The sequence below is a fragment of the Pelodiscus sinensis genome, chromosome 11 (assembly GCF_049634645.1).
Source record: "Pelodiscus sinensis isolate JC-2024 chromosome 11, ASM4963464v1, whole genome shotgun sequence".
Classification (NCBI taxonomy): Eukaryota; Metazoa; Chordata; order Testudines; family Trionychidae; genus Pelodiscus; species Pelodiscus sinensis.
In genome coordinates this window covers 31,757,022-32,015,265 of record NC_134721.1, presented here as the reverse complement: position 1 = coordinate 32,015,265, position 258,244 = coordinate 31,757,022, and the positions used below count along the sequence as shown (strand labels likewise).

Sequence of the window (258,244 nt, the reverse complement as noted above, 5' to 3'; positions counted from 1 at the left end):
CTGAGGGACAGTGTGATGCTGGGCAGCCAGTTCCCCAGCAATCCTGGCCTCCTGGGGTCATGGCTATGGGCACTGGGGAGCTGTGTTGCACTGCAACCGTGTAGGAGCCTTCAAGAGGTGCCACCACTGTGTTTCCAAAGGAAGGGCCTGTTTTCCTAGCCCTCCCGCCCAATAGCCTTATTACTGGTGTTCTCAGCAGGTGGCAATAAGAAGCTGCATTCACTCCCCTGTGTGTGCCGGGGCATCGCTTGCAGCTTTTTGCAGCACTCAGCAGCTCCCGCGTTTGTTGTACAGAGATGAAAAATAAAGGTCTTGTAATAAGGAACTGCTGGCAACCCCTCGGCTATGTGGCCCTTCTAAACCCTCTAACCACAGGTCCCCTCCCCCATACTGCCAGGATGGGATGTGTGCCCTCAGCCCAAGGCTGGGTACTGCTGGTGGCTGTGCATAGCCCTGGAGCACCACGCACACACGTCTCAGATTGGCAGCCCTTCTGGCCAGGCCAAACCCCTGCACCCACAAGTCCCCCCGTGCACTAGCCTCACACAAAGCCTGCATCACTCTCTCTCACACTCACCCCCCCCCCCCCCCACCGCTCCATCCAGGGTATGGGCTAGCCCCATTATTGGAATCTGGCCTGGGGTGCTTTCCGCAGCAGGACAAAGGGGCATGAGGGAGGTTGGGGTTGGGGTCGAGTCAGGGCAGGGCAGAGGGGGAAACTTGTGAGGACTCAGTCATGTCACTGAGAGCAGAGTGGGATCAGAGATGCCGTGAGTGGGGGGGAGGAAAGGGGGGGTGTTAGGCAGGCTTTCCTGGGTCCGCTCTGCTTCGCTAACGTTTCCCCTCTGTTTTGAGATCAGTAAAATGCTCTCCTGGGGCAGCTGTATGGCTGCAAAGTGCTTTGAAGCGCTAGAGAATAATCAGCAGCTGCTGTTTTCTGGGCCATTTCTCCAACATTTTTCATCAGGGAAATTCCTGTCTCAGATCAAATTTGTCACTATGCTGCTAGGGAGCGAATGTGAACACGCGTGAGAACCCTCCCCTGGCCAAGTGCTACCTCCCCCAGGCTTTGATCTGCTGGGAACGCGATCCAGCACAGCCGTGAATGTAGGGATCCCGTGCCTGGCGCTGAGTGGCAGCTGGCTCTGGGGTGGGGCATGGAGGCTGTTTATACAGGGATTCCTGTGCCTAGCAGGGCACGGCAGCTGTCTCTGGAGTGGAGTGCCAGGACTGTTTATATGGATTTCCCCCTGACTGGCGCTGTGACATGCCCAATCAGCCTTTTGGGGTGTAGCTGCAGTGGTAGGAGCCCAGCCTCCGCAGGTTGGGAGCTGTTATGTAAAGGCCATTGCGCACTACCCTCCATTTGCTTCAGCACATTATCCATGAGTTGTGGTACTGACAGATTTAATCTGCTTAGGTGAGTTGCCACCTGACACCCCCCTCAATCCACAGCTGGCCCCATCTCCAGCCACAGAACCCCAGCTGCCTGCCCTGGGGCTGCTGTCAGGCCCCCATGCCCACTGGAGCCCTCCCCCAATGCTAGTGAGTTTGTCCTCAATTCGCTCCATTTCCCCATTAAACAAAGGACAGTTAATGTATGCATGCCTAGACTGGGCTGGAGGAGCAAGAGTGTGTGGTTGTGTCCTACCCATTGGGGGGCAGCATAGCCAATCCTGCCCCAGGGCAGGGGAAACAGACCAACAAGTGGGGGGGGGGGGGAGACAGGGCATGGCACATAGGGTCATATCCCTGCCAGAGGAGGTGGGGCTGGCTTCTGGGCACAGGCGTGAATGACGGTGCTTGTGCTAGGTATGGCGGGGAGCAGGAAGCCAGGCCTGTGAGGAGTCTGTTCCCAGCTGGGGAGGGAGTGTCCCGTGGTGGGAGGTGGGGCCTGGTTGGGTGTCAGGCATTCTGGGTTTTAGTCCTTGCTGCGGGAGGAGCAGTGGCATTGAGGGGGGTCAGACCGGTGGGGTCAGTCTCACCTCCCTGAAGATGAGAAGCTCACACCACATTCATCCCCACTCCCAAGATCTTGGCTTAATTGGAAGAATCAGTGCCCTCCAAATCTTCCAGAAGTGGGGTGAGTGGAGGGTGGGAGTTGGTCAGAGCTGGAGGAGGGGGGAATAGTTCTGGAGGAGGAGGAGCACTTATTTGTCTCATTTACCTTCACCCAGCCATGCTGAGGTGCTAGATTCATTGTGAAAGGGTATGATGGGGAAAGGAGGAACAGCAGAAGTCAAATTACAGCATTAATTGCTCTGGGGGGCATGGTTGCAGGGTGATGATGCACTTGTCTAACAGAAACTGAGAAGGAAAGGGGAGCCCAAGGCTAGGCTAGTAGGGAGCTGTGGATCAAGACTGAGGGCCACTGGCAGAGATGGAGGGCGACCTGTAGCTGCTCTGGGCCACATGAAGGTCCCTGGCTCACAACTGGGTGCCATCTTAAAGTGGTCCATCATATTTAGGGGTTACAGTTTGGCTCAATGGCTCTCGGCCACACCCCCTCTTACAAATTGTTCCTCAACCCTTTTAACTGGGGGCAGCTGCAGAGAAAGATTGTGGGGATCCAATAGCATCTGCCTCCATTTGCTCCCCCCGAGCAAAGGGCCCTGTGTGCTTGGGTCTTGCACTGACACCTGGTGGCAAGAGGCAGAATGACAAGGTCAGCCACCTGGAAGGCAGGATGAGCCAGACCTGCACTGCCATGGAGACAAGGGTTAAGGTGCTGGGCAAAAGGGCACAGACCCTGCAGCAAATACAACTTCTGCCACTCTCACTGGTAGCTTGAGCCCAGCCCTCTGATTGGCTGCTTATACCCCAAGAGGTGATGCAAGCAACCAATCTGAACTGCTGCAGAGCTTGTTCCCAAAGCAGCAGTGGGAAGTGGGGGAGGAGGGCAGAGGTAGAGTTAATAAGGGAATGAGTGGAGGGGCAGGCAGCTATGAAGTCACTTTAATAGCTGTGAAAAATTATAGATGAAATCTCTCCTCCCGCACTCCTTTCTCAGGCTACTTTAAACGCTGCAGAGAGCGGGGCTTGCCTGTACTTGCCCCCCCACTTGGGTTCAAATCCCCATGCAGCCACACATTCAGCCCTGCACCAAATCCTAATGAACCTCCCACCTCCATCACTCCAGAGCACAATAATGGAATGACTGACACAATACATTCAATTAATAAAAGAATGAAAGCAGTTTGATAGAATTAAAGCCAAACAACATGGGCTTATGGAAAATAGAGCCTGTCAAACTAACTTGGTATTTTTGTTGTTGTCAAAGATTAGTACTGATATTGTACACTTAGATTTTTGTAAGGCACTTGCCTTGGTGTGCCAGGACATCTTAAGAAATCAGATCAATATTAAATCACCACAGCACACATGATTAACTGGATTAAAAATTGGCTTACTGATCTCACACTGTACTTGTAAACAGAAAATCATCACTGGGTACATATATTTCTACTAGGAGCCTATAGTTCTTGGCCCTATCCTGTGTAATATTTTTAATGACACGGAAGAAATCTGACACAAAGATGGGAGGAACAGTGAATAATCTGGAGGACAGGTCAGTGATACGCAACAACCTGGTAAACTGGGTTGAAACAATATGTAATTTAATATGGCAAAATGCAAATCTAGGATGTATAAACAGGAAGCTTGAATAGAAGAAGGCACATTCTGTTACCTCTGTACATGGCACTTATGCGAATGCTGCTGGAATCCTGTGTTCAGTTCTGGTGGCCACAATGCAAGAGGGATGCTGATAAATTGGAGGGCTCAGAAAGAAAAGGCACGGGAATAATTAAAGGCTTAGAGGACCTCATAGTGAGAGACTCCAGAGGCCTGATCTATTTAGTTTAACAAAGAGAACGCATGACTTGGTCGCACTCTAGAAGTACCTACATGGGGAACAGCACTTGGATAACAGAGGGCTCATCAGACAAAGATCTAACTCCAGCTAATGGCAGGAAGTTAAACAAATTCAGACACATTTTTAACAATTTAATAATTAACTATGGAACAATGTCCTAAGGATTGTGGCAGATTCTTCATCACTGGCAATTTTAAAATCAAGATTGGATTTGTTCCAAAGTATCTGCTCTAGCTGACACAGGAATTAATTCAGGGCAGTCCTATGGCCTGTGTCATACAGGAGGTCAGAGCAGATATCCCAATGATCCCTGGTGTGTTCAGTCCTGCCTCAAATCAGCAGGCTGGTCTAGGTGTCTCTTCTGGCCCTACATGTCTTTGCTTCTGTGATGTATAATCTATGGTTCTACAAATGAGACTAACTGCATAGTGGCTTCAGGTTGGGATTGAGGGAAACTGCTAGTACCATGTGTAAGGGTGTCAACAATGCTTGCAAGGGTTTCCCTGCGCCCTCATCCTGCTTCTTGCTGCACAGCCTGCTCTAGTACCATGCCTGGGCACTGGGATCAGGGCTGCAAGGGCAAAGTGCCCCCTACTCCCACTCCCTGCTGTACAGCTCCCCCTAGCACAGTGGGTCCAGCACTGACACACACACCGTGGGCTAGTCAGGATTGTTTATTCCCTGCTCCCCCAGAGCTGGGTTTCAATAAGAGTTTTCCAGGAAAACACTGATCTGTGGGAAACACTGATTTTTGAGGGGACCAGATACCCAACAGTACAAGGGAGCGGGGAGGGGAGGGCACTGCGCCTGAGGTGATGTGGCTGGGTAAGTCCCAGAGAGCTGGTTAGTGTTATCATATTTCCTTCACAGTGAGGGTGAAACTAAGGCATAGGGGGAAGGGATGCACCTCAGGTTACCCAGCCAGCTGGGGACAGAACCCTGGAGTTTTGGATGCCAACCCCCAAGTTGTCCAGGCTTCAGAGATGTGTGTGGTCCCAGGTGGCCGTGCATTGGAGGATAGAGTCCTGGGTGCCTGTATGTCTGGGGAGGTCCCAGGAGTCCATGAGTCCAGGACGGACTGCCCCCCGGGCACCGCACTGCCCCCCATCTCAACGGACCAGGTGGAAGGTGAGCCAGTAGACGATGAGTGGCTGGCAGGCAGCAGCCCCCAGGGTGACATAGGTCTGACCACGCCCACTGCCCCTGGGATGCCCCATCCCATCTGGTGCCAGTGATGGGTGCAGCTTCATTCGCAGGGAGCGTGCCTGGGGGAAGACAACATTAGATTTAGGGGGAAGTCTGATCTGGTAACCTACCTGCCCTGTCTCCTCTCCCTGTCCCCACCTCACCTGTGGGAAGACACCATTAGACCAGGGGGATGAATTGATAGCCACCAATCCCTACTCCCTCGCCTCATGCAGCCCCATGCCCAGCCCCCACCTCCAGGATTGTGGGGACTGCACTGCCTGCATGGGGTCAGTTCTACATTGCAGCGACAGTCGCTGAAGGAGCCATTATCAAGTCTTACGATACCCTCAGACTGATGCCCCACTTTCAAAGACCTACTGTCCCCACTACCCTGCAGCTAGGATTGGCAGATCCCACCTCCTTGGGACTGGGAGATGAGCCCATGGGATGGCCTTGAAGGGACCAGAGCCTCACTCACTTCTGAGACTCTTCCTCTAGTTGCATTCCCAAGCACCTCCCCTCTGTGATCTTACAGAGGCTATAGCTAGTGTAGAGGGGTGACTCCCATTCCTCGGTGTCAGGGCTCTATCTATATAGGGGCTGTTCCTAGGGCTTACGAAAATTATAGGTGCCCCTTTAGGGCCCTGCACTCACCAGGAAGTACATGAGGGCACAGGATGTCCAGGCAAAGGCCACGTAATACCCATCACTGCCAAAGAGCAGTCCCCCCAGAACAGCCAGGATCATCCTGGAGGAGACAGAAATTAGGGGAAGGCAATGAGGAGGGCTCCCCAGATTTTCCCTCCCCCTCCAGCACGCCATCCAGCCCTCCACGCCATCCAGCCCTGCGTGCAGACTCACCCCACGTATTTGTATCCACTGTAGGCCAGAATGTCGAAGGGCGTGAGGTCGCTCTGCACCGTCACTAGGTACAGACTGAGCAGCAGGGCGAGGACTTCAATAACAACCCACACAAAGGCAGTACTGGCACACATGCCCAGCACCTCCGGAGAGAACCTGCCAGGGAACCATGATAGCAAACCAGCCTTAACTTCTGCCTCTGGGATGAGATACAGGTGCTATTTATACAGGGATCCCTTGCCTGGTGGCTGAGATACAGCCATCTCTGGAATGGGGCACGGGGGCTGTTTACCAGCACATAGCAAAGATATCCCCAAGTTGGAGAGAGGAAGTGAGGGAGACTCCTGCAACTGACAGAAGCAGTAGCAGGGAATTAGAGAGAGGTGGGAATCACCCAACCTGGAACTTGGCCAGGAGGACACCGGGTTCACACTTCAGCTTTTGGCAAAAACACCAGAGGACACTCCACACCTGGGAATCACTGGGAGAAAGGACCCACCGTGCTAGGGCATTGGGGTGAGTGCTGCCTGCGAGGGCAGAGCATCTCTGACAAAGCCTAAGGGGGAAAGGTGGCCTCAGAGGTTGGGGGTACAGGGAAGCAGGACTCACCTTTGCTGCAGACCAAGGGCCATGCCGGCCAAGAGAATGTAGGTGATAAAAGCCATGCCTGAAACACACACATAGTTGACGTGTGAGCTAGAGCTTCTGCTGAGGGAGAGACATGGCCCATAGACAGGGCAGAGAACATGAGGGGCGGGGATCAACCTCCTGGGAGCAGGGCTAGCCATGTCTGCCTGCCTGCCTAAATCAGGGGTTCACACACTTTTGCACTAATGACCCTTTTCACACTGCAGATCCCAGAGTGTGTCCCAGTCAGACATTAAAAACACTTTTTTATATTTAACGCTATTGTAAATGCTGGAGATGAAGCATGGTTGAGGTAGAAGCTGACAGCTTGTGACACCCAGTTTGAGAACCCCTGGCTTAACTGACCGAGCAGTCTGTCCATCCACCAACACCCGTACATTCCCATTCACTCACCCCTGCATCCATTCTTCCCCAACACATCCTCTCTGTCTGTCTCACACCAACTGCTCTCGCCGACACCAGATACAGACAGAAAGAGGGGGTCCTTAGACTCTAGCTACCAGTCCTAAGAGAAGGGTCATTGGCTCTGGCCTCTGGAGCTATGAGTGGGTGGGTTGTCAGGGTGGAGGGCATCAGACTTGACTAACCTGGATTAGGAGACAAGGCCCCTCCCCATCACTATTTGCAGACCCCTCTGCTTGATCATACTCACTGGGAATATACAGGTCGGGTGCGTTGATGTCCTGCCGGGGGGTGAGGGGTGTGTCCCTGCTATACCGAACCTCCCAGTTCTAAAGAGAAGGGAGAGTGATTGGATACTGCAAAAAAACAACAAGAAGTCCTGTGGCACCTTAAAGACTATGCCCTAATAAATCTGTTAGTGCTTAAGGTTCCACCGGACTCCTCAGTGTTTTTGCAGATACAGACTAATATAGCTACCCCTGACATTGGATACTGAGACCAAGCCTGGCAGATTCTTATCTGTGAAACAGGTGAAATTGAAGCACAGACAAGAGCGTCATCATGGAGCTATGCCAATGGCAGAAGCCAGAGCTCTGGCTGCCCTGGCACCCCCTTCCCACCTCCACCCTGCACTAGCCCACTAAACCATAATTGCCTCCCAGAACAGCAAACAGAGTCCACAAGTCCTGGCTCTCACACCCCTCCCCTATATCCCATTAGATCCCACGCCACTCTCAGAACTCAGAGGTCATGACTCTCAACCCCACAGCCAGCTCCAAGACCCCATAGCTTGTGCATCTAGGTGTGCAGCAAGGACTCTCTGTACCTGGTGTGCATAGGGGAAGAGTAGCAGTGCCAGCTTCTTGGTCACATAGGCAGTGTCCACAGCGAAGAAATACTTGAGTTTGTTCACAGACATGAACCTGTGGATCTGTGCAGGCAGAATGATGAGGTTATAACACTGGAAAGAGGTCACGGGAGCTATTGCATCAGGAAGAGCAGGTGGTTGCACTGTAGAGGGCTATCATACTGGTTAATGGCAGGGCTATCACAGCAGGCTGCAATAGGGGGTTACTGCACTGGGTAAAATGGGATGTGTGTGACAGAGGGTTACTGAATTGAGGGGTGCATACTGACAGGACAACGCCTATCACTAGTCAATCAGTGACCTCCCCATTCTCCTGTGGGGGCCAGATCCAATTATAGAGAAGAAACTGAGACAAAGAGACAGGGAGGGAAACAAGGAGTCCTGGCACCCAGTGTCCCCTTCCCTTCTACAGCCCAGCAGTCCTGACTCGCAGACTGCCCACTGTAACTAGCTGACTGTGCTTCCCTTTTGAGGGAGTCATGAAGACTCAAGTTTCCTCTACCCTGCAGCGGCGTACTGCCAGAGAAGGTTTTCCCCACTATTAGGGCACAGGGTATGGAGACTCCAGGAGCTGTAGAGCATTCATCACCCCCAATCTGCCTCCCCTCCCCAATTCTAACCCAGTGGAGTACAGAGGTCCTAATCCTCCCCACCTCCTTGTGGACAATGTCCTTTCCCTGGCTGGCGATGGAGGACCCATAGGCCACGGCCACATTGGCCACTGGGTCAGTCAGAAGGGTATTGAAGCCCATATCGATTCCTGAGGCAGGGGCCCCTTGTGAATGCGGGAAGCCAGCACTGGTGTCGTCGAAGAGCTGGTGGGGGTCTGGGGCAGGAGGAACCAGGGGGCCCCGGCCTCGGTGCTTGGAGCCTGCAATACATTTGAAATCAACATTGATTAAATGTGCAGATGACATGCAGGTTGGTAAGCAATGGCTGGGGCAGGGCTGTCGTAGAAAGCGATCTGAATTGGGGGGGGGGGGGCAAAGCCCATTCAGACACAATATATTTTAATACAGCCAAATGTTCAGTCACCAATCTAGGAACGCTGGCTGGGGTCAGGCCCTGAGTTGAGACTATCCCTGGAGAGCAGGATCCAGGGGTCATAGTGGACAAGCAACTAACCACAACCTCCCAGTGCAATGCTGTGACAAAAAGGACTAAGGTGACCCCTGGAGTCACCCAATCCAGTGGTTCCCAATCGCTGGTCTGCAGACCAGTGCCAGGCTGTGAATCATTGGTTGCTGGGCTGCGGCATAGTGCCAGGACACGCCCTTGGCTTGACAGGCCTGTACCATTGCTGGTTCCTGTGCTGGTCTCTCCCGCAGCCTGACAGGGGTGCCAAGCCCTTTGCCCAGCTCAGCAAGGGGTAGGGGCTGCCAGGGGGAGTGAGGGGGTCAGCTTGCAGTGCCTCACCTGCCCTGCAGAGCACTAGCTGCCCTGGCTCTGCCCCTGCGGCCGATTGTTTATTCTGGCTCCTCTGCGTGGGATGGACTCAACTGTTGCTGGGGGAGCCACGGAGGGACTGTCAAGGGACCCTGGCTGCTGACAGAGGCCCCCAGCGGAAATGCGAGACCTTTCCGCCTGCCCCATGTGCGTTCCGGTCATGGAGGCGGGTTGGAACATTCTGGCTTCTCATACTGCAGCTGCTCCTGACTTCCCGAGGGATGCCAGGTAGACTGGAGCTGCTCTGCTCAGTTCATGTGTGGGGCGTGCAGGCTGGGGGGGAGCTAGATGTTCACCTTTCCCTCTCTCCAGGGATGAGGACTAGTGCAGTTAGGTGGGGACAGAGAGGAGTTTGGGTTGTCTAACTCAGTGTTTCTGAAAGTGTACTGTGGAAACACTTTCAGAAACACATTAACTGGCTGCCCTGGTTTGTTTATGTCACGGCCCCCATTGGCTCCGTTTCGTCCTTTGCAGCCGTGACTGCGGTACATAAACAAACCAGGGCGGTCAGTTAATGTGTTTCTGAAAGTGTTTCCACAGTACACTTTCAGAAACACTGGTCTAACTTGTTTCCCTCTGGCTTGCAGGCAGAACAAAAGCCCTAGCTCACGACATTTACATGATTAAATTTCAGACAAAGTTTACATAGGAGTTAATGGCTCAAGAGAAGAAAGGACAGGATTCTTGTAACAGAATTTTTTTAGCGTTGTAGATCTCTGCAAACTTTGATCTATTTCAACATCATGTATTGTGTGGGTACAGATGCGATGTAAAAGAACACATGACCTCTTAACATTAATTACCATGATGAAAATGCAAGTAACCAAAACAAATGCTACCAGTCCACCAAAGGTTTGTGAATGGGTTTGCCAGTCTGTGGTATAAGAAAGGTTGGGAACCACTGACCCAATCCATAACAAGGAGGATGTAAGTAGGAGCATGAAGCACTGGGTAGATCTTTACTGGAACAGTGCATGCAGTTCTGGGGCAACAGGTTGAAAAAAAAGTGGATGTGGAAAGGAGGAGCCATCAAAGTGACTTGAGGGCTGGAGAATAAGGTTGTGTCTACTTTTATGATTAAAACTTATCAGGGTGCGAGAAAATACCCTCCTGACTGACAACAAAAATGTAATGACAGAACACACCGGTATGGACACCACTTTGTTGCTGGGAGGGCATCTCCTGCTGACAAAGCTCCTGCCCCTTGCTGGGGGTGGCTTTAGGCTAGGTACCTTATCCCGGCAAGGCCTTAGCCACACGCTGTGCTGCTCAGTGTAGACAGCCTCCGCGCTCCCTCCAGGGCTGTGTCTAGACTGGCAAGTTTTTCTGCAAAATCATCTGCTTTTGCGGAAAAACTTGCCAGCTGTCTACACTGGCCACTTTAATTTCCACAAAAGCACTGACGATCTCATGTAAGATTGTCAGTGCTTTTGCAGAAAAACTATGCAGCTCCCGTTCGGGCAAAAGTCTTTTTCCGAAAGACTTTTGCGCAAAAGGGCCAGTGTAGACAGCAGAGATTTCTTTTTCGCAAAAAAGCCCCGATCGCAAAAATGGTGAGCAGGGCTTTTTTGTGGAAAAACGTGTCTAGATTGGCCACGGACGCTTTTCCACAAAAAGTGCTTTTGCAGAAAAGCGTCCTGCCAATCTAGACGCTCTTTTCCGAAAATGCTTTTAATGGAAAACTTTTCAGTTAAAAGCATTTGCGGAAAATCATGCCAGTGTAGACACAGCCCTGCTGTTTAACTTACCCAAGAGCACGGCAAGAGGCGACTCACTCACCGGCGCTCTGGAGAGGAGCAACTAGGAGAATGGGGAGCAAGTGGGAATTGAGGCGGCTCTTTTCTTCCCGGCTTGGGGCGGGGGCGCCTTACAGTAACTCCTGCCGGGCCCCGCGCTCCCTTCCCCAGCTCGTGCCAGGATGGTGCGGGGGGTGGGGGCGAGCCCCGCTACGACGGGCGCTGCCCCACAACCACGCCGAGCCCCCCGAGAGCAGGGGGGGCGGGACGAGCAGGGACAAGCCAGGCCGGCGGGGGGGGGGGGTGCAGCCCCCTGCCAAGCTGCGGGAGCCCGAGGCCGGGGCCAGCGCGGGACGTGGGGCGAACGGGCCCCGCACTCACCTTGGCCCCCGTAGCCCTGGGGATAGGCCATGGCGGGCGCAGCGCGCGCCCGGCCCCGCGCGCCTCGCTGCCTAGGAACGACAATGAGCCGCGGGCGCGTTCACTGGCCCCTCGATCGCGGCGGGCGCCCAGGCGCGGACCCCGGGGCACCCGGCAGCGGCCACGTCTCCAGCCACACGCCCTCCCCAGCTCCGATTGGCCGCCTGCTCACGTGGTTGGCCAACACGTCACGCTGATTGGGCCAGGGGAGATCGATCCAGACGCAATTGGTCCAATGGAAAGTCGGAAGGCGGGATGAGCGGCAGTCGTGAGGAGCGCATGCGTATTTCTTGCCGATGAAGTTCTCCAGGCCAGGAGGAAGGGAGCGGGCAGGTGCGAAGGAGCAAGTGGCGTGGGCGGGGGAGGCGCTCCGCCGGGGAGCTGCATACTAGAGTCGTGCTCCGTACCGCGGTTAGCGGCTCCCAGCAGCTACATGTCAGAGCAGAGCTTCTCAGACCTCATTGCATCCTAACCCGCTTCCCACAGCAAAACCACAGCAAAAATCCCAGCACGACCCCAGAGTCTATCCAATCCCCGCCGGCGGGGGGGGAAGCAAAGTCAAAGCTGCTAACCTGAGCCTACTCAGGGCTGATGCTGATTCCTGAGCTTGACTGCCCTGGACTGAATCTCTGGGGCTTCCACTTTGGCCCCAGGCCGTGGGTCCCAGATTCCAGCATGTCTGATGTCAGCTCTGGTGACCCCATTAAAAGAAGTAACAACCCACTTTAGAGTCCTGACCAATGTTCTCTGTAATTTTGTCCATCCATATGTGGAATAAAGTTTGTTATGTGCACTGAGGCATGTGTGGATGTGCACCACCAGTAGAAAGTGGTTGCAAATGATAAGAGACTGATCAAAGTAAGTTACTAAACAAAACATGACAGCTTAACAATAGTTCTAATTATCTTTTTCACAAGCCAGGCATCCTCCTAGCTTGGGCCTGATCCTTCTCCCTATTCAGTCTCAGATGTTTCCAGCAAGTATCTTGGGTGGCAAGAGAGATCTGATAACTGCCTCTATTGTTTGTTTTCCTACCTTAATATCCCTTTTGCCCAAGCAGCAATTCTTTGTGTTCAGTTCAAACTTTTCTCCCATGAGTGGAAAAGTACCAGATCCAAAACAGGTTCCAGCATCACTGGCCAAACTGTATGTCCTGGCATGACCAATCACAATCCAGGCTAACAGGAAATACAAGACTATTCACAGGTCATTGGTTTGAGTACTGAGTTATGTTTCTGGATTCAGGGAAGTAGTCATGTTGGCCTGTTTCAGCAAAAACAACAAGGAGTCTGGTGGTACTTTAAATAGTAATATATTTACTAGGGCATTGATTAGAGCATAAACTTATTGAGCTACAACTCACTTCCTCAGATGCTCAAGAGAAAAAGAAAGGGGGGGGGGAGGGGAGGAAGGCTAGAGATGGGAGTGCAACATGAGTGCTAATAAACCAGAATGGATGTGACTCATCTCCAACAGCAGTGGGAAGGCAAGAGTACCTGAATGGGAAATTACCTATTGTAATGCGAGAACCACTCCATGAGTTTATGTAGACCTTGGCTCAGGGAGTCAAAGTTTGCATATGAATTCCAGCTCAGCAATTTCTCTCTGCAGTCTATTTTTGAAGTTTTTCTGTTTAACCGCAGCTTGCTAGTCCAAAACTGTGTGCCCAGGGTAGGTTAAAGTGCTCCCCCAGAGCACGTCTAGACTACCCTTGGCTTCCAAAAGTAGATATGCAAATTCGGTGCAAATTTGCATGTCTTCTTTGGATCCCTTTTTGAGAAGAGGTTTTTTTGAAAAAAAAAAAAAAAGCAGTCTAGATGGGTTTTTTCATGCAACCCCCCCCTTTTTCGAAAGAACCCTATAAACCTCATTTTGGAGGAATAAAGGTTATTTAAAAAAAGGGGGGGGTGCGTGAAAACCCCCTTTCTAGCCTGCTTTTCCTGAAAAACCTCTTCCGAAAAAGGAATTGGAAGACGATATGCAAATTCACACCAAATTTGAGGGTAGTCTAGACATGCCCCCACTGGCTTTTGGATGTTGCCATTTGTAATCTGATTTGTATCCATTTATTCTTTTGCGTAGAGACGGTCTGGTTTGTCCGATGTACATGGGAGAGGGGCATTATTGGCACGATGGCCTATCCTAGTGATGCTATCAATATCATGGACCTAACCACAGCGGTGATACCATCAAAGGATTGTTCACGTGCATATCTACTAATGTAATATATGTTCCACATTTCCATCAGGTGCACCTACACCACCAGAAAAATATCAGGAATATGAGTGCACACCTCCTTTACAAAATACTCTGAGGAAGGTGCACTCATCAGCTAGTGTAAGGATCCTGATTTAATTGTGCTGTTCCAGCCAGGGGAAAAGGAAAAATAAATACACAGAGAAGAGGAGGGGCCCAAGGCAGCCACCTATGGGGCTTTTGCTGGGGAAGAGTTTGTGTCTGAATAATAATCAGATACATTTTTTTAAACAGAGCCTGCAGGAACTAGCCAAATCTCAGCTCTCACTGGGAGACTGAGCCCATTGGGCCCCATCTGGATTCCACAGCACACACACCCTCCATACACACATTTTGTGTCAGTAGCTCCTACCTTCCCTGAGAGAGACCAAGACTGGATCCTGCATCCACATCCAGGTTCCACACTTCCAAAAGCTGGTGACAAATCTAGAGGAGCTCAGAGAAGAGCCACAAGAAGGATCTGAGACTGGAGAACCTGCCTTCCAGAGAGAGGCAGAAGGAGCTCAATTTAGTTTATCCCAGAGAGGGGCAAGATCCCAGTCTCACAGCATCTCCATGGGGATGAGATTTCTTGGAGCAGAGGGTTCTCAATGTCACAGTAAAAAGATGAGCTAGAGCCAAGGGCTGGGAACCAACACCAGACACAGCATGGAACTGAGGGTCACATGTTCAATGGGGAGAGAGGACTTACATTTGGAGCACCTGCTCTAGGGATAGGGGAAGGGGTTCTCCATCATGTGGGGTCTTTCTAAAAGCTCAGGGCCTGCATTACCAGCAGCTGTGGGTGGGGTGCAGGAAGCCCTGTTGGGAAATACCCAGTGTGGATGATACAGGAGTCAGAATGGAGAATCAGAAGGCCCTTTGGCCTTTTGAGTCACCCCCCTCCACCCCCGGTAAATCCTGAGGCAAGGGAGTTCTGCTGCTCACCCACTGAGGCTAGGTCTAGACTACACTCTTTTATGGGAAAAAGCCATGCAAATTGTGCTCCCCAGTTTGCGTATCTTTTTCCGATTGCTTTTCTGGAAGAGGCTTTTCTATCATTTGACGCCATCTAGACCGCAGAAGACATGAGGGAGCAGAGGTTTGGGGGATCACAGGAGCAGGTTGTGGGGGGGGGCACAAGTTTCCCAGGGCAGGGTGCCTTTGAGGTGGGTGTGGGTGGAGCACCACGCTTCTGGGGCACAGGGAAGGGCCAGGAGACTCCAGAGGTGCAGGGGACCTGAGGCCCTGGGTTGGGTGGCAGGGAGGGGGGACACTTGGGGGCAGTATAGGGTGGGTGGGGGCAGGGACGGGGCGCCTGGGGGCCCAGGCGTAGGGGCGCGGAAGAGGGCGCAGCGCGGGCAGGGCAAGCGGGCACTGGGGCAGGAAAGAGGCTCCGGGAGGCGGCCCCGGCGCCGCGGGCAGGGCCCCGCCGGGGGAGGCGGAGCAGGCGCACGGAGCACTCGGAGCGGGGCTCGCAAGATGCACCAGGCGGGGAGGCGGCTCCGCGCTCCGGCCGGGGGTCGCTGACCCCGCCATGGTGCCCGCGATCCCGGCCGCCGCAGCCCCCAGAAGCAGCCATGCTCGGCGGGGGGGCGCTGCCCAGCCCGCCCCCCGCGGGGGACCTGCACCGGGAGGAGGTGAGCGCTGGGCCCGATCCTGGACTCCCCCCCGGGATGGGGGTGGCAGGCGGGGGCCGCGCTGCGCTCTCCTGTCGCCTTCGGCCCCCGGGCAGTCGGTCAGGGCGCGGGGCATGTTTGCGGCGGGTGGGCGTGAGGCGGGGCGCATAGGCCGGGCTGGGGCGTGTGGGGCGCCCAGGATCCCCTGCCCCGCCCCCCGGCACTGCGGTAACTGGCTACAGTGCGGGGCGCGATGCGCCAGAATCTCCGCGGCTGAGGCGGGACCGGGGGCCCCGTTGGGCGGGGGGTGGGTGGTAGCGGGCTGCTGTCGGGCCCGTCGCTGGAGGGCGGGTCCGGTGCCGAGCTCTGCATTGCAGCAGAGCGGCGGGGGCTGGTGGCGGCGTCGCTCAGTGGGGCTGGGTGTGTGTGTGTGAGGGGCGCGATCGGGACAAGGGCAGGGATGGCAGCGGGGGGGACCTTGCTGGGGCTGGGATCCCCCCGGGACAGGGGTGAGGAGGGGTAGAGAGCGATTGTTTTGCTCGCCCTCCCCCCCCCATCTCCCAGCGCTGCCCGCTGGACTGGAGAGATGGGCCCACGGATCCGGTGGGGGGAGGCCTGCGGGTCAGTCCTGGCTTGGCTGGTTCTGTGCTGTGCCCATCCCAGCCCTTCCCCCCCACCGGATCCGTGGGCCCCTCTCTCCAGTCCGGGGCTGGAGGTTGTGGGGGTCCAGTGGTTAGAGAATGGGGCGAGAGGGGAGGGGGGCTGGCAGCCCAGATTCCTGGGCCCTGTTCTCCACTCCTGGGGAGGCCTGGAGGCTAGAGCAGCAGGAGGAGGTAGGAGCCAGGACTCTTGGGTTCTGCTGTGGGTCTGGGAAAGTGGGCTCTAGGGAGATGGAGGTTAGCTGGGGTCCAGCACCACTGGGCTCTATTTCCCTTTCAAGGTGGGATCTAATGGGTCAAAGTGGTGGGGCCAGGACTCCTGGGTTGTCTATCCAGCTCTGTGAAGGGGGGCAGGGTTTGCTGGGTACTTTGTTCCTGAGCCTTCTCATCCCCCAGTGAGCTCATTGGTGTTGATGCATCTGCATCCTTAGCCCTGCCCAGCGCCCGGGAGTCCATTTGGTTTTGGCGCTTTGCCGGGTGCCCATGAGAAGCTGGTGAGGTGTTTGTGTGTGTGTGGGGGGGGAGGTTAGATACTCCCTGCAGCAGAGCTGGGAACTGTGCTGGAGAGGGGTCTTGCTGTCCATGCAGCCCCGTGCCTGGTGGATCCGCTCTGGAGCTGGCTGGGAATCCCCTTCCTGGGGGATGCTGGATTCTGTGTCACACTGAGGCTGTTGTTGCCCTTAGCCAGCCTGGCTTGCTGCAGCCAAGGTTGTCCATGTGGCCCAGGCCTGGCACAGGTGGGATTCCAGGCTGGGATCTTGGTGCTGAGCCACAGCGGGGTTGTTCTGTGACTTCATCCAGCAGCAGGGCAGCCAATTGACTACTCACGGACTTACTGCTGTCTGGCTGGGGCAGCCGGTTGGATGTTTGGCGTTTGGACGGTCGGGACCTTTCCCTTGGATGGGGCAGCAGCTCTGACCTGGCCTCTGGGAGACTGGCTGGCTTGGGAGGATGGAAAATGGGACATGGGGCCTTTCCCCTTTGTGGAGCATCAGCTCTGATCCAGCCACAGGGGTAGGGGACAGGCTGGCTGGCATGGGGCAGGGAATGGGACCCTGGACCTTTCCCCACTAACTGTGTTTCTCTCTCTCCGGAGCAGCAGCGCCCCCTCAAGCAGTCCCTGAGCAGTTCCCTGTGGCGTGAGTCACACTGGCGGTGCCTATTGCTCACCTTGTTGATGTATGGTTGCTTTGGTGCCGTGGCCTGGTGCCACCTCTCCACTGTCACCCGCTTGGCCTTTGACGGGGCCTCCCATGGAACCTCCACTGTCTACCACGCCAGCCCCTGCTCAGATGGCTATCTGTACATCCCACTGGCCTTCCTGGCCATGCTCTACTTGCTCTACCTGGTAGAGTGCTGGCACCGCTTCGCCCAGGCCCAGCGCCAGCCCCGGGCCAGCACTGCCAGCGTGCACCAACTGGTGCAGCACATGCAGCAGGCAGCACCTTGCGTCTGGTGGAAGGCGGTGAGTTACCACTACATCCGCCGGACGCGCCAGGTGACCCGCTATCGCAATGGCGACGCCTACACCACCACGCAGGTGTACCATGAGCGTGTCAACACCCATGTGGCCGAGAGCCACTTTGACTACACGGCCCACGGCGTGCGCGACGTCTCCAAGGAGCTGCTGGGCCTGGCGGAGCATCCGGCCACCCGCTTGCGCTTCACCAAGTGCTTCAGCTTTGCCAGTGCTCGGGCCGAGGCTGCCTACCTGGCACAGCGGGCACGTTTCTTCAGCCAGAATGAGGGGCTGGACGACTACTTGGAGGCACGTGAGGGCATGCGGCTGGAGGATGTCAACTTCCAGGAGCAGCTGATGGTCTTCCCTGAGCCAGGGCGTCCTCCCTGGTTCACCCGGCACTGGTCCTTCTGGGCAGCCTCGCTGGCGCTTCTGTCCTGGCCGCTGCGGGTGCTGGTGGGGTACCGCACAGCCAACGTGCACTACCATGTGGAGAAGCTCTTCGGTACTGAGGATGGGCCCGGCCCCCTGGAGCCCCCTGGCTATGGGCGCCCTATCCCACGTGTGGCCACGGTGGACATGACGGAGCTGGAGTGGCACATCTGCTCCAACCGCCAGCTGGTGCCCAGCTACTCGGAGGCCATGCTGATGGACCCTGTCGTGGCAGGCGGTGCCTACCTGCGGGGCTGGCAGCGCTGCCGTCGCACGCTGAGCAGCAACTCCCTCCCCTCTTGCAGCACCCGGGCCCTCTATGCCCGCCTGCCCTTCAGCCGCAGCCGCTTCTCACTGGGCCGAAGCATCTTCCGCAGCCTGAGTGGGGGAGGGGCAGAGAGAAGGCCCCTGGGGAGCCCACCGTGCTACCATGATGCCCTCTACTTTCCGGTGTTCATCATGCACCGGGGGGAGGGGTGCTCGTCACAGAGCACGCCGGGCATAGCGGGTGGGACGCCTCTATGAACTCATTGCACATCCAGGAGCCTGAATGAACCATGGGTGCCCGGAGAGAGGAGAAAAGCAACTAAGCTGCCCCCAGGGAGCAAAGGTGCCCCCTTCCCGGGGAACCCCAGTGCTCATGGCACGCAGGCTCTGGTTGAGTCAGAACAAGCAAAATCAGCATGTGATCTCAGCTGCCGAGCGGTCGATCCGGTCACCCACTGAGGGCTATGGGGTCAGGACTGGATTCTGATCTCAGCTGCTGTGGGTGGAATGAAGCTTGGTGAGGTTAGACTGAGCCCAGAGCTGGGGTGGGGGCGTTGCCAGACCTGTGCACAGGTGGTACAGGGGCTGAGGGCAGGGGGCAGTCATCCCCAGGTGTGGCAGATGTGCAGGAGGGTGTGGGGCTTCCCTTGGATGTGACTGGGACTTTCCTAAGTCCCTGATGCGCTGGGACCCCCCCAGGGAAGAGTGCGGTTGTGAGATGGTTTAATTTCCTCTCAAACTTCCCCCTCAAATATCTATTTTGCCCTGGAAACACCCTTCTCCCCCACGACTTGGGGCCTGAGGCTGTGCCAAGGGGCTGGTGGTTAAATTGTGCATGCCCGGGCAGGCCTGGCTGGCGTGAGAGAAAATAAAGTGACACAAACCCACAGCAGAATCTGTGTGTGTGGCTGTGCTGCCTGCGTCCAGAGGGGATGAGCTGGGCTCTGTGTCCCCGCTGCTGGAGGGCACAGCTCTGCTGTGTTTGTCTATGACCTTGCTGAGGAGGGGGGATGAGCCCTGCTGGGCATTGGTATCTGCTGCCCCCTGGTGGAGACGTTGAGGCTGGCTGTGAGGGGGTGCAGGCCCTGCTGGAGGAGATAAACCCAGACGGGGGTGGAGGGTGTGCAGCTCTGCTGATCTATGTGTGCACCTGGGTAGCTCCCTACTGCATCTCAGCACCGGGTGAGGGCGTCCTGCATCAACTCTTCCCAGGCCCCACCCAGCAGCAGCTGGTCCTCAGCTCTGTGCAGGAGCTTCAGAGACTATTGCTGACCCACCTGGGGTAGGCCCATCCGGGGTCTTAAAGCTGGTGGCATCTCCCAGGCCTGGGGGTAGCAGGAGCCACTCTAGCAGGAGCAGATGGGATCAGTTGCTTGGAAACCAAGTGCCTTGCCGGAGGGTGCTGGAGCCATGAGCTGATCCATGCTGGTGGAGGCGTGGACCAAGCAGTACAATGCAGCCAGGGAGATGGAGCCAACTGATAGGGCAGGGCAGGGCAGGGCAGCCCTGTGGATGCCCCTTACAGCCAGCCTGCAGCCCCCTGCTAACCCAGCCCTGAGCTGGCCTGCACATTACAAGTGACCCAACAGCAGCTGCTGGAAGCATTAGTGTTTATTGAGCCACTGAAGGACACAGGTGCATCTGGAACGTCCATGCTGGCGTGGTGGGGCCCAGGACCTGCTTTCCTGGAGTGCAGGCTGCGCAGTGTGTGTGTGTGTGGGGGGGCAGAACAAGCAGGTTAGGGCCCTGAGTCAAGCCCCAGCTGAGCCCTGTCAAAGCCCAGGGCTTCTCCATTCCTGCTCAGACACTGCATGGTCCTAAACAGTCCAGGTCCTTATCCTGCTGGCTTCAGCCGCTCTGGGAATATGAACAAAATCAGCTGAGCCTCTGTTGAAGGGGCCTAATCCTCAGTCCCTGCTGTTCTAACCCACTGGATCCTATGCCCCTCTGGGCACTCCTAAGGCCCGGCTCTCAGCTACTGGAGGGAAATGGCCCAGTGTTCTCGGCTGGATGAAGAGCCCCTCGACATCCCCTCCCTGCCGCTGCACCGCTTACGCCCCCCCAAGGGGGCCAGGTCAGCCGACCAGCCTGAGTGCTGGGGCTGTCAGCAAGGGGGCAGACTAATGCCTACAGGCAGGGCTGTGTGTTGAACTGGGCAGAGGCCTTACACAGGGTGACTGCAGACTAGAACTAGCACCCCCTGGAGGGGAAGAGCCCTCTGTCCCATTCCCTATGCACTGGTCTGGCACCACTTGGGAACTGGTGCTCCCTAAAGAGGAAAGGTCCCACACCTCAGTCCTAGACCACCCTGCCCTGGAATGGGGTGGAGCCAGCACCCCCTGGTCTTTCAAAGCTCCTTGTTAAATCTCTTGACTGTCCTGTTGCCCAGATGCCTGCCCTGGGCTTGTGTGCTGAGGCTGCAGCTCTAGCTGCTTCTTGCACTGGGGTGGGGGCAGATTTACCTGGTGTATGGTGTTGGGACATGGGACTTTGAGTGGATCTCAGCCCCCTGAGCTGTCCCTCTTACCCCAACTATCTGTTGGCCTTGGCCTTTGCTGCAAACCTGGCATCCACCAGGGCCCTGGCCTGTTGCCTCAGGGGCAGTGCCCATGGCCTGGCAGCTCTAGGAGCACTATCCCATTCTTGGAAGCCCTAGAGCCAAAGGAGGCAGGGCTTAAGGAGGTAGGGCTTGGTGGGGAGACTGTGCTGCACTCCTGTGCAGGCTGGGGCAGGGCTATGCAGGGTCCATGGGCTCCACCACGATGCACTCCATTGCTGTCTGTACCCACCCAGCTCCCACATGCAGGTGGGAATCACATCTCCCTGCTCAGGGACCCGTCTGGATCACATTCTTCCGCTCAGGGGAGATCCCAGACTCCTGCCTGCCCCCAGCCAGTTCCTGGTGTCTACTGTTCATTAGCTTCTGGCACCATCTCTGATGGCAGGAGTAGGATCCTTTGGCAGGCTGGGAGGGCTGCACAGATGAAATGGCCTCTGGAGGGAAGGGACAGCACTCAGGCCCATGCTGGCCTGGCCTGTGGCCACATTGGCTGGGATGAGGGATACTTCTAGAGCCCAGGAGGGCAAATCGTAAGAGAGCCAGAGAAATTGAAGCCCCATTAATGGCAGAGGCTGGACTAGAACCTAGGCATCCTGAGCCTCAGCCCAGCGATTGAGCTGCCAGACACCAGGCGCCCCCGGCTCAGAGCCAGATACCAGTTGGCAGCCTTTATTCCTAGAAATGAAAGGGTCCTACTGCCCAGCACTGAACTCAAGTCAGCTCATTGCCAACCCTCAGCTGTGCATGGGCAGAACAAGGAAACCAGTGAAACTGCACGGCTGGTTTCAATGCAGCTTTCAGCCCCACCTGGGGCTTCTCCCTGCAGCCTAGTGCCCCCCACCAAGACCTGCCATGCTCCCTGTAGCCTAGCACCGCCAATAAGCCCCCTGCTCTCCTCCTTGTGGCCTAGCGCCCCCTACCGAGCCCCTGCTCTGCTCCCTCAGTCCGGTGCTCTCTACCGAGACTGGTGTGCATCTCATGGACATCTCCCATCCAGGGCAGGAGCCTATGCTAGTCCCCTCACTTGTTCTTGGTTGAGGCTGCCCACTCCTGCTGCTGGTAGTTCCTGAACCAGTTTCCTCACATGGGTGGGGATGACACCATTGGCGGTTTGGGGGTCCTGCAGCAGGTTCTGGGTCAGCTCCTGGGGACAGAGATGGGGATGGGTGTCAGTGCAGAGATGAGGTTGGTGGGGCATTCCCAGAGCTCTACCTTTATGGACAACTCCAGGCAAGACATGGCCCCCTACAGTGTATTCCCTATCCTGGGTGGGGATCATCACCTGCAGCCTGCCCTCTCTTGGGGGAAGGAATGGGGAGGGAAGTTTCATCCCCTAGTGTGATGGCCAAAGCACAGGTAAGTGCTTTTAGCACAGACTTGCACTAGCAGGGCACTTGTAGTTTTACTGTTAATCAGACAAGCCCCATTTGAACTGGGCAAGGATAGTCAAGACTAATCTAATTCATAATTAACTTGATTCATAGTGCACTTTTCCTCTATCAGTCGCAAATAGCTCTAAGAAAGAGGAGATGATGCCTACGCCAATGCCCCAAAGAGGAATTGGCTGTCAGGGATGAGCCCACAGGATAAACATGCACATTTTCCAGATTGGGTCTTAATGGTCAGATGTAAGTAATCTGCCCATGGTTACATAGTGAGTCAGTGGCAGAGTTGAGACTCACACTCAGGTTTCCTGACTGATGCCCTGTGTGTTTAGGACAAAATGTCATTGGGAAGAGTGAAAATATGAATTAGGACTGACCTCTCCTAATAAAGCCAATTAGGCCATGCATATGGGCAGTAACAATGGGGCTTTCCCCGTTCCTCTTCTGGCTGGTCCTCAGAGATTTAAGTCAGCTATGATGCTTGAACTTATTGTATTTAGACCGAGCAGCAGAGGTTCATACTTCTAGAGCCAGTTCACTTGCTTCGCTGCTGGGTGTCATATTACATGTGCATTGAACAGCAGGGCAATGAACACATAGTGCAAGACAAATGCCGACTTCTGCCAATGCTTCCTACTTTGGGCCAGGTGCTCACAAACAATTAAAAGGAGCAGCCCCCTAGTCAGTGGGTGCTGTGCAAAGGTGGCTTGAAATGCTCATGTAGACTCACTCCTGAGACTGCTTTGCACATGCTTTTGAATCCAGGTGATAGGAGACTGTTTACCCGTTCGAGTCACATATGGCATTTCTACATGATTTTGACCCTACATCGTAAATATTTCACAGCTAGGCCACTTCCAGATGGATTCATATTACATCTTTCCTCATCAATTGCAAAAAAGCTCTAGGGAGGAGAGGATAACTCCACACCAACACCCCATAAGAGGAATTGGCTGTAGGGGATGATCCTATAGGATAAACATGCCCATTTTACAGTTTGGGACTCAATGAACAGATGTAAGTGATTTGCCCAAGGTCACATAGTGAGTCAGTGGCAGAGTTGAGACTAGCACCCAGGTTTTCTTCCCTCCAAAGGGTCAGTAAAATGCTGAGTTTCCAGTCTCTCCCAAGCTTTCCTCCTCCCAATGCAAAAACCTAATCTAATGGCACATGCATACTAATGAGGTCTCCTGCACCACAATGTTAAGTAGGGCCTTACATGCCCAGTTTCCTAGGCAGCATTGTGAGAATGATTCTAATAAGGAAAGGTGGCTTCTTTCTACAGTAAGGGCCCAACTGGTCTAGGGTGTATCTCTGGTAAGAACTGGGGTTGCTTGGGGCCCTAGTACTGTACATGAAACCACTAGGGTGCCCACAGCATGCCAAATGTAGTGCCATGCTGAAGCATGCAGTGTAGGTGTACAGCTTGGGCAGGTAGGTGCTAGCTCTGCTGGATCCCAATAATCCCTGAGCCCCATGGGTGAGTGAAAGTATTTTACTGGGGCTGGCAGAAAAGGGGACAGAGTCCACACTCCTTTAGCAAGGAGGCTTACCCAGTTAGGCTATGTCTACACTGCACACTTATTTCAAAATAACAGAGTTTCAAATAACGGCATCTTACTCTGACTTATGGTAACCCGCATTTCACGAGGAGTAAGGGAAGTCAGAGTGCTCTTCCTTTGACTTCCTGCTGTGTAGACAGTGCCAAAAGCCAAGTTAATTACATAGCTGAAGTCAAAGTACCTTAACATTGCTGAAGTTGAGTGAGTATCTTAACTCGACGTTAGCCCGCAGTGTAGACGTACCCTTACATTTCAAAATGAAAAACAGTGGGTGGTCTTTGGGCCCGAGGGGCAGTCCAATCCAGTCAGGACCTGGGGTGTCCTCTCCAGTCACATCTCTCATTGGGCTTTTCTGCACTGGCTCCCTGCCCTCTGCTGCTGCCCCGTGCAGAACGACACCCAGCTGTAAAGCTGGCAGCCACAGCCTGTTTGATGAGATTCCACTCTGCACCCAGATTCTCTCCAGCTCCTTGCTTTCCATATGGCCCATGGTCCTGCCTCCCAGCAAAGCCCATCCACTTGCTAGTTCAGGTTTTTTCCCCTAACTTGTCCAGGAGACAGAGAAGTTCAGTGGGGAAGGATTGAGGAGAGTTATGGTTCCCTACTTACCAGCTCCATCAGATCTTCTTTCAAGGCAAGCTCCTTTGCTATTTAACTTCTGAAAGCAAAGGGAACTTTTCTCACAAATGAGTGATGTCTCTCCCCATCACTGAGGAAACAGTCATAACAAATCAGCTGGCATGTGCTACATTTTTAGATTGTTGTGCTGGAGGCTGGGGGAAAGCTTGTGGAAGCTGGTGGGTGTGACAGCTGCCTTTCATACAGGATAAACACAAGAAGCAAGCGAGCTCCTTTTGGAGAAAGATAGCTGAAACAATAGGAGTCACTCCCCAAAACACAGGACTTTGCATGCATTCTTTGTACATACTCAGGATTGACCCAAAGAGATACCTTTATCCATCATCCATTTATCCTCTTCATAGAAACAACCCACAAGACCCTGCATGTTGGCTAAGCACTTGGGCCAAAAGGGTAACACTATAGTAAATTCTTGTTACTAAGGACTGACATGATTTTTTAAAACATAAAAATGGCTCCAGTCTACTGGGTCAGAGCAATGGTTGATCTAGCCCAGCAACTAGGGAAAACTACATCCTTGGATCTGAGCTGCTCTTCTTTCACCTCTGCAGAACAAGGGGTGATACTTGTTAGATAGTCTAGATACTTACAACAATTAGCACAAACATCTAAGGATTAATTTGCTCTCCTTGATGCTTTAAAACTGATTTGACAGCCCAATTTCATTTGTGTGCGCGGACACCAACAACCCACGTAGCAATTCTGAAACATCTAACTTTCTTTATAGCCTCCCTCAGAATCCAAACCTTACTCCAGCAAATTCACCCCTTTCCCCAGGACATTTCTTTTTCTGAGATTGCTAGAGTGCCTGGCATCAGTCTTGGGAAGAATGGAGCACAGAAACAGCATTTGGGACAATCCATTTTGGCACAATAGTGCTGATTCAGCAAAATACTTAAGCACCTGCTTAACTCTCATCACAGTACAACTCCAGAAAGGATTTGAAGTCTTTTTTCCCCTAAGGTTTGGGTATGTTTTCTCTTTAAGTGAACATATTTACCCCCTTGTTCAAGTACTTTGCTAAACCAGTGGCTTGCTTGTGTGTATTAAAATTTTAAAATAGTATCTCCTCTTAACTGCCACCAAAAATCCATTTGCTCTCAAATTAATGCATTGGTCCTTCCCAATCCACTGCTCTCCTTCCTCTCTGGTATTACACACAGTACTTCTATGTCCGGTTCAGCATTGAAACCCCCCCTCCCCACAATTCCAAAAGGATGAGCAGGAAAAGTCTTTTAAATAACAGGGCACCATTTTGAAAGATGAGGATGAATACAGAACGGTCTATAAGAGTTTATGTCCGATAGACCCCCTACACATTCCCTGTTTTCCTTCCATTGAATCCAACGATCATCCTTCCACCTGAGAGCTCCCCATGAAACACATCAGCAGTTGTATCTTTTCTCCTGTTAGTCAGGACAGCAATATTCTTGAGCCATATGCTTATGTTAAACTCTAAAATGTCCACACTTGCCTGCGTTTGTGAGACTCAGGCTATGTCTAGGGTTTTTTGGTATCCTGGAATTGTGCAGAGCGTAATTTGCGTACCTTTTTCCAATAAAGCCCTGTACTATAGACATAGCCTCAGAGCGTGCGAAGTAGGAATGAACAGTCTCATCCGAACATTGGGCTGTATCCAGGGAAAGACCTCAAGCCCTGGGAATTACTATCAGGACTGGCAGAAGCAATCCAGAAACCATATGCTCCATCCAGACTTGATGGGGAACTATCCAATAACTATTTGTGTAAATGCCTCATGAGGCTGGTGGTATGTGGGGAGCTTTTCAAAGAGCCCCACTTTTGAGGCCAGTTATGGGGCAAAGCATTTTAACAGTGGGCTGCCAGCCAAAGGAGTTTGCTGGAGTCCAACTTGGGCAGCAGGAAAGGTTCTAGGAGGAATTCGAACCCAGGTACATCAGCTCCATGGCAAACATGAGGGGAACATTGTTCTGTACAAGGCAGAGAAACTAAGAATACTGGTGTGACACCCACCATGCTTTATGAAAATTGGCTTATGAATATAAATATGCCTAACTTTGAGATGCTTTAGACAAAATACCTCATGTAACCTATCAATTTTAAATGTTACAAGCTGCTGGATCTGTTCTGGAGCATATATCATTTTTGTATGTGAAATTAGAAATAGGAAATATGAGACTGTTTGTAGTTTTACATGTGCTAATGAGAGCCATAACTGGTGCCCCTCCTCTCCAGCCTTGGTGATCAGTTCAACCACTTGTAAACAGCTTTGTTTATCCTTTAAGTCCAGAAGGTGGTTGGTCCTAGGAAAACATGTGACTAGAACACATGGTATTGGGATTCCATTTTGACCTGGTATTTTTTCACAGACAGGCGGGGGTAGGGGGGGAATGTAAAACAAAAGATTCTCACCCTTGGGGAAGAGTCTATTTAAGTAATGGGAAGCTATCAGCCCTTGGTCTATGGTTAGCCTGGGGAAGGGCCCAGCACACAAGGATGCAAAGAGGGCTGGGTCCCCAAGTCAGAGTAAAAGAGTTTGTCTCTGACTTGAAGATTATGCCTGAAATAAGAACAGCTCTAGGGTAAGAATTTGTATGCAATAAAGTTTTGTAGTGATTTAGAACTAGCTATGCGTTTTCTATTCATTTTCACTTAGTAACTTACTTTGATCTGTCTGTTTTCACTTGCAACCACTTAAATCCCCACTGTTTTATTGAGTACAAACACTTTTGCTTACTATCAGGTCGTGGAAATAATTCCAACCTTGGGGAACAACTGTTGTGCATATCCCTTTCATTGATAAAGGGGGTTTGCCAAATGAGCTTTTACTGTGTAAAACAAAGGAAGATGAATTTATCTGGGGTTTTTTGGTCCCATTTGGGGGTTGGTTTTCTGGGTGCTGTGATCTAGAACTGCATCCTCCCAGAGCTAATGTGGTTCAGTGTCTGCATTGTTCTGCAGGGGGGATGGTTACCCCAAATCTGTGCTTTGTCTGGGGGAGACCAGAGGATCTGTCCCAGCTGGACAGGGTGGTAGGGAGCCCCAATGAGCAAAAGGGCAGGTGTCAGTGGCATGATCAGCACCCCAAGGAACAATTACAAGGGGACTTTTGTGATTGGGTCACGTGTCACAACTGGGTCATGTGGCACCACTCAGGAAACTCATTTTTTCACAGGGACTCCAACATAGTGAATCAGATGGCATGAGCTTGGCTATTCATTTCCATCTGGTGGCACTTTTTACAATGCCTCATTTCCTACTGTAATAAAAGCGACAAATCCATGAGCCATTCTGTAAAGCTCCTTGATACAGCAGTGCCCTGTATAGCAAGCAAATGGTAGGAGGACACCAGCATTCCCAGCCAGCCCTGCTACAGGAGTATTAAGGAGCCGGTAGTAGGGAGCTGCTGCTCTCCCAAAGAGGCAGGGGCTGGTAGGCCAGGGTTTCCTCCATGAAAGTTCTGAGAATCCCTGCTCAGCTCAGTGGAGTCTAGAAGGAATGTGAGGGCAAAAGAAGGTCCTATCACAGGGACACTGCTGCAGGGAGCACAAGAGGGAGGGGGTTAAGCAAGGGCTCCTGGGCATTTGTGCAGTGTGGAGGCTCAGCCCCTGGAACGTTGCAGTTGCCAGATGGCCAAGCCATTGGGGACAGCACCCGTTAAAACTGTAAAGGGTGAAAACACCCAGCAAGATTATTGTTCAGTGACATGTTGCCATGGAAAGCTGAGTCATGACGGAAAGGGCAGGCCTGTGATAGACACACTCATCTTGTGTGGAGCAGGCCGGCTACTCCCACAGCTACTCCACGGACTTGCATGGGAAGGTGTTTCTTATTTTCACTGCTTGATGGAAATGAAGAGGAAAACTGCTGGAGGCCCAAAATCAGAAGTGAGCCATAAGAATGTGTAAATCAGACCACTTGGTTTTCAATGAGACTTTCACAGATATTTACACCACCCACCCGGGCAAGGGAGTCAAAGCTGACTGATGTCCACACAGACAAGCTAGAAGCAAGTAAGAACAGGTAATTTAGAAGCAGCCCCCACCCTCTTACAGCTTCCTGGTGTGAGCCTCAGATCAGCTTTGATTCCCTCACACCCACGCAGAATGGGCATATCAGCCAAGTATTAGGATCTTCCCTTTTCAACTGCAGTGGTTATTTGTGACCCTGATTTTGCTGAGACTTATTATTTACAACATGGTGGTGTTTGGCTTTAATGGTTTCTTGAGCCGGTGTATCTAAGTTCAGGTTGATTTAAAGGAACTCCTTGTACCTGCCGTATCCCCATAGCAGGACTGTCCCCAGTCTGCAGAGATTCATTTGCCTCCTACAGATGAGATACCTTACAGAGCTTGGACTGGAGGGATGTAATGGCTTGGAGAATGATGGCATCAAAATAAGGTTTTATTGTTGAGAACTGAAGTTTGGAAAGGACAGACATAGCAGGCGACCACCACTTCCTACACACCAGCCCGCCTGCAGCCTTATGAGGGGAGATGACAGTGAGGGCAAGGTGTGTGGAAAATCGGGACTGCATCCTTCCATGGTATCAGAGGAAAGGAGGGGAGAGGTCAGGGAGTGTATTTAGAATACAGACAGCTGGAGGGTGGAAGAGTTTGGGGCCCTGAGATAGCAGCTATACCAGCATTTGAGGGGCCTAGCAGAAGTGCCAGGCCGTTGGACAAGATGGAGGGACCTCATGTGGAGATGGGACTAGCCCATCCCGCCCCCGTCAGCCCTTCAGAGCTGGCCAAACCACGCTGCCCGGTGCCAATTTAAGGGGTCGAAGGCTCCGGCTGCCACTGCTGCTACACTAGTGGGTGTCGGGGAGCCCTGGATCTCCCCTTTTCTCTCCACCCCCTAGGTGAGAGGGCCTGCCAGCATTCTTTAGCTTTCCCCATGAGAGCAATAGAAAGACACCCAGTTCCTAAGCACTTCAGTGGGAACCCGCAATCTCATGAGATAATTGCAACAAACTCATTTCTACATCAACTTCACCCAGGGGACAGTAAGAAGCTGTCTTCTGCAATTCAGGAAAGAGAAATCACCCACTGCATAATTTCAGCACGTCTTCTGGTGAAGGCACTTTTAAAGTATTTTATAAATTGCTCCAGTTACTGGTTCTCTTTCAGAACATTTTTAGACTTAAAGTAGAAGAGACATGACAACTGTATTTAACTCTGTCAAGAAAACGTGGCTAGTCTAACTTAAAAAAAAAAAAAAAAAAAAAAGCAGCCAGGTAACAAGCTTATTCTCCAGCAAAGTTGCCTGTAAATTTCTCTGGCTGGATTACACCAGCTTTAAAAAAAGATTAAAACATTTCTCTTTATGACGGGGAGAAATAGAAATGGTTCTCATGCTAGTAGAATTTGAATAAATATGCTTATTTTTGTGCCTTTTGGAAACTAATTGAATTATGATGAACTGTAGGAAGCAAAAAGAAAGTGAAAGACAGACCTACGTGCCTCCATGGGGCATGCCAGGCATTTGTGGCTCTCCTGCTGGAGCTGTGCCCCTTTGCCCATCCTATCCCACTCAAAGGGGGCCTTTTTGGCAACAAAAAGCAGTGATCTTAGGTCTCCTAGAGTTGCCCAGGGAGGTCACCCAGGATCAGCTGTGGCAGAACTCAGAGAATTGGTTCTCCAGCAGTTAGAAGGGCTGGGAGGAAACAGAAACCTATTAGGGCCTAACCAAGCAAGGTAAAAAAATCCCAGAGGTGTAGCCGTGTTAGTCTGTAACTTGAAAAACAACAAGCGTCCTGTGGCACATTAGAGACTAACCAAAGTATATAGAATCATGAGCTTTTGTGGGCAAAATCCACTTCATCAGATGAATTGGAGTGGAAATAACAGAAACCAAGAGATAAGGCCTGGCAGCTTCTTCCAAGTCCCTTGGACTAAGTGGGCAGTTCTGGGTGCATCAGGAAAAGGTTGGCAATCCAAACGCCCAACCTGGGCAGGGCTTAGCCCCGCGAGCTCTTTTCTGAGTCAGCGAAAGGTTGGCTGTTCACACTGTGGAATGCAAAGCCCAGGTGGCCTCTGAGTTAAATACCAATCTGAGTGCTGTCATGTGATACAAGAGATGCTCGGCTGGTGCAGGCCTATGCAGGGCCTCACCCCTTCTCCTCGCCAGCTGCTCCTAAGATCTCAGATCAGAAGTCACAAGAGAAGGGAACAATCTCAGAACAGAATTCTTTTCCCCCAAAATATTTTCCATTTATTTTTGTAGAACATTTGTGTTTCCACTTACAAATAAAAAAATGCTTAGAAAGACGTTACAAAATTGTGCAGAACAGACCAGAGCGGTACAGCACTTCTCCTGCTGTATCATTTTGCGTCGTTCTCTTCCTCCTCCTTAGCTGACGTAGGCCCTTGTGCTTGGTACTGCAGCTCAGCTGGTTCTGCATCAGCTGGTGGCACTCTCATGTTCAGAATCTAAAAAACAAAACCGCCACATCAGATTACAGACCCAGAATATTAGGAATAAAGCTTCATTAGAAGGTGCCTGTCTGCTGTGGGCACTTGAGGTGCCTTGTGGAAGCAGAAGTCAATCACCCCCCAGAGGAGCGACAATGTCCATTTGTGGCCTGCAAAAAGTTCTCTCCAATACCAGGATATTTTAAAGCTCTTATATAGGGGCCATCTGAGCACGTCTAAGCCACTCAGTTGGGACCCAAGGTTCGGGGTGCAAGCTTTCCCCTGACTTCTCACACTGACAGGGGGAGTTCCAGTCCCTCAGGAGATGGTGATGGGGGAAACCAGAGAATGGATCCAGAACTGGTGTCAATGGATGGCAGGAGAACACTGGATGGAGATTTCTTATTGTATTAGGGAAGCAAGGGGGAATCTAGCCTGGGCCCTGGTTGATATTCTGAGTCTTGAGTTACGCCACAGAGATCTCAGTCAGCTCAAAGCTGCATGAACCCGGCCCAATATCTTGCTGCAGCACAACCCAGAAACGGAGCTTTTGCATTGGTGGGGCTACCCATGAGCAAAGGGGCTCTGCAGGTTTGGCCGGATTGTCCAAACTGGCCCTGCTTGTTTAAAAGAAAAAAGGCCAAGTCCATGGCCCACTGAGGACCTGGACAGCAGAGACACACAAGCCAGGACATCAGAATGCCAGGTGTGAACAGCATCCTGCAGCCCCTCCTGCCTGCATGCCGTACAGTGCAAGAGGCTGGGTAGGATATAATACGTTTTGTAGGGACCTCGAACCAAGTTCACTGAGCTTTAAAATGTCCGCATCAAAAGCTCAAGTCATGCACCTCCAGGCAAGCACAGAGCAACACACAAGCAGGGACATCTTTTCCCACGCCCTCCTCATGCTTCCACAGAGTCTGCGTTAGCTGCAGTCACAGATTAGCTTGTTTCGGTAGCCCCCAGCAAGGTGCACTGAAGTCCTCCCATCCACATCACAGAGGCATGCACAATGGTGATCGGAGCTGCAAGCACATTGGGTTTATACAAGGCAAGGCACAAAGTTTGCTAGGCTCCTACAGTATAAAATAAAATGAATTGCTCTCTTTGAGCCCATAGGCTCTTCAGAGCAAAGCATGGATAAAGGAGAAGGATGTTGATGTTTGGTACAGATGTGGTGTTTGATATTAAATCCAATCCATCTTTTCTCCCTCCCATCACTTCAGCTGCACTGCCCTGCCCTGCCTGCACGTGTCACTAACCCACTTGGAAAGGTAGTAGAAGTTGCCTTGACTGACTTCTACTGTCATTCTTCCACTTGCTTTTGATCAAAAAGTCTAGTCCTGCACAGGCTTGGCTCCTCCACAACACTCAAACAACTTCCCATTAACAGTAATGAAGGCCACTTAGTCCTTCTATGCCACTTTTCAGCCACAGAGCTTAGAGTGCTTTAACAAAAGGTGGGTGAGCATTATGTCCATTTTACAGATGGAAAATAAATCCAAGCTCCTCTCAATCCCCAAGCATTGACATCGACAAGATGAACTCTCAGGGGTTTCAGTTACAGACAATATTAACTTAATGCTGCTAGAAGCTTCCCAGGCATGCCAAATGTTTGTGCTTTGCACAGAGATGATCCAAACACTTCAGATACTCGGGGCTGGAGCCTGGAAGTCACTCTAGAAGAAAAGTTCCTCAGCCCCGGCCAGACCTAAGAGCGGACAATCACTGCACCTTCACTGCATTGCAACTGGCGCTCTGAAAAAAGCAAGAGGGCCCAGCAAGGTCACAAAATAGGGCCACGTCATTATCCCAGCCAGGTTTTGTATGCTATACATGCTAGAGCAGAAGAACTGTCCAAGGTTAATCCCAGGCTCCTCTACCGGAGCTCAGTCCAAAGGGAGAGCCATACCACCCTGGCTTCATAATTGCAAGCCAGAGTCTAGGGCAGGATTGGCAACCATCGGCAGGGAGCCCCTCGGGGTGATCCGCTGGAGGGCTGCGAAACATGTTGTTTACATTCCCATTTGCAGGCATGGCCCCCCGCAGCTCCCATTGGCCAGGAATGGCGACCTGTGGCCACTGGAAGCTACAGGGGGCTCCTTCCTGCAAACTGCCACATAAACAAAATGTCTCATGGTCTTTGCAAGCCAAAAGTTACTGACTCCATGTCTAGGTTAAAAATAAAACATACAAAAATCTAAGACTAGAAATAGAAGAAAACAAAAAACAAAAAGAAGAAAACAATAGTAATAAAACAATATTGCAGGTTGAACCTCCTTGGTCCGGCACTCTTAGGACCTGACTGGATTTTGCCAGACCAAGGGAGGTCATTTCTGGCTCCCCTGCTGCCAGACCCTCCCCCCCCCCATCCTGTCCCCTCCCCCACAGGCTTCCTGGCTCCCGCCACAGCCCAGCAGAGTTGCATGCCAGCTCCAAGCCTTCCTGCAGCCCAGATAAGCCGTGCACTGGCTCTCCACCCCCTCAGGCTCCTTCCTGGCTCTCGTCCCACCACGCAGCCCATCTGGGCTATGTGTCGCTCCTCCCCTACCCATGGCATCACGCCAGGCTGCCAGCCCCCTGCAGCGCACCAGGATTCTCTGATCCTGGAACATTCTTGGTCCTTCCAGACCACAGTTGTGGCCAGAACAGAGAGTTCCGGTTTATAGAGATGCATCCTGTTGTATCAAACACCTTTGTCCCTTTGCTAGCTCCCCAATCACATAGCAAGATACACATCCCCCAAGGACAATGGAAACATTTCTGTGTATACACCTATGCACACAGCCCTGCTACCCAATCCATTGCTCACAAACTACTGCAGCTGTCAGCATCTTCTACAAAACAGAGTGACGAAGTCTAGAGTTGAAAAGGGAAGACGGATGCAGAACCTTCCCAGTTAGTATTTAGGGCTCTGCCTTGAACTATTTAGTTTGTGACCCCTCCCTCAAGGCCAACTGCTTCAATAAGAAATGTCTGCCTGACCTCAGCGGGCTGGCAAGGATTCAGGAGCTCTGCAGGTTTTTGCTATATACTTTACCATACAAAAGGCACCTAAACCCTGCTGGATAGGACCTAGAACCTGTGCTTATTTTGAGAAAGAAAAATCTCCTTGACTCAACACATATAAAAACTGAGAAATCAGATTAAAATTGTCAATGGGCAAATTGCAAAGATGCTGGCAGGATGGTCGCTAGTCTATGCAAACCCCACCTACATACACATGCTATTGGGGGGTTTCATTCCAAGTCTGTGGGGTTTATTTTGTGGGTTTAACACATCCCACTGGTTTCTGCAGTGAGAATACTGCACAGGACATTCTTTATCTTGCTGAGATCAGGACATTTAAATCTCCAGTCTGAAAAGAATCAGCAAGTCCACAAATCTGACCTCACAGGTTTGCTGGTGGGCACCAGAAAATGAGCACACAGCTGTGAAGTCACTTAAACCTATCAAGTTTGATTTAAGGATCTTTCTGGCAGAGGCACAATCCAGTTCTCCAAGGCAAGCTTCAGATACCTGAGTCACAAAAGACCGTCCTCTCTTTTCCTACAACTCCCTGCTTCGTTCACTAAATAACTAACAACTCTGACCTCATTCCTGTGCCGGTTTTCTCTTTCGCTGTCCCTAGTACTCAGTTGTGACCTAGGCTTAGTGGTTCCTCCCCTTAGCTGAGGGGATAAATTTTTAGTCTCGGGCAGGCCTGGGCTTGCCTGTCCCACTCCTGCCAATAGTACACAACAAATTTCTGCTACCAGTGATGCAAAGGTCGTACAGATGGCAGCATGGTTCACTACACAACCCTGACGCATTCCTAGAACAGGGCCGTCACGTGCCCTTAATGAGGCAGGCGTCTTGTGGACCAAAATAGTATGTGATCCTGTAAGGAAAGCCTGTCATAATGCAAACACACAAAGGAACTGGGTTAAGGTTGCCCTGGCAACTTAACAGTGGTGTTTGCTAACTGGTGAGTGCCTGAATGCTTTTAACTTTAAAAAAAATATGATCTCCTAAGCTTGCCAAAGGTTAAACATAGGAGAAAAAAAGAATTAGAGACAAAAATGCCATCATGGGGAACCATGCTGGCTCCTCACATGAGACCTCAGTACGGCTGGGCTCTTTAGTCTCATGGCACAGTCTCTACCATAGGAGCCAGCAGAGAAATAGATAGTAGAAGGCGGCTCTTATCTTCTCTGTTGGCCTGGCATGGAAGGGGGATAAGACACATTATGCCAGGGGGGTTTAAAGATACTTGCCAGACAGAGGTGGAATGGTGAGCCAGAGGGATAATGGGTTCCCTCCCAGGTTCTGCAAGGGGGTGTTCTCTCGTGGGCACAGACACTTCTACTTCTATCCACCACCACAGTTCGTGTCCCTGCCACTTTCCCTACTGCCATCTCTCGCAGCTACTGCCCTGGGCCTCCCAAGGACTCCTGGCCCCCTCCCTCCTACACTCACCTAATCCTGCCTCTCTCCACCCCATCTTTTGTCCACTCTGCTCCAGCCTGAACTTCCAAGTTCCTGTCCTCACTCCCTTGCTTCTCACCCTTCTGCATTGGGGTCAGTTGGCTTCCCCTTTCTCCTTGCTGTCTGAGCCCTGGCAAGCAGGAGTACTAATGGGAGAACGTCTCCCCACTCTCCGTCAGGTGCCTAGCACCACAATGCAGGGAAAGTCTTGCTCAGCCCCTAGTGCCCTGGATGGAGCATGCTCTGTCACTTTCCAGGGATGACACATGCAGAGTCTAATCTTCAGAGAGGAGCTGTGCAAGGCTGGAGCATTGTCAATGCAGACGCCATCTTACAAGAATTTAGCTGCTAAATTCCAACACATCTCTATGGAGCACGTGCAAGCGGATTTTTCAGGTTTATAATCTGGGCAGATTTTCATAGGAATGACAAATGGCACATTCCTGACCTCAGGAGCAAGCGCCCCGCAAAATGCAGAGTCTCTGCTCAAAAGGAGGGAGACACTGGAGTTTCTCAAAGCATTGAAAGAATCCTCCCTTACCTCAACATGAGGGAAATATTCCCCTCCTAACCTTATTCTCTGGTGAGCTGAGCTGCTTTATCTGCAACACTGTAGAAAGTTCAGTCTTAGGCGAACACACAGTATGGAAAATTTCAGCCTGATCAATTTAAGTTTGGCAAAATTATAATCAGCTGATATCAGGGTTTTATAATGGAAAATGCCAGGTAACTAATGATAGGCAGCAGATAATGACAGTTACAATATAGATAGATACAGATACACACAGTTTCCTTTCCAAAGACTTAACATGAACACATGCAGCTAGCTAGAAACATTTAAGAGAATATAGGCCTCATGTCTTGATTCCTCCCACTATTTATATTGAAATGTTGGGAGAGCATTGTCTAACAGAGACAAACAACAACTTTGAGTACAGGTTGAACCTCTCTAGTCTGGCATCATAGGGACCTGAATGGTACCGAACCCCAAAATTTTCCAAACCCTGGAAGGTCACCATTTTGTCTTGCAACATTATCAACACTTCCACTGCTTACTGGGCTCTTAGAAGAGATTTAGGGGTAAAATAGGTAAATAACAGCACAGAACACTGAGAGCGGGGACTGAAGGGCATAAACAAACTTTATGGGACCACAGAAAACTTGGCCACACCCATGGTAAGTGGACATGTGTCTAACTAAAATCATGCCTGACTATGGATGTTGCTGGACCAGAGTGTGCCAGACTAGAGAGGTTCAACCTGTAACTGCAAGTCACATGTACAAAGAGTATAATTCAGCGGTTGGTGCACACAAAGGATTTTTTTTGGAAGTCCTTACATCCTCTAAAAGCTGTGAACACACTAATATGGGCCAGACTTGGATCCCCTTGCTGACAATCAGGAGTGCCTGGCTTGACAAGAAGGATCACTGATTTCACTGGAAAGAATCAGGACAAGGCATTACTCGCCATGAGGAGCAGCAGCAGAATTTAGCCCTAAGTTAGTAGCGTGAGAGATTTCCACCCTAGTGACGATTTGGATATTAAAAAAAGATTTAAAAGGGAATATCTATAAAAAGATATTTTCAGTAAACTGTTAACTTCTATCTCCACTACTCTCCACCCCTCTCTCTAGTTTGTACATCACAAATCATTTTAAAAGCACCATTGTACAGAGAATGTTCAGGAATAGTACTACTATATATGCCTCTCACTCAACATTTACTTCTGATGGCAACATTAAGTTATCTGGGCCAGTACTATTTGTGTAAACACTATTATTGACTCTTCTTGGACATGCAATAGATGACTGTATACCTGTATTAATGCAGTTACAATGCTGACAGATCCTGGTCGTCTGCAGGCAGAATTGAACCTGGGACCTTTGGAGTTTAGTCCATCAGGCTGGTACCTAAGGCTGTATAATGGACTCATTCTCTCTGTGAATGATCTCAGTGCCACTAGTGAGGACAGGGCACCACACCCAGAAGGTGCGTGGGTTACACAGCAACTACTCATTTTAGAACTTTAAGAAAAGCTGAATTCAGGAGAGTCTTGGATCTAATGGCTGCCCACCTCATATACACCAGGAAGCTGAAAAATGGAAATAGGTGCATCAAATGTCTGAACTACAGTTACTCTCCTTCTGTCGTCTCTGCAATGTAGTCTGAGTGAAAGTCTTGCACGAGCGTGTATGGTGCACACATAAGAACATAAGAATGGCCGTACTGGGTCAGACCAAAGATCCATCTAGCCCAGTAGCCTGTCTGCCGACAGTGGCCAGTACCAGGTGCCCCAGAGAAGGTGGACCGAAGACAATGATCAAGCGATTTGTCTCCTGTCATCCTTTTCCAGCCTCTGACAAACAGAGGCCAGGGTCACCATTTCTATCCCCTGGCTAATAGCCTTTTATGGACCTAACCTCCAAGAAATTATCTAGCTTCTCTTTAAACTCTGTTATAGTCCTAGCCTTCACAGCCTCCTCTGGCAAGGAGTTCCATCTACTACTTCAGGGCTGATCTCCATGTGATTGTCACATTTAAATTCTAATAGGCTGAGTTACAAGGGGAGTCTTGGTACTTCATCAAAGGAGAGTCACTCAAATTCAAGTGTCTCTTCCCATCACCGGTCTAGCTCTGGTGGCTTAATGGCTCTATGTAGTGTTGCTGATGCTACAATTCACTCAAGATAAGCATTGGAATTTCCAGTTGGGTTTGAATCCCAGTCGAGATTCAATGTAGCATCAGAAAAACTGAGGCAAGAGATGCAAGGAACACAACTGAAGAGGCATATGCTGTGCTGACGGCTGCATGCCCTGGGACAGTGGCAGTTACAGGCAGCTGCCAAAATTGGGAAAGGCGGCATTAGCCTCTTAAAAGCAAGAAAAGGAGAGATGGCTTGGGCGGGCAGGTGGAGGAGAGTTGTCTAGTGCCAATAGAGAACAACACGTTTCAAGGTTTCAGGAAAACACTAAGTTTTCACGCAGTTTTCAAGCACAAAATGTTTATTTTTTGTAATATATACAATCTCTTGGGGTTTTTAGTGCCACTGACTTTGTCAGTATACAAGGGGTGGACTATACATCAGGCAATAGCAACAAACTGTAAGATCCAGTGCAAGCTGAAGGAGAAATGATGTGAGAACATATTTTCCATATTTGCTCAGGAAGCATACAGACATGAATCTAAAGAAATAAATTAAGGATACATGTTACAGAGAACAGAAATCTCTTACTACAGTAAGTATTTTGCCCAGGCAGAAGACTCTGCATAATTGTCTATAAAATTCAATTCTAACTGAATTGATGGAATAATATATTTAAAGGGTACCAATCAAATAATGTAGACAGTTATAATGTTCAAAGTACAACAGAACTATACAATTCACAGCTTGGCAGCACAAGACATCTCCACCCTTCAGCAGGTAGAATAAAATGTCATTGCAGTAAAGAAATCTAGAGCAGTGTGCCTTCAAGTTTGACCATGTAATGCTTTGTTACCGGTGCCCATAATGATTTCCCTTAGTGCATTCTATTAAAATGAAACTTACCATCCACAAAAGTCAGTTTTAGTGGGTTACCGTGTGCCTTTTGACTGAAAGGTGAAGATGCAGATTCTATGCACAGTAAAATGGATAAAAAGCAACTGTCAGAAAGGAAAGGGGTGTCCTTGCACCTACAGTGCAAACTTAATTAAAATTGAAAAAAAAATCAAACCACAATCAAACACCAAAACCGAAGGATTCATTGCTCCCATAAGAAAAAAATAAAAAAGAGCTTTGCACTTAGTTCCATGTCAGGGGGAGTACTATTAGCACTTCAGTGACAAAAAATACCATTCTTAACCAATACTGCTGGTCGAATTAAAGGGAGAGTACATGCAAGTACTATACTTACATAGTTCTTATAGTAACCGGGAGATGGGTTGTCCTATAATCAAGATTTCAGTTAGATTGTTCGGCTATGAAACATGCATCGATTCATAATTGAATTGAATTACACAAGCCCGTTGGGGGGGGGGAATAAAATATAATCAATTTGCTGCTGAACTAAAAGAAAGCAGTATTTGCCTGCCTGCTCCCTGTAACAAAAATAAGTTGTCGTCTGCAACAAATTTACCAACGACTGCATAACGGAATGAATTGCACTGCCCAAAAGGTATTCCCTGTACTTATATACAATGTACTTCCGCTGATCCTGTAAATGCTTCTATTTTAAAATGCATCTTTCACTACTCATTGTAGAAATGCAAATATATTTAGATCAGTTTCTCAAACAAATCTCACCTTGCAAACTTACAAATTTAAATTCAATCCACTACTTATAATAAAAGCATTTACAGTAGAAAATGGAATGAAACTAATCAAGAGCTTCAACTGTAAACCTTCAGTATATTTGCAAATTGAAACAAAATTTAAACTCAGAAGCCGATTGTAAATAAAATACACCTTTCAAATATTTTTACATTTCTTTCCAGCGGGGGCTGAAAAGCTTAAATTCAAGGCACTGTACTCCTGCAAGGGTTAATACAATTTTGTAACCTTCAAGTACATTAACTTTAAAGATTGCAAGTGTGGAACACCGGAACACAAGAGAATAAAGTGTCTTTAGCAATGAAATTTAAGCAAATATTGCCATAACAAACCACCTATCTTTCGTGAAAACATTTCACAGTGATTGCTTGATGCAGTGTATGGCTGTGTATGCTATTAGGCCTGTACTGGGTGCCAGCAGTAGAACCATACCTCTTCAAACACATGTGGCATCTATAGGCTCAAACACTCAGCATTCCAATTTTGAAATCATCCTCCTCTATCAAAAGGCGACAAAGCTATGTTTTGTTCATGTTAGGGCCAGGTGGATGGACAGCAGGCTGCTGCAGTGACACTGGAAACATCTGCAAGGCAGTTTTGCCAAGAGCTGGAAACTGTGCAATACTCTGAGTTCCTACAATCCCAGGTTGTGCTGCTGTGCCCGACCACTGCACTCCATAAACTGGTGTAGGGAAAACTCCTCCATATTGACAAAGAGGCATCACATAAGGCGTTACTGTGCCAGAAAGGGTAGTACCTGGCATAGGCACTGGCATGGATGGCGAAATTCCAGAAGTTAACGTGGCTGACATAGGACAAGACACTGGAACAATGCACTTTTTCCCCACTCCTGTTCTGACTGAATTAACCTATAGAAAGACAAATAAAAAAGCAAAGCTATTAAGCTGATCCTCTCCTCACTGACCAATGCAGTACTGTATTTTCTGAACTATGAAAGTGGTGTAAAATTGGTCATTTTCACCCTAATGACGGTAAGTGATCCAGCTCTTATGAGAGTCTCACGCTGTCAAGTGGCAAAGATTTTGACTGACAGGGGGAGTAATACCCCACTCTCGCCTTCCAAACAGAAAGCACCTCTGCGAGAGACAGAGATGGGAAAGGATGCAAAGAATAATCTTGCCCCAAGTTCTTTGGCCTCGTCATTATTAAACAGCTACCAACAGAGACTTCCTGTAGCCTCCAAGTCAGAGAACATTACTTACTCCTCCTCAGTCCGTGCAAGAACGGGAGAGATACTATTTATCCTCCAACTCTCTAAGGACTGGGCCAGATTAGATCATTACAAATACATTTTGATGCAGGAAAAAACGCAGATGCCTGTATTTAGCTGCGTCAACTACTTAGCCAAAAAAGGGCAGGGCATGCCACTGAACAAGGGAGAGAACTCAACAGAGAAAGCCACATAGCAATGGTTTCTTTAAGTAATCTTTATGGGTATGTCTACACTACCCTCCTAGTTCGAACTAGGAGGGTAATGTAGGCATACCGCACTTGCAAATGAAGCCCAGGATTTGAATTTCCCGGGCTTCATTTGCATAAGCGGGGAGCCGCCATTTTTAAAACCCCGCTGGTTCGAACCCCGTGCAGCGCGGCTACACGGGGCACGAACTAGGTAGTTCGAACTAGGAAGCCTAATTCGAACTACCTAGTTCGTGCCCCGTGTAGCCGCGCTGCACGGGGTTCGAACCAGCGGGGTTTTAAAAATGGCGGCTCCCCGCTTATGCAAATGAAGCCCGGGAAATTCAAATCCCGGGCTTCATTTGCAAGTGCGGTATGCCTACATTACCCCACTAGTTTGAACTAGCGGGGTAGTGTAGACATACCCTATGATCCTCCAACTCCAACTGGCCTTTATGCCTGCCCAGGACAAACAAAATCTTAGCTGAGTCTCCCATTGAACTTCCCCAGGTCTTTAGAATCCCAGCAAAGGGGCAGGACTGGGGGTTAGCCTCAGTAGTTCAACCTCATTGCTCACTGAAACAATAGTATCTGGAGTTTCCATGGTGGTGTGACAGAAAGGGCTTTTTCTTTTCTTTGTTTGGCTTCATGGGAATGATAAGATTAATAAGAGAACAAACACCACAGGAATGATTATAATACAAGGCATAATCTGGTCTCCCTGTGGACTGGTTTAGTTTTTAAATGGATACATAATTTACAACTTCCAGAAATGTTTGCCCCACATCAGCACCTGTTCCTGAAACAAAGATACCAGTGTTTCTTTGAGTTTGGAAATCTCAATATGGAACAGGTCAAATGGATAAGATTGGTTCAAGTGGGATTTTTGAAGGACAAAAGCAAATATGAGTAAGAAGGGGTGTGTGGTGATGGTGGGGTTACTTTTAAAATATAATATAAAAAAAACCCCCATCAGTGATGTCACTGAGGGACTTTTGGCTGTGGGGATGGAACATCTAGTTGCAAAACAAAACCCTAATTTTTAACCACTGCAGAAATATTTAATGGCTTTTTGTTTGCTTAACTTTATCTCAAGTGATGTTTGAGTCTGCCTGTGTGTATCTATATGGTGGTTTTAAAATCAGTGATGCAGCAACACCCCGCCTCCCCCGCTAAAAATAATGGCATAAACCAAGGTTCTTTTAATTTTTTGATTCTTTTATATTATTAATTTTGTCAAAACTATTGGTATATTTTATAGCAGTCAGAATATAGCTAATTGAAAAGTAACATGAACCAAGGATATATCTATAGGACAATGATTTTTCAAAACTGCTATTTAAGACCATGTTTTAAGATTCTAAAATGGTGTTTTCAAGAAAATTAGATTGTTTTAAGTAACAGACAACAGACTTATGGTGCACATGCTTCATTCCAATTTACAATTATGCTGCCCCCCAAAGCAACAGAGTATACAATATTACTGGAAGTCATTAAATGGCACTATTGCAGATAGTTTTGTTAGCTCTGTTTTTCTGAATGTGTAAGAATCAGACCTTGGAGAAATGCTTATTGTCAGCTGTGATACAGCCCCTTTTAGATGCTGAGAAGTATGATTCTACCTTGGTGTGTACATCTCTTGCACTCTCAACTCACTCACTCTTGGGCACAGTTGCTTCTGCCAGAAAATGACCAGTTATTGCCTCTTTCCCCATATATAGGAGGTTGACAAACTAGTTTTCAGCAACTTTTTTTGTGATCCTCCAGCTGTACCTTAAGACATCATTTCAACTTATATATTCAGAGATAATCCTCAAATATTTTCAGCACATGATGAGAACTCTTGCATCTCTCAGCATCTTCTGAGTGTGACCTCACAGCCAACACCCACGCCACGGCCTTCAGAACGGTGCTGAGAAGTGGAGAAAGTGATTCTGGATTTCCACATTTCAGTGATGCCACAGACTTTCATTCTCTCTGCTCGCTTAGTGCATAAAGTTCAAGGCGAAACCTGGACAAATCTGAAAGGCTTGTCCAAATACTGAGCAACAGCTTGAATATCTCTGTGTTGTGAGGAAAGGTAGGGCTGCAAAGTCAGCTGGATATATCATGCAATCAAGATCATCTCTACTTTCTGTCTGAGCTCCTGGCAGGTATTCCCACTGAAGCACACTTGAGGAGTTTTGCCAGGCTCAAGACAGCAAGGCACTGCTGCAATTTTATCAGATAAGGCACGCAGGCTTATCTGTAAACATATGCCAATTGTTCCCATTTCTTATCATTCCAGTGCCAATTTCAGAATTAATTCAACCTCAGCTGTCAATCTGTGTCATCATTTCCCCCCTCACGTCAAGAGATGGCCAACTCCATGCTGACAGAATGAGCCATTTTCAATCACTAGATATAGACTGGATCTCCCTGGTCCAGCACCCTTGGGACCTAACCGGTCTTGAATGAGGGAATTTGCTGGATTAGGGGAAGTCCCCTGCCACCGGTTGGACACTGCCCCTCCCCTCCTGCTGGCTCCGCTCCAGTGCTGCTGCTACAGAGCATGGGGCTTTCCTGGGATGGCACTCCCCAGCCTCCCGGCCCTGCTTGTTCCCGCTGGCTGGTGCTTCCCGTGGTTGGGGCCCTGTAGCTGCCCTGCTGGTCGGAACTCCATGGCTTCCTGGCTGCTGCCTCACCCGGTCAGGGTTCTGTGGCTGCCCTGCTGTTCCATGCCGGGTCGGGGCTCTGCAGTTACCTCACTGAGCAACACCCAGCTAGGGCTCTTGGGGCAGGGCTTGCCCATCCCAATGGCAAGGCTCTGTCATTGGACTCTTCACCAGCTTGCACTCTCGGGCTCTCTGGTCCAGTAACATCTGTGATCTTGCTGGACCACAGATGTTGCCAGACCAGAGAGTTCCTGGATTGAGGAGGTTCAACCTGTACTTGCTGAATCAGATGTCCTATTCTTTTGGCTAATTTCTTGTCAGCAAGGCTGGCAACCACATCCGTTCATGCCAGTTACTCATTTGGAAAGAAGTTCCAGTGAAGGCTCATTTTTCCACATATCATGACGACTCTTCGATACACATTGCTTATCAGTGATAAGTGTGTGATACACAGTGCCTTCTGTCTTAGCAATTATAGGCAGTCTTTTCATTTGCAATAACATTTCCTGATACCAGCATCTGCAAGGTACCTTGAAATACTTGTGGATGGCCTGGATCATCTATTTTACACTGATGTTGTCTTAGGAGATGTAGGAATAGCAGAGGCTGGTGTTCTGGCACAGGTACCAGACTCTTATGTTGCCATCGGGGGGAGGGAGGAGGGAGCAGAGGGAAGGGGAAGGGAGAAAGAGAGAGAGAGAGAGTGTGAGTGAGTGAGTGAGTGTGTGTGAGAGAGAGAGAGAGAGAGAGAGAGAGAGAGAACACCATAATAGTCTTTGCAGAATTGTTTACAGTTGTGTCTTCTAGCTCATTGACAATGCTTCTGAAAAGCTAGATTCTCTGGGATGAGAGAGAAGACATTTCTACTTCTTTACTTCCTAGCTGATTCTTAAACACTGTACAAGGAGAGGCGAGTGGTACTGAATCACTTGGCTAATCATATGCTGAATAGACTTGACATAATTTACAGTGTTGCCCTATTGGTTTCCTTTTATGTTTCTTTCTACTATAGGTTCTAGACATTTTGTTTGTTAAACGAGCCTGGGCTTAACCATGTTGGGTAAACAAACACACAATTCTCATCATGAATGGATCCACCAGATGTGTTGTAAAATTGCATCTGAAGTCGCACACGGTACAAATATCTTCCTAGGTACAGAAATTTAGAAAGAAGTGAATTATGCTAAACTGAATTAAGGCCACTTAAATTCTGAACAAGAATGTCCCCAGAGGGATTTACTGCAGTTTAATGAATCCTCTTTAAATTTACACCTTTAGTTAGCTCAGATTAATTTTCCTGAGTGGTCCTTGTAGACAAGCCCTTAATAAACTTTTAAAATATGCTAAAAAGCATTTCAAAAATAAAATATTTGCGTGGGAAGGAGGTGAGCAAGTTATTTTTTTTCTTCCTCCTTTGATAATCCTTCCCCAACACATACCCTATACTTATCTTACTTTAACCACATTCATAACTATACAAACAAGGAAAATTACACACTAGGAAACTGAATCCGAATAGATGATGTGTCCATGTGATATATAAAGCTACGTGGCCAGCAGTAGGGCAGACCTTAACTATGATGGCCAATGCAACCAAGCTATAGAGAACAGAGTGAAAAAACCGATCATAGAATCATAGAATACTAGGACTGGAAGGGACCTCGAGAGGTCATCAAGTCCTGTCCCCTGCCCTCACGGCAGGACCAAGTACTATCTAGACCATCCCTGATAGGCATTTATCTAACTTACTCTTAAATATCTCCACAGATGGAGATTCCACAACTTCCCTGGGCAATTTATTCCAGTGTTTAACCACCCTGACAGGAACTTTTTCCTAATGTCCAACCTAAACCTCCCGTGCTGCAGTTTAAGCCCATTGTTTCTTGTTCTATCCCCAGATGAACAAGTTTTCTCCCTCCTCCTTTCAACACCCTTTTAGATTCCTGAAAACTGCTATCATGTCCCCCCTCAATCTTCTCTTTTCCAAACTAAACAAACCCAATGCTCTCTAGACCATTAATCATTCTTGTTGCTCTTCTCTGGACCCGCTTCAATTTCTCCACATCTTTCTTGAAATGCGGTGCCCATCCAAAACCCACTTCCTCTGCCAGAAAACATCATGCCCTGGTTCTCTCCTATGGAGTAGTGGAAGCACGGTGTCTCTCCACTGCCCCCACCGACAACTCAAACCCACTCAAAATGCTTCTGGTGAGTAGATCTCCCTTCCCGGGTGTCAACTCTGCCAGCGCCCCTCTACTCTAATCCCTCCGAATTACTATTTAGCAGCTACACCTCAAGGTTATGGGCAGCTCCACTCCTGTCCACATCTTAACTCTTCCTTCCACATACCTTCCCTTTGCCTGCTACACCTTACAAACTCCTCTGACCTCAATACACCTGGGGTCTCTCCCATGGTGCTGGAATTACAGGTGGCTAGTGGTGCTGCTGCATCCCACAGCTTGATGTAGTAATAACAAACACCACATACATGGCTTCCATCAGCAGCACCCCCAAAGTAAAAACTGTCCCAGAACCTCTAGGTCTCTCCTGTGGCTTCTTCATACTTTCCCTTATACCTAGAACAATAGCCATACTCCTGAGCACCCGATCACTTCCCTCCCCTTCAGATCCTTCCTTCAAACACTACTCTTCTGGCTAGACCTTTACTGCCCTCCCTCTTTCTCAACAGCTATCCTCTCCTCTACCTGGTGTACTCCTATGCTAGGTCTATACTACAGCTATTCCCATTTTTTTTGGAAGAGGCTTTTCCGAAATTTGGCCTGTCTACACTGGGCCAAATTTCGGAAAATCCCCCTCTTTTGAAAGATCCCTTCTTCCTCATGGAATGAGGAAGACAGGGCTTCTGAAAGAGCACGTTTGCACTTCCTTTTTTTGTGGAAGAGCAAACGCGTTCCCTGGATGTGGCGCAGTGTAGACATACCCCTAGACATTAGCCTGCCAAAGCCATCAACACCCAGACAACCAACACAATGGACAAGCTGCATGAAAGTAGGCAACAGTTGTCTTTTTCCTGCTCCACCTCTTGTTTCTATTCTTGCCAGGTTAGGCCTAATGTGCCAGTCATACCGAGTAGAAGTCGCTACATCGGTGTGTGTATATATCCTATTTTCGAGAGGCTAAGTCTGGTCAGTTCTCACAGTGAAGCCCAAGAAGAGTTTGAATTCAACCAAACTTGATGGGGTGAGTATGATCACTGTCCTGTCTACAATACTCCAACAGTAATAATCTAGCAGTATAACCAACACCAAACAGGATATGATCAGTGCTGGTGGCTAGGATGCACAGAAGTGGTCACTCAGGCTACGTCTAGACAGCAGTGCTTTTCCGGGATACTAGAGGTATCCCAGAAAAGCAATGCTGCATCCAAGGAACAAATTTCAGAAAAATTTCAGAAAAGCGGATGCATTCTTTCGCCATCCCTATAAACCTCATTTTATGAGGAAGAAGGGATGGCTTAAAAAAGCAAGTTTTTCTGAAGTTTGGCACCACGTAGATGCACCAAATTTTAGAAAAGCCTCTTTTGAAAGAAAAGTGAAAAAAGATATGGAAATTGTGGTTTGCAATTTGTGTATCTTTTTCCAACTTTTCTTTGTAGTGTAGACGTAGCCTCAGACTCCACTTTCCTCCAGTCACTGGACAAAGAGATTGAAACACCAAGGGGTATGAAACAATTGTGAATTGGTACCAGAAGGTCTTGCCAATGCAGCATCTATACAAGTGAGATGTAGGGAAAGCCAGTCTGACAGATGGAGGAAGATCATGAGAACTGGAATCTGTTCAAACACAAGTTTCATCACAGTTCTATTATTCTTCCAACCCAACCAACATGGAACACAGCAAAACAAGTGCTGACAATCCTCTTTCCCTGTCCTTGTCCCTACACCAACTTCAGAATTTTTGCTCTGAGACAGTCAATTAGCTAAACCAAGTATCGGAGGGGTAGCCATGTTAGTCCTTTCACAGGTCGATCACATCAGACTCAAACATTTTTTTCTGCTCAGTTATCCATTGTGGCTGTTTCTCTAATAAGCAGTTAGAGCTCATGTAGTGACAAGACAACAAGAAAGGCCCTAGTTAGTGAATTCCTTGGTCCCCTGACATTTTCAGGTAATTCATTTATCCAAAGAACATTCAATGCACTTGATACATAAGGAAGTTTATGTTACTTGCTGCATTCCTGTGTTTTTGTGGTGCTCACAACTACCTACCTGAATTGGTTATTTTAGTATTTGTCCAAAATACACTAGCATCGGTGAACATTCTCTTATTAGGTGGTTTGACATCAATACCTACTAGTTATCTCCTTTTACATTTCTATATGTGCTGTTGGATGGTCAGATTTCATGCATATTCCCTGTCTGGAGGTGAAGAAGTCACCTGAAAGCTCATATGAAAATGCCCTGCCAGTATCTGGGTGTTCCATAACACCACTGAAAAATGGAAGGCACTCTTTAAAAAAAAGATAAAGGATAGTGACTATTGCATACTCAAAATGACAGGCAACATGACATGGGTTTACTGTAGGAATTGTCATTTCAATAGGAACACCATCGAAGTTGTTCCTTTTCCCCCTTGGAAAGGAAAGTTAAAATCCTCCTATGCTAGCCCAGTCCCATATACTGCCTACTATGCTTCCAACTATGGAGAGGGAAAAGAAGAGAAAAATGCTATACATCTGTATGCAACTGGTCAAGCACCTCCACCACCATTTTGAAGAGCTGTTAATTGACATCCCCTTAAAGAGGAGCTTTCACTCGTAAAATAGTTACCTGTAATACCTTGTACTCGCAAAGCAAATAATTTGCTCAGGGCAATAAAAGGACTGGAAGGGCAACACATACGTTCTTTCAGAAAAAATACACAAAGTTTGCTGACAGTATCATAGGCTGAGGGAGAAGTGGATCGCGAGCTTTAGGATCGTGTGTGCTACTCCTATTAATGTTAATGGCAGTTCTGGGCAGAGAACTGGCAATGCAAGTTTCTCCCAAAGTTACACCAGGATTGCTCTGCCCAGTTTAAAAAAATCTCAGATAACTAGACTGACTCAGCTGCCACTACTTTCTTTAGAATTAAGACAAAATACAGGACTATGTAGCACTTTAAAGACTAACAAGATGGTTTATTAGATGATGAGCTTTCATGGGCCAGACCCACTTCCTCAGATCAAATAGTGGAAGAAAATAGTCACAACCATATATACCAAAGGTTACAATTAAAAAAAAGAACACATATGAAAAGGACAAATCAAATTTCAGAACAGAAGGGGGTTGCGGGGGGGGGGGGGGGGAGGGAGGTAAATATCTGTGAGCTAATGGTATTAGAGGTGGGGAAAGGTAAATGTCTGTGGGCTAATGCTATTAGAGGTGATAATTGGGGAAGCTATCTTTGTAATGGGTAAGATAACTGGGGTCTTTGTTGAGACCCATGCGTAGAGTGTCGAATTTTAGCATGAATGACAGTTCAGAGGATTCCCTTTCAAGTGCAGATTTAAAAGGCTACACCAGACTAACACGGCTACATTTCTATCACTATTATTTAGAATTAAGAACAGCCATGCTGGGTGAGACCAATGGTTCATCTCACCTGGTATCCTATCTGACAGTGGCTAATGCCAAATGCTTCAGTAGGAATGCACAGGACAGGGCAATAATTTAGAGCTCCACCCTTTGTTATCCAGTTCCAGCATCTGAGAGAGAGGGCTGGCTGATGTGATTACAGAGTCATTGGCTATTATCATTGAAAACTTGTGGCAATCGGGAGAGAACACAGGTGATTGGAAAAAGGCAAATATAGTGCCCATCTATAAAAAAAGGGAAGAAGGATAATCCAGGGAACTACAGACCAGTAAGCTTCACCTCAGTCCCTGGAAAAATCATGGAGCAGGTCCTCATGGAATCCATTATGAAACACTTGGAAGAGAGGAAGGTGATCAGAACAGTCAACACGGATTCATCAAGGGAAAGTCATGCCTGACCAACCTGATTGTCTTCTAGGATGAGATAACTGGCTCTGTGGACATGGGGAAAGTGGTGAATGTGATGTACCTTGACTTTAGAGGATGCGATGAATTGCACCCTCAACAAGTTTGTAGATGAAACTAAATTGGGGGGGAGAGGTAGACATCCTTGAGGCTAGTGATAGGGCTCAGAGTGACTTATACAAATGGGAGGATTGGGCCACAAAAAAGTCTGATGAGGTTCCACAAGGACAAGTGCTTGCACTTAGGACGGAAGAACCCAAGCACTGCTACAGGCTGGGGACCAACTGGCTCAGCAGCAGTTCTTCATAAAAGGCCCTGGGGTTTACATTGGATGAGAAGCTGGATACAAATCAGTGTACTCTTGTTGCCAACAAGGCTAACAGCATATTGGGCTGATTAGTAGGAGCACTGCCAGTAGATCGATGGAAGTGATTATTTCCCTCTATTTGGCAACGGTGAGGCCACATCTGGAGAACTGTGTCCAGTTTTGGGCCTCCCACTACACAAAGGATGAGGACAAACCGGAGAGTGTCTGGGGAGGGCAATGAAATGATTAGGGGGCTGGGACATATGACTTGTGAGGAGAGACTGAGGGAACTGGGCTTATTTAGTCTGCATAAGAGAAGAACGAGCAGTGATTTGATAGCAGCCTTCAATTACCAAAAGGGAGATTCCAAAGAGGATGGAACTAGTGGTTGCGGTAAGAAGCAATGGCCTCACGTTGCACTGGGGATGGTCTAGGTTGGATATAAGTTAACACTACTTCACTAGGAGGGTGGTGAAGCACTGGAATGGGTTACCTAGGGAGGCGATGGAATCTCCATCCTTAGAGGTTTTTAAGGCCAGGCTTGACAAAGCCCTGGCTGGGATGATTTAGTTTGGTTTAGTCCTCCTTTGAGCAGGGGGTTGGACTAGATGACCTCCTGAGGTATCTTCTAACCTTAATCTTCTATCATCTGGCAGTCAGGGGTTTACAGACTCTCCTGTAATAGTTGCATCTCTGACACCCGTTCCCCCCTCAGTTCTTGTGCTATGGGAAAGGTCAAACCAGCATTTCCTAATTCACTTTAACCACACCACTCATGATTTTATAGACCTTTATCTTATCCCCCCTTAGTTCTCTCTTTTCCAAGCAGAACAGTTCCAGATTTTTTAATCTCTTCTCACATGGAAGTTATTTCATATCCTTAATTTTTGTTGTAGTTCTGTCCTTTTTCCATTTCTAATATATCTTTTTTAAGATAACAGGGCAACAGGGCTAGAACTGCATACAGTATTCAAGGTGCAGGCGTACCACGGATTTATATTGTAGCATTATGTTATTTTCTGTCTTATCTGTTTCCTAACGTTCTATTAGCTTTTTAACTGCTACTGCCCATGAGCACATTTTCAAACAACTATCCACAATGACTCCAAAATCTTTTTCTAATTTAGAGCCTATCATTTTGTATGTATAGTTGGGATTATGTTTTCCAATATGTATTACAGTAAAACCTGTGTTATCTGGCATGCTCGGGGATTAGGGCATTCCAGTTATCTAAAAATTCCGGTTATTTGAGGGTCCATCTTTCTGTCTCCTAAAAAGAGCCTCCTTTCCTCCCCAGCTCTGACTGCCAGACCACATCCCCTCCAGAGCCATCCATGGAACCCAGGGGTCCTGGACTCCAGACCGCCACATTAATTATGAAGCCTCCAAAAGGCAAGGCTTCCTTTCAGTACCACAAATAGAATACTGGGGTCTGACTGCCAATTCCCTACTCCTCGAAGCCTGAAATAGAACCCAGCTATCAAAATGCCGCGTGGCCACGCCCAGCCTCTGGCCGGCTGGATCAAAGCGCCACACCGCATGGCCACACCAAGCCCCTAAGAAATTTGCCGGTTTCTAAAGTTTTCTGGATAGTTAAGTGCCGGATAGCGCAGGTTTTACCGTACTTTGCATTTATCTGCCATAAATTTCATCTGCTATTTTGTTGCCCAGTCACCCAGTTTTGTGAGATTACTGTGTTGCTCTTTACAGTCTGCTTTGGACTTAACTATACTCAGTAATTTTATGTCATTGGCAAACTTTGCCACCTCACTGTGTACGTCTTTTTGCAGATTATTTATGAATATGTTTAACAGTGCTGGTCCAGTACTGGGGATGTTAAAAAGCAGTTAATTAGGTAACCGTGTAACCGCTGAAAATCTTAGTGATTACACGCAGCAGTATAAAGCTTATACTGTGGAGCAGTTGGTTCCCTGGGTGTGGAGTCGTCAGCCAGCGTCAACAGGAGCCAGCTCCCACCTGCCGGTCCTCCTCATGGAGAGCTGGCTGCTACCCCATGCTTCTGGCAGGATTTCATCAGTTACTGTAACAGTTATATGCAAGCTTCTGGCCCCACTCCCAGGGATCCAATTGCTGCCTTGCACTGCAGGCTCCAATACATCCCTACCCAACACAGATCTTCTCTTCAATTTGAAAACTTACCACTTATTCCTACTCTTTGTTTCCTGTCTAACCAGTTATGGATCCATGAGAGGACCTTTCCCCTTATCCTGTAACTGCTTAGTTTGCTTAAAAGCCTTTGATGTAGAACTTTGACAAAGGTTTTTTGAAAGTCCAAGTACACTATATCCACTAGATCCCCCTTGTCCACGCATTTGTTGACCCAATAAACAAATGCTATGTTGAGTCTTCCCTAACAAACTGTGTTCATCTATACGTCTTATAATTCTGTTCATTATAGCTACAATCAATTTGCCTGGTAACGGAGTTACACTTACTGGCCTAGAAACTTTTTAAATAAATGGGCGTCACATCAACTATCCTCCCGCCATCTGGTGAAGAGGTTGGTTTAAGTGATAGGTTACATACCTCTCTCAGTAGTTCTGCAATTTCACATTTGAGTTGCTCCAGAACTCTTGGGTGATACCGTCTGGCCCTGATGACATGTTACTGTTTAATAATATAGGACCATTCCTCAGTCTTCTCACCTACAAAGAATGGCTCAGGTGTAGGAATCCCTCATATCCTTTGCAGTGAAGACTGACACAGAATTCATCTAGATTTTCCGCAATGGCTGGGTCTTCCTTGAGTGCTCCTGTAGTATCTCAATCGTCCAGGGTCCCCATTGGTGGTTTGGCAGGCTCCCTGCTGGTTCTTACAATTTTGCAGTTAGTTTTTGAGTGTTTTTGCTAGTTGCTTTTCAAATTCTTTTTTGGTCTGTCCAATTGTATCTTTACACTTCATTTGACAAAGCTTATATTCCTTTCTATTCTCCTCTGTTGGATTTAACTTCCAATGCTTAAAGGATGCTTCTAACAGCCTCTCTTACTCTGTTTAGCCATTGCAACTCTTTTTGGATCCTTTCCCCCTCCTTTAAGAGATTTGATACAGAGCCCTATATACCTTAGAAAGGCAGAAGGGCTATTGGTTCATCTGGTCTGATATCCTGAACATCACAGGCCAGGGAATTTTACCCATTTATCCTTGCATTAAGCCAAATAACTGATGTTTGACTAAAGCACGAAAGGAATTAGCCGTGAACTGAGGATGTCAAGAGAAGTTGAACCCACACCCTTCCCGTGGGAATTTGTTTCAATGATTAATAACTCATTCTTCAAAATGTGAAGCTCATTCTGATTTGAATTAATTGAGATTGAAGTTCCAGCCCTGGGTTCTTGTAATACTTTTCTCCACTAGGTTGAAGATCCACTTAGCACTTTATATTTTCTCCCTGGGAAAGTATTTAGTCACTATAATCGAGTCAACTCTCAATCTACGATTTGGTAAGAGCAACAGATAATAGCTTTTAAACCCTCATGTAATTTTGTGGCTCTTTCCTGCATTCTTTCCAATTGCCCAGCCTTGTATTGGACTCCCCAATGCCATATGTAGAAGTCCCTGCTCCCAATGGCTTCTGTGACAACAGTGGGCCTTTTCTCCTGTTGTCCAGATTAAGTGTCTCTTGGCTCAGTTTCATCCCTCTTCTTCTGGCTATTCCTCTTCGAGTATCACAAATCATCCTGGTCTCCTTTAATTTCAAATCCACCCAAACATTTGTAGATTCAGGGAAAATTTTAACACCCAATGCTACTTGTACCATTGGAGACCTCCCCCTTAAATCACATCTGTTGCCCTGGTTTTGTCAGCAACAACTAGAATTCTGTGTTGTGTCTCTGGTGCCACAGGCCAGAATCAAGGACAATTGCAGGTAAGGTGGCCGTGAACCACCTCTGCACCTGCAGGATTCAAGGCTGCTCTAGAAGCCAGTGTGGACTCCAGGAGAATCAGCGTGATCAAAGGATGCTCCAGTTAATGGCAGTTGTCCCAGGGCTGCATGTGACCTGCTCTGCAGGTGCAACATTCAAAAATCCCTGGAGTGCTGTAGGGACTCACCACCTGCCCTGGCCTTGCCTCTGGTGTGATCCCTGTCTTAGGGCACATAGGACAGCTTGCACTGGGGAAAGCTCTCTGGTCAAGCACAGCAGGGCTTCACAGCTCCTGTGTATCTGTCCAGTGACATACGGGGTCCTGGGTATCTGGATTTTAACTTTGCCTTCATTTCTTCTAAAATCTCAGTCAATTCTCTAACTTCCATGGACAATAACCTTGCTGTAGGAGGACACCTATCCCCACACATTTTGCAGACTGTATGTAGAATATCTTCCTCCTCATCCCCCACAAGAACTCTACTACACTAGAGGTGGAATATGGGAGCTCTCAAGCTGTGCACATCACTGAACAGTCTTGGATAGGAAACAAAGACAACTGCTCAATGGCTGTTATCAAGAGAGTTAGGAAAAACACTCTGTCATCCCCTAAACTGGAGCTTGAGCAGGACACCAGGACTAACAACTCTAACATGCCAACGTCTCATCAAGGACAGTTTTCCAATTGCAAAGCCCCTGTCGTGGTGTGGGGGTTAGGATCTGGTGAAATGACAGCTACTATATCCCCCAAAACACTTCCTGAAGCATCTTTAGGGATCTCCCATCCAAGAACTGACCAACCAAAAGTATGGTTAGCTTGCAATAATGGACAGGATCTACAGACAGATATGGGTAGTGTTGTAAAACAAATTGCTCATTTATTACATATCTGGGCAACAAAACTGCATCATCACTATGTAGACAAAAGTTATGACTCTTCCCCTTCTTGTTACAAAAAGTTCTGTTTTAAACAGCTTCACTGTACTGTAGGCTTGTTTTCCCCATTAAACCTGCCTGCATGCTGCAGTGCCACAGATTTTCACTTTGTCCCATGAAAGAGATCAGCAAGCTCCTAAGCACTTACGTTTGTACAGCACAGTTCAACAGGGATGAATCTCCTGCCACTACTGCAGTGCGTCTTTTTTTTAAAAAATAGGGTTTTTCTAGGTTTTTGTAATTGTTTGCTTGGAGTTTTGTTTATTTTAAAAAAGGCAATGATTCCCTGTCACTGTTTAGTTATTCTGATCGGAAAAGACCACTGTACAATTTTCACAGTGTTCCCCACCCCTCATCATCTTTATTGATATTTTATTTCTTCTAGACTCAATTCTGAAAAACAAAACAAGGCAAAAATTACTGGGCAAGGAGTCATGGAGTCCATAAGAGGACACTATAGGCCAGGAAGAATTGTGGGGCTTATGTGAGGTGTGACTGGGCTTCATGGTTTGTCTCTCACCTTCATTTTTGTGTCTGCAGGGATTTAGTGTAAGTTCTTCACCTCAGCCATGAAGTGTGAATGTGTGCACATAGGTGCACACCCATCTCACTCACCGGAGAGGAGCAGTGGGTAGGACATGCTAGTACTGCCACACCTCAGTGTATTCAGGGTCACGTTAGTGACATTTTAGAAGTGCCTCTAAGGTAGATGTGATTAGTACGGTACAGTTCAACCAGCATGGGCCAGCTAAACGCCCAGTTCACAGGCATCTTCTCTTCCAGCCAGAGAATTCACAAAGCATCTGGCAGAAAGAGACCCTGCAGCATAAGACACCAAGCTTCTAGTGCAGCCACCATTCGATAGGAGGAAAATTAACATTAGAAAGGAGAGGGATTTTAGCAAAAGTAAAACCGTGTTTAAGCCAAGCAGTGTATGGATCACCAGTCAGCGTGTTGCTGTTTATCAACGGTTAATTAACAGTTCTTAATTTAAAAAAAAAAAAAAAGAAGATATATTGGCCCATAGGTTGCTAAAATTATCGCCAAAAGACCAAAAACCATCAGCTATTTTAGTACTTAGAGAAGTGAGATGGACATTGCAGTGTGTTTTAGTTTATGTCCTCCTCCTCCTATGAGTTCTGCCATGGCTGTCAGACATTCAGCAAAATGTATGTTCTTCAAGGAGCGCCACTTACTCCACATGTCTCATTCTGTGTCTGCGTGGAATTAGCCTTTGGCTCCATGTCTTGCCTTTTTTGGTTCTGCTTCAGTTGGTTCAAAGAAGGTTTTGACTGTGCTGCACCAACAGTTTTGCTTGTCCACTGATCCACCAGTTTGTGAAGATCGTCTGTGAATGTTCCTTTCTTGTTGTTACTGTTGTTAGCTTGCACCTGGACCTGCAGAGTTGGCGGCGGTAGAGGCTCAGGACACGTTACAAGACTGTTTGTGGAGGATCCTAGAAAGTCACACACAAAGAAGGGTCAGTTCTGTCACCATTAGTGCACCACTTTGCTGCTTGGTTTATGTTTCTCACACACTATCATTCAAAAGTTGATTTTGTCCTTTCAGGGCCTCATTGCTTTCTAAAGAACATCTTTGCTTCGAGAAATGGTCTATGTGCCCACATTTATAGTTCTGTAATGGTGCAGGACTTAATTTAGTAGTGTTGATGTAACACCACTTACGAAACCATCTCCATACTAACACTAGACTAGAATTTGATGCAGCTATTAGCTTTTGCGAATTAGGATTTTACTAGATCAAAAAGAAATGCACAAATGATGTGCATTTTTGTTAACCTTTATGAGTTTACACAAGAAAAATAAGCTTAGCAAGTATAATGCAGATTTCTAGTGTAAAGAGAGGACACTGTCAAGTTGATGAGGCTTCAAAGACTACAAAAGCGCTCTAATACAGTTATAGAAATAACTGTCCCATGTACGTGATGGAATGCCACTTCCTGGGAATCTAGTACTATGTCAAAAACAGCACTGAATGGGAAGTGACAAAGGTGCAGATATTTTAATGCCCAGGGAAAAATTCAGTGAAACCATTTTAACAGGATATATTTAAAATACAATTTTAAGCAAAGACCATCTCTCCAAGCAAAAAGTTCAGATAACTGGCGTGAAATGATTCATTTACAAACACCAACACAGTCTTTTTTTTCTAACAACATGAATTTTCCAGCCAATAAAGTGCATTGTGAGTAGCCCTACTAATGTTCCTCTAATCACATAAAATACCTGCATCCTCCTTTAAATGATCATGCATTAAACTTCTGTTCTGGCTTCTATGACTCCTGCTCTGATTCTTTCAGGACAGGGACCAGGGAGAAGGTGTGTATTTTGAGGATAAAACTGTTCAAATAGTGTTCAATATTTCATGCATCTCAACAGGAATGAGGTAGCATCAAGCTATAGGGTCAGCCAGCAGCAAAATGGCAATTTTATAAAAACTGTACACAGAAGATTTGACACAAGCACTGTACTGTTCTCTCTCACATAACACACACACACAAAAAAATCACAATCATCTTGCAGCATGCATGCTTCCCAAAGCATCACAGGACATGCACTGTAACTAAAGAGATACCTGCTCACAAGTCATATGCAGCCTAATTTAATGTCAGCAAAGGTACAACAGCTGCTATTAAGTAAACAACTAGATTTTAGTCAAAAATAAATTTTAAAAAATCCCATGCTATGAAGGAAATACTGAGAAACAAAAATGGGATAGTTACTACTACTGTGATCTTTGCCTAGACATAGTCGTTTCAGGGTGGACCCTACAAGGTAGAACAATACAAAGACACACAGAGTTAGGCAAGACTAAACACAACAGATCTGATGGACTAGCTTCTGTACTTTTAGGCAATTAAAAAGTAGTAATTATGCAAGGAGGAGCAGACAGAAAGTCAGCAGTTCAGGCGAGTAAAGGAAATCTAAATAACTGGGCAGCCCAAACCTACATTAATGTGCAACCATACAAAAGCTTTAGAGGATATAACTGTGTGCCAAGAACAAAATTCAGTAAAGTTTAAAGTTTTTTTTAAAAATCACCTTGGCTTCCAAATAGGGCTTTTTTGATTCCTACTCTATTTATGCAGGAAATGATCTTAATTCAGGTCATGATAGGATGCCAAAAAATGATTTCACTAACAAGTAAAGCTAGTCTGGCTGCAAAGACTAACTGTAAAATAACTACAAAAGTCTTGTTTTACCAGTCCAAAAAGATACATTGTTCTGCAGGTCTGAGGCCAATTTTTTTATCCGCTTTAATAATAAGAATGTGTCAAATTGCAAAATTCTGAACTAAAAAAAGCCACACACGAGTTTTCCTTTCACATCATTTCAAGGTGCACAAAGTTCAGCACTATAGAAGAGGTCTCATTTTTAACCAGACTGTGTCTTTTCAGTATTGCCTTATTGCTACATTCTCCATCATTATTTTACAAGCTCAGCAGCACATGTACTATTACAGATCACGTTGTTGGAGCGTAAGGACTTGCCAGGCAGCACTAGCATTCCTTATCAGAGTATCACATTTTCTGAAAGATATTTTGGATTTTGGGGAGAAGAAAATCTGATGCTGATGTGCCAGGCAGGGGTTAGGAGGGGTAAGGGCATAGCTGGGAAGGTTTAACCTGCTATGTAGCTGCCACTTCAACCTATAAGCAAATCAGAGGGCACAGCAGAACTCCAGACAGTGCAGCTCCCCTGCTTGGCAGCATGACACCAACACACCATGAGACTCTGGAGCTCAAGGTTCTTAGTTCCAGTTCTGAATGAGTCTTAGAAAGAGAAAGAGGAGAGACACTCCAGAGTTAGAATGAGAGGAAAGAGACAAGTTGTGTGTTGGCATGGGTGGCACAAGGGAAAAAAAGGATCTGGAAGAGAATATTTTTATGCTGTCCCCCCTGTAAACAGAAGGACCTCACTAAAGTGTCATGCTTGATTTGTACGTGAACAAATCCCAGTATTTCAGTATTCAGCTCTTTACATTTAAAAGGCAGATAGAGGCACACACAATAATAACCGGAACTGAGTTTGGGTTACCTTAGACTTTTTTTTGGTCCTTTTTCTCTCCCATACCTCCTACATGTGCCTTACCCTGTCTTTCCCCACCCGACAGTCATGCCTCTTTTTACAAATCTCTGGGTTGACTAAAATTAGATGGTGGTTTTGCTATCTATCTTGCAAAATACTGAAAAATGTAAATAGAAGTGTTTGGCTCCATCAGCAAATGTACACAGTGAAAAGAACTTTTGCCCAGAAAACATAAAAGCATGCAGCAGATTACTGCACACACTCAGATCACTAAGTTTAACCCCCCCCCCCACACAAAACACACACAAAATTGTGCATATCATTTTGTGTCCTGTGTCAACTAGGACCCCAAAGCTATATATAAGCATTTCAGCATGAGTGGTTAGCCATTTGAGTAGACTCACTGAGTATAATGGTACCACTAGTTAGTAAAGTTACTCAGCCACCAATGTGTCTATAAGAAAGGATCCTATTAAACAAAAACATTAGGAAAGTGAACCACCAAACCAGGGCTTACTTTTTCAAACAATATCTTTGTAGAATATTGCTTGGAAGACAAAAAAACATTACCTTGATTGAGATAACTTCTGAAGTTGAGCACTGAATCAGTCTGAGAAGTTATTTTTTTAAAAAAGCCTTCAGGTAATATTTACAGCAGTTGAACTTAAAAATTGAGGCACTTTTTTATAAAGGTAAATCCAATTTGTATTTTTGTTATCACTTCTGAAACAAAAGGAGTGTAGGAGATGGAAAGCTATAAACAGAATGTAAGTAATTAATATTTGAAATCTGACTTCCTGACGGTACTAATAGTAAAGGGGAAGAGTGTTCCTCAGATTTCAGTTATCCTCATTGAGAAATTAGGCAGCGTCCATATTTTCCAGGACCCACAAAGTCTACTATTATCCTACTTATTCATCAACAATTACCAAGTAGATTGTAAGCTAAAAATCAAACTTTATAAATTTCTATAAACTGTTGGACCATTTTCCATCAGATGCTCTGATATTTTAAGTCACTGATACATAGACACTTGAGATAAAAACATTTTGGGAAGAATTCATAAAAGCATCAAATTTAGCAGCACATGTTCTAATGGTACTTTATAAAACCCTTCCCAAAGATCTATGCAAGATCTTTCATTGAATGTCTGATTCTCATTGCACCTAATCAGGCTTGGCAGAATTGGGTTATTTTTAATAGTTTGACAAATAATGTCAATGGTAATTTTAAAACATTTAAAATATTTTCATCAATATAAATTTTTCTGTGGGAAATTATGGAGGGTCAGAAATTCAGGGGAGGCATGGTCAAACAACTATTTCATGACAGTAGATGTTGAGATTCAAAAAGTTAAAGCTTTATAACTATTAAAACATAAGTGATCAACATCATTTGCCCAAAACAAAACTAACAGCCTTAAACCTAAGTCTAGTAAGTTTAAAAGAAGCATTTTTCTTCCTTTGCCCATCTGTAAATTTTGATAAAAATTGATGGAAATATTTTCTCATTGGTTTGTATATGTACAGTGAAAATCAACATGAACTGACATTTTCAGATAACTGAATCCTTCCAAGCCTCTATGTAACCAGCAGAGGGAGTATAAGTTAACAACATTTCTGGAACTATTCCAACATTGATTATGCTAAAACCATTCCATCCTATTAGAAATGCAAAGAAAGATGCAACACTGAACAAAATTACTCGGCTACCCTGCTGAGACTTTATATCAAAGAGCAGTTTGGGAAGTGTTCAAGCTTTGGGGTCATGTAAACAGCAGAAGAGAGGGAAAATATGGGGGAAATAATAACCCAACATTTTCAAAAGCAGCCCTTGATTTCTCGTAGCCCAGTGGAGATATTTGCTATGCCTGATTTTCAGATCTTCTGGCCTCAATTGCAATTATGGATTCTCAGCACTTCTGAAAATTTGGCCCAAGTTTTCCCAGCAGTTTCGGATTAAAAAAATGAAGGTACCCAAAATAAGTGGCTTACAATTAAATAGGAAGGATAGGGAGTTAGTCTAATTGGCTTTGATCCAGCAATTTACATTACAGAAGCTGATTGCTGGGCATGCAAAGAGCCACATTAACTTCAATAGGGCTCTGTGTGAGTGCACACCACCATCTATACATAATTTGCAGGATTGGGAGCTAAATTTGTAGATCTAAAGCATAAGTAGCAACAACTCTTAGCATGGACATAGCAGTGAAGCACTGACGAATGCTCAGCTAACTGAAACCACAGAACAAGCCCAGGCAGAAGGGCTTGTTGATAGAAGCAAGTTGCACTGAGGGAAGGGGGTTACTTTAAACCAGTGTAATCAAATCTCTTCAAACCCCTGGCTGGAAATGTCAGTAAAAAGTGCCCTTTTCTGCTCTTATCTTAAATTGACTCGGGAAAAGATATAAGCTAAGTTGAAATAAATCACTCAAACGGAAATTAAACAGTTCCCACATGGGTTCCTACAGTGAGTAAAAAACAAATGTAAGTGTGCCTTTCCTTGGTAGGTGAGGCCTGAACTCCTACATCCTTGAGGAAAGTTTGTCAATTTTGTGGGAGGTTCATAAAAAATGTGTTGAAGTATCATCTGAAGAGACATCATAATTCATCATATTATATTGTATCTGATGCTACTTGGTATTTTAATGTGGCTACACATTAATTTCAGATGAGAAATGTTAATATTCACTTCACTGATCTCCCAACCTGCCTAATATTTTTATTATAAATACACTCAGCTGATGTGACCTTGCAAAGTGTTCAGCGCACCTCACTCTTAAGACAGTGGAAGGGCAGGCTTGTGAGTGTTCAGTACTGTGCACAAGCACTCAGGGACTTGTAGAAGAGGACTTTCAATTAACTGTGCTGGTGAAATGAGATGGAAATTCCTTTTAACCTTCTGTGGTTACTTTATTTTGGCCCACTCCAGCAGACAATTTTAAGAGTTTTGATTATGACAAGATTTTAAATAATGCTATTTTTAGTATAAACAATTTGGTGCCTTGTGATTAAGGAATGCTATATACTGGCAATGACAGAGAAATGGTTTAATAAACCACAAAGCATGAACTCATTTAACATTAGTCTTTTTATGAAGTACACATTAGCTAAGCAGAATCCTTTCTAATCCTTAACTGAACTGCTTTCACCACCTGAAATACATCTTTTCTTATGCATAGATCACCCATGTTACCTAATTATTTAGCAATTATGAATGATGAGTGGGAATATTACAACTGTTTCATACTTCAGTACTAGCAGGCAATGTGCCAATTTCTAATCTGGAGAAAAAATGTTTAAGAGTTAAATATGTCAGAGTACTCTCAGTAGTTTCCTGACATATATGTCTATTCTTGACAGTAAGCGCTAAAACCAAAAGGTATACTAGGAAATTGATTAAAGGGATTATAGATTTCCACTGAAGATTGCTTCTGCTTATCAATGGAATTCTGGCTTGAGGTGATATTGTTTAAAAGATGAAGTTTGAAATTTAAGACTTCCAATAAAAGCTTCCAACTGCTTCCACTCAAAGGACCAGATTCTGATCTCTTATCCAATGTGCATTCACTGTGTATCTCAAAACCTTGGTTCCTACAAATGCTACATACACCTATGGTCATGGGCATAAGGACTAGATACTACTCCAGTTAGATGGATCCAGTAGCAAAATGTCCATTCCTCTCCTGGATTGAGTGCACAACAATCTCTCCTGCTGCTGGCCTTAGGGGCAGTTCAGGACTAGATCCAAATTGTTCTCACACTATGGCTAGTCTACACTATAGCCTTTTATTCGGAAAAAGCTACACAATTGCGCCCCACAATTTGCGTAGCTTTTTCCGATTGCTTTTCCAGAAGAGGTTTTTCTGCCATTTGGCCCCATCTAGAGTGCCCTTTATCCCACCAAATGGGGCCAAATGACAGAAAAGCCTCCTCTTTTGGAGGAACCTTTATTCCTCGTAGAAAGAGGTATACAGGGTTTACGTTTGCTCTTCTGCAAAAAAAAAAAGCAGAAGAGCAAAAGCATTCCTTGGATGCGGTGGAGTTTTTCTGGAATACCTCTAGTATCCCAGAAAACCCCTGCAGTCTAGACGTACCCATTACAACAACATGGTTTTCTGCTATTGACCTGCTAGACCCAGCAGGAGAACAGCTCAAAAGAAAAGAAACTGAAACATTCAGGGCAGCAGAAAGTCCGACAGCTTCAATTGTGGGAGTCCATGGAGCAGCTCAAGCGATAGGTAATTTCTAAAATTTAAAAATGAAAGGTCTGGTTTCTGAACTGGCATGGTTCTGGATGGATGTGTTTGTGCTAAGGTGTTTAGAACTTAGCTCTCACAGATGGGGCAGTACAATTGTTGTCTCAAAACACTTCACTCAAAAGACACACAGAGAAGACCATGTGGGCTGAGTGACAGAAAGTTCATCCACCATACAATTCATTTATTTAAGCACTGGGAAACTTAAAGTAACTAAGTACTGACGTGTTCTATTAAGCCATGACTGCCACAGACCAAAATGTTTTTTGTTTTAGACAAAAATTCTCCCCTCTATTTTTGCAGCATTGAATAGTAAACCTGTGATAGAGGAATTAAACCCTTTCTGGGAATTACTTGTGCAGATAAGGCTATAGCTATGACCATAATGCTACTGACTGATGGAAAAATTGGGTTAATAAGAATTCCTCAGGTTCTTTGGATAAGTTCCTATATGCAGAGTCTCTTGAAACTTGAATGACTGTTAAAACCTTGCATACCACAGGCTGAGAGTTAAACATCACTTTTAACCAATTTAGATGAGTGGAGTTCTGGGGATCTTAAAATAAATGAAAAAAAAATCAGTATTTTTTTTTAAAAAATACTGTTTATTTAGAAAACTGGAAAAACATATTGGAGTGGTCTTGTGCCTTTGATCTGCATCACCTGGATAATGATGAGCAATGTATAACTACAATGGGGAAAGTTCGGTATCAATGCAAATGAACACTGAGTTGACTGAATAGTTCTTCAACGTTAGCCTTATGAACATTATATGTTAAGTGGCCTATAGTACCTGATCAGTACAACATATCTTTATTGTACAAGCAAAATCTGTCTGTCCAAAAAGCAGCATATTTGTTTGGTGGAAAAAATTGTATTTTACAATTAAAAAGTATTATTAAGTTTTGCTGAACTGCCAATTACTTTAGAGACCATGCAAATAAGATACGTGGTTCATTTGAGCTGGTGCACAGTTATTTGAAATAAAAAAAGTGCTGGATCTTGATAATCCATTTCAAAGTATCATAAGGAAGTCTGATAATGCTTTTTACTTATTGGTGCTTTGATGAACTGCTAATTGACTTCATCTCTGGGATCATATAAGGTCAGAAGAAAATAAACTGAGTAAAGTGCTCCAGCCAGGTTAGCTTATTCGAAAAGGTAAATGAAGGGAACTCTTCTTTGAAGTAATCAGATCTTTACACTACTAATAATTATAACAACAAGAGCTCACTTACACTAATTAAAAGCTCTTACTGTGGAAGAACACACCACCTAGAAAACAGACTTCGAAAGAACTAGCTGGAGCACTGTCATCTCAGCATTTCCACATGCAAGGAGCAGGAGAAAAAAAGTGGATATAAACAGTACTGTATGTTGTTTTAATACAGCCCTTGTATGGAAGTTATACCCTTCAGTGACCTTCTAGTATTGTATCAGCTTGCTACATGCATGTCTTCGTAGTCCAAACATGTGTGAAAGAGACCATTCGTCTACAGAAGGTTGGATTTCTTTTTGTTGTCGCTGGAACTGGGACAGCAGACGTGTATATTTGCCACATTGCAAATAAAAATATTACTTCAACATAAATCACATAAAGGACAAAAGCTTTGATATGCCCAGGGTAAAATTTACCATAAGGCTATATAAGAAATGATGAGATCTTCCACACATGCTCTTGGTACCCAGGCATGAGCCAAAAGCAGTGCACAAAAGCCTTCATGTGAAAAATGAAAATAAACTAAGGAGTGCCAATGATGATTACTTAAATGAAAGAAAGAAAAGATGGTGTAGAAGGAAGGGCACCCTGCCAAACATATTAGAGATATAAAGGATGAGTTTGGAAAAAGGGGGACAAAAGAAAGATGGGTTGTGATAAAATACAAAAGAACAAATACAAACAGATGGACAAAGACACAGGTCCACTGAGGAATCTGGTACGAGGTTTGCTACTAGATTTATAGGTCACTCTCTCAGACGTTTGGTGGAAAACCGTCCAGCCTGCAAATGAATATAAAGGGAAGAAAACAAAGACACTTATAAAGTACAAATAACTGTGATCAGATGTCCTATACCATCAGTCAAATCAGCTTTGTTAGTTAATCATCCATATCTCCATTTTAGCCTTGTCCAGGAGGAGTAAGTTATATGACCATATACCAAAGGATGCAATAACAGCAGAAGAGAACAGATATTCTGTTGATTAGTTTGGCAGGATTTGCAATGTTGAGCAAGGTATTTTAATCATCATTATAATTTTCAATACATATGGCAACAAGTTCAGTCAAAGTCTAGGGAGCTGTGCACTGCTAAAGAGCTGTCGGAACTCAGGATTGGACTATGCAGACTCGAATTACACCTCTATACCTTAGACATGATGTTAAAATCATGCAGGAATTAACTCCTCTAATGCTGGTGGCTTAGCTTTCCCCACTTAATTATTTTTTTTGTTGACCCAGATGAATTCGTACTTTATAATGGGGAGCTTTAGGGCCACCAGTATAAAGGGGTTAAAAGAAAATAGTATGAACTGGGGAAACAGAGTTAATCTTCTACCTACTATGGCATTTTTTTCAGATTTCACAAAAGGTTAAATCTGTGTAAGTCACTGTTTATAAAAGGCATATTCTTCCCTAAGGACAAGGGACGCTCTTGTAGTTGAATTCATTTTATGCTTTGGATTATTTTTGCTCACCTAACTTTATGCTATGCCTACTTTTTTAACGGTAAGTCAGGAACTTGCATTTATAAGCCTTGCATGCCTACATTGTTAGTAAAGCTCCTCCTAAATCATTTAAGTTTTAAGTGATATGTACTAATTTTGGCATCTGCTGAAAGACATGCTGAACTGTAGGTACATAAAATCACCTTGGCCAGAACTTCCATGCGCATTGCCTCCTTCGGTGGCTAAGCCGGAGCAGATGTCAGAAGACAAAGAGGCTTTGACTGAGCAGGGTTGCTGTGTCTGAACTGACTTTCCAAATGTGGCTGAAGTGGAGGAAGTTACTGCTGCTGCTTCAGTTGAACCAGCAAGAACGTTAGTTGTTTGACTGGGGGAAGATTCTTTGCAGTCTGACAGATTACCTAAAAAACAAACAAAATTGCAAATGCCACAATTAAAGAAACTACTACAGAAAAATCAACCTCAGCATAACTGGTAGTTCTTCTTCAAGTGGTTGCTCGTGTCCATTCGAATTAGGTGTGCGCACTGCATGCACCATGTCTTCCGGAGCGTTTTCCCTGGCGGTACGCTGGCAGGGCGCCCCCTGGAGTGGCGCCGCCATGGCGGGGCATAAGTACCCCTGTCAGCGCTGCCCTACCTCAGATCCTTCTTACCGCCCCTGACGGTCGTTGGAGCGTGTCTCTCTCTCAGCTTAGTTAATGGTTCCAGTTCCTCTTAGCATTGTAAATAGTTCAATTAGTTAGGCAGTTAGTGTCTACTTCATTCTTTGTTCTTCCTCCCCCTTCAGGGGTGAGGAATGCCAGGGCCGCAAGGCTTCAAGGCGTGCGCTGTCTGTGCAAAGTTCATGCCCAAAGGAGACCCACACAACAGCTGTCTGAAGTGTCTGAGTGAGAGCCACCTCACAGACGCCTGTAAGATCTGTAAGTCTTTCAAGCCATGCACTAAAAGGGAGAGAGTCTCTCGCCTAAAACTTCTCCTCATGGAGACGGCTTTACAGCCGGCACCGACTGGCCACCCTGCGGTGCACAGTGCACCGGCATCCACACGGGATGCCCTGCCTTGGGCCCGGGCCTCGGCGTCGAGAACCCGGCACCGGTCTCACTCTCTGGCATCGAAGAGGGTGAGAAAGTCTCGCGGGAGGTCCCCGTCTCAGAAGATCATGCCGGCCCTGCACCGTGGTGCCGACTCACTGGTGCACACATCCTCTGTGGTACGGCGTAAGCGAGCAGAACACCCCTCTAACCCAGGGCAATTGCCCCCGCACCGCCCATCCACGCCGGACACCTTTGAGGCGGTGCACGTCCTCATCAGTCTCACCACCTCCCCTCCATCATCGGTTGAGGCGGAAGGGTCGAGGTCGCCTACGCCAGAGGCCGTGTTGACTCCGGCTTCGTCTCCGCACTGGCATGACCGGCAGGCTCAGGCTCCTTATGTGTCGGGACTGTCCCCGGTGGGACCAGTACCGCTTGCCTCGGCATCGATGCAGTTCTTGACGCTGGCTCCTAAGCCTCACTCGGCACCCGACTGGGCTCGACACCCATTGTTGTTGGGCTCTCTCCCGGCCCCTTGTTTGGCTGCACCGGTGCCGTACCACCCTAGCCTTGTGGCAACGTCTGCGGCACCGGCACCTTTGACGCCGGCTCAGAGTACCTTTCTGGGACTGTGCCTCCAATCGTCGGCACCAGGCTCTTCAGCGCCGACGCACGTCTTGGCACCATCGCAAGCACCGGCACCAACCATGTGGACCTTGCCGGTGCCCCAGCTGACGGTGATGTCGTCCTCCTTAGGGTTTGTCTTGGCACCGTCATGCTTTGTGCCGGAGATGCAACCGACACCGTGACTGGGCCTCCCGGCACCTCTTTCGGCACCAACACCACTTCGGGCACTGGGCCTGGGTCCCCCAGTGCCACAACAGCCATCGGTTCCCCTGGTACCGCTGCATGATTCGGCTCCCTCGGTGCTGCAACAGCCTACTGTTCTCCCGGTGCCGCAACAGCCACCGGCACCGGCACGTCCCTGCCATGTACATGCTGGCAAGCCCGAGTCCATGGCCAGGTTTGCCACTCTGTCGGTTACAGGTCACTCCTCCTTGGCGCCTCCCTGGCCAGAGTCCGATTATTCGTCGGATTCCAATGCAACATCCCTCAGGTCGGGATCTTTGGGAGCCTCTTTGGCCCATAGATCCTGTTCCCGGCATCGACGTGATCGTTCACAGGTGCAGCAGCCTTGGCCGCCTCATCCACAGTGGCCTTTCTGGACACCGTGGGCTTACCACTAGTGGCAAGTGCCCGTGCCCCCCTCTGTGGTGTCGGATGCTTCGGGTCGCCGAACGCAACCATCGGCGTCGTTGTCGCGACCTCCTCCTTCCCCCTAGAGGCTGCCTAGGTCGGACCTTGCAGCACAAGCACAGGCCTCGGTGCCGGAAACGTGCCCACAGGCGGTGCCCTATGTCCAACCGGTACCGCACGCGGCTCCTGCGGTAGATCCGGCACCGATACAGGAGTCGTTGTCATCATCATCTGCTGACGAAGCCCTGGCGGATCCTGCACCAGCCCTGCCTACTATAGATGCCTGAGTGCATCAGGAGCTGCTCCGGCATCTGGCTTCCAATCTGGGTGTCCCAGTGGAGCCCGTAGTGCAGGACACAGACCCGATGATTGATATTCTTTCAGATGACGCGCCCACCCATTTGGCTTTGCCACTTAATAAAACGGTGGCAAAAATTACCAATGCCCTGTGGCAAACACTGGCGACCCTGACCCCTTCCTTAAAGGGTGTTGAGAGGTGCTACTATGTTCCCCAGTTGAGGCACGAGCACTTGTACTCCCAGCCTGTCCCTGGGTCCTTGGTCATCCAGGCAGCAGCCCAGAGGGAAAAGCTCCCCCAGCCAGGGCCATCCCCAAAAGCTAGGGAACCCAAACGCTTTGACTTAATGGGCCGGAAAGTTTACGCCACTGGTGGGGTGCAACTCCGCATAGCTAATCAGCAAGTGGTGCTAAGTCGTTATGCTTTTAATACCTGGCAGGCCATGGATAAGTTCAAGGATAAGCTCCCTGCCGAGTCCCGTCAGGAGTTTGCGGCCATGACCTCTGAGGGTACGGCCATCGCCCGTACAGCCCTCCAGGCTTCCCTGGACACGGTCGACTCTGCAGCCCGCACCATGGCGTCAGGTGTGGTCATGTGCCGTGGTGCCTGGCTGCAAGTCTCTGGAATACCTCCTGATGTCCAGTCTACTATCCAAGATCTGCCTTTCGACGGCAAGGCGTTATTCTCGGAGCATAAGGACTTGAAGCTCCATACGCTCAAGGACACGAGGTCTACCCTTCGGTCCTTGGGGATCCACACACCGGCTCCTCAGCATCGCCAGCTGCCCTACAGACAGCAGGGGAGACTGCAGTCCCAGATCCCCCGTGGGGAATACTGGAGACGCCGTCCTCGTGCTTCCGGTGGGGTTGGTCAAGGTCCCTCCCAACAGCACAAACAACAATTTTGACAGGCTCCCAGAGAATCACGCACCAGCCTCCCACCCTGGCCCCCCGTTTGGGGCCAGGTTATCCCAGTTTGCTCAAGCCTGGGCAAAAATCACAAACGACGCCTGGGTCTTAAACATAGTCAAGAGTGGCTATACCATCCCCTTTCTGGGCTCGCCCCCTTCCAACTCTCCTTCTCCGTCCCTTTTCAGGGACATTTCTCACAAGGCGGTCATGAAATCCAAATTCAGAATGGTAACCCTGGCTTCTGTCATTCCAGTTCTACAGTTAGGAGACTGGTACGCCACTCTTGATCTCAGGGATGCTTACTTCCATGTGGCGATAAGACCCAGCCACAGGAGGTTTCTCCGTTTTATTGTGTCCCGGTACCACTTTCATTTTACTGTGCTCCCATTTGGCCTTTCTACAGCACCCAGGGTTTTTACAAAATGCATGGCAGTCGTGGCGGTGTTCCTCCGCAGATCAGGGGTACATGTGTTCTCGTACCTGGACGATTGGCTAATTCGTGGTCGTTCCTTCGAACAAGTAGAGGCCCATGTGTCCCTCACAAGGGCCCTCTTCGTAAGGCTGGGACTCATGCTGAACGAGGAAAAGTCATCGTTGACCCCCTCTCAGCACCTCGAATTCGTGGGTGCCCTCCTGGACGCCAGATTGGCGAAGCGCTTCTCCCCAGGGCCAGATTCCTGGCCATAGTGGAGCTGGTCTCCAAATTAACTCGGTCCCCATCACGACCGCCAGGGTCTGCTCGAGGTTGCTGGGGAACATGGCGGCGTGTACGTACATGGTCCGCCATGCTCGGATGAGGCTCAGACCTCTACAGGCTTGGCTGGCAATGGCATTCAACCAATCCAGGGGCCTCTGGGACACGGTTCTTACGGTGCCCCCAGAGGTAATAGTTTTGCTGCAATGGTGGACTCAGGAGTCTGTGGTGTGCAGCGGGGTCCCCTTCTCTGTACCTCCCCCCTCGCTCACTCTGGTCACAGATGCCTTGGACCTGGGTTGGGGTGCACACCTGGGGTGCCGCAGGACCCAGGGTCTGTGGTCCCCTGTGGAGCGCACTCTGCACATAAATGTACGGGAGCTCAGGGCGGTCAGGACAGCGTGCGAGACCTTCCTGTTGAAGCTCTCTCACCGCTCTGTTCTAGTCTGCCTGAACAACACGGCAGCTGTATTTTACATCAACAGGCAGGGGGGTGCCCGGTTGCCTCCCCTCTGCCGCGAGGCCCTGAGCCTCTGAGAGCTGTGCGTTCAGCACAACATAGCTTTGCAGGCAGACTACCTGCCGGGGTGCAAAAATTTGCTAGCCGATGCTCTGAGCAGGTCCTTCGGAGCCCACGAGTGGTCTCTCAAGGACTTGGCCCTTAGTCAGATCTTCCGCAGGTGGGGCTATCCCCTACTAGACCTGTTTGCCTTGGCACACAATACCAAGTGTCAGAGTTACTGCTCCCTGTTGGGGCTGGGGGAACACTCCTGGGGGGATGCCATGACGTTTATGTGGCCGGCGGGCATCCTTTCCCCCCATTCCTCCTAATTCCCAGGGTTCTGACCAGGGTCAAAACCTGATAGCCCCCAGGTGGCCCAGACAATTCTGGTTCCCCATACGGGTGGACATGTCCACCAAGGAGCCTATAACGCTCCCACCAGCCCGGGATCTCCTGACCTAACCGTGGGACAGGGTGATCATGGTTCACCCAAATCTCAAGGCTCTACACCTAATGGCCTGGTTTATCCATGGTTGAACCAACCAGAAAGGGAATGTTCCCAAGAGGTACAGATGATGCTCCTAAGTAGTAGGAAACCTTCTACCAGACGGTCGTACGCTGCCAAGTGGCGGCGCTTCTTGTCTTGGGCGTCCCGAAGGGGAGTGCACCTGTCCCGTCCATTCTGGAATATCTTTTTGAACTTAGATCTAGTGGCCTCTCTATCTCCTCTATCAAAGTCCATGTGGCATCTCTCTCTGCCTTCCATGTTGGTTCGGCAAGAGTTTCTCTGTTCTCTGACCCTGTGGTCAAAAGGTTCCTTACGGGTTTGGATAAATTGAATCCCTCGGTTAGACCCCCTCTCCCCGCTTGGGACCTCAACCTCGTGTTGTTTAGACTTATGTCACCCCCCTTTGAGCCGCTGGCTACGTGTTCTTTGAAGCACCTCTCCTGGAAGGTTGCATTCATTGTGGCCATTACGTCGGCTCGCAGAGTTTCCGAATTGAGGGCTTTAACTATAAATCCGCCCTACCTGGTGTTTTCTGACAACAACATGAGGCTCCGCCCCCATCCGGCTTTTCTCCCCAAGGTGTTGTCACCGTTCCATTTGTCTCAAGAAATCTACCTCCCGGTTTTCTTTCCATAACCCCACTCATCCCCCAAGGAGCAGGTGCTCCATTCCCTGGATGCTAGGCATGCACTAGCCTTTTATATTGATAGGACCAAACCCTTTCGCAGGTCTCAGCAGCTGTTTATTGCTGTTGTGGATAGGGTGAAAGGGCTCCCCATTTCAACCCAGGGGTTGTCCAACTGGGTCGCAGGGTGCATCAGGGAGTGTTACGCCCTGGCCAGGAAGGTCCCGCCCCGGGTTACAGCACACTCCACCAGGGCACAGGAGTCCTCTGTAGCTTTTGGGGCACAGGTTCCAATCACTGAAATTTGCAGGGCGGCCACAAGGTCGTCACTCCATACCTTTACGGCGCACTATGTGCTAGCGCAACAGGTCAGGGAGGACGCAGGGGTGGGCTCTGCAGTCCTCGGCTCTGTATTGTAAATATGTTTGGTTTATCAGTGTCACATTGCACTTTATACAATTTTTTCTGTGTTTGCTTGGTTGAATAAATTTGTTTGGGTTGTTCAAATTTTTTGTGGACTTCTGACTGCTCCGACCCCTCCTCCTTGAAGTGGGGTTAGCTTGGAAGTCACCTAATTCGAATGCACATGAGCAACCACTCGAAGAAGAAAAGAACAGTAACTTACCTGTAACTGTTGTTCTTCGAGATGTGTTGCTCATGTCCATTCGACTCCCACCGTACCTCACCTTCATCGGAGTGTCTGGCAAGAAGGAACTGAGGTGGGGCAGCGCCGGCAGGGGTACTTATGCCCCACCATGGCGGCGCCACTCCAGGGGGCGCCCTGCCAGCGCTATGGGTACCGCTAGGGAAAACGCTCCGGAAGAGACGGTGCACACGCTTAATTCGAATGGCCATGAGCAACACATCTCGAAGAACAACAGTTACAGGTAAGTAACCATTCTTTTTGCTACTGAGAGCAGCAGCAATGAAACATTCCAAAGAACTAGTAGAAACATATGCACTTTCATGGGTAAAACTGCATCTGAAAAGAATTTACATGTCCCCCCTACATGCCCAGAATCTGCAAGATGAAAAGCCATCCCATTCAATATACGTAATTTTGATGCAATGTCCTTAGTGCACTTTTCAGAGACCAAGATGTGAACTCAAGAAAAGGATTGTTTTAAAAGGTCAGATTTGCAAAATGGCCTTGATAGAAGATGGAAGACGACAGAAAAAAAATGGAGCAGGATTTGAGAGACCCTATACTCATGTGAAAGGGAGTGGACAAAACTGGAGAATGCGTGAGTGTGAAGCAAAGGGAGATGGACAGAAAGTCAGAACTGGGTAAAATACCAGGTTTAAAAGTAGAAGGACTTTTAAATTCACTTGGGAGATGGAATGGAAACTAGCAGAAGTGCCTGAGGCTGGGAAGAGATACAATGAGAGTATGTCAGTAATAACGGTAGAGACCTCCTGAAGCTGCAAAAGGATTTAAGAAGGCCAAAGCTAAAGCAATTTCAATAGTCATGAGAGAGAGAGAGAGAGAGAGAGAGATTAAGGCAGGAATAAAAGATTTGTTGAAAGACGGGACCTACAGGTTAGCAGGGAAAGGGAAAATGTCCACAGATAAAGAAGATGCATGAGGGAAAAAGACAAACAACTTAAAGATGAGCAACAGTGGAGTCAGAATTCTAGTCAGGAACAAGCTCTGACTTTCTGAAACATTCAGGGAGAGAGTGAGGTGTTATGCTGATGTGAGCCAAGTCAAAGAGAGAGGTCAGAGTGGTCTAAGATAGAGAGGGGTGTTGTTGGCACAGAAGGGAAGGAAAGGGTAGAACGCACCCAGCCGCTGCCCACACGCTAAAAACAGATGGACACGAGGGTTAGATATCATCACAGGGAACTCCGTATCAGAAGAGTGGCGGAGGTAAGGCATCCAGCAGAAATAAGCAAAAAGTTGCTAGAATGGGAAGGTTTAAAACAAAAGAGGAATTTGCCAGAGACACTGACTGACACAAAGTGGATCATGGCATGTCAGTCTTAACTCCAAATGTCCTTGTTTCTGCTATCTTTTCTTTTTTCCTTTTACAAAAAACCTCCAGAGTAATTAAAACTGACAATGTGATTCACACTGGTACAGAACTGCAGTCAATGGAAAGAAGACATAGAATCTGAAGTAATCCCCAAGAGAGGTAGAACTAGTCTGCCGTCACGGACTTCACATTAGCTAAATTCAGCAGGAATTACTCACTTGCTGTAGCAGAATTGGGTAATGACTATCTAAGCTTCCTTACTCAGTTACTATTTCATTACTTTTCCAAACAGATAATGTCAAACACCTACTACTGTTGGTCTTGCAGTCCTGACCACAGATTTCACATTCATATTAGCAAGTATTGGAAAACCTCTCAATGCCTTTCTGAAGTAGAAGGCATCAATCACTGCTTTACATTGTTCTTTGGCAAGTCCAATCCAATCTTATAGAGCATCTTTTAGAAAAGAAAGATCACGAGATGCCATACACTTAATGCAGAATAACAGTATCTTCAGTGAATACAAACATGAATAAATTACCTTAGGGAGAAAGATGGGAAAGCTTAAATGGATGGAAATTCTATTCTAAACTAAACTAAATTGTGACATTTTATTTGTCAAGCACTGACAGTGTGCTTGATACCTACACACAGAATACTAACTGCTTCCAAACATGAAATCTCCACTAGGTGGTATGGAACAGCTGATGAATAGGGAAACCCATTTTTTCCCAAACCTTAGTCAGAGGTTAGCTTATGCCCAGAAGCATGAGGGCTGGTATCCCCTCTAAACCTCTTGCATATTTTTTTTGTTTGTTTTCAACCTTTCCAACTTTAATGCTGGGTGGGATTTTTATCCATATAAATGTACAATGCTTTTTTTGGAATCCTTCTGAGAGTATCACCCATTATAGTTATTTTGTTTTCATCTTATCTTATTGTTGGCGGAATATTATCTTTTCATGTAACTACATACTACAACTAATGCTGGGAAGCCATGACATCAGTACTGGGCAGCTTCAATAGGAGGAGATCATGGAAAGATCTCTTAAAAGTCGTCTACAGTATGAAAGTTTCAGTTACAGTAATAAAATTATTATTTAACCTTTCACTGTCTTCACTTGAATTCTGTATACCTACCTAGAAAGTCAGGGGCAGAAAATAAAAAATAAGGGCACTCTTTATATTTACATGAATCTGACGAAGTCGGTCTTTGCCCACGAAAGCTTATGCTCCAACACTTCAGTTAGTCTATAGGGTGCCACAGGACTCCTCGCCGCTTTTGCAGATTCAGACTAACACGGCTACCCCTCTGATACTTTATATTTAATTTTTTATTAAAATCAGTGGGACCTACTTGTGTTAGAAGGTCCCGTTTTGAGCTGGTGAACCAGAGGATTCAATAGTTTCCCAGTTTTTAATTTATTTTTGCTGGTTCTCCGCCGTCGGCCACTTGGTGGGGCAGAGTGAAGAAAACCCACGTTGGGAGGCAGTGGTTTGCCCAGACGGATGTACAAAGCCTCTATTTCATTCTTCTGTTGACTCTGCAGTTCAGCAATTTCTTTCATGTGCCTAAATAAAAAAAAAAATCATGTTAGCAATTATCTGAGAAAATGCCAGACTCATATGGCACTTACAGTTACCAACAAATCTCACATTACACAGCAAGCTGTTCTTCATACAAGAGTGTGTACATGTGTAATAGGGATGTACAAATCCCATTTCATTGGTTAACAGGTTAAAGGAGTAGCCAATGGGCCGTCATGGCCAGGCTGGAACAGCCTCCCTGCTGCAGCCTGGCCAGAGCAGCTCCTATCTGACCAGGCCCTGCGGAGCTGGAACAGCCCCCTGCCCATACACAGCATGTGGGGAGCTGCTTCAGCACCCACTGGTTAACCAGAGCCAGTAAGCATCACCAGTTAAGGGTGATACTTACCTGTTAACTGGTTAAGTTTTCACATCCCTAATGTGTAAACGTTCTACATAGAAAAGACATCTGATCTTAGATGCACAAACATGAAGAACATGAGTTCCAAAGCTCTGTTGTACATTTATTTAAGAAGTAGGTTATATAGACTCGTGTAAAAAGAGGATTTTCAGAATTCCCCAAAAGTGAATGTGATTGGTTTGGACACAAGAGCTGAATTTAACCTAAATGGTTTCTAGAACTTCTGTCCCTTCAAACCAGTGACAAAAAAAGTTGCCTCTAAAAGTACAGTTAAGTTACCAGGAAAAAGTGCTGCATGAATAAAAGCAAAAGTGAGTGTTTAAAACAACCCAATGACATTAACTAGAATATAGAACTATTTCTTAAAATGCAAGATGGATTGTATCTAAATTGTCTCTGAACACACACTGAATTGTTTTCTATAATACCCTTACATCCCCTGTTAAATTCTAGCATTATAGTAAGATTCAGAACCAGTGCTTCCATTTTCCTCCCATCACAGGCTTTGAGAAGAAGAAACATGAATAAATGGGCAGGTCTAGGGACTAGTAATTTGACCATATCATTTCAGGCACAATCCAAGTCAGTAGTTGGGCAGTTTAGCATTTGACTGTTCAGATGAGCTAGATGTCTTCATCTAGTTTCAACTGTGCAGGCATCTCTATAAAAATGGGAGTCCAAAAAGGCAAAGGTACAATCAAAATAAGCCTGAACTAGCATGTAGGGAAAAGAGCTACACTACTGCTACCTATCCCATACTAGGAGAATTCATTCTTTGGGGTTTGCAATCCAGCACCTTTCAGGGTTACTATATTTACTTTTGAAGGAGAACACTTACACTGAGAGGGAAATGGCACACATTTTGCACAGCACAGACTACTGTATATCTGGTAGGCTCATGACACCACAAGAGACTGAAGTCTTAGTATATGATTGCAGGAATTCTTTTTTTGCTGGTTACACTTGTTTAAAATTTGGTTGTTTTGTTCATATATTTTATTTAAAAAGCTTTTGGTTAAAAAATTCAGGTCTTAAATATTTCATAAAACAGCAAAAAAGGATACAAAAGCATTCCTCCCAGGCCTATTTTGCAGGTGACATTCAAAGCTAAATAGAAAAGACAATGAGCAAAAATAATTAAGAAAAACTAAAAAAAAAAAAAAAAAAAAAAAGAGAATCCCATTACTGGTGATTCTTATTCTTACCTGACCTTCTCCCCCCACCCCCCAAAAAAGTTTTGCTTAGGGAGTGACCTAGATGGAACCCTGGTTACAGACATCGCCAAACTTTAGATAAAATTGAATCCAGATCCAAACTCTCCAGTTCAAAACATTGCCCCCTCCTATGTGACTATTTCTCCCAATTAAATCACAAATTATAATTATTATAAAAAAATAGTAAATGGGCTTTAGCAACAAGGAATCTGCTTTTGGGATGGGGAAAATCTCATAAGGTCCAGCTAAGTGACAAGACTATTTCTGATTATCTTTGGTTTACACTGGAAGTAACATTCAGAGTGCTCTCGGACCAGGGCCTCATTGTCCTGGGTGCGGAAGTACCATAGGGACATTTTCTGTTGTAAAGTTAACTGAATATTTTTGGTTAGGAACTTGGGGCTGGCTCTCTCAGTGAATTGGTTCTGTGCCTCACAACACACACATATAGGCTTTTGAGACAGTCTAGTATTTCTATTTCTATGTGGAGTTAAGGCTATGTCTGTGTGCTGAAGCTCTGATGCTACAGTGTAGACATTACCTAATCAGGGTGGGCAAGAGGCAGCAAGTGGACCACATCCGGCCCACCTACCCACCAGATGTGGCCTGTGGCTGCTTTGCCAACACCCTTACAACATGGCAGGGGCAGCTGCTTTAAACAGCAGGCTGCTAATTGCTCAGCAAGCTGGGCAAGGAGGAGAAAGCTTCACATGCTGTCCCCACCTCCTAGCTAAATCCCCAACCTCCTATTGGCCTGCTTCCGGCCTAGGAACTGAGAAATTTTGCTGAAGGCAGGGGCAGTGAATGAAGCCTCCTCCCTCCCTTGTGCTGGAACAGAGCCAGGTGGAGCAGCCCACAGGCAGGGAGTCTGCAGAGCTGCTGGCTGGGCGCCCTAGGTAAGCGCCTCCCAGCCAGAGCCTGCCTCTGGCACCCCACTCCCTCTCTTCCACCAACTACCTGCCCTGGGCCACCCCAAACCCTCTGTATTCTCCCCACCTTCTCCAGGTCCCAACTCCCTCCCAGACCAGGAGTGCCGTTTATGGGGGGTTCAAATCTGAACCCCTGGATTTCATTCTTGAGGTCTGCTTAAAGATGCATGCCCTGACTGCAGAGGCACTTCTTAAATGTAAATAGTCTGGGCTGCTTCCAGCTTTGCCTTTGGGGCAGGGAGTTTGTTATAAAAAGAGGGAGGGCAGGGTGATTAAGAATAACAAAAGGTTGGGCATTCAGGCAATTAAAGGATCATCAGATCATCATGAAAACATTGCCCAGTACTCCACTTAAAAATAGGGGGGGAAGTGTAGGAATGACTGTTGTGCTGCAGGGATTTGCATTTGGATCACTGCTGATAAAACTTCTCATAAATGTTCTTGAAAAAGGGGTAAACAATGACTAATCCAAAGCGGACTGCAAAGAATTACAAAGGGATCACACAAAACTGAGTGACTGGGCAACTCAAGGGCAGATGGAATTCAGTGTTGACAAGAGCAAAGTAATGCACATGGGAAAATATAATCTTAACTATAGATAGAAAAATGACAGGGTCTAAAATAGCTGTTACCATGCAAGAAAGAGATCTTGGAATCCTTGTGGATAGTTCCCTGAAAGCATCTGCTCAATGTGCAGTGGCAGTCTAAAAACCAAAAAGCGAACAGAATACTGGGAATCCTTTGGAAAGGAACAGATAAGATAAAATACCATACTGCCCATATATAAAGTCATTTTATGTCCATATCTTGAATATTGGTCACCCCATCTAAAAAGATGTATTGGATTTGGAAAAGGTACAACAAGACTGGAACTTTTCACCTTGGAAAAGAAATAACTAAAGGGCTAGGAGCTATGTTACAGGTCTAGAAAACCATGAATGCTGTGGAAAAATAGAATAAGGAAACGTTATTTATTCCTTCACTAACATAACACAAGAAACTGACCCAATTAAATTTATAGGCAGCAGATTTAAAACAAACAAAATAAATTATTTTTTCACAATCAACTGGTGAAACTTTTTGCCAGGAGATGGTGGAAATGCCCAAACTGTAACAGAGTTCCAATAAGAGCATAGTAAGTTCAAGGGGGATAGGTCCATCAATGGCTACTAGCCACAATGGGCAGGGATGGTGTCCCTAGCATCCGTTCTGGTGTCCCAGAAGCTAGGAATGGGCGACAGGGGATGGATCATGATTACCACCTCTTCTCTTTATTCCTTCTGAAGCATGTGGCATTGGCCACTGTTGGAAGACAGGATACAGGGCTAGAAGGACCTTTGGTCTGACCCAAGATGGCCGTTCTGATTTTCTTATATAGAGCTGAAATATATTTACCCCTTTGATATAACCCACTAAACCCCACTCTTTTTCCAGAGCTGAAAGAGAGTTCAGGAGTCCTGACAGGATCTCTCTCTCCCCCCAGAATTAGTAACAAAGTAAGAATATAAATTAAAATTTTAATGCTAACTAATGTCCCTTAAGTGACTTGTCACAAGACGTCAGAATATGTTAGTGTTAGAGCTGAGTGGATCTAATATTTATTTAATTTTATTTATTCTATATAGGAGTTAGCTGACAGAAGCACTGTGTCTATCTGCTAAATTATCTGCCAAAAAAGCAGTTTTCCAGTGCCTTCGTAGCCCTGGGATACAGATGATGATGATGATGTGTGTGTATGGCAGGGGGGAGAGGGTGGAAGGAACTGGTTCCCCCGATTTGGTGCTTGGCTTGAAGCTGCTGTCTTTAGTCTTCCTCCAATGCTCTCACTCTTTCCCCCGCATCACGGCATGCACAGGTCACCGCCCCCCAATCTGAAATGGCGCCCCAGTCCCAGACCCTGCAACCCCTCTTGCACTCTTCCCCAGGCCTTTCCTTCACCCATACCCCTCCCTGACCCTGCACCCCATTCCCCTGCCCCACGTCACCACCCAAATCCTCTCCACCCCTTTCCCCCCCTTTTTCCAGGTCACAATTCCCTCCCAGACTCTACACCCCCTCCAACACCTCTCCCTCAGGCCCAAATCCTCTGCTGCACTCATAACCCCTCTTGGATCCTGCACCCCAAGCCCCTGCCACAGATTATAACCCCCTCCTTCACCTAAATTCCCTCTCAGACCCTAGTCCTCTAGCCCAAGCTCCCTTGTACACCCTACCTGCTGTCCCAAACACCCCCCCCTTCGCAGAACACTTGAACACTCACCAAAATTTTGGAGTGGCCCCCCCATTAAAAATTATTGCACACTCCTGTCCTATATCAACAGAAGGGATTTTTCCATCAATGTAGTTAACTCACCTCTCTGAGAGGCAATCACTAGGTCAACAGAATTCTTCAGTCAACCTAGCCATGTCTCTACCGGGCTTATGTTAATCTAACTACATTACTCAGGGCACAAAAATTTCCATAGCCCTGAGATGTGCAGCAAGGCCAGTCTACTCTGGAAGTGCAGGCCAGGCCTAAGAAATGCAAAGGTGTGTGAAAAGAAATATGAATGAAAAGTTTGGATTTTGTAACTGCCACCATTATGGCTTGGGGTCAGTATGGATTTTGCAGGAAAGAATGGTGTTTTCTTTGAATGAGTTTACTCATTGGTGCTACACTCTTCGTTTACTCTGTATGGAGATACTTTCCGGGTATTCTAAACATATGTCAAATATCCAGATTGTTTTAACATACTTCTCTCTCAGGTTCTGCAGTTCTTTCTTCATATCTGCATCTTCAAATTCTGAGTCATTATCACTGCTCATGTAGGACGACTGCGAGTGGAAGGATGTTATATTGATAGTGGGAATTTTTGTTCCCTGACCATTAGGTGAGTCAGGGCCTGGGGAACTAGTCTTTCCTGATCTTTGCAGAAGATAAGTGGCCTTTTTTGCGATGTCTGCACTGCTGCTCTGCGGGGATGGCTGAACAGCCACACACTTCCTTCGGAGAGACTCGTCACCAGAGTCACTGGAACCATGGTCAGAAAGGGCATCAAGAAAAGATGTTGTTTGCACTCGCCGTACCGATGTCTTCAGGTCCGGGCTTGAGGGAAGCTCATCCAAATATACATCGGGTGGTGCAGAGTACCTTATGCAATGTGGAGATGTTAAAGTTAATTCATCATGGGTACTGATCACTGAAAACCTGCCAATAGTTTTGGCTGGTGTACTATTATCCTGCACTTCAGGCTGTTTTCCATAGGAACTAGTATCTACAAAGTTGTTCCTTTGAAGGTCATTTATCTCCCTATCTGTTGTAGAAGTTTGTATTAAGTTCTCTTTAGGTGCAGATGAAATTTTGATCTTTGCCTCCTCAGTCCTTTTAGAAGTTTCCATTTGCTTAGCAATGGTTGATGTTGCAGGAGCAACCTGACAAAAGATAAGGAAGATTAATTTAAAGTGTAAGTGAAGCTGACAGGCATAAAACTGTTTATAGTTTCACATTACCTGAAAAAGACCTTTTGTTGTAACAGCAGAAGTTGAAGAAATGTTTGCAGCTGAACCTATTTCATAAATTGGAAAATAAAAAAAATTAATGGAATACATGTCTGGATGGAAATGTTTTAGCCTAAAAAAGGGAAAAGCAACACTAGAGCCAATATCTATAAATTTGCATTGGAACAACATGGGATTCAAAAGCAAATCTACATAATTTAGACTAAAATTAGGATATCAAATGCAAGATTTATTTAAATATTTTAAAATCCATTATGCAGGTACTATTAACATATCCCTTAACTCGGGTTCAGTGCAATAATTTGGGCAGACCAGAGAAAGATGAGCCTGATAAAGTTCTGAAGACGAATATCAGAGGGAGATTTAATTGTGCATCGTGTGAAGAGCTCAAATTACAAATGTATTTTTGAAGTATCCAGGAATTGGAGCCAAAGGGAGCCACGGGGTGGTGCCTGCAGACAAGCACAGGGCAGTGTGAAGTCACTTGTCCCCCTACTCCTTCCCAAACAAGAGCTGCCCCGGGTAAGAACCCTAAAGCCCAACCACCATCCTTGAGCCCCGTCCTGCACCTTAACTCCCTCACAGACCCTGTACCCCAATCCCCTGCCACATCCTAAATCCCTAACTTCCTCCCAAACCCTGCACCCCAATTCAGAGTCCTCTCTCCTGTACCCTAACTTCTGCCCAAATCCTGTACCCCCACCAAACCTCCTGACCTGAGCCCCCTCCCACACTTCAAACTCCTTAGTTCTAGCCTGGAGCCCCATCTAGCATCCCAAAAGTCTCATCTCCAGCCCTACCCTCTCTTGCATTCATCTTCTTGCCTCAACTTGCATCCCCCTCCTCATTTTTGGCCCCACTGCTGAGCCTAGGAGACCCAACAATATCTAATAGCCCTGGACCCCCAGAAGAGTTAATCTGGCCCTGCACACAATAGAGAAATAAATGTCATTGAGCAGTGTACATAAGACAAGCAGGACTCCACCATAACTAGAGAGTCTTTTTTCATATCTTTCACCTGGATCCATTTTAAACAACATATTGCTGAAGGGGGTAACAACAAACTCAAATAATGGCAATTTGGACCACAAAAGTGGTACCCGAGAAGCAAAATGTTTTCCTGGTGATGTACAAGATAGAATTTAACCTTGGGGCCAGTATGCTTTTTCAAATTTAAACCACTGAATGGAAATCTTTCCAGAATGCAGAGTAAATATAAGGTAAACCTAGGGAAGTTACATTTTGATTAGCCAGCTAGTCGAATAGTTGATGGAATTTCAACTACTTGATTAGTTGATAGGAAGGGAGAGGGGGCACTCGCTATCCCCGCTGTGGCTCTGCCTTTGAAATGTAGTAAGAGTCACTTGCGGCTCTTACTACATTTCAAAGGCAGAGGCACAGCAGGGAACCCAGCATGAACGGGGACTAAAGCACTCTCCGCTCGTGCCAGGTCCCAATTGCTGCACCTCTGCCTTTGAATGTAGCAAGAAATGAAGCTGCTGCGCCTTTGCCTCTCCTGTACGCCCCTGCCCCCCCCCCCACTGTGGAAACTGTGTTGGGGGGAACCAGCTTTTAAGCCAACTCCTACTCTCTCCAACCCCTTGCTGCCTCTTCAGTCCCCACTTGCGCTGGGTTCCCTATTGCACCTCTGATATAGAGGCAGTGGGGGGGGGGGAGAATGCGAGTAGTCGACTCGATAGCCGATCAGCCTAGGCTTATTGGGTAGTCGACATTTGACTACTCTTTTACATCCCCAGGTAAACTTAGGACAAAATTCTCTTCTCTTCCTGGTTTCAGACTGGTGCAACTGAAATTTCTGATGATTTACAGCATTCTACAAACAGCATCAGGCCTCCTTAGTATTTAAGTTAGGAAGGAATTCTCTATTGTGATGGGGTTCTTTGAGATGCAGTCATCAGGGTAAATCCACTGCAGGTGCACACACGCCTCTCGCACATTTTTTTAAATGCAGTGCATCAGGGCCATGCATGTGTCTTGTGTCTCCTTGAGTGAGGACCTAGATGGTGGAGCAGCCCCAACCCTTCCTCAGCTCCCTCACAATTCAAGGCCTGCGATGAAGAACACACTGTGGGATTCACAGATCCACACTGATGACGTCTCCAAGAGGAGGAGGTTACTCACCTTCCTGTAATTGACGTTCTTTGATATAAGCTTCCCTAGGGGTGCTCCACAGTAGGTGTAGGTGCAGGTGCAGGTGCATCCCAGTGCCTCAGAGCAGATTTTTGATAGCAGGGCTTTGGGGCTGTGCAGTGCATATGGTCCCCAGTACCACTGTGCATGCACAGCCACCCTCCCTTCAGTTCCTTCTCTATCTGGAACCCGGCGTAGGAGAACAGCTTCTTTTCCCCCCCAAAGTAGAGGGGAGGAAGGGAGGTTAGTGGAGCACCCCCAGGGACGCTCATCTCAAAGTATGTCAGTTATAGGAAGGTGAGTAACCTCCTCTTCTCCTTCTTCTTCAAGAGATGTCCCTGGGGGTGCTCCACAGTAGGTGACTGAAAAGCAATTTGTGTTAAGGAGGCAGGGACTTCGGATCAGGTAGGTAAGCTGTTTGCAGTATGGCTCTTGCTTTTCTTGTATAGTGGAGAGGTCCAGAGGAAAGTGCATAGTGCTTCGCGAAGGTATGTTCTGATGCCCATGTGGCAACAGCACATATGTTATCGATGGGAACCTTCCTGAGGTAAGCGACTGAGGTGGTGACCGCTCTAGTTGAATGTGCCCATATTGATATAGGTGGTGGTAAATGGTTGGGCGAGTAGCATAGAGCAATGCAGTTGGAGGTCCAATGAGATAATCTGTGTGTGATGATATCTGGCTTCCCTTGTTGCGATCAGCAATGGAAATGAAGAATCGTGGAGATAATCTCAAGGAGTTTGTTCTGTGGATATAGAAGGAGAGCGCCCTTCTAACATCAAGGGTATGCATCTGTGCCTCGAAGGTGTTGGCGTGAGGCTTTGGGAAGAATACAGGTAAGTGTATAGTTTGGTTTAAATGAAAGGGGGAGCGCACCTTTGGTAAGAACTTAGGGTGTGGATGCAGCGAGACTTTATCCTTAAAAAAGATGGTAAACAGTGGGTCAGTCATTAGGGCGGCCATCGCACCCACTCTATGTGCTGAAGTTATTGCAACTAGGAATGCTGTTTTTAGGATTAGGTGGAGTAGAGAGCACATGGCCATTGGTTCAAATGGAGGTTTCGTGAGTATTGCCAGTACCAGGTGTAGATTCCATGGTTCCCAAGGAACGTTAATGTCAGGGTATAGGGCCTGTAGGCCTTTTAGGAAGCGCTTAGTTACTGGATATGCAAACACTGTGGTGTCGTCAACTAGCATGTGGAAGGTTGTTATTGCTGCCAGATGGACTCTGATTGAGCTCAGGGAAAGTTGTGAATGCTTGAGATGCAGTAGGTAATCTAAGATTGCAGGGAGTGGGGCATACTGCGGTGATATATTGTGGGAGGCTGCCCAATGTGTAAAGCAAACCCTGTGAAACTCTGGCAGGACTGGTTCTATGGCTCCTAGCTGTAGCAAGTGATCCACCTCTTGCTGAAGTATGATCTCATGAGAGGGGTCCATGAAGAGGGATGGGGTAGGTGGAGAGAGAGGAAAGGGATAGTGTATCCAAAAGAGATTGTCTGTATCACCCACTTGTCAGATGTGATGGTGTGCCATTTGTTAAGAAATGGCAGCAAGCGATAATTGAAGGGTTTGGTTGTATTTGGGAACTCTGGAGGAGGTAGTATGGTTTTCAGTCTCTTGACAAATGGCTCAAATTTGCTTATTTGGTTGGGATGGGTGGTTGGACATATTAGTTTGGGTTGATGACGTTATTGTCTACTACAGCCACATTGCTGGTATGGTGGGTGGTCTTGCCTTTGGTAGTGGTATGTAGGTTGTGGTTATCTTGGCCTTTGGTATGGCTGATATCTGTACTGTCTTCTCCTTATTATAGGTGTCTGGATTCCCAGGGAGCAAGTCTCCCTGGAGTTTTTCACTGAGTGGAAGACCTCACTGGTTTTTGATGAGAAGAGCTGCTCTCCCTCAAATGGCAGGTCTTCTACTGATGGTTGGATTTCTCAAGGGAAGGCAGATGAATTGAACCATAAGGATCATTGCATGACAATTGCAGTGACTGTTGTTCTTGTAGCCGTATCAGCTGCGTCCAAGGCAGCCTGAAGGGCTGTATGTAATATTGCCTGGCCCTTTGAGACAATCACTCTGAATTGTACCTTCTTATTGTCTGGTATATCATCAATAAAGGTGCTGAACTCTGCATAATTATTGAAATCGTACTTGCTGAGAAGTATGGTATAGTTAGCTACTCTCATTTGTAGCGTAGCTGATGCATACACTTTCTTCCTGAGTGAGTCAAGTCTCTTATTGTCCTTGTCGGATGGCGTGGAATGGTTTTGTTGCTTATTCCTCTGCTGAGCCGCATGCACTACCAGTGAGTTTGGTAGTGAGTGAGGGAACAGAAATTCTGAACCCTTAGGTGGAACATAATACTTGCCTTTTTACAGGTAGGTGGGATTGAGGCAGATGTTTGCCACAAAGTCCTGCACTTCCTCCATGGAAACGTTTAAATCGGTTGCAACTCTTTGAAAGAGATCCTGAAAAGAGGAGAAGTCCTTGGTGGTTGTGGAGGAAGGTGGCATGATGGCCTTGTCTGTACCGGACAGTGAGTTTGTGTCTAGTAATACCCCTGGACCCGAATTCAGGGAGTGATGTTTGTCAGTTTAATTTCACCCTCCCTTCCCGTTTGAGGTTATTGGGTTAGGGGAGAGAGAGCTTTTGCCGTGTTTTTGATTTTGCGTGGTCTCTTCTTGTGTTGTTGAGGCCATGGGGGTGGGGAGTAGGGCATTGGTGGTGGTGTCCATAGATATGGTGCCCAGGGAGCCATGGCTGCTCTGGTGAAGTCAGGCTGGCCAGAATTAAATGACAGTCCTGATGCCTCTGTACGCGGTGAGAAAACCACTAAGTCGTCATCCCCATCAGTTGATGAGAGGAGGGTGATGCTGTGTAATTAGATAGTGGTGAATGAGGTTGTTTGTCATCACTCAAAAATGGAGAATTTAGGGTAGAAGTGATCGCTAGGTCTCTGTGCTCCCCATAGCTAATGGTAGGAGCGTGAGGTGCTGAAAGTTTTGTTGTTATGGAAGATGATAGTGCCTGTGGCACCAGAGGAGCAGAGCACGCAGCGTAGGGAGTTGATATGGGCAGCAAGGAGGGAAGGATGGTACCGTGCAGCTGCCCTGTCAGCTGCTGCGGTGTCATGGTAACCGCTTGGCACGCCATTGAACTTGGCACAGTGGTAGTTGGCGTCGTGCTCGGTACCAGGCTTTGAGAGGCAGGCACGGTGCAGCCTGTCGCCTCTGCTTGGGCGCTCTCTGTGGCGCTTTTATGATGGCGGCACAGTGTGCCTGAAGTACCCGGTCTATCGTAGGGGCTGAGGCGCGGCTTGTCAGAATTAACTGACTACCTTTCAATCGATGGCCATTTAGGCAAGTGCGAGTGATGCGGTAGTGAGGTAGCCCATTTCTTTGAGGACTTCGGAGGTTTATCCCCTATGGCTTTGGGGGTCTGCCCGGAGCCAGGATCTGAGGAAGGATGTTTGCCCTTCTCTGTTAAAATCATTTTCAAGCGGAGTTCTCTGTGGGCACAGTGCGGGCAGTCCTGTTGGGAGTGTGAGTGCTGGAGGCACTTAACACACTTGCCATGGCCATCTGAGGCCAGCATAGCATCGTTGCAGTCTGCACAGCATTTGAAGCTGGGTGAGCCCATCTCACGGCAATGTTATCCCTTGTCCAAGGAAGCCTGAGGCGGACGGCATGGATTATTTCTTTTTTAAACATTAACAACTACAAGGGAGAAGAACTTGGAATGAACTAATCTATCTAATTATCTTCAGAACAGCTGAGGAACGAGGAGCACTGTGGAGGTCCGTCTGAAGCCGGGGGTGGTAAAAAGGAACTGAAGGGAGGGTGACCGCACATGCGGGATGGTACCGGGGGGGAGGTGGTGGGAAGGGCCCGCGCGCACTGCGCATGCATAGCCCCAATGCACTGCTATCAAAAATCTGCTCTGACATGCTGGAACGCACCTACACCTACTGTGGAGCACCCCCAGGAACATCTCTTGAAGAAAAAGAACCATGGCTACTGTAGGGTAAGTAATTGTCCTTTTTTTTGCATGTGGTCAGTGTGGGTTCCTCCATAGGCCACTGATGAGCAGAATTGCCCGGGCAGAGGGAGTAAGGAGTTGTAGCTGTATCAGTCAAATGTCAATTGAAGAACTGGCCTCTCACCCAACTGTCAAGTCATGGGGAAATGTTTCATGGGAGTCAGTGGGTTGTTCCATGCTGAATGATTTCAGAGGCTGGAAGATGTTGCTTATACACTGATGATTGGATGGAAAGGGTCATCAGCCATTTGAAGGCATTTGGAGATTCTCTCTGGTGAGAGGGCTTGGTATTTCAACGGACTGGATATAGTCACAATGAGACGGTGTGACTGCCTCAAGGGCTTAGTCTCGTTAAAGTAACAGAAAAATGCTCAGGACGTGTCCTTTCTCCTGGCATTGAGTGAAATTTGGAAAGAAGACTAGCAAGGTAATTCATTGATTCAGGAGGAATTTGGAAACCACCTGAGAGTAGAACATGGGGTATAGTTTCAACACCATCTTGTTCCTGTGGAAATAGGAATAAGAGCTACAAAGGCTTAGAGCCATAATGACAGGAACCAGAAAATCCATCTTGATGGTAAGTGTACCAAGCAGGCCTGCCAATGGGGGTGGAGAGTTGGACAAAAGGGGGCAACTGCCTCAGGGCCTGGTGATTCAAAAGCGCCTGGAGCTCCTGCTGCTAATTCTGAGGCAGTGGCAGCAGCTGGACCCTCAGGCTGCGTGCTCTGGGCAGCGCTAAGGGTTGGATTGGGAGGGGTGTGGCACAGTCCAAGTCCTGCCCCTTCAATCTCAGGCCCTACACCCTCCAGGAGCATGGATCCACCCCCTTCCTTGCCCAGAAATATTTTTGGTCTCTAGTACCGAGTGTTCCGACAGTGGTTCAGAAGGAGGTTCCATGAGTTTTAGGAGGACAGTGTTGAGTTCTCCATATGGAAGTTAGGTCTCTAACCAAAGAGCAACTATGCAGGAGGCCTTTAAGAAATTCTGATATTGTTGGATGAGAGAAGATGTTTAATTCTGTCCATGAGACAGTCTTTTTCTTGCAGGCCCACCAGCAGAAGATTAAAGGAGGCAACAGCCTCAGGGGCCCGGCCATTTAAAAGGGCCCGGGACTTCCAGCTGCTGCGGCTGCTACTGCAGCAATAGTGATGGCTGGAGCCCCAGAACCTTTAAATCACCACTGGAGCCCCACGTGGTACCCTCCAGGCAGCATGAAGGGCTTCCTGGGAAAAACTAGCCCCAGTCCTGCCCCTTCTTCCCAAGGCCCCGCCCCTTCCCGGGGTTCAGAGTTGCCCCACCTTTGCCTTGCCCAGGGGCCCGGCCAGGCTGTCGGCCCCATTGGTTTCTTGTGAGCTTTGACAAAAGCAGCGGGAATATGTGGTGTCAGATTTGTTATTTGTTTTCTGATTGCACCTAGCTGCCCAAATCAGGGTCAGGCCTCCATTGGGCTGGGTGCTGTTGGGAAAGTTTCCCAAATAGAGTTGGTAACAAAGGGTGTGCGAGCAAAGAGGCCACCGGACAGGACAGAAAACACATTGACGTTGGCCCTTCCAACTAGCGGTCGTAGGTAACTACCTTTTCTGTTCACTGACCTACCTCTTGCCTCTGACGAGCTGACACTGACGCTGGTCGTTTCGGACTTTTCCAACTTGAAGTAAAAGGAAACAAAATATAGAAGTTAATTTCAGTGTAGCACCCCCCCAAACAGGGGAGCCAATAGACAGTCTCTGTCTCTGCAACGTGCTTCAGATTTATAGCATCTCTTAGCACAGTTATTTCACAGAGCAAGGGCTCTCAAAGTTCATTGCACCGCCACCCCCTTCTGACCACAAAAATTACTTTGTGATCTCAGGAGGGAAACTGAAGCCCAAGCCCATCCAAGCCCCCACTGTCCTCAGTGTGTGTGAGGGCAAAGCCCAAACCCCACCACTCCAGACAAGGGGCCAAAGCTGAAGCTGAAGGGCTGCAGCCCCTACTGAGCCCCACCACCAAGAGCTGAAGTTCTCAGGCTTTGGCTTCATCCCTGGGCAGTGGATGAGCTTCCGCAAGTCTAAGCCAGCCCTGGTGACCCCATTCAAAGAGGATCAAGACTCACTATGGAGTCTTGGCCCAGTCTGAAAACTGCTGTCGTATAGGAATAACTATTTTACATTCCTAGCAAAATTTGCCTCCCATCTTTTTCAGCCATTTTTTTCCCTGGGAGGGTGAAAGAGGAGTAAGACTTGATAATATGGAACACTTTAAAATATTCACCAAGTTTAGCTATTCAAGTGCACACTTCTCGTGAGACTTGTGCTTTTGCAACCAGATTACATCCTAATATATATATATATAATTTCTATGAAAAATATGTTGCAATACCAAGATGTTAATGTATCTGTTCTATTCCATGGCACATAATCTAATTGGGACTTCTCAATATTACAATGTTATTTATAATCCCCTCTACAGAGAAACTGCTTTAATAATATACCAGCACTCTCGATTGAAGCATGGCATGTTTTTAATGTGTTGTACAGTGAATTCAATTGAAACTATATGAAGTGGGGAGCTTTATTTTTGGTTGAGGAATATAACTAACTCCAGAATGCTGCTTTAAATAGGTTAAACATCTCTGATCTAGGAGAAAGAGCTATGGAATTTACTATGATCCTAGAGCAGTGGGTTTCAACCTTTTTCATTTGTGGACCTTTAAAAAAAATTAAACAAGAGTTGTGGAACCCCTTTAGAAATCTTAAGTCATATTCTATGGGCCTGTCACATGATTGGATTTTAATGTGAGCAGGCAGATCATTGTTGCACACACTGGTGTGTGTTTGCACCAAATTCTGTGTAAGATGGGCCATGTGAGGTATCAAATAAAAGCTTATTGTATGTTGACTGTCTATACATGTGTCTATACAATCTGTGTGTGTAAAGTTATGAATATGGACTTTCTATTTGTGTTTTAAATGTTTTCTACTGTGAGGGATGGTTGCTTGATGCTGTATGGACAATGACTTTTAAGGGTTGCCAATTGACACCTGAGGAACACACAATGGCTCCTGGCCTGAGAAAGGCACACCCGGGAACTACAGGACTCCTTGCCTAAGAAGGACAGAAACTGGTTTGTGGGTCATGTGATCAAGCTCATTTTGGGAAGCACCAGCCCCCAGAAGAGGAATGGGGTTTCCCTCCGCATGGGCAAGATTATAAAAGTATCATGAGGGTGCCTCCATCTTGTCTTCACTACTGCCCTCCGCTCCAGAAGCACAAGTGGTAAGGACAGAGGGCCCAGAAGCATATATTGATGCATTCTGACATAGGATGCACTCTAGAGACTTTTACGCTGGCAGTTTGTTACATCTGTGCTAAGAGCTGGCATCAAGAGCTTGGCCATGTATTCTCTTTATGTATGTCACTCTCAATCTTTTCTTTCTTTTATTAATAAACCTTTAGATTTTAGATTCTAAAGGATTGGCACAGCATGCTCTTTTGTGTAAGATCTGAGGTGTAAACTGACCAGGGACTGTGGTTGGTCCTTCGGGACTGGGATAACCTGTTTGGAGTTGGTGAGATTGGTTTTTATAACCTCTCACCTGTGTAAAGTGTGGCGCTGGTTGTGGCACAGGGAACACTGGGGCGTCTAAGGGGTTTTTCTTGTGAGACTTCTTGCTGGCTAGGGTGGCAGTTGAAGTGCTCTATGTGACTGGTTTGGTGTCTTAGAGGAGAACCCCAGTCTGGGTCTGTAAGTAACCCTGGTTTTAAGCAATTTGCCCTGAATAGACCCTCTTAGTGGTGCCCCACAGGTCCAGGTTTCATGGCCTCAGCGTCTCATCTGAATAAATGGACCTTTTCCTGCACAGGGTCCTTTGCTGGGACACTGAAGCATTAATGATTTAAATAGCCTACAAGGTCACGGGCACCTTGCAGCCTTTGGGCTTTTCCACAGTAGTCTGCCAATCAAGTGGTGACATGGCCTTCTCCTGCCGAGCTCATTAAAAGAGGCAAGATCACATCTAAAATTGGGACAAGCTTTATGCTACAGAGCACTAGCAAAGTGAATGCCCACTATATGGTTAAAGATGGTTTTAAATGAAAACAAATTTAAGAAGGTAGTTATGATGCTCTGTACAAATGTCACCACTTCAAATGAAAACTACAGAACTGGCAGGCAAGCCAGTTCTGTGGCCTGTGCACTTTTAAAGCGATGGCACCATAGGCCATGTTCAGGACCCAAAGTATGTTAGCAGTCTGCTAGATATCATAGAATTAGTCACAGGGACACAATGAAAGGAAAGGAAAGATATTTATCAGTTTTAGTAGCAGGATAATGAATATGGTACTAAGCACATTTATATTTATGGGGCACAATGACACACCTGATTCTAGTTAAGTTATACATAGCTTCTCAGTTCCAGTTCACCTATAAATCTGGCGTTTCTGTTACAACCCTATTGCTAGTAACTACATTCACTGAAAAAGAAGTGGGCAGAAGTGTTGGAGGGCAGGCAGTCCATTTAAAAGAACAGATGCAAAATGATCTCGAAAAATTGGAGTACTGGTCTGAATTAAGGATGTTAAGGACTAGTCGACTAGTTCACTATCCGATAAGCAAATGCTTATCAGATAGTTGAGTCAACTAGTCGATCCCCTCCCCTTGCTGCTTCAATCAGATAGAGGCAGCAAAGAGGGGAGGGGTATTGGGGTACTTCAAAGCGGCAGTGCCACACGAAAACCGTACATGCGGTGCTGCAGCTTCGAAATGCCGAGGCAGCATTTCAAAGGGCCAGCACCGCATGGAGCCTAGGGTTAAATATCGAATAATTTACTAGTCGAGTGGTCGATGGAATTTCCATCGACTAGTCAATAGGCACTTCCACATTCCCACCCCGCTGGGCTCCCCAGCTGATCCCCGGTTCCAGCATGGCATTTCAAACCCTACTGGGGTTTCCCCAGCTGACCCAGGGTTCTGGGAAAATGCTGCACAGAACCTAAGATCAGCTGGGGAGCCCAGCGAGGTGGGAATGTGGAAGTGCCTATCGACTAGTCGAGTAGTCGATGGAAATTCCATCAACCACTTGACTAGTAAATTACTCGATATTTAACGTCCTTATTCTGAATTCAACATGATGAAATTCAATACAGACCATCGCAAAGCACTGCACTGCAGAAGGAAAAAAAAATCAAATTCACAACTACAAAATAGAGAAGAACTGTCAAGATGGTAGTAAAGGATCTGGGGCTCATTGTGGACCACAAATGGAAAATGAGTCATCAATATGATGCAGCTTCTAAAAGGGCTGATATGATTTTGTATTACCAGGATTTGTATTTCCCATTGTGTGAAAAACATGGGAAATAACGGTCCCTCTCTACTCGCCACTGGTGAGGTCCCACCAGGGGCACTGTGTCCAACGCTGAGTACCCCAATTTAGGAAGGATGTGGACAAAAGGAGTTCAGAGGAGATCTACAAAAACAACAAAGGATTTAGAAAACCTGGCTTCCGAGGAAAGGTTGAAAAAACTGGGCAAGTTAGTCTTGAGAAAAGAAGATTAAGGGGCGACCTACTAGTCTTCCAATTCACGAAGGGATGTTATAAGGAGATTGGTGACCAATTGTTTGCCATGCCCCCTTAGAGTAGGACAAGGAGTAATGGGTTTCATCTGCAGCAAGGAGATTTAGGTTAGATATTAGGAAAAGCTTGTTAACTACAAGGTAGTTAAGCTCTGCAATAGGCTTTTAGGGGAGGTCCTGGCATCGCCCTCCTCAGAAGCTTTAAAAGCAAATTGAACAAACACCTGTCAGGGATGGTCTAGGTTTATTTGGTCCTGTCACAGGGCTGGAGGTAATGACTTATGGTGGTCCCTTCCAGCCTTACATTTCTAGGGTCAGGTCTACTCTAGGAGGCAAAGTCAAACTAAGGTAAGCAACTCCAGCTAGGTGAATAGCATAGCTGGAGTGGACATATCTTAGTTCAACTTACTGTGATGTCCCCACTGCAGGGACTTGAAGGAGAAATTCTCCCATCGACTCCCCTTACACCTCGCAACTTGGTGGAGTACCAGAGTTGACAGTAGTGCCATCAATGGTCAATTTAATGCATCCTTATTAGACCCGCTAAATCGACCCCCAGGAGATCGATCTCCATAGCATTGGTAAGTGAAGGCATATCATTCTATGCATGAGCAAAGAACAGAGAATAAGGTACAGATCCCAGGCAGACATCACCCTCTTGCTCCTATCAAGGCTTAGCTAAATGCTCAAAAAGCAGTAAGCTCAGTTATCACCATTATGAATATATTTAACATTCTCAAACCACCCGACTTATCTTTTACAGAGCGCTTCCTTTAGAAACAGGATTTAAATAAAAAGCAGAAGACTGAATTAAAGGATTATACTAATTTTTGAACCCAAGAGCAAAGTTTCGTTTTCACTAATGAATGGCTACTGAAATACTTGTATTCTGATTCCTGCGACATGTGACAAATTGAAAATAAAAACCAGTGCTGCCCTATGGAAAGCACTAGACAGAGAACAGAGACAGAAAGCAAGCGAATAGGACAACAAGCAATACAGAAGTGCTTATAGCATCTGCATATCCTACCATTGGCTCTCTGAGGCTAGACTCTGTTCTGCTGTGGCCAGCGGCTGTAGCATTATTCAGCATGGCAGAAGCGTCTGTGGCTGCTGGCTTTAGGGATGGAAGAGGCACAGTCATAGTCTGACTAACCAATACATATGGTGGCATTTCAGAAGGGACATGTGACACAAACTGATCCTGAGCAGCATTAACTTCCTGACAGACATCTGGAACATTAAGGCCCGGTTCTCTTACATCCAATACAAGCGTGGGAATTGGTTCTTCATTAAAAGGAGGTAAGCTAGCAACCTCACTGTCACCCTGCTCTAAAGGTACGAAGCTGTCTGGAGTCCCTGCTGATGCAGAAGATGTAGGAACACACTCTTGGTACAGTAAATTGCGCAGTTTCTCATCAAGGCTTTTTATTGTGTTGTCAGCAAAATCCACTCTGGGTGGCCCTTCTCCATCTGACTCGACCGCACAAGGCTGCTGCAGCAGACCAATGCCAAGGCCAGTGCAGGTGACCGGCTGAGACTGGGTCAGCATTATATGTTGCTGGGACCCAGCAACTGAGAGCTGGGGAGGACTTTGAAGCTGAGAGCCTGTCAGAGTTAGGGAATCAGACACAACAGTTAGAGGAAGCAGCTGGGTCCCCAAAGAATGCTGCGTGACACCAGCCAGACTGGCCTCTGACACATGGGGGATTTGTGGTGCAGGCTGGAGCTCCAAAACCATATCGGAGGGAGCAGGAACGGGACAGAATTCTGCTTCTTGTGCAGGAACGGTCAGAATCGAGCTGGCTGGCATGACAGTATAGCATGAGATTTCCACGTCGGGAACACCAGCACCTTCATCCACCTGCTGTAGCGTTCGCAGGGAGGGTTTTGGAACAAGCTGAGCATCAGAAGGCTCCTCTAGTGAAGCTGCATTGTGGGCACAAGTGTCAGGCTGACTGGGTATGACCAGCTGTAGTGGAGGATATTCCGGTTGACCTACATTAGCAACAAACTGTTCTGGGACATATGGAGCTGATCCCGGTAGTGTTGCAGCTAAAATTTCTGGTTTAGTTTGCAAAACAGCTGAAGACGCTGCGGTAGGAGCTTGTGCCAAAGGACCTGGCGTTCCACAGGGGCTGTCGTATATGCTTGCTTGACTAGGAAGCTGGTGACAAAACAAGACACTAGGTGTGTCTGTCATTGCAGAGCTCATTTGCTGATCTTCCGACTGTTCCGGCTCTATAAGAGGTAAAGACACTAATTTCATCTGTCACAGACTATACAGAATGAACCATTATAAAGTAACCACAAGATTTCTTAGCAGTTTCAACTTGATTAAATGTTTTCTATTAGAAAGCTACTACCCAATATTTAAATAAGAACCTCAAATTGCAGTATTTCTTTAAAAGGATTCAGCCTAATACAGGCAGCTTTGAGTAGAACTTAAATTCATACCTAACTCTTAGCAGAGTTGAAAAACACCGGGACTTTTCTCTAAATAATCAAAAGACTGTCCATAGTTTATTTAAAACTATATGATCACATGCGTGATCTTATGGAAAAGCTTCCCATGCTGGATCTGATATATCCATTTTGAATAGGAAGCATATTGCACTCCATTGGCCATTAAGAGTAATAATATACTTATGAACGTGTTTCAGAAGTCTGATAAATCGAGATTAATAAATAAAATCCTGTAAATTATATGGCCAGTACTTCAGGCTTTATTCCCCCACCTGTACAAAGTTCTTAAAAGTTCAAAAACCCTTTGGGGCAAGGCTCCTATGCTATTCTGTATTGCAGTGGTTCTCCCTAACTTGCTATCCCAAAATCCATAGTTGATGAACAACTAAGGTAAATGCTGCCCTAAGCCAAGGCAGACATACACTTGAACAATTCCCTCCTTGGCTGTGGCCTCCAAGCGACTGGTGATGAAGAGGAAAACCAGAAAAGTAAGCATCATTTTTTCTGATAATTAAGATGCCATGTATGATTTATGAATAGCTTTTAGAAGAAGAAACTTATTACAGGCATTTGTTTGGCCACACAGCTTTGCTAACAACTAAAATCAAGCCATTGTACTTCCTTTGCAAGATTAGCCCATCTGGTTACCCACACACAGGCATTGTGGACTACACCAGTTTGAGGAGCAGGGAAGTAATTAAAAGGGAATTAACAGTGCCAGTGTTAATATCTTTGGGTATGTCTACACTACCCAAAACTAGTGAGGTAATGTAGTCATCCGCAATTGCAAATGAAGCCCGGGATTTGAATTTCCCGGGCTTCATTTGCATAAAGCCGGCCGGCGCCATTTTTAAATGCCGGCTAGTTCGGACCCCGTGCCGTGTGTAGTTCGAACTAGCGGGGTAGTGTAGACATACCCTTTGGTAGTCACTGGTCAGCTCATGAAGCAACAACTAACACAATGCTTTTCACCCTCTGCCTTCCACCATGTTGCAGCTGAAAGAAAATAATCTTGATGAAAGCATGGGTGAGTAAAGAGCTGACACAGATGCCTCTAAGTAGACACAGCTGATGATCCACCCCCCTGCTCCCTTAGATAAATGAAAGCTTTAAAGTTCACAAGTACCTGGACCTTCAGCTTGTTTACTCTGAGGAACTGCTGGGGGGAATTCTGGTGCTTCCTCAGTCTCGTTTTCCACAACAGGGCATATAATAAACCATCGTTTTCCAGTGTGTAAAACTAATTGTGAAGAGCAAAATAAAGGGTTAACAGTTTGTTTTTGAGCTTCTATGCAGTTTTTTAAGAACCCGATATGATCTAAATCAAACTAAGTTTTGATGTAATCTGAAACTGCCCCATTTTAGGAAGAGACACGAGTCTCAATGGTATTAATGGAGTTTAATAATAATGGCTCCTACTGGATTCTCACAGCAAAAAGTGATCTTCCTGGGATGGAAAAAGTTCCCTGACTTTCAAGTGACTGTATTGGAGTGGGATCCGAACCCAGATCCAAAGCTCACTAAAGTTACTGGAACAACTCCCTTAGATTGAAATGATGTTTGTCTTAGGCTACAAATGAACTAACTCTGTTGTATAGAAGGTTTCTGTAATAGAAAAATTAGTTTTGGTAATATTTTATGGAACTTACATTGTCTACAATTCCTATATAGGTAGTGTTGTTTTACTACTGCCCTCCTACATTCATCTTGAACTTGTACTCCCTTCATTTGCGTGTATCAAATTACACAGTTTCCAAAATTCTGCCTACAAACCAACAAATGCAAACGGTATACTCTCAGAATGGCAAGCAAGTGTGAACTGTCTAAGAAGAGCCAGGCAGACTGTGTACAAAGCCTAGTTTTGGAGGGAGACCATTGTTTTTAGTCACCGAAGCATGCTGTGCAACTCCCAGAGAGATTTTCCACACACAAACTCGGTGAAGTGTTTGGGCAAATAGAGCCGTGTGCAACACATGAAGAGATACAGTCGGGAAAAGAGGCTTCCCCATCATGTGGTTTTATTCCTTTCTCCAGTTTATAAAGGGAGTGAAAGCCAACAATGATGCCATCGTTTCCTCTGGGAAAGAAATAACACACACACACACACATCTAAAAGAGTAAGACTTCTCACTGTTAAGATACAGGTGGCTGAAACACCCTGGTTATCAAATTCAATTGTATCTGCAAATATTAAGGCTGGAAGAGCCAATCTCAGTTAACTTCCTCTTGCAAACTTAGTTATTGTTGAGAACAAAAAAATACATTTATGAAAGACTTGTCTCTTCCTGCTCAACCCCACATCCAGTTTGGAGGCAGTGTGGAATCACCGCCATTTTCTAAAATTCATATATTTCCTAGGCACCCAAATGCTTGTTTCATCTGTTTTAACCATGGCATTTCAAAATTGCTAATGGCAACTGTGGCTTTTATCAGGACTATATTTTCAGAACAACTTCACCAGTCACAGGAGACTGGAATATATCTTGAGACTGCTAAACTTTCTGAACAGTCTAATACTACCTATTTGCTGAATGAGGGTTCAAGATTAAATTTGTATTCAAAACCACTTTTACCATTCTGTTGATACATGGGGGTTTTCACTTGAGATTGCCGATTCTCCTGTTGAAAACAAACAAAAACATCTTTCTTTAGACAAGCAGAAGTGCAGGGACATATTTCTAAGGAATACTTAGGTGGCAAAACTTTGTTTTACAGCCTCTGCTCCACTGACTTAAAATAAAGTAACCAAATTACGAAAAAAAAATCAGATTTGATATAAAGAAACCCCCATTTATTAATTTAAAACCAATACTGGACACACAAGATTCTTACTTCATTCATATCTAGTCTATAGGCATCTTGCTGGGGACTTGTTCCCTGATCAGAACTTCGTTCTCCTTCAGTATCTTCACTGAGCATATCTTCTGCTTTATCTATAATATCCTTCATTTGTTCAATGAATGTCTCTTTCTCAGTCTGCAATATGAATTCATTGTCTACCTGTAAAGAGCACATTAAGATTAACCATTGTAATGATTGTTGGTCAGTACTCATTGCATGGTCTTAACTAGCTGAAAGTTTGCATAAGTGTACAGACAGCATGTGTACCATTCCTTCATGGGAACTAGAATCTAAAGAGACTGTATTCTTATTTGGCCTCTAGCCAAACTGAATTACTGCTCACATAAAAAAATTAGTCTTTCTCTGGGACTGGCAGGTTTGATGCAAAGTAATCACCTTGTACCTGTAGGGCACATCACCTGGTTTCTTAACTCCCAAAAGAAAGACCTAAACAGACATAAAATAGCTCCCCAGAGCTCCACACCTCCAAAATACTTGCAACATGGCTTGTAGGGAAGCTTACTGCCCTGCAGTCCGATGGATTTCATTTGGGACTGTGGAAGCTCAGCCCCTACCTGAAAAATCAGGCTCACTGCATCTATGATCCAGGCAGATCAAAGCCAGAGCACATTACAGGAACAGGTCTTCCAAATCATGCCACCTCAGCCGTGAGGAGGGTTAGTTGGGGCAAGCATAAGAGAGGAAAATCTTGGCCTTTTTAAGGACAGCATCTCCACCAGCTGTTTTTAGGGGCTTGAAGAGCAAGGCACTGGGGCTGAAGGGTTTCACAGGGTGTGGCATAAGCCTCTAGGGGCTCATACATTTAAGGGAGGGCTTATAAGTTCTTCTCACTTCTGGGGCACCATCCTTCCCATATGCCCCCTCTGGGATTTGAGCAGCACTGGATTTAGGGTCTTTTTGGGGGCATCTTGCTAGTTGCCTTTTTGCAGCTGGGGAAGAAATTCTTCCTTGTTGCCCGACTGGCCTTGTGGGCCTCCCTCTCAGTGGCGTAGGAGGTTTGGTTGTAAAATATTTTGCAAGCTGTTAGGAAGCCAGTGCAGTTAACTGTTCAACAGGGGTCTGACCCCCTGATAAGCCAGAACTGGAAGAGGATTAAGAGAAAGCATTTCCTAAAGAAGCCAGGGTCCCAAATCTTTGGTAGAGCAAGGTGATACCCCCTCTTCTGCACCCTCTTATTCCTCCAGCCATGAGACAGTGCTGGGGTCCCAGCCAGATGAACAATGGGAGGGGCTGATTAAAGTAGGAAGGAGTGCCTATGCTTGCTTGATATTCTCCAAATTTGTTACTAAGGAAAGCTGTGATCTGGATGAGACACATTTTTGGGGTCTTTTCTTCTTCCTGTAGTGTCCAGGACAATCAGGTGGGGCTTTACTTTTCAGATAACAAGCAGGACAGGTGGCACCGGCTGTTAAGGTTGCCTGACACTTCCTATTAAAAAGTTCCTGCTTTTAGTGTTGATACCTTTCCCAAACTGCCTGAATTGGGCTGAATTTTCCAAGCTATCTCTCTTTTGGAAAAATTTAGCCAAAACGGTCAGTTTTTCTAAACAAGGAGACTGGGACTTGGATGAAAAGTCAGGGTTGGGGAATAGCCAGGATTGGGGAAAGGACAGAGTGGAGAGGACTCGTGGCTAAAAAGTCTGTGTCCATTAGAGCACGCTATGTCTAGAGTTTGGGCTGGAACCCAAGATTCCTGAGTCCCAGCATTCTCCTGCTGCTAGCAAATATTGGGGAAAACCACTGGCAAAATGTGTCCCTCATACTCATCTAGTGCTGAGATAAAGGAAGATGACAGCCTACTACTGCTACCAGTTATTCTAATAGCCCAAGTGGCAAAGATCTGTGTTGTCAATCTAAAGGTGACCATGCAGGTTTTAACATGATGTCACATGATGGAATTCATTTTTCAGTTTGCTGTTTTTAAAATCTAGGAAATAACTATATTAAAAGAACATTATTAAGGTTGCCAAGTCAAGCACTCAGTAGTTCAGAAATGCCAGAATTAAGGTTGCCCATGCAACATGCATAATGCATTATGATACAGGCTTTAATTGCATCATCTCATGCTATTTTAACTAGCAATCTTAATTTTGGCATTCTCTTGCTTTTGAATGCTTGATTCTAACCTCAGTAATGGTCTTTTAACACACTGTGTGCATGTAACACAGTTTATGCAACTAAAAATTGTGAGTGTCTTTTGAAAGTTCCTTCACAAATAAGGTCTTACCATGTAACTAGCAATTTCTTCCGGCGCATCACCATCTAAATCAAATTTAAAAGTCACCATTTTGTGATTGTGTGTTTCCAGCTGACATTCCACCATCTTATCCCCTGTGTTACATACCTATAAGAAAAGAATAACATAGTTCATTATTTCTGGTGTATCCCAGAACAGAAGTTCAGCTTACAACAAAGAGGTTGTACTTGCATTTAGAATGGTCAGCTTTGGTCTGCTTGACTTCTCCTGGCGTGATCGAATGCGTGTAGATTTCTTATGTTTCTTTGAAGGCTTCCCTTCTTGCTTTCCACTACCAATCGCTCCTTCAAAGCTGTCGCTCATGTCTTTGCCTGAAGCTATGTCGGGACTCATGTAACTTTGTAACAGAGAAGGAAAAAACAACCATATGGGAGGAAGATGTGGAAAGAGAAGAAGAAAAACAGTGACTACAGGAAAACAGGGGATTTGCTTTGTAGTAAAAATTTTGAGAGGAGTATGGCTGGACCTAATTCAGCAAGGCCCTTGAGCATAAGCAAGTACATGATGTCCCTTGCACAATGAAATCAAGGCCTTAATTGCTACTGAGAATAGCCCCTTTTCTTCAGGGCCTTCATAGGCTGTCTTTGAACTGCAAGGGCCCTCTACTCCCCAAACTTATTTTATTATGCTTCTTCAGGGCAGGGGACTGGACTCAAAGGACCTCTCATAGAACCTTTCAGTTCTATGATTCAGGTTCTACTCTCCAGTGGGGAAGGTGCATACGCAGCCTTCTGTAGAAATAATCACTAAGTCAGAGATGCAGAGGAAGGGTCTCATAAGAGTGACATGAGATAAAGAACACAAGTTATGCAGCTGAGGGTCATTGTACTTGTTTTTTAGTCTTTGAAGGTGTAGCAAAACTGTAATGTTAATGGGAGTTATATGTGCACCCTATGGAGAGAGTGACTCAGGGTATATTGCCTTGGGATGCGTTCTGATGCAAGCAGTTCCGAATGTTGCCATGGCTAGGAAAATTAGCTTTTCAAATACCATAGCTAATGAGGCAAATACAAATTTGAGAAAAATTAATCACTAAATATTTGATGTCCTTTCCTAGAAGAGACTAGAATAGCATGTTCACTAGGCATGAGTGAACTCACTTTGCCTAATTCAATCATACTCAAGAATTATAAGTACGAAAAGTTACTAGAGCCAGAAAAAGGTAAATTCTACTTTCCACGAAACAGAAAAAAGAATGGAGAGCACCAAAAAAACCCAACAGACACAGCGCTAGTGCCCCGAAGCCTTAAAAATGCTACTTTTCTGCATGAAGGGAAAAGTGGGTTTACTTTCCCTTCCCTAGGGCCTTCACGGTTTCTCCAATGGCATTCAGCCTGTAAAGCAGAAAACTCCTTGCAAGTCAGGTGCAGTTCTAAGGCTCTGGGACTCTATCCTCTTGTGTCACCTGGCTTTTTTTGTGGGGTAGAAATACTCAGGGCAGGCATCCCCAGATCTAGAAAATATGTTCTTTTGGAAATCAATTCAGTTTTGAGGTGAAGCAGAGCCACACATACATACAGAACAAAAATACATCTACAAGATTGCATTTGGCAAATCCTAAAAGAACAGTAGTTTGAAGGGGAACATGAGCTTCAGCCCCAGGAGTCTGGTTCCTCCCTCAGGCCAATGGACATAAAGTCTGGATATTAAAACATTAATTAAGGCAGTCAGTCATCAAACAGCAGTATGATGATGGTAGTACCTCAAGGCACCAGCCTGGATTGTGCTAAGCATGCTAAAAGACAGAGTATACACATACACATTAAATTGACACAATTTTTGCTATATTGCTATACTTAAAGCAAGAGAGTCCATCCCTAGCACGGATGCACTTATATATCAGTACAGAGGTGCCTGACACTGGTATTAGCTATGGCTGGGCAGAAAAGGGAATAACCCCTACTGGTATAGGGCACACTTCTGCTGATATAACTGTACCCACATTAGGACAGTGTCACTTTACCTACTTAGGTAGAAAAAAAAATTATACACCCAACCAAAATAGTAACAGCAGCACCATAGTTATATGTAGACCAAGCTTAAGACACAGTCTCTGCCCCAAGGAACTTAGGCAACATCTACACTGCAGTGTTATTTCAGAATAATTGACGTTATTCCGAAATAACATAGTCCTACATGCAGTTATTTTGACCTAGGGTCAAAATACTGTCAAGCTGGAGGACTTCTTACTCCGACTCCTGTAACCGTCATTGTATGAGGAATAAGCATAGTTGGAAGAAGAGTGCTCTCTCCCAGACTTCCTCCTGCGTAGACAGCACCAAAAGCCGAAATAAGCTATTTTGATTTAAGCTATGCAATTGACATAGCTCAAGTTGCGTAGCTTATTTTGGCATTAGCCCTGCTGTGTAGACATGCCCTTAAAGTCTATACAGATAAGACAGACCAACTCAAATACCTAAACTTCACATAGGCAACTTGTTACTTCCCCCAAACCTATCACTTACTGCCTCCAATCTGTCCATGCACTACCACCCTATACCCTGTCCCCTCAATACATCCCCCAACAGAGCTTCAACTTCCAGAAATAACACATTTTCACATGCTAGAGAGATTGTAAGGATACCTTTCAGAGCTCAGTGTTAGTGTCTGCTGTTTTTCCTGTATTGCATGCTCCTAAAATACAAAAAGAAATAATTTAAATAGTGATATTTGGCAAAATTTAATATATTGTATTTGCATATGAAGAAAGTTGACACTTTGTACAGTTTTTAGAAGAGCAGTTCTGGGGCATTTAGAAGGATATATTTTTAAAACAAGATTTTAATCCCACACCATTTTGCTTAATTTATTCTCAGAACTTGGACTGTCACTAAATTATTATTTTCTATCTAAAATTGCTTTTGTCGCTAACATTTCTTTTATAGCACAAGCAAACATGGGTGGTGTTTGTGCACAAGTACTGATACTAATGCCCATTTTTGGAATAATGTTTGTTAATAATTTAGTTTTCCCATTGCTCACTTGGCAGAAGAAAAGCAGAAAACAGAGAAGGTCTTACATAAATCAGCAGTTTAAAAAGGAGCTCGTGGCAACAGAACAGTTTTAGTATATTTAGAATCCAGATGTCATTACCTACCTGATTTTATTTAAATGGATTAAAAATTTGGCCTAACTTTATTTTTATGCAGTATCCTACAGTAAAGAAATACATACTGCAGCAGCATTTCCAGTATATTTTACTTTAGGGATGTTAAATTGCAAGTAATTGACTAATCGAATAGTCAATGCATTTTGCATCCATTATTCGATTAGTCGACAGGGCGCTTCCACCTTCGAAGTGTAGCAACAGCCCTAAAGCTGTTGCTACACTTCAAAGGTGAAAGCACCGCTTGGAACCTGGGGTCAGCTGGGGATTCTCCCACTGACCCTGCGCTCCATGCAGTGCTGCTGCTTTGAAGTGCCGTGGGGAGCCCAGCGTCGAGCTCCACGAGGAATTTCAAAGCAGCAGTGCCACATGGAGCCCAGGGTCTGGCTCTGGGCTCTACATGGTGCTGCCGCTTTGAAGTATCCCCTCTCCCCCCCCCCCCTTTGCTGCTTCTTTCTGATAGAGGCAGCAGGAGGAGGGGGTGGAGGGACTAGTTGACGAGTCATTCACATTCCTATTTTGCTTAATCTTAAAAGGGCATTATGTATTTGGCATAAAGGAGAAAAGCAACGCTGACACACTGGGCTGCACACCACCCTCTTCTGCCTTTTGCAAAAAAACCCTATTTTCCTTTAAAAGCCATTCCTCACTGTTGCTATCACTAGTTCAGCTGCACAGACGCCATGCCAGGTTTCATCAGGGTTCTAAGCATGTTGTGGTGCAGACCAATTCTGAACAGTTAGATGAGACGATGCTTAAAGCATCAATGGTTGCTGGAGCCCTCTGGCACTCCAACTGATGGTAGCTACAGCAAGATGTTTTGTCAAATAGGCACATATTCAAGAACAGGGTAAAACCAGATGGTACGATTGTCCCTTTTGGGCTTAAACTCTGTTACTCTAAGGTTACATCTAAACTACAGCCTGCATTGACATTCTTGAGAGTAAGGTTGCCAGATGATTTAACCAAAAATACCAAACACCTCCCCCCCCAAAAAAAAACACTGGGGGGGAAGCGGGGGAGAAATCTGTTGAGAAGAAAAAAAGGGGCGAGGAAAAAAAAAGACCCCAAGAAGTGTTAAGAAAATAAATAAATAAATAAATAAATAAAAACAGCATTAAAACAGCATGGCCCCCTTAAGTGCGTGCAGTCAGAATGGCTGTGTCTACATTGGCGCGATCTTGCGCCAAAGCGGCCGCTTTTGCGCAAAAACATGCTGCCTGTCTATACTGGTGAGGAGTTCTTGCGCAAGAACATTGACGTTCTAATGTGTGAAATCAGTGCTTCTTGTGCAAGAACTATGATGCTCCCGCTCAGGAATAAGCCCTCTTGCACAACTGTTCTTGCGCAAGAGGCCAGTGTAGACAGGCAACATGAATTTCTTGTGCAAGAAAGCCCGATGTTTAAAATGGCCACCGGAGCTTTCTTGAGCAAGAGAATGTCTACACTGGCACAGATGCTCTTGCTCAAAAGCACATCTCTTGCGCAAAGGCACCTGCCAGTGTAGACGCTCTCTTGTTTAAAGACTTTAACGCAAGAACTCTTGCGTTAAAGTATATTTGCGCAAGATCATGCCAATGTAGACGTAGCCAATAGGTATAGGAAGAGGAAAGGTTGAGCACTAAGACCCAGGAAGGCATTGCTTCCCATTGCTCAGGTCTTTAGGCTTTTTGTCGGCGGCCATCTTGTTTTCTTGGTTGAGCCAGAAGGGAGCTTCTTTGTGGAGCCGCAGGGACCCAGAGGGGGCCAGTTGCTGAGTGTGTCGTAGGGTTGGCAGGTGTCTGGTATTTTCGCCTCCTGGCAGGGAAAAACCCCCCAGAAAATACCAGACATTTTAGGTGTCTGGTATTTTCTGAATTTTTAACTGGACAGAAGGCAAAAATACTGGACTGTCTGGGTCAATATTGGACACATGGAAACCCTACTTGAGACTGATCTACCGGTGGTTGATTTATTGGGTCTAATGAAGAGTCAAACTGACCACAGATCACTCTTCGATTGACCCTGTTACCCTAACCCAGATGAGAAGATTAAGGGAAGCTGACAGGAGAGTTTCTCCCATAGACTGTACATCGTGGGGCGAGGGAGATCAATGTTAACTCGACCTAAGGAAAATCAGCTCCAGCTACATTATTCACATAGCTGGAGATGTGTAACTTTAGTTGACTTTCTGTTGTAGTATAGATGAAGCCTAAGGGTACATCTAAACTACATGCCTCCGTCGACGGAGGCATGTAGATTACCCAGATCGGCAGAGGGAAATGAAGCCGCGATTAAAATAATCGCGGCTTCATTTAAATTTAAATGGCTGCCCCGCTCTGCCGATCAGCTGTTTGTCGGCAGATCGGGGCAGTCTGGACGCGCCGCGCCGACAAAGAAGCCTTTCTTGATCGGCACAGGTAAACCTGGTTTCATGAGGCATACCTGTGCCGATCAAGAAAGGATTCTTTGTCGGCGCGTCACGTCCAGACTGCCCTGATCTGCCGACAAACAGCTGATCGGCAGAGCGGGACAGCCATTTAAATTTAAATGAAGCCGCGATTATTTTAATCGCGGCTTCATTTCCCTCTGCCGATCTGGCTAATCTACATGCCTCCGTCGACGGAGGCATGTAGTCTAGACACACTCCAACTGTATATCTGCACCACAGAATAAGCCTGGACTAGTGGATCTCAGGCTTGCAGACTTAAGTGTTTCCAAGCCAGCGTTGAACATCCACACTCCACTGTAAACCTGGTTTACAGTTGCTGGGTCTGGGCCTTAATGATTCGGGTCATGACTGCTCACTGACCTGAGTCAGATTGATGTGTGTGTGTGGACAGAAAGAGACTAGGGCTCAATGCAGACAAATCCAGAGCTCTCTGAATCCTCTATGACTGTTCACTATCTGCCCAGTGAAGTTACAAATCTGTAAGCTCATGGTGGTTACTGCTCATGGGTCTATAAAGCAATTGTGCCAAACCCCACTGCTTCCTCAACAGAATTACAAAGTGAATGAACAATGAGATCACAGACAACATATTCATACTGCAGTAATGCACTCAATCAAGTGTTTTACACAATCTTACTTGCCTGAACAAATCAAAATTGCCAGGTGTATGAGCGCTGTCATGTGGATTTAAATAAAAGGTAATGCCAGATGGCAATATTATGGCAAAATGGTAATGAAACACATTGTTTCAATTTACAATATGGGACTCTGACATGAAACTCTCCTTAAAAAGGGTTATACCTAAGAAAACCTTAGCAAAAATATTTCACAGTATGTGTTATCAGCACAGTCATCAAGGGATATGTAGATCAATTTTACCCTTATGTGGATGGGGACTCACAGGCAGTCTAGCTCCAGTGGACAATGATTATGTTCAACCAAAATGAGGAGCTTCTTTGTCTTGCATAGCAGATGGACAATCTGAGCTAACACATGGGCTCACCTGTGTCCTGCATGTAGAAAAGTGGAGCCACGTGATAAGGGCAAGTGTGGCTTTAGGATGGGGATTTTCCAGGTGAGAGCACATTGCAGGGAGTGTTCAAGGACATCTGCGGGTGTTTACAATCACTCAACTGGGCTTCCAAGCCTAAGCTTCAAGAATCAATGGGCAAATTTTCCCTCCAAACCATTCTTCTCCATCATATGGCGTGTGGAGGACCAAGAGAGCTGATCTCATGAAGTGAGAATGAAGGCGGCAGTTATCCAGAGCTGCTGTGTGTGGATGAGTGGGAGAAATCGTGGCTGAGTTTTTCAAGGACATAATAAAAAAGCAGAGCTATCCTTATGCCTCAGGAGTCTCTAGTGCCATTTCAGCACTCTCAAGAAGCTTGTACTCCACATCTTTACACTACAGCAGTACCCATTACACGTATTTCAAACCTCACAGAGTGGTGTTGGGACTGCAGGTTTAGTAGCATCATCTGACCTGGTTCGGATGCCAGGACCCAAAGTGGGTAGGAGCAGCAATACCCAGAATCTGGGTGGTGCTGGATACATTTGGGATTTTAGAGAATTTTTTTGCAGTTGGAATTTCACAGTTTTGCTGATTCTGCTGCCCACAGTTGAGATCCAGGACTTGTGTGAATGCACTGAGCCAGAGGAAACGCTGCAAGTCTCCAAACTGCTCATTTCTCTAACAAGAAACACATGTGCTTCAAATCCTTAAGGTCTTCCACTGCTTGATGGAGCAATGGACATTTATGGACATTGGAGGTGGTCTCTAGGAAGGCACTGTGACATTCCGCTGTGCATTCATTCTTAGTTAACATTTGTGCTGATGATCTGGAAAAGGGCATAATTGTATCTTACTGAAATTCTCAAGACTGTGCAGTGCCAAACTGGGAAGAAGCTGCAAATATCAGTGAGGACAGAAACACAAATTGGCAGCTGGAGAGAGACTGAGCCTGGAAAGATGAAAGCTGTTGCTTCAAGGGAGGAGGCTCTGAAAGAGTTGCTTGAGGCAGGAGAGAAATCTGGAAAGCAATAGTGCTCAGGGAGTTTTCAGGTTGGGAGGGGACACTGGTTTGCAATCTGATAACAGCCAAAATGCCAACGAACTTTGCTTTGCATATAGCATGCATTCCAGCACTAAAGGGAAGGCAATATACATCTATAAAACATTGTCATGCCTGGAAGCGGGTGAGTGAGATCATGCAAAGAAAATCCAAAACCATGAGTAGCAAGCAGGAAAACGTAATTGTATTACAAAGAAAGATGACAAGAGCAAAATATACTCAGCCACATGACTGCTAAGAAGGGACATAATACTGACAAAATTTTGAAGACTCTTATCCATCAGGAATAGAGTGAAATTCAGGGCAGTGCAAAAAATATTTTGCTAAGAAGTACTTAAGCTAAACATTATGAAGCTCTTTTAGACAGAGTATGGAATAGTTTCTCAAGGCAAGAGGTGGAAGCCCCATTTACGAGACATTTTTAAACAAGACTGGACAACACCTTGAATGGAGCTGTATGGAACGCTTCTGCACTAACCCACGTGAGATGACCTCATAATCCACAAGTATAATTTTTTTTACCAGTTTCTACACTTGCATACCCATTCAACTGAGGATGAAGAGAGGGCTTGCCCAGGTGGCTGCTTATTCCCATGAATGACTCTAAGGACACATTTCAGAGGTTTCCAACTATAATATGTAATTTTCCAGTTGCTAAGGTGACGGCTCTTCCAATAATATATAATCTAAGCTAAATGTTGCCGTAGAGTGTGCTAGGATCATGTCTCTTGTGAAACAATTTTTCTTTTGTGAAACAATCATATATCTATAAAAGAGATAGGCAGCAAGATTGGAAAATCGTTTAGGAAAAAAATGTTCTACCTCTTGAGTTGATTCTGTAACCGACTGGATAGCAGAATATGGAGCCTGCTGCCCCAGAGGCTGGGACAGATCTGGTTGAAGCTGTAGAAGACCAATAGGCTGAAGAGGCAGGCCATAATCTATGGGCATTGTGGCACTCGCTGCAGCAAGGTTGCCATGAAGTTGTGAAAGATTTTCTGGCCCGAGGCAGGGAGGCAATATTTCAGGCTGCAACTGCAAAGGTGGTGGCATAACAATTGAAGGCTGCACTGGTATTACAGGCACCTGGGGTCCAATTTCCAAACCATATGAAGGATGTCCAATGATCTGTTGCAATACAATAGAAACCTATTAAAAACCCTCTGTGCAGCATGTTCATGACTCATTCAAGTCTAATGTCATATTTGTTTTTATAACCTTACAGCGAGAACATATTTGTATGGGCTTTTTTCTTTTGTTTATGGGGCATGGAAAGAGGGAAGCCATAAAGAGTTGTTTTCAAAATAATCAGAGTTAAAATAAAATCAGAAGCTTCTGCTTATAGAATTTTTGAAGGTAGAACAAAGAGCATGCATGCCTGAAGATCTACATACAGGTTGAACCTCTCTAATATGGTACTCTCTGGTCCGGCAACATCCATGGTCTGGGGTGATTTTAGTTGGCTGGATGTCCACTTATCATGGGTATGGCCAAGTTTACCATGGTCCCATAAAGTTTGTTTACAGCCACCAGTCCTGACTCTCAGTCTTCTATGCTGTTATTTAGCTCTAACTTGCCCCTAAACATCTCTAAGAGCCCAATAAGCAGTGAAAGTGTTCATAATGCTACTAGACAATATTGACCTCTTATGGTTCGGCACATTCTCTGGTTCAGCACCAGTCAGGACCCGAGGGTGCTGGACTAGAGAGGTTCAACTTGTACCACATGAGTGATTATAACTCTCCTAATGATATTTGTAGGAATCATCCAATCATGCAATGGATCCTATTTAGAATTTCAAAAGTCTGCTTAAATACCATTTCCTTCAAGATGTGGCTCTATTTTCATAAGCTGTGGGTATGTATGTGGGGCAAAATATGACAATATTTAGAGCAAACAATATTAAGTTGGTAGAACGAGAACGTTCATCTGAGGGTAATTAAGCAACTACCTGAAAAAAAAAAACCCTCAGAATTGTGAGCAATGATCTCTGAGAACACATGGAAGATGGAGGATGTTCCCAAAGACTGGAGAAGGACAAACACAGTATCAGTTAAAGGGGAAACAAAGAGGACCTGAGAAATTATACACCTGTCAGCCTAAATTTGACACCTGGAAAGATACTGGAACAATTACTAAATCAATTTGAAAGCATGTGGAGAATAATGGAATTATAAGGACTAGTCAGGTTGGATGTGTCAAACAAATCACGCTAAAGAACCTAATTTCCTTCTTTATAGGGTTACTGGCCCAGTGGATGGAGGAAGGTGGAGAGATGAACATATCATATTTCTTGATTTTAGAAAAGATTCTTTCACAGTCCCACATGACATTCTCAGAAGCAAACTAAGGGTATGTGGTCTAGATGAAATTACTAGAAGGTGGCTGCTTGGCTAGCTGTAAGACCACACTTAGAGTAGTAATCAATGATTCGTTGTCAAACTTGGAGAACAGATCTAGTGGGGTTCTGCAGGGATCAGTTCTGGGTCTAATGCTATTCGATATTTTCACTAATGCCTTGGATCACTGGATAATTTGCCCTGTTCTGTTCATTAACTATTGCTCCTCTTTTTGGTCAGGTTCTGGGCATGCAGCAAGAAGAGCTGAAAATGTTGGGGCTACTGTGGGCAGAACTGTTTGCTTTTTGCTGCTGTATAAATCCCCCAAGATTTAAGGGTCATCCTTGAATCTTTTATCTCATTTGTCTTCTCTGAAAAGCATGAAGGGCCTTCCAATGGAAGGTCTCAAATAGTTTTTAGCACCTCTGGGGAACACCTGATGACTGCAGCCAAGATGAAGACCATGTATAGATAGGCAGATGCAGAGCGTGCCACATCCAGGCTTAGTTGCAATGCTGTTTTGGCAAGTGATTTGCTCTCCCCAGGTCAAAGCAGGAGTTCACTGCTATGACCATCAGGAAACTTGTCTTTGCATTTCAGAGTATTATCCCATAGGCTGCAACCACAGTGACCCAGCAGAGTTTCTGATTCATGACCTCCAGGTGTGATCCTACTGTGAAACAAGAATTCCCCTCCAACGAATTAACTTTTTTGCTTCTTTTCCTTTTGGGATGAAGCTGGGTGTCCATGTCTGTCTCTCTAATCAGCAGCAGTGCTGATTACAAAGCCTGGAGGAAGATGGTTATAGAAGTGTTCAAATCCCTGTGATGGGAGATCATATCTTCTGTTGCCCCCTTCAACAGAGAGGCAGAAAAGAAGAGATTTGCTATAAAATCTTGACAAGTTCCAGGATAGCCTCATTAATAGGAAGAACTACCCTAGAGAGCCCTGCAGAGACTAAAGTGTCCACCAGCCAGTACAACTTTTCCTGCACCTCTTCTGGTTGGATAACCAGAGCTGCAGCCAGTTTCCTCAAATCTTGATAAGTTCTGAAATCATCGGGGGAAGGAAAGAAGGGTGGGGAAAGCGGAAAAAGATTTAGACTCAGAGGGTATGTCTAGACTGAATCCCTCTGTTGGCAGAGGGATGCAGACTAGGCAGGTCGACATTGCAAACGAGGCAGGGATTTAAATATCTGGCACCTAATTTGCATTAAAATGGTTGCAGCGTTTTGCTGATTCGGCACTTTGTCGGAAAAAAGCGGCAGTCTAGAGGGGGATCTGTCGAGAAAGAAAGCCTTTTTCGACAGATCCCTTATGCCTCCTGCAAGCAGGTTTACAGGATCTGTCGAAAAAGGCTTTCTTTCTCGACAGATCCCCCTCTAGACTGCCGCTTTTTCCCAACAAAGTGCTGAGTCAGCAAAACGCTGCAGCCATTTTTATGTAAATTAGGTGCCGGATATTTAAATCCCTGCCTCGTTTGCAATGTCGATCTGTCTAATCTGCATCCCTCTGCCAACAGAGGGATGCAGTCTAGACATACCCCCACACTACCACATCACCAGGCAGTGAAGAGGTGGCTATGGGTTGTTAAGAAAGTCCCGCCTCTAATTCCTACACAGGAGAAGTCTGCCATGTGCTTCTCTCTGCATGATAGTAGCCCCAGTCCTGGGGAAGGGATACAGTGACTTTGCGGCAGACGCTACCAGCACCTATCCAATGTAGTGGGGTGAGAAAAAAAAAGAGGCTCTAGAACATGCAGTCCAAAAGGACCACTGATATGGAAGCTGCACCCAGAGATGTGCAGGCCATTAGGTATTAGAGGACTGCGACTGCATCTGGTACCCCAGTGGCCAGGCGTTCCATCTCTGAGTCTGCTTCCTCAGACCATGCTTACTTATTCAGACTTTTCATGGCAGGGTGCAGGGATGAAAGAAGGGAGAGAAGGAAGCAAAAGGAAACAGAAGATAAAAGGTTTTATTTTTTACTTAATCACATGTCCTGGATTACTACATTCTCAGAAGCCATTTTTAGAAATCTTGTGATTCTGCATCTCATCATTGAGATATATTACAAAAGGATGTAAGAACAGTCACTCGGGGTCGGGCCAACATCCTGATTTCTGGCAGTGACTGGTGTCAGAAGACTTCAGAGTGAATGAACAGAATCCAGCAATTATCAAGTGATCCATTCCATGTCATCCAGTCTCACCTTCCAATAGGTGGTGACTGAGGGATACTTGGGAGCATGAAGTCGCACCCCTGACCACATTGGTTAATAACTATTGACAAACCTACACTCCATGAATGCATCTAATTCTTTTTTGAGCCCATTTTTGCTTTTGAACTTCACATCAAATGGCAGTGAACACCACAGGCTGACTATGCAATATTTGAAGAACCAACTTTTTCTTGTTTTACATCTGCTGCCTATAGTTCTCAGCAGGTGATGCCTAGTTCTTGCAGAGTAAATAACACTTCTCACAAGGTGTGAGCATATTATGGATTTATATAGTGGCATCATGATATTTGTTTTATTACCTTCCCTTAGTTAATGGTTCCTAGTATTGTGTTGGCTTTTTGGATTGCCACTGTACACTGAACAGCCTTTTGCAGCGAAATATACACGATGACTACGCAATTTCTTAGCTGAGTGGTAACAGTTAATTTAATTTGCAGACAGAAATGAAGGCACAGCATCTTTACACTAGATGTTAGATATCGATTAACATCAATTTTTAGTGGTTACCTGATTATTTGATAGTCCCCGAGGGCAGGGCCAGCAGCCAATGAGCTCCCAGCCTCACTCCTGGAGAGCCCCCTGCCACCCTGCGCTGTGGCCTCTGTATCAGAGGCAGCAGTGTGGGGTGGCAGCAGTCTCTGTCTTTGGGGGCTGTGCTTCCCGCAGACAGAGGCTGCACCAGCATCCCACAGAGCAGCCTCTGACTGTGGAGATCCTGGGCCTGCCATGGACAGGAGCTGATCCATGACAGCCTCCTGTGGTGTCAGGGGGAGGAGACGGCTCTGTGGAGCCAGTGCTCGTGGGGAGCTAGCTTTTAAGTCTGCTCCCCTGAGCACCGGCTCCTGCCTGCCCTGGCCTGCCCTGGGGGTGGTGGGAAGCTCCATGGAGCCTGCACACATAGACAGCTGGGTTAAAAGCCAGGTCCTCATGTGTAGACTCCTGCCTGCACCCACCCTGCGTTGTTGCCTATCAGAGGCAACAGCCTGGGGCAGGGCAGATGGCTCTGTGGGATCTGCTGCTTGTGGGGAGCCAGCTTAAAAGCCAGCTCTGCACAGGCACTGTCTCCCACCTCCTCCATCCCCCTGCTGCCTCAGACAAAGAGACAGCAAGGCGGGGGGGGGGGGGGGGGGGGGGGGGAGGGGTAGTGCATGTAGTCAACAGGATTAATTGATAAGCCCAGGCTTATTGGTTCATCATGTAGTCAACTACATGTTGACAGCCCTACTTTACACCATGGAACATGGTCACAGAGGAGCCTTTGATACAGGTTATCTAGATAACAGTTTGGTGCGTGTTGCAGGAAGGGAGTATAATATTGCAAAGGCCGTTACTTAAAAATGTACAGTTAAACCACAGCACAATAATTTTCCAATTGTACTTTTGACCAAGGAAAAATGAGCAAACGAATAGCAGCCATTGCTATTAGTGAGGCAGTGACCATACTAGACTCTTAGTCATTCCCTTCTCCCTTAAAAGCACTTTAAAGACATAACAATGCGTTTCTGAATATTCTCCGGCCTAGGTTTCCTCTTCCATTTTGTTTCAATTAGCTACTGTTTCAGGACTTTACCACAGATGTGTCGGTTAAATGATGCCTTTGTGTCCCACGTGGGAATATCAGTTCATGGTGTTTGCCATGAATACTATGCATAAAGGGTCAGAGTCAACCCTCTTTAAAGCCAGTGAATATGTTGCCATTTCTCAGTTCAACTGAAGTTGTACCAGGCCTGAAATGAGCTAGAATTCTTCACAAACAATATTTATGTACCAAATATATGGCTGAAGACAGAAATTTAGATAAGATACAGCAAAATTTCGGACGCTATGGCGTGGTAGATTGAATTATGGGTACGTCTACACTAGCCCCCTAGATCGATCTAGGGAGGCTAATGAGGGTGACTGAAATTGCAAATCAAGCCCAGGATTTAAATAACTGCAATGAGGTGTACCAGCTAATTCAATTTAGGGGCTTTAAATCGGAATCCCGTTTCACTGCTGCATGTAGAAGCGGGCAGTTATTTCGGGCTAGTCAATTTCTAAAATAGCGACCGGCCGGGAACATGCAAATCAAGCGCGGGATATTTAAATCCCAGGCTTAATTTGCAATTTCGGTCGCCCTCATTAGCCTCCCTATGATATTAAGAATTTCAGTCCACATGCAAACAGATGTATTAGAACACTTTCTTGTCCAACCCTCATTTGTGAAGCAAGCCATTCTTAACAGACTTGCCCCTTCCTATTATTTCCTGCTTGTGTCAGTCACGCTGTGTTATACTTTATGTTGTCATATTATAAATGTGAAAATGGCATTATTTGAAAACTCAGTCACTCATGAACCACTGAGCTTATAAATAGTGCTAATATTAGAAGCCCTCCTTTATGCTTCATTGATTTTAACAAACAGGATCTGCAGCTGGTATTTATTTCTTTTTTTGTGGATATCCTCCAAGCAGTCTTCTGAAAGCATTCTCCAGCTGCCATTTCCCTTCAATTTAGAAACACACTATTTATAAACAGTTTTACATCAACAGTCCTGGTATAGTACATCCATATTCCGACATACAGACAGACTGTTCACACAGGATCATGTATGTACTGTACTACGGACATTAAAAATCAGTGGCATAGCATCCATTTATAGCTGACTGCTATGGACTACTTTTCTCCCTTCTGACTGAAATGAAAATGATCATTCTTTTTGTGTAGCCATTTTTCTTTCTTGCTGGGAGAAGGAGAGAAGAAACAAGAGTGTTCAAAAAGCGCTCCTGATCCCTCCTTCTCCAAAGCCATTAGACCTTTATAAATTTACTCCATAATGGGAGAAGACTTTGAGCAACAAGTTCAACTGCTTAATCCATGTCCAGTCAATAGCTACCTCATACTGCATTCCTGGGCCAGCATCAATATGGACGAGTAAAACATCTAAAGTGCAAGTAACAAAAACCTGCCTGTTTACAAAGGAACAAGGTACAAGATCTGCTACCGTTAGTACCGATACAGTCCAATGACAAAAGGATTACCTCGTTACCAACCCCAGATGCAGACATAGTCTGTTCTGAAGGATGCATTATGCTTGCCTGCAGTGATTGAGATAGAGGAGGCAGCCGCTGCTGCGAAATTGCTTGCATGGTCTGAGTGTGGTGGGGAGAGGGAGCATCGCTCTGAATTATCTGCTGGAAGGCAGGCTGGTACATCTGTTGCTGGGAGAGCTGGGATATTGCATGATGTGTTGGCAAGGCTGACACTCCCGGTGGAGCCACAGTAAGTAATGGTATTGTAGCAGCCGACATATTTGGCACTATTGTTTGGCAGGGCAAAACCAAAGAAGCCACGGTAGTATGAGGAAGGTTGACTGTCTGCATGGGTAGGACAGGGGGATTGGATGCCAGAGGCAGAGCAGGGTTCATGGAAAGGCTTGGTATAATCACAGCTGGAGTGAAATACTGAGAAGGAGCAGGTATGGGGGGTGCATTTGCAGCAGGTAAATCAGAGAGGCCTGGAGGAAGGTTGTCAAGTCCTGCCAGAGGAGTAACTGCAGGAATGACAGGAAGCTGAGGAATCTGAAAAAAATATAATATCACATAAATTGCAAATGTTTTAACTGATGGTACAAATTAGTTTAATCTGCCATCTAACCATTAATTCATTGGTGCCATGCTAATTATATCTATTTATTAGTCATTTCCTTCCATTTCCAGGGGTTTATCAATAGCAGCCCTTTGATAAATTGATTTAATTGAATACACAAGGAGAATTTTAAAGGTATTGGCCATTTTTAACCCAGAAGAATTCACAACCGTTTCAGAAATTATTTAGCAGCCACCAAGCACCCAATAATAAATCACCATTCCTATGATTTTGAAACAAATTAAAAATCACACTAGATAGTGCCTTCAAAAGGTGCATGGAAAATGAGTTGAGACAATTTTAATAATTCATATGGCAAATAAGCAGGATAGAAACGTGTTGGAATAGCTTGTATGCACATAAATTCCCAATGACAATAGAGCATAACTACTCTAGGTTTGCCAGTCCGCAGTTGAACATTTTCCTAGAATGCAGTGAACAGAACATGTCTTGAGGACTTCTGACTTCCCAATAGTGATCTCATGCACTATGGCCCTACTCCTGAAAATACTGAAATTTGTGACTATTCCCCCCCACTCACAGGCATTTGCAGGCTTAGCATCTACATTTTAAACTGCTATAATCTCACTATTTCCTTTTTAATGCACACACAAAGGAATTGTGGGTTAAGTTCTCATGAACGTTCTTTTGCGTTGACAACAAAAGTGGATTATAACACAAAAATCTCGAAAAAAAAAGTGTAAATGCTGGATATGCCAGTAATTTTATAGGTAGTCATAGTAAAATAATGTATCAGGTTAAGAAGTAGCAATATGCTGCATTTAAGTCAGTAGAAATTCTTTATAGTAAATGCACGTTTAATCTTCAGAAGAAATTTAGGCAGATACTTGGCTTTTGGAAGTGCAGGGATTTTATTTTGCAGCTGCACAATTTTTTAAGAGCAGAGAGTGAGAATTTTCTTCACTAACTCCCACTATCTGCTTTGGTACAGAGATCAGAAGAATACATCACTGACGCAGCTTGCTCTTCCCCCTCTTATTCCCTTCTATTAAACTGCTTCCTATCTGAAAAACCCTCACCAGCCAATCTACGAAATGGTGCTACAAAGAACTTTACCACTGCAGGCCAAAGAAAAGGTTCCATCGCAGCTACTGCTAATGGAAAGGGGCCAGAAATCTAGAAAGGGAAAGCCATAGGGAGAAGACAGTGGGGTGAATGGTGAAGAAAAGAGCTCAATAACATAAAATAGGCAATTGCTCATGCTCTTAAGCAAGGATGGGGATGAGGGTCCACCACGAAGGGAAAAAACGCAGAATTATAGTTATTGCAATTCAAGGAAGAGCATTAATAGGGTTAACTAGGCAAGACCCAGGATAACTGAAACAGGATGACTTTCTTTTGGCTCACCAAAACGAAAAATTTCCCATAGCCAGGTGAAAACATGAGGGAGAGTGACATTCACTGATCACTGCCTAGAAAATTTCACTGGAATGGACATGCCTTTACATTTTTAAACACACCCCTGAATGCTCAGGACACTTTACCTGGGAGGATGGGACATGAGGAAGCTGCTGCACAGTGGAAATCTGTAATGGTGTGAGCGGTGTACTGGTAGCTGCCACCTGAGAAGGCTGGGTTTGATACTGGGGCAGCACATGGGCGGCAGGCTGTACTGCACAAACTGGCTGGCTGGCTAGAACCTGCGGTAGAGGAGCTTGCTGTGGCATAGACTGCTGCTAGAGAATAAAAAAATTGCACATTAAGAAAGATTTACTTCACTGGTATTACATTTCCAATTAAAGCTTCATGTCACTCCTATTGAGAAGCACTGGTTTAACAAAAAAAAAAAAAAGGGGGGGGGGAAACTGACACTCGCAGCTCAAACATTGCACAAGGGCCTAGATTTAAATCCCATGTAAATAAAACCTACATTACCACAAAAGACATATTCTAGCTGTTTGTATTTTTAATGAATCGTGGAGGCTCTTTAAAGCTTGTCTAAGACAAAATAATCTCTATTTTCCAGCCAGCGCTGTAAAATCTCCCAACTGTGGACCCCACGTATTCCTATATGTAGAGCAAACCAGGGCAATATTTATGTAATAAAGCCAGAATCTCAGAAAGTATTTCCTCCCCCCAGGCAGATCTGAAAGTATGCAAAGGCTAGGGAACTGACAGTATTAGCAACTCATGTCTTACATGGACCAGCTCATAGCCCTTTAATAACTTAAAGTGAACTACAAGACAAAGAGCCCTCTGCACGATAATGCTTTTTGTGATTGATGTATAAAGACACTTCAAAACTATTGAAAAAAGTTTATTTTTTAAAAATTTGGGTTCAAAAAAAGAATAGTTTATTGATCCAATCTTCCCAGAAATGAACAGTGATGTCAAATGAATGTGTGACCAGAACTGGCTCTTTCACTGCCTCCAAATGAAGTGATGGCATTCCAATTCATTACAAGTCAATATTCAGCATCACTTCTCTGTTGGGTCAGGAGGTGAGATAGGAAAAATTCAAATCACAAACTCAGATAACATCACATACTGCATTTTCTAGTAACCTTGCCAAGAGGGGAAAGTAAAGACCTTACTTCTCATATAAAAGCAGCACTTTAAAAGATCATTGGAGAATGTTTTAAATAATCATTCAAGGGCAAAACAGGTTTTTCTGTTTTACAATCCTGCTTTAAACATTCAGATAAACTTTTAACAAGTGACAACTCATCTTTATGAGAGCCCTCAACTCTTGCCTGCAGGGACTACACTCTATAGTTGAAAGTTTAGTTATTGTCACAACAGTTTTAGAACTTTTCTTTGGATAGAGAACGTAGACAATGCCATATGAAACACCTCTACCCTTCTTCCCCCATAGTTAGCTTACCCTGCAGCAAATACAAAATAAATCAGAACCTAATTTTGTAACTCTTCACAGACAATAATTTAACAGCAAATGCAACTCAGTGTTCAGCCTCTTGCAGTTCAGCTGAACTCTGCTCAGCTCCTTTAATTAAATTTTACACAAGTACTCTTGTTCAATTGGAGAGCAAAGCAGCAGGTGAGCAAAGAAACTGGCATAAATCTAACATTTCGGCACCTCTCCTAGGAAGTCTCTAGATCTCTCAAGGGGGTCTCTAGTGACACCCCTGGAAACCAAGTTCAGGGTTCACAGATGTTAGGATATTGCTATTTGGGCTTGCCTGTAAAGACCAATATGTTCAGCATTTTGGTATTTTTTTATCACTTAGCTCGTTATAAAGGTGTAAAAACAAAGAATCAAAATCACAGTCTATCCGTATGTGATAGTCTGAGGCTTTTGGCTAAGCTGCAGTGGTATCCATCCATAAACTGGGAAACCTACAATCACAGTCCTGACACATTCCAAATCAGTCATATTGAAATAAGGCAATTCCAGGCTGTTAGAAAGGTGATTGCTTCTAGATAAAGGGAAGACTCAGGCTGATAGCTTTGTCTGGCAAGGGCCCACTTACCAATAGGTGGGGATGTGAAATCTATTGCTTTGTTATTATGCTCTCCACCTCTCTATTGTTTATCTGTATTGTCTCTTCTTTGTTTGTCAGCTGCATAATCAATTTTGTTGGATGTAAGCCAATTAAGGTGGTGGGATATAATTGGTTAGGTAAACACGTTAGGATGGTTAGTTAAGTTTCAGTAAAACGACTGGTTAAGAATAAGGTATACCTCAAAATATTACTGCATACATTGGGGATAAATAAGAAGTAAATGGGGAAAAACAAGCGAACAAGGGAAAAAAGGAAAGGAAACTGGATTCATGCTAGCTGGAAGCTAACTCCAATAAACATCAAATTGTTTGCATCTCTGGCCTCATTCTCTGTTCAGTGAGAAGGACCAGGTGAAATGGGAGGGTGAAGGAATAAGCCCTCCAACAGGGAAGCACTGCTTCGTTGGCCTGCCATACAACTGACCATTTGATTAGAATGATGGTTACCGTTCTATGGCGGACTTAATCACGTTTTCACCTCTAACCATCTGGTCTGGATGTAATTTAAGAGATAATACGCCGAGTGTTAAAACCTTAAAGAAAAAAAATGAATAGGAACCGTAATGGTTGCTTTTCATCTTTGTTGCTCTTGAGGAATGACAGCTCCAGAGCGCTGGATCTTTTTGTGCATTTTCAGTGACAGAATGCTTCAACAAGAGCCCTCACTTCCCTTTTTAAAATATATAAACACAGGAACAGGGATGAACCTGATTAAGATATCAGGTCGGCTTGCCCTTTTTGAAGCAGTTAAGACTGATGCAACTTGATGGCTCCCAAAACACGGGGTGACCAGATGTGTGTTTGGCTACTTGCATCTGGTAGCACAGGTTACAGGGCAAGTTTCAAAGCAACAGGATGATACGTTGAGGCACGAAAGATTCCTTTCACAAGACTTGAGTTAACCTCCTAAAGCTTCCATAACCCATCTCATTTATTTTGAACTATTTACTATAGTTCAAAATGCCCACAGCCTGAGTGCAATGTGAGGAGAACCAAACTCAACTGCACGATAATAATCATAGTATAAAGTCACCTTCTAAATACCTAGAAAGCCACAACATGACTGAATCATCTTCTCACCTGCTCACACAGCGTCTCAGGCCTAGCCTAACCTTCTTTTGTACTCTCACATACCAGCAAGTTTGCTTTCCAAGCAGAGACATGCACACATGGCCTGTATTTTTTGCATATGAAGGTGCATTATTCTGCGCACTAGTTTCTAGGGCACGGGGATGTGAGTGTACATAAAGAAAAGCCACTCTGAAGATGAGAGAGAGAACTATGGGCGGCGGGGGGCTGGGGAGGGGGTATTGACTGTGCAGTTCATCTTCTAAATCCTCTGAAACGTAAAGCTAATTTGATTTGGATAAATGATGGTTTCTCTCCGCAATTTTACATACTTCTGCTTATGTACCTCTGTAGCAGTGTTGTCTTCAAGTTGTCATTGTCAAGTCCAAGTCAAGTCTCAAGTCACTACAGTTCAAGTCTCAAGTCGAGTCTTGAGTCCCTAAAGTCACTTTCGAGTCAAGTCCCACGTCGAGTCTCAAGTCTTAATTAAAAAAAAATGTCAAGTCACTTTTGTACAAGCCATCAATATTGGCATTTTCGGATAATTTTTTCACCAAGTCAATTTAACAAAATTAGCAAGTCTCAAGTCACAAACAATGAACCTGAGTCGAGTCTCAAGTCGAGTCACCTAGGAGACTTAAGTCAGACTTGAGTTCAAGTCGTAGGACTTGAGTCAACAACTCTGCTCTTTAGCATTTGCTTTGACATGGATGAGTGATTTTCAACCTGGTCTAAATGACTGAGGCACAAATCCCACCGACTTTCGATGAGACTTACTCTCTCAAGTAACTTTAATGTTTTTGAAATTTTCATCCAAACAACTTTTAACATTCTAACCCTATGCACAACAATACACCTTGTATCTCATGTGGCCTGCATCTTGCTCACAATTTAGGTCCTGATTCAGCAAAGAACTTATGCACATGTAAAACATTAATTGCTTTACTGATGTTCAGGCTTAAAGAGCAAGCCTTGGGTCTACTCTATCATACTCTGTGCAACCATTATTCCCATAATGTATGTAATTCACATTATGAACTTAGAGAAGGAAATTTCATGCTTTGATTCATCACAAAAAACAAAGATTGACTATATTTTAGTGCCATGCCCCCATCTGTGATGCTAGTATTTGAAATAATAGCTGTATCTCCATGAAAGGAGAAGGAAAAGGAGCTAGAAAATGAAAAAAGACCCTAATCCTGAAGCACCATTTGACACATGGAAACATTTGCAAATTTGGAAGTGTCAGCAGAAAGCTCATGAGGCTAATACAAAGATATCTGCAATTGGAGTTTATCCTAATTCTGTCCAAGAAGCAACAGTATTTTTGGCTAAATGAGAGAACATCTGAAAATTCTGCCCATTAGAAAAAAGGGATATGAAACAATAGTCAAGATATCCTAGTTTTAAACAGGCAGATCAAATAATTATGATGTTTCTTTCAGACTGTTTTCAGAAAGAAGAGAACATTTAATCCAATAAGAAAACTTGAGCTATTCCAGTACTGAATATTACTAAGACTAAAGATATTTTTAGATATGAGAAAAGTAAGGACCAGCTACACCAACTTGTTAGTGTTAGACGTATGGCATATTTTGACAGTCTAAATCAGTGGTCTCCAACCTTTTTATACCCACGATCACTTTTTAAATGTCAGAACAAGCCAAGATCTACCGCCCCATACTTTCCTCAAGACCCCACCCCTTTCTTGAAGCCCCACCCTCTCTATTCTCCTCCTCTCCATCACTTGATATCTCCAGCCCTTATATACTGCTGCTTTTTTCCCCTGATCCTTCTGTAGGAAGAGGTTTATCCAACATTTGGCCTGTCTAGACTGGAACAAATGTCACAGAAACCTCTTCTTTCGGAAGCCCCCTTATTCCTCGTGGAACAAGGGATACAGGGGTTACCGGAAGAGCATGTTTGCTCTTCCACTAAAAAAAGCAGAAGAACAAACGCATCCCTGGATGCGGAAGAGTTTTTTTGGGATATCTCTGGAATCCTGGAAAAACTCCTGCAGTCCAGCCATACCCTCACTGGATTGAGACAGGATATGTGCGCTCTGGGGTGAGAAGGAGGGATATGGGTGTGGGAAGGGGTGAGAGATGAAAGCTCTGGGAGGAAATCTGGATGCAGGAGGAGGTGAAGAAGGGGACGCTGGCTCGGGGAGGGGACTTCAGGCTGGGGATTGTTGGGATCAGATGGAGGGTTGGGGTACTAAGCAGGCCACAGGCTTGTGGATGTGAGGGTGCAGGAATTTGGGTTGGGGTATGTGCGGGGCTCAGGGCAGGGGGGTCCAGTGTATGATAGGTTCAGTTTTAGGATCAGTGGGGAGTGGTGGTGGTGCAGGAGTGTTATGATGCTGTGGCCAGATGGGGGCTTGGCCCCAATTGGGGGTTTGTTGGCCAGGCTTCATTTTTAAATAAAATACTATATCAAACACAAAAGTTTCTGCAGTGTCTGTATTAATGAGAAGGGCAGGGAACCTGTTTTGAGTCAGAGGTCACTGACCCACAGAAAAGTTAGTTGGGGGCCAAACAAGTGAGATGCAAAAAAATAACTCCTCCAAAAACTCTTCATGCCTCACTAATATGGCCCCAACCGTGCTGGTGGGAGCAGGGATCATGGTACTGGGAAAGGGTGCTAGTGGGTGCTGGGGTAGGGGACAGAGTTCTGCGGCAGAGGACAGGGTGCCAGTGGGGGCAGGGACAGGGTGTGGCTGGGGGCAGGGAGTCCCTCCACACTTGCCTCCTTCCGGGACTCCTCCCCTCTCCCCCACGCAGAAGAGGGAAGCCCTGGCGTGCGCCTCCTCCAGGGATGACTCCTCCCTCCTGCAGAGCAGGGAAGCCCCGGTGCGTGCCTCCTCTGGGGCCTTCTTCCTCCCCCCCCCCCCCCCAGTTCCCAGCACGTCACAGATCTGGGGGAGGGGAGCAGCCAGCGCACTTCCGGAACCCCCAGAAGTGGCACGCAGCTGCAGGACTTCCATTCACCCCGCAGGAAGCCAGCACTACCTCCACTGTTGCTGGAAGTAGATAGTGGGGCTTCTTGGGGGTGAGGGAGGGGGCCAGAACACCTTGTGATTGACTGGTCGAGCCCACAGTTGACGGGTTGGTGACCACGGGTCTAAATGGTGAGTTGGAACTGGTGAGACACAAAGACATGTGTTAATAAGGCAATAAGTTCTGCTGCCCTGTGTGCACAGAGAATGGAAGGACACTCCTCCACCCATTCACAGATGCTGCATTTTTGGTAGAATCACAGAAACAGAACAGGTCTTTATTTGTGTTGGCCTGAGATACACTGTCAAAGTTCTGCCTACTGTGCTAAGTGTCCACCCACTAAAGTCACTGATGAGCCAGGGCAAAAAAGTGCAAACACCGATGTAATCATGAATTTTAACATCTTTCTGGATATTAACACTTGTGCTTAGAAGCAAGATTTCAAAACTAACTATGGCCTTGAAATGGTGGTTTAACAGGTTCTCAGTACAGTAGTTCCACTCATTAAGCAGACCTGATCTCTCAGCCATCTTCAAACAGACCTCAGTCAGTAGTTTTGCTAACAAAAAAGATCATTTATAAGAACTGAAATGGAAGAGATGGGATCAGATAGTTTTAGCTTCTCACCTGCTGGCTGGCTAACACAGGCTGAGATGGCCCCATCTGCAATGAAGCACCTGTGATTGGCTGTATTACTGGGAATGTCATTGCTGGCTCTTGGTAATGTTGTGGTCGCTGAGAGACAACAGTAGGTGGAGCCTGAACCACTGGTAGTCCAGGCTGGAAGGAAGGAAAATAAATTTCTTTAAAAGAAGCATCAAAAAAATTGTCTACAGCTGATTTTTAAGAACATGCTTGCCACAAAATATTTAATTCAAAACAAGGAAAGAGAAATGAAAAACACAAGCAAAGGAAGGTAAATTTTACTGTAATCCTTTAAAAAAACAAGGAAAAGAGTGCTTTTCAAGGGGAGAATGAGAAATGCCATAGTTTGGTTTTCTTATTATTGGAAATAGACCTACAAACTAGAGACACATCTACTTGCCCACCAACCCACCCACCCAAAAACTTCAGGTAGGTGAGTAAACTCCAGTTTGTATCTTAAAAACAAACAACAACTTTTATTGCCATGTACTGGAGGCAATGAGATTGTTATAGTATTTTAAGAAAAAAACCTATGTATGATAAATAAAATAAGGTTCTTAATATGCAGTCTCTCAAACTCCAGTTCAAGAAAAAGGATAGGTATGTATATTAAAGAAAGGGCCAATAGACTAACCCTATTTACTAAAAAGGAACACCTCTTGCTGCATGATACTACATTACCACATCAATGTATTTAGTAATTTCCTACTTAAATCTGTGAGGAAGAATCCACTGTTTAAAAGTCAAGTAAAATCTTAAAAAACAACAAATAGTCTAGTAGCACCTTAAAGACTAACAAAACATGTACAGGCAGTCCCCGACTTACGTCGGATCTGCAGTTATGAAAGGGGTTTGCTGCCCATCTCCCTGGTCTGCTGGAGACCAGCAGACCAGGGAGATGCGGAGTAAAGCCGCGGAGCATGCGGGCAGCAGGACAGCCCAGACACGCCACAGCTGTCCCGCTGCTGGCGTCCTCAGAGGCTTTGCTCCCCGTCTCCCTGGTTTCCTGGTCTCCAGCAGACCAGGGAGATGCGGAGCAAAGCCACAGAGGACCTGGGCGGCAGGACCGTGGTGCGTCTCGGTCCCCCGCCCGCGTCTCCCTGGTCTGCTGTGGGGGGGAAGGGGGGAGGGGGCAGCTAGTATCCCCCCCCCCCCCCCCGTCCTCCCAGCAGTCCAGGCTTTTCTCCGGACGCCTGGGGCAGAGCAGCTGGGGTGCTGCTGGGTTGCTCCAGTAGCGCCGAGGAGCGGCGCTACTGGAGCAACCCAGCAGCACCCCAGCTGCTCTGCTCCAGGCGTCCCCAAGTCAGCCGCTGCTTAAACTGACCAGCGCTGACTACAGGAAGCCCGAGGCAGAGGTGCTCTGCCCCGGGCTTCCTGGAATCAGCCGCTGATCAGTTTCAGCAGCAGCTGACTTGGGGACGCCTGGGGTTCTTAAGTTGAATCTGTATGTAAGTCGGAACTGGCGTCCAGATTCAGCCTGTTAAAACTGATCAGAGGCTGATTCCAGGAAGCCCGGGGCAGAGCAACTCTGCCTCGGGCTTCCTGTAGTCAGCCGCTGGTCAGTTTCAGCAGCAGCTGACTTGGGGACGCCTGGGGTTCTTAAGTTGAATCTGTATGTAAGTCGGAACTGGCGTCCAGATTCAGCCTGTTTAAACTGATCAGAGGCTGATTCCAGGAAGCCCGGGGCAGAGCAACTCTGCCTCGGGCTTCCTGTAGTCAGCCGCTGGTCAGTTTCAGCAGCAGCTGAATCTGGACGCCAGTTCTGATTTACATACAGATTCAACTTAAGAACAAACCTACAGTCCCTATATCTTGTACGTAACCTGGGGACTGCCTGTAGATGGTATCATGAGCTTTTGTGGGAAAAACCCACTTCTTCAGATGACTGGAGTGGTTCTTTTAAATCAAGTGTTCTTTTAAAGCTTGCAACAGTTTATACCTATGTTAGATGAAAATGCAGTCACAACTAAGTAGATGTGAAAGATCTAGGAAAAACAATAATTGTGACAAAATAAGTGAAATACTTTCTGCTGTTTTACCCTTTGCAACCCCTTACTGAGACTGTACCAATGAAATCAATACACAGAATGTCTGCTCTAAGGCACTTTATTGCATTGCTCAGTTTTTTAAATCTTCTGTAGTGTACTACTACACTCAATGAAAGCTGTTGTTTCTTCATGTGAAAAATATATGAGAAAGATGCAACCAACACAACTACATTCACAGGATAGGTGGTTTCATAGTGGAAGGAGCTTGTTACAGAGGTCCAAGTCGAACAGGATGGTGATTCAAGCCATTCATAGGATCATTCAAAAAATACACTTCACTTTCTGTTGCAAGCATTTTGGAAAACAAGAGGGAGAAGAGGGTAAGTGTGACAATTCTGAATCATCTGGGGAAATTCTGGACCAAATAGGAGACACTTGTCATTCTTGGATTTGGTTTTTCTAATTCCATACCAACTAGGAATGAAATGATTCAACCTACCATATCATTGGTGGTATTTTTACTAGCTAGGTTGTTTCCACTGCTCTGCACAGCTGGAGTCACAGGCTTGTTCTCTGTTAGTGACGCTTTGCCAGCGCAAACTTTATGGAAGGGCAGAGGTAGTCCAGGCATGTTGGCTTCACCATAACCGAAGGGCTCAGAATGCAGAACTTTTTCTGTGACTCTTGCAATTCTCATGGGTGTAGAACTGGTCTTTTGGCTAATTATGTGCTGCAGAGATTCACGTAATAAAGGCAGGTCTAAACTGCCGCAAGGCCTGCTTGCTTGAGGAAGAGGCAGAGACACTGATTTTTTTTCTAGTTTGTTACACAGGCAGTGAGGAGTATTTGTAGCACATTTAAGGGGCACTGACTTTTTTGGATCTTCTCCAGAATGAAGCAGATGGGCTAAGCATGCCTGACAACTGTGTTTAATGATCATTAACTCCGTGGTATTTGTAGAGATCTCTAAAGCCGCTAGCTGTGACTTACTTGTTTCCTCTTCTCTATTAGGTGAGATTTTTATGTTTTTCTCTATTCGTTCTGTTGGAAGAGAGGATGTCACATTTGGAGTCAAAGCCACTACTGAATCACTATGGCGACGATAATTGCTCTGAATGCTGTGAATCATGGGTAACGAATATTGGCTAACACAAGGGCAGCGTGCCACTGGAATTTCTGAAGGACACACTAGGCCTATATTGATTCTTTCATTGGAGAGAGCAGAAGGTTTATGTTCGATTGCACACAGTTGTTCTTGCAGTGACAAGTCCATTAATTCTTTCTGGCCAAGGTCATTGTAACATGAACACATGAGTAAGTGTGAGTATCTGTCTGGGTTACCAGTGTTGGGTTTTGGAGCCTCAATAACAGAAGTGCTTCTTCGCCTCTGTGCAACATTATATTTAAGCCAAGGGCTAGAAAGGCATTCAATGGACGCTTCACTTTTAGCACAACAGGAAGAAATATCACACCCAAGAGGCTCTTGAACAGATGAAGGAAAAGTAACAGGTGGCTACATTTACAGCAAACAAAAAACAAAAACGAAAAATAATTCTCAAACGAAAATGCTCATGAGGTTAAGACTAACCATGGAAAAACTATTAAAAACAACTCAGTGACATGAAAGAAAGATGGAGGCTCACTTAACAATGTTTAAATTAAAGTAAAGCAGGAAAGCATTTCCTTGAGCACAGGAAGTACAATTATGAATGAAAGATCTCTAAAGCTGCTAAGCTAAAGCTGGTAGCCAGCACACATTTTTAGGCAAAACTATGAAAACGTCTATTAAATAAATCAGCATTGGTAGAAACAGAGAGAAGAAAAAAGGGTGAAGACACAATATAAGGCTGGTCATTAAACACGGTCTAGTACAGTGGTCTCCAACCTTTCATGGCGGCCGGGTGCCCAGGGGCGGGGCCGCTCACGCGCCCTGGGCCGGCACCACGCATGTGCCGCACGCCCGGAGCAGGAGCCGCCCACGCGCCCTGAGCCCAGTGCCAGCACCATGCATGCGCTGCGTGCCCAGGGCAGGGGCTGCCCATGCGCCATGCGCCCGGGGCGGGGCCAGCCTAGATGTTTCGGCGGACACACATAAATGCCCCGGTGGGCGCCATGGCACCCGTGGGCACCACGTTGGGGACCAATGGTCTAGTACATTCAACAATGTGGAAATAAAATGAGACTTACTCCTGAAGGCTGCTGGTAGTGACCCAGCTGCTGAAGGCTTTGAGGCAAAGCCTGGCTCTCGCTTAGAGGTGGACTGTAAACCCGTTGAATAGCAGGAGGTATGGAATCAGGCAGAGATGAGTAGATGACACTTTGCTGGCTGCTCTGGGAGTCTGAATAAACTGTGGACCCCTGACCGCTGTCAAATGTGCTGTCAGCTGCAAAAACAATCTTTTTTATTAAGAGCTTAACAAATCAAACAAAACGCTCAAGTAGTGACTTAACGGGGAGGCCTATGTGGGGTTTATGCAAATAGTATTTACACTGCCCTAGCTATTTCCACCATATAAATAACTCATGACACAAATGCTGTTTTCTAGGAAGGGTTCATCTCTCCTCCCAGAAGCCAGAAGTAAATAGAGTTTCCTATGGATTTTGCATAGAGAAAGGCACATTGAAATACCCTTCAGAGGTCACAACAATGATGAGAAGAACTGCAGACCTTCTATGGGTTCTATAGCCCATAGTTCAGTGGGAGAACACAAATCTCAGCCCCCTGTAGGATGAATTCCTTTGGAGACAAAGCAGTTTTAATGATTATTTTAATTCCCTTTTGATTAGTGGGGTTGCAAATTTCAAATTCAAATAAGTTACAAATTATTGTTTACTGTGTGTTAGCCAATATAACATTTGTAATCAGCTGCACAGTTTCGTGCCACTGGGGTTGAGGGAATACTGACGAAAAAAGAAAAATTAGGGGAAAATGAACAACAGACAAACTGTCAGAAAACAAATGCTGGCTTTTGACCACTATATATTAATTGTTGCAAGGCAGTGAGACATTCTTTAAAAACCACTCAAAATTATTAACTTGGTTTTGACTTGCCCTGCAATTTCAGACATTGCTTGCTATTGAAGCACAGCAAAGCTACATAAGAACAGACCCTTTGAAATTACAACTGAATTTGAAACAATTTTAATACATCCTGCTCTTTCCTGGTGGTGGTATTACAAACAGAAAGCACGATAAATAAATAAAACGAAATAATACAGCTTTGTATAAGCAGTCATCTTGATCCAAGTTTTTAATGATTAGGAGCACAATTCACCATTTTGTCAGTGCTAATAATGCTGACAGTTAGCTCAACTAATGTGAAAAATTGCACAACTCTGGGAACTGGGCAAAAACGACATCTTCGCCAAATAGAAATAAGGCTTATAATAGCTTTGCTCAATATTAAAGGCTTGAAAAAAGGCCTTTTCAAATGTACTGAAGCCTGTAAAATATATCTGCACTGTTAACTAGTTTCTTTTTCTATAGCTATTGTGTTTACCCTTGAACTAACCTAGGCAGTAGCCACTCATATATGAAGTTAAATATCCTGAGAAAGTTCCCTCTAAGCTGCGTGCCTGGGGAAAAGGTGTGCTCCTCTGGCTCCAGCAGGGAGCTGCAGCAGCCAGGACAGAGGCCTGCCGCTCTGCTGCTGGGCTGGATTAAGAAAGGGTTTTCAGGGGCTATAGTCCAAGGCCACCTTAGCTCAGGGTCCTGGGCTGCAGGCCGTGAAGCCCCAGTTTTCTCTGGCAGCCCTTCCTGGCAAGGGAGAGGTAGCTCCACCTGCTGCAGTTCCTCCTCCTCACCAGGCTGTGCGAGCGCCAGGGAGTGGTGCCTGCAGGTTAGTGTGGGGTAACACGGAGCCACCTGTTCCCTATCACCATCAAACAAGCGCTGCCCCAGGTAAGATCCCTGCACCCCCAGTCCCTAGCCCAAGCCCCTTCCCACAACCCTGGTTCCCTACTATACCCCACACTTCAACTCTGAGCCCCTCCTCCGCACCCCCCACACCCAAACTCCTGCCCAGACCCACCCCAACCACCTGCCCAGAGCCCACTCCCATACTTCATATCCATTGGTCCCAGCCTGGAGCCCCTTCCTGCACACCAAACATCACATCCCCAGTCCCACCCCAGAGCCCGCTCCTCCAGCCAGGACCCTTTCCCCCTGCAACCTTGAGCCCCCTCCCACACTCCAAACCCCTCAGCCCCACCCTCAGCACAGAATGTCCATGTGTAGAATGAATTTTTTTATGCGCACCAATATAGTGGAGATGTATCTCACATCATCCCTATATTGGTGCACAGAAAAAAAAATTAATTCTGCACATGGACATACAAAATTACACAGTCTCAGGGAAGAGTTAAAAATCTGGAACAACAGTAGACTGTGCCAGACTTGACCTGTAATTGTTTAAAGGATTTTAAATTAAAGGAGAAAGATATGGTAAAATAATCTAAAATCTCTCATGCTCCCCATCCCTCCAACTCCTTCATAGGGCTTGAAATATACATGGGTTTGAATAAAATGGGTGAACTCCATTCAAGTTTTCAGAAACTAACCTCGATTCTGTTTTGAAACAACTAAAACCTACCTTGAATTTTCATCATGACCCCTTTAAAAATCACATGCTGCCTATGGCAACAATGTATGTTTTTATAGAATGCAGAGTTTCGTCTCATTAAACAATCATTCAAGACCGCAAAGGAAGACAAAGTGTAAGTGAACAGAGCTAAAGCAGAAGCTGAGAGTCAGAACTAGATTTTCTTGGCACACCATGTTGTACACAGATATTAAATTATTAATGTCATCTTAGCCTCCCTTTTCTGAATACAACATGAACAGATAGGAAAGTGATTTATAGAGCTTTTAGACTCATTAGCAGTAAGCACGTATCCACCAACATGGGATACAGAATTGCCCCCCCCCCCCCACACACACACAGAGGGTGTGTCTAGACTACATGCCTCCTTCGACGGAGGCATGTAGATTAGCCAGATCGGAAGAGGGAAATGAAGCCGCGATTAAAATAATCGCGGCTTCATTTAAATTTAAATGGCTGCCCCGATCTGCCGATCAGCTGTTTGTCGGCAGATCGGGGGAGTCTGGACGCGATGCCCCGACAAAGAAGCCTTTCTTCATCGACACAGGTAAACCTGGTTTCACGAGGCTTACCTGTGTCGATGAAGAAAGGCTTCTTTGTCGGGGCATCGCGTCCAGACTCCCCCGATCTGCCGACAAACAGCTGATCGGCAGATCGGGGCAGCCATTTAAATTTAAATGAAGCCGCGATTATTTTAATCGCGGCTTCATTTCCCTCTTCCGATCTGGCTAATCTACATGCCTCCGTCGAAGGAGGCATGTAGTCTAGACACACCCAGAGAGAGAGAGAAAGGAACAATTAAACTCATTTAGCTATTATGTTTAAATAACTTAGTATCTTTTATAAAAAATTCCTCAAAGGAGTCAGCTTATAAGAGTTAAGTACATGGTCAGAAAAAAAATATCAGATCAAATCATCATCTTCTAAAAGTTTTGAAAGTATTATAAATATTCTGTAAAGTTTTGAAAATACTGTAACAGTAAAACAATTGTATACCTTCCAAAGGCTTGCTGTTTTGTGCTGAGCTTGTTGAACTACTATGTTCAAACTCAAAAGCTAACTTACACACAATGCATTAACTATACAATGGGGAGGATTTTGTGTATGTATTTATAAAATACCTGAATGAAGGAATAAGCAAGCAGTCTCTGAGTGCCTAATAATCTTAATTTAAATAAAAAAAATGTTTATAATAAAATTCCAGAGCAACAAAAAAGTAGTGTTGGCTGAACTGTTTTGTAGAAGGACCTATAAATCAGTTTATTCTTTGGGCTATGCCCTTGTCTAAACCATGGGATAATGCACCCTATGGTGGTGTGATTTCTAAAGCACACTAAAGTCTCATGCATTAATTGGTCTGTATTAATACTGCTGGTGCCCACTAAAGGTTTTGAAAATTGCTACATTAACATGTGCTTTGAAACTATCAGTGTGCACCAAGAGGGTCTACCTGTACCAATTAATTTCTATTCATGAGTGTACTTGCGGAATCACTCCCCACCCCCATATAGGACATCACTATTTGATGTAGACAAATCCTTAGTAGAACAAGCAAGAACAGGGTTGCCCCAAACATTTTAGACTGGAAGCTCTAAATTTTCCAATATCGACTAAGTATTGGCGGTCTTCAAGTACACCAACAAAAGTTACAAATCCACTCACAATTCAGAGTGATAAGGGGAGCCTGTCTTATTGACACAATGTGTTCTGAAGGTTGATCTGAGGTGGAGAAAGGGAGACATGGTCTTAAGTTATTTTTGATCACCACGAGACTGAAATTTTTTCCCTAAACCACTGAAGAGAAACCTGAGGCTCAGAAATAGAAAAATGAAAATGGGATAAAGAACTGCCTAGCGGGGTATCTCTTCATCCAGAAACAGCAAAAACAATGGAATTTCTATTTAGAGAAAATCCATGGAAATAAAAACTCCATGGCAGGGGCTTTAAACAGATGTCTTACACTTTTGCCTGGCAATGGACCAGTGAGTGTTGAGAGCCAACACCATCTTGGTTGAAAAAGGGTTATTGGTCCACCTTTTCTCCCTATATCCAGGGCCAGCAAGTAAAACAGCAACATAGCCCTGCCTGAAGCTTCTCCAAATGCTGACATTACAAGCTTCTGAGAGATCTCAACTGGCTCCTCAGGTTCTAAAATCTAAAACCAAGGGAAGGGAGCATCTCCTTTTTATGCTCAGGAAGACCACTTGCCGAGTTTTCTGATGAGTGCTTCCACACTGGTCGCACTATTCATCTTCCACCCTTTGGGAAGAGTTCAGATTATCTTAGTGCCCAAAAGTCACCCAGGAAGGCTCAGTGGGCCTCCTGAGACAGGTTATTAAGAGAGTCAGCAAGGGAGATTGCAGATCATTCAGAAAATCTTGCACTTCTGTTCTTTGTTAAAAGACTTGAGTTAGTATCTCACTATGTGAGAGGCACTTTTAACTCAGCATGAAGGAAGGCTGCTGGTGAAGCAAACCTATGTCATCCCAGAGCAATGCAAGAAGTCAAGAATTCTTTGAATGGCCTTGAAATGAACTTCACAACTTAATAGCATCATGAAGAATCAGGCATTTTCTTAATGGCAACAAATTGTCAGTATCAAGTAGGGGGCCAGGAGATTTTAGATGTGATCCATTTGACCAAATCACCACTTTTAGCTGCCATTTCCTGTTTCCCTGGCAACCGTAATGCACTACTCCCACTGACTGGGGAAATCTTTGATTGCTTCTTTAGGTTTGCAGTATCAGCTCAGCTATCTTCTGTTATGCATCCAGGCACCAGCTTTACAATAGAACAAGCTTTCAGCAGTCATAAGACACATCACTCACCAACTGTGAGAAACAGCCACACCTTTGCTTTCAGAGCAGTTGCTCTTGAATAAACTCTTCTGTGTCACTAACAGAGTGAGAAGCAGAGACAACTGACAAGCTACCCTGGTCACTTTGGTAACTGAATCAAGCCCTGCAACTTTTGAAATTCCTTCAATTGCACAGTGAAGGAAACAACTTTCCTTGATGTTACACGATTTTCACAGCTGTGCCATTCTTGTCAACACCACATCAGAGACCTGAAGAACATTTGTGTTAACACTGCCAGTTTGAGTAGTCAAGTCTCATTGCTTTTTCAAGACATGACATTTACTCCAGAAATAAAAGCCTCAGGTTTAGACATTTGGCATCTAAAAATGTTCTGACAACAGCCAGGACATACTCCCTCCCATGCTGTCAAGTCACATGATGTACCACCATACATTATATATTTGCTAAACTTAAAAAACAACAAATGGTCTGGTAGCACTTTATAGACTAACAAAACATGGTATCATGAGCTTTCGTGGCACAACCCACTTCATCTCAAGAAGTTTATCCTGTACAGACTAATTCGGCTACCCCTTGAAGCTTCCATATATTTGCTATTATTCTGTACTTTTCTTTTTCCTACCGAGTCATCATTTGGACAAACTTAACACTTCACTTTCTACAACACAATCAAACTTTCTGAATCATCCCAAGGCAAACATGAACTGCAAACCCTGAAAGATGTGGGTAATAATGTCATGAGAGGCTCAAGCAGAGGCTTCGAGACATAGTAAATACAGCAACAGCTAAATACCTTGAGTGTTCAAATTCAATGGGTTTTTCTCATTACATTTTGCATGGATATTTTCATTTCATGTGGTACAGAATTTTAAAAGTAGGTGTGCGCTAGTTTGTAAGACCTTAAATTCAAGAGCACAGATTCAATGCTAGTTTGTTAAGATAGTGATAGAAATGTAGCCGTGTTAGTCTGGTGTAGCTGAAACAAAATACAGGACTATGTAGCACTTTAAAGACTAACAAGATGGTTTATTAGATGATGAGCTTTCGTAGGCCAGACCCACTTCCTCAGATCAAATAGTAGAAGAAAATAGTCACAACCATATATACCAAAGGATACAATTAAAAAAAATGAACACACATGAAAAGGACAAATCACATTTCAGAACAGAAGGAGGATGCGGGAAGGAAGGCATTGATTCTTTGGCGAAGTATCTGCTCCCAACTTAAACCTGTCCAACACATTATCAATAAATTACAGCCTATACTGGAACAGGACACTAAACTCGAAGAAGCTCTGGGAGACAGACCCATAGTCTCCTATAGACAACCACCTAACCTCAAGATGATTCTTACCAACAACCACAGGACATACCACACTAATACCAACCCTGGTACTTTCCCTTGCAACAAACCCCGCTGCCAGCTTTGTCCACATATTCACTCTGCTGACACCATTATTGGGCCTAACCAAGTGAGTTATAAGATCAAGAATACATATTCCTGTGCCTCCAGAAATATAATCTATGCTATCATGTGCCGAAAGTGTCCGTCTGCTATGTACATTGGACAAACGTCTCAGACACTTCGCCAAAGAATCAATGCCCACAAAACAGACATTAGACAGGATCACAAAGAAAAAACAGTTGCTTGCCATTTCAACCAGAAAGGACACTGTCTCAATGACCTACTCACCTGCATCCTACTTCAGAAGACATTCAAATCTGCACTTGAAAGGGAATCCTCTGAACTAGCATTCATGCTAAAATTCGACACTCTCCGCGGGGGGCTGAACAAAGACTCCAGCTACCTTACCCATTACAAAGATAGCTTCCCCAATTATTACCTCTAATACTATTAACTCACAGACATCTACCCTTCCCCACCTCTAATATCATTAACTCACAGGCATTCACCTCCTCCCCCACCCCCGCATCCTCCTTCTGTTCTGAAATGTGATTTGTCCTTTTCATGTGTGTTCATTTTTTTTAATTGTATCCTTTGGTATATATGGCTGTGACTATTTTCTTCCACTATTTGATCTGAGGAAGTGGGTCTGGCCCACGAAAGCTCATCATCTAATAAACCATCTTGTTAAGTCTTTAAAGTGCTACATAGTCCTGTATTTTATTTTGTTAAGAGTGTCTCTAGCAGCCTGAATCACAGTCTCTCATGTTCTGCAGTGGTCTATATAGTAAGCTGCTGTCTGGGCTGCTGAGGCTACAACACCACGGTGGCCATAAAGCAATGGTTTTCAAACTAGACGTCACGACCCAGTACCGGGTCGTGGAATATTAGGCACTGGATCTCGTTGCTGCAGGGTGATCAATGATGGTGGTAAGGTAGCTACCTCCCTATCCTGGCACTACAGACTGCGCTATGCCCCAGAAGCAGCCAGCAGTGAGCCTGGTTCCTGAGTGGGGAAGAGTACATAGGGCTTATCACCTTTTTATCTTCCAGATGTTTGCAGATGAGTTCCTTAATTACTTGCTCCATTATATTCCTTGGCACAGAAGTTAAACAGACAGGTCTGTAGTTTCCTGGGTAGTTTTAATTTAACTTTTTACAGATGGGCACTATATTTGCCCTTTTCCTGTCTTCTGAAATCTCTCCCAACTTCCATGACTTTTCAAAGACGATTGCTAAAGGCTCAGATACCTCCTCTATCAGCTCCTGGAGTATTCTGGGATGCATTTCATCAGGTCCTGGTGACTTGAAGACATCTAGCTTTTCTAAGTAATTTTTAACTTGTTCTTTTTTTATTTTAACTTCTAATCCTACGGCAGTGCCACTAGCATTCACTATGTTAAGCATTCCTTCATCATCAGACTTCTTGGTGAAACCAAAACAAAGACGTCATTAAGCACCTTTACAAGTTTCCTGTTATTGTTTCTCCCTCTTCATTGAGCAATGGGCCTGCCCTGTCCTTGTTCCTTTACTGAATGATCTTCTGCAAAACCCTGGATATACTATGCAATCCAAGAGTCTGTGAAGCCCTGAATTGGAAAAATGTAGAAGTGATGTAGAAAATTACTACATCTCTGGTAAAGCTAAAGCATACCAAAGAAGAGGGCTCAACAAGACTACAGAATCCTCAAATTACCCTATAAAAGTGATTTGACATTAATGCAGATATACTGTAGTAGGCTCTTCCTAAAATTATTCCAAGTATTACATCTTCCTAGTTTTACGTTTTCCCTTAATGTAAGCAGACTGTTAGCCCCTTACTAAAACTCAGTGGGAGTTTTTGGTTGGCCAGCTCCTAGTATCAAAGGGGAAGGGTCCATGAGAAATCAGGGCCCTGAGACTGACAGACCCCAGGGTCAATGGTAAGAGGCCAACACTCCAGCTCAGCCTGATTGACAGGTTGGACAGATCAATGAGAGAATTAGAAGGCCAGGTCCTGTCCTCCATTGTAAGCTGGGATTTTCTGGGTCTCTGTGAGAAAAGGGGAGAGAGCTGAGAAGAGCAGCAGTAAAAGCAAGCTGTGTGGAGAGAAAGACCTGCAGTGTCAGAGCCAGGCACACACAGCCCAAGGAGTGCAAGCTGCGCTGAGGGGCAGACCTGCAGCGACAGAGCCACACACACAGCCCAAGGAGAGCAGACCCTGTGCTGAACAGCAGACCTGCAGTGACCAGAGAGCCAAAGGGGTCAGAGAAGCAACACAAGGAGCTGGAGTCTGGCAAAGCAGCACAGTCTGCAGCTGGGTGTAGTGAGCAGCTGGGACCAACAAAATGGGGAAAAGAGGCTCTGGGCAGGGACACGCCACCAGCCAAGAGGCCCTGCAGGCCAGACTTGGAGAGGGATTGTAACTCCAACTGGGAGAGGGGTCCTTCCACCTAGAGCCTGAGGTCATGTGGTCATTGGCAGAGCAAACGTGTCCAACCTGCAGCCTCCCTGCAGCACAGCCAGGGCCTGAGAAAGAGCCCTGGGACCCATAAGGAACAGACTGTGAACTGTCCTTACACTCTGCAGACTGCTGTTTGTGATGTCCCCATGCTGCAGAGCAGGGCTATGTGTTCTCATTTAACTTTTCTTGTTTTTCCTTATTCTTTTCTTTTTCATCGGTTGTTGTTTAATACATTGTATTTGCTTTGAACTGTATGAAATGATCACTGGGTCAAGAAAGCATCCAGTGTGAAGAGAGCACCCCGGAGTGGGGACACCCTAGCCCCTGCCCCAAGTGACTACAAGGTTGGGGATTAAGCCCCAGAAAACCTGGGCCCAGCCTTGTTGGGATTTTGAGGACTCTGCTACTCAGGAGTGTGGAAGGGGAGCCCTCAGGATCAGGGAGGCCTTTGGGTAAAAGAAGTGGGAGCAGGGACTCAGATCCGTTCGCTGGTCCATTTCACCGGGGTAATATAGAAGCCAGGAAAGTTCCCCACAATAGCAGGACCATTCCCCTGCTTACATTAAGGATAACCATGAAAATAGTTACTAGACTATATAAAAATTTCATTATCATGAGAAAAATGCAGTGACTAAAATTTTTTATATTATGTGTAAAACTAGACATTATTATAAACTATATATTATATGTATATATGTTTTGAACTAGTGTGGCCAGGTGTCTAGTTTTTGACCAGAACGCCTAGTCAAAAAGGAATGGATGTGTTAGTACTGCTGACCAGGCTGCCAAAAGTGCAGCTGGAAGGGCAGTGGGGCTAAAGCAGGCTCCCTGCAGTGGCTGGCACATCCAGCTTCTCGGTATATCTAAGCTTCTATGCTGCTCCCACCCCAAGTGACAGCCCCGCAGCTCCTATTGTTCAGGAACCACGGCCAATGGGAGGTGTAGGGGCAGCACCTGCATTTGAGGGCTGATTTATTAATATACCTTAATCCTTCATATGTTTATTCACCATACATCTGTAATGTTAGTCATTAGGTAAAGGAGGTTCTGTAGACGTTCTCTTTCAAACTTAGAGTACTTCTAGTATTCAGAATTTAAACTTTATTTCTGGTGTTCTAGAATTTAGACATTTTTCTCCAGTGAGCAAAAATGTGTGCAATACTCCAAATGTTTAATTCAAAGCACTGATGGGTTGTGGATTTAATCATTTTATACCAGGAGCATCATACCTGCTCACACAAGAAGTAATGCAAACATGAGACTTACATGCAACAGATGTGACGCTGGTGGGGAGGTTATGCTGAAATAAATGCTGGTCAGCTTCTGGCTCCTCTATCTCTGACAAAGTTTGTTGACCAGTGTGGGAAAGGTACGTTACTTGAACCTGTTGTGCTTGTGGTACTTTCAGTTTCTCCAAGCATTCAGAAACTTGACGGTCCTCTGATTGTATTATAGGCCAAATTCTCTCTCTTCTCCACTGTATTAATGCTACTCTGTCGCGTATTGACTTTGCAACTATCTTGACATCATTTTCATGAAAAAATCCAGATTCAACCTGCAGAGAAGGCATATAAATTTACTGAGTGCACATACATGTATATTTTAATCTGCAGCTCTTCATAGCAAAGAAAGGATACATTTGAAATAACATGAATTATTTGTTCCTCTCAGAATCTAGAATTCAATACAGTTTTGAGTTAAATGTTTGGCACTGAAGCATTTAAGAATAATGACTGCTCTCCCTGTCCTTCTAGGAAGGACCTAGGCCACATCTCCACTTGCTGCACCAGATATCTATCTTCTGGCATTTGATTTAGTGGTCTAGTAAAGATGCGGATGCCCCGATTGGCGCTGGTACTCCTTGATTCGTGAGGAGTAAGGGAAGCCAACAGGAGCATTTGCTCCCAATCAATCACCTGTTGGAAACAGTGCCAACTCGGCTATGTAGCTGGAGTTGTGTACCTTTAGCTGACCTGCTGGGTCTAGTATAGACCCAGCCCCAGTAGCATTGCAAGAACTTTCAAGTGTTCTTCACAGGAGCAGAGGCATGTAACCTCAGAAAGGCACACTGGACGTATTCCTTTTCCCGCCCACCCAACCACAAAACCACTAGAGATTTACTTTTTTGCTGCTTGTTTGAAAAAAAGGCACAAAGCATGCAGGATAGCTGCAGACAGGCTCTGTGCAGTTAGGCAGTTGCAGACATTCTGACGGTTTCCCAGCCCATACTGGATTAGGGAAGTAGAAAGAGCTACTTGTAAAAACCTTATGGTGAAAATAGAAGCTTTGGGGGAGCTAATTAAAAAACCCCTCAGGTGATGAATCACAGGCTCACAGAGCCTTCTATAGCAAAAATTGAAAGTCGATTCTTTTATTCAAGACCAGACGGGAAAAGAACTGAAAATCTGTCATGTTAACAAGTTCTAAAATTATATTCATTCGTACTTCACACTTCCGTCCAAAGAATGCTAAACTTATAATAAAGACAGGATTTCTTTCAAAGCCACCACTTGTAAAATGTAACCACAGGCTGTCAGTCCACCTTGTGAATGTACCTTATTTCAGTTCTTTCCTTCTTTGTCTACACAGATACTTTAAATGGGTTTGTTACTTCATGAGTTTTGAAGATTTAACTATTATCAGGGGAGCTGACAGCTATACCAGATCCCTGGACTAGGTGGGCAGTTCCATATTCCCAGAGGAGGCAGGACCAAGGGCGGAAGGGGAAAGGCTGAGGTCAGCTGCAGTGGCAGCCAGATCCCCAGGTCCCTTTGAATCACTGGGTCCGAGGACAAATGCCCCCTTTGACTCCCCCCACCCTCCCCATTGGTGAGCCCAACTATCAAATTTCATGAGCCTAACACTATCTTCTCCACAAGCATCTACTGCTATAGCGAACTAGCCACACTCAGCCGGCCAAATAGCCACATGTGACTAGTGTGTTGGACACCATGAATCTACAGCAGGGCTGGGCAAAAGGGCCTCCGCAGGCTGGATCTGGCCTGCCAAGCGGGTTGATCCAGCCCACAGAGGCCCTGCCACTCCCCTGCCCTCAGGCAAATTAGGGTCTGGGGGGCAGGGGAGTGCACGGAACTTCCTTCCGCCCTGCGAGGAGCATGTGGCACTTCAAAGTGCTACGCGCTCCTCGCAGGGCAGGAGGAGACGTCACGCACTCCCCCACCCCCAAGGCCTGATTGCCTTGGGAGCGGGAGGAGCGTGGGAAGCCTCTTCCCACCTTGCCAGGGGCATGGGTGCCTAGTGGGGGCAAAGGGGCTCCCCCACCCCTAGACCAATCATGGTCTAGGAGTGGGGTAGCCCAGAAGCATCCTGGCCCCACCCCTTCTGGCCAGCCCAGCCCAGCTCAAAATTATTGCCAACCCCAGATCTTCAGCAACACACATTGGGAAAGCATAGGGTTTCTGCATTTACCAACAAGTCAGAATTGTCAAAAAGTCACTTACTTCAGGAATACATGTTGCTTTTTTAAATAGCTTAGGAGAAGATAAACGCCCCTTCCCTCTTCAAAGAAATTTAGCATAGATAATATAAGCAAATTGCAGAACTTGAAATCTCAACAATTTTCTCATGGCAACTACCATAGGGCAAATTTTAATAAGGTAAGTTGTGTCACAATATACACATGAACCTCTTTTATCCGGCAACCCTGGGCAATACAGTATGCTGGATTAAGGAATTTTTGGACCAGGGAGGGCACTGGGGTGGGGACTAAGAGAGGAGGAGGGTGAGTGAGGAGGTTCAGGTGGGGCATTTACCCAGGAGCACAGATAGCTCTGTGCCCTAACCCCCCAGCATCACATGGGAGCAGTGAGGGGAAAACCTCCAGACCAGCATTGTGCTGCTATTCCTCTAGCTAGGGGAGAAGGGGGTGGCAGCATGCAGAGCTGCTTCCCTTCCCCTCTCCCCACCACGGTCTGAACCATGGGTGTTCCTGGATCAGGGACACCCAGAATGTGGAGGTTCAGGTAACATTTCAAGCAATACACCTATCAATTTCATGTCAGAGTTAGAAAGCTAGAACAAGCCAACCTTCTTCCTTCAATGTATAGTGGAATGCTAAGTTATGGATAGAAGGGAAAGCTATTTTACATTATGAAAATGGTTGCCTTCTCAGAAGAACAGGAGTGATGGTAATACTGTCACTAAATAAATTCCCCTGGGAAAAAAGTAAAGCAATTCAGAGTCCAGATGAGATTTTTTTGCTCATCCTTTTTTTATGAATCATTACACAAATGTGTTTTATCATCTGGTCCGCTGACCCAGTTACAAAATGAGAAAGAGCTCATACTTTAATTATTTCCATGTTTTTCTCTAAGAAAAAAGTTGCTTTAGCTTTAAGATACTATTATGATATATATTTATTATTAATTTAAGATTGTTTTCCCCTTTGCAGCTTTACACCATATCTTGGCCAACAGACAACCACGTAATACTTGGTTTTTCCTCATGAGTGTCTAATTAACTGGTATAACTTCACACCACACTTGTTAGTGACTTTCTTGGTCTCATCAATCTAATCTAAAAATAAACTTTTTTCCATCAAACTCAATTGCATTGAAGTACAGCCCAGAATACCTAAAATATTACTCTAAGAATTACATTGAGATATTAGAAGATAATTTTTTCTAAAACACAAACACCAGAACAGGTTACAAAGGAAAATATAAAAAACTCATTAAGTTAGATATATTATTAAAATTCTCCTCTACCATCGCTCTTTGTACTATATCAGCTACCTGCTTAATTTTATAAGCTCAATGCCTCTTTATAGACTTTTTCTTATCTTCCTTATTTTTCAATACCAGAAGAGCTTTTTGAAAGTATGGAACAAGTGTTTGTGAAAAATGTAATGGAAAATGTTTTTCAATTTTTGGTTAGAATTTTTATCTCTTCCAACTCAGTTGCAGTCTGAAATCATCCTTGATTTAAGCAAGTCCCCAATCATTTCTGAAGACATATAATTGACAGAACTGGGTTACATAGTTTGTTGTTGTTTTGGCCTGTTCCTGGGATTAAACAACACACTTTCCAGAGTATTAGTTTTCCTCTTTACAACTTTAGTTATTTTTCCACCATTCATTCATAAACAAGAGTCATCCTATTTAAACTAGACAGCCTGATCCTTTTGAGTAGAATTTACTTTACCAGATTTGCTCCTGCTGTCCTTTGAGATTTAGGTACTACTTATATACATATTTTTGTCAGGAGAAGTTTATTTTACCATTTCTTGTGCAACATCATCAGGAGTTTCCTTCTCCAGATCAAAAGTAAACTCAATGGCTCCATTATCTTTGGGTTTTCCTTTCAGTTTCTTAGGATCTTCTACCCAGAGTCTTAAGGCAATAGAAGATTTCCTACCATGGTCTTCTTCTGCAAGTTCCACTCTTACCCCAGTATCTTCAGCAAAAAAGGCATGGCTTAATAAGTCTTTAATTTCATATCTGGAACAGATGATGTCCAAAAAGAATATCAAATACTGCATAATTTAAACACTTTCAATTAAGTATTTATTAACATAAATAGAAAAGCCCTCTAAAGGCCAAGTTAACAACAAAAACAACACTGTCAACATGAATCCATAAGATATTTGTATTCTTAGTAGGCAGAAGCTGTATGTCTAGTATTTTTAGGAATCCTTGGGAATTGGACATTTGCTATTTGGCAGAGTTTCAGCATTATTCATTTATGTACCAAGTGCTCCAAAGTGCAGAGGGAAACAGAAATGCAGTCCCTTCCCCAGACTACTTACAAGTCTGGAGTTCAATATGACGCAGGTGAGAGGAGGCCCCTTATCAGGGACACAATTCTGGTCTACAGCAGGAATTCCCATGCTACAAAGGCCCCCAGAAGTTAATTTGTCTCGACTTTGGCTTCAGTCCCAGGGGGAAGGACTCAGGGCTCTGGGCTTCTGTCCCAAGCAGTGTGGCTTCAGTTGTCTGTCCTGGGCCCCAGTGAGTCTAACACTGACCCAGTTTGGTGGGCCCTCTGAAACCTGCTTGTGTTCTCCCTGGAGTCATGGTGGAGAGCAAGGCCAGAAGGGACCACTATGAGCACCTATTCTGACCAGAGACTGGAACCTGAAGCTAGACAAATTCAAAGAAGTTGTCATTTGTTTGGTTGATTTTTAAACAGTGAGTCAATCACTGGAATAACTTATCAAGGTGTATGGTGGATTCACCATCACAAAAAGCATTTAAAGCAAGACGATCCTTTAGTTCCACCCTGAATGACTGTGCTCATAGCAGGAACTGTGGAATGACTTCTAAGACTTCTTCTTAGATGGTCAGAAGAAATCAGAATGGTCATTTCTGACCTTTATCTATAAAGGGGAGGGAAGGTCTGGCCAATTTTATTATCATGATCTTTGTTGCTTGTGATAGAAGCAGTCTTGTATCCTTCATATGGTGTACAGGTTTGTGTGCTTTCTTTTATATAATGGCCACCCAGAGATATATTTAATACATCTAAATATAAAAATGAATTTTCAGACAAAACTTTGAAACAAACCTTTCTTCTTTATTTTTGCAAATGCACTCCCCAATTATCTCCTTAATTTCAGGATCTGTAACTTTCTCAAAACTTGCTGGCTTGACACCCTAAAAAGAAAGGGAAAGTCATTAGTTTGATCAAGAATTGCAATAAGTCTGCAGGAATGTTAACCGTGGAAAAATTGTACTAAAACCCAAGATAATACTTTAAACCTAAAGAAGTGGTTAATTTGGAATGGAAATAAGAAATTAGACAACTTCCAAAACTAAATATATCTGTGTTTTGAAAGAAGCGGATTAATTTGTGTGTGCCAGTCTGCAATTCATCATAAAAATCTCCCTTGTCGTTATTACCAATACTTGGCAGACTTGCTTTATAACCCTGATCGGACTCTGTGGCCAATATAAGAGGGGAAGTGCCAATGTAATCCCTGCCTCTAAAGTAGGCAGCAGAAGCTGAGGTACAGGCTGCTACTCACAGAAAGCTCTAAAAGCTGGAGAGAGATAACAGAGAGGGTATGAGTTGTGGCAGGAAGAGAACACAGTGAAAAAATACCATGGCAGTCAAAGATAATCTCCCCGTGCTTGCTGATAACACGGGACCCGTCGCCAGCCAAACAACACTCTTTATAGGATGAACATATCCCAAGACTCTTACCTGAACAGAAAGACTGTGTGTGTACACGAGAAAATTCTAAGTCTCAATCTACAGTACAGTTTGCATGCTCTTTTGTCTTTTCTTGATGTCCCATGTGGAAACAAAATAATTAAAAGAAAACTGCACAGGTGATATGTAACACACAGCAGTATATTCCCAATACCTACTGTGCTAGACAAGGACACCAGTACATTGGACTTCAGGCTGTGACCAAGGCTATATTGCCTTGGAGATTAGCCGTACAACTCTTCAGAAAAGTTCTGCTCTTAGACGCTGATACTGCAAAGCAAGCAAGCACCCACAACTTCAATAGGACTTCAGCATGTTTAAGTATGCTGCTGAACTAGGACCAGGGCTACCAAACGTGGGGAAAAGGGGAGGGGAGAGCAGCTGCTCTGGGGTCTGGGGCTCCTAGCCACTGCTGCCATCGCCTTGACAGCAGCAGCAGCCAGAGCTCTAGGCCCTTTAAATCATTGCCAGCATCATGAAGCTCAGAAGAACAGGCTAGGGAAGGCTAGCCCGCCACCTCACCCCTTCTGACTGAAGCCCCACTCTTTCTGAGGGGCCCAGAGCCGACTCCCCCCACAGCGTCTGGCGAAGACTCTAGTCAGCCCTGAATGGAACCTTCAGTAAATGTCCTGATAGAATTTCAGTGGAAGCTGGGCATCTAGCTCCCTGGAACACCTATGAAAATCCTACCCTCAGCCTTCACTTTGAAACAACGTTCAAGGTCTGAGGGCTCTTTAGCCTTAAATTTGGATTGTGTCTGGTCTTTGTTTTCAGCCTGCCCACCTCACTTTCACCTTCTACTCAAAAGCTTCAGACATGTAATCTATGCTTTTTGAGAAATCATGGAGTGGTCATACAAAGAGATGGAGCCTTCCAGAGTTTTCCTCTGACAGCAAGGAGAAAGAATTGGTAAAAGGAAAATATTCTACAGGCAACAGGCTGTGGTGATCCATAAAACAAAAATACAAAAAAAGGACAAACTGAGTGTATGTAGCTCTGATTAATCACATCTGAATGTTAATGATTAGACTAGGGAACTTTTGGGTATAATAAAAGGGGGTGCCAAATGATATGCAATATTGGATCTGATCAAGGGTCTAAGTTCATTTTATTTAAACTACTGTGTCTCTCCCAGACTTTCCCTGGAAGGACCTCCAACTGGGCAATAAAATAAAATTTAAATTAACAGATTTTTAAGTATTAACCCTCTATGACCTAAAATGCTTATATTAAGCAATCATAAGCGCTTACGTTAAGGACAGGTCAGTATCTAGACTTCCTAGTGAGGATAACCTTGACAACCAGTGTAAAATGACCAACAGCTTGTCAACTTTTGCATTGACATTATGTGTGAAATATTTGTGGTCCTGCCAAGGGCTGGCCTTTGAGAACCCCGAGCAATTTGGAGCTCAGAGGTGGTTATAGCACCTATGATGGGCAGCTATAAACTTCTTTCTAGATAGCTGTCTACAACTATGCCTACTCACCCTGGGAACTATCATTAGCTACAGGAGTAGCTTCTTAACAACATGAGACACAGCTTATTAGAGTATATACAGCACAGAGGGAAGATACTTGTCTACAGTAGGATAATCACGGAAAGGGAAGGAGGAAGGAAGAAGCTTAACAGTCTAGAATGTAGCTTAAAATGGGCCAATACAAAAAATAGGAATTATTTAATGTGCTGCAAGAGAACAAAGATTAGGTTCAAGAACTGAAGTTTCTGAAAGTCAGTTAACAACTGTTGCAATTTTATTGTAAGCCTCATGACATTTGTTGTTCTTAAAGCTCAAGCTCCTGTTTTATGAAAAAAATCTCAGCTTCTAGTTAAAAAAAAGTTTGTAAGACTTCATGGTTATAGGCCAAATTCTTGGAAGTGTTTCCCTAGTGTGTCTGAAAGGTTCAAAAACCAGAAAAAAATAAAATGAATCCAGTAGTATATATTTGTATACAATAATTAATTTCATTAATTTGGGGGACCCGACTCAAAGTTTTTGAACGCTTTGGGTTGGCAATATTGTAATGGGCTGTTCAACAGGCTTCCAAATGAACTAGAAGAATTATTGAAACAATAAAAACTAGATTGAGCAATACTAGAAAGTTCATGGGAGGAAACAATTTTGCATTTGGAAGATGATGAGCTGGAACAAAGATATAATATTTACCTTTTATTTCTACATCTCTGACAATTGGTCTGAGACTAATGGTTAATTGGAACCAATGACCTGGAGAATAAGAGACATTGCTCAATATGATGTCATGTTAGTTTTTAAAATAAATTAGTTTAAAAGCATTGCTTTACTGCATCAACATCTGAATCCTCCTGCCAATTTTGTGGTTTTACCATAATTTTAGGACTGTTTCTTTTTCCCTCTACAGGGGTGGAGAAGACTCAAACAGGGGGAAACAGCTGACTATACAATGGAAGAGAAAAACCGGAGGAAGGAAAAGTGCTGCCAAATACATCAAATGCTTTTAAAAAAAAGCATTTTTAATCTTTTAGTTATGGTAATGTACTATATGAAGTTTTTTAAGTTGACTATGTTTCTTTAAAATGTCTCTTGACTCTCTAGTCAAATATGCCAGATATTTTTAACTGTCTTGGTTTCTGAATGGTCTTAACTATCTAAGAAATTCTTTTTCAGATAGAATAGTGTCTCATTACAGTATGCTGCTACACATTGGACCTCCCTGGTCCGGCACCTTTGGGACCAGACTGGTCCTGGACTAGGGAGTTTGCTGGAACAAGGGAGGTCTGGGGAGGGTTGCCAGCCTCCCCGCTGGACTCCCCTCCCTAGCCATCTGGCACCACTGTCCCCAGATCCCAGGTGTGGCATCCCTGCCAGCCTTGCAAGCTCCTGCCAGATCATGTATGTTGCCAGATCAGAGAGTCCCAGACGGCAGAGGTTCAACCTGTATCTGACTTTGATGGCATTCAACTAGTCTACTATATATCTTAGAGAGTTTGTCTGTTTGTTCAAGAACTGCTCCTGAACAGTAAGAGCTAAGGCTAGGACCATCAGATTTGGTATACAGCTGTCTCTTATGATAGCTTAAAGCAACATCAGGGTTTGGTTGTGCCAGGAAATTAGGATGCGCCTAGAAAGGCATTGCTTCTCATAAAACCAAACAGAAAAGAGATACAACCACCAAATCAAGTACAGTCCTGAAAATTGACATAACTCAGCGAATGTTGAAGAGACTGAACCAAGATGAGCCAGAAAAATAGGATGAACCTGGAATAGAATTGCTTCTCAATAAACCTTACCAAAAAAAAAAAAAAAAAAAAGAGATAAAATGGAAAAATTTGGAGTAAGAATGTGAAGGTGTAACTGTATACACGGTTAACTGATTAGTTAATGGTCACGGTTACACACAGGCTCCCGGTATACATGGGGATCCCGTCTGAAAGCTGACCACCCTGGCTCCCGAGAAGTCAGCTGATCCCCACTGCTGTCATCTCTACCCCTCCCTGGTGTGTAACCACTGAAATTTAATTAGGCACATTTTAACATCTCTAATTTGTAGTAGTGCTCTATTTTGGCACAGCTAAATCAATGCTTAAGATTTGAGAACCACAAGAAAATGTTATTGGAAACCAAATTGACTACAGCCCGGGTTTGTTAAAACAGTGAATGACAACTGTTCATAAGGATGAAGAAAAATATGCTTAATAGAATTCCCATTTAAAAATAAATGGAAAAATGTTAATCCTTTTTTTAAAGAAATCCCAAATAAAAGTTAACTTTATAAAAAAAACAAGCCCCAGAATCAAAGCTTTTGTTACAGAAAACTTCATTCTCCAACTCTTAAGATTGTGAAGGAATCCTTCCGTTCATGTACAAACTCAGTATTTGCGGATAGCCTGACAACTCTCAACTGCATTGCCATATATCTCAACAGGATATAAATGACAATACCCGCTATGGGTGTGTGCTGACCAGGGGCAGATGAGAGTGCCGCGGGGCCAAGGGCAGCGCCGCAGGACCCCAGGCAGCGAAATTTCATGGGGCCCCCCCCTCTGACAGGGCGCATGCACCGTGGCGCCACAGCGCATGAGCGGGGCTTTGGGAAGCACGGGGCCTGGGGTAGCCGCCCCGCTCGCCCTACCCTAAATCCACCGCTGGTGCTGACCAAAGTGCAGAAAGGGAGATTACGAAGATCAATTTGCAAGTGGCATCTCATTGTTTTTTGGGTGGGATGGCTACCATTTCTTCTTCCTCCCACCACAATCATACCCCTGGCCAGAAAGAAATATCACTGACTAATCTATCTACCACACCAAAAGTTTGGACCCTCAAATGGTAGAACTGACCAAAACCAGAGGATGAGAACTGTGATTTAGTAAGGGAGCTGGTGTTTAGATAAATCTTTTCATTGCAATTTCATGGTGGAAAGCTATGTGACACAGATCGTTACACATTTTCAGCTACTGTAGTTTGCTAAAAGCCGTTAGCTATTTCTATCTTGATTATACTTGTCAGAAAGAATGGGTAATCAAAACCATAACATGTTACAGCTTACTGCTTTCTGGAGAACTCATGCGCACATATCAATATAATGAAAAGAAACTGACAATGGAGATAACTTTGGACATATTACCAAAGAACCTTTAATTAATTGGTATAGCTTCCCCAAGAGAAATACTTTGCTTACATATCTAGTTGGGCTTCCTGAGATTATTCCAGCTTCTTTAAGTCCCAGATTATCCCATAAGTATCATGACATGAATTAACCATGTGGGAAATGTAAGCCACTCCACAGCACAGCTCAGTTTAGTTCGGTTTTCCAGTCAGCATGAGCTTTTTACATTTATGCAATTTGTCTTGCATTTGGACATCCCGATGGAGTCAGTCATCTAGAGCAATGCTTCTCAAACAAGGCCTTCGGGACCCACTGATCAACTCCTTCCTTTTTTGCCCAACCCCAAAATTTTTAAAATCAAAATAGGGGTCCTCAATTTGTTAAAGTTTGAGAATTGCTGATCTAGAGAATAAATCTGCGGCTTTACAGAAAGTCTCATTTGACAGACAGCTCCATCGGACCGATAGCTGTGAGCATAGGACAAAATGAACAACATTGAACAGCAGCTGACTGAGTTAAATACTGCTTTGGAACCAACATTTCAAAAAGGCAGTGTCAACTTCCTAAATGCTGTGACACATTAATGCCTCTCATGCATGAAGATCCCCATGCACGTCTACAAAGCCACCCCCTTCGCTCCTTAAAACTCTTTGTCATGATGCCTACAACAGTCTCGACAAGCAGATAGGCAGCTGGCTGGATGAGATCACTGCCCATCAAGTGCTGTTTCATGGTTTCTTTCTGCTCCCATCTGTCTCCACATGTTGTCTCTTGTTTCGACGTTCTTTGGGACAGAGGTCTGTTTGTACAGCAGCTAGCACAAGGGAGTCTCAGTCCATGTTTAAATAAAACAGCATGTCTCCTTTAAGTGCAGGGATAGGAACAGGGGAGATGTTGAGTACTAAGACCCAGGGAAAGCATGGTTTCCGCTAGGTCTTTTGGCCGGCAGCCTTTTTGTGCCAGCAGCCTTGGGGAACCAGGTAAGCATGGGAGCTGGGGATGTTGGGGGCCAGAGTGGGAAGGGGAGGGAGGCCGGGAGCTGAGTGTTTGTAGGGTTGCCAGGTGCCCAGCATTTTCGCCTCCTTGCCAGGGAAAAAAAAATCAGAAAATACCAGACATTTTGAGTGTCCGTTATTTTCTGAATTTTTTTTACCGGACGGGAGCCGAAAATACCGGACTGTCCAGGTGAATACTGGACACCTGGCAACCCTATCAAAAGGTCTCCAACTGGTTTTAAAACACTCCCTTCTCCACACAAGAGTGTATCCCATTTATAAGCAAATGTATGCTGACTTAGTACAATGATTTGTTCAAAAGCTCACAGTAAAATATACGTGGAGCCAGAAAAGGCAGCCATTAGATACTGGGTTTTCATGTCATTGTCACTTAGGGCAGGTCTCTGGTACAGGGTAATGTTGACCTCACTTATGCAACCCCAGCTACGTGAATAACGTAGCTGGTTGCTGCAGAGTCTACACTGTAATGAATGAAAAAGATAAACTCTCCTGTTGACTTCTCCCTTACATTTCTCATCCCATCTGAGGAAGTGGGTTTTGCCCACGAAAGCTCGTGATATATATATATATATATATATATATATTTTGTAGTTGCTAAGGTGCTACAGGACTACTCTTTTTTGTTTTTTAAGTTACAGACTAACATGGCTACCCCTCAGACTATTTCTCATCCCAGTGGAGTACTATAGTCGATGAGAGAGCGATCAGAGGTCAATTTAGTGGGTCCAGATGAGGGATGGTAGAGTATAACCGAAAACCGTTTAACCAACAAGCTGATGCTTATCAGTTAATAGTGACGGTTACACTCAGCTGGCTGCAGGGGAGGTGGCTTTGCTGTGGCAGGGCAGCAAAGCCTCCACCCTGGGAGCCGGGTGGGAAAGAGCTACCTGCTCTGCTCCTGCAGAGGAGGTTTCAGTGCCTTAGTGAAGCCTCCTCCCTGGAAGCCAGGCTGGCAGGGACTGGCAGCCCTGCTCACAGGGAGGCTTTGCTGTGGGCTCTGCAGTATAAAGCTAAGCTAAGCTTTATACTGCAGAGCACACAGCACGTGTAACCACTAGGCTTTTTAGTGGTTACACGGTTACCCTATTACACAATTTTTAACATCTCTAGTCTAGACCCACTAATTCAGCTCCCGGGGAGAATCAATCGCCATGCGGCGATGCCCCAGTACGTGTAGATAAGCCGGTAGGTGGCATCTCAAAAAGAAGTTTGGATACTGAGTAAAGGTACAGTACATGGTTGTGGTTTCATCAAGTGAGCAAACAGGTTGGCTCCCAAGACAGGGAAATTGCTCTAAATGGTCTGTCTGGAGACTTGCTGATAAGCAAATATAGAAAAAGCTAAGACCATTTTCCCATACTGAAAAAGTAAATTAAGGGCATGAACACAACAGCTGGGGTGTGTTCCAGTGGTTCTTCCCCTACCAGGTCGCTCTTACCAAAATTTCACTTTTGCTTCTCTCTTCTTAACAGGGAAACATTCTTAAATTCCCACATTGGTGAGAAGCTCATTGGAGAAAACTAATCTACCCTCCTATGCCCAAACAAAAAGCTGTGTGCTGTGGACTGAGAACCACTAATTCTCTTTGGTCCAAAATAATTGAACTTAGGGTACGTCTACACAGCAGGGCTAATGTCAAATCAAGCTATCCAACTTCAGCTACGTCAATTGCGGAGCTCAAGTTGAAATAGCTTAATTTGGCTTTTGGCACTGTCTACACAGCAAGAAGTCTAAGGAAGAACACTTTTCCTTTGACTTCCCTTATTCCTTGTGAAATGAGAGTTACAGGAATCAGAATAAGTCGTCCTCCAGCTCAACATTATTTCAAAATAAAGGCTTGTAGTGTAGACACACACTATTCTGAAATAACGCTGCTGTGTAGACATACCCTTAGTTTTTTTTTGACACTTTGCAAAAGCCATTTACATTGCAGAAGGGAGGGGGTGGAGGGGTTGGAAAAGGATGAGGGAATCCACCTGGCTAGGACTGAAGGATGGACTGGGTGGAGAGAAACAGAAATAAGGGGCTTCTTCATATAGTCACCGGCTGAGGTAAATTATCTCCATTTCATTATGTAATGCCGATTGCAGAGTTTATTTATAGTTAGTATGGTGATTGTTAAGTTTGGCTCTTATTAGAGTGCACTCAGAGCTTTTTAAAATTGTTAAATCTAAAAAGTAATTAGAAATAATTAAAAATATTACCTTATAACATAGGTGGATTGCAGCACAATGCAATATCCGGTTAAAGAAAAAGTGTTTTTTTTTTAAATTTTGAGTTCTACTATTTTATTGTTTTATTTTGCTCCACCCACCCATGTCTTCTAGTAGGCAGTTACAGGCAGTCCCCGGGTTACGTACAAGATAGGGACTGTAGGTTTAGTCTTAAGTTGAATCTGTATGGGTACGTCTACACTACAGCGCTAGTTCGAACTAACTTAGTTCGAATTAGTTAATTCGAACTAAGCTAATTCGAACTAACGCGTCTAGAACTAAAAACTAGTTCGAATTAGCGTTTTGCTAAATCGAACTAGCAAGTCCACATTGAGTGGACTCTGAACAGGGCTTAAGGATGGCCGGAAGCAGTGCCGGCAGGGCATCAGAGGAGGACGTAGAGCGTGGAGATGCTGTCTCAGGCTAGTCGAGGGCGGCGCTTAAAGGGTCCTGACCCCCACCCCGGACAGACAGTTCTAAGGGGTGCCCCGCTTACAAACCAGTCCTGGCTTGGAGTGCCCGAAGTACCCACACTGGGCACATCACAGCACTCGGCCATCAGCCCGGCTGCACTTGCCGCAGGCTGCCATCTGGGGAGAGGGGGCAATCGGGGGGGCTGCAGGAGAGCTTCCACCCCCAGAAGCCCGCAGAGCCAGCCCAGTCCTCCCCATCGGGGGCTCGTACCCCATTCCTCCCTCACCTCCTTCCACTTACCCTTCCCTAGCCCCCCTTCTTATTGATGTACAAAATAAAGGACACGTGTGTTCAAAAATAGAAACTCTGTTTATTTAACAAAACTCGGGGAAACTGGGAAAAGGAGGTGAGAGAGGGGAAGAGAGAGGCTGGGAGAGGGGAGGGGGAAAACTGGGAGGAGGGAGCTGAAAGGGGGAAGCAAGGGAAAGGAGGGGGTGGGGAAACTGAAGGATCAGGGGTGGGGGTCTCGCCGGGCCGACCGCCTCCCAGTACGGCGAGGGAGGGGGCCTCAGCGTCCCCGGAGGGATGGGGTGGAGGGTGCGGAGGTTGAGGTGGGGGGTGTGGACATTGAGGAAGAGGTTGTGGGGGTTGAGGAGGGAGAGGTGGGAGGGGGAGCAGGAGTAGGAGGAGGGACAGCAGTTGGGGGACAGCTGGTGCAGGATCAGCACGGGGCACCATGCTCTGCAGCAGGAGCTGCAGGTTGGTGCTCAGCCCTCGGAGCTCAGCCAGCAGCTCGTGGCGGACCTGCAGGTCTTCCCGCATCCACGACCGTAGTGTGCGGTGCACGGCTTGCAGGGCCCCAAGGTGCTGGTCCCAGTATTCCTGCTCCATGCTGGCGGTCCGGAGCAGGCCGCGGGTGCGGGAGCATGTCCCGGGCGGGGTGGTGCGCCCTGCACGAGCAGCTGGTGCAGCTGTAGAGAAAGAAGAGAAGTGGTCAGTTCTCCCTGGGGACGCAGAGGATGATGCCCAGCCCCCTCCCCAACTCCGCAACGTGAGGGTGACCATGTCCTGCACCGTCACAGCCACTGTGCTTGTACAGAGGCCATGGTCAGGATGTCTGGCTCTCCCTGGGACTGGGAGCTGCCCCAAGACCGCACCCATGTCCCTGTGCCATGTATAGTGTGGCCGGGGCGGCGGAAGGGGAGATGTCCCCTGCCTCCGTGTAGAGGGGACATGTGAAGGGAAATCATCCTGCTGGGTCCTGCCCCGGGGTCGGGAGCATGTCACGTCTCTTTGCACAAGCATGTGCCTATTGGGCAATGGCCCCTGGGTGTCACGCAGCTGGAGCCACCTGCCCAAGGGTGGCATGGCACGTGCTCGCACGTGCACAGGTGTCTGCGTGATCCGTGGAAGGCATGGCCCAGGTGCGCGGTCCCTGGTCTCCCTCCCACCTCCCCCCCGAACTACTTAATTCAAACTACTTACCTGGTACGGTCTCCCTGGATGACACTGCTGGCGGTGACCCTTCTGGTGTGCCCAGGTCAGGGCCCTCGGGTCCCGGCTCGATGTCCCCCGGGCTGGCACGGACCGCCCTGCCCCCAATAGTTGGTGGAGGGCAGTGAAGTAGGGGCAGGTGGCAGCCCCTGCAGCAGCGCCGCCTCTTGTGGCCCTGGCGTACGCCTGGCGCAGCTTTTTAATTTTAATGCGCACCTGCTCCTGGGTGCGCCTGTGTCCCCTGCTGGCCATGGCGGCTGCTATGCGCCCATAGACGGCCGCATTCCTCCTCCTAGTGCGGAGATCATGGACGTTGGGGGCCTGCCCCCAAACCTCAATGAGGTCCATGACCTCCGCACTAGACCAGGAGGCCGCGCGCCGTCTACGGCCCCTGGCTGGCTCCTGGGTGCTGGGGGACTGGGCAGGGGACGTGTCACTGGCACTGGCCGCCTGGCTCATCCTGCAGCCACTGGTTCGGGGCAGAGACTCCGGGCAGGGCTGGCTGACTCTAGTGCCGTCTGGCCAGAGTCTACCCCTTTAAGGGCCCGGGGCTGGGGGAGAGGAGAAGAGTTTTCCTGGTTGTAGCCAGAGAGGCCACCAGGGAAAGCTGAGGAGGGCTAGCCTCCCACTAGTTCGAACTAAAGGGCTACACAGCCCTTAGTTCGAACTAGCTAGTTCGAACTAGGCGTTAGTCCTCGTAAAATGAGGTTTACCTAGTTCGAACTAAGCGCTCCGTTAGTTCGAATTAAGTTCGAACTAACGGAGCGCTAGTGTAGCGCCTAGGAAAGTTAGTTCGAACTAACGTCCGTTAGTTCGAATTAACTTTGTAGTGTAGACATACCCTGAGTAAGTCGGAACTGGCGTCCAGATTCAGCCGCTGCTGAAACTGATCAGTTTCAACTGCGGCTGAATCTGGATGCCAGTTATGATTTACATACAGATTCAACTTAAGAACCCCAGGCGTCCCCAAGTCAGCTGCTGCTGAAACTGATCATCGGCTGATTCCAGGAAGCCGGGGGCAGAGCAACTCTGCCTCGGGCTTACTGTAGTCAGCCTCTGGTCAGTTTCAGCAGCGGCTGACTTGGGGATGCCTTGGGCAGAGCAGCTGGGGTGCTCCAGTAGCGCCAAGCTGCTCTGCCCCAGGCATCCTGATTCAGCCGCTGCTGGTCAGTTTCAGCAGGACCAACCCAGCAGCGCCCCAGCTGCTCTACCCCAGGCGTCATGGGCAGAAAAGCCTGGTCTGCTGGGGGGGAGGGAGCACTAGCTGCCCCCCCTCCCCCCAGCAGACCAGGGAGACGGGGAGCAAAGCCTCGGAGGACACCCGCAGCGGGACAGCCCAGGCGCGCCGCGGCTGTCCTGCTGCAGGCGTCCTCCGAGGCTTTGCTCCCCGTCTCCCTGGTCTGACCAGCAGACCAGGGAGACGGGGAGCAGCTTTTCTCGCCCCGGAGAACGCGGGCGGCGGGACCGCGGCTCATCTGGGCCTCCCGCTGCTCCCGTCCTCCGGGGCGAGAAAAGCCCCGTTCGTAAGTCGGATCTGCGTAACTCGGGGACTGCCTGTATAGTCAAACTGGTAGGGTTTTTTTTAAAGTAGATTTTTATCTTATTTAAGAAAATCTTATTATGTACCCATTTTCATGTTCTTTTTCTGGGCTGAAGTGTACCTGGTTTTCCCTTTGAAGAGTTAAATTTTTATTTAGCAAAATAGTTAGAGTGTAAAAAGAACCTAGAATTTACACCCATATTTAACATTCTTTGATTTTGGGGTGTGTGTGTGTGTGTGTGTGTGTGTTTTTTAAACGAGATCAATGGATTTCTGTAGGCCTACAAAACATTTGAGGAAATAAATAATCACATTTCATAACAAGGCTACATATAATATACGTTAAACAAATAATGCTCACATCTAATTCTGTTGTTATTCTTGCTTCTTTTACTATAGGATTCACTTGAAACACTGCTGTTCATGTTCTTATTTGACATCAAAAGATCCCTCTCATCACTATATAAAAGCCATCTGTCTTTTCTCTCTTCTTCCCAAGGAAACCCTGCAGCAAAATTCTAAAGTATACCAACTAGAGCCCTCCTCATTAGACAGCAGTATGAACAGCTGTCTTTGTCAACAAAAAGCACACCCAGCTCCTCCACCTCTGAGAGAGTTACCTCTTTTCACCTCCTGGATAGGGATATTTCCTAATGATGATCTTAGCTGCTGAACTTCACAAGGCCTTAGAACTACACACAGGAAAAGTGAAAAACTTTTAAAGAGCCTCCTCACACTCTTCAAACATAGGTCAGGTTTGAAGAAGAAAACATGCTGGACTCTGGCATAAAGTCTTTGAACCTGCAAAGCCAAGCATGTTTTGGGTATTAAAGATTAAATCTCCAAGCCTGATTCTAAAGAAGTCATTTTTAGGTTTCCGTCTCTAAAAAAGAGATACAAGAACTTTTACACTAGGGAAATCACTCTATTGAAACAATAATAGTATATTTTCAGAGATGTATAGCAGATGCCAGACAAGTCACAATTAAACCTAAACCATATTAGGGTGAAAGATGGTATCTTTTCTATAATCCTTTCCTTGCTTTAGAAGGCAGCTTTAAGTGGGTCAGTGGTGGCATAATTCAGAGTTTGGGGAAAATAAAATTTAAAAAAAAATCATACTCTGCAGAGCAGTGGAAGTGATATGCCAATAGAGGGTATGTTCTGCAATATTAATAATCTCGTGTTGGCACATGACATGTGGCAAGCAAAGGCTGTCTTGCACAAGGTGACTTGCTTTGTCTCACAACAGAAAGAAAGGAGGTGGTTTCAGTTTGATATGAGAAAAAAAAAAAAGATGTCCTTACATAGGATACTGTCTGAGAATCATACCCAGGGTGAATTGAAGCCTGTAGTTTATTTTACTTTTCCCCTAGAAAATAAAAAAAACAAGTGGGGAATATAGTACTCAGGCAACAGAAAACTCAGGTTCCTAGCATAGTGAATTGCATGGGGTTCCAGAGCTGCTGCAAAGGAAATACTCTCTTCATGCAAAACGGATGAAGTGTCAAGACTGTGGGGTTGAAACCGTGCCTCCTCCCCACATTGAATAGAATGGCAAAATTCCCCAATCAGGACAAATTTCATCCCAGGACTTACAGCAGTGAAGACCTATGCAATCACAACTCTACTTTGTTTCAAAGCACAAAAGTAGACAATTCAGCTAATCTGCAAGTCTAAGGTGGTCTCGGATATATATGAAAAATCTATGTAATGGGATTTATAACACCACTTGTCTGCTTCAGCAGTCTCTTACAGAAGATGGGTTACTTCAATTTGTGTAAGCCAAATGCAAATGCAGGAAAAACATTAAACCCATTAAGACTCATAAAAGGGAAAGGATGCAAACAAAGCGACTTCCACAGAGGAATGTTTTAAAATTATAGGTTATGTTCTTCAGACTCTTGCTTCTAAAGCCAACAAAGCATCTATTAAATCCCAATGAAATCAGGAACTGGAGTTTGTCTGCTGTAAATTCTGTAGTGCACCAATAAAATAAATATTTTGATTGGATCTGCAAGGGAAGATCACCAAGTTAGATTTTTTAACACAAAATATGCTCCATTGTCTTCATCAAAATTACTTGGCAGAATGATTAATCACAAAGTAAATCTGACTATGGGAAAAAAAATCCAACAAGCTATGCATGAAAAATGAGATTACAGCATCAGAACTAAGGTTATTGAGAATATGCTGACCACAACATCATTTTAATGTTAGCTGCAATAATGCATGTTTTATATTTCCCCCTCTTCCTTTTTGCATCGTGCATCATTCAACAGGACAAAGTCCAGAATTCACTTTACTATTTTCATTAGCCTTCCCCTCTTTGTTTATACTTTGATTGCAAGCATTATGGGACTTTGGATCCCCAATGCAAAATCTGAGATCTTAATTTTGTTGCTACAGATAGGATCATAGGCATGTTTATAGTCTTTCAGTTCTTTGGGTTGTGGTGAGAAGCCCTCATGAAAGTCCTTGGGGAGAAAGTGATAAATGAAAGTGTGCCATTTTATTCTCTAGATTTACTCAGATGCTAAATCTGTACATGTACAGGCATGGGTTCATAGTAGTCTAATCTCACAAAGAATCTTTACCCTACTAAGTAAAACATAGAAAAAAGAAAGTAACTGAAGAAATGTGGTATCACTCTGGACAACTCACTCACATCTCCGCACATAAAGGATAAACAATGGAAAATTAAAGAAAGTTGAATCGCACTGTGGGTCAGGTGGGTGAAGATGTTTAAACGGGGGAAAGGGCTTAAATTGTACAATATTGTACTCTAGGGCTGAAGAATCCTCTGAACTAGAAAGAGAAAAGAGGAAAGTTTCAGAAAATAAGTTTTGCATGCCCAGAGTTTCTATCACTATGAGCAATAGTAAAATACATTATTTCAGCAGCATCTTACACATTCTTAACAGAGAAGAAGAGCTCACTAGATTTGTGACGGGGCAGCCCCTCCCCGCCCAGAGCCACGCCGAACAGGCGCTGCTCGGCGTTCGGGGGGGGGGGTCGGCATGGGATTGCGCGGCTTGTACGCAAGCCGCGCCGAGGTTTAAAGGGCCGGCAGCCGCACTGGCGTGCGGCCACGGCGCAGCAGGAGAGGAGGGGTTAGGGCGGGAGGAGTTCCCCCGCCTTGACAGGCCCTGACGGCCGCCAATCGGCGGCAAAGGCGGACGGACACTTCCCCGCCCCGACCTGGGACGTCAGGGGGGACGGCTACGGCGGGACATTTAAAAGCGCCGCCGCCATGACCAAAGGGGGAAGGAGAGAGCAGAGGGGCTGAGCACGGAGCCGTGGGAGGGGGAGATCGGGGCGGCAGCCCCAATCACGGACCACGAGCACACAACCCCAGCTAGGCGAGGGTCGCGGTAGGGCCGGCAGCCTGTCGGCCAGGTATAAGGTAAATACCCCGAGCGGGGAACGCCGGGGGTGGGGAAAGGAAGCAGCCCAGGGCAGAGCCCATTAGGGCTGGTGGGCTGACGAGTTACGGCAGGAGCCCCGTCAGCCGGACTGGAGCGAGGTAGTTCCGTGTCCTTAGGGCCCTGGGCTGGGGCCCGTGAGTGAGGGCAGGCCCGGGCCCCCCTTTTCCCCACCCCGCGGTTGGGGGGACCACAACCGTGCCAAAGAAAAAAGGTGAATCACCTAAAAGTCCGGCGGAGAACCGGAGTTACCGGCCAGAGACTAGGTTACAGCGGGGTACACCGGGGCACGCCGGGGTACAATATTGTTTTGCTGTTAGGAGTTGAACATCTGGTTGAAGAGGAGAGAAATATGAATAAGGAATTGAGAATAGCATGACCAACGTGTTACTCTCATAGGCACTGTGTTACACTAAGGCTAGATCATTATTGGCATACTCTTCTAATTTAAAGGACACAGAAAAGCAGTTCTATCTCTGGTGCATTGATTTTCTTATTATTCTTTATTTGTATGAGCATAGTGTCATAGACTAGGGTCTGACCATGCAAGGTACTGCACAAACACAGAACACAAAAAGCGATCCCTGCCCTGCAAGCCAATGTTTCGTACAAATCCAATGTAAATATCTGTATTCAGCATTGTTGAACCCATGTCAGTTCTAAGCTGAAATATTTAGTAGTGTTCAGGAACAAACCACATTTACACCATTTATTCTTCATCAAAGAAGTTTACAGACACATTGGGCTCGTCTACACTGGCCCCTTTTCCGAAAGGGGCATGTTAATTTCACAGGTCGTAATAGGGAAATCCGCGGGGGATTTAAATATCCTACTTTGAAGTAGGAATAAGATCCTCCGGAAAAGGGCTTTTTTTCCCGGAGGATCGGGGCCAGTGTAGACGCTCTTTTCCGGCTTTTCTAAAAGCCGGGAAAAAGCGGCGGACATTTTTATTTAAATGCCGCGGGGGATATTTTAATCCCCCGCAGATTTCCCTATTACGACCTGTGAAATTAACATGACCCTTTCGGAAAAGGGGCCAGTGTAGACGTAGCCATTCTGTCCCAGTGAGGCCACTTCAAGGAGCAAAATTCATCTTATATTGTCCCGTAACAGAGCACCCGTCACTAACTATTCCCTTGCCATTGCTGTCAGAGCGGCAGGCAAAGAGCCAGGTAGACCTGCTTGGTTTTTTACACTAAGTTATAAATGGCAACTTGCAATAAGGGTTACTGTTCACACAGGAGCAAGAACTACTTCATTATTCAGTTGTGGCCTTGTCCAGTGAGCATAGTGTCACACACAGCTCCAAACTCCTTTTGCTTACTTTGACAACAGTGCCTCCTTTTCAACTAGGGAATTCTGGCTCCTCCATTCTTCTCCTGGGGTTACCATCAAGCCCAGCAGAGCAGAAACTGGTCTATAAAAACAAGCAGGACTACCTGGCTCTTTGCCTGCCACTCTGACAGCAATGGCAGGAGAATAGCTCTATGTTACTGGACAATATTATATTAAATTGTGAAGGTCTATACAAACACTATAGTTTCATCAAGCAAGAGTACATAGCTGGGTACCAGATGAAGGCTTCCTTTGCTCTGGCAGGGATTAAGAGAAGTGGAGCAATTTGGGTTTTAGCATCTCCTGATTTGCCATTTCGGTGTTCAGCTTTCTTGGCAGTGGCCATCACATTCAAGGGACTGTACCGAAACCCATGTCATCCACCGCCTCTTGGATGAGGCTGCTGACCCCAAATGCGTAACCAAGACTTGGCCAAATGGATGAACTGCCACAATACTGATTCAGCTCTGACCGGCAGCATATAGCGTTCATCAGAAGAAAGTGGAAAGAGACTAGCTTGTGCTTTTGGGACCTTGCTTTCAGACTGTAGAAGCAATCGGTTCAGTCCACATACCATGTAGCATTAGATATTCACCACCTTACTTGGAGACAGCTTTAGAAATAAAAAGCAACACTGTCCATGGCTCAGTTCGAGCCTTCTCTCTCAGCATAGCTGCTTTTTCCTCCCAGCCCATTCTTGAGAGAAGGTATGCAACCATTCTCACCTTCCTTAAACCCAGGTGAACCACCTGTCTCAGGGAGAGAGACCCCAACTCATCTTTTCCCAGGGGGAGTAATCTGGCCAGAAAGGCTGGGTGTATTTCACTGCCAATGTGTTCCATTATGGAAAAAGTCACGGAGAGTGAAGTGATCTCTTTTATTGGACCAGTTTCTGTGGGTGAAAGAGACAAGCTTTGGAGTTTATACAGACTGCTCCAGAGGAACTATGTACTTGAAAGCTTCTCTCCTCCCATCAGAAACAGGTCCAATAACAGATTTGACTTCACCCACCTTGTGTCTCTAATATTTTGGCGTCAATTCAGCTACAACAGTGCAACCAACAATCTGTAGAAACCACCATGTTAGTGGTTTCCTCTAACGGTAACATGCCAGGATAGAACTGGTACAAGTGGCAACTTCCATTTCCACATAGGTTTGATTTTCCACTAATTAGAGATCTAGAGGTCTCCGTTAAAGTCACAGAGCTTTTCTAGGTACTTTCCAGGTCAACTCACATAGACAAGGACACATGGGATTTGATCTCCAGTACAGGATCATATACAGTGGTATAAGCGATCGCTCCTGGCTCCCTTTCAGATCTCTTCTCCTCTAATCAAGTCAGTTGAGACAGTCCCCAGTGATATGCCTGGAGACTCACTATAGAGTCCCAGAGACACTTATAACACTATTAATCACGGACTCCTTCCTCTAAGTGACCTTCAGACACTGTTACACAGACGAGCAGTGACAGAGGCTGTTATAAGGCAAGAGGCTGAACCAGATTATATTCTTTGCCACAATGTAGGAAGATTAAGAGAGTATTTAGAGGCTGCAATGTGGGAATTACCGTGTTCTTCCAACCTAGAATGTGGAACAATTCTGGAACTGTGGGAAGTCCGGTTAAACTGGGTGGTCCCCATTTGGAAATACAGCACTCCCCCATTCTCATCTACTCTGACTGCTGTAGGCAAAAATCAATAAGAGTCACCCAAGAGCACAGAGAGATTATTAAAATTCATCTTATGCAGCCATATTAAAATCAAATGCTAGGTAACAATAATGCAATTTTAGACATTCCAAATAATCCTGAAAGTATCTTCTGCCTCCCCAAAGAAGAGATGTGTAATTTTACCCTGTCAGTATTCCGCCACAACACGATGAGTCCAAAACAGCATAGTGTTTAAAAGATTAGGAGAGTACTTTAACTGGCTTCAGATTGAAAGATCCAGTCTTTAAAAAACTCAGAATAAAAATGTACATGCACCTAGTAAAGCTCACTTACACAGGTCACTTTCCGGTAAATCTGAGCAGCATTCTGGCATTCTGAGTAGGGGTATTCTGAGGTAGCCATTTCCAACATGCACATTCCAAAAGCATATACGTCAACTGATTCATCATAGTGTTCTTCATACATTTCTGGGGCCATAAATTCTGGAGTGCCTAGATACAAAAAGAAGAATTTAAGTTAGACACAAACACTAAACATGTTTCAGTAAAGTTTCTTCTTGGTCTATAAAAACATACCTGTTTCAGCTGTGGCAAGGTAAATGCATGGTTATTTTAAAACAACAAAGTTAACTAAAACTCCTCCCTGCAACAAAAAATACCCCTAACATAACTGACTCTGCCCTCACCACTAATGATGTGAGAAATGCAGAGAATTCCAGAAGTAAATAGCAAATCCTGAAGTGAAACACAGTGTGTAGAGCTTGGACATAAATTGAAAGTTACATAATGATTGATTATGGGGACCGAGGGAGAGACAAGGGAAAGACATAAGAAATTTTACATCTGGTTTAAACTGTTCACAGTTCGTTTCCAGCAAAACAAACAGTAATTACTTAGCAAGTTGAACTTTTGGTGAGATGTGCAGTAGTCCAAGTTCTTATATGAAGAACGTGCAAGAAGAACACTAGCATTATGCCTGATGTTACCACCACTGCAGTGAAACCAACAGAACTAGAGGAAGGTCATTCTCAGTGGAGATTAGGATGGCAGAAACTTGATCTACTGTGATCAACCAAATATAAAGCTCTTCTTACTCTTTCATAACTGAAACTAGCAGCTTTATTACAAACTGCTCATTAGAATCCCTTCAAAAGTTCCCTTTTCTATACAGCAGATCAAGAACAAAGAGAGGTAGTAATGACATCAGTGCTAGCTGAGTAACTCCCAGGCTTAGCATCAAGACTTGGAAATAGTCACAGCAGTTGTCTAACTCTTGTCAAAGAGCCCCCAAATAACAATTATTTTGAACAGTGAAGTCAACAGAGCTGAACTGATTGATACCTTTAGCACTGAGGCTTGCTTCAAACAACTTATTCAAGGAACTGCATCTAGTCATGGAATAATTTATACTTGGGCTGTAGGAGTCTATAATACAGTATCATTTTCTTAACAAATAAATGCCAGAGAAGATGCAAGAGGAGTGAATAAGGCAGTGCTTAAGATGAAAAATACCTAGATAGGCTCAAAGATCTTAAAAAAAAAAGAAAGAGTAATATCTACCAGCTAGGATACCAATGAAACAATAAGGAATCTTTGTTTTCTCTAGATACCTTAACCTATGAGCAAAAGAGAAGTACTGGTAATTATTGTGGTTTCTGAAGGACTCCTAATGGCCCATGTCATTCTCTAGTCTTCATCAAGACAAGAACTCTGGGGTACTAGTCAAACTCACTTCTTTTCTGGGATTTGGCGTTATTGGCGTCTCAGGCCAGACCTACATTAAAAACATTTGCCAGCATAGCTATGGGTTTGTTTTTTTTAAAATAACTGTTTTATACCTGTAGAAAGCTCAAGGTAGACATGATCATCCCACCATAAAAGTGCTTTTGCTGGAAAAAAGGTACCAACTATATCAGTAAAAGCCCTTTCATGTTGGAGTAAGTAGAGCCCGACACAGATACAAAATTGGTGCCTGTATCTGTGGATGCAGATACGCACTGAGTAGACTGGATGGAGTAGGTGGGAAAATAGGAGGGGAGGAGGGTGCTGGCGTTGGCGAGGTGGGGGTAAGGAATGAGTTTGTGGTGTGTCCTCCTGACTCTCAGCAGGGTTGCAGATGCTGCTGCCTGCAACTCAAGAGGCAGGATTCTACCCAAGCCCAAGGCTGGGCTAGGCTTGGGGAGAGCAGACTGCACAGGGTAGGTGAGGAAAGATGGGGGTGGGAAGGTGCTGGGGAGGTGGGGAGTTTGTTTGGGACGTCCTGACTCCCATCTGAGCTGCAAGAGTCAGACCCTCTGTCTCAGCACAGCAGCTCTACCTGGGCTGCAGCTGCCTGTGCAGGGGAGGAACACAGGACTCTCTCTTGGACTGAGGGTCGGGGGAAGCAGGCTGCATGGGGGGAGGGTGCCAAAATTTCAGGTGGGTGATGCTGGTATGCTGGGCATGGGGGGGCATGTGGCTAAAGGGAAATGAGGTGCTGCTGAAGAAACTCCGTTGTCTCATTAATGCATCACAGGGAGCTTAGTCCAAAAGATCTTCCCTTCTCTTGTTGAGGCTGGAGTGAGGAGTTGGCATTAGTTACAAGATCTAAAATATGCCAGGAAAGTTATGATGCAGGGGAAAGAATAATGTAGTACCCTGCTACATGTTTAAATTTCAAACAAAATTTACATGGGTTCTTTTTTAACACCTTTTTCTTTTTGGCCGTAAGCCACTGACAGAATTTTTGGAATCTTGTAGATTTCTGAAAACTCTGATCTTAATGACTTTTTAAAAATCCTGTGTTACTAACTAATACATGGTAAATTGTTAAAATTGGAAGAACTTTACCATGGATCCTGCTTATGTATTTGGCCTTTCAATTAAAGATGGATTCTAGACAAGTGATTTCCACTAAGTTTTAGAATACGTTTGGGGAAGGGTACTGGCATTAAGACCAGATCTTTGCTATCTGGTATAGTTCTGGCTCTTACGAGTCAATGGGCATACTCAGAAGTAACAAGCACTAGGTATTTTGTAGGATGAAGACCTGATTTGCAAGGTCTTTGAAGCATGCATATATCTGAAGTCATGTGTTTATGTGCTCTAGGCGTTCTACTCTTTTGAGCCGGTGACACACATATAGTGTGAAAGTTTCAAACCAAGAGAACTTACTGTTTTTACAGATCTCTGTTTCACTTGTGACCTGGGGGAGAGAGGGTGCACAGGATTTGGGTGATGACCTGGAAAAAGAGGGGGTGGTAGCAAAAGAGGTAGGCTCTAGCCGGGAGGCACTTACCTTAATGGCTCCCAAACAGCAGCCCTACAGGACCCCAGAGGCACAGTCCCAGGCTGCTCACAATGGCTGGCTGAGGCTCTCTTCTCCAGGCGTGGAAGGAGAGGGGCAGGAAGAGAGGCTTCACATACTGTCCCCTCCCCAGCAAAATTTCTTAACTCCCATTGACCAGTTTCTAACCAGCAGGAGCTGATAGATTTTGCTGGGGGGATAGCATGCAAAGCCTCCTCCTCAAAGTGGTAGGAGCTGCTCTGTGCCTGAGGCCAGATTCAGTCTGTAGGTCATATCTTGTCCACCCCTGGTATGAATGTCATGTTGATGGGTGGAACCAAACCTGGGACCTCTGGAGCTTTGCCCATAAGCCCCTACAGCTTGAGCTATAAAGCCAGCTGGCTCTCAACTAAGGCTGTAGAGGAGACTTATTTTCTCTCTCGCCCTCTGTAAGTGGTCTAAGTGCTACTGCTTAGGAGAGTGAACCATGCCCAGAAGATATGTGGGTTACATAAACTAAAATCATACAAACAAACAGTGCAAATAAGAACACACCACCACCAAATCAGGACAAGAAGGGCAGAAATGCAGAACAGAACTTACCTATTACACTTTTGGCAAATGAAGCTCTTTTGAGGGTTGCCAGACCTAAGTCTCCTATTTTCACAGACCCAGTCGGTCCCGTAATAAAAATATTGTCGCATTTTAGGTCTCTGTGAATGATTGGTGGTGTTCTTGTGTGCAAGAAAAGTAGACCTTTCAGGATTTGTCGGCACCAGCTACGAAGAACTTTTGGTTTCATCACTTTGAATCTTTTCAGATACCTGCAGCAAAAACACACACACAGCAGTAGGTATAAAGAAAAAGAAAGCATTCTCTAAAACTCTAAAGGTTTTACAATGGACAAAATTGTGCACTTGTTTTGAATAAAAATTCACCTCAGATACCAACAGCAGTTCAAAACCAGCACCGTGGTAAAAGGAAATTGTGCTCTCTAAAGGAGGAACCAAGACATTTAATTTTTTGGAAATAAGTTAATTATTGTATTAAGCTTCCCAGGTACAAATACCACCAAAATTTAGGTGTATGAAAGTATAATAGTAAAGCAATTTATTTTATGCAGAGTTCTATGCTAGAACGTGTTTTAAGTATGCAGATCAGTACAATATGGAAATCTCCTTTGTACCGCAGACCTGCATTTTTAGCATTCGTTTGAAACACAGGTCTTTACTTTAGATATGGAAGGTAAGTTCAGGTGGAACGTAAAACCTACTTGTGCTTGCAGAGTGGCACGTTGGAGATGTGCAGTGATGTGTATTACTCCCATCAGGGATGAAAATCTGTTCTGAAGTTTGTGCCAACTGCTTTATAGCCAACTGAACAAGTGTCAGTACCATAAGCTATTAATTAGTGCTGTTTATGAGATAACCTGGAGCAGCTCTTGCTTCAAAAAATGAAATTCCAGCTAAAGAGCTCTTTTATTGCAGTTTCATAATACAAACCACAAATACCAACCCCCACCCCCCAAAAAATCAAACCAAAACAAACTGCAACCTGACATATTCAAGCAGAGCTTCATGTGCATATTGGAAAACAAAGGCGAGAACTGCTGATAGTTACATAACTGAAACAGCAGATCAGGAGGGAAAAAACAAAAAGGTGCTGAAATTCTGTTTTCAAATCAACAGAGTGCAAACACAGGGACAAATGACTGAAGGGAGAGAACCAATCAGCTTTTGGTCTTCAAATGCCTTTTCTTCTAACTACCTATAGCTGTGTTTCCCCAAGAATGTTGGCAACTATTCTTAGATATGTCACCAGGAGTATAGTACTCACGTTTTTAGCGTTCCAGAGGTCATCAATTCAGTAACCAATACAATACATTTTTTTCCTTTTACACAGGATTCCCAAAAGTCGTAAAATCTAACAATATTTGGATGCTGAAGACCTTTCAACATTTCTGCTTCCTCCTTAAATCTTTGTCTTTCTATTTTTGTCAATTTTCTGTCCTACAATCCAAAACAAGCATTATTAGAATGGATTAACACTTTTTTTTCTTTTTTAAATCTCTGTAAGTCATTTACTATAGTTTTGATTATGCTAGGTTTATTTTAAGATCAGGTCAACCATGATTATTATAAAAATTATAACAACTTCAAATCTAGTGCTTGTCATCATTAAATTGTATCTCAGAGCTGAGCTGAAAGACAAGTAGCCCTGTCTCCAAGAAGTGTCTGTGCTGTGCAACATAAGTGCCTTTGATTTCCATTTTCACTTTCTAAGGCCCCCCCTAAAATCCCACAACTGAACCAAGTAAGTACAGTTAACTTGAAAGACTGGAGTCAGAAATGCAAGGCCTGATTTTCAGATGTGTGGAGTACCCCACAACTCCCGTGGATATCTTTTACAATTGAGAATGCTCAAGACTTTAAAGAGATCAGGCCTGTAATCTGCATATCAGTGAATAAAAAGGGTAAATTCCTCCTTAAGAATGTCTTTTCCATTGCTATGGAAACAATCTAGACAATGCCACCTCAAAAAAGAATGTGTCAAATTTTCTGCTAATCACAATTATGCATCTTCTTCCAAGCTATTTTTCACTAAATTTGATCCCCCCCCCCTCCAGCCCTTCCAAAAAAACCCAAACATTTAAAATGACTTTATGCCTTTATCTTTTGTGATGTAAAAAGGCACCTGAAAATGTTTGCCTGTTTTTAAGATCAGAAATATCAGGAACAACAAACTCAATCTTCCTGGAGAATCTGAGATGTCTCTAGGATGTTTAAAATCTGGCATCTTAATTGAAAAGACAAAGATATTTAATGGTTAGCAAATGTTTAGACCTTGAAGATAAACAGGTGCAAGAGTTTAAAGGAACGCCTTAATCTTAAAACAGTCACTATCTAGGCTCTTGGGGTGCTGTTAATTTACTAGTTCTTCAGTTCAACCTTCCAGCTTTTATGAAGTGTAAGTAGAAAGAAAAAAGGTAAAAAAGAAAAAATCTGTTGGGGAAAAAGGTACTCCTGTAGTCATAAAGGCAGACGAGCTTTTGTTAGATTAGCAGGGGAAGAGGACTGCGGCTCCTTCAGGGATACCTAAACCAACCCACTTCCCATTGTAGGATTTCAACACCCTCATGTTTTTAGGATATAGATAAATTGAGACAGGGAGAAGAAGCATTATCCTATATGACAGGCCAGTTGGTGGAGGGAACCCACTGGCTCCAATGTACCCAAGGGGCAAGTCAGAGAAACCCTGAAAAAAAATCTTTAGCGTCTCCTTCATAAGTCATAAAAAAGCCTAAACATTTACTCTAGCTGGGAGCACCCCTTTGGTACTATATGATAACCTGTGGCCAGTTTCTCTCCCATGGACTGTAAAGCAGATTAAGATCACTCCAGTTTACTGCCCTAGAAATAAAACTCCTTAGCTCTTTAAAAGGCAGAGCTGTCTCTTACTGACCAAACTCAGGGCTAACAAACCACTGCATTTATCAGGCCCAAAATTAGTTCATTTTTCAAACTCAGACATTTTACTTTCCTCAGCAACCTTAGAGGCATGTAGATAATAATATGCACTTAGTGAATTAAATTGCCACTCGGCTTATTTTTAACTGAGACTCTAAAGGAGATAATGCCATTGACGTGTTGATACCGTCTCCCTGCATCTGCAGTGAAAACGATTCCACGCGGTAATAAGAATTCTCATGGCTAGAGACAAACTGGCTTTATCCTGGCAGAGATTTTTCAGAAAATCCTGGCCAAGACTTGCTTCATGTTTTAACTCATCTTATTGCCTTAGACAGAGAGAAGAAAGTCTACTTTCCAAGAGATGGAGAGGGGGAGGAAACACTTAAATTTTCCTAGGATTGCTAGATGTGCCAATTCAGCTGCTCAGCAGATTTTAATTCTCTAAATTTTACTGGGCAGCATCAATGTTACTACTCCTACTAATGTTGCCCAGGGCAACCAATCTTCTTCATGGGGGAGGGGAGAGATCCTTATTACAAGCTATGCTGCAGCCTCACACTCACGGCCCTTCTACCAGTGACAGCCGGACATCCACCACATTAACTACAATTGGCAGTAACGAGGCGCCCCTGCTGCTATTCCGTATCAAACCACTTTGAAAGAAAGCTAAAAAATGGGGCTCAGCAAGCCTGCGCTGAAGAGTCTGACAATTGCTTTCAACCTCACTGGTCCTTCCCCTACCGCTGAGTTTCCTTTTAATTTAAGCCCTGTAGAATAAATCAGCCACACTCCAATTAAAGAGGAAAGGGAGAAATTCCCTGAGAGTCAGGAAAGGCATATAAGGGAAGGAAGGTTCAAGCCGGGAGCAGAGAAGAGGACAGTAACAAAGCTGGCAATTTTACAAAACATTTCTACATTTTTAAAAACAAATCAGTGTTTGAGTCTAACTTTTAGGTTTCTGAGAATCCTGGGGAATCTTCCACCCTTACATAGGTTGTGACTAAATTTAAGTGTTACCCAAACACGTGTCCAAGTGCATTGGAACAGAAGACTCAGTTAAAAGTATTCAGCAATGAACACTTAACAAAGAACCACACGCATTTTGAATTGGACAAAAGAGCCTGACCCGCCTTTCTCCCTTCAAACCATCTCCATATTTCATGCTCTTTACAGAACATATTTTTAAATCAAAAGAAAACATAAGTTCTAATAAGCAGCAACACAATTTCTGATGCTTCCTGGATCTGCCTCAGCCTCAGAAGGGAGCCAGTGCCAATTTGCCAGCACTTGAACGGCAAGCGCAGTGATAAGTCAAGAACGCTCCGGGTCTGGGTCAACCAGTCCCACTGTGCGTACTTCAAACCGATATTGTGTACAGTCTTTGTAAGAGCTGCTCAAATTCCATCAGGCTCAAGTTGACCCACAAGTTGTTGGCAAAAGCACAGGATCTTTTTAAGAGGGCTTAAAAATTAATCTGTTTTCTACTTCAAGGCAGGAAAGAACCTACCCTAGTTGTTTTAACAATAACACTCACTCAAACTTCATTGGGAAGCCAAAAAAATCTTTACTGAGGTTGTAAGCACATATTCTCAGACTGTACAATCCACACAAGACAAAGTTTTAATTAAGGTGAAACTACAGTTTTAGGCTTGGTGTTTCAAGCTTTCAGAAAAGTCACATGATCAGAGGGAGGAGATCCTATGCTGAGGTGACGCTCGAGCTAACTAATTCTACAAAAGTGTTTGGAAACTACCAAAGCAAACAGAACCCTGGAATATCAGATATTAGGTCTCAAGTTGGGAGTCCAAAATCAGGGAGCATTTGTGACAAATTCGGATGTGAACTGAATAAACTAGGGTTAGGCAAGGAGTTCATTACAGGCAATTTACTCCTATCTAGGAGCCTCACATTGAGTGACTATGCAGCACTTCCCCTCAGACTGCAATCCTGTTTTCAGAGGAACTCTCTGCTCAGCGCACAGCCCAAGTTGGTGGGAAGAAGGCTAAGCAGACAGCCTCCTCAAACCTCCGTAGGCCCTTACAAAGTGCCCCTTAACCTCACTTTGAGGCTCAGTCTCACCTTCCCCTGCCCCGAACACCACTGTACAGAGAGTGCATGACCCTCTTATACTGCCAGCCACTTATTGCCTCAGTTCATCCTCTGCAGCCATGAGAGATGCAACTCGATTTTCCCTTTGCCTCATTTTATTCCAATCCCTCCTCCTTTCTTTAGCATCAGCTGCTACAAAAATGGGTACTGACAAGGTATAGTGATGCAAACAGACAAAACAGTCTGACAGCCCTCTTCGTACCCAACAAAATAGAAGAGTAATCCTGAGTTAAATACAAGCGCACTACTTCCTCTATTTTCACTTTATTGATTTTATCCTAGAGATTTGTACTATGAGTTTCCAAAAAATCACGAGACTCTAAAATACTTGGACAATGTGTTTTCAGTGTGAATTGGGAGACACAGATATGATTTTACACACAACTATACTCTTCATCTCCTTATAAGGTGTCTGAGTTTCTTGGCTCCTTCCTCCTTTGAATCTCACTATACTGGGACAGAAAATCTTGGCTCTGCAGGACAGAAGTTTAAAATAATTGAAAGCCTCTCAACACTCCTGCATAGCACCAATGTTTCTAAAATAACTTTAACCTTCAAAAGTTCAAAGCTATTACATACAGTAATCCTTGGTTCAACATTTCTAGATAAAATTTTAAATGAATCAATAAAGCAAAATAACGTAAGAGTTCCTCCCTTCAGACTTGTTTTAAAAAGCTAAATTAGAGACTTGGCTAGATTCTTCTCTTTCATAGACTCTAAAGTATGCATTAAAGAGAGGCATTTCATACATATTTATCAGGAGATTATTCTAAATGATAAACTTACAATGATTCAAAGTAGAGATGTTAAATTTAATCAACTAATCGACTAGTCAATGGAATTTCCGTTGATTAGTCGATAAGCGGGGGAGCCCCGGGAGCTAACCATGCTGCAGGTCTGCCTTTTAAATGTATTAAGAGCCAACAAGCTCTTAATACATTTAAAAGGCTGAAGCACACCAGGGAGGACCTTCCCGGCTCACATTGGGTCCCCCTCACTGAGACCAGCCTTTTAAACGTATTAAGAGCTGACATGCTCCTAATACATTTAAAAAGCAGAGTCACAGAGTCCGCTGATTCCCAGCTCGCACTGGGTCCTCACTACCCCCCTGCTTCCTCTGCCCGCCTGCAGAGACGGTGCTGGGGGGAAAACCAGCTTTTAAGCTGGCTCCCCCAAGCACTAGCTCCTGCTCCAGCACTTCGCTGCATCTCTCTGATAGAGGCTGCAAGGGGGAGGGGAAGCAACTAGTAGACTATTTGATAAGCTTATGCTTATCGGCGGGGCTCGACAAGTTATACAATCTACTCGCCCGTGGCAAGTAGATTGTAACCCAGAAGAGCCAGGTTCCGGCGATCTGCACATGTGCAGAACGATCTGTGCATGCGCAGATCGCCAGACAGCGTGGCTGGCGAGCGGGGCTCGCCATAGTTTGGCGAGCCCTGCTTATCGGATAGTTGACTAGTCGCTTACATCCCTAATTCAGAGCAGAATTTGTTCCATAATCAGAGCTCCAGTACCATAGCAAGAGTAGTTACAGGCAGTCCCCGGGTTACATGGATCCGACTTACATCGGATCCCTACTTACAAACGGGGTGAGGCAACCCCGCACTAGCTGCTTTTCCCCCATCAGACCAGGGAGACACAAAGCTAGCGCCCCACCCAGCAGACCAGGGAGACGCGGAGCAGCTTTTCTCAGCAGACACCTCAGCTTGAGAATAAAGGACTGAGGGAAGTGAGGTGTGGGAGAATAAAACTGAGCTCTGGAGAAATGTTTGGCTAGAGTTTCCCCTACAATATGTACCAGTTCCGACTTACATACAAATTCAACTTAAGAACAAACCTACAGTCCCTATCTTGTACGTAACCCGGGGACTGCCTGTATAACACAAGTTATCTGTTTTCTGTAGAACAGTAAATTTTCTTGCACATACAATGTAAGACACCTCTGTTTTAAAATAAACTCTGAATGCACAATCTTGAAACAAGTTTGCTGTTTAAACAAGCTTGTTTAACTGGTAATAATAGCACTGAAGATACTAAGCCTTATAAAACACAAGGCAAAAGCAAATTCCTACTCTTAGCAGAGATGTCCACGGAAACCAACACAAAACGGTATTGTACAGAATGATTTAAGACATCTTTGCAGGTGTCGTCTCAATAATCCATGCCTATCTACCTTACCCCAAGTTCACGATTTGTATTAGTTTTTAAGTATCAGAGGGGTAGCCGTGTTAGTTTGGATCTGCAAAAGCGACGAGGAGTTCTTTGGCACCTTATAGACTAACAGATTTATTGGAAGCATAAACTTTCATGGGCAAAGACCCACTTCATCAGATGCATGTAGTGGAAATACCAGGGGCAGCTATAAAAATACAGACATAAGAAAAGAGTACCAATCAAGAGTAAGGCTGGAGATAACAAGGTCAGTTCAGTTAGGGAGGATGAGGCCCACTTCTAGCAGCTGATGTGGAAGTGTGAACACCAAGAGAGGAGAAACTGCTTTTGTATTTGGCTAGCCATTCACAGTCTTTGTTTAAGCCTAAACTGATGGTGTCCAATTTGCAGATGAACTGTAGCTCAGCAGTTTCTCCTTGAAGTCTGTTCTTGAAGTTTTTTGTTGCAGTATGACTACCTTTAAATCTGTGGTGTGGTGTATAGACAACAGAAACTCTAACTCTAGAACCAATCCATGCAACAAACCTCGGTGCCAACTCTGCCCACATATCTACACCAGCAACACCATCACAGGACCAGGGAGGTTGTGGAATCCCCATCTCTGGAGATATTTAAGAGTAGGTTAGATAAATGTCTATCAGGGATGGTCTAGACAGTATTTGGTCCTGCCATGGGGGCAGGGGACTGGACTTGATGACCTCTCGAGTCCCTTCCAGTCCTAGTATTCTATGATATACATCAGCCAAACTGGACAGTCCTTACATAAAAGAATAAATGGACACAAATCAGATACTAGGAATGGTAATATACAAAAACCGGTAAGAGAACACTTCAATCTCCCTGGACACACAGTAGCAGATTTAAAGGTAGCCATCCTGCAACAAAAAAACATCCTCCCTGACTGAATTGACCTTGTTATCTCCAGCCTTACTCTTGATTGGTACTCTTTTCTTATGACTGTATATTTATAGCTGCCCCTGGTATTTCCACTACATACATCTGACGAAGTGGGTCTTTGCCCACGAAAGCTTATGATCCAATAAATCTGTTAATCTATAAGGTGCCACAGGACTCCTCGTTGCTTTTATTAATTTTTAATTATACATTTTTATTCTTCTCCTATTTTGCTGCTGCTAAATATTTATGGAGTGCCACTGCAGCAGTAAGCCACGACACAGTGTGCATAAATAGGCTGTTAGACTCTCTCAGGTGCAGTACCTACAATCACTTAATTATGATACAAGAGCCTATACAACACAGTGTAGTTTATTGTTTTTAAGAGTATGCTTCTAACTGTTAACTTCAAACTACTTAAAAGGAATGTATGTAATGTATCCTTCCACTATGAAACAAGAAAAAAAAAGCTAATAGTGAAAAGTTACAAATACCCTTTTCTATATTTATTTTCTCATTCTCTTTTTCCCCTTTAATTCTGAACATAACAAATGCACTTACATTGGCAAGATATGTCACTGAACAAGTGATCGCCATTTACCTTTCAGACAGAATACCCAAATTATTATTTTATTTATCACGTAGCACTTGTCAGAGTAGGCTCTGTTTCAGAGTAAGTTATCGGGGATTTAGACAAAATGCTGTTTTGAGTCATGGAACAAATTGCATTTGCTATTTGTAAATTGGATTTGTGAAAGTCAGTCAACCATTTGTAACACGTGTTACTCTCTCCTCCCAGACAATCATACTGGGCTTTCATGCCAACCAGGATTTCTTTTTGCCAACTTAACATTCACCATTATTAAATTTCCAAGTGCTGCACATTGGCTATGGTTGGAATTAGTACCAAACCCCATTAATAAAATTAAAGGACAGACTGAGTCTTACATATTAGATTTCTGAGAATGACACCCCAATTAACAGTAGGAAACCTTGTTTTGCTAGTATCTCCACCATCTGGAACACATAAGCTCTGACTAAAGTCCTCATATGTCATACAGGAAGAGGAGAAGGCTTTATTTTTCCAGTGGTGAAACTGAGTTCCTATCTGTCACTGTCTAATACTCATCCTAGAAAATGAATACGATAATAAATTGGTATATCTCAAAACACATTTATAAATAAGAGAGCATATTATCCGTGTTTTACAGATGGGGAAACTGCCAGAGAAAGTTTAAGTGACTTGCCCATGATTATTAAGAGTAATTGAAATATTTGGGAATAAATGACAAATCTCCAATTTATACTCCGCTGCCCCGTGCTCCAGCTGATCGGGCGGCTTCTCCTCTGTGCCTGCCCATGTGGAGCGTGGGGCATCCTGCCTGAGCGTCATGGCCAGCTGGCCGGGCAGACACTTCTCTTCGCTCTGGCCCGGCTGCCCTACGCTCAGCCCAGGAAGCTTCCTCCAGCACAGCTGGAGCTAGGCGCAGCCTCCCTGGACTGAGTGCAGGGCAGCCAGGCTGGAGCGAAGAGAAGCCACTTCTCTTCGCTCCAGCCCGGCTGCCCTGCGCTCAGTCCGGGGGAAGCACGGGTCAGAGGTTTCCCTCTGTGGCTGGTGTAGGGAACTCCCTGCCCCCAACCTTGTTCCCTCTCCCCTGCCCCAAACCTGTCCCCCGCCCTCCTGTTCCCTCTCCCTTGCCCCCCCACCCCACTGCAGAAACCTGCCCCCCCCCCCCCGCAGAAACCTGCCCCCCGGCATCCTGCCCCCCCTGCAGAAACCAGTTCCCTCTGGCACCATATCTCCTACTGCAGAAACCTGTCCCCCTGCCTTCCCCAGTACAGAAACCTGTCCTCCTCTTCCCCCCTGCAGAAACCTGTCCCCCCCAGCACCCTGTCCCCTGCTGCAGAAACCTGTCCTTCTGGCACCCTGCCCCTTTTCTCCTTCCCCCACTGGCACCCTGTTCCCTGCCCCAGAACCCACTAGCACCCCTCCCTAATACTGTGTCCCCTGCTCCTGAATGACTTTTCTATGGGTCAGTGACCCCTGACTCAAGGCAGGTTTCCTGCCATTCTCATAAATAAAGGCAATGCAGAAACTTTTTGTTTTAGTATTTTATTTAAAAATGAAGCCTGGCCAACAAACCCCCAGTTGGGGCCAAGCCCCGATCTGGCCACAACCACTCCTACATTCCCCCTTCCCCAGACCCTAGATCTGAGCCTATCAAACACTGGAACCCCCTGCTCGAGCCCCTCACATACCCCAACCCAAATTCCTGCACCCTCACATCCACAAGCCTGTGGCTTGCTTAGTATCCTAACTCTACATCTGACCCCAACAATGCCCGGCCTGGAGCCCCCTCCCCGAGCCAGCGTCCCCTTCTCCACCTCCTCCTGCATCCAGATTCCTTCCCAGAGCTTGCACTGCTAACCCCTTCCCACACCCAAATCCCTCATTCCCACCCTAGAGACTACACATCCTGTCTCAACCCAGTGAGGGTCCGGCTAGACTGCTGGAGTTTTTCAGGATTCTGGAGATATCCCAGAAAAACTTTTCTGCATCCAGGGTTGCGTTTGCTCTTCTGCTTTTTTAGTGGAAGAGCAAACAGGCTCTTTCGGTCACCCCTATACTCTTCTTTCCACAAGGAATAAGGGGGCTTCCAAAAGAAGGTTTTTTTTTCTGACATTTGGTCTAGTCTAAACAGGCCACATGTTGGAAAAACCTCTTCCTACAGACGAATTTTTTTTTAAAGCAGCAGTATAAGGATTGGGGATAGCAAGTGATGGAGAGGAGGAGAATTGAGAGGGCAGGGCTTCAAGGAAAGGGCGGGGCTTCAAGGAAGGGAAGGGGCAGTAGATCTTGGCTTGGTCTGTCATTTAAAACGTGATCTTGGTGTAAAAAGGCTGGAGACCACTGAACTACACCATTATATCCCTAGTTCAGGCCAGCTCTCAGTGGGCAAGGGCTCAAGTGGACAGCTGCCAGCCCCGCAGTATGACCCATTTTTTTTCCTTTGGAAAATATGGTCACCCTACTTCTTCCCTCACATCTAACGCACTCTGCAAGAGTGGCAGCAGATCAGCAGCCCCCTACCATGGCTCTTTCTGCCTTAGATTAGAGCAGTGTTTCTCAAAATCTTGCTAGTGACTGAAGCAGTGATGCAGAGGCTGTTATTTAAATAACTATAAAGTTCTATTCAGAAGCAGAAGAAAGATCCACCACGATCAGGGATCAACGTTTTAGCAATTGATTCACTGGCCATCAATTTATCATGCCTGTTTAGACTAGGGATGTTAAATTGCGATTAATCTGCTAATCAAGTAGTCGATGGAATTTTCATCGATCACTTGAGTAGTCGATAACGGGCGGGAGGGGAGGAGTTTGCTACCCCCGCTGCAGCTCTGCAGTTTAAATGTACAGCAGTCCGGCTCCTACTACATTTAAACTGGAGAGCCACAGCAGGGTTAGCCAGGACTGAGCTCGCACCAGCCCCGCCTTTGAAATGTAGGAAGAACCCAGCACTGCGCTTCTGCCTTTTAAATGTAGCTTCTGATATAGAGGCAGCAAGGGAGAGAGAAATGCAGGTAATTGACTATTCGACTATTCTTTTACATTCCTATTTAGACATAAGTCAATCTCCGAGCACGCTCCTCTCGACAACAATCTCTACCAGGATAAGAATAGTAGCTGGCATCAACAGGAGAGCAGGTTCTGCCAACCTTACCACACATAAGATAACACTGTAAGTATGTCAACTGCAGCAATGCTATTTGCATAGCTGAAGTCACGTAGATTAGATTGACGGCAGGGGATATTGTAGAGCAAGCCCATGTTTAAAAAGAGCGTTCGTAATATTCTTCTTAGCCTTGAGATAAAATGGTCTTTTAACACTGATTGTATCACCTGCTAAGCATCATCGACTGGTATGACATCTAAGAATTTGCCATCTCATGCCTGCCAACATATTAGGAAAGATTCTTTGTTAGCTACTCTTAGACCAAAAGAATAGTGCACTGACTTGAAAGCCACATGTTCTGGTCTCCTCTGAAACGGAGTGTTAATATTTCTATATAATTCACAACCCTTATTAGCCAAGGCTTCATACCCTTACCTTTACCCATTTTCCAAATAAGATAACAAAGGTTGCATAAAATCACATCAGGCAAGACAGAGACAAGAAGCCAGAATCTAATATGACAGAATAAGTATCAGTCACACTGACTTTTAGAATGAATGTGCCAACCACTATGTAACCACGGCTCTAACCAGTGAACCACACACTCTGCTCCTCAGAGCCATTAAAGAGAACCCAGGAAATCCAATTCCTACTGTTCCCCCGCTATCTCTCAAACAGTTGCATAAACCATTGGGAAAATGTCTGTCACATGCTCTAAGGCAGTAATTTTTTATGAGGGGCCACTTCAAAAATTTGGTAAGAGGTCAAGGGCTGTATTCTTCCATGATATTAATGGAAGAGGTGCAGAGTCTGAGATAGAGGTTGGGTGCAGAAGGGAGCTTGGGGTACAGGAAGGGGGGGATCTAGGAGGGAGTTTGGGTAAAGGAGGGGGTTGTGACTTGGGGCAGGGAAGGGGGGTTGTGACTTGGGGCAGAGTCCAGGAGGAGGTATGGGTGCAGGAGAGGATTTTGACCTGGGGCAGGAGCACAGCAGGGGATGCAAGGCCTGGGAAGGTGTTGAGATCTGGGGCAAGTGTGCCAGGATTTGGGTTGTGACTGGGGCAGATGATTGGAGTACAGGGTCTTCAAGGGGATATGGTGCAGGAGTGCAGAAGGTTTGGATTATATGGGGTAAAAGTTCAGGAGAGGAACAGAGGGTGGAGGGAGGGAGTGGCTGGGGTGTCAGAGGCAGGCTTTGGTTGAGAGGCGCTTACCTAGGGAGCTCCTAGCCAGCAGCCCAGCAGCTACTTCAGGCAGGCTCCCTGACTTCCATACCCTCACATAATCTCACATAATGCTCAGAGCAGCCAGCCGTGGGGCCATGTTCTTCTTTGAACCCTGTGAGCCCGGGGGGTGGGGGGAGTTGTTCTGCAAATAGACAGCTCCCATTAGCTGGAAAGTGGCCAATGGGAGTTGTGAGACTGTGCTGGGGGTGGGAGTAGTATGCGAAGCGTTCAGGCTTGCAGCGTTCAGAGAGGCACGTGACCCCAACAGCCAACTTCTCTGAGTCATGTGGGGGGCAAGGCAGGCAGGGAGCCAGGCCAAGGCTCCCGCTGGGCCCATCCACCCCTGCTCTAAGGACTAGTTTAGCACAACCTACTTCTGCTACTGGTTAATTCTTAGAGTGGGTGAAAATCAAAATTTCCATCTCACAGGAAATTCTGATATTTTGACATTTGGGTCCAAAATACCTAAATTTGGTACAGAACAAAGTTTGGAGATGTTGAACATTTTGTTTCAAAACATTAAACTTTATTGAGCTAAGAGACTGCAATGGCTTATGGGAAATGTAATTCAGATGCCTGCCTCTTGTTCTCATTCTCTGGTCAGACTGTGATGAACTGCCATCATATGTAGGGTTGCCAGGTGTCTGGTATTCACCCGGACAGTCCGGTATTTTCAGCTCATGTCCAGTAAAAAAAATTCAGAGAATACCGGACACCTGAAACGTCTGGTATTTTCTGAAATTTTCCCTGAGTGGGAGGCAAAAATACCGGGCACCTGGCAACCCTACAAACACTCAGCACCTGGCCTCTTCTCTCCCCCCCACAGTCCCCAACACTCCCAGCCCCCCTGCTTACCTGGTTCCCCAAAGCTGCCAGCACAAAATGGCTGCCAGCCAAAAGACCTAGGGCAGTGTTTCCCAATTGGTGCTCCGTGGAACCCCAGGGGTCTGCAAAGCGAAAGTAAGGGTTCCGCGAGAATGCGGCATTGCCCCGCCCCCTCTTAAAGAGACAGAGTATTTTGCAGGTCTTTTTGCTCAACCAATTCTGGAGGGGCTTTCCCCTGGGTCTTAGTGCTCAACTGCTCTCCTGTTCCTATCCGAGCACTTAAAGGGGACATGCTGTTTTATTTAAATTTTATTTTTTTGGCTTAATAAGTCCTTTTCTTTTTTTTTTTTGCTCAACAACTTTGGTTCCCCCCCCTTTTTTCCCCTCTTCAACAGAATTCTTTCCCAGTTGGGTTTTTTTTGGGGGTGGGGTGGGAGGGTGTTCGGTATTTTTGTTTCAACAACATCTGGCAACCCTAGTCATATGTGACTTCTATGAAGCCCGTGCAGATAGATCAGAGGGGAGATTGTCGTGCATCAGGGGAGATGTAAACCAGTCAAAGAATCAAACCCACAGGAGAGAACTGGAGCATAAAGCACACAACTGGCAATCTAGCTGAATCCTAGCTAGATACAGTTTAATGCTGACCTATTCCAAAACAAAATGCAGGACAATGTAGCACTTTAAATGTAGCACCTATTCCAAAACAAACTGCTTCAGTTCAGTTCAACAAGCCAAAGTATTTTAACCTGAAACTAAATATTTTGTTTTGATTTTCCTGACAAAAGTAAAAAGAAATTCGGGGGGGGGGGGGGGGGGGGGGGAGAAATCAAACTTTTTGATTTTGTAGAATTTCCATCTCAGACTTCCTCACCAGCCCCATCATCACTGCACTCAAGCGGAAGAGATCTGTGCTATGGAACTGCAGAACTTAGGTTCCAAGACTGCCACATATCTATGCAGGGGGAAAACCCAACCCTAATTAAAGGTGGGGTAAAGTTCTCAAAAGTCCCTAAGTGACGTAGGGACTAAAATAAGTTACCCTTAGATCTTTACACGTGGAAATGCAAAGTACTTAATTTTGCAACTTTTTTGCTGTAATTTTTTATACGATTCCCCTGCTTTAGTGAAAGGACCCTGCAATTATAAATATTTAAATGATTTTATACTGAAAAATATTTGCGTGTTGTTAAATAGTATTCTTGTTTTCACGGTGGTTAATGGGAGCTGTCCCTTTAACAGGGCAAGGCACTTGATTGCAACGTGTGGGAAATTTTACCTGTTTGTCCAGACTGAGTAAAAACCTGGCTATGTAAACTTTAACAATGTGAGACAACCGGCCTCCTCCTTGAAGGTAGAGAAACATTACCATTTGGGAGACTGGGAGCTTTAGGGTGTTGCTGGTGAACTATGAAGCTTTTCATCTAGAATATGTTTTAATTCAGCTTAGTTCAGTAGCTATTAAAAGTTGCTCCATTTCCATGGATGTTTAGTAGGCCCCTTCAAAGCTCCTACATTACAAACACACCACCAGGCTTTGTAGGGTTACCAGATGGCGTAACCCCCCCCCCAAAAAACCAGACACTTGATCTCAGATGGGGGGAGGGAACCGGCTGGGAGGGGAGCAGGGCTGCCAGGAGGAGGTGGCCGGGGAGGGGGGAGAACCAGCCGGCGGGAAGCAGGGCTAGTCGGGAGAGGGTCGGGGGGAGCGGGGCTGGCCAGGGGAGATCAGGGGGAGAACTGGCCAGTGGGGAGTGGGGCTGGCCCGGGCACACGTAGATCCTGAGGTGCTGCCCGTCCCACGCATGGTCCCGATGAAACACGAGCGAGTCCAGCCCCAGGGATTCCATCCCTCCCTGGCCCCGCCCCCACCTCTCAACTGTGTAGTTGCGTACTACCTGGCTGGTAGACACGCTCACACAGTGTGAGCGTGTCTACCAGCCAGGCACTACACAACTACGTACTGATACTCATAATAATAAAACTTAATTAGAAAATACTGGACATTTATATATCCAGTATTTTCTCAATTTATTTCCTCGACAGAAACCTCAAATACCGGACTATCCAGTTCAAAACCGGACACCTGGTAACCTTAAGACTTTGCAGTAATTGACAGTGTCAGCAGAGGCCAAGAACTGCATGAACCTCAATACTGAAGCATTCCTTACACTCCTAAAGGAAGCCTCCCACCTCAAGCTGGTCACAATAGAAGCATCATAGCAAGGCAATGTAGGTGGGAATTTTGCCACTCCTCTGCAGAACAGAGGCTTTGTTCACCAGGACCGTCAGGTGAACCAAAGTAAAAGCTACCTGCTATAACACTGGACTATCATAGGGTATGTCTACACTACCCTCCTAGTTCGAACTAGGAGGGTAATGTAGGCATACCGCACTTGCAAATGAAGCCCGGGATTTGAATTTCCCGGGCTTCATTTGCATAAGCGGGGAGCCGCCATTTTTAAAACCCTGCTGGTTCGAACCCCGTGCAGCGCGGCTACACGGGGCACGAACTAGGTAGTTCGAACTAGGCTTCCTAGTTCGAACTACCGTTACTCCTCATTTCACGAGGTTCGAACCAGCGGGGTTTTAAAAATGGCGGCTCCCCGCTTATGCAAATGAAGCCCGGGAAATTCAAATCCCGGGCTTCATTTGCAAGTGTGGTATGCCTACATTACCCCGCTAGTTCGAACTAGCGGGGTAGTGTAGACATACCCATACTGATGAGTCACTTTCTCCTTTCCAATAAATACTAGTTTCAGAAAGGCTTTCGAAATAATTAACGAATGGGAAAGCTCTATTACAAATCAAGTGCACACCTGTTATGGAGCAGCTGTGATGGTTATGTAACAGTGCAGAAGATGGTTACTTTGGACAGCAATTCTGGGTTCCAAATGTCAGTCTGAAGGGAGAGCTGCCAGTGGCAGCTAGGAACTGGCTTTGATTTGCGTGCTTAAGCTTTGTCTACACTTAATGCTGCAAGTGCTGCCCTGGCAGTGCGTTAAGACAGTGTGGTCGCAGTGTTTTAAGGAAAATCACGTTCACAAGGGGAGGTGGCAAGTTACTGCACTGAAAGCTGCTGTGCTCGGAGGAAGGAGGGGTGGTTTTTCACACCCTTGAGGGAGAAAATTTCAGCACAGTGTCTTTCCAGTGTAGACGAGCCTTACGTGCATATAAAGTTACAAGTAAAGGAACTTGTTTAGCAGAAGTTCCCTTTGTGTTACGATGGAGAACACCCCTATATTGACCCTGCCAATAAGACCCATTCCCTGTGTTCTCTAGTGTTCTATTCATCATAGTTTTAAATGTTTCTAGGAAAAAGGTCCTCCCATTTTCTCCCAGCTTTTTAACCTTTCATCAAACATCAGGAAAAAAAGGTTCCTTATAGTTAAGCCTGCCTTCTACTTTTCAAAGTTTATGAATCAAGAGACACCACTATGAAAGAGAAACACCAATAATACACTACCAGTTTCTCACATTTCATACCGACTTGAAAAACATTTTGTTCACTATGAGCCCCCTTCCTCCTCCATTTGGAAACCCTAAGACTTTTTCCTCCGATAACATCACTGGGGGCAAGAGAAAGAGCAGACTCAGTGTTATGGCATCTAGGACTGAAGTGCCAGAGACATTTTGTACGTAGAGATGTTTTCAGGATGTGAATGTTAATCTAAACACAACTATACTGCCTCCCTAGCAAAAACTGTGCTGTTTAACACAAACATCTTTAAACGAGCTGCAAGCAGCATCTAGATTACTTGCTGAAATTACTTGCTAAACTGGCAGTAGAGTAAGTTCACACAAAGTAGTAAATGTAGATGGAATTCCAATAATAATTCACTTTAGAACCCTCTCGTCATCTGGCATACAGATCTTTCAAAGAAAACTCCCCATTAACAGGGATGTAAGAGTTTAACTGGTTAACCAATAAGCTAATGCTTATCGGTTCCAGTTAACAGTTAAATGCCCATGGAGCCAGCAGTGTTTAACTGTGTAACCGATCAAATTGCAGTCAGTTACACGGTTAGTTTAACCGTTTTTTGCATCCCTAGTCTGCAATAGCCAGGACTCGACAAATAATGTAATCTACTTGCCCGTGGCGAGTAGATTACAACCTGGAAGAGCCGGGACAGAGCGATCTGCGCATGCGCAGAACGAAGAACGGCCCGAAACCGCGTGGCTGGCGAGCGGGGCTCGCCCCCGCTTGGCAAGCCCTGGCAATAGCTAATACTCCTTGCAACAACATATCACCAATCTTCAAGCATTTGCATCTCAATGAAGGTAAAAAAATTACAATATTTAAGTCAGAAATATTTTGGGGGTTGACATGCAGATGGTATTTTCTGTCATCTACCTTGAAATGCAGTGTTTGTTAAAGTTTATGGAAACAGTTATTCCACTTTTTCAGGTTAGTGGTTACTTATCAGTTTGGTAAAATATTGAAAACATTTCTGCATCTAATTACAAAAGGCATCTTTATGGCACTCATTACCACCACATCTGGGCACAAGCCATAACATCTCCATAACAAATACCCATTATTCCTAGAGGTACTAAGGAACCCCAGCCCAGAGTAATGGCCAATTCTAACTCTACTTCCAGCTTCAAGCATCTTTATAGCAACAGATGCAGATTTTAAGACATAATGTGTCATACCTAAAGACTCCAAAGCACCTAGCAGGTTACCTTCCAATTATCATCAGTGTAGCTATAATGAATTCTTAATTTGATGCTATGCTAAATTACATGTCACACTCACCATGGAATGATCAGTGGGAGCGATTAGTAACTGTGAGCAAGGGAGTGGGACAGAATGCCCCTAGAGGCCGGATGTTAAACTGCAGCTGGTTCCCCCTCACATTCTCATAGCAGGAATGAGAAAAGAGGAGAGTTGTGAGCACTACTGCTCTTCAAAGAAGATTTGGGGTTGATGACAGATATGGTGGTCCCCAACTAGTCTGGGAGGCTTTTTGTGGGGCAGAGAGAATCATAGAGAGGTGTCCCTTTGTTTATGATATCAAAGGCAGCATTGTTTGTACCACTACACATCTCCAATGAAGCCGGTTATGGAAAGTTAATTTGCTTTTTCCTTCTCACATCCAGGAAACTCTAAACTGACTTATCTTAAAGTTGCAGAGCCCCTAGCATGTCCGCCCTGCCTCTGTGTAAATGGTTTTGTTTACTGAACAAGTTATGGAGAATAAAGTATTTCCCCCAAATAAGATCCTGTCCTACTTCACTGCAGCCCGTACACCACAGACTCAGAAGCACTGCTTCATAGTATTTGAACATGAAGTAAACATTCTGCTTCTCAACCTCATATTAAACAGAACATTTATAACATTTATTTATACAATGAGGTTCACCAGCTGAAACACACTTCTCAAAGAATGAGCAAAATAAATTAAGTTTCTTAATTTAGATTTGTCCCTGGACAAATTTAGTTTGGCATTGCCTCCTGTATAATATAATCCAGACTCTCTATCACAGTCAGAGTTAGATAATAGTCTCACATTTGCACAATTTTAAACTTCCAGTGAAAACATTACACCAATGAACAAACATTCCACTGCTGTATTTAAAGCCCAAATAGTGCAGCACTATAAACATGAAAAATGTTGTTGAGAAATCCAGGTTGAGAAAAATGCAAAAGTAAAAAACAAAGAGTGACCAGTAAATTGGATTTTAAAAGTTTGCACTTGTAATTATTTAAATAATATTGTTATTAGTAATTTAGGGTAATCAGAGTATAACACATTATTTTGAGAGCAACCTCTCAACCAAAAAATAACTGGAAGTTGATATGGCTGAAATGTCCCTGTTAGGTTTTCAAATTTAACCTTTTTTGCCATTCTGTTTAGCTGGAGGACTTTGCAAAGCTAGGCTATTCCAGGGGTTTTCAAAGCTGGGTCATAAGCCCGGCTGGTCATGTTCCCTCTAAGATGCAATGCAGCACAGCTTCACAGATGATTAATCAGCCCTGCCCAGTCAGCATGGAGCCCTGAGCCTCTGACTGGGCAGGGCTGATTAACCACGTATGAAGCTGTGCTGTTGCACAGCCTAGAGGGAACATTACCGTTGGGTAAGCTGCTTGTGGCTGTGAGATGCTTTGTGTATTAAGTGCCCAGAGCCTCGCAGCTCCCATTGGCTGTGGTTCGCTGTTTCAAGCCAAGAGGAGCAGTGAGAAGCAGAGGTTCCCACAGCTGGAAGCTCATTCCGCTTTTTGCAGCTCCTCTTGGCTGGAAACAGCGAACCACAGCCAATGGGAGCTGCAAGGCTCCATGCCCACGGGCACTTAAATAAACAAAGCATCTCGTGGCCTGCCAGTGGCTTACTTGGACGGGCCCGTGATCCAACTTAACTGGTCAGCAGAATGCAGAACGTACTTTTAAGTGCGTTTAAGTTATAAAGTTCTGCAGAGACTTTAAAATGTCTCTGCAGACCTTTATAACTTAGGGGACTCCTCAGTTGGAAGTCACACAGGAGAGCAGCCTCAGTGTGCTGATAGATCACAGGATGACAGTGAGCTATTAATGTGATGGGGCTGAAAAAGAGGAAATGCTTGGATGTATCATAGGAGGATTTCCGAAAGGGAGTTTAATCCTGGAACACTGGGTATAATTCTGGTCACCCATGTTCAAGAATGATGAATTCAGAATAGAACCCGTAAAGGGAAGGAATACATGGATGGTGAGGGGAATGGAGAGCCTATTTTATGAAAATAGGCTGAAAGAGTTTGGCTCATTCAGCATAGCATGTTGAAAGCTGTGAAGGCATATGACGGCTCTCTATAAATAGACTGGGAGCATGGGGAAGGGTAAATACCAGGGAAGTGAAGAGCTATTTAAACTAAAGGACAATGCTGGCACAAGAACAAATGGGTAAACTGGTGAGGGACAAATTCAGGCTAGAAATCAAAAGGTTTCTTACCGTGCGAAATGAGGCTCTGGAACAGCCTCTCAGTAAGAAATGTGGGGTCAAACAACTTGATTAGTCTTAAGAGACCCCTGCACCAATTCAGGAGTGGGATGATAGAATAGGGTTACTTCTGATGGCAAGTGCATAGGTCGATAGCCCTGGGGGCACTTTCTGATTCATGTCTCATGTTCCTATAATCTCATGCATCAGATTTTCAGCAGGTCACCTTCAGGGATCATGAAGGGATTATTTCCTCCATTGTATTCTAGGGCTTTTTATTGGACGGGGAGGGGCATTGTCTCTATTGTTTGAATCATCAGAGATGGCCAGCGCTTCAGATGAAACACTGAATGGGATGGCAGTAGGAATGCATTCTCTCTCAGCCTGGCCGGTTCATGCTCTCAGGTGCAGTGTCTGACTGATCACTGTAGGCAAGTTTGGGTAGGAATTTCCCACCAGGTCAGATCAGTAGCGATTGGGAGTTTGTTTGCTTTTCTCTGAGGTTATAGATATGGGTCACTTACTGAGATTATCTGGGTATTTCTCACTTAATATTTCTCTGCCCCTAGAGGGGCCTCAGTCTCTGGTGCATTACAGTCCCTCCTACTGTCTGTCTGAAGCACACAAATAGTTACTTTTTCTGTGGGCTGTAATACTTTGGTCTAATTTTGGCCAATGTATTTAGTGTGATAGTGCTGAGTCCTGATTTTATGGTTCCTTCTGACATTGAACTTGTGCCTCTGTGATGTGATGCATTATATTTTGTATCAGAATTTTCCCAGGAACTAAGAGGTTTCTATCTTGCTTCGGATTTGGGGGGGCCTGGGCAGGGGGAGGGAAGAGAATGAGGACTTTTGTTTGTAGGTATACATACCCTCTGCTAAATATGCCAAGATCAGACAGCTTAATCCTTGTTCTAAGCTTCTTGGTGTGCCTATGTACAGATAATGTGCAGTGTGGAATTTAGTTGGGGGTCTCTCTCTCTATATGTGCTTGCCTACTGAATGTACAGAGACACAATGTTTCAACTGCATATTATTTTTAAACATGTTCCCCCAAACCCAGCAAGCTCTGATCCTTCTTCCTTATTGAGAAAAGATAAAAATATTCAACTTGGCCTCCATTTTAATGCCAATATCATGCACTTAATGAATTTTAGCTTCCAGAAGTCAAATGGTTTCAGAAAATAGACAGGAAACAAAGGGTAGGAATAAATTATAAGTTTTCAGACTGTAGAGAGGTAACTAGTGGTCTGTCCTGGGACCCATCCTATTCAACTTATTTATAAATGATCTGGAGAAAGAGGTAAACAGTGAGGTGGCAAAATTTGCAGATGATACCAAACTGCTCAAGATAATTAAGACCAAAGCAGACTGTGAAGAGCTTCAAAAAGATCTCACCAAACTAAGTGATTGGGCAACAAAATGGCAAATGAAATTTAATGTTGATAAATGTAAAGTAATGCACATTGGAAAAAATAATCCCAACTATACATACAATATGATGGAGACTAATTTAGCTACAACTACTCAAGAGAGATCTTGAAGTCATTGTGGGTAGTTCTCTGAAAACATCCACTCAGTGTGCAGCGGCAGTCAAAAAAGTAGAATGTTAGGAATCATTAAAAAAGGGATAGAGAATAAGACAGAGAATATCTTATTGCATCTATATAAAACCATAGTATTCCCACATCTTGAATACTGCATACAGATGTGGTCGCCTCATCTCCAAAAAGATATACAGTATTGGTATTGGAAAAGGTTCAGAAAAGGGCAATGAAAATAAACAGGGGTTTGGAACGAGTCCCATATGAAGAGAGATTCAAAAGACTTGAACTTTCAGTTTAGAAAAGAGGAGACTAAGGGGGGATATGATAGCGGTCTATAAAATCATGACTGGTATGGAAAAAGTGAATAAGGAAAACTTATCTACTTATTCCCACAATATAAGAACTAGGGGTCACCAAATGAAATTAATAGGCAGCAGGTTTAAAACAAACAAAAGGAAGCTTTTCTTCACTCAGCACAGAGTCAACTTGTGGAACTCCTTGCCAGAGGATGTGGTGAAGAATAGGGCTTTATCAGGGTTCAAAAAAGAGCTAGATAGATTTATGGAGGCTAGGTCCTTCAAAGGCTATTAGCCAGGATGGGTGGGAATGGTGTCACTAGCTTCTGTTTGTCTGGCAATGGGTGACAGGAGAGGGATCACATGAGGATTACCTTTTGTGTTCCCTCCCTCTGGGGCATCTGGCATTGGCCACTGTTGGCAGCCAGGATACTGGACTAGATGGACCGTTGGTCTGACCGAGTATGGCCATTCTTTGTTCTAATAATAATTGTGGAAAAGGGATTATGATGGAAAATGTTTAGAACCTTCTGTAATCAAGAACCAACAATTTTGCAGAGCACTTGGAAGATGTTTTTTCTTATATTATAAAAAGCATTGCATTTTACATTCATTCCGCTACTTCCCCACATGAGGTGTCTCAAACATGTCATGTAAACTGAAAGCTAAAAGCCATCTCTTACTAGGTTTTGTTTATAAAATGTAGTACAAAGCTAAAAACTTTAAAATACCCAAATCACAGTAGGGATTAACTCAGGGCAGTGGACAGCAGATCAGGACAGGAGCTGGACAAATAATGGATTTTTGAGGCTCACTAGCAATTTTTAAAAGTAAAATAAATTCATTTTGGATCAAACAAAATGATTCATTTAGATTTTGCCCAATTTCCAATGTGTTTGAAATTTGTGTTTTTAAAAAAATTGAGGAAATTTGGAATAAAAAATTGTTTCAAACAAACAAACAAAAAAAAAAAACCAAAAGCCAGAAAAACAAAATCAGAGTCTTATTTTAAAACTACCCAAACAAAATATTTTGACTTTCTGAATTATTTATTTCTCTCACCCCCTCATGCCCTTCTTAAACAAACGATTGAGGAAAACCAAGATTAATTTTCAAAAACTTTTCAGGTATTGCCAAATTTGCATTTTTTTTTTTGGCCAGAAAAACTTGGAAAATTTCATCCAGCTACTGTCAGAAGTTCTAGTACTGTAATTACAGAAGGAGCTGGTTGTGACCCCAACATTTAGTGATACTATACATATACTTGTGTTATTCTCTGAGGTGCCACAGGACTACTTGTTTTTTAAAAAGTTGTTTTTAAAGTTACAGTCTATCATGGCTACCTCTCCGAGACATTTAAATTTAAAGTTATCCACAATAAAATATCTTTGTAATGTGTCTTAGAGAAACTAACTCTTCTGCTGTTTGTGGTAGGCTTTTGAAAACTCAGCAGCAGAAAGCCCAGGGGCCAGAGAAGTATCTTTTCTTTGTCTCCAGGAAATTCTGCTCAGATTTGAGGGTTATCAACTCTCACATACACTTGTCAGGAAAAAAAGTTAGCAACATGCCAAAAGGGTGGGGATGGGGAATAGGATTTACAATCAGACACAGGAACATTGAACATATTTGTCAAAAAAGACTAATACAGTATGTTGATTTGCATTTAAAATATTCCCTGCACTTTTTGCAACCTAAAAATACCGCAGCCACTGCTTGAGACTGAACAATGAGAATCAGAACATAGAAGTGACTAATTATACTCATTCTCCACCTGTACTGAAATGCAAAACAATTAAGTACAATACATGACAAAAGCAATGGTAAAATAGATAATTTTAAAAGAAGTTTTAAAAATCGAAAAGACTCGCAATAGAACAGATAAGGCACTTTGTCCAATTAAAATGAGTGCCTCTTAACAAGTTTCTTCTCCTTAAAATGGACAGCATTTTAAGTCCCGAGTAATTTTTTAAACTGATGTTCAATGCAAAGTATGCACATCCTGTAAATAAGTTTTCCCTGTATTCTAAGATTAGTGACAGGTGAGTACAATAAAACATTGTAAGGACTCTAGAGGCCAAAGAATCATATTGTTGTACGGGGAAAAGTTATTTGCGTAGAAAAGTTAAACAACAAACCTCTACGCTACAGAGAAGATTAAAAGGACTGAAGAGAGAATATACAGTGTTTCTGTAAGACAGTCTGTTTTTATTTCCAGTAATTGTTGTGGCCCTGGAACATCTAAGTATCTCTTTGGGGTTACCCATGCAAAAGTCCTTAGGGAATAATTGTTCAAATTAAATGGAAGAGCCAGATCCAATTGTCCCTTCATCCCACCCAGTCGCCACATTTGTCATTTCAATTTCCATCCCCAGAGGGTAGCTGTCTCAGAATGATCTCCCTTCCAAGGTGCCCAGCTACTCAAAATTCACTTGGGGCTTATCTAGGGTTTGCTGTGGGGCTGTAGCACTTAAGAGATGAGGTTATCTATGCGGACAGGGTAGCTTCTCACATTGGCTATGTCTCTGTGTTTGCACCCTGTAGTAGATGTTTTTTTTGGTCTTTGTTCAGCAACAGACCCTGCCCTACAATTTTGCTGAACAATATCTATCCTAAAACATCTCATATCACACAATGTTAAACTCTATACTCCAGAGTGTCCCTGTGGAAAATGTGAGAAGCTCTCCTGTCGGCATAGGTAACAGCTGTTCCAAAGGGTAGTTCTTTCCTGCACCGTGCCCAGGGGCTCAACAAGGCTGTTTCTCTCCCCCCCCCCCCCCCCCAGGTTACAGGACATTTTTGGTAGAAAAATCATTGGAGATAGAACTAAATCCACACATCTCTTCACTTTTTAGACAAGTTGCATCCAATCGGGGCACACACTCCCAGCCACTCCCAGCTTTTGCATGGGACCAGAGGCTCCCTGCGCCAATCATGGCCCACCTCTCAGCTGGGAGCCTCTGGTTGCAGGCAGAAGGCGGGCAGGGGGAGTGGCTCTCAGCCCCGCCCCCGCCCCGCTTCTGCTGGCAAGTAAAGGGAGCGCCTGCCAGGGGCACAGTGGCTCCCTCCCCCCCGGCCAGGTCAGCTTCCCGCCCCCTCTTCCTACCAGCCAGTCCTGCAGCCCCCGCCCCCTCCCCAACAAGCGAGTCCGTTTTTTTAGCGGGGTCTACCTGGCAACCCTAACCTCAAACCCAAATATCCTTGCCCCCCTTCCTTTGTGCTCCTTGCCCTGCCTCTCTCTCTGAGGCCCTGCCCCTGCTCACTCCCTCCTCCTCCCTCCCAACACTCACTTTCACCAGGCAGGGCAGCAGATTGGGGTGCAGGCTTGGTCTTGGATTAAGGGATTTGGAGTGTGAGAGGGGCTCTGAGCTGACTTTGGGGCAGGCAGTTGGGGTGCCAGAGGGAGTTCTAAATGTAGGCTCTGGGAAGGTATTTGGATGCAGAGGGGTCAGGGCTAGGGCAGGAAAGGGGTTCATGACTTGAGTAGGGGTTCAGGCTGTGGACTCCAGCTGGGCACTGCTTACCTCAGGTGGCTCCTGGATGATGGTGCAATGGGGCTAAGGCAGGCTCATCCCTGCGCTGGCCCTGCACCACTCCCAGAAGCAGCCAGCAAACTTGCTCTATCCCAAGTCCTGTTGTGCCCCCTCTCTGCTCTGTGGAAATACAATACAGGATGGGAGAAGGGGGCACCTTGACATCAGCACCCTTTCTCTCCCTTCCCTGCCCTGCACAGCAAACAGGAGGCTCCTGGGAGAACAGCTCCAAGGCAAAGGGCAGGAGATGTGCAGAAGTAGGAGAAGAGGCAGCTGAAGTGCTGGCACTTGATAGCCTCGTGGCCAAACCAGTCAGGATCACCTGTCAGACGCTCCAAGTTCTACCAGTAGATCCCGGTCTACTGGTTGGTGACCACTGGACTACACCCTTTTCTAAAGCAGCATTGGCCCACACTGTAGAAGTCACATATATCAATAGTCCTTCTAAAAGGGCTAACACTTGGTCATGCCATCCAGTTACTATTCTTCAGCTCATTCCAGCGCATGTTGGAGAGTTACAATAAATAAACAAGATCAATAGTAATATTGCCATTGTATTAAAAAGGGAAGAGAGAAAATTCCTAAAATTTTCATTCAATTAAATATTTACTCTGTTTCTACTAGGATCCTGGCATGGATTTAAATCTTAAGTTTGAGCCAATGCAGACCTTTCTATGAGAAGACTTTAATACGAACACTCTGTGGTGCAGTAGTGACTTTTCAAAGCCGCCTTTCACTCAAGGATCACAAAGTGCTTCAAAGACAATAATTATGCCTTAGCTCTCAGGGAAGGGGGATGACCCCATTTTGCAGATAGGGAATGTAATCCAGTGAAATCTTAGTGGTGTTCTAGAAGTCACAATGAGCCTGGACCAATACTAGATATAGGACCCAGGAGCTCAGAACCGCATCTCTGGCTGTAACAAGACAATGCTTATGACCCTATGACTCAGTATTTTGCTAGTATGCCAAGTAGCACCTCCTCTGATATATCCGTATTTGGGTTGTTTAATGACACTTGCCCTCATGCCTGATGGGATGAAGTTGATACTGAATTACTCTCCAGAAAAGCATCGGTGGAAATGATTCATGCATTTCCTAAATACTGCTCTCCTACAATATGAGAAACATAAAACCCTAATTTTCAGGAAACACTGTAAGGATCAATGGTCTAAATTTGTACGACTTTGACAAGGAAGCATACTGAAAATCATGCCTTGGGAATTGGTGATATTTTCCTGAACAGATGTTTTTGGCATAGGAAACACTCAAGAGGAAAGCAGGTGTACAAAGACAGTCCACATGTGCTAGAGCACATATTCCCTCTTTACCATCGCAGGAGCATAATTTCTAAACCATAATTTCGTAAATCATCTTCTTGATTCCAGAACAGCGAGAGGTCTTGCTTTCAAAATGCACCAAATGTGAATCCTCATTAGCCAAAATATATTTTTATAACCAATACTAAAATAGACAAGTATGATGCAAAATGATTTGATGTATAATAATTTGCTTGTAAGTTCTGTATGTTTCTATTTCACCCTGTTTCTTGTGATTAGACAATGTCTGCATTGCAAACTAAGTTATATCTTTTAGTAACCACGTAATCCTTTGAAGTACTCTGTACATTGTTTCAAGTGAGTGAAGAATGTGTGAAAAAGGCATCAGGAAGGTCCAGATGATCAAGAAGACTTGAGGCATTTGGAGATGATGAGAGAATATCCATGATGCCTGAGGGTTGATGAAGAAAGGCTGAAGAAATTTGCAGAATAGCTAAGCCCTTGGGACAGGCAGACACTCCCAAAGGTGAGACCACAAACAAAAGATAAGAAGCTTAACAATAACCATCAAAGAATAACCAAAAACCTAAGATTAACACCTTTTATGGATAAATGATTGCAGCATGACACTACAATACCCATAGACTCAAATGGGAATTTCCTTGTATAAGAAGGTAAGCTTTTGCCAGTAAGACTCTGGGTTTAGTCCTGCAAGCCAAGTCTTCAGAGCAACCCGGATTCCTCCCTCAGTCAGCCTTGCCTGGACAGCAAGATGGACTTGAGCTAAGACAGACTGGTAACTATGCGCCATCTGCAGGACCAGGGGGGGGGGGGGCACGGTTGTCTTTATGAAGCATATGCTAATTGCCTTTCTATTGTATTCTCAATAAACACCGTGTATTGCTTGTTCTCCTAAAAAAGATCTCATGTGCTTCTTATACGTATAACACTCATGGAAGTGAGACAGCTTCAAAAGAAGCAACCCTCCTACAAAAATTAGCCAGCTCCTAACAACAGTCTAAACTGTGAAAGCACTGGGCAAAGTCAATGGTATTGATTGGCATTTCTGGTACTTCAATACACCATTCACTGCAATTATTTTGTTGGTTACTATCCACTATGTGGAAAAGGCAGCTGGTGGGTAGAAGCTAGCATGCTTTACTAACAGCACTTTGCAGTCTGCTTCCCAGCTCCAAAGATTAAAATCATTTCATTTTCATTTTATAAAAAAGTTTGTTTTAAAAAAATCACTGCTAGTGTAGCATACAACACCAAGTTTCAGCTCCATTTCTGTAACCCCTCCTCTGTAATACAAACAGCAGCACTATAAATATTAAATGACAAAATACCAGCTTTATATCCCAGTCAACAGTAAACACAACATGGACACATGAGCATATATAGATACAGGTCTCTGCCAAGCCCCACTTAACAGTTCTCAAAAATATTTCTATAAATTCACATTAGGAGTTCATGAACTACTGTCATTGAACAGCGTTGTTTCCTGGAGGCATGGAAACTAATATCCCACATGCCAGAGACTCCATTCATTATTTTGACTCTGTAGCAATTTTTTCTTTTTCTGAAGATCAGATTCGTATCTGTGATTGCTTTAATTATTAAATTGTATTATGTTTATATTGAATGGAAAAAATAGACTTCCAAGCTTTTCATATACTCTCTGGAGCTGTAGTCTATGAAAGAGCTCATGCAGCACAGTTTAGCTATTCACTACAAAAACACAAGTGGTTGCATTGTGAGTGCATCCTTGTTCTGATTGCTTATCAGGCTTAGAGTTGTGCAACAGCTAATTTGGAAACACTTTCTATAAATCATTTTAGAGTTAAAAGTTTTCCCCTGGGAGATAGGTTAACATTTTTCTAGCATCATATTCTAAGCCACAATAAAGTCAATGATCTGTCAAAATAGGGCACGTACAGGAGCCCTGACAAACCTGCAGGAACCGAAGAGCTGCCTACAACCATAGCTGATTGGAGTCCTGCCCAGCAACTCAGGACATTGATCAACATGAAACAAGTACAGGTTGAACCTCTCTAATCCAGCACCTTGGGACCTGAACAGTGCCATACCAGAGAATTTGCAGACCCACGGGATGTCAATATTATCTAGCAGCATTGTCAACACTTCCACTGCTTACTAGGACTAGTGATTGTAAATAAAGCCAAGACTGGTGGTTGTAAATAAGCGTTATGCAACTGTGGGAAACTTAGCCACACCCATGAGAAGTGGTCATCCAGCTAACTAAAATCATGCTGGACCTGAGTGCCAGACTAGAGAGGTTCAAATTGTAGGAAAGGAATAACAGATAGTGATAAAGATTATCAAAACAGAAGGCCAGTAAATTGTGGAACAATATAAAAACACACACATGCACATCTTGGTTCCCTGACCCCTACAGAAAAGAAATATGGAAGAGCACCACATAACTGCTTCCTCTGAGTAAAGCTAGAACAATATAGGCCAATCCTATGTAGGGTTGCCAGGTGTCCGGTTTTCGCCCAGACAGTCTGGTAATTGCATCTTCTGTCCAGTACAAAAAACCCAGAAAATACTGGAAGGTCCGGCAGGGACATTTTTCCCCTGCCACATCTGGCGGGCGGGAGAAGGGAATTTAAAGGCGCAGTGACTATTTTTTTTTTCTCAACCAATTTTTTTCCCCTGACATGTTCGGGATTTTTTGTCTGGCAACCCTAATCCTATGCAATAATCCCACATAGCCACTCCAAAACCTCTAATTTCTGGTCTATAGTATTCCCTGGTTTTGCTGATCCTGGCTATTAAAAACCAAGGTGACAGGCTCTTTCAGGATACTGTACACCTGAAAGGAAGTTTTTAAAAAGGCTAACTTCTGTGGTGACAGCGAACTAAACCAGGAAGTCCAAAAGCTGCATTCTAACAGCTTTCCTAAGATTCTCTGGCTTTAAAAGTTCAGGCAGTTAGAATATATTCTCTTCCCAACAGAAAATTAAAGCTTTCCCCACGGAGGGTAGACTGCAGTCTGTCTGGATGGTGCCATGGCAGCAACAAGTGAGAAAAGGCCAAGTCATGCAGATCCAAACACACCACGTCAATGGCACTGGGGCTTTGCTGCTTTAGGAGTCTTAAGAAAGTGACTGGAATTCTTTACTGGGTCCTTCAAGAATCTTTTAAAGTAATGGATTTTAAGAAACCATCCAATAAAGTGTTGTCTTTTTGCATTGTTCTATGCTTACATAGGTGCCTCTTCATCTGCAATCCCTCTCTTATGTGAGTCAAAGTGGATCCGAACTTAAGAGATATAGCACAGGTTTCCCTGACTGATCCACAATCCCTTCTCACTAAGAGCATGTCTACACAGCAGGGCTAAAGCCAAAATAAGCTGCACAACTTCACCTATGTCAATTGCGTAGCTTAAGTCGAAATAGCTTATTTTATCTTTTGGCACTGTCTACGCAGCAGGAAGTCTGAGGAAGAGCACTCTTCCTCCAACTTCCCTTACTCCTCGTGAAATGAGGGTTACAGGAGTCAGAGTAAGAAGTCCTCCAGCTCGACATTATTTTCACATTATGCTGAAATAACTGCTTGTAGGGTAGACATGGACTATGTTATTTCGGAATAATGAAATAATACTGCTGTGTAGACGTACCCTAACTTGTACCCCATATTGCTACATATTTGGATACAGAGCATGAATGCATTTAGCACAAAACATGGACATTTCCAATTCCTACTGTGAACTCTACATGATTTCCATTCCCCCCCCCCCCCTTCTCCTTCCCTCCCCATCCTCTCTCTTTCTCTGCTATTTATTTGTACCCTGGACCCTCTTAACTCAATTCATCTGAAGAAGTGGGTTGTGCCCATGAAACCATCTACATTTTTTGTTAGTCTCTAAGCTGCTGCAGGACTATTCATTTTTTTTTTAATTTTTTCAGTTACAGACTAACACAGCTACCCCTCTGAAACTTATTAGCTAATGTGTTATTGTAAGCACTTTATCTCATTTATTATAGTGAAACTTTGCTCTGAGATTTCATAATGAGTCTTTCCTGGGTTGACTAAAATCATAAAGCTGGTACCACACACAATTAGGGTGAAAGGTCTTTGTGAAAACATTTTAATGCCAACGCGTTCGCCAGCTCTGCAGATGTGGGAAACCTTGCTATTTAGCATATCAGGAACCTACTTAACAGAATATCAAACCCATGCCGACAAATGCAGAAGTATACATTAATTAGCTAAAACAGAACCAGAAGAAAACAAGAGACTTTTGTACTGCCAATCAAGACCCATTTTGGAGAACATACAGTTTAAAGATAAACAGATGTTGACTCAGTACAGTAAACTAATTCAGTCTCAAACTATATGCACATGAAACCCCCAAAATGTCCTACTTTAGCTTCCAAGGCTGAGATAGAGCTACTACACAAATTGAATCCATGTTTCAGGACAACAGAAATGGGCTATCCATTCAGTGAATTCAGCATTCTATGGAATACATCAGTCAACAACAATTTGTCCCAAAATCCTGACAAGAACTTTGGCACAGGAAAGCAAGGCAAGAAAGCAGCTTTTGCATATGGCTGCTAAGGACTAATGACCATACCATACTCTGTCATTAGCTTAAAACAGTTTGAAATATGAGCAGGCATTGCATTAATAAGTGGCAGGATTTCATCAATCCTTTAATCACTAAGAGATCTGTAGATCATAGCAATTATTGTTTGAATCCCAAGAAATGCATATCTTGTTGTTCTCCACCAAAAGAGAGACACTACATTTCAGAAACCCACTACTTTTTATCGAAAGGGTCACAGGTTAATTTAAAAGATATTGTATTAGATAAAAGAAAAAAGGATGCAGCTAATAATTTGCTGCTTATTATGGCTTTTATGTGTTGGCCACCGTTCAAAAGAAATATGGATTAAAGACTACCTCCGTTTGGTCTCCAAAATTAAAAGCTTTACAAAAACATTTCATTCCCTACAGGTTTTTTAGGTTTATTAATTATATTAGGCAAGAATTGGACATCCTGAACAATACCCTGAAGAAAGATGATTTCAAATATGACCCAAGTAGGATGTGCACACTTCAGAATTAAGATCTATGCACTATAAATTTGGGGTTTAATTGTATCTGTGCTATAGGTTTCCATATTGTTTATATAGATCTAAGAACTAGTTTTCAAGGAGCTTTGAACATGTATGAGCCACCTGTGCTCCTGACATGCAAACCACAGAAGGTTATTCTTTGATATTTGTAGTGTGGCAGAAGCTCCAGGCCTCAGGCAGGTCAGGGCCCCATTGTGCTAGGCACAAACATAAATTACCACTCTGTGCCTCGAAGAGCTTACACTGCAAAAAGACAAGATAGCAGACGGATGAAAACAAGCAAGCAGAAAGTCAGGGTAATAAAATATTAGGTTGTGTTCGCATACAGGCAACATTTACCTTGATGTTTAACCCTCATAATTGGAAGCTCTTTGAAAGTCTCCTGGGATCAGGCTTTCGTGGGATTTTTTTTTCACAAGTACCTTCTGGTTTTGACCAAGCATGCCATGAGAACAGATGGCACATTCTGATACATTTGAATGACAGCGGAAAGGGCAGAGGTAAGAAAATGAAATGAAAATGAAATAAAAAGAGAGTATTTAATTCAGAAGAATGGACTAGTGTCAATTCTTCTTTCATTTCAAATGCATTTAGTCATTGTAGGAGTTAGAGAAACCCTAGCTGTTCCTAACATTGGAATTTAAAGAGAGCAAAAACACTGCCATCCACCTACATAACATGGGCAAGCTTTGCTAGAGATCAAGCCACTTTCACCATAAATTCTGCAAGGGGGAAGAGCAAATTCCCATCCCAATAATACACACATTAGAGTGGCATTAGGACTGCATTTAAACTTCTGTTGGTCTATATAAATAGCAGACAGCAGGCTGACTGTAGCTACTGCTATAGCAGATACATGGTCTATTGAGAAAAAAAACCAGCACAATGAACCACTTCTAACATTTCCATTTCCACACACAACCCATTTGATTTGAGAAAAAAATTTTCATCCCCTCCAGCTCTTCTCCTTCACCTTCTACTTCAGAAATGTGGCCAGTTAGTAGCAGGTTTGTTTATGCATCCCACAAATATCTAAACTAATGATTCTGCATGCACCTGATTTCAAATTTGGTTCCTTTCTTAAGAATCCTAAAGAATATTGTGAAGAGTGACACTCAAACTTGACAATACTGTGTGACAGCAAGGACATAAGAATGACCATTCTGGGTCAAACAAATGGTCCATCTAGTCTTTCAATAGTGGCCAATACCAGCTGCTTCAGATGAACAGAACAGGCAATTACTGAGTGACCCATCCTGGCATCTACACATAATTTCTGGCAGTCAGAAGTGAGGGACAGACAATGGATTTGCCTCTCTTGGCTAAAAGCCACTGGTGAACCTATTCAGAGCTCCCTGTAAGGTGAACGCTTGGGCAGCCACTTAAGAGGGATTCCAAATGCCACTCAGCTGATTAGCAGAGCACCCACTGCTAGTTTTTTTGTTTCTAGTAGTATTGAACATTCGCACATGTCTTAGTGCACATAAAACTTATTCTGCACGTGGCTGGAAAAGGGAAAATTGGACCCGTCCTCCAGGAACTTATCTAATTCTTCTTTGAACCCTGTTACAATCTTGAACTTTACACGTCCCCTGGCAACAAGTGCCACAGGTTGACTGTGCATTGTGTGAAGTACTTCCTTTTGTTTGTTTTAAACATGCTGCCTATTAATGTCGTTGTGTGACCCTTGGTTCCTGTGTTATGGGAACAAACACATTCTTATTCACTTTTTCCACACCATTTATGGTTTTAAGACCTTCATCATATCCCCTCTTAATTGTGTCTTTTCCAAGCTGAGAAGTTCCTATCTTTTTAATATCTTATCATATGGAAGCTGTTCCATACCGTTAATCATTTTTGTTGCCCTTCTCTGTACTTTATCCCAGTCTATCCTTTTTGAGATGGGGTGACAAGAACTGCATGTAGTATTCAAAGTGTGAGCATACCCTGGGATTATATTTTGTGTCTTATTATCTACCCCTTTTCTAATGGTTCCTAACATGCCATTAGCTTTTTTGTCTTCAAGGGACAAAAATAAGCAAATAAAAAATAAAAGAAAACCACACACAATCTACTAGCATTGATATTGATACAGTACTTTCTTTTTTGCAAGCAATGGAGAAGAAAGTGCTGTACCCTTGTATATCACCAGTTCTGTTAAGTGTGCTGCATTTCAGACATATAATTAGCAATATATCACTCTTCTATTCACTTCCCTCCCCAAAGTAGAAAGTTTTATTGCTACACCACTGAATAAAATAACGATGAACAATCTCTTGGAGGATACATGTTGAACATCTTATATATAAACTTAAAAAAACTAATAGTCTATAAAGTGCTACCAAACTAACAAAACATAGATGGTATCATGAGCTTTTGTGGGCACAGCCCACTTCTTCAGATGACCGATCATCTGAAGAAGTGAGCTGTGACCACGAAAGCTCATGATACCATCTACACGTTTTGTTAGTCTATAAAGTGCTACCAGACTGTTTGTATTTTTAAGTTTACCCTGTACAGACTATCTTGGCTACCCCCTGAAGCATCTCACATATAGTAAGCATTAGTGTCAGATACAAGGTTTTGTTCTAACCAGGCTTTTGCATGGAAAGATTTCAAATTCTTCTATTGTTATTCCATCTAGGGATGTTAGCACGTAGTCGACTACTCGTAAGCTTATAGGTTAGTTGAGCGGAGTACTTGACTACTTGCTCCCCCCCACCCCTGCTGCCTGTGTATGAGAGGCAGCAAGGTGGGGAGGGGAAACAGGAGTGGGAGATGGTGGGAGCCGGCTTAAAAGCAGATTCTCTCCAGCACGTCTCTCTGGTGCGGTCTGCCCCCCATCCCCATTGCCTCTATTAGAGGCAGCAGGAATGGATAGGGGAGGCTGCTGTGAAGCAGCCCTTATCCACAAGGGTCCCAGCCAGGAGCTACCCCCCTCAGACAGGGGCTGCTGCCATCAAGCAGCCCATTCACAGCAGCTGGGGCTGGCCACATACAGGGGCTGCTTCAGCAGAAGCCTCTGGCCTGGGCGAGCCCTGACCATTGTGTACAGCGGCTGCTGGACTCGATATGAGCCAGGACGGAGCAGTCTTGGCTTGTGCTGGTCTGGGATGCTGTGCCTCTGCATAGCTCTTACTACATTTAAAATGCAGAACCACAGTGCAGGGGGTGTGGCTCTGCAGAGCAGCTCCTTTGTAATTAATCAATTAGCTGATAAACAATTTAACATCCTTAATTCCATCACCAGTTTTCCTTTGTGATCAACCATGAACATGATGAATACCTGCATAATTCTCAAATTAATATCAAAGTCATACTGGAATTCTGGACATCTAGCAAGAATTTACTGAACAATGCTTTAGCTCTGCACTTACTCCTGCAAAAGTGTAGGTTGAGCAATTCTCATCACTGGGCCAATCCAACCCTTAAATGAAGTAATGGAAAGACTTTTATTGATTTCAGATAGCACTGGATCAGCTCCCCAACTGTATTTTCCATGCCTCAGACTGAAGCAGCAGGACAGTTAAGATTGAAGAGCATTTTGGCATTTTTTTTAAAATCAGGTTCAAAGTGATTTTTTTTTTCCTTGCACCATTTTTCAACACATACTCTTAGAAAAACTGATGCTAGTAAAAATTGCTTTTGAAAATACAACATAATATTAGAGGTGAAATCCTGACTTCAGTTAAGTCAGTAAGAGTTTTGACACAGTCTTTAGTGGAACCTGGTTTCAGTGCAGATACCCATAAATGACAAGAATGGCCATGATGCAATATCCGAGCATCACCACTTTTTTTAATATACAACCAATGCAAAAAGAAGAAATTAACTGCCAAGTGGACACTCATGGAAGAAATAGGTTTCGAAAAGTGGCTTTTGCTCCATAAGTGAGTGTTCCTTTGCAAAAGTCACATTAAGATTTTATATCTTTTCTTTGAGTCTTGTTTATAGTCATCCTTTCTCCTCACACCCTTACAAGGGGGCCCTCTGAGAATTTGCAACTAAAACTGGAAAACTCTTTGTATTAACTATGCTGTGTTGCCTAGTGAGAAGTTACATATTCTGATCAGCTTTCATTATATGAATGTCATGTATTCAGTTTAATTTTGCAGATCTATAAACTTAATACAGCTTTTAAAGAAACACTCATATTGCGATAAACGTATTAACATTTGCTAGAATTGAAACTGCTTCCAGCAATTTAATTGGCTGAATTGTACTTTGCCCGCACAGATGTTTTGTCCTTTCTATTTTAATTTAGTTACCTCATGCATTACGAAAAGTTTCTAATAGATGCTAACATCTGAGATGTATTTACCTACAAATAAGCAGCAGATTTCTTGTGATAGCAAGAGATGCTATGACAATGAAAATGAGACAGAAAAAACAAAAGGTGAGAAAACTAACATTTTTAAATTGTACATGCTGACCAGCCTATAATGCAGGGCTGGGAAAAATACGGCCCGGGGGCCAGATCTGGCCCAACAAGCTACAGGATCCAGCCTGCAGACGTAGTGGGGAGCCTCAGGCAGACTCCCTGCTTGACTCACAACCCTCTCACCACACCACTCAGAAAAGTGGCTGCTGCAGCTGTTTTTACTCTCTCAGCTGTAAGTCCAATGAGGGGGGAGTGGTGCTTCTTCACAGGCTGCTCCCGCCCCCTGCACAATCTCATTGGTAGATTTCTGGAGAATGGGAGCTGCCTGTTTGAAGAACAGACAGCATGGGAAGCACCCTCCCCATCTTCCCTCAGGCTCTTATTCACCAATGCACTTGGCCCATGCAGCTTGTGCTGGGCAGGCGAGGAAGCTACCTGAGAACTCTGTTGGGCTGTTTTCTGGGAATCACCCAGTCAGAGCCTGCCTCTAGCACTCCAGTCTTTCTCTTCCCCCAACCCTCTGCCCTCGCCCACTCCTGCCCCCCTACCTCACATAAGCCAAACCCTTTGTCCCCCTCCCAGGCCCAGCACCTCAATCCCCTGTCCAAAGTCAAAATCCAAACCCCTGACCCCCTGTAGCCCAATCCCCTAGGGCACAGAAGGGGGCAGGTCACAGACCACAACCCCCTCCTGCTCTAGGTCACTTTCCAAACCCCTGCCCAAGGTCACAACAACCTCCTTCACCCACTCTCCCTCCCAGGCCCCACTCTCCCTCCTGCACCCTAATCCCTTATCTCAAGCTCCCTTCTGCACCCAACCTCCATCGCAGACCCCTTACTTATAGAATCATAGAATCATAGAATAATAGGACTGGAGAGGACCTCGAGAGGTCATTGAGTCCAGCCCCCCGCCCTCAAGGCAGGACCAAGCTCCGTCTACACCATCCCTGACAGATGTCTATCTAACCTGTTCTTAAATATCTCCAGAGAGGGAGATTCCACCACCTCCCTTGGCAATTTATTCCAATATTTGACCACCTTGACAGTTAGGAATTTTTTCCTAATGTCCAATCTAAACCTCCCCTGCTGCACTTTAAGCCCATTACTCCTTGTCCTGTCCTCAGTAACCAAGAGGAACAAATTTTCTCCTTCCTCTTTGTGACACCCTTTTAGATATTTGAAAACCGCTATCATGTCCCCCCTTAATCTTCTTTTTTCCAAACTATACAAGCCCAGTTCATGAAGCCTGGCTTCATAGGTCATGTTCTCTAAACTTTTAATCATTCTTGTCGCTCTTCTCTGTACCCTTTCCAATTTCTCCTCATCTTTCTTGAAATGTGGCGCCCAGAACTGGACACAGTACTCCAGCTGAGGCCTAACTAGTGCTGAGTAGAGCAGCAGAATGACTTCATGAGTTTTGCTTACAACACACCTGTTGATACAACCTAGAATCATATTTGCTTTTTTTGCAACAGCATCACACTGTTGACTCATATTCAACTTATGGTCCACTATGTCCCCTAGATCCCTTTCCGCCATGCTCCTTCCTAGACAGTCGCTTCCCATCTTGTATGTATGGAACTGATTGTTCCTTCCTAAGTGGAGCACTTTGCATTTCTCTTTATTAAACCTCATCCTGTTTACCTCTGACCATTTCTCTAACTTGCTAAGGTCATTTTGAATTATGTCCTCCATTAATATCATGGAAGAGTGCGGTCCCTGATTACTTTCCAAAATCTTGGAATAGCCTCCCATCAAAAATTATTGCCCACCTCTGCTATAGTGTCATGTGCAAAATGTCAATCATCTGCAAGATTTAATGGTGTATATTTGACAGAACTGCATCTCTGGTCATTTTCACCATCTTCCCTTTATAACCAGTCAGTTTTCCCTCTTGTTTGTTTGGGGGCTTTATACAGCACAGTGGAGGGAAAAATAAAATACAATAAAATAATCTTTAAAGGCACCAGATTGTCCCATGATTCTTGACAGGCCTAGTACTGGAAGGAGCATTTTAGTCATTTTGGAAAAGTGACCATTTAAAATTGACCGAGTCCCTTTCAAATAATACAAGTATTAGAAGAAGAAATAAAAAACACACCCAGTATAGCCTTCAACAGATGCATAACTCTAGCAACCACTGAAATTGATGGATCTTGCAATATCATACTAACTATATGATCTGCTCATGTGGGTAAGATCTGTATAATGCAGGTAGGGTTTGAGGCACAAATATAGGTCGACGTGGAAAGGTGGCTTTGTGATTCAGGCCCCGGTCTAATATGAAGGAGATATGGGCTCAGTGATTGTCTGTACTCATGACTGCCTGTGTCATGACTCATGACTCGCTGTTCCTCAGTCCCTCATCTGTCAGAAGAGGGAGTTTGATCACCTCTTCTCCCAGCCTTTGTCTGTTCTGTCTAATAAGCTTATAAGCTCTACAGGGCAGGCCCTCTCTGTGCTTTTACAGTCTCCAGCATAATGGCCGTAAGCTTGGATTGTAGGCAACACTCTCTTACAAGTAATGGACAGAAGTAAGGATATTAAAAGGATCCGTCATTACAGAGGAATGTAACCGGTTACTATTTATACCAGATAGACTTTGTACCAGTGCTTCTGTTTCACACTTTGTACAGCCATTCTATAGTATCAAGCAAAATATGCCCCAATTTCTCTCACATAGGTTATATCTATTTCTGAGCTTGGCCTTAGAAATTACCTAAACATAGATCAAAGATAATGATAAACTGGGATTATTTCTATTTAGTTCATCCAAGTAAGGTAGCCAGATAGCTGAAACCATTTCCATTTCTGCTCAACCTAAAACACACAATTATACACAGACACACTACATTTTTACAATGGAAGATCTGGTTCTCAATAGATTAGCAGTGGGCCATACAACCCTATGGTTTCAGCCCTAGATAACTGATTCAGTAGCTTTCTGGCCCATGTAAGGTGAATTGGTGGGCTACTTATTAAATGCACCTATGTCCATGCTACTTTGAACTTTAGTGTGACCACTCCAAGTCATGGAGGTGGCCTATTTGGGGGAGTTATTGAGAGAGACATGCCCCCAGTGTGTGTGGAGCCCAGCAAGCAGGGAGGGCCCCAATGGGTAGTTGGGCAGGAGACACCTACTCGGTTAAGACCTCCCAGTCAAAACCAGCAACTGGCACCCTCTCCTCCTACCGTCCTTTCTTTCCCCACCCCCTCAACTCCCTGACCCAGGTCACAATCCAAACACTCTGCACCCCCTCACCCTGCCCCAAGTCACAACCCAGAGACTGGGAATCCCTCCTGTACCCCTGCCCCGGTCAAAACTCTCTTCCAGATCCTGCACCTCACATCAGAAACCTATCCTACACCCATACCCACTCCCAGACTGCACACCCTATCCCTTGTCCCCCGTCACAATCCCCTCACAATCTTACTGTGCACCCCAGCCCTTGTCCCTCATCACAATCCCACTATAACTACAAAGTAGCATCATCAAATTTGTTAAGTGAAGCCAATTAAGTGGTGAATGTTTTAGCTGAAAGGTAGTGGAGTAGTGATGTGAGTTTAATTGGTTTACTGATAAACTGATGCTTATTGGCTCCAGTTAATGATTGAACTCCGGTGGGCAGGCAGCACCTGGAGCGCAAGGGGCTGGTAGCATTTAACCGTGTAATCAACTGAATTGTAATCGGTTACATGATTAGCATTTTTAACCATTTTTATATCCAACTTACCTTTAGGACAGAGAACAAGGTCAATTCAAGGCTGTTCTTATGAGATTTCAGTCCCCAAAACCTCAGTAATTCTATGACATCTCCTAAAGAAGAACGCAGCCCTTTCAATTTGGGCTAAGACCTGGACCCAAACCCACAGAAGCGGATTTGGACCTAGAAATCCAAATCTTAACTTTCTCCCCCCTCCCACTCTCAAACTTAAAAGAATCTTGGATTGAAGAGGCTGCTTCATCCCTAGCATGGGTTTCCAGTGGCTTAGCGGGGGAAGGGTCTGCCTTCCCAAACTGCCAGCCTGGCCCCGCCCACGGTGTTGCTGCCCCTGGAGCACCTGCCCTCCCCGTGCTCTGGGTAGGTTGGAGCCAGATGGCCTTCTCCCTTCCCACTGCCCCCGAGGGCAGGGAGGCTCAAGCCTTGCAGCCTCTTCCCTCTCCGCTGCTCCACGGATGTTGGGGGGCACACGTGCTCTTCCCCTCCCCATGGGGGTGGAACTCATGCAATGCTCCTCCTCCCCTCTCCATAGTGGGGAGGGGAGGGCCTCGCCTCAGCATAGGGGGCAGGGCTGTAGGTGGGGTTGGGGGCCTTCCTCTCCCAGCCCCCGCTGCATCGACCACCCATGATCCCTAGTCCTGCCCTTCAGAGTGCTGTAGACACTTGACAATGATTTCCTTGAGTCAGTGAAAACTAAGTCAGCAGCCTCTAGAATAAGAGCCTTGTTTGTCAAGCTGACCAGCTAATGGAGAATTACTTTAATTGGCTCTGTTGTATCTAGTTCAGAATCTGAGGTCAGCTTTGAATTAGAGCTGTTGGCACAGAGGTGAAGTGTTCTTGGCTTCATACTTTTCCACCTATTCAATATCTTTATACACAGGAAACAAGAAGCCAAGTTTTTTTTTATTTATTCTGTTTTAACTGGTCCTGGACTGATGCAAATCAGACCTAATCATCAGGCAGCCTGCACAGGCTCCTGTATGTTCTCCATGCACATCCTGTACTAAGTTGACCCTGGAGGAGCAAAGAAACAGGACTTATGTTTGCAACATGAGTTCTCTCAGCTATGTAAGGAAGGGACTCTCTTTTTATTATATTTCTACAGTGCTTAGGACAATAGGGTTCTGATTCCTGATTGGAGCTTCTAAGCAAGGATGGCTGGTGGGAAGGAGTTTGCATGGGGTCCTCAAGCCTGCCCTATGCAGTGTCCCACTTCCCCTGAGGGAAAAGTGTGTCACCCTACAGTTACATAAAGCAATATCTTGCTGGATTAGTTTATGAAATTATAGGAAGAATTTTATCAAAGGAAATTTAAAAAAAAAAAATCTAAACACAGGCAAATGGCAAACATGAGACTTTTAGGGAAGTAATGATGTTGCAGTCCATGCTGTTCTTGTAGAAATTCTTCAATATTATTCAAATGTACTTATTTTTGTGCTTGCTGTTACATAGCAAGGTGTGTATCTGTGCTGTTTGAAATTAAAGAAATAGTTTTAAGTCCATTAAAGACTGCAGAGGGTGCATTTTTTTTCCTAACGAAGATTCCCAGATAATGCATTATTCTGTTCCTGCACTCTATATACAAACATTCCTGAGTTAGTAGCAAGCCCGACTGTGGACCACAAACTCACTCCTCTCCCAGCCCGTGTGCACCGGTATTTGTGCTCCACCATTCAGTTCACAGGGATTTCATGTCTGGATTTGCAAATTGTGTATTTGCTGTGGGACTCTCTGGATGTGGCACTAACTCTCCTTACTCAAAATTTCTGATCTGGTCGTATTGCTTTTATTAGCATCCCCCCATACCAAGAGACTACGTCTACACTGCGGGTTTTGTTGGAGGAGGCAATGCAAATGAAGCACTGATTAGCATTTTGTCATGATTTGTTTGCATAATCTAGTCCAAGCCATTTTTGCAGAAGGGGTTTTTGCGCAAAAACAAGCAGTGTGGACGTGTCCATTTTGCGCAAAAAACCCTTTTTGTGCAAGATCCTTATGACCACGGCCACACTGCTTGTTTCTGCACAAAAATGGCTCAGAATAGATTATGCAAATGAAGCGTGACAAAATGCTAATCAGCACTTCATTTGCATTGCCTCTTCCAACAAAACCCATAGGGTAGACATACCCAGAAGGTTTTCCCCCTCTTGACCAGCTTTCCTTGTGGAAGTGCCTCCTGCCTATAAGTTACCCTTTAACGTGAAGGATGGTATTTTTATAAAGTGAACTGCTCAGCAGCAACTTAACCAGCTTGGTGGAGGGGAATGTGGGTGGTCTGCTGAGTTGAGCAGAAATGAATGCACGGTCCCAGTCTTGCAACAGACAGGGATGTGGATGCTCATGCACATGTGTAATCTCATGGATGTCAATGGATTACTCACACGTGCAAAGGGAAGCACTTGCAGGACCAGGGACAGAGACATTTAGAAGAAATAGTCTTAAATCAGCTGAAGAAAGTTATGGATGTGAATAGAAACTGGACTCTACATCAGAATAGATTCTCCTTCCTGTCCTCAGTACCGCTCTGTGAAAGAGATGACTGAGAAAACTGAAGGGCACATTAGACAGTGAGTCCTTGCAACTTTCCACTGTGTGGGCCATGCACTGGCAGATCAACCCAACTGTAATTTATGTTTAAAAAAAAAAACAAAAAAAACCACAAAACAAATCACAGGTTTTTGTTTTAAAAGCGAAAATGTAGACCTCATTTAGGAAAGCAGACAGCCAACATATGGCCACTCATGGTGTTTTTTATTTTAGTATTTTTAAACAGTTTGACCCTCTCAGGCCAAATATCACCATTATTGTGAAATATTGCACTCCCTTGCCTCTTTCTGTGCTCTGATTGTGTCCAGTTTTCTCTTCTTCATAGGTGGGCTACACAGACCAATGCTCAGTAGGGATGTTAATGGGTAACGGGGACTGGATGAAACCTTTGGCTTGCCTGGATCTGGCCCCTCAGGCTCAGCCCCCCCCCCCAGCATTGAGGAGCCTGCGCTGGTGCTACAGCCCCCCCTTGCTGCCACCTGGGGGGCTGGAGCACACAAAATCTTCTAGGCTGCCCCTCCAAGCTCTGGTGTGTAAGAGAAATAAATGTGGGTAGCGTCTTTATCCTTCTCAGTCAGGAGCCACTTGTGTGTGGCCTGACTGATTTTTTTGTGAGTCAGTGGTCCCCACGCAAAAAAGGTTTCCCACCCCAAGTTAAACAGTTACATGGTAAGCATTACCCAGTTAACCAGTACCCGGGAGCAGCCAATGGTGGGTGGAGGGCTGCTCTAGCACCACCGGGTCCATCCGTCCCCGGGCTGCCAGCTCCCAGCCTGTGAGGGGGCAGGAGCCGCAGCGGCAGCCCCTACACCGGGGCTGGGAGCAGCTGAGCTGCAGCAGCCTGTACCTGCAGTGGGGACCACTCTAGCCAGACCCTTTTAATCAGTTAAACATCATTACCACTAAGTTTAACCAATTAAACGGCATTTTCTATCCCTACTGCTCAGTATGGCTTTGTAGTCTATTTGCTCACAAAAGGGGTGTGAAAGGTTAACCAGTTAAACGGTAACTTCAGCTCCATTGCAAGTGCAGCTTACTGTTAACCAGTGGGAGCTGGAGCAACACCAGCCCCGTGGGGAGCCCCCCAGTGGACAGGAGCAGCCCTTTTCCTCGGTGGGCCCAGGCACCCTATAGGCAAGGACTGCTCCGGAATCCAATTAAATGAGATTTTATATTCCTAGCTCACAGTACAGGGTGATGGAGCAGCCAGAGAACTGAAGACTAAGGGACTGGTCAGCAATGTTCCCTCATCCTTCCCATCCATGTATGGAACACATTTATGTGCACTGAGGCCTATGAGAACGTGCATCGCCAGTAGAAACCAAAACCTAGCTATGGGTGCTCTGCATGTGAATCTCTGCAGGTTAGTGAAAGGCTTCTATGGGCACTATGTCTGTTAAATTCACCCAAGTCTTAGAAGAGACAATGGAAAGCAACGCAACTGCTAGATACATATAACATTCCAGTTTGGGAGTTTCGTATAACTCAGCATCTCTTCAACCTCAGGGCCAGTTCCAGCTCAGAAGCTCACTAACTTTGAAATTTCATATTATTGAGAAGTTTGGTGTGGCCTGGGAGCTTAGTCCAGTGCTTAACATTTAAATACCAATTTCACAGGTATCTGTCAATTTAATGTACTTTCCAGGGGATCTTAGATTAAACACCTTAAAAATGGATTGTTCTGCTTTTCACTTTCCCTTTACTGCTTTAGTTTCTAACTTCCAGCTCTTGTGCTACAATTAGCCATGAGTGCAATTTGCTAGGAAGATTTTTAACATCTCACTATATCCATGAAAGATGGTGCATAAAGTTACTGTGCATGTTACAAACTGGAAGGGAATGGGATGAAAAGAGTTTGCATATCAAATGGGATGTAAAGAAGCCAGAACCACAGAGTGAAGATCTAAGTCAACTAATAGGCTACAAATATGCACTCCAGCTAAGCTTTTGCCAGCTCATTTTATTCCTCTCCACACACTCTGGTTTATATCATACCTAGTTTATACTGAGACAAACGATCACATCCATAAAAGCAAAGGAATAGTGATTGGTATGTTTAATGCATTTTTTTAAATATATAACCTTAACATTTTCCAAAAGAATATGGAAAAACATTAATGTATAGGATTGTTTTGTTTGCTAAAAAGCTTCATGTTCTTGTCTTCTATTAGAAGTCAAGAGCAGTATAGGCTTGTGTAGCAATTGACAGAGAAAAGCAAGTCTGTTTTACTGATGCAACACTTGCTTTATTATCTGCAATGCAATTTCCAAGACAAAAGGAAGCATTGTTATGAAATGGAAGAAAATCAAGTTCATATTCATGCAAAATGGCAATTTTCCTTAACTCAGTAATGAAGAGCAAAAACAATGCAAACACACACTTGGAATCAACACACTTTCACAAGATGTAAACATTGCCAAATATTTCAACAAGGAATAAACTAGTACAGTTCTGCAGCACAATACAGCATGTCAACTCTTTCGCATTCTTCTCCTACACAGTTCTATTTTAAAAGACAAAATTGACCCAGCTTAGCACTCAGTTCAGCTGTACTAATACCACTAAGTGCAGGGGTCAAGTCTAAATGCTGCTTTGATTGAACGATTTAAACAAATTGGAAAAGCCTTGCTAAAAGGTGGTTCATATGTCAAAATATCATAATTATAAGCCCCAAAGCATATGCCAGAAGAACAAAGAATACGTTAATTTCAAGGACACACTACATTACAGTAACACTCATTTCAAATTTTTTATGGCAATAAAAATTAGTTCTCTGCATTTCTGAATTGGCATTTGCTCCTTTTATCAAAGCTCTTTGTTCCATAAAGTGTAAGTAATCTGTTGCTTTTGACCAAAGAAAAAATGCCTTCAACTGTCCTTGCATTATTACTACATGATGCATTCTAATGTATTGTAGATGTACAAGAAACTGTGCTCAGCAGTCACCGATAGAAACTGCCTACAGTAAGTAATCATATCATGTCAAGGCCATCAATATACGAAGAGGTAAAAGGCAAAATGCATAAAAAAGCAATGATATTTTTTGTTTGCTGTGTACAACATATTTTTAGTACAACAGATTAAAATGTACTGGTCTATGTCTGAAAATCCACAAAGGTTAAAATTATTCCAAGTAAAATAAGAACTAGTTTTAGCTAACTTTCCCCCCAGAATTCAAAGTCAAGCTAGCAGAAATTGTATCAACTGTACATCAACCAATTTAAGGTGTTGCAAGAAGAATAGTTTAAGCAGAGGGATGCCTCATTTCCTTTTGATATCTTATTGAACCACTTTCTTAGAGTAAAATGCTCAGAGCTAGATGTGCTAAGGAACAGATTTATCTTACTCAAAATAAAAGTAAATTAACTCTGGTACCCTGTTTTTAAAAAGTCAAAAGAGACTACAGATCAAATACCTTTTCAAAGATGTATAATTTTCCATTTAGAAACAAATTTGGACATGGATCAAACTAAGTTTACCGAAAGTAGACAAAAAGATATTATTCAAGTCCCTCTCTCTCTTATCTATCTTCCTCAAGTTCCTGAGTAAGTGTTTTGTATCCCTCTCTAGCACAAAGAACTGATGGACAGATGCATTAGGATTTAAGTTACTCTTGGCTTGGTAGCTTAACCCATAGCACGTGTATCCCCACAACCATGGCTGTCAAAGGAGTCCTCCATTATTCCTTACAATAACCAGAATGCAAAAGGTACGTTAAGCTGAACAGCTCAGCAAGTAATCATTTATTGTACGTCACCTCACCTTGTATACACCATTTGCATTTTAATAGTGAACATACCTACGCACAGACTATTTTTACATGGAAAGCAGAGTTTCAGAGAAGAAGGGCACAATTCCATTGATTTCAGAGCTGCTCTGATTTGGAGCAAGTCAAGTGACTGCTACAGACCTAAATACTAGTTTTAAAAAGTCTGTAGTCCAAGTTCTTGATGAGTGAGAACTTAGGCCAATCATTATGAAGGCTTGTAAGTGGCTGTTTTTCTACATAAAACAGACACCAGAACAGGGTAGGAAGCAACAAAGTTTCCATGGCTTCTCGCAAGTGGAAGCAACAAGATTCCTGGAGAATGGTATGGGAGACTCCCTCCCATCCCCGAAGCCCTTCTGTGATGCTTCCTGGGGTATACAAGGTAGTGAAGCTCCATGTTACCATCTGCCCTTAGTGTGAGGAAACCTCATCTGTGCCTATCCAGGGTCAGCTCTCCAACATGCCACAGACAACACAAGCACACCTCTCAAGGCCTCCCCAGGCCCCACTTTCCCTACAGCAGTGGTTCTCAAACTTTTTGCACTTTTATGCCCTTTACATGCATAAAAATTTATGCGGAGCCTCAGCAGTCCACTGATTGTATGTGTTGTACCTATCAATGTTTCCAGTTTGTCAACCTCGCGGAGCCCATGGAGAGGGCTCCGCGGAGCACAGTTTGAGAAACACTGCCCTACAGGTTATGGAGAGGCATATTCCAGTCCTCCAGGTCTCTGAGTATCTCCTTTCAATGCTTGGCCCCCATTTCACTGACCACTGGCAATACTCACACACCCACTGCTCCCAAAGAAGGAATACACCCCAGCTTACCAGTTCCACCTCAGATCACCACTTTGCTTCACACAGCACTTACTTACATGTTTAGTGCAAAAAAACAAGTGAAAGTTTACGTAACAAAAATAGAGATTCAAGTGATGGCAAGAGCAAGTACTGAAAGCAAATGGTTACACAGAAAGTAAAAATCATAACACATTCTAGAACCTAGGCTTACTTGGCTAGACACTTTCCTGTCTTATAGAGCAATGCTCCCCCCAGGGTCCTTCCAGCTAGGCTTGGCTGTGATCTTCCATTCAGGAGAAAAGTCATGCCTCCCATAAGAAAAATCCCCTCTGAAATATCTAATTCCTTGATCTTAGAAGCAGGACACACAAACATACCCCTGCTAGTTGTTGTTTTTTTCCTGGCTGCTTCCTTTTTTGTAGATCAGCCATAGGCACAGGAACTTGGGAGTGCAGGGGAGGAGGGATGCTGCAGCACCCCCAAGCTCCTGGCTACTGCCCCATGGATCAAATTGGCTCTGCTGCCAGCCCCACACAAATGGGGGTTGGGAGGGAGGGTGGACAGGAGTTGGTGAGGTTGATTTCAATCTCACACCTCTTTGAATGTTCCCGTGCCACTGAGGCTCAGTACACCAACAGGCACAGTGAGAGAAAGACAATGCACATCATATGCACAACTAATTAAAAGAGAGAAGCTTCTGCTACCTGCAGTCTAAAAGGAATCTGTCCAAGCAGCATCACCTCCTGGTTAGGGATGTAAGCAAGCAATCATCTAACAGATAAGCCTAGGCTTATTGGTTAGTCAAGTCAACGACTTGCATTCCCCCCTCCCCCCCCCCCCCCCGACTTGCTGCCTCAGGCAGCCTGGCTCTTCCTACATTTAAACTGCAGAGCCACAGCGGGGGTAGCTCCCAGACCTGGCATGAGCCAGAACTGAGCACCTTCCCTTATCAACTAATCGTGTAGTCAATAAAAATTCTATCAAACTACAGGATTAGTAAAATACCCACTTCTTAACATCCCTGCTTCTAGTGACCTGCCTCACCTTCACAACCTTAAGAAGGTAATTTTCCGTACAAATTTGCAACTCCTCAGTATTTCCTGCATATGCATGTGCAGTGATGACTACCACCAATGGGCTACTGGCTCTCAGAGAACTTATGGGTCATCCTTCAGTGAATGTTATCATAAAATATCATAGTACTGGAAGGGACCTCAAGAGTTCAGATAGACTCACAGCAGGACCAAGTATTTTCTAACCATTCCTAATAGGTATTTGTCTTACCTGCTCTTAAAAACCTCCAATGATAGAGATTCCACAACCTCCCTAAGCAATTTTTCTGTGCTTAACAGTTAGGAAGTTTTTCCCAATCCAACCTAAACCTCCTTTGCTACAACATAAGCCCATTGTTTTTATTCCTATCCCCAGAGGTTATAGGAGAATTTTTCTCCCTCTTTCTTGTAACTGTCACATCCCCTTTCAGTCTTCTCTTTTGCAGACTAAACAAACCCAATATTTTCCTTGACTCACAGATCACATTTTCTAGACCTTTAATCATTTGTGTTGCTCTTCTCTAGACCTTCTCCAATTTGTCCACATCTTTCTGGAAATGAAGTGCCCAGAGCTGGACACAATATTGCTAGTTTTGTGCATTTTTAATTTATTTTGAATTTCTGTTCAATAGGGCTTGACACTAATTTTTTTACTTGTGATTTATCTACTGAACAAGAAATGCATCATTCGCCATTTTCTACCATAATGAAACCATAAACATTAAGAATCTGAATAAAATGCAATAATGTAGATAAAGTGCATCCTCCTGGCTAGCAAAAAGAAGCATCACTCTAGGGAAGAGCTAAGTTTAGTTGTAAATTACATTTTAATGGTTGCCAACCAATGAGAATCAGCCTCTTTCCAAAAATAAAGTACAAATGCAAAACAAGTAAAACTGATTTTTTTAAACCAAGTTTTGTTGCTTGCTCCTTTAAATTGTGATGTAAATGGCTTTGAAATCAAGAGGTTCATTTCTCCCCATAACTCTCTTGGAGAACTGGATGGAAGCAAGAGATGGATGGGATGCTCAACCTCTAGCTCTGATGGCCTCCAAGTCATGTTGTAGCCACATTTCATACATATTTCAGGGGCACCCCAGACAGAAGGAAGTTGACAGGAAGAAGCCAGCCATCCTTGTGCTTATTAAACCCTACCATTCTTACAGGACTACATAGAATCAGAGCAGCGAAGAGCCAAAATTCCAGCTTCACTTTTACCTCTACAGTGAGTTATTAAATGAAAGACACCAACTCTGCATGCGTCGATGGCTACTTCTAGTGCTTTCCATACACCAACTAACCGAACCACTCACATTTCAGAGCACTGAAGGTCTCCTTCTTCAACAAGGCTGCCAAGCATCACATCCCGCCTGACAGTCAAGCATTTGGCAGCTATAGCCATACTCCCACGGCCCAGCTCAAATGTCACTCAGCCACATGTCCCGGCAGATCTCCCTTTCTGGATGATAGTGGGTGCACCTGGTGACAGCCTTTCCTCAATCCCAGCCACAACTGGGTGAGTAGTCAGCTGCACCCCAGCATTTCTATCATTTTCTCTAGTAGCTGTCCCAACACTGACAACCTTTTCACCTACACCCAACCAACCAGGAGTCCCTGCATTTACTACCTCCTTGCAGCAACTCCAACTAGTCTCACAGCCCCCTGACCTCGAGTAGTCATAGTAACTGCCTGTCCAGTGACTCTCTACCCTGACCCTCTCGTCCCTTTAAGTACAGGCAGTCCCCAGGTTACGTACAAGATAGGGACTGTAGGTTTGTTCTTAAGTTGAATCTGTATGTAAGTCGGAACTGGCGTCCAGATTCAGCCGCTGCTGAAACTGACCGCCAGTTCTGACTTACATACAGATTCAACTTAAGAACCCCAAGTCAGCTGCTGCTGAAACTGATCAGCCGCTGATTCCAGGAAGCCCGGGGCAGAGCAACTCTGCCTCGGGCTTCCTGTAGTCAGAGCTGGTCAGTTTCAGCAGCGGCTGACTTAGGGACGCCTGGGGCAGAGCAGCTGGGGTGCTGCTGGGTTGCTCCAGTAGCGCGGCTCCTTGGCGCTACTGGACCAACCCAGCAGCACCCCAGCTGCTCTGCCCCAGGCGTCCTGATTCAGCCGCTGCTGAAACTGACCAGCAGCGGCTGAATCAGGACGCCTGGGGCAGAGGGCTGGGGTGCTGCTGGGTTGGTCCAGTAGTGCCCAGAGCGGTGCTGCGGGACCAACTGGCAGCGCCCCAGCTGCTCTGCCCCAGGGTCCACAACAAAAGCCTGGTCTGCTGGGGGGGGGGGGCACACTAGCTGCGCCCCGCCCCCCCAGCAGACCAGGGACACGGGGAGCAAAGCCGGAGCGGCGGGTGCCTCGCCTCTGAGGCTTTGCTCTCGCGCGGGACCCGCTTTGCTCGCGGTGCCCCTGGTCTGCTGGAGATGGTCTCCAGCAGACCAGGGGCACTGCGAGCAAATCCGCCGGGGCTGCTGCTTTGCTCCCGATGCCCCTGGTCTGCTGGAGACGGTCCCCAGCAGACCAGGGGCACCGGGAGCAGCTTTTCTCGCCCTGGAGGTCAAGGTGGCTGACCGCTGCCTGTGAGCTCCGGGGCGAGAAAGCCCCGTTCGTAAGTGCGGATCCGATATAAGTCGGATCCGCGTAAGTCGGGGACTGCCTGTACCTATCTTAACCCTCAACACTGCTCAAGACAGAGCATATTGACCATAAGCTTTAGGTCATTTGCAGATTTGTAAATACACAAATTAGCACATTAAAAATTTGCATACAAGGTCAGATGCAACAGAACAAGCCTTGGCAGCTATGCTTTATCCTTAATAAAGTTTTTTCTTCCAACTATGAATAAGACATGAGCAAAGGGGGCAGAGTTCACTGCAGACAGAATTGCAGTAATTTCCCTCTTTTTCTCCCTTATCCATATTTCACCAGGCCAAATCTTAGGTACGTCCACAATATTTTTACTAGAAAAATACATAGCTGTATGTGGTGGTGTTTTAGCCATGTCAACCCCACAATGTTACAGAGAAAAAGCAGATGAAGCAATATCTTTTATTGGAACCAACTTCTGTTGGTTTGACAGACAAGCTTTCAAACTACACAGAGATGTTTCAGGTCTGTGAAAGTTACTTTGTGTCACAGCTAAATACAAGGTTGAACAGCTAGAATATGAACAGATAGCTTATGCTAAACTAAGGGACCATATTATAAAGTGAAGTGGCCTATTTATACCATTGTAGTCGTAGGACCAAAAGGAGGGTTAGTATGTTTCAGAGTATTTTAATAAACCATAAATCCAGTGTCTGTTAAGACCATGATTTTTGGGTCTAGCAAAGTTATGAATTTAAGCTTCCAACCCACTCACTATATATAATCTATTAAAATATGTTTCAAGTGCAAAAGAAGTCAAATTTAATTAAATTCTAAGTAAGTATCAGAGATCTGGCTCAGCTCTACTTGCCATGGGTTCCAATTTTCTGGATTTGAGAAGCATTTAAAGTCAATCCAGTATATTGGTATTTTATTCCTACACTTCTACCTAGCTGTCCAGTGGCAAACAGCTATATCAGCATGTGAACACTTTATGCTATGCAGCAGGGCTGGACGGAGGCATGGGCGAGCCAGGCAGCTGCCCAGGGCGCCTACGCACAGGGGGCACCTGATGGCAGCTGTAAGGGACGCACGGCATCCCTTGAAGCTGCCATCAGGAGCCTCACGCCTGGCTCCCGCAGCGCCAGCCCCGTGGCGCCGGACAGCAGCGCCCTTGCCCCTACAGCTGCAGGGCCAGGCACGGCCCGGCATGTGTGCTAGCAGCGCTGGCTGGGCCAGGCAGCGCGTGTGCCATGTGCCCTGGGGGCGGGACCCAGGCTGCACGCCAGCGGCCATGGCCAGTGTGCACATACGCCATATGCCCCGGGGGTGGGCCCATGCACCCTGCGGGGGGTGGGCCCGCACCCCACAGGCGGGCCTGCGTGCGCCCTGTGCCCGGGGGCGGCACCGCATGCCCAGGCCCAGGGCGCCAAAAGGGCTCAGGCCGGCTCTGCTGTGCAGATGAGTTTTTTTTATTAGCATAGTAAATAAAAAATTTAGACAGTTCTTTCAAAAATAAAGTTCCACTAAATTAATTAACAATCAAAATTAAATAGAAATCACCCTTTTAAGAATTACTGTGAGGTTCAGATAAAGCTAATCTGGGTGAACACTATGTAATGTTATTAAGAAAGTCTTAACGCAGATTTAGAACTCCAAGATATGGGTTTCCCTACCTTTCACTAAGACCATGAAGAAGTCATTTTAATTGATATTACATTAGCCTATTAAATGTCTACAGCCTTTTTCTTCTGTCAGTAAACTAAACAATTCTCAGCCTTTATGAGCTGTATGAACATCATGCTAATGCAACAATGAAAACCTGAAGTCTATTTGTTATAACCTCTATCCAGAATAGAGAAATGCACTTCAACTTCAATTGCACTTTCAAATAATGTAACAGTTTGTTGAGTTACATCTGTGGTTGCTTGTTAATTGGGGACATTAGAAACACTTGTGATTCTTATTCACATGTCACTGAACAAGAATCATCTTACAACTATTAAAGTTGCCCATTCAACGAGCTCCTCCTTTGAACGAACAGGGCTTAACACAAACATAAGGTTCCACCTACATGATCAGTTTGTAGGATCCAGTCCTTGGTTAGCAACTGGAAGCCTAATTGGAACATTTACACTCAGCTCAGTATGTGCAGTGTTTTTCCTTTTGCATTTTAATAATTCAAGAGTGGCCCCATTTAGCATCATGCTGAATATTTTCTACTACACAGCACCAAATGTTTAAGTAAATGAAAGATAAACCTTAGGTCTTCCTTTCATTAAAAAGTAAGAAGCTGGCATTAATACATGATAGTGCTTGTGGGAGATTTGTTCCACTTAAGTAATTTTCAGTTTCCAAATTGTAAATTGAGCTTTAAAGACAAATATCACCCTTGGAAACACAGATTAGCAAATGCATATGGATCCAGAGTTAATGGTCTGAATTAAAATCTTAAACCTAATCTTGTAACAGTAGAATATTGCAAAACACATTAAAATGAATTTGCCTTCAGCTAATATGGCACAAGCTTCTTATGCAAAGAATATGCCAAAAGGGGTACAAATTTAAAAATTAAAAATCAACACTGTTGGTTCTCAAAATACTGTAACTTGGGCTTATAGTTCTTTAATTCAGTCTAATACCCTAAAAGGCAAGTCATGGTACTGTGAATCACCTCAGTTATTTTTCTAATCAAGTCAATTATTTTAGTAAGGCATGTATCTCCCTTCAGAATACAAGCAATGCAATCCAGATACAGTAGGGAGAAGAGGCTGGGCTTTTGACCAGTATCAAGATATAACTGATGAAATATTTTAAAGCACTACTTTATTAGAACAGTGACATAAACTAAAGACTTTAGGCCCACCAAAAGCCTTTGATAGACCCTAATGCCTAATTACAGAAAGCAATTTACTTGTCTGAAATATTTAAGCTCAGAAAATGCAGGAACACAATTAAATGAAGTTTTTTTTTAAAAAGAAAAATAGTACTTTTACAATGAGTTATTCCAGACTGAAGACTTACAGCAGAAAAGAAAAATGAAGTTAAACAAATGCATAGCAACTACAAAGGAAGAGTCATTTTTAAATGGATTTCTGATAAGCAGACCAATTCTTCAACCAGCTTAATGGATATGAATCTCTTCTATTTTGGAGGGGGTGGAGGTTTAATAATTGAACCCTTTTCTCCCTCCCCTACTCCTTTTTGAATTCTCTCTCTCTCACTCTCTCACACACACAGACACACACAATTTGTGCATCTGTCTATCTGTAAGTCTCTTTGTTCAAGAGCTCCTAAATGGTAAGAGCTAGAACCATCACATTTCGTATGCAGCTTCCTTGTATCCTACCTTAAAGCAAAGTCAGGGTCAGGTTGTGTCAGGAAAATGGGATGTGCCTAGAATTCCATTGTTTTCCATAACATAAAAAGGAAGGGGCTGAACGCAGAGATACCACATTCACAGTCACCACTGGGGGCAACAAGAGCAAGGAACTGATATACTGCAAAGTGACCACTGGGGGCAGCCATCTTGCCTACCACTAGCCCAGGTAAGTAGCCCCCTCACCCAAAACCCCTACCCCACCCCCAGCACCAGACTGGATGGGTAAGGGGCAGGGAAGGCTCCCCCCCACCCCGGAAACACCGCTGGAGCAAGGCAGCTCAGCCCTGGTCCTCACTGCAAGAGCCACAGCCCACCTCCCCCAGCACAGCCAAGCCATCCAGTTTGGCCCTGGCTGGCCCGTGCACACCTCTCCCCTCCTCCCCCACACCTCAGCCCCGTACCCCCAGCCCAGGCCTGGGGAGCACTGGGTGACGGAAGGGAGGGAGAGGCCAGCGTGGCCCCACCTCCACCCTTGGGCCAGAACCAGGAAACATCATGTAAGTCTCCTAATTTCTGTATATTTGTCTAATCAGTTTAGCTTGTAAACTCTCGGGCTGGTACATTCTTCTCTCTTGTTTAATATGCTTTGTCAACAGCCATGTATATTGTACACTAGGCCACCAAATACATGCAATGTTCATTCTAGAAAATTACAACCAATCAAGACGCTCAACTTTCAATTAATTTACTTTTCCGCATCCCCCAACAAATGGCAATAGCATGCCGTAAAATGAGTGATCACAGACATTTAAGTAGGCTTGCTACAGATGGCATCTTGTTGCAGCCAAAATGAAAGGTTATTGACACCTACATCACAGCATTCTTGCTGGAATATCTGACCATATTTGACTGTGGTCAAATATTAGATGGTCAATTGATATTATCTGACCAGATAGCCAAGCCTATCAGTGGATTTTTTGAGGTTTACAAAATGTAATTAAAAGGGGGAGACACCCATGATTTTGAACTGGGACAACAATTTTAAGTGGGAGAGGGCACTTGAATAATTTCACTGGTGGTAAGTAGAAACTGCTCTGATCCTTACATCTTTGAAAGAAGGACAAGCAAAGGATGCCCTCTTTCCCTTCTAATTTTGCAACAGCAGTGCTAATAATAAGAGCTCTAAATAGAAACCTCAGTAACCAGAATCATAATAGGAATTGAAGAGCATTAACAAGTATTAGGGATATAAAAATCCTGTTTAACTGACTAACCGGTTAAACATATTGTTTAACAGGTTAGCCGATTAAAGGGGGAGGCAAGCGAGGGAGGGCTGAAGTGTCTTTCCCCACCAATGGCCAGAGACAGGGGCTGCACCAGTCGGGCTGGGGCAGGCTCTGCCTGCAGCAGGCCAGGGCACCCCACAGGCAGGGGTTGCTCGGGCATCCCGGTTGGAGCAGCTGCGATCTACAGGGCACCTGGGTCCACCACAGATCCTCTGTCCGTGGTGCCCCCCCCCGCACCGGTTAATTTTAACTGGTAAGCCTCATCCATTAAGGGTGAGACTTACTGGTTAAACTTTCACATCCTGAGTGAGGACTACTCAGTTATGTAGTTTTGTACGTAGCCTCCCGCGGAATTTTTCTACTAGTCCCAAAAAGGGATTTTATTTTCAAGCTCTTCATCTTCCTAGCAGGCATCTATCGAAAAATAATGTTTAACCTGTCTACTGGCAGATCTTAACATCCCTTGCTCAGGAACGGAGATTACAGTAAGAAGGCATATTCTGAAATATGGCTGGTCTGAAATCTTGGAATACAGCTGCGATGTGTCACCAGTTAAATGGAGGAAAGCAAAAACAAGACCCTGGACCCTTTCAAATTTCAGCAAGCATACAAATACCATCACCAAGGTATTAAAAGTTCCAGACCAGATTCAACATAGTAAAGATGTCCTTTTTCTAGTTCAGACTTGAACAATGCCTTAATATCTTGGCTCAGGCAAATCTAAAACCTAATTTCATTGCAACTTTTAACCTGAACCTAACCATTATTTTAATTCTACATCTTAGTTCATCTCTTCATAGTTGCACGACGAAATAAATAATTCTGTGAAGTTAAGTTTCGTTAAAATCAGCTTCTTGAATAAAAAAAAAAAATCCAGTGGTGGAGCATTCAGAGTGGAGAGATCTCAAAACAGTTCACAAAGCTTTCAACTATTCTAGATTTAAAAAAACAAAACATGACTAGACTGAAAAAAAAAGCTGAGCAAAGACAAAATAGTGATGGCTGCTTGGACACTCAATCTATGAGAAGATAAACTGAAATGTATTAGGGCCTTCAGGGGTATATTCTTATGGGTCACAGACTCAGAAAAATCAAGTTAAACATAAAGGCTACGTCTACACTGGCCCCTCTTCCGGAAGGGGCATGTAAATTTCACGAGTCGTCGTAGGGAAATCCGCGGGGGATTTAAATATCCCCCGCGGCATTTAAATAAAAATGTCCGCCGCTTTTTTCCGGCTTTTAAAAAAGCCGGAAAAGAGCGTCTAGACTGGCCCCGATCCTCCGGAAAAAGTGCCCTTTTCCGGAGGCTCTTATTCTTACTTTGAAGTAAGAATAGGAGCCTCCGGAAAAGGGCACTTTTTCCGGAGGATCGGGGCCAGTCTAGACGCTCTTTTCCGGCTTTTTTAAAAGCCGGAAAAAAGCGGCGGACATTTTTATTTAAATGCCGCGGGGGATATTTAAATCCCCCGCGGATTTCCCTACGACGACTCGTGAAATTTACATGCCCCTTCCGGAAGAGGGGCCAGTGTAGACGTAGCCAAAGAATGTTATTTACTGCATCACTTTAACAAGGCACAACTTTTTCCTTTCCTACTTATCTTCATTGAAAGCTTATCAAGTTACATGTAGCAAAGGTGTTTCATTGGCTCTTATTCTCTAAGCTTCATGTGTACTTGTGATAGAATCATGCCTTTAAAAGTCTTGTGCTATTATTTATAATTTTGGGGTGTGTATTGTAATCAGGAGTGAAGGATGCAACTGATCAGCATGGAAATGTAGGAATCTCACTAGAAAAAAAAAAAGAGACAAGTGCACGTATACAGCTTTCCTAAAAGATTAATGTAACATTAAAATTCATCAGTGTAAAAAATTGCTTTCTGTGGTATGAAAATATCAGGAAATATCAGGATACACATTTTATGTTTTCATCTGTAGGTTAATTACAGGTTTGTAGGAGTCCTTTGCCACTTGCAACTGACCACATTTCTAAGAGAAGTAAAACAGAACCAAGTATAATTGACTTGCATGTTGAAATATTTCAAAATGTTGTAAATAAGCATGGTTTCTTTGAAATGTCAACCTTAGATATAAACTGCATGCAACTCAGGATTTAAAAAGTAATACATAATTCCATCAATGTATAATGCTGACTATTCGCTTCTCTTGCAAATAAAGGTTGAGAATGTAGTACTGACAATAAAAAACCCCACCAAAACCCTGCAGTCATCACTTAGTACCCTTCATTAATCCAAAACAAGTTTCAACAGCAACTTGAAAATTTGACATACCATCTCCTGGAATCTGACCTTTCTCCAACATTACTTTCAAATCTATACAACTAATTGACACAGATTTGTCAGAAGTGACAGTCAGAAATACTGTCGTGGAACGAGGTGTACAGCTAGTTCGGATTAGAAGCCTAATCCGAACTAGCTAGTCCGTGCCGCGTGGAGCCGCGCGGTACGGGGCCCGAACTAGCCGGCATTTAAAAATGGCGCCGGCCGGCTTCATGCAAATGAAGCCCGGGAAATTCAAATCCCGGGCTTCATTTGCAACTGCGGATGACTACATTACCCCCACTAGTTCGAACTAGCGGGGTAGTGTAGACTTACCCTTATAGATTTAATTATTACTCTTCACCAGTAAAGGAGAATCAAAGTGAAGTTGACAGTAAAATGAATTACAAACTGCTGTGACAGTGTTGTTCGGACAGTATTTGCGCAACACAGGCCAAAGTAAGATTGTCTGATGAGACTGGATGTAATGAAAGGCCAAACACTCACTCAAGAGAGAACATCTGGAAAATATTTAAATAAACTTTAAGTTATTACAATTTTTAAAAAGCTTACACATGCTAATACTTTTCATCCTCCAGCCTAACCCAACAGGAATAGCAAAGCAAGCTTGGGATGATGATGCTTTCTCCAGTCCTCCCCAACAGCTTGCAGCTTGACCCTGGTGCAAGTTTATCTTGAGTGTTACAGCCCCTCTTTCTGCTCCTCCTTGTTGAGATTCTAGCTGCACTTCTCCCCTCACCTATTACAGTTTAGCGAATATAACCTGCACCCATGTATAACATGCACCCATGTATAACCTGTGGTTTTTCTTTTTCGTGTAAAAGAACCCTTAGATTACCCACGGACATGTATAGCCCGCGGGTCCTGCATTCATCCACTCATGCCCAGGCCCCGGGCAACCACAGCCAGGCACAACCCACCCTCCTCCAGGCAGGGGAGCAGAGAGCACAGCCCAGGCATGCTGGCCGGCCTACAGGAGGGGAACCGCACTCACCCCCAGACCCCGTGCAACTGCAGCAAGGCACAACCCACTCTCCTCCAGGCGGGGGACTGGAGAGCCCCCAGGCCCCAAGAGTAAAAATAAATGTGTATACCCCGTGGACATGTATACCCCACCAGGGGAGGGGAAGGTTGTAAAAACGTGTATAACCCACGGGTTATATATGCTAATTTACGGGTAATTTATGTACACCCTATCCATGGCCCCACAAAGTCACAGGACCTCCTCATCAACCTCCTCCTGGCTATAGCCAAGATGGCAATTTATAAGACCAGGGAGCAGAGGTTAGCTGAGGGAGGGGCCTGCGACTGTGGCGTCTATTTCGGCTCCTGTATCCATTCACACATACAGGCAGAGTTCCACTGGGCGGCAGAGTTTAACTGGCTCTCCTGAGGCCTTTGAGGGGCAGTGGGCGCTGTCTGGGGCTCTCTACTCTGTGTGTCCATCCAGTTCCCTAGTTTTAGCCCTTTGACCTTAACACCCATCCCTGTTTTCTCTTTATTTGTCCCCTGGAATCAGCTGGAGTCTAAGGCTTTTTAGATCCTCCCTGTACCACCTCCCAGACCCAATAGGAACATGCATCTTAACCTATTCTCCAATTACACAACTTTCTACCTTGTTTCTCTCTATATATAGTCTCCCCCATGTTACTGAGACCTTTTCTATCTTGCCTTTGCTCCTACTTCTCGTGCTGCAATATACCATGATTTTGATTCTTGCAGCCCCTTCAAAAACCCAGTAATACAAGTAAAGCAAGTTGCTTTTATTTCACTGGCTCTTTGACTGAGGTAAGTATTCCCTACACTTTTAATTAAGACAATATGGGGTTGCAATGGATTACAAGATACCATATACTAGAATCAACCAAAGTAACAAGACATACTGTACGTCTACTCATCTGCCTATCACAGGAAACAAAGCATTTTGCATAGATTTTCAGATTCAAGGCTTCCATTCCATCCTTTACTAACTGTACTTCAGCACTACTACAGCAGGAGGGTCAATCCTGTATTCAGTGGCAGTTTCTCAAGCACAAGAAATCTAAGATTAGTGCCATGGCTCATTTTGAGGTAAAGATGTCAGTGCTCCAGCAAAATCTGTACACCACAACTAAGAGGTAGTCTAATAAAAAAGGTCTTACTAAAAGATAGAAACCTAAGGATTGGAGAAGTCACAACAGCTTAGGTCTCTTGTCAATTTATGTTAAGAACTTAGGTGGAGTCAAGAAACTGACACCAAAAACGTAAGGTACATCATGTTGCAATTTAAATGCATCACGTGCAGTATGGGTTATACAAATTTGTATGAAAAATATAAAGAATTACAAGAATTATTAAAAGAGAAGTACCCATGCCCAGAAACAGAAGTTTCTTCAATTAGAGTTGTATTAATATACTGCATCACCCTACAGAGATTTAAAAAAAAAAGAGAGAGATAAGAGAGTAGGGAAAAAACTTAAGTTATATTTCCTCAAAAAGACCTCTGAAGTCAGATATTTTTTACTTTGTTGAAAGACTAACTCAGATATGGCCAAAAATATGTAAGCCACGTTTGATTAGAAAGTTCTCCCTAAATTTCCATTCAGGAGTTTATGACGTTTTAATAACCCTTTCAAAATAGGGAGTTCCGGGAAGAAGAGACCCTTGACCTCCAACCCCCATTTGTAAAGGAAGCAAATCCATTTTCTGCAATTGTATTTTAAGATCTTGTATATGTGTAGGGGGTTTAAGTTACAGGCTGCTAGGCTCCTGCTAAATCAAGTTACAAATGTCTCAAGTGTCAGTTTGAGTAACTGATAACTACCCCCTGAAGGCTCTTCAAGCAATCTCTGGGCAGTTAAGTGAAGAACTCCTGACCTTTTCATCAGGCTCTCATCCTTAGCCCATTGCATTGCCAGAAATATCATAACCAAGGCCAGTGCCGAGGGGGTTAAGGCAGACAGCAGCCTACATAAGGTGGCCGATTCTGAACCAATGAAAATCTCGTGCTATAGTTAGACGCAGGAGAATCAGCAATGGGGACTCTGAAGGCTGCATTTGCTGAGGTCTGTAGATGGCACAGTCTGTCTCCTGGCCAGGGGCTCGGAGCAGGGCCGTGGCCACGAACAGCCCGGCTTACCTGAAGTTCACACCAGGCGACCTCCACCCAGGTCTCCGTGTCCAGCCCCTTGTAGACCGTTTTGAAGGACCCCCTGCCCAGCTCGATGTCAAACTTTAGGAAGCGGCCGTCGGGCGAGGTGGAGACGGCTTTCATGTCGGCCTCCTCCTCCTCCGGTTCCTCCTTCTTGGGCTTGCTTTGATCCTTGTCCGACGGCTCTTTCCTCTCCCCATCCCTGCCCGGCTCCTTCTGTTCCTCGGCCGCGGCCGGCTCCTCCGGGGCTGCCTGCTTGGGCTCGGGCGCGGGCTCAGCAGCCCCCTGCCGCTCCTTGGCCAGCTCCGCAATGAGCCGCCTGTTTTTGGGGAGCAGGACGATCCTGCGCGGCTCGGCCTCGGAGAGCTCCAGAGGCGGCTCCTCCTGGTCCGAGTCCACCACGCTGCGCCGCAGGAACCGCAGGTGGCCGGCTCGGGGCTCCCTGGCTCCGCGCCCGCGAGGAGGTGGGGTAGGGGCAGGCTCCGGGCCCCTCTCCGGCCCCGCAGCGGTCTCCATGCCTGTCCCGCTCCGGCTGCCGAGCCCACCGACAGCCGCGCTCCCGTCCGCGGGCGGGGGCCGGGCAGCAGCCGGAGACGCGCCGCCTCCCCCCCGCGGAGGTGCGGAGCTGGCAGCGCCCCCAGTTTCCATTAGCGCCGAGGTTCCGGCTCCTGCCGCCGCCGCTGTCCGCGGAGCGTGGAAGTCACCATGGTCCGTCCGCTTGCGGGGCCCCGGCCCGGTCACCTGCGGGGCAGAGCGCAGCGCACTGACGCACCCGCGGCCCTGGGAGAACCTGCGCGGAGCCCGGCCCACCCGGCCCCCTCCCCAGCCACGCGGCCCCCTCCCCTGCCCGGGATCCACGCTCACGCCAGCCCCTCCCCCGCGCAGCTCCCTTCGTGCACCCCCAGCAGGTGCCCCTCCCCCACGCCTGGGGTTCGCAAATCCCCCACCCGCCCCTGTTGCCCACTCCAGGGCTGCTGCAGGCAGAGCGCTCCTCGCCGCAAAGCCATATTGGGATTCTACAAAATGGGGGGGGGGGGGGGGGGGATTAAGGCCAATGCCGCCGATCCAGCCCCTGGCAGCCTCGCCAGACCTGCCCATAGAGCCCGCCACGGCCACAGCGGTTGGGGCGAGGGTCTTCGTGCCTCTAAGCCTGCGTCCCGGCCGGGAAAAGCAGCGGCCCCGCATCTGCACCGCAGCCGGGGGGCGGGGGCGTCCTCTAGCAGGAGCAGGCAGCTGCCTGCAAGCTGGGTCCGCACGTTCCCACCGTGCCAAAGGCGCCAGCCAGGGCCGGGTGCCCCCGGCCGCACAATGGAGCCACCTCACCTGCGGGGCGCGGCCCCCCGCCTCCCCGCGCGGCACGGCCGGCTACTCACCTTCCAAGGGGGGACCGCCCCTCCTCGTAGCCATGGAAAGGGACGGGGGGCGCCCGGCCGCAACCCAGAACCGCCACCCGCTCCGCGCAGCCTGGAGCCGGTTCCGCGCCACACGCACTGGGGTTACACAAGCGTGGACCCGCCCCAGCAGCCTGCGCCCCCTCCCCGCCTGAGCGGCTGCAGCGGCGGTAGCCCTCGGCCCGGCCGCCCGGCGCTTTTGTCAATGGAACTCACGCTCCACTGAGCAGCCTGGCCCGAGCCCCGGGCGCCTCCGCCAGCCAATGAGGAGGGCCGGGGGCGTGGGTCGCCGGCTAGACCCGCCTTGGGGAACAATGGGCGGGTGGGCGCGCGCCTGCCCGCCCCCGCCAGGGCTCCCCTGAGCAGCACGTGGGCGTGCCCGTGGAGAACGGCAGCGCTGCCCGGGGCCCTTATCCCGAGTGGCCCGGGAGCAAGGGGGAGGCGGAAGAGCGGACGTGGGCGTTCAGCGACAGGGGGAACCCGAGCGGGGTGTGGCGGCAGAGGATGTAGGGGAGCAGGTGCGGGGCATAATGGAGTAGGCCGGAGGTGAGGGCGGGAGTATCCGCTTCAGGGCTGCCGGAGCAGGTTGGGATGCCCGAGGGGGGAGGGAGCAGACTGGAAAACGCAAATGGAGAAGCATCCTCCTTCTAAAGGGAATTGGGACCTGCTGCCAGGTTCCACAGTATGATGCTCCCAGCCACCAACTCTCTGCCTCTAGGGACGGGGGCAGAGATATCTTCCCCTCTGGGCCGAGCCTGGTAGATATAGTCTCCAAGCACTTCCTCCCGCCTCCCTTAAAATCCCAACCAGCCCCTAAAGAATCTGCGGGTGACCTGCTGTGGGGGCCGGTATGAAATAATTAGCATAATGGAAATAATAAAAGAGACTACAGTGCAAGGGAGAGGGTGGGAAATAGATGAGCACTTTTGTTACAGTGCACTGCAGTATGTGGATGACTGTAGAATTACAAACGCACCTGCAGCCAGAGAGGTGGCTTCCCCCTCCCTGCTGGAAGAGTATTTTTATGTAGCTGGAGCAGGGATGAGGACTCCCCTCACTAGCCTGTGCCTTCATAGTGGCAGGCTTGTGTAAACACAGAGAAACAGGCCCTATATCCAAAACTGTTTACAATCTGATGTATAATTGAGACACATAAGAGAGCTGGAGGAGTGCTATATCATCTATTTCCCATTATTTGAGCTACATCACATATTTAAAAAATGGAACCTACTGGAGTTAGTTTATAAGAATTCATGGTGTAGACAGACAGTGGGATAGAGAGGCCTTTCTGCTCAAAGCTGCTGGTTTGAATTCACCACATGTCAAAAATGACTGAAATCTCTACTTGCTGTTGGCAAGTCAGGAGTGACCAAAATAATTTGGTGTTCTCAGTCTTTGTGAATGTCATCACATCACGTAAATAGGTCACTACTACTGACAGAGGTATTGGCAGGAGAGATACAAAGCCCTGAACAGAGCTGAAGATTAAACTCCTCTCCCCTCTGGCAGAGGTCCTTTTAAAAAAGTTTTGAGACAAGCACAGCCCTTTAGAAATGCTCACTCTAAGACTACATCTACACGGCAAGCTTCTTGCACAAGAATGACCATTCTTGCACAAAAGCTTGCAGAGCATCTACACTGCACATGCGTTCTTGTACAAGTAAATTTACAGTAAAGCGTCGGAACAGAGGGCTTCTTGCACAAGAGTTATTCCTCTCCTCACGAGGAATAAGCCCTCTTGCGCAAGAGCTCTTGTGCAAGAAGGCAGTGTGGACAGGCAAGAGGGGTTTCTTGCGCAAGAAACCCTTATGGCTAAAATGGCCATCATTTCTTTCTTGCACAAAAGTGTCCACACTGCCATGGACACTTTTGCACAAAAGCACATGGTAGTGTGGACGCACTCTTGTGCAAGAACTTTTGCATAAGAACTTTTGTGCAAAACATATCTTATGCAAGAACCCTGCAGTGTAGACGTAGGCTAGCAGTAGCTGGTGTGGTACTGTTGTGTACATAAATAAAAGTGGTTTCGGGCTCCACCATTGTCAAGCTTTGAGATCATAAGTAACACACACAGCAATTAAGTTAAAAACTTTAAAAAGAAAGAAGGTCTAGCAATAACTCAGAGTGTCCTGAGGATGTTATTTCTGAATGTAAAGAAGCTGGTTACCGAGGAAATCACAGATAATTAAAATACAAAGATTATAAAAATATTTTAAAAATTACAAGAAAACAGATGGTATTTAAATTATGTAAGAACGGTGGTGCTTTCATTTTAAGAAATATGCTTAATGCCTTTGATAATTATAATTTCAGTGTTAATTGGTGTGTTGTAATTTTTTACTGAATTGCTTAAATGTATTACTTATAATTAATTATATTTGAATGACTTAAACCTGTACAACTGTACATTTGCAAGTGTATAAAATAAAAGGAAAAATTACTTACAGCTAGAGAAATATAGAAAGAATCAGCTCACAAGAAAGAAAGAAAGAAAGAAAGAAAGAAAGAAAGAAAGAAAGAAAGAAAGAAAGAAAGAAAGAAAGAAAGAAAGAAAGAAAGAAAGAAAGAAAGAAAGAAGCAGCAGCACACCATCCAACAGGGAGGGATGGTAGGATGAAAGAAGTCTGCCCCAAAGGCTCAAGTTTGGGATATATCAGTAACTGGAAGAGAAGATCAAGTCCTGCTGAGGGATTGCTCAATGAATCACTCTCTTTGAAACCCTTCTTGAATGGAGATATAAAGAAATGCAAAACATGGTAGGGGAGAGAACAAGGTAGGACAGTAGTACCTCTCTGGTGCCACACTAGACCAGTAAAATCTTCCAAATTTGAGAGTATATGTAAGGTGTGGAAAGACCTGCTCTGCTCTCCAGACAGTCTGGAACTTCAGTAGAGAAACCCTTGCTAAAGGAACTGTTCTCTTCAACCTTGCAGGAGCCAAGCTGTTAAGAAGCTGGTTGGAGAGCACGTAGGTGGCTTTTGGGAGATAACACAATTTATTTTTTCCCCCTTAATAAAAGAAGGAAGCTGTATTCAAGCCCCACTGAAGAAGAGCATAGTTGAATTAACAGGTGTGTTGTATTAACAGGTGTGTTGTAAGCAAAACTCGTGAAGTCATTCTGCCGCTCTACTCTGCACTAGTTAGGCCTCAGCTGGAGTACTGTGTCCAGTTCTGGGCGCCACATTTCAAGAAAGATGTGGAGAAATTGGAAAGGGTACAGAGAAGAGCGACAAGAATGATTAAAGGTTTAGAGAACATGACCTATGAAGCCAGGCTTCATGAACTGGGCTTGTTTAGTTTGGAAAAAAGAAGATTAAGGGGGGACATGATAGCGGCTTTCAAATATCTAAAAGGGTGTCACAAGGAGGAAGGAGAAAATTTGTTCCTCTTGGTTTCTGAGGACAGGACAAGGAGTAATGGGCTTAAAGTGCAGCAGGGGAGGTTTAGATTGGACATTAGGAAAAAATTCCTAACTGTCAGGGTGGTCAAATATTGGAATAAATTGCCAAGGGAGGTGGTGGAATCTCCCTCTCTGGAGATATTTAAGAACAGGTTAGATAGACATCTGTCAGGGATGGTGTAGACGGAGCTTGATCCTGCCTTGAGGGCAGGGGGCTGGACTCGATGACCTCTCGAGGTCCCTTCCAGTCCTATGATTCTATGATTCTATGAAGGAGCCCTGTGGAAGCAAACAATGAATATGATCACCTATTGAATATCTGCACATTCTACAATGAGTGAATTCTCACATTTTAATATTGCCAGCTCCTATGCTCAGAGTTCACCTTGTAGGCAGAGCTTGGAAGGGCACCATCACCTTGCTTTCCCCCAAATCTTCTCCTTCATAAAGTTGTCGTATAATTTACAGGTAGATTTAAAGTTTGTATTTAGTTATTTATCTGCCTTGATTTCCATTTGAAAGACTTTTTGGTCCTTGCAATTGAACACAAATGGGCAAACAACAGAATGTGTGGACATAAGAATCTTCTGGTTCCAGCTGCAGGAGCAATGCCTCTCTTACTACTAGAGTACAGAAATAAGTATAATTTGCACACACACTTTGGTATCTACAGTGTTGTTGTAGCTGTGTTGGCCCCAGGATATGACAGAGACAAAAAGGGTGAGGGTTTCTTACCAACTCCTATCTAGTAAGCTCAAAACTTATTTCTCCTCCCAACAGAATTATTGGACCAAAAAGATACTACCTCTGCCACCTGGCCTCACATATCACTTTGGTACAGGATAAAATAGTTTGAAAGAATACCTCCCATTTCAGTCCCCCATGCAACTATTACCATTTATCATCATGAAAAATTATCCATGTCTTTAAAAGCCTTATCGTTTCCTTTTGCAGCTTGTATTATAGCCCTACACAGTTATGATAAACAATACAATTGAAATCAATAGCAAAATTCATATTCGGCTATGGAATTGTACTCATCAGCAAACCCATGTGCCTTAAAGAATTGAGGTCCACTGTGGAACAAAGTTGACAGGTTTGTCCAAGAGTATAGTAGCAATTTCTACCATTCCTTATTGTCAACTCTAGGTGTAGAAAATTAGGCATAATTTCTACTATAATTAAAAACTAGCAATACAATACAATATTGCTTATAGAAATTAGCCTACTGATACTATATTTTTTTAGGGTCCACAGAAGAGATGAGACTATAAACTTGTTCCACAAAAACATTCCATTTCCAATGTAAATGATTAGAGTATGATATTTCTATGAGTAAATGGCACTGCTTTAGGAAGATAAAAAGGAACCCCCAGCTGTGCTATACAGACAACAGAGTATCTATTAGGGAAAAGTGACTGATCTAAATTTCAGGCATTTCCACAACAACATTTGGTTCACTAAACTAAACATACTTTCACAGACAAACAATTAAGTAAAAACATATTGTGGCACAAACTAAAAAACAAATGAAAGGTAAGCACTACACTGTTTGAAGCTCTAGACTCATAATTCTAACTCTTCAGTTCCTGCTGAGGAATTGCAACATGCAGGATACACAAAGTAGCATCACTTCCTGTCACAGAGACCTCACATCCCAGAAACCCATTGAGAGATTGAGCCAAGTTAAGCATTCAGAAACAAAGTAAAAGTGGAGTTCCAGCTTCATGATGACTGAAGTACATGGACTTTGGCCTTTCAATGCTGAATGCAGCTGTGGCATGGTAAAATCCCAGTTTATCACAGTGTCACATTATCTTATCTCAATAGATTCCTCCTGCCATGCAGTTTTACCACCGTGAATCTGAATTTGTGGAATACAAAAATGAACGTGAGAGAAACTTGAATTATATAAAACAGTTGATGTACATGTGCCAATATTTATATACAGTGTATATATTTCTACAAACCATATGATCATGTGCATGTCTCTTAATGACACTCAAGTCAGAAGAAGAGAGTATCAAATGCCATATTAATGCTCCTGTACCAGCGATAACTGCTTTGTTTTTTTCTTGTAATAATTTTCAGTACAAAAAGACTGGGAATTGGAGCCAATGTGCTGCAGATACCTGTAGCAGGCTCTGAATATTCTTTAAATTATGTAACATCCATTCTTAGCATCAGTGGTGGAAAAAGTACCCCAAAAAGTTACATGAGTAAAAGTACTGGTACTTTGAAAAAAATGTAATTAAGTAAAAGTCAAAGTATCCTTCTGGAAACTACTTGAGTAAAAGTATCGCATTTTAATTGTACTCAAGTATCCAGACATAAAAAATAGCCATCCTATGGAAATCTATGATTAACCACCTGAATTATTGTAAGGCATCCAAATTATCTTTTGGGTCGGAGCCACTAATCTACAGAAAAATCAGTCGGGGGGTCACACAAATGGGAAGCAACACCCCTCTCTCCTGTAACCCCCCCCCCAAAAAACCTTCACTGTTGTGGCTTCCAACTGAGATGTCTCGCTCCCCTGGCACTCCAGCCCCAAGGCGGAGAAAAGGTACAGGGAGAAGAGGAGGCAGGGAGGACAAAGCTTCAGGGCTTCCCATAGGCTAGATTAAGTCTTTTGAGGTCCCAGGCTCCCAGTAGATTTTGTGAGCCCCTCAGGCTCTGGGGTGAGGCCAAAATGAGGGGTTCAATGTGTGGGAAGGGGTTTCCAGGGAGTGGGATACAGATGAGAGTGAAGATGGGAGTCTGGGTGGGAGGAAGGGTGCTGGAGCATGCTGGGAGTGGAGATGTGGCTGGAAGGGAAGTGCAGGAGCGGGCTAAGGGTGGGGTCTCTGGAAGGAGAAGGTGCAGGAGTGGACCAGTGCTGGGACAGCTGGGCGGGAAGGGGGGGCACAGGGGACAGATGAAGATGTGGGGACTGTCCATAAAGGAAGTGGGGGGGGGGGGTGCTTACCTAGCTCCATGCTCTCCACTGCTCCCATTGGCCAAAATCTGACCAATGAGAGCAGCAGGGAAACCCTCCAATGAGTGGTTTCCAGCACCACATTTCCCCAGTGAGGGATGGTGAGCAGCAGCACTTCTCCCCAACATGCTGGATCCAGCCCGCAAGTCTTGAGCTCCTCACGCCTGCATATATACTGTTTTTTAATGAAAAGCTGTTGATGTACCTATTAAAAGGCTTCTTCGATGGCAGGGTCGTTGTGCTTGTTGATTGTTTTTTTTTAATGGTCACTGCATGACGATTGGATGTTTTGCGCATGCGGCTATGCTTTAGCAAATCAGAATGCCGACATGCGCAACTGTCAATGGGGTGCTGAAAGGAGTGAGTAACTAAGCACTTCCGGAAATAGTAGTGGTGTAAAACGTACAATATTTTCTAAAAAAAAAAAATACTTGAGTAAAAGTCAAAGTATCACTGTCAGCCGACGGTCAGGGCAGTGAGTCCCTTATGACCGGCTGAAGTTCTTTTAAATTGTGCTTGGTTCTGTTACAGCAACTGAAGGAGTCAGGTTAAAGCTTAAACAGTTACTATTTTATTGTTACAGGGTAAACTTAGTTGTTAAATGCTACTGCTGTGTTATAGATAACACAGCCACTACAAAGGACAGGACAGAAATTACACTAATAAGTCACTTACAGGTACCATGCAACCCTTTTGGTTCTCTGAGCTCTTATTAAATGCATGCAAAATAGACTCACAGCAGGTATATTCTCACCCCTGCATTCCAGACTTGGCGTGGCCAGTGTCTTTCTCTCAATCCCTCGGGAAGAAGTAGGGTGAGGTTGGGCGTCCCACAGACCTCGGGAGACAATCAATACCTGCCAGCAAGTATAGATGATTGGAGCTCAAATGGGGTGGGCTACTATACCCCTCTTATACCCCTTGGGTCATGTAGGCTTCTTCCTGGTCTCAAGTGGCCAATTAGGAAAAATGGCTTTGAATGCCAAGTTTCCCAGGAAGGGTGCAAAGCATAATTCACACCTGGGAAAATGCAGACAATGGGCACCTCTGGTATGTGATGGGCAAAGATTCCTCTCCTGGGACAGTGCAGGCATGTCAATTACTGGTACTAGCCATCAGGACGGCGGGAGGCCCCGGGTCGTCAGCTAGCCCATTTACTGTCTGGTTTCTGTTTATGGTAGAGTCAGGGACAGGCAGCACACCTACATTCCCAGGGCATCAAAGGCTGACTGCCTTTCTCTTGCTCTCTGGGGGTGGGGGTGGGGGTGGGGGGGCAGAAACCAAGATGGGGTTCGTGTCTGGCTACAATCACAAAAATAAATTACTTGTGTAAAGTACAAAAACCAAAAAAAGTACTTGAGTAGTGTAATGAAGTATTTCTACTTAGTTACTTTCCACCTCTGCTTAGCATGTGGCAAAATCAAATGATCATGTAAAAGCATCTCATTTACTTCTAGTATCTGATAAGTCCCATGGTAGGAACTGATTAAATATTAATTGAGAAACATTTAACTGAAAAAGTGCTGCAAAGTTTCTGCTTCCATTTTCTGAGAAGCAGCCGGAAAAGGCTTTGATCTGGCCATAAGCTCTATGTGGGCAGACACCTATGCCCACTAAGGATGTAAATGGTTAACCAGTTAACGGGTGAGGATTACTGGTTCCTGTTAATTGCTAGGGGCTGGAGCAGCTCCCCACGTGCCCCTGGCAGGTTACACGCTGGCTCCTTGGCAGCTGGGCCAGGAGGGGCTGCCTGCCCCAATTTCAGAGAGGCCTTACTGGAAGCTCTGCAGTATAACTTAACCCTAGGAGCAGGGCTGGCAGCTTTATACAGCAGAGGCCACAGTGTGTGTAACCGCTAGGGTTTTTAGCAGCGTCATGGTTACATTTGTACAAGACTTTTTACATCCCTATTGCCCACATAAAACTGCTTTCTGGATGTTTTCCAGTTTATTTTCCCTCCACCTCCATTTGACCTTTGAGAAAGAGAGCTGCACATAGAAACTACTGTTTCTCTGTGAATGGGCTGAGAAGACATAGGTGCAGCAGATGGTGTACTGAATCCGGAATGAGTTTAGAGGATGATCGCCACTGGCCACTGACGATCAACACACGATATTAACACATTACAATGGACCTGCAGGTTGGTAGTGGGGACAAATTTCACCTTTGGGGGTCAAGTCTTTCTAGATCAGTTAGAACTTAGCTGATGTTAATTTTGTTTATTGATTGAGCTCAGATAAAATGTTAGGTAGGGATTAGAAACCAGGAATTAATAAGAGCTGTAAATCTCAGGAGTTAATGAGCTCTGTAGAGTGTATAATCTGTATTACACAACAAGGTGTAGAGAGGGTACCAGAATAAGAAGAGTAATCAAGGCTTGATCTTAGAAAAAGGCTCTAAGTTTAAGTTTCCCAGATGAAAATGTAACTAGCCTAGGACCAGACTCACCTGTCCTTTGAAGTGACTTGCTATTGATTTCAGTGGAAGCAGGATCAGGATTTGATTGTCAATTAAATGAGGGGGTTGAGTCTAGCTGTTCATTATTTAATTTTTTGGTTTGATGGGTGAGAAAGCTTTACTTAGCTTAGAGAAAAAACAGCATTAAAAAACCCTCACAAATTTGGAGTAATATAGAGCAAACTCTATTATACAAGATTCAAGAAAAGAAAAAAGTTCTTCTTTGCTAAAATCAATTCCAACCCACAAGATGAACTGTACAGGTTGATCCTCTCTAGTCCAGCACTCTCAGGACCTGACTGGTGCCAAACCACAGGATGTAAATATTGTCTAGAACAGTGTTTCTTGGTGTCCCTCAAACAAAAAAATTGTGTGGCATTCCTCGGTCTTAAAAAGTTTAAGAAACACTGGTCTAGCAGCATTACCACCACTTCCACTGCTTACTGGACTCTTAGGAGACATTTAAGGGTAAATTAGAGCCAATCAACAGCATATAACATTGAGAGCCAGGACTGGTGTTTGTAAACAAACTTTATGGGGCCACAGGAAACTTGGTCACACCCACAGTAAGTGCACACCCGGCTAACTACGATCATGCCAGACCACGGATGTTGCTGGATCAGAAAGTGCCAGACTAGAGCGGTTCAACCTGTAATACTTTAGCCTACTATAACACTTCCCATCTGATGATCTGACAAACATTAGTATATTAATCGACAAACATCACTTATACACATACAGTTTATTTCTTTACTTTTCACAGGAAGGAATTATATTAACATTTGGGATTTGACACCTTCATCAGGCCTAGTTTAAAGTAAATTCTTGTTTTTGAATCTTTGACGAGTCTTTTTCCTTAGTTCTCCTGTTATAGCAACATGCCAGCTGTGTTTCTTTGTTCTCAGATTACAGGGACAATCTATCATTTTACAAGTAGCATCCACAGCCCTGGTTTGGAAAAGAAGGTTCATTGTGGCCTAAATCCCTAAACTCCACCAAGTGGCAGTACAGAGAACCTATAACTTGGAGAAACAAGAAAATGGTGCCTTCTAATGACTTCATGAGTGGCTCTTTGTGCTCTTTGCAGTAGGCTAAAACAATAAACTATTTGTGTGCCCTTGGTTTCTTAACCAAATGATTCCCCACCCCATATCCCTTGAGTATAGAGGGGATGAATAATAACAGCTGAGTAATGTCAGGAAACAAGGGACAAAAGACCTGCAATAAAATTTGAGTATGCAATGTGTCAGGCCCTGGTCTTGCAAACATGAATAATTTTACTCATGTCCTTTGACTAGGACACTAACTGTGTGGGTGAACTTATTCACATACATTGTTTCCAGTTTAATTTCCAGTTTAGAGCCTTAGTCTATGCATGTCATCCATAAATGGCAATCAAGACCATCTTATTTTATTTGTGTTGTGGTAGCATCTAGGAGCTACCACAGAACCCTTTGTGCTAGGCTTTGTGTACACACCGAATAAGAAGATGGTCTCTGCCCCAAAAATGTTACAGCCAAAGGCTATATCTACACTAGACGCTGGGAGTGTAGTTCCCCTGCTCACCAGTTCTCAGTGAGCTAGCCCAAGTATAAATAGTCATCTTGGAAGCACAGGGAGTGACAGCAGAGGAATAGCTGAGCCATGAAGAGTACAAACCTGCCTGAGACTGGTAGGTATGTACTCTGCATGGCTTAGCCTTATCTCCCTCCTGCCATTATCTGTGACACCAGCGGAGCCAACAGCCTTGTCAGGCCCCTGAGCAAAGTAGATGGGGACCAGCCCCATGATCCCAGAAGGGATGGGGCATTGGGTGGAAGGGCCGGGGCTGGGGGGAGCCAGCCCTCAGCATCGCTCAGAGTGTGCTGTGCCACCTCTTTCCCCACCTCTGGCAGGCCTCAGAGCTGCCCAGAGTGCACCGTGCAGTGCTCCCATAGCGATTTAAAGGGCCCGGGATGTGGCAGTGGCTGGGAACTTCAGGTCCTTTAGAATTGTTGTGTGCCAGGGTAGCTGCCTCTTTTGCCTCCTCCTGTTGGTGGGCCTGTGTGCTACTGCAGTTACAGTGATATTTATGCTTGCACTAACTTAATGAGTGTGAAAGGTGCCTCTTTAGCCTCTTTACTTGCCCCCATCTGGGGAGAAGGGGATGTGAAATCTGTGACTGCACCTCTGAACACTGGGTCTGCAGGAACTGTGAGTAGGATGAAGAGACGGTTTGGGCATGTGAGGGGAATGTTTAGGTTGTTGGACATAAGAACCTGAGGGGAAAAGGACAACCTACGTAGGGTAGGACTTTGATTCGTGCTTTAGCTTTATGAACCTTGTTTTCAGTGTTTTCCCAAATTAATGCTGTTACTTTCCTCCTTTTATTAAACTTTTCTTTTCTACACACAGAGTCTGTGCCTGCGAGTGACCCCTGGATATTGAATCCAGCCCTGGCTCCATCTAGCAGAAGCGTTTATGATCTTGCTCAGTGTTCCTGCACATTCTGTTCCCACCTTGTTGTTAGTTTGGCTTTTCAAAGATCCTACTGAGGTTGTCTGGCAAAAACAAAGAATTGAAGACATGGGGGCTGATTTTTAGCAGGTATAAATTATCTTTCCCCACTTCAGTGGAGCAGAGAACCTGCCTTCTGGTTTTTTAAATGTCTTAAGAAGCAAAGAGAACCCTCCCTCCACTACAGTTGAAAAGTCTGAAGTGTTCTTCGTGTGGTTTTGTTTCACAGATCGCTTTTAAGTTGGTGTAATCAGTTACCATTGATCCTTGAGTAGCAGATGTTTAACACTCTGGAGCAAAATTTCTTGGCAGGGTCTTTGCTCTCTTCCTGAGCAAAATTTTGAAACTTTTGACAGAGACAATTCCTGGAAAAATCTATCCCAAGGTCTAATATGGAACTAGAAGTAGTTAAATACTATTTATTACACATTGTACCATATTGATTCTTTTAATAAACTATTAATAATATTGACATTTATCAGATGATAACTTGTTTTGAGAACACTAGGACTATGCTGAATCATAGAACAAAAAATTTTTGAAGTTGTGATTATTTATAGATAGACCCACTGAACGGCAACATCTAGTCAATATAGCTTCAACTTCTTTAATACATTAGAGTAAAGTTGACAGTAACTTGAGACACACGTAGCTTAACAATTTTTAAAAATCAATTATTTGTTAGAAATGACTGGGCAGCAAAATGGGAGATGAAATGCAATATTGATCAATGCAAATGCAAGAATATTGCACATTGGAAAACAATCCCAACCACACATACAAAATGATGAGGTCTAAGTTACTTGTGATAACTCAAGAAAAATCTTAGAGTCATTGCAGATAGTTCTCTGAAAACATCCATTCAATGTTCATCAGCAGTCAAAAAAGTTAGCAGAAATGTTAGGAACCATTACTATGTACCAAAGGGTAGCTAATAAGATAAAAATATCTTAACACCAACACATAAATCTATGTCATGCCCACACTTTGAATATTACATGCATGTGAAAATGCAAACGTTAAAGGCAGGGGAAACTGGCTTTGTAATATGATAACCAGTTAATAGCTTTATTCAAGCCCAGGGTTACTTGAACAATGATTAAGAGTATGGAACAGCTTCCATATGAGGAAAGATTAAAAGGACTGGGACTTTTCAGCCTGGAAAAGAGATAAGAGGAGATATGATAGAGGCTTACACAACCATAAAATGTGTGGAGAAAGTGATTAAGGAGGTGTTATTTATTCCTTTCCATCACACAGGAACCAAGAAATACACACACACACACACACACACACACGGCTCTTCTGGGTTGTAATCTACTCGCCATGGGAGAGTAGATTACATAGTTTGTTGAGCCCTATATATATATATATATAATTTTGTTTTTTTAAAGTTACAGACTAGTACGGCTACCCCTCTGATACTTTTGATACAGGAACCAAATGTCATGCTATGACATTAATGAGCAGCAAGTTTAAAACAAACAAAAGGAAGTACTTCACACAGTGCAGTCAACGTGTGGCACTTGTTGCCAGGGGATGTTGTAAAGGCCAAGTTTATAGCAAAGTTCAAAAAAGAATTATATAAGTTCCTATAGGAGAGGTCCACCAATGGCAATTAGTGAAGATAGTCAGGGAGGCAACCCCGTTTTCTGTTCCTAGCCTCTGAATGCCAGAAGCTAGGAGTGGATGATGGATGGGTCACTTGGTAATTGCCTGTTCTATTTATTCCATCTGGAGCACCTGGTATTGGCCACTGTTGAAAGGCAAGATATTGAACTAGATGGACCAATGGTCTGAAGAAAGTACTTCCTCACACAATGCATACCCGAGGAACTCATTGCCAGGGGATGTTATGAAAGCCAAAACTATAATGGGGTCAAAAAAAGAATTAGATTCATTCATGGAGGATAGGCCCATCAATCGCTCTTAGCCCAGATGGTCAGGGACACAGCTCCATGACTTGGGTGTCCCCAGACTCTGATTGCCAGAAGCTGGAAGTGGATAACAGGGGATGTATCACTTGAAAATTGCCTATTCTGCTCATTCATTCCGAAGCATCTGATATAGGCCATGGTTGGAAGACAGTATACTGGGCCAGATATAACATAGGTTTGAACTAGTATAGCTGTTCTTATGCTCTTGTCAATATATACAAGAAATACTATTACATGCCACATAATAGGTTTTGAATTTTTTTCAGTAAATGGAAGCCAGATCCATTTTACTATGAGCAGGCCTTTTGTATAGGCTATGTAATGCTCCTCAATCATTGTGACATAGCTCAGGAATTCCACATTAGACAACAGCGTCTTAATTTTATAACATTCATAGATGCATAAAGTTTAAGGCCAGAAAGGACCATTCAATCATGTAGTCTGATCTCCTGTATAAAACTAGAACATTACGTTTCACTCTGTTACCACTGAACTGAACAAAATAACTTGTGTATAACTAATGCATCTTCTGGAAAGCATGGAATGCAATTCCCATCTGAAGACATCAAGAAAAGAAGAATCCTCCACTTCCCATGTTAGTTTATGTCAATGGTCAACTAGCCTCACTGAATTATCCATTATTTTTAATTTGAAAATGTCTGGCTAACTAGTCTCATCTATTTGTAGGTCCTCCCACTGCAGAAAGTTTCCGTAAGTGCATTGTGAAATACCAAGCCACTTCCCCCAACTAAGGGCTAACTTACTACTCCACAAAACCCTGTTTACTGGGCCCATGAGAATTTCTACCTTCCACTTCCAGCTAATGGCATGTCATATGGCAGTCCCCAGAATGTGTTTCAAAATGAAAGAAGCTCACCCTTATTGGTTTGTTCTTCTTAACCCTAGGGGACAGGACAAAAAGGCTTAATCCCAGCAGAGGAGGTTTAGACCAGACATGAGGGAAAAAACGTCCTAACTGTAGGGTAGTTAAGCACTGGAACAAGTTTTCTAGGGATGTTTTTGAATCTCCATCGTTGGAAGTTTTTCAGAGAAGGTTAGACAAACACTTTTTGGCATGGTTTAGATAAGACATAGGGAGCGTGCCTGGGCCCACATCAGCACCTCTGGGTTTGGCACTGATGGAGATAGAGACCTCACATGCAGGCTCTACCAAAGAGTGTTCCTTGCCAGAATTGGCCTAATTTCTCATCTTCACACTCACCAATTATAGGTGTCCAAGGGAAAATCTTACTCGATTAGAGGGATCCCAGAGAGAGGGAGTCTGGCCTCAATGCAGGGAATTGGACTAGATGACCTGTTGAGGTCTCTTCCAATTCTGTGATTTATAGGTTGATAAACTACATCAAAATTGCGATGAAAGAAATTTAAACTCATAACAGAAGTGGAAGTGTTATATTCAGATTTTCATCTTTGCACAGAATAATCAAAGTTTTTCTCTCTCTGCTATATTGTCTAAACACAGGTATCAGAAATAACATTAAAATGACTTCCTCAACACAGAAAAAACAAACCCCACTACTGCAATGTTTCCAAGAGGTTCAAAGATGAATGTCTTGTAATACAAAAGTTTCCTAGCAACGTGTGTTCCTTAGCTAGAATTGATTCCAAAAATGGTGATGCTCTCAGAATTGTAACTGTAACCCTGTGTTTAAACCCCAGTGACTACGCTGTATTACTTTTTATTTGCCTTCACATCACACAGTATGACAAAGCATCTGTCTCCTTTCCCTGTCTCAGCTTTTTATTCTCTCTCATTTTAGTCCTACGCATGGAGCCTACAGTCCTTATCTACCAAGTGTATTTTCCGTCTTCCTTCAAAACCCTGTAGACACCGGTTCCTCTTTCTCATTAATAATACCTAGTAGCAGCCTTCTCCTGAATGTGTTGTCCTGTGGCTTGTTTTAGATTATAAATTCGGCAGAGCACAGGCCATGTTTTATCTCATGAAGTGATGTGCCAATTAACAGTGCTACAATAGTAACACAGTAATCAGAGTCTGCAGGATCGTTGTATCCAATGCGCTTTATGCTCAACAGTGAGAGCACACAGGGGTTTCTTATGCAACAGGAACAAGATCTTGCACTCAGAGGAATAAGAGCAGCAAAAGCTTTGTCAAGCCATTTTCCTCATGGCCTCAGGGTAGAACAAAAGGAAACAGAAGGATTGGCAATGTTTCTTGAAGCACAAATACTTCTTGCATAACAACAATGAAGCATTAGAGGAATTGGTTGCAATATCAACGGCACCCCAGAGGGCAAACACAGCATAGAAGTGACAACCACACACCCAGTTCCCCTTCCCGTCTCCCCCAGTTGGAGCAAACATATGTAGTCCAGGCACCCTGTTTTATAACAATGTGCAGCTAAATCTACACTTACCCCCTAATCCTCTTGAAAGCAGAGAGGAATAGACAAGCCAACTTCAGGAGTTCTTAAACATTTTTGGGCTTTGATCTTAATAGCCTCTCTCTCATGAACCACCTTCTCTTATATTCATGAGAAGTAAAAAGTGGTCGTAGGAAACAACACAATGTATTTTTTAAAGCTTCTTTTAATACCATTTAGCAATTGGAAGTAAGGAGGAAAGCCTGAAACCACACCACCAGCCAGGTCTTTACAGACCTCCAGCAAATGCTCCAGAGACCACAGCCTGCGAGCTGTTGTGATATTTTATTTTATTACACCAGCAATACAATAAAAGGGCAATTGCATGCAATGGTTAAAGATGTGGAGTCCATGGGTCACAGTAATCAAAATTATGCCTCACACAGCAAATGCTGTCTGGCGGTAGGGCCTGCAGCTGACCTTGGGACTTGCTTGTTCAGTCTCCTGGCAGACTAATAAGTCTAGATGGGGCTACAGCCGAACTGTCTGGTTGAAAGGAGTCAGCGGGCATACTCGTAAGCCCTGCAGCACTAGTATGTTGCTGGTTGCTCAATGCTTATGTCTGCAGCTGTAATTGCTCTGTGCCTGCCTTGTTCCAATTCTGCCCTGATCACTAGGCATGACTGCCCACACTCCAGTCCTGATAACCAAAATCTGACTGACTGTGCACATTAGATAGTAATGCTGTAATATGCATGTGCTTTAAGAGATTGTGCAGAGTGTGGTGGTGTATGGCTGAATAATAATTACTCTATCGAACATCATCTTGGTTTCTTAACTTTTTGGCTTTATGAACTCAGCCACAGCATAAGAACGGCCATACTGGGTCAGACCAAAGGTCCATCTAGCCCGTCTGCTGACAGTGGCCAGCACCAGGTGCCCTAGAGAGGGTGGTCCGAAGACAATGATCAAGCGATTTGTTTCCTGCCATCCTTCTCCAGCCTCTGACAAATAGAGGCCAGGGACACCATTTCTATCCCCTGGCTAATAGCCTTTTATGGACCTAACCTCCATGAAATTATCTAGCTTCTCTTTAAACTCTGTTATAGTCTTAGCCTTCACAGCCTCCTCTGGCAAGGAGTTCCACAGGTTGACTACACGCTGTGTAAAGAAGAACTTTCTTTTATTAGTTTTAAACCTGCTACCCATTAACTTCATTTGGTGTCCTCTAGTTCTTCTATTATGGGAACGAATGAATAACTTTTCTTTATTCGCCCTCTCCACACCACTCATGATTTTATATACTTCTATCACAGCAACGTATTGGTTGTACCTCCCTGGTCCAGCACCTTCAGGACTTGGCTGGTCCTAAACCAGTGAATTTGCTGGACCAGGGGAAGTCAATGCCGGCCCCTCCACTGTCTCCAGTTGTGGGGCTGCGCTCCGGTGGCAGCAGAGGGGCCGGCATTGACTGGCCAGGAATGGGAGGTGGGTGTGGGCTGGGGGATGCTTGGAGGAAGAGGCAGGGTGGATGCACAGTCCTGTGGCCAGGGGCCAGGAATGCAATCCTGTGAGAGTGCACTGAGCCCCACAGCTGCCAGGCTGCACTCCCAGCCCTCACCACTGGCTGTGTGGCTCCACAATTACCCTGTCTCAAGTGTCACCCTGTCCCTGCTCCTCCCACTCCCTTCCTGAGCTTGAGAGCCCCGAATGAGCTATTTGTGGTTCTCCGAAAGCTCTGGGAGGGCGGGGAAGGTGTTTCTGAGTGGGAAGGGGGGAGGTAAGAGAAGGGGCCTTTTTGCCTTGAGTACTCCAGCTCAGGAGCACCCAAGAGGATGCCAGACCACAGATGTTGCTGGATGACAGGAGTCCGAATTATACAGAAGTCCAACCTGTACTTTCCCTCGCACATCTTTAATTTCTTTATTTAAATAAAGTGTGCGCGTGCACGCGCACACACACACACACACACACAGCTACCTACCCCAGAGTTCACTACCCCCTGCAGAAAATGTAAAATTGGAAGTCACAGAAGCTTAGGGCTCAGTGCAAAGGCCACCAAAGTAACCTGGGCACCATCTACCATCTCGGAGGGTATGTCTACACTACAACGTTAATTCGAACTAAGTTAGTTCGAATTAGTTAGTTCAAACTAAGCTAATTCGAACTAACGGATCCAGACTAAAAAACTAGTTCGAATTAGCATTTTGCTAATTCGAACTAGCATGTCCACATTAAGTGGACCCTGAACCGGGCTTAAGGATGGCCGGAAGCAGTGCCGGCAGGGCATCAGAGGAGGACTTAGAGCGTGGAGATGCTGTCTCAGGCTAGCCGAGGGCTGTGCATAAAGGGTCCCGACCCCCACCCCGGACAGACAGTTCTCAGGGGTGCCCCGCTTGCAAAGCAGTCCTGGCTTGGATTGCCCGGACTACCCACACTGGGCACATCACAGCACTCGGCCATCAGCCCGGCTGCACTTGCCGCAGGCTGCCATCTGGGGACAGGGAGCAATTGGGGGGCTGTAGGAGGGCTTCCACCTCCAGAAGCCCGCAGAGCCAGCCCAGTCCTCCCCATCGGGGGCTCGTGCCCCATTCCTCCCTCACCTCCTTCCACTTACCCTTCCCTAACCCCTCTTCTTGATGTACAAAATAAAGATAACATGTCTTCCAAAATGGAATCTGTCTTTATTGAACCATACTGAGGGAGACTGGGAAAAGGAGGTGGGAGAGGGGAAGAGAGAGGCTGGGAGAGGGGAGGGCAACTAAAATGATCAGGGGTTGGGAACAGGTCCCATATGAAGAGAGGCTAAAGAGACTGGGACTTTTCAGCTTAGAAAAGAGGAGACGGAGGGGGGACAGGATAGAGGTCTCTAAAAGCATGAGTGGGGTGGAGAAGATGCATACAGAAAAGTTCTTCATTAGTTCCCATAAAGAAGGACTAGAGGACACCAAAGGAAAGGAATGGGTAGCAGGCTTCAAAGTAGTAACAGAAAGTTGTTCTTCACAAAGCAAAGAGTCAACCTGTGGAACTCCTTGCTGCAGGAGGCTGTGAAGGCTAGAACTAGAACAGAGTTTAAAGGGAAGTGAGATCAAGTCATGGAGGTTGGGTCCATGGAGTGGTATTAGCCAGGGGGTAGGAGTGGTGTCCCTGCCCAAGATTTGTGGAAGGCTGGAGAGGGACGGCACGAGACACATGGCTTGGTCACTGTCTTCGGTCCATCCCCTCCAGGGTCCCTAGGATTGGCCACTGTCGGCAGACAGGCTACTGTGCTAGATGGACCTTTGGTGTGACCGAGGACGGCCATTGTAAGCTCAGGGCTCAGGGTCGGGGGTCTCAGTGGACCCCCTTAATTCTCTTGCACACCTGCTCCTGGGTGGCCAGGCTGGCAGCTCTCCTGCCCTAGACGGCCACTTTCCTGTGCCTAGTGCGGAGATCGTGGACAAGGTCCACGGTGTCTGCACTAGCCCAGGCGGGTGCCCGCCTCTTGCGGTCCCAGGCAAGCTCCCAAGAGCCGCCAGCCTGGTTCCGGGAAGAGGGGGAGGGCTGGGGGGCATCGGGTGGGTGGTTCGAGCCGTGCCAGGTGCAGGGTCTGCTGGCTGGGTGCTGGCAGGCTTGCACCTGGCACGGGCACCGTAGCCGGCCCGTGCCCCTTTATGGGGTCCGGGGCCGGGAGGGGGGCAGACGAGTTTCCCTGGTGGTGGCCAGAGTGGCCACCAGGGAAACCTGGGGAGGGCTAGCCTCCCACTAGTTCGAATTAAGGGGCTACACACCCCTTAATTCGAACTAGCTAGTTCGAACTAGGCTTAATCCTCGTAAAATGAGGTTTTCCTAGTTTGAACTAAGCGCTCCGCTAGTTCGATTTAAATTTGAACTAGCGGAGCGCTAGTGTAGCGCCTATTAAAGTTAATTCGAACTAACGTCTGTTAGTTCAAATTAACTTTGTAGTGTAGACATACCCAGAGGAAGGAGAACTTACCAGGGACTGACTACTAATTGGGAAATGTTGATATAAAATGAATGAAAGATGCAGCCTTTACTAGAGATTACCACAAAGCTTCAGCCTGCTTTCATGATTAGGGGCTCTATTACTTAGTAATACTGTTCTTACTTGCAGCATAGGAAACGGCTCGATTTTGTGCAGTGAAAGATGTCACATGGAAAAGTCAAAATTGCTCAAGAAAACCTCCCAAAGCTTTGAGAAGATACATAAACCCACTCGAACGATTTTGAGAATGAGAACTCAAAGTCCTAAGTGACAGAGGCAATTTGTTCAGTTTGCTATATAACAGCACTGCAATACCTTTATCTCTGATTGCAAGATGTACAAAGTACTAATAACTTTGGGAAGGGGCTTCCTTCCTCTTTGCAGCCAGGGAGGAAGAGATATATATCACTTGCCCCTACCCCCAATTAACAGAATCACCTATTGGGAAAGATTTCTAGATGCTTGCCAGCTCCAGTACAGATTCTCATTATTGATTGCCAAAATACTAAAAGAGCTCTCCCAGGAATACTTGGAAGATTATGGATTTTGTCAGCTTGTGGTGTACATAGCTACGATTCCATGGTTGTCTACCCTTAAATGTAGGAAACAGGTTCATTGGCTAGGGAGCTGGGAGGTGAAGAGTCATTGAGATTTTATATTTGTCCTTTTTCTTATTTCCTTTAATCTAAGTGTCATCTGAAATGAGAGTGGATGCTTTGCTATGTATGAAAAGTAAGATTTGCAGAGAAAAAAAAATCACAAGTAACCTATTGCAAGGAGAACAGTAGCATAGAGGATTATAGTTTAACCATGCCATGTATTTATCTGCTCTAGGGTATGTCTAGACTGCAGGATTGTTGTTGTTTTTTCAGAAAAATGGCCGTTTTTCCAAAAAACTTCACTTACATCCACACTGCTATTGCGTTCTTTCAAAAGAAAATCGAAAAAATGCATGTTTTTTTCCGACATTGGTAAACCTCATTCTACAAGGAAGAACACCTTTTCAGAACAAGGCATGTATGGACATAGAAGAGGGAGTTCATTCGAAAGAAGAGGCCTCTAGGAAAAAGCACAGGTGCCCTGGTGGCCACTCCATCCATAGTAAGCACAGCTTACATGCGAGAGAGTGTCCAATGAGTGTGGACACTCTCTTTTGAAAAAGCAGATCACTTTTTTGATGTGCTTTTGCTGTGTGGACGCTCTCTTTCGGAAAAAGTTTTCTTTGGAAGCCTGTAGTCTAGATGTACCCTTACAGAGCATCCTGTTCATATAGTCCACACCCTTTATACATACTGTTTCCACACAGCCCATGCTCCTTAGCGAGGCTCCTTAGCTGCCTCACTAAGCCACATACAGAACTGTCCTTACTCATATGCAGAATATGTAGCTGCGTAGGGCACCTGAACATTTGGAGCACCACTGGTTCTTAATGTCCACCCACCTACCTTTTCCTATTTCTGTTCTGTGGCTCTGCTTCCTCCAGAGAAGATCTAGTTAACCTAAAAGCAAAAACACCTGCCAGACATGTTAGTAGAACGCTGAAACCCTGAAAGAGCCATTCAGGTTTTAGTGAAGCCAGTTAACAGGCATTTGCCAACCCCAGGTATATACTGTCAGTTTCTGAATTTACTATGTTAGTCCACAGGATCTTAGTTTAATGAAATATTTTAAAAGCAAATTTTAGTGTATTGATGAAGATTATAAAATCACATTAAAAATGCTATCTCCTCCCCCAGGGTTGCCATTAGGCATAGGGGAACCAGTTTAATAGTACTGCATAGGGCTCCCTAAATCCTAAGGATGGTCCTGGCCACATGCCTGCAGCAGCTTTAACTCTGGCCTCCCGTCTGCACTGCAGGAACATTTGCCCTTTTATCTGACACCTCTGTGGGCCCGCTGCCCTTCAGCTAGAAAGTGAATGATAGCAATTACATCATTCTGTTTTGAAAACCAGCTTTATCCAAGAATTCATCCCAGGCCTGTAGCTATGCTAGAGGGATGAAGCTGTGTAGCGTTTTACAGGCTGTGAAGTAGTCTTGAACAAACTAGTTGAGATGACATTCTGAATTAGAGAAGAGGATCTCTGTGTGTTACAGTCCAGTCCAGTTAACATATATTTGATGAGTATCAGAGAGGTAGCTGTGTTAGTCTGAATCTGCATAAACAACGAGAAGTCCTGTGGCACCTTATAGACTAACAGATTTATTGCAGCATAAACTTTTGTGGGCAAAACCCACTTCGTCAGCTGCAACATGGAAGCATGGGATGTGTGGAAGGAGTATGTATACATCTGACGAAGTGGGTTTTTACCCATGAAAGTTTATGCTCCAATAAATCTGTTAGTCTATAAGGTGCTACAGGACTTCTCATGATATATTTGATGTTTATAATATTTAATAATCTGACTGCCTGACTGTGACAGGATGGATCACAGAAATCCCCTTGAGGTTGTCCCCCAGTGTGCTGATCAAGCCACTGATGCCCACCTTCATTCCTGCTCAGGCTCCCCACACCCAGTCCTTTTGGGCCAGAAGCCCTAGTCTCCCCCAACCAAGGCACAGAATTGGGGTTATTGCCCGCTGCAGAGCATCTCAGATACTGAACCAGTTTAGATCTGGGAGGGCTCAACTATAAGGGATCTAGGGAAACTAACCCTCAAAAGAGAGCAAAAACACCAAATAAATCCATCTTACTTTTTGAAAAATTTTTACACAGAGAAAGCTTGTAAGGTCAGCTTATCAGTGGAAGAGAGATATGCACAGTGTTTGTTCCCCTCCAGATTCCTTCTTGTGTATCCTCCTAGGATGGCTGAGGCAGTTTCAAAGGCCAGATGAAAACTAAGATATGATAGCTCTCCATTCCTTAAATAGCCTTTCCTCCTGGGTGGAAACCCTTTGTTTAGCACATCATATCCCCATGGAAAAGTATCACATCCAAGATGGATTCCAGCACCAGGTGGCATGGTCACATGTCTTTCTAGGACCAACCACAGTTTGGGCTTACAAGACAAACAAGACTAATCACAGATTATTGGTTTGAGTACTGAGCCATTATGTTCCCAGAGTATCCCTAATGTCCCTCATTAGCACATTCAGAATTAAAACCATATTCATGCTTCATATTTCTAACTCACATATAAGAATGATACATGCACAAAAATAGGGTATACACATTCCGTAGATTGTAACCTTAAAAATGCTATGCCACAAGATGCATTTTTCAAAAAGCAGGGGTGGGCAATCATTTTTTGCTGGGGCCACTTCAAAAATTTTTGAAGTGGCCCCAGGCTGCACTGGAAGGGGTAAGGCCAGGATGCTTCCAGGCTTCCCAACCCCCAGACCATGATTGGTCTGGGGGTGAGGGAGGCCCTTTGCCCCCCCTTTCCCACTAAGCACCTATGCTCCTGGTGGTGGAGGAGACTTCCTATGCTCCCCTGCTCCCAGGCCAATCAGGGTCTGAGGGTGGAGGAAGTGTGCGAAGCCTCCTCCCATGCTGCCAGGAGCGCACGATGCTTCTAAGTGCCATGCACTCCTTGCAGGGCAGAGGTAGGGTGGAGGAAACTTTGCGCACTCCTCCCGCCCCCAGGCCAATCCGGGCTTGGAAGCGTGCAAAATCTCCTCCCACTCAGCCAGGAGTGCACAGCAGCTCCTGGCAGGGTGGAGGAAACTTTGTGTGCTTCCGCCTGCCCCCAGGCCGTAATTGGCCTGGGGGCGGGGTAGCAACAGGGCCTCTGAGGGCTGGATCAATCCGCTCAGGAGGCCGGATCCGGCCTGTGGAGTCCCTTTTGCCCACCACTGTCATAAAGCGTCTTCAATTTATACATGTTCATAAGCTGATTTTCGTAAAGCATGGACGGGGCTCAGTGACACTGACTAGGGATGTTAAAAAGCATAGGGGTTTTTTTTCGGTAAAAGTGTAACCACTGAAAATTTCTAGTTAAGACCTTCAAAATCAACTGTAGATCACTCTCCAGTCAACCCCGTTAATCTATCCTGGATGAGAAGGGTAACAGAAGCTGACAGGAGGGTTTCTCCTGTCAACCCTCTGTGGTATAGACCCCACGGTATCTTGATTTATGGTGCTTCGCGTAAGTGGTCTTTCTGTTGCAGTGAAGATGTAGCCTTATTTTCACATTGGATAGTAAAAATTTAGGTTTAGATAATTTGGTCCCTGTATAAATTTTAAAAATACTTAGAAACTTTCTTCCATAGGGTGCTTTAATTGAGTGCTAGCAGATCATCAGATCAGTCAAAAAGTAGAGCAATCCAGCCAGAAGGCCTGAAATCAATTATTTCCATTTACTCTACAAACTGCAGTTATACATGTGATGCAGTCTTGGAAGAGCTGATTCAGTAAGTACATGGATATATAGTTTTGTGGGATGGAGACTGCTAGAGAATGAAAGATTTGATGAGATTTTGAACCACCATTGCCTTTCTGGACATAATGATATGGTTTCTAAAGCATGGTTGACTTTCCTAGAGTTCAGTGATGAGATACATTGTGTGTTTCCTGTTGCTTGTAAAAACCCAAAACAAAAAAACACAGTCCTTTCCACTTAACCCATCCCCCCATTTTTAGTTTATGAACTCAGATACTCTTGGGCACTGAGACAAAAAACATCTTTATTTCCATTTGCAATTTTCACCCTGCATTAACTTGCTTTATACTTTAGATCAAACAAGCCTACAATTAGAAATAGAGAAGGTGCTAAATCATTTTCTATCTGAATGCCATTAAGTTCCTATTACAAATTTAGAAATTACTTTCAACACCATCTTCAATGTTGTCTAAATATACAACATTAAAAAGCTGGCCAAAATTGAATCCTACATGTTCTCTGTCTAGCTTTAGCTGCTGTTTCCTGCTCTGTACCCAGACTCCAAGCTATAGAGTCTACTTACAGTGGTGTCTTCCTGGTGGGAAGTCAATAGCTGATGCTCTTCATCAACTCTGCTTACTCTTCTCATTATGGTGGAATAGCAGAGCCACTATGGGAGTGCTCAGCATTTGATTTATCATGCCTATAAAAGACATAATAAATCAACTCCTCCACCCCTGCTGGATTGATCACTGTTCCTCAATCTAGGGAGAATATGTCCAGAGACAAGTATTTGAATCACACAGAGCTTTTTCAGAAGAGCATCACAATTAAATGCAAGGAGAGACAGATTGTTTAGCATAAGTAGTTAACATATATAGTATTCTAAGGGAGCATTCAAGGCAGAGTCGCTGATTAACACTTACCACTCTATGCTTGGAGTATCTTTCCCACACCTGAAGAAAAGCTCTGTGTGACTCAAAAGCTTGTCTCTTTCACCAACAGAAGTAGGTCTAATAAAAGAGATTATCTTACCCACTGTGTATCATTAATATCCAGGGTCCAACACAGCAACACTGCATATCCAACTTGGTAGTTACACTTGGAATAAATCAGTAATGGAGAATATTTTATTAAACAATGGCCACTGTTTTTCAGATGTTTCTTCATATGGGTGATAGTCCAAAATCTATTGAAGTTTAATGGGAGTCATTCTGTTATAAGAACAGCCATACTGGGTAAGACCAAAGGTCCAGCTAGCCCAGGGTGTCCTGGTGGCTACTCTGGCCTCAACCAAAAACACTGCTCTCCCTCCCCGGAGCCCTTAAAGGGGTAGACTGTGGCCACAGTGCCTGTGCCAGCTCCAAGCCTGCCAGCCCAGAGCCAGCAGTCACTGCACCTTACCCAGTGGCCCCAAAACATGAGCCAGCAAGCCACTGGCAGCCAGCCCTCCACCACTCCCCAGGAGCAGTCTGCTAGCTCCCAGGAACCTGCTAGGTGCTTCCTGGTTCAGGGCGGAGATCATAGACCATATTCAGGTTTGGAGGGATGCTCCCAACATCCATTATCTCCGCACTAGATGGGGGAATGCCTCCATCTATGGCAGGATAGCTGCCAGCTTGGCCACCAAAGGCCACATGCGAACCCAGGAGCAGGTTCGCATGAAAATCAAGTTGGTCCGGCAAGATCCCCAACCCTGAGCCCTGAGCTTCCCTTCCCCCTTCTTCCCCTTGCTTCCCCCTTCCAGCTCTCTCCTCCCAGGTTTCCCCCTCCCCTCTCCCACCCTCTCTTCTCCCTTCTCCCGCCTCCTTTCCCCAGTCTTACCAGAGTTTCATTCCCCACCCCCCCTGCTGTCTGGGGGAGGTGGGGTGATGTCCCTTTAAGCACAGGCTTCAGATAGCCTCAGGCAGCAGCCACACAAAGTAACTCCTGACCTGATGCCCTGCCGGACCTGGTTCCAGCCGGCCTTAAATGCGATTCAGCGTCCACTCAGTGTGGACACGCTATTTCGAAATAGCCAAATGCTAGTTCAAAATGCATTTTGTGTGTAGACATGTTATTTTGAAATATCTTATTTCGAAATTAGATATTTCGAAATAACGCTGTAGTGTTGACGTACCCTTAGAGAGGAGATGAAAAGGTCACATTATAAAATTATGTAACAAAGGATGGACTAGAGAAGGTGAACTAGGAATGTCCATTCTCTCTGCTTAGGCTAAGTCTAGACTACAGAGTTTTATTGGAAAAAGGTACGCAAATTGCGCTCCACAATTTGCATACCTTTTTCTGATTATTTTTTCGGAAGAGGGTTTTCTGAAATTTGGCCCATTTACACTGGAAAAGTCACCTCTTTCAGAAGAGCCCTTCTTCCTTGTGAAACGAGGGAGACAGGGCTTCCCAAAGAGCTTGTCTGCTCTTCTACAGAAAATGTTGGAAGAGCAGACACATTCCCTGGATACCTTTGGTATCCTGGAAAAACTCCATAGTCTAGACGTAGCCTTAGTAACAGCAGACCAAGGGAACAGTCAATGAAATTAAAAGGTAGGAAAAATTTAAAAAATGGTAAGGAATGCTTATTCACAGAATAAGAAATGAGACCATGGAACTCATTTCATAAGAAATTAGACCACGGGATGTTACTGAAGCCAAGAATATAGCAAGATTCAAAAAGGTATTAAACATTTATATGGGTAATGAACATCTAGTTCTAATTAACAACTTTTTGAAAGGGATGTTAAATCTCCTGCCTTGCAGCTTAAGCCAGTCTGTAACTACTGGAGATCAGGATGAGAGCTAATGGAGGAGGCAGATTCTCCTACATTTGCTGCTGTGGGGTTGCTTATACTACCTCTGAAGCCTCTGGTGCTGTCACTGCCATAGACAGGATACTGGACTAGTTCAGTTTTGGGTCTGGTCCAGTCTAGCAGTTCCTATGTTGTTACCCACATTTCTAAATCCGAGTAAGGTGTGTTAAGCAATGTGCATTGAATGTACTTAATGGAAGAGAAAAAAAAAGAATGCCAAACCATGAAGATGTATAATATGTAAATAAAGAGCGAACAAACAAGGTCTTTTCAACTCTCTCTGATCTGGAGCTGAGCCCAGACCCATATTCCTCACTCAGCTCTTACAAAGATAGAACTATAACTGCAATTGATTTCCAACAGTTTTCACTGAATTATGACTTTAGGATGTAACTCTCGGAGTATATTCCTCCCCCACTGCCTGCCATCTTCATCTTGCCTTTTCCCCTTTAAAAATAGGGTGCAATTGCTTTCAAGCTATTTATATTCCACCTTTGATCCATTATTCTGATTATGGTAGTACATCATGTCCCCAACCAGAATCAGGACCCCATGTCCCCAACCAGAATCAGGACCCCAACGTGCCAGATACTGCACAAGGCCAGTTAAAAATGCAGCCCCAAGAAGATTACAGTTTAACTAGATGGAGACTGCTGGTGAATTATAAAAAAAACATTTGCATGTTTTACTATCATCATCCAATGCACAAGTTCTCTCTCATATTAGGTTACACCAGATATAGTGTCCACATTTGTCAGCTACAAGTTTCAGGTGTGCCATGTGAAGGAAAAACGTCATTTCCCTTGTTCTATTCAAAGCTCCAGGGAAGTTTGGTAGCAAAACTGAATTCTGTTCTATTCAGTTTCTTATAATGCCCTCTTCACTTAGGTGTCTGAGTACATGCACTTATTTCATACAAGCTAAGAAATCAGAACCCCCTCTCTGGTTTCATTCGTGCTATTAAAGTTCTACTCTGCCTACATAACCTGGCCCTCAGCTGTGCTTTGAATTATTACCCAACTGCCTCTACCATTTTGCCTTTAAGTAATCACCACAAAGTCCAGAACTTTCAGCAGCACATAGCAGACAAATTTGGCTTGAATGGTCAGCTGAGGATTCTCCTTGCATAGGGGAACCTTTCAGTGCTATAGAGCCATGTAGCTGGTCCTCTACCACTCTCTCCTCTGTGTTGCCATGATCTCTGGCAGATGTGGATAGCTTATAGCAGCCTTGATGTTACTCTAAATTGAAAAACAATGAGTAGTCCTGTGGCAAATATATATATACTAGCCAGTTAGCCCATCATAAGACGGGATTTTCAGGTCTCTCCTCCACGTCGGTTTTCTCTCCTCAGCCGTCTCTCTCTCTCTTGCTCTCCTTTGTCTCCGTTAGGGATGCACGCTCGTCCAGGCCCCGCCCCCTGGGCATGTATGTCACTGCCCTGCCCCCCTTTGCCTCCCACTGTGGCGCTCAGCTGACTTCTGCGCTGCTCAGCCGGACCACCGCACGGGAGCAAACGGCGCAAATGGCCTCTCTCTCTCTTCTCCTCCTACTGCCTCATCCTCTCTTTCTCTCAGCTCTGGTCTGCCTCCTGCCTCTCTCTCTTTCTCTTCTCCTCCTCTCGCCTCTCACTCTGTGTTTCTCTCCTCCTCCTCCTCCTGCTGTGTCTCTCTCACTCTCTCTCTTGCTGTCCTCCGCCTCCTCTGTTCTCCTCTCTGTCTCCTCCACATCCTCTGTGTCTGCTCCGCTTTCCTCTTTTTGAATCCGGTGCCCTTTGCTGACGTCAGAGACACATGCTCGTCCAGGCCCCGCCCCCTGGCTCTTCTCTCTGGGCGGTGCTGTTGCCTTCCTCCATGGCGCTAAGCTGAGTTCTGCACCGCTCAGTCAGGCCGCCACGCAGGAGACATTAAAATGGAGGCCAGACAGGAACATGCAAATAAAGCCCGGGATATTTAAATCCTGGGCTTCATTTGCAACTCCGGTTGCCTGATTTGCCTACCTAGCTCAAATTAACAAGCTAGTGTAGACATACCCTTACAGACTAACTCCTCTGAAGCTCTAAATTGCAGTGTGGGCTGAACAAACTACTGACCAACCCCAGCATTAGGAGGGGCATAAAGCACCTTTTCCTTCACCCCACTAGGTCCTGGAGCAAATACAGTTCAGACAAATCCAAGGACTAGGCCCAAGATGTCATAGTTTGTACCTTTCGGGGTTCAGCTTCACTGATCAGGGAGATAAACTCAGATTTAGACCCCTTAAATCGATCCTTCTGTAATATAAAAAGAGTTCATGAGCTTAAATGTCTTGTACTTCTTTCTTCTCCCATTATGCATTCCAGAAACTTAAAAAATCATATGTTTGAAATCAAAGGAGTTTGATTGTATAAAGAACATAATTGTTGCTTCTTATAAAGCTTTATAGTTTGAACCCTATG

General features: G+C 45.1%; 3 protein-coding genes across 18 annotated transcripts; 1 reads left to right on the top strand and 2 right to left on the bottom strand.

Moving 5' to 3' along the window:
* Positions 1 to 3,596: 3,596 nt before the first annotated feature.
* On the bottom strand, positions 3,597 to 11,601 carry YIF1A (Yip1 interacting factor homolog A, membrane trafficking protein). The gene is made up of 8 exons (XM_075938953.1): positions 11,405 to 11,601; positions 8,495 to 8,712; positions 7,800 to 7,904; positions 7,224 to 7,302; positions 6,533 to 6,590; positions 5,924 to 6,079; positions 5,717 to 5,810; positions 3,597 to 5,139 (listed from the first exon to the last, which is right to left on the bottom strand). The coding sequence occupies exons 1-8, from the start codon at positions 11,433 to 11,435 to the stop codon at positions 4,984 to 4,986; spliced, it is 897 nt and encodes a 298-aa protein (XP_075795068.1). The 5' UTR covers positions 11,436 to 11,601; the 3' UTR covers positions 3,597 to 4,983.
* A 3,430-nt stretch (positions 11,602 to 15,031) lies between these two features.
* TMEM151A (transmembrane protein 151A) lies at positions 15,032 to 19,003 on the top strand. 2 transcript variants are annotated; one of them, XM_075938952.1, is made up of 2 exons: positions 15,032 to 15,318; positions 17,056 to 19,003. In XM_075938952.1, the coding sequence occupies exons 1-2, from the start codon at positions 15,259 to 15,261 to the stop codon at positions 18,370 to 18,372; spliced, it is 1,377 nt and encodes a 458-aa protein (XP_075795067.1). In that variant the 5' UTR covers positions 15,032 to 15,258; the 3' UTR covers positions 18,373 to 19,003. The 2 variants fall into 2 exon arrangements, with proteins under 2 accessions (XP_075795067.1, XP_025043850.1); XM_025188065.2 differs by lacking the exon at positions 15,032 to 15,318 and adding an exon at positions 15,333 to 16,130.
* Positions 19,004 to 30,423: 11,420 nt separating this feature from the next.
* Positions 30,424 to 229,352, bottom strand: WNK2 (WNK lysine deficient protein kinase 2). Of its 15 annotated transcripts, XM_075938942.1 has the most exons (30): positions 229,068 to 229,349; positions 227,683 to 228,435; positions 167,582 to 167,754; positions 166,349 to 166,569; positions 162,815 to 162,972; positions 144,144 to 144,232; positions 142,858 to 143,077; positions 138,885 to 139,173; positions 128,539 to 128,735; positions 124,346 to 124,498; positions 117,673 to 117,864; positions 115,561 to 116,100; positions 108,784 to 109,089; positions 102,934 to 102,983; positions 100,521 to 100,686; positions 100,320 to 100,436; positions 98,064 to 98,231; positions 97,805 to 97,850; positions 96,358 to 96,471; positions 93,796 to 95,006; positions 88,805 to 88,856; positions 81,005 to 81,060; positions 80,250 to 80,926; positions 74,782 to 74,996; positions 65,808 to 66,023; positions 64,842 to 64,940; positions 57,376 to 57,420; positions 55,829 to 56,088; positions 40,189 to 40,300; positions 30,448 to 30,673 (listed from the first exon to the last, which is right to left on the bottom strand). In XM_075938942.1, the coding sequence occupies exons 2-30, from the start codon at positions 228,340 to 228,342 to the stop codon at positions 30,645 to 30,647; spliced, it is 6,831 nt and encodes a 2,276-aa protein (XP_075795057.1). In that variant the 5' UTR covers positions 228,343 to 228,435; positions 229,068 to 229,349; the 3' UTR covers positions 30,448 to 30,644. The 15 variants fall into 15 exon arrangements, with proteins under 15 accessions (XP_075795058.1, XP_075795057.1, XP_075795052.1 ...); XM_075938943.1 differs by lacking the exon at positions 40,189 to 40,300 and having other exon boundaries at positions 30,424 to 30,673; XM_075938937.1 differs by lacking the exon at positions 30,448 to 30,673 and having other exon boundaries at positions 38,444 to 40,300; positions 229,068 to 229,350.
* Positions 229,353 to 258,244: the final 28,892 nt, after the last annotated feature.

What these genes read in the sequence shown, in the direction of transcription:
- YIF1A (XM_075938953.1), bottom strand. Translation starts at nt 11,435, where the DNA reads ATGGCCTATCCCCAGGGCTACGGGGGCCAAG. An exon ending in AGTGGATACAAATACGTGGG is followed by an intron (nt 5,811 to 5,923) that starts GTGAGTCTGCAC and finishes TGTCTCCTCCAG; the next exon opens with GATGATCCTGGCTGTTCTGG. An exon ending in GTGCCCTCATGTACTTCCTG is followed by an intron (nt 5,140 to 5,716) that starts GTGAGTGCAGGG and finishes GTCTTCCCCCAG; the next exon opens with GCACGCTCCCTGCGAATGAA.
- TMEM151A (XM_025188065.2), top strand. Translation starts at nt 16,038, where the DNA reads ATGGGGCGAGAGGGGAGGGGGGCTGGCAGCCCAGATTCCTGGGCCCTG. An exon ending in GGCTAGAGCAGCAGGAGGAG is followed by an intron (nt 16,131 to 17,055) that starts GTAGGAGCCAGG and finishes TCTCCGGAGCAG; the next exon opens with CAGCGCCCCCTCAAGCAGTC.
- WNK2 (XM_075938937.1), bottom strand. Translation starts at nt 228,342, where the DNA reads ATGGAAACTGGGGGCGCTGCCAGCTCCGCACCTCCGCGGGGGGGAGGC. An exon ending in TTTACCGGAAAGTGACCTGT is followed by an intron (nt 144,233 to 162,814) that starts GTAAGTGAGCTT and finishes CTTTCTTTTTAG; the next exon opens with GGTGTCAAGCCAGCAAGTTT. An exon ending in ATAGACTAGATATGAATGAA is followed by an intron (nt 97,851 to 98,063) that starts GTAAGAATCTTG and finishes TGTTTTCAACAG; the next exon opens with GAGAATCGGCAATCTCAAGT.